At 36.6% G+C, this 288,358-nt stretch overlaps 5 protein-coding genes across 16 annotated transcripts in view; 3 read left to right on the top strand and 2 right to left on the bottom strand.

Moving 5' to 3' along the window:
* Positions 1–41,493, bottom strand: part of LOC6050261 (rho GTPase-activating protein gacU) — a 45,626-nt gene extending 4,133 nt beyond the window's left edge. The window contains exons 1-7 of one of the 3 annotated variants that reach the window (XM_038261605.1): positions 41,187–41,491; positions 40,379–41,063; positions 34,834–34,985; positions 28,493–28,728; positions 18,458–18,792; positions 3,402–3,754; positions 2,804–2,983 (exon numbers count right to left, since the gene is read on the bottom strand). In XM_038261605.1, the coding sequence (XP_038117533.1) occupies positions 2,804–2,983; positions 3,402–3,754; positions 18,458–18,792; positions 28,493–28,728; positions 34,834–34,985; positions 40,379–40,389 (1,267 nt within the window). In that variant the 5' untranslated portion in view covers positions 40,390–41,063; positions 41,187–41,491. Of the gene's footprint in view, positions 1–2,803; positions 2,984–3,401; positions 3,755–18,457; positions 18,793–28,492; positions 28,729–34,833; positions 34,986–40,378 lie in introns of all 3 variants that reach the window. The other 2 variants (XM_038261611.1, XM_038261599.1) reach the window with 2 other exon arrangements.
* A 5,952-nt stretch (positions 41,494–47,445) lies between these two features.
* Positions 47,446–82,761, top strand: LOC6052854 (transient receptor potential protein). 2 transcript variants are annotated; one of them, XM_038259018.1, is made up of 14 exons: positions 47,446–48,260; positions 60,332–60,476; positions 60,536–60,631; positions 60,710–60,852; positions 61,387–61,588; positions 61,661–61,834; positions 68,315–68,549; positions 68,611–68,909; positions 68,971–69,531; positions 70,929–71,093; positions 71,174–71,396; positions 81,166–81,328; positions 81,387–81,774; positions 81,850–82,761. In XM_038259018.1, the coding sequence occupies exons 1-14, from the start codon at positions 48,040–48,042 to the stop codon at positions 82,531–82,533; spliced, it is 3,699 nt and encodes a 1,232-aa protein (XP_038114946.1). In that variant the 5' UTR covers positions 47,446–48,039; the 3' UTR covers positions 82,534–82,761. The 2 variants fall into 2 exon arrangements, with proteins under 2 accessions (XP_038114946.1, XP_038114943.1); XM_038259015.1 differs by having other exon boundaries at positions 71,174–71,402.
* A 15,785-nt stretch (positions 82,762–98,546) lies between these two features.
* Positions 98,547–121,953, top strand: LOC119765345 (cardio acceleratory peptide 2b). Of its 2 annotated transcripts, none has more exons than XM_038249059.1 (4): positions 98,547–98,815; positions 109,176–109,355; positions 120,655–120,882; positions 121,302–121,953. In XM_038249059.1, exons 1-4 carry the CDS (start codon positions 98,728–98,730, stop codon positions 121,421–121,423), a joined length of 618 nt encoding a protein of 205 aa, XP_038104987.1. In that variant the 5' UTR covers positions 98,547–98,727; the 3' UTR covers positions 121,424–121,953. The 2 variants fall into 2 exon arrangements, with proteins under 2 accessions (XP_038104987.1, XP_038104988.1); XM_038249060.1 differs by having other exon boundaries at positions 98,548–98,815; positions 120,655–120,902; positions 121,302–121,435.
* Positions 121,954–134,199: 12,246 nt separating this feature from the next.
* On the top strand, positions 134,200–285,340 carry LOC6050925 (guanylate cyclase soluble subunit beta-1). 8 transcript variants are annotated; one of them, XM_038251596.1, is made up of 12 exons: positions 134,200–134,423; positions 173,276–173,956; positions 179,935–180,008; positions 269,767–269,867; positions 270,348–270,902; positions 271,052–271,450; positions 271,553–271,664; positions 271,727–271,886; positions 271,946–272,028; positions 272,089–272,635; positions 275,790–275,947; positions 284,160–285,340. In XM_038251596.1, the coding sequence occupies exons 2-12, from the start codon at positions 173,954–173,956 to the stop codon at positions 284,341–284,343; spliced, it is 2,376 nt and encodes a 791-aa protein (XP_038107524.1). In that variant the 5' UTR covers positions 134,200–134,423; positions 173,276–173,953; the 3' UTR covers positions 284,344–285,340. The 8 variants fall into 8 exon arrangements, with proteins under 8 accessions (XP_038107524.1, XP_038107530.1, XP_038107521.1 ...); XM_038251602.1 differs by having other exon boundaries at positions 134,200–134,427; positions 173,554–173,956; XM_038251593.1 differs by having other exon boundaries at positions 134,200–134,427.
* LOC6050924 lies at positions 275,955–277,439 on the bottom strand. Its single transcript, XM_001867405.2, has 4 exons — positions 276,828–277,439; positions 276,552–276,765; positions 276,404–276,499; positions 275,955–276,339 (listed from the first exon to the last, which is right to left on the bottom strand). The coding sequence occupies exons 1-4, from the start codon at positions 277,147–277,149 to the stop codon at positions 275,955–275,957; spliced, it is 1,017 nt and encodes a 338-aa protein (XP_001867440.1). The 5' UTR covers positions 277,150–277,439.
* Positions 285,341–288,358: the final 3,018 nt, after the last annotated feature.

Here is a 288,358-nt window from a genome sequence, read left to right as displayed (position 1 = left end):
TAGTGCTCAGTGCTCCATCGTTTTTTCGATTTTTTTCGCCGTAATTGATTGTGGTTACCCGCGAGTTTGCTTCTCCAGCATGCCAAAGGCCGGCCGTGGCCGTGGCAGTTCGAGTGCGGCCTCGAAAAACCCGCGAAGTTCGTCTACCGGCCGAGTGCAAAAAGGTAAACAAACCAACGCCGTGTCGACCGCTATCGCGCAGGGGAGCGTGAACGCAGAAGGCATCGACAAAAAGTTACTACATCCTGGATATGTCCCAAGATCACCAATGCGAACCCGTTCCGGTACTTCCGGTGTCACGACCTGTGGCACATCAACATCCGCCAACATCCCCATCAGGAACGAGTTCCAGATGCTGAGCGACGACGAAGAAAACAACAACACCGACGGTAGCAGCACTACCGACGACGACGACGACGATGATGGTCGTACACGGAAAAAAGTGCCGACGTCAAAAAAGAACAACTCTCCAGCGGAACGTAGACCACCTCCAATTTTTGTTTTAGACACGTTAGCGGACGATGTTGACGAGTTGCTGGAAGACCTCGGATATTGTCTGAAAATCGGTAAGTCGGCAGTGCAAGTGATCACACTGACCAAAAAGAATTTCGACCTGGTGTTTGAAGAATTGAAGCGTAGCAGCTTCAACTTCTACACATTCAACCCCGAGAAGCCCCCTGTCAAGGTCGTCTTGCAGGGTTATCAAGACCGTCCGATCTCCGACCTGAAGGGTCACCTTTCGGACGCCGGAATAAAACCGCGGGAGATTAAAGTGCTCTCGCGCAAGACAACGGTAACAGGTACACACACACTGTACCTGTTGTACTTCGACCGCGGCACCGTCAAGATCCAAGACCTGCGGCGGACCAAAACGTTGGACGGTTTTTGGGTAAACTGGTGGTTTTACACCAAGAACCCGACGGACGTAGCGCAATGCCACCGTTGCCAGAAATTCGGCCACGGCTCGCGGAACTGCAACCTCCGGCCCCACTGCGTGAAGTGCGGTGAGTCACACCTCTCGGAGGCGTGCGCACTGCCACGAAAGGCGGACTTGGGGGACAAGGCAGAACAAACCAAGCCGCGCGTAAAGTGCGCGAACTGTGACGGCAACCATACCGGCAATTACCGCGGATGCGTCGCGCGCAAGGCTTACCTCGAGGAGCAGGAAAAGAGGAAGAAGAAAGCGTCCCACTCTCCTCAGCGAAGTACGAGCGCAGCCGTTCCTGCAGCTGGACAGCGTACGGTTCCAGCGGAAAACTCAGCGTTCCCTCCTGGTTGGAGGCGTTCGTTCGCCAGCGTGGTCGCTGCCGGTAGCGGCAGTACGGCCCAGCAAGAAGTCACCGGGGAAGATCTCTTCACCCTGCCGGAGTTCTTTGCTCTCGCGGGGGAGATGATGACGCGGTTTCGGAGCTGCCGTAACAAGGCAGAGGGGGAGATGATGACGCGGTTTCGGAGCTGCCGTAACAAGGCAGAGCAATTTCTGGCCCTTGGGGAACTGATGATCAAACACATCTACAAAGGATAAATTACCTGTGATCTAGATATAAGCTTTCTCTTCCTCTATCCCCTTTCCTTTGCAATTTCTGTAAGTTTTTTTTTATAGTTTTTTCTTACTCTTGCTAGTGCCTTAGTTAAAGAAATAATTGTTCCTAAATGGATTATGATGCAACACACAGCTGTAAGGAACTCCAAAACTCTGTTATGCACTTCAAAATAACTCATTGTATCTTGATTATTCACCAATAAAACCGAATTGAATTGAATTTTTAATTTGAAAACTTTTAAATATCTAAAATTATATTTATATTTATGAACACATATTTCGAACTTAACTGTCAACTTTTTTTAACGGGAGTCACGAAAATAATTTTCTTGACAACGTTTCTTCCGAGCTCCGTGCTCAACTTAAACTGAAACCACATGAAAAGTTAATTATAGGTGAAAGCTACGAACAATTAAAATTTAAATGTTTATTATAAAGGCCGAATTTGGTATGTTTTAAAAAGAATTTTGCAACGGCTTAAATATCAGTAAACTGAAAACAATCGATTTCTTTTCATTTTTTGCCGGATTTACAATTTACAAGAGTTTATTTTTGTAAATTTTTAAACCAATTTCCGGTAAATTTGTTCATATTTACAGATGGATTACCGATTTTTCAACTTTCGATTTCGATAAAAAAAAATCTAGCTGTGAAATTTTGGTGCTAAATTATTTATCTCTTGCGTTTATATTTTCTATTGTGACTATTTTCCAAATGGCTACGAATGATTTGGCTCTACATTAGGGTGACAGAAAAAATGAAAATTTTGGAAAATTTTAAGAGGTCGATTCTGTAGGTAAAAATAATTAACTGCACATTTTGAGTCAAATTGGTTAAGGTTTAATGGTCCCTTTTTAATCTTCAAAATTTGAATGGGGAAAACCGCAAAATGTATGGGAAAGAGCAAAATTTTTAAAATTCCCCAAAAAGGTGGCGTTAAATGTGTCGAATCATTGTCAAGTGTAATTTTATTGAGTAAAATGTTATGACAAACAACTTTGTCCAAGACCGCAAAACGATCCGATTTGACCCTCACAAGTTATTAGCGATTTAAAAAAGACGTTATTTTATGAAATGTTTTTTTTCTTCATCTATGATCTATAGCGACCCTCGACTTCACTCACAGATGCTTATTTTTTCCTAAGGAATTGAATCAGGGGGTATCCCTGAGGTCGATTTTTTTAAATGTCATCCTACTCTACATTTCTACATCTAATCAACTGTGCGCCCCCTAATACACATCATGCTGGAAGAATTTACCTTGCGAGTGATAGGTCGGCGCGGGACTTTGCAGGCCGCCGCCGCCGCCGCCGAAGCTGTTGCCGCTGTTGTAACGCACGTGGCCTACGATTGGCTGACTATTGGTGCTCAGACCGCTAATGCTGTCTCTACGGTGGCTAAGGCCCCAGTGCGGAGCATGCTTCAAAGCTTCCATCTCCACTAGAATGTTTTGAGATTAGATTTAAGGGGAGGGGGGAGAATGCCAGGGGAGGAGAGGTTGGATTATGACGTGGGAAAATTGGACGGGAAAATCAGACCATCAGGAAAAAAGAGGTGCAAGTTGGTTGGATAAGGTGCGAAAAACGATAAAGAGAGAGAAAGAGATAATATAATTAGCTACACTCTGATATCAAACCTAGGCAAATCTCACTAGAAAATAACAATAAAGAGAAAATCATGAATATTAAAAGCGCCCTAGTAGAAGAATGGTGTTGAAACATAAAAATGCAGAACAAAAGCGCGCAAGCACTCACACAAGTGCAAAAGTCACGCACACTCCTCAACAGACAGATGTGTTCCACTTTGCAGTCCGTCACGCACATTCTGATTGAGTAATTAAAAGCCAACTTTAACCTACCTTTGGTTTCATGCAAATTCCGACAGATTTTTTTGTTGGTTTCGTGCAATTTGCTAATCTCTTTGAGCAGTACCAACACCAAGTTGTTGTTGTTGGCATTGCCATTGCTGTTGTTGGTGTTGGTGCTGGTGCTATTGTTGCCCGTGGACGTTCCGTTTAACCCGTTGGTCCCGTTTGTGGTCCCGGTGGGGCCATTGTTGACCGAGTTGGTCGCGTTGGCGGTGGATGCACTGTTCAGCAGGTTCAGATCCGCCAGCAGGGCTTCCGCCGACTCGAGCTTGGATTTGGTGGTGCAGGAACCGCCGTTTTTGGACTCGTTGTCCGATGAGTCGTTGATGTAGGGGTCGGTCATGCTGAAAGGTTGGAAAAATAAAAGTCATAAATTTAGGCTAAATTTTTTTCTGTGCAGTAAAACATTTTCTATTATAATAAATATTATAACCATCTTTTATGATAGATTAACACTGGTAAAGATGTACAGTACTTGTTTGTTTAACTGGGCGCTCGATAACTGGGCTGTACTGCAACTGATCGCATAAATGTCCCATATGCATTTATTATATTTGTTACAGAAACCAGGAGGAAATCCAGTTTTTTTTTCGCGAAAACTTAACACGTAGCATTATGTGTGGGACAAACTTCAAATGCGTTTTTCTCAGCTTGCTGTTTTTGCATATGGGACATTTATGCGAACATGGGCAGTGTAGCACACTTAAAAAGCAGACAAACGTCAAAATACAAAAACAAACCATAATGACTTAGGGGTCAATGGAGGAAAAAATCAAGCGTAACAAATAAATAAAAGTCTTAAGTTTGGGTGAAATTTCATGTCTGAACTAATGGAAACATGAAAAATATGTTCTGTACACAATTTTTAGTTTTATATTGCATTAACAAAATATATTCAGTCCAGTTAGCGAGCAGCATTAGTTCTCAACCCAGTCACCGAACAAATACTGTAATATTTTGCCTACGGTATGTAAGAAGTTTTGGATAAACAGTCCAGACTCGATTATCCGAAGGCCTTGGCAAAATTTCACTTCAGATAATTGAAACTTCGGATAATCAAATGACAAAAAAAAAATATGTTTTTTTTTGTTAATGGTTTGATTACCCGAAGTTCCATACAAACCTTCGGATAATCGAGTCTGGACTGTATTAACACAAAATAAATTTTAAGGGTGTGTGAGGTCGGACACCGCATCATTCCTGCCGATGTTTTTAAACTGAGACAGTTCTATTACGTCCTTCAGAAGTTCAGTCGTACATTACAACTGATGTTTAATCTGCCAGTGAATTAGTGCCATTATATGGCGATTCAGGATTTTTTGTATGGAAAATTGTCCACGTGGTTTATGAATTGTCTCGTATCGCAATTCGCAATTTTCAGTGTAAGAACGGGCCTTGACCGATCTTATGCACTAGGTTCCCGACGAACACGCACTGCCCTTACACCTACATCTCACCCTTGCTCTGAGTCAGTACGAGCAACACGCTAGAACACGTATCATGACAAAAGAATTTCTGATCGATTTTGTGTCTTCGGCAAAGCTGTATGTTTTGTTTGAGACATTCAGTAAAATTGAAAAAAAATGGGTACAAAGAAAAAAATCCCGATTATTGATATTTGAAAAGCCTTATCAAAATATTTTGACATTGAACAGTGCTTGAATAAATTTTAATATAGTGTATGTTTTAGTGATTTTTTTAAAGTGTATATTTAAGGGAATTTTATAATTATTGTCCTTTATCGTGAATTCAAGAAAAAATAATAATTTTCTGAAAAAAATCTCCACTATTTTATATTTTAAACAATGGTGATCTTACCTTTGATTGCCGTTAAAAAGTGTTAAAACTTGAGTGAAAATCGGAAATCATGCTTTTTTTGCATTCATTGTTTGAGTTTTGTAATGAAAATTTCATGAATTATTAAAGTTTAATATTAAAAAACCTTTTTTTATCAAAATGACATCACCGCCATTTTGACCACCAACTTGGATTTAAAAGTACTAAATTATTTTAGAGTGGTTTACGGGTCATACTTAACCCTGTAACGCATGTTTTTTCCCTGTATTTTTTGTCTTCAAAATTAAATTTCGCTGCAACCATGTACTTTGTCAACCAAGATCAACCTGCATTATTTTATATAGAATGTTCAATTATAATTATTGAAATTTCTTCTGATTTGATCGATCCAATTACGAGTAATGTAGTAAAACGTAAAAATCTCTATTTTGCATTGGACGGGAAGGGGTTAAGCTCGACAATCGAAAATTAGACAACAACAAAAAAACTTTTTTTGTGATTATCCGAAGTGAAATTTTTTCGAGGCATTCGGACAACCGTGTCTAGACTTTATACTCTTTTATAATATTTTTTAAAATAAATTTTTAATATGGTGCAGAAAATTCAAGTAGTCCTAAGAATTTAAAAAAAGCAAAGGGTTTTACAACTGGTTTATATTTTTTGAAATGCAAAAGTGGAACGTATTAGACTCAGTTTTCATTTAAAAATGTAAGCACAAAAAAACACAATAAAATGATCTTGAAACTTATTCAAATTTTAATACATTTTTAATTTTCTTTCTTCAAGGCTAAACTATCTTTGTGGTGCTTGGTAAATCAGTTTTACTAATTTAACTCTGAATAGAATGGAAAATATTGGCATGTTGAGATCCTTACACTGAACTCATTCTGAATCAACCTTTTTTAAATCATCTGATTTAACTTTTTTTCAATGGGACCATCCATGAACCACGCGGCCACATACCCCTCTCCCCCCACCCACCCACCCACCCCAAATTTTCGTAATTGAAAGACGCAACTTTGGCACCCCAAAAAGGATAGGGCATAGCATAAATTTTTGCGTTTTTTTTTTCAAAAAGTTTTTTTTTTCAAAAAAAAAACATAACTTGGAATCCTGTAATGACAAATTCACATTTTTTTAAAAGTTTTGTAAATTTTTTCAAGGAACAAAAATATTTTCAGACATAGGCTCTTTGATCCCGAGGCCTTCAAAACATCCTTTTAAGGTTTCATACGACCTTTTTGAATATAAGGCTAGGTTTTATAAAACATTAAAATATTTTTCCGAAAAAGTCTATCTAATAACCTCACATTTGCGTCCAGGACAGCTAAAATTGGTTGAAATTGCTCGGAGTCATGATTTTTTGACAAAACTTTGTTTTGGCGAAATTCTACAAAAAAAAAACAATTTTTCGGACCACCCTATCACGGCGTCGGTCACACTAAGGGCCAAAGAAAAAATACCGGTCTAATAATTTTGGCCAAAGAACCCTCAGAATTTTTAGAACCTGAAAAAAAAACTTTTTGCGGTTTTCGTGGGAAATTGCTGAATAATACTTGATTAGGCTAGTACAAATTTTATTTCTAGTTTATGTTCTGCGGCCTTGTTCAAAGTCGAGAATCACAAAATGCCTCATACATCGTTACACTTATGGGACCATCCATAAACCACGTGGACACACTTAAGGGGGGGGGGGGGATATGGCGATTGTCCATGCTCCATACAATTGTCCACGGGGGGGGGTTCGAGATTACCAAAAAAGTGTCCACGTGGTTTATGAATGGTCCCTATGCTGCCATTCAAATATAGCAAATTATCAATAAATAATTAAAAAGTTATTTTTTAAAGCTTTTACGTCTTTTACAAGTGTTGGTCCCAAAAATGATGATTTAGAAAAATATTGAAAAAAGTTTTTTTTTTTAAATTGAAAATGTATAAATAAGCGCTATACAATCTATTATTATGTATATCTAGTTTACAATCGATTTTACAAGTTGTTTTTCTCCTATAATAAATCATATTTTAGTCAGTAAATTAATAATAATCAAGACCCTTATTTTTGGAAAAAAAAATGAAGGGTAGGGTGAAAAAACATGTAATAAAATATAAATTTTTCGAATACAAAAATCAAGACCAACATTTAAAAAAAGTCAAGTTATACGTGTTTAGCCTTTTCTAATCTGCCACGACAAAATTGGTTAAATTTGGGATAGAGACTTTTGAGGCATGCCTGTGCCCTTGATGAAACACAATCTTGATTTTAAAATAAGGCACGGTGTGTTTCCTAGAACAAACTTAAGATAAAAAATTCGGCAAGTCTGATATTTGGCACCATGAAAGAAGGGCTCTTTCCCGACATTTTGCGGGGTCCGGCGAAATATTTCGTCGAGAGGTTTAGAGCAACTTTTTTCTTCAGAAATCGATGGGTTCATGTTTATATCCGTCAAATTTCTTATAAATGTGCCTCAAGAGACTCTAAATTACAAATTTGACCAGATTTCTAGCTTTCTTTGAAATAACCCCAACATCCAAGCTGGAAACCTCAATACGACCACATAAAAATCATTTCTATGTACAATTTGTCATAAAAATACAGCAACAGATTGACCGGATACAAATTCGAGCTTAAACCATTGCTAAACTTAGAGTATTTCATTTAAAAGCTATTTATTACCCAAAAGGTTCCCAAAAATATTTTTTCAAAATGTTTTAAATCATTTTAAGTGTTGTATGGCAGAGAAATTACTCCAAAGTTATATAATGTTGCAAAAATAATAACTTTCTACTTAGCGCACGCAACAACTTTACGACAAACGCACCTCTGTTCAAAATGCATTACAAGTTGCGTTCAAACTGCAAAATCCAGCCAAATCCATCAACAATCAGCGTGTTCATGCCCGCTGAGTATTCCGTAACGAATTCTCCAGCCAACCTTTGTTCTGAAACGGCCAAGGCAAAGCAGAAACCCATCGAACCATGGCAGCTATCGCGGTTTCAAAATCTCTTCATAAAACCGCCGAGTTCTGGACGCGACTTTCAACACGCTTGGCAAGGTACCTAGGTACGTCAGTTGACGACTGTCACTATAGTTTTTTTTGAGTTATTAGTAAAGGACACTTATCTTGAAGTTGAATCTATTTTGAAAACTCCTCCTTCACAGTGAAGGGGATGGGCCCATCCATATCAAGTTCCACAAAATTACTCACCGCAAGCGTTTACTAAGCTGTTTAACCATCACTAAGTGGTGAGTCACTTTTAAGTAGTCTCCAACAGAAGCAACTGCAACAAAAAACTTTGCGGGAAAACCACTAACCAACCACTCTGCACGCGGGGGTGGTTTTATTAGTAACGATTAATTGCCTCTCGACGGGATTCGAACCGGGGCCGTCAAATCGCACTGCTTGAACTGATCGGCTTTAGTTTTTTTTTTCTTCAAACTGTTCAAACTCTTTCACGTAATTGAGGCTCAATTTTTCCCCGTTTATGCAGCTTCGACCGCCCGATCTTCACTCTTTCACAGCAAAAAAACGCACTCAAATCAGCCAATTTTTCGACGCTTGTTGGTTATTAAAACGCACGCGCCCGGATTATTATTAGCGAGGAGGGTTGGCGCGGGGGGTGGTGGGAGGAAAAGTTTATCGACGGTGAATTATTGGTGGCGGCTTGTTTACGTCGAAACACACAAACACACGAGAAGACCCGAGTCAAAACACTGCACTGCACTGAGAGAGCACACACCTGCGTTCACCTGCGTTACCACGGAGCTAGTGAATGAACGAGCTCGGTCTGAATTGGATTGGACTGTACCGTATGTTGTGGGGTATGCACCGGGTAGAGTGGAGTCCCCTTCTCTTCTGTGGGAGATATGAGCTGATCGATGGGGTTCTTATGGTTTGAAAAATTCCATTTTTGAAACATGTTTAATCAAAAATATGAATTCTTCAAAATGCTGAAGTTGATAATTTCATTTTACAAAAATAATAGTTTTAAAACACATACAAGCAGTTCTATGAGACTTTCCACTATTTTTTAGGCGATTCGTTGAAAGTTGGTTCAGTTCAGAATCGATTATCCGAAGGCCTCGGAAATATTTCACTTCGGATAATCCGAGGGGCGCGACAATAGTAAGAAATTAAATTATTTAATTAATTAACGGCAGGAATTAAATACATTAACGATTTTTACGGTCAAAACAACGCCACCTCTCCTTACACTACTTTGATTTGACAGTTGTTTGTTATTGTGTTTGGCGCAAAAATTTGCGTCCTCGAAAAGCAGGGCGAGCAGATAAGTGCCAGCACGGTACGGGCAAACCGGAAAAGTTCCGCAGCGCCATCCAGGGCAGTGACCAGGACGTACTAGGGACGATATCGAAGCTGGCCCAGCTGAAAGCGGCGCATTAAGATACACCTGGATGCTGCGTTTGCTGAAAAGTATCCTCGACTCCAATTCTTCCCATGGGCCACATATTTCGGCAAAAATGGTCCTATTTATTTGGACTGGTATTTTTTTTTTTATTTATTTTTTTTTTATTTGGACTGGTATCTTCGTCACCACTCCCGCTAAACAGCTGGGCATGTTCAACGAGACCCATCAGAAGTGGTTTTCCCCGATGTTGTCCCTATCGTTGCCACCCTCAACACCGCTGAGTCTTTGACCTCCGTTAGTCCCGTGACGACCTCCATCACCGGTACTACCATGGGCCCGTTGGAAATTCAATCGCCGGTTGACGGTGATGAGGACTCTTCCCGGGAACGGAAAGTTGTGTATTTGTTCACGTGTTAATCAAAGTCCTTAGCTATCGGCAACTTCACTGAGAGAAAAGCTCCTATTAATACCATAAGTTAAGTCTTATTAACGAGGTCCCAGCTGTGTCCATTGAAGCCCTCACGAAATTCATAATTAAGCTTATGAAAGCATTAGCAAAGCTTATGAGATCAGATCGAATCAGCGCATGCTTTACATAAGATTTTCCAATGCTGTTCGACCAATGCCACGTTGTTGTTTTTTTTTATAAGAACTGGCAACAAAGTTCATAAGATTTTCCTATGGATTTTATAGCTTGGACATTCGCTATTTACAAATGTCAGCAGTGTGAAAATAGCTTAAAACAATGTTATATCACCCAAACTTCAACATGGCGTCGGAAGAGCAAACTTGTGGGAAGTTGTTTCCGAGTGGAGGACCCGTAAAGTAAGTTATTGCTTTTTAATTTTTTATGGCATATAAACTATTACTTCATTACATTTACAGGACCACAATCGAAGGCTCGGTCCAGATCAATAGTGAAAACGAAGCGACGAGCCCATCCCTGAGCGCCAATTCACCGATCGAGACGCCAGTTGGAGGCTCCGGCAAGGACGGCATCTTGTGCCCCCGGCCAAAACGGACTCGCAAAATCTAACGTAAGTACTAGGGTGGGTACGTTTTTCAAAAAGTTCTCGGATCAAGTTTTAGTATGGTTCCCCTTGTAGGGCATGTCCATAGGGACTTTCATGCCAAATATCAGCTCATTTGGTTGTAAACTAGCTGCGCGCATCAGGGTTAAAGTTTACATGGGAATTACTATGGGAAATTGGAACTTTTTGTTCAAACGCTCTTACAGGTCTGGGAAAATCACGCGCCAACTTCTGGTATAGTCAGGCCTAAGGGGAATGGTCTGGAGAACACTTTTCCCGAAGAGAGCATATGGATTCGTTGTCCCTAGACCTGGCGCATCGGCAAACAATCCGATGTCTCCGGAATCAACGGTTTTCCCTGAAAAAGCATCAAATTTTCCTTAGCATGCTATGAAAGCTTGATGAACACCGCGACGCCATATGTCAGACAGCTACCACGTGGTTGAATTATTTGCAAAGAAATACGAATTTGCTATGCAAAGATTCTGAATTCGAATAAATAATGTCAGGATTACTACATTCCCCTTAGGCCTGACTATACCAGAAGTTGGCGCGTGATTTTCCCAGACCTGTAGGAGCGTTTGAACAAAAAGTTCCAATTTCCCATAGTAATTCCCATGTAAACTTTAACCCTGATGCGCGCAGCTAGTTTACAACTAAATGAGCTGATATTTGGCATGAAAGTTCCTATGGACATGCCCTACAAGGGGAACCATACTAAAACTTGATCCGAGAACTTTTTGAAAAACGTACCCACCCTAGTAAGTACACATGTTTGAAATTGAACCAGTAATTAACCTAAATTTCACTCCACAGACCGATCCGGTGGAATAAATCCCGAGCTTCAGCGAGAGTGACACGACGAGCTCTTCCCGGAAAACAATTCTGCCGATCGAGACGCGAGGCTCTTGCACGTCCCGGATCGCCGTTCTTTGACCGCCAAGGGCACAGATTTCGTGGCCGCCGGACAGATCTGGTGCGGAATCGGAGAAATCCGGGAAAGTAAAGAGGACATCCTAGTGAACCTGCTTTGGCGCGACTCTTCGGGGACCGGTGATGAAAACGGATTAGAGAGCATCGTTCTGGAGAACTTTGGCCTTCACAGTTTTCCAATCGAATCTAGATCTCAATTTGATATGTATGCCAGTATAAAACAATAATAATAAACACTGATATCCATAATAACATAATTATTAAAGTCATGAAAACCTTCTTACAAATATCATAAGATTGCTCTATGAAAAACACTGATTTCCATAATAAAACAATTGTTGATGTCATAAAAATCTTCGTACCAATATCATAAGATAGCTCGATGAAAATCTTAAGTAACGGCTTTGTCAAATTTCCCCTCCCAGACATAAGAAAATCTTATGACATTCGAATACAATTCTGATGTCGAATGATCATAAGACGTTCTTATGGATTTCGCCAGTACTTTTTTCTGAGTGTTGGCATCTTTATTCCAGACACTTCAAGAAATTACTATCTCAACATGGTTCCACCGACGGCCGTCGTTGGTTCCACAATTGATGCGATTTTTGTTGAAATAAATGAAACAACAGAGTTGAGTTATTTTATTTGCCTGTATTCAATAAAATCTACAAAAAATTCACCACCTAACGGAACTAAAGGCCTGTTGGGGTTGTTCCTTCTCACCGTGAAATCCTCCTTCGATAGAACCTGAGCAGCGTTCACCAGACCCCAACACGAACCGGTAAGTGCGGCAGGCAGGGGGGGGGGGGGGTGTACACGTCCAGTGCACACTCGGAGTCGGTTTCCCAGGAACAGCAGCGGACAATTCTTCCCAGAGTCCACCGAGAACTCGTTAGATCGCACCGGATATCGCACAGTAACAACTCGCGGGTTTTAGATTAAAATAACCGTGTAAAAATCGTCACTTTATTAACATTTAATAACTAACAAAGTACAAGTAATTGCGCTCGCAGCGCGGGCCAGAGGCCCTCCTGTTGGCGATCTCCTATCGGCTCAACTTGGTGTATTGGACTGTGTGTGTTTAAACCTAATTCCCCTGCAGGTCATCTTTAACCCACAAGACGATCCATATCACGCACATTAGCACCAAAATCCGGAGATAATGAGCTAATCCTAGGTGACGTCATTGATCTCTCTAGAGAGGAACAAAGGTATCAAAAGTGGTGAATATAAGATTGACCAGGGGTACATACAAGGGTGGATGCTACTCCCAAACAAGGCCATTTCGAGTAACCAACCCTGATGGTCTCATAATTATAATGGTCCACTCCCTCCTGGTTGCTCTTCCTTGACCCCTGATCCTGAACCAGCGAGCGTTAAAGTGGCCAGCTAGTCGAACCATTTGCCGGATTAATCACTCCAGCATCCGAGCGTGAGTGGACAACAGATTTTCATTTCATCCGGTGTCGACTTGTTGAAGGCATCGCTGTCACAAGCCACCACCAGCTGCAAAGAAATCTTGCTAGTGTCCGACGCAAGGCGCGTCCCAGGATCTCGTCATCGACGAAACCGCACTTTCCCAGCTTTTTGATTTGCTACTGGTCAATGTAATCAAAATCCGCCGGCTGCAACTTCTCCGCCTTTGGCACATTTGCATCGTCCTGCTCCAGAATTTTCTCCGCTTCTTTTTTTTTTATCCACCGCGACTAGAGGTGGGCAAAAAAAGAGCGAACCGCTCAAAGAGCCGGTTCACTTAAAAGAGCGAACGAACCGTGGCTCTCAAAAAAAGAACCGTGGTTCTTTTTTCAACTCCGGTCTTTCGGAAGAACTGATTCAAGATGGCATGATTTTTGTTATAAATATATTTTTTGCAATTCCGTCGTGAAACTACTTACTTTTCCTGTCATTCTTGAACGACGAAATAGCCTACTTTTCTGTACCAAAAATAACAGAATCGAATAGCAACACTTTTCAAAATAAATGCTGAAAAGTTCTACTTTTCAGCACTCAAATGGGTGCTGAAAAGTTGAACTTTTCAGCACTTGTTTTGAAAAGTAACACTTTTCAACATTTTTTTGATTTGATGACAAAATACATGAAAATTCGACATAAAACTTCACTCAGTGTGTGTTTTTTTGGAATTGCAAAAAATGTTGTATGGAACTCGTTGCAAAACTTGATTTTTTCAGCACTCTTCGTATTTATCCAACTCGGTGAACCTCGTTGGATAAATGTACGACTCGTGCTGAAAAAATCCTCTTTTTGCAACTTGTTGCATAAACTACTATTATTGAATTTCCAAAAAATGTAGCACTTAATTTTTTTTTTTTTTTGAGAATTGCAAATGCAATTTCAAATATTTAAATGCTTATAAAAATTAATCCCAATAGTTAATGATTTTCTAAACGAACTGAAAAAAACGCTTCATTGTACAACTGATTGTATATTATTATTCTGGTCATACAGAATACAAATTTGAGTATTTCAAATTGCATAAGTTGTAAAATATGACCAAAAATCTACTGAATCAAAACAAAAATCAATCCATTTGTCCAATAAAACTTAGGCGTTTATTGACTTTATCAGAAAAAAAAAAAATCAGAATGAATCAGAATGTAGAAAAGAGGTCACAGAATATTTTCTCCAAATAAAATATCAGCATTAGTTCTATTCTTGCAGAAATAAACGCAATTTTGAAATTAATAGCAGTTTTTCCAGCTTCCCAAGATTTAAGTTTGGATACTCGAATCTTAAGGTCCGAGAAGAAATTTTGACATAGAGACCATTAAGACCTATGGTTTTCAAGGGCATCTTCTCGTTTTGAGTTTTAAGTTTTTGTTTTATCAAATAATTTATAAAAGACCATTGTGAAATAACTTATAAAATCACGCGATTCTAAAAAAAAACCCTTTTCATCCAAATTTTGAAAAAGAGCGAAAGAGCCGTTCAAAAGAGCGGCTCTTTCTAATGAGCGAACGAAAATGAGCGGCTCCTAAAAAAGAGCGGTTTTGCCCACCTCTAACCGCGTCCAAACGCGAAACCAAAGCAAACTTGACAGCCAAGCGCGCGAAAGAAACGCGAAGCAAACCAATGTTTTCAAAGCAGGTGTGGCGCTGTCAAATGTCAAAAGACATGAGGAATTTAATTCCTTAATGTATTAAATAGCAAAAATTAATATATTAAAGCCTTTGTCACGCCCCTCGGGATAATTGCATTTTTTGAATCGTCTGCATTTTTGAATTTAATAGGCAATTTCATGGACTTAAATTTGGTCGCAGGACTCGGATTTGTTAACTGCTGAACAGTTCAAATAACTACTTAACTACTGAATTTGGTAAAAACTTACCGAATTTCGAAATTTTGTTCATTTTGATAGAGGGGTTACCGATCTCAACTTTAGGCTTCATCCATAAAGTACGTGCGCTTTCAGGGGAGGGAGGGGGATGGGTTACCGTAGGTGTGACAAGATGTGACCAAGGGGGGAGGGGGGGTTTGCGAGAATGTGACGTCACGCTAGGTTGTTTTTTTTTCTATGATTGCATAATATTAATTCGAAATGTACACAATTAAATAAAATCCTCGTTTCTAAAATTGTTTGCTTACTACTATTTAGAAGTACCGTCATCAGGGGTGAGATTGGGTCATACATATTTCTGCATTTTGTTTGGCCCAAACTCACCCCCAGACCCAATGTCACCCCTGATGACGGTATCACATTATAATTTATTATATAGTCACATTTTTTTCAGCTGGAACTTCAATATTTTGCAAATTCTTGCTTGATAAAAATAAATGCTTTGAAAGCAGGGTGTTCATAAGAAATAAATGGTTTGAACTTATAAGATACAAAGCTGTGAAAAACAGTTTTCAAGAATTTTTAAAACTTGAATGTTATACCAGATCTTCTAATTTTTAAAAGATACCAAACTGTTTTTTTTTTTTTGTCAACTACCTTGACTTTTTTCCGTGTAGCCATAATTGTTCTTAATTATTATACATATTATTATGGTGCAGATTTTTCCGGAATTTTTGTTCGTATTTGGCCAGATTTTTTTTTTTCAATTTGACCTGGCAACCCTGCAGCCATGGCTGCAGGCCAGATTGAAGACGTGAGGGTTTTGGTTCTTAAAGACGGGTCGATTTTCACTTTTCTGATGTCTACGAGGGGGTACCGATTATCCGATTATCCGAAGCATCCTTTATCCGAAGTTTCTCCATACATTTTGACAATTTTTTCCATACACGCTTCAAGCGGTAAGAAGGATGTGTTCCCGTGGTCGGAATGAGCTTAAATTGGGAATTTAGACCAGTGATGGGCCAATCTTTGATTTCAAGTTTGCAATCGAAAATTACTCTACCTTTTGTTTTATAAAGTGCACCGTTTTCAAATTATTCTTATTTTTAGGTATTTTTGCCTACCTCACCTCACTGAGGCAAGGCTATAAAATCACTCGAAAAATGAACTTCTTAAATACACCTCCTAGATATACCTTCACGTATACCTATCGACTCAGAATCAAATTCTGAACAAATGTCTGTGGGGATGTGTGTAGACATGATTTTTTTCCACACGATTATCTCAGAACTGGCTGAACCGATTTTGGCCGGATCCGCCTTATTCTGTTTAGTAAAGTATTTAAAAAGTTATGCCAAGAAAAACATTTGTGTAGATACAAAAAAGGGTGATTTTTTGCATAACCTCAAAAGGCCGGCTCTTTTTGTTTACGTGCGAGAGTCGAGCCAGATGCGAAACGCCTGGTTGCCACATTGCTTCAAATGAGAGTCTGCATGTTTTCTGGAAAAGTCTGTATATGTTTTTTTCATAAACTTATTTTCATTTTTATTTTGTTAATGTGAGGAAGGCACCACCCACCTAATGGTGGATTAAGAAACGTTTTTAATAAAAAACCGTTATTTTTCTGCAATTATTTCATGTAAAAGCAACACGCAAAAAAAATCGAAGGACTGAGAAAAAGTTATAAAAGTTATTTTTAATACTTTGTTGATCGGAATCAGCACTAATTTTTCAACTCGTGATAAATCGGAAACTATCCGTTCAATTTTCAATGTTAAAAAGTAAACCTTTGTTAAATTTCCTACTGTTTTAAAAAAAATAAATTTGTTATTTTAGAATGAAGCAAAACTTTTTTACACTTGCTTTGGATATTTTAATATGTTGGCATTGATTTCAAAATGATTCTAAAAATCAGATACAAAGGGTGGCAACAACCAGCATGTTGCACCCAACCAATGATTGCCAAAATCTTGGAGCATCTTCCTCCCGTATGGATTTAGAATTGAGTTGTTGTTTGAACATTCCGTGCGCAGAATCAACCCACTTCAAGCGAATCATCTCTGCGGTAAACTGTACGCAGTAGGCCTGACCGCTTTGACGTTTGTGAAGTTTCAATGCATTCTAATGCAAAAAAAGGCTTTAACTTGAAAACGGTGCTTTTAATGAAAATTTCACTTAAGTGCTTTTTGATTGCAAATTTGATTTTACATCGAAAAATGAAGTTGAAAAATTTTTGCGACCAATATTTCGATTTTTTGAAAAAATAGTGTTGGTTCGAAAATTCATAACACGGTCAAAGATTTTTTGCACAACCTGGAAATTTCTGAAAAGTTGGCATTTTATGTCCTCTAAAACATATCAAAAAATAAAAATAAAACTAAAAATATTGTTTTTTGAAAATCAAGTTTTAGTGACAAAAAGTTAAATTAAAAATCAACCATTTTTTTTAGCCGTGTATCATTTTTTTCAGTGTAGTCCTTATTCATACCTACAACTTTGCCGAAGACACCAAATCGACCAAAAAATTCCTTCAAAAGATACAGATTTTTGAATTTTCATACATCATTTTTGTATGGACTGCTGCCAAATTTGTTTGGAAAATTATATGGACAAACTAATGATGCCAAATGGCTTCTTTGGGCGTAAAAAAAAAATAAAAACAAAAAAAAGGCACCAAAAAAGTTTTACCATTAGCCAAGACAAGAAAAATCTAAGAAATTTTAAAATGCTCAGATTTTTATTAATTCTTTTTAATACTTTAGAATGAATTACTTTAGCATTATTAAGCAACGGAACTTTCAAAGAAAATGAGTTTTAGAGCTTTCGTAAAGTAAAGTTATTAAAGTTATCTTGCTGGCATTGCTCTGATGCACCACATAAAATATTTTAATTTTCAATATCGTCTATCAAACCATGTTTTAAGAAAAATCAACAAAGGCGTTATTCGTAAAGTTTGTTTAACACAAAATTTTAGTCTCACAAAATCAATTATTAAATCTTAATTATTTCGTAGCCATCGTTATATCCCACGTCTAAACCAATTTACCCGGATTTTGATTTTAAATACCCCATTGACTCAACTCCAGTTCAAAACGCTGAATCAGCTGTAGCTGACCGTTCGGCCAACATGACTGAGCGGGAGGTGCCGTTGGTGTTGTTTCATCGAAGGATCAAATTTCCGCGATACGAGTTTGTTGTTGTGTGTTTGTGTGCAGCATGTGATACATTTATATCACACAATCATCGGGTGTATCACGTTCATCACATCTGCATAATCGGCGATTTCCACCGCTAAATGGTCGAACACACGCGGACACCTTCTCAGGCTGGGGGGCGCATGTGGTGCGTGCACCCGTTCATATGCGATTACAAAACGATCAATTACAAATCGGGAACACTTTTCTTGTTTGTTTTTTTTTTCCACATCACGCTCGAAATTAACGATCATTGCAAAGTGTAAATGGAATTTAACACTGGGCTGGAGGCAAATTTGTGAAACATTGTATGATTCAACGGAAATATTATCAAACGATTGTATCGAAACTGTTATCCGAATCCGATTTCCCGTTAGACCTCCGTCAACGTTCCTCATCTTAAACAAACCTAAAGTATCAACTTACATTCGCTGCGCGTTCAGCAAATCCTGGAACGACGAGTTGCTCTGGTGCGTGGCCACTCCCTGACCCGCCATCGCCCTCCTACCCTGCTGATACTGCTGTTGCTGGTACTGACTGTTGCTGCCGCTGTTGTGACTGATCCGGGGTGGCAAGCTGGCAAACTCGATCCCCTCGCTGGACGGAAAGCTACCCGCGTACCGATGCAGATACGGATTCGGCAAAAACTGCTGACTTTGCTGAAGTTGTTGCTGAAGCTGCTGTAGGCTGAGTTGCTGCTGGGTTGGCGAAAAAAGACCCGTCGTCGTCGAAGCCGAGGAATTTGGCGCGTCAAGGTAGCCCTGAAAGAGAAACCAAGAGGAGGAGGAAGGAAAAAAAACTGTCGTCAGATTTCGTCTTTAGGCAAAACTGGTCACCAGCATCGGCATCATCAGAGGAGGCTGAGTGCTCATGTGACCGTGATCGGTGATTGACAGCGTGGGTGGGACCGTTTTGGGATCGCCTGCTACGAACGCGAAGAGGTGTGAACTGGTTGATCGAATGTCAATTCCGCGTAATGCAACCTTCTTCCGTTGTGGTGGATGAAAGAGATGCAGAAAGATATTGGTAGTAAGAGATTCAAGCCAAATGGATACTAAAAGAAAGAAATTTGGTGGTGGTTACACTGTGCACCATAAATTTCTATTAAGAGGATAAAAATGGTAATATTCAATATAACACCCTTTTAAAATGATTGCCTTAACGTGAAGACTTCCATCATTGTCATGATTTTTCCTTCAAAGATATACATTTTGCGTCGCTTTCAATATTTTGACAAAATTCCTTCAACAAGTTGTTTAGAATAGTGCCACACATGCTGATTCCTTTCAGTAACGATTATCCCATTCCTTGTTAAGGGCCGGTATGCTGTTCAAAAGAAAGGGGGTCAAGAAACAGCTTTACGAACGGTAGAACAAAAGAGAGGGAACGTTTTCTTGGGGCTTTTCTTCACCCTTTCTGGCTTGCTTTCGCTACCGCTCTTCCCATTTGAAATTTTTCTTGACCGGTTTCTTCCGAAGTGCATACCTTACATAAGTTATAGAAATCGCCATTAATCAATGATTGCCAACTGCACGGATAGAAATCCTGTCCGAGAAATCGACAACATTGTTGTCGATTTGCTCTAAAATTCGTTTCGTAATGTTGTCGACCAGTCGTCCGGTAACATTTGCATTGAAATCGACAACAATGTTCTCGATTCTGAAGCGTGACGATTGGGTACGCCTGGCTCAAAACAAAAAGCACGCAGCCATCCCAAACGAAGGGTGGCGGTTTAATCGGTTTTTGAATTGACCGTTGGTTTTGGTATTTGAATTGACCGTTGGATATTTCTTTTGGTTCAGTAAAACAGTTGGTTCGTTTTTTTTTATTTATTTAAGCAAAAAATACACCATTAATTATAAAAAATAATCTCTCGCTCTGTGTGTGTGTGTGTGTGTGTGTGTGTGTGTGTGTGTGTGTGTGTGTGTTTGGAATTTGGGAATAAAAGAAATTAGGGGTTTGAGAATCTGGAAATATGGGAATCTGGGCATTAAAGAATGTGTAGTTTTTGGGAATTTGGGATTTTCTGAATCTGGTAATCCCGAATCCAAATTGGTATTATGTTATTTTACAAATTTGGAAAGATGGGAATTAAAAAATTTAGGAATTCAAGAACCTGGTTATGTGGAATTTTGAGATCTTGGAATTTAAGAATTAAAGGATTTGGGAATTGGGGGATTTGAGATTTCGTGATTCATGAAAAACTGGGAATTTGGTAATCTGAAAAATTGGAATCGGACATTCTGGAAATTTGGGAATCATAAAATGTGGAAATTTAGGATCCGCGAATTCGGAAATAATTGGTTCTAGAAGAATATGTAATTTTAAAAATTTGAGAATATGGGAACTCAGGAATTTGAGAGTCGGGGATTTTAAAAATTTGGGGATTATGAAATTTGGAAATCTGGGAATTCGGTATTTTGGGAATATGTAAAATGAGTATTTGGGAAACCAAGAATCTGGGAATTTGGGAAACTAAGAAACAAGTTATTTAAGGATATAGTATATTTATGGAACATGGGAATTTGGAACATTTTGGAATTGGAATTTTTGGGGACTTGGACATTTTGGGGAAGAGGAAATTCGGGAATTTATAAAGTTTGGATGTGAGGAATTTGAATATTTGAAAAATTGGGAATCCGGAAATTCGAGATATTTGGATATCTGAGAAATATAAAATTTGAGAATTTAGAAAATAGTGTTTTTGGAACCTGGCATTTTAAAATTCTAAAATTTGAGTTTGATAATTTAAGAATTCAAGAATCTCCGAATTTTAGAATTAAAGATTTTAAGATTTTGAAATTTTAGAATTTTCGAATTTTAGAATATTTGAATTTTAGAATTCCAGAATTTAAGAATTTTCAAATTTTAGAATATTCGAATTTTCGAATTCTAGAATTTTAGAATTTTAGAATTTTAGAATTTTAGAATTTTAGAATTTTAGAATTTTAGAATTTTAGAATTTTAGAATTTTAGAATTTTAGAATTTTAGAATTTTAGAATTTTAGAATTTTAGAATTTTAGAATTTTAGAATTTTAGAATTTTAGAATTTTAGAATTTTAGAATTTTAGAATTTTAGAATTTTAGAATTTAGAATTTTAGAATTTTAGAATTTTAGAATTTAGAATTTTAGAATTTTAGAATTTTAGAATTTTAGAATTTTAAAATTTTAGAATTTTAGAATTTTAGAATTTTAGAATTTTAGAATTTTAGAATTTTAGAATTTTAGAATTTTAGAATTTTAGAATTTTAGAATTTTAGAATTTTAGAATTTTAGATTTTAGAATTTTAGAATTTTAGAATTTTAGAATTTTAAAATTTTAGAATTTTAGAATTTTAGAATTTAAGAATTTTAGAATTTTAGAATTTTAGAATTTTAGAATTTTAGAATTTTAGAATATTTGAATTTTAGAATTCCAGAATTTAAGAATTTTCAAATTTTAGAATATTCGAATTTTCGAATTCTAGAATTTTAGAATTTTAGAATTTTAGAATTTTAGAATTTTAGAATTTTAGAATTTTAGAATTTTAGAATTTTAGAATTTTAGAATTTTGGAATTTTAGAATTTTAGAATTTTAGAATTTTAGAATTTTAGAATTTTAGAATTTTAGGATTTTAGAATTTTAGAATTTTAGAATTTTAGAATTTTAGAATTTTAGAATTTTAGAATTTTAGAATTTTGGAATTTTAGAATTTTAGAATTTTAGAATTTTAGAATTTTAGAATTTTAGAATTTTAGAATTTTAGAATTTTAGAATTTTAGAACTCTAGAAACATAGAATCATAGAACAAAAAGAATTTATTTAATTTAATTTCATTTAATAAAAATATTTTTTTTGTTTTGAAATATTTTTAAATTAACAATCTAGAATAATTCAATATAAATTTTTGAAAGTTTAGAATTGAAAATTTAAAAAATTTTTGGATTTTAGAAATTTAGAATATAAAAATTTTAGAAATCTGGAATTTAAGATTTTTAGGTTTGGAAAATTTCTGTGTTTTAAAATTTTAGGGATTTGAAATTTTATAAAAATAATGATTTGAAATTTGCAAAATTTTCGAATTTAAAAACTTAAGATTTTTAGAACTATTAAAAAGTAGAAGTATAAAATTTTAGAATTTTAGAATCTTAGGATTTTAGAATTCATAACTTTAAGAATTGTAAAATTTTGGAATTTCAAAAGTTTTGAAAAAACTTAAAGAATTTTTAAGAATTTTAAAATGATAGAACTATAGAATTGTAAAATCATAAAATTATATATTTATAGAATAGAATTAATAAAATTTATTGAATTTATTTTTATCTTTGAATAGAATAGACACTTTTTTTTAAATGTATTTAATTCAGAATATTTGAATATAAAATTTTGAAAGTTATGAAAATTTAAAAAAAAAAATAAGAATTCTAGAATTTTAGAATTAAAAAATTTAAGAAATCTAGAATGAATTCAAGATTTTTAGGTTCAGAAAATTTCAGTGTTTCAAAAAAAAATCAATTTAGAATTATAAAATTTTAGAAGAGATTTGAGAATTTAAAAACTCTTGAATGTTAGAATTTGAATTTTAGAACTTTAGAATACAAAATTTAAATTTTTAGATTTCTAGAATTATAGATTTTTAGTTTTGAAATTTGAGTGTTTGTTATTTCAGAAATTTTGATATTTTTACATTTTTGAATTTAAAATTTTGGAAGGTTCAGAATTCAAGAATTTTTAAAATTCTAAATTTTTGATTTTAGGTGATAGGAGGAGGAGGAGGAGGAGGAGGAGGAGGAGGAGGAGGAGGAGGAGGAGGAGGAGGAGGAGGAGGAGGAGGAGGAGGAGGAGGAGGAGGAGGAGGAGGAGGAGGAGGAGGAGGAGGAGGAGGAGGAGGAGGAGGAGGAGGTTCTTTGTTCAGGCGATCATTCCGCTTTCCACCTTCTCAAGGTTATCCGTGGGCAATGGTTCTTCCGGAACTAAACCTCTGCTCGGCTTTTTGCTCACTCTCGACGCTGGCGGTGCGGTTCGATATCTATGACTTCTCTGGGAATGTAATTCCGAAACCTCCTCCAGCACTGTCCAACACACTGTCGAAGCCAGCAATTTCTTGCTTGGTAAGGTTGACCCGGACGCAGTGCTTGCAGCTGGACACTTTGGCAGAACTGCACGCACGTCTTTCACTTGGCCACCACCCTCGGAATGGACCGGTTACTGGGCTACCGGCAACGATTTCCCGAAAACATTAAAAAAAAACTTTGTACAAACAAACTGTCACCACAGCCGGGTTGACGTTTTGATTTAGGCTGCGTTTTGACAGTAGTTACGCTTCGGAAAAGAGTGACGGAAAAATTTTCGTTTTCGAAAACAAAAGTTCTCGAAATCGCGGAGAATGTTTTCATTTTTGAAAACATTGTAAACGAAATCGAAAACATTCGATGTTATCGATTTTAAAACAATTTGTTTATGATTTTTCGGACAGGATTTCTATCCGTGTGGGACGTCAATAACTGTGCCACAAAATTATATACATTTTGAAGCACAATTGATTTAGATCAAAAATTTCTTCATTGGCTTCAAGAAGGCAACAACCGAAAAAAAAATCAAACCATCCACATTAACGACCCCCGGGTCTTTTGTGGTCTCTATTGCAAGTTTCTGCTCGAACCTAGGAGTCCGAAGGCTTGACTGGGGAGATCACCCAAACCTCTTTTTACTCCAAGGAACCTTCCACCCCAGTGTTTGAACTGACGACCTTTGGATTGCGAGTCCAACCGCCGCCAGCGATTCCACCGGAGTAGGCTTGGTTTGGTGTGTTGTTTGTACTTATGGCATGGAGACAACTCCTACACCTGGAATGACTTAACGGTCTAACAACCAAGGCCGGGACCGACATTTTACTTCCTCATCCGATGGAAGGTTGCAGCAGATGGGAATCGAACCCAGAATCATCCGCTTACAAAGCGGACAGCGTAACCATTCGGCCACGCACTGCCACAAGGCAACAACCGGCACATGCTGATTCTTTTTGATGCTGAAATTCGTTAAATTGAATTTAATACACATTTTTTATAGTGATGATTAATTTTCTTCGAAAATGATCAACGGCTTCGCCTTAATTTCCAAAATAATTCTTACGAAGTAATCTAAAAATTTCACAAATCCGCTGAAACAGTTCAATAGGCAAATATGCGTTTGTAAACAAGCAGTCTATCTTTTTTTAGAGCGAGTCCACGAGCAAAGCATACCCATCTCGCATCGACCTCACCAATCTGCCTGAAATTTTCAGGGGTTTTTTTGTACATAAACAACTAGCATCTGGGCAAAATATGAGCACTCTAGTTCAACGGGAAGTGGGGCAAATCGGGACACAAAGTTTGAAGGTTCAAAACCGTCAAAAATCTTAAAAAGGCTATAACTTAGGCAAAATTCAATTTATTTTCAATATTTTAAATGCATCTGAAAGGGCATAAAAAATGCAACACAATGCAAGGAGAAGCATCCCAATTGGTTAAATCTAAAGGGAGTTATTGGCATTTTAGTGAAAAAATAGCATAATTTTCATCCTCGAATAAAAAACTGTTCCATCAACATATCAACTCGGTTCGACCTGCAACTTGTAAGGGACATCTGAGACTTTCATCTGAGACTGACAACGCTTTGGATAAGGCAGTTTAACATATTAAATAGACACTTTTACTTTTAGTGATTTTTTTGGTTGTAATTTTTTGCTCGGGGACCCCTTATATCCCATTTTCTGGTGATAATTTTATCATATTTGTGTTCCTGAGACAATTTCATAACAGAAACATGCATAAAAATGTATATTTTCATCCAGTTAAAAATTAAAAAAAATCTTCGATTCACATTTATTGAAAATCAAGTTCGTTTCCAAGGATACTAGATGACACCAGAAAAAAGCAGCTTCTTAATTTTGTTTAACTTTCATCATTTAAGGGCTCAAAAAAATCAAAATAAAATTTTTATGCGTGTTTCTATTGTGAAATTGTCTCAGGAACACTAATATGATAAAATTATCACCAGAAAATGGGATCTAAGGGGCTCCCGAGCAAAAATTTACAATCAAAAAATTCACTAAAAGTAAAAGTGTTTATTTGATATGTTAAACTGCCTTACCCAAAGCGTTCTCAGTCTCAGATAGTAGTCCCAGATGTCCCCTACAAGCTGCAGGTCGAACCGAGTTGATATCTGGATGGAACACTTTTTTATTTGAGTTTGAAAATTATGCTATTTTTTCACTAAAATGCCAATAACTCCCTTCAGATTTAACCAATTAGGATGCTTCTCCCTGCATTTTGTTGCATTTTTAAGCCCTTTCAGATGCATCTTAAAATTTTGAAATTTAATTGAATTTTGCCTAAGTTGTAGCCTTTTTTAAGATTTTTGACGGTTTTGAACCTTCAAACTTTGTGTCCCGATTTGCCCAACTTACCATTGAACTAGAGTGCTCATATTTTGGCCAGAAGCTAGTTTTATATGCACAAACAACCCTTGAAAATTTCAGGCAGATTGGTGAGGTCCAAACGACGTCCCATACAAAGGGGTATGCCCTGTTCGTGGACTCGCTCTTAAAACATCATTATCTCTGGTTCATTTTCTTTTTATTCCATTTTCATTTCACTTATTTCGATGTTTAAGCATTACTTAAGTCAAGTTGGTAAAGAAGTTTGCGGGTGCCTAAAGAAAAAAAAATACAGAATAATCTTTGAAAAAGCATTGATAATTTGAAATTTCGATTATCCCAACTCGATACAGTCCAGATTCGGTTATCCGAAGGTCTTGAATAAATTTCGATTAGGATATTTGAATCTTCGGATATTTTATATGTTGTCTTGACCAGGGCTGTGGAGTCGGAGTCATCAAAACTCCAATTGCTGGAGTCGGAGTCGGAGTCGGAGTTTATTTACTGTTTTTTTTTAAATCGGAAAAATTAAGGTTCACTATCAGCACTTAGCAAAAATGATAACGTTTTTAAAACATTTGTAAAATTGAAAAAGTTATCAACTTTTATATCAATCTATTCCTTGGAACTCAACATTCTCATTTTATATGCAAATACAAAAAAAAATCAAAGTGTCAAAAATATGTTGCACTTAGTTTTGAAACAATCATTCAATATATTAAATTTATCGATCACCTTAATGTTTACAATATATCTACACAAATCTTAAAGTGTTGAACAAATCCATATTTTTAAAATACCGTTAATCTTGGTGACATTGGTAGAATTTCAATTCAACCGGTAAGATTTTTCTCAAGAATCACGCAATGTCCATGGCAAATAAATTGAATAGAGCTAGTTACGTTGAAAGTTGTTAATTTCAATACCACAGTTACTTTGATATATCTGATCAAATAAATAGAATTTATGAAAAAATATTCATTTTTTTTAATTTTATTAAACATAAGCTCCGGCCCGCAACAACTTCAGAAATATCAGTTACATGATAGTTACTGTGTTTCTCAAAAATTTCAGCCTAAAAGTCAGAAAATTCATTTTATATTTAAAATCGATCATGAAGGCAAGGATATCCCTTGAAGATCTATAATGTTTTATTTGAAAAAAAAATAACAATTCAATATTTGTTGAGTTAGTTCAGGGGTGCCCAACTTTTCGGCCCTGCGGGCCAGATCTGATATTTCTGAAGTTGTTTAAAATTTAAAAAAATAAACATTTTTTCATAAATCCTATTTCAAACAAGTGTTTCAAATATGATTCATATATCTTAATTTTAAGAAAAAAAAACAAAGATAACTTTCACCGATGTGTTTATTGGATTTATTTAGTTTTGGGTGCAATTGTATTATAATATTTTTTGTCAGTTGAAGTTAAATACCCTGATATCATTTATTAAAAATAACATGTAAATTGCATTTCTTAGAATTATTGGCGTTAATGAAAATATTTTTTTTTGCTCTTTGATGTTTTGACTCATTTTGAAATATTTTTTTTATATCTTAAAAATATTTGCAGTGGTTTTTATTTCCAATATGATTAATTTTCTTTTTTAAAGCTTTTTTCCAGTAAAACTTTATCACTGAAAAGCTGTTCTGAAAAATTTCCTTATCCACTTATGAAAAATCAATTTTAATCAAAATCCTCAAAAGGCAATATTTTAATTAGAAGTGAAATCAGCCAAAACTTAAAGAAATTGTAGTTTAGTATCTTTTTGAAATCTGTTTGCAAGGATGACAAGAATAAAATCCAAAGAATGTTTAAATGTGAAATAACATCATTTAACAAAATAAAAAGGCAAAATCCAAAAAAATACTTTGAATTGGCAACATTTTATGTCAAAAGCAAAAAAAAACAAAAAAATGTTTTGCTATTATATCTAAAAGATTGATCTCAAGATTATTTTCAAAATTTTGACACTCAATTTATTTATTGAGTTTTTCAATGTGAGCCTTAAGGGCCGGTTATAGAACTATTTTGAAAAGCCGTCGCGGGCCGGATAAAATGGCTTCACGCAAATGGATCCGGCCCGTTGGGCAGGCCTGAGTTAGTTTATTAACTTTTAATGATTGCAAATTTAAGGTTGACTAAATAGAAAGTTCTTATTATTCAATCAACAAAATCAAAATTTAATTACAAATTTGTTCTACTAAGAATTTGTATAAATCTGAATATTTTTTTGATTTGAACTTGAAACAAAGAAATTTATTATGACTGATCTTAGTGTGAAATTGTTCAAAGAATCCGATAAAAAGGTCTGTTTTGCGGTTTGATCTCATTTTAACTGAGAAAAACATGACACTTTGAGAGTATTTGAAAAGTCCGATTTATCAATGTATTAATATTTCTAAGTAATAAACTTTCAAAACATTTCAAAACGTGTTGAAAACTACTTCTTGAGATAATCCGAACACTTATCTACTAAGCTTTGTATGATTCCATAACATTATTTTTGTATTAAATTCGTATTTATCATTCTGCAATACAAAAATTCAAACTGTCAATGTCACACCGGTTTACGGTATTCGTTCAAGTGTAAACTAAACATGTGAGTGATGCTATGAATACATTTTTTAGGTTATCTTAACCCCTTCCCACCCAAAGGAAAATCGAAATTTTTTACGTTGTTTATCATTACTCGTAACTGGATAGATCAAATTGGATGACATTTTCATGGTTGTAAGCTAATTTAAGAGCTTACATACATGTAAATCGGCAAAAATGTCAAAGGTTGGTTTGAGCACAAACATAAACTTTTTTTAAATCTGTATTCAGGACATTAAAATATACATTTTCAACTTTCATCAAAATAAATTTGGTTGTATCATTGCCGAGATAAAGCTATTTGGAGTTAGCATTTACAAAAAACGGATGCCTCGATATCTCAACACTGCCTTGACCAAATCGGCTCAAAATTTTGGTGAACACTCATTAAACCGGTCCCGTGTGCGTTTTTCTTTTTTGTTAACTTGTTGCATTTACATTTTTAAAGCTACAATATCCTTACCAAATTCGGCGGCAACGACAGCGGCTCCCCGAAGCTACCCTTCAGCAGCGTGGGACTGTCCAGCAGATCCGACCCTGCGCCGTCCTGACCTCCGGAGTTGGCGTTCTCGAGCCCCCGAATGGCGTTGGCCAGCCAAACATCCAAATGCCGGGACGGGTTAAATACTGACTGTTGTTGTTGCTGCTGCTGCTGCTGCTGCTGCTTGGATGACCTTTTCTGTCGATTTAAGTTGTTCTCTGCAAATTTGGAGGAAAGAAGAAGGCGAAAAAAACAATTCGTTAAAAACCAAAACAAACAAACCGTCAAGGTTGGATGGGGGTGGTTTAATGTTTGGTTAAGCGGGAGAGGAGCGCTGACGTGATTTAAGGTGTAAGTCATCCGTGGGACATAAACTTGAAATTCTTGCTCGTTGAGCTACAATCGTGTTGAGTGGTTGTGATACACTCGAGAAATACACATTAAGTTTTTACTGAATTTGTAAACTGGCAAATTTCGTTATTTGATTAAATGTTGTTTAATTTTTACTTGATAAACTAAATTTATTAAGTTAATTTTTTTACCAGTGCACCCAAAAACCACATAAAATTCGTGCAAATATTTTCACCTCCAACAAAATTTCGCGCAAGGACGCCTCGCAAACCCAGCAGTGCTGAGTTGATTAAATTTCGGGCTTGGGTTTAAAGGTGTAATAAATACCACTGGTTAAAGCTACTAACTACACCACCACAGCCATCAAGACATTGTGGTCGAGCTGTTCGGCTCTGATTCTTCGCCCTGACGGCCCCAGCAGTCAGTCAAGACATCGAAGCCCATGCTGGGGAGGTCGTTCGGTTAAGGTGCGGCGTTTTGTGGCCAATAACAGGCCCCGCGACTTGAACCATATAAAAATTTGCAAACAAATGTTATTGTTTGCATTTTAATATATATTTCATCGCCGCCTCCATAATCATCAGGGAAGTCGCCTTGGATGCGAAGATGCTTGTGAGAGAGTGTCAAGTTGTGGATGAGCTTAGTTTTAATTCATATACAAAATTGAACAAATATTTAAAGAAAAAATCGAGTGAAATTGTATCAAGAACAAAAAAAATGGACTATAATCTGACAAATAATTCAGCCAACCCAAATTCCATGAACCACCCTGCTGTGGGAGTCGTTCCCACCGCTATCTATTTATTCCGCATATTTTCATCGTTTTTCTTCCATCGTCCGATTCGTCACTGCGCCAAAGTGAAGAAGAGGAAGTGAGAGAGACTAGATAAACTAGATACCAGTCCACCTTCAACCAACACTCGGAAAGTCATCCACAAGTCAGTCAGGCAGCGCCACCCGGCACCTTGGAGAGCAAGGAGTGGGGAATGAGTGCTAATTTGAACAGGAGGGTTTGGGGGAACAATAACTCGGCGATAAGCCAGCTCTTCTGTGGACGACCTCGACGAAAACTTTGACAATGTGGGGTTCGGCCGTGAAGATGGTAACGCAGATAACGCGGCACGTGAAGAGTTGTTGGGTCAGGGAAAAGAAAGTTATGCAGCGAAAGAACCTGATTAGTTGGGATTTTAACAACTGGGTCTTTTACAGCATTGTGTAATTAAGTCATGTGATTGAGTTTCCATTGCTTATTTCATTACACATAGCAATTAAGCTTATTTTTCTGAGCACTTTAACGATTTGTACATGTACTAAAAGTTTAAAATTTATTTTAATGGCCAGTTTTAAATGCATTTTTCTGTGGTGAAAACCATATTAAGCATATTTGTGATGGGTTAATCGTAGTTTATGCAGCAAGTTGCAAAAAGAAGATTTTTTAAGCACGAGTCGTACATTTATCCTGATTAGATTAGATTACACCCAAAACTGGCAGCGCTAGTCCGAGAGAATTATGGTCTCGAGTCGAGAGAATAGTGGTACCATTCACGGACGCAGAGAACACAGCTCGAGATGGGCGATAGAACTATTCTCTCGAGGTTCATTTGCAAAAAAAGTTCATCCGTCAAACAAAAAACCAAAAGTGTCGACAACGGGAATCGAACCAGAGACCTTTGACAAACCAATCCAATGACTTAGCTGCCTCGGCCACCACAGCTTGGTGACCATGGAGAAGTCAGAAGTCGATGTATGACACTTGTTGGAGATTTATTGATTCAACTAACGAATGAACTCATTTGTTATGATGGTGTGAGTTGGTACCATTATTCTATCGATTTTGGCACTGAGCCCTCAATAAATTTTGAGAGAACGATTATCTCGATTCTGAATTTTGGGTGTAAGTAGTTTCACGACGGAGTTGCAAAAAATATTTTTATTTTTTGTGAAATTCCAATGTAGTATGTACCGAAAAAAGTTTGTTTTCGCGATTTTTTGTATATACTTAGATATTTTTAAAACTAATGAGTGCAAAATAACTGGGCTAGTATACAATGCATTTTCAAACACTTTCGAGAGACATAAACTTCAAAAATATTTGCTATTGCCTAAATGAACTCTCGCTTACTTTTCAAAAGGTCCTATTTTCAATGGAAATCCATGGCGCATGGTGTTTTGAACAGTAATCTGAAATTTATAAAAAAAATAGCAACCTTTCCGATTTTGTTAAACTATTTTTTAATTTGATTTAGCTTTGTGAGGACTTTGAATATGATCAAAAAAGCTTTTTGTGAATTTTTTCATTCATTTTTTTTATCAAAATAAGACTTTCGTGTCTGTTTCACCAAATAATAACCATCAAGCAATACTTCCTAGCATTTTTTAAATTTAATTTTGTGTGTACCAAAGAAGTCATTTTCCATCTTTGGTTCGTCCTTACATGTCTCTATACAATATTGGCAACCGCTTATACCGCCCGAATATTACAATATAAAAAAAATGCTTTTCTGATTTATTGAGTGTCGTCGGCAAAGTTGCAGGTATTTTTTATTACTTTTCAGAAAGAAGCATTTTTAAAAAAGTACCTTTGTCACTTAAAACGACTTTCACACAAAATAATTGATTGTTTAAAATATACTTTTGTGTATTCTCAATTTTGGATGCCTCACGCAGAAAAAAAGGCATGTTTGAATCAACAAAACGTTTTGTTGATTTGAAAATCATATTTTTTGTTGAATCAACGCTAAACGTCAAAGCAGCTTATTCAAAACAACAAAAGACTTTTGTGGAATCGAGAAAATCAAGGTTTGTTTAAACGCAAAATCAGCGTTGATTATATTCAACAAAAATTTTGTTGATTCAAACCTCGTACAGGCTGATTCTACAAAACTTTTTTCTGCGTGCTTTAACTCAATTCAATTCTTCTTTCCCAAAACAATCAATGCGCCGTGTGTTTCCTATGTACACCCAACCGGCAGTCGCATGATTGTGATGCATGGTGGCATGAAAGTATATCAGAATCTGCATGAAAACTGTCCTCATGCATTTTTTGCGATATAGGGGTATGACATTTTTGCCCGTTACCGACAATTATCGACATTACCGACGGCTTTTTGGTTGTATTTCACAAAAAAAACCCTTTACAGAACGAGAATTGAACCACCAACTTCTTGGTTATTGATCCGACACGCTACCACCGCGCCATGGACGCTTGATGAAATGAGAGTGAAAGAGCACCAACATATTCTTCTTTTTGGAGTGTTGCTCGGGGACGGTCCAGCATCATATGTGTTGGTATGAACTGCAGACCGCTGAAATAGGGGGATGGCGTCGCTATTTTTAGACCACGTTTTCCACTTTTGCTCATCGAAACCGACTACTTTATCGACTTCATTTTGCTGGGCGAGATAGGACGCCGTCTATTTTTAGACGATGACTCAGCACTTTTACACTCTTGCGCTTAAAAAAACCAGGTGGCAGCACGATGTAACGCCACGTCCCTATGTTTACACGCGGGCAAAAATGATCTACAGGCTTGCTGCAAAAAATGTTATAAAATATGACATTTTCTGCAGCAAATCCACTGTTGCAGATTTTGAGCTATATCTTTCCTTTGGGTGTAGGTATACCCAGAAATGGGCATCGGCATACGAGAGGATAAAGAGCACGATTCGGTAGTAAAATGGTACTTTGTGCGGACGGAGAGGATAAATCCCGAAATTACCGAGAGTACTTTACTCATGGGTTCATCTTCAAAAAAAGTTCATCTATCAAAAAAAAGTACCGGTACTGAGACTCGAACCCAAGACCATCGGCTTTTTGAACCGTGCCTTTGCCGTATGGGCCACCATGGTTCGGTGTCTAAATGGCGGTCATTTGTCCATATAAGCCACTCAATAGGATGAACTGTTCCAATGAAGAAATGAACACGCGAGAGGACTTTACTTTCTCAAAATAGCACTTTCCTCACGTTTCTTTTCGTGAGGACTATCCCCTCGTTCTTTAACTTTGGGTGTAGGATCTTTTGAATAGTAAGCGAGAATCCATGTTTTCAATATAATTTAAGTGTATGGATATTACATTTGCAATTCAGAGATTTTGAGAACCTTTTAATTTAGATAAATCCATAAGCCTTGGCAAAGAGAATTTAGCTATCTGAGTGCTCTTTTAGGAAAAATAAATTTTGAAGAAAAAAACCCTAATTTGGATGCAAAAATGTCATCTTTTGAGCTATTGTAAAAGTGTCAAACACGTATTTTTAGATGTAAAATCAAGTTTGGAATCGAAATTTAATTTACATTTTTGTCATCATGCGCCGTTCGAATGAAAGCATTTGCCAGTTTTTTGAATCAATCAACATTTGAAAAACAATCAAAAACATTAATTTCGACCATATCAAATGATAGGTTTCACCTGAAAATTGTGAATTACTCTAATTTGAAAGATCGGAGAATTTCTTGAAATGAAAAATGAAAAGCGGACGCAAATTTGCTGTAAAAATATCTCTTAACAATTTGACACTATTTTAGTCCAATCCTCAATTAGTCAAATCCTCAATATCTTTGAAACCAGATTAGACGGGCTTCGATTAAAAAAATCGCCAAAAATCCGTTTTCGACCATTTTTAGATTTTTAAAAAGCATTGGAAAGAAAAATTCTTAAAATTTAAAAAAAAATTTACAATTTAAACGATAATGGTGCCATTTTATAGCAAAAATGTGAAAAACAAGCAAAAATTTGAAAAAGTGACGGTTAAAACATGTAAAAATTAGATAGGCAAAATGTAATGATAAGAGGTGGTAAAATAGGCCAAATACTACCATAAACAAACATAAACTAAACAAGATAAATGCAAATTAAAATACTAAAAAAGAAACAAGAAAAACATATAACAATAGAAGTAAAGTTCTCCGTAGAACAAAAGTTGCTCAAAATGACCTCCTGAACAAAAAAAAATGGGCAGTAGAGGGTTAAGTAACTGTGCCGATTTTGAGGCAGATCGGTGTAATGGTCGCTATGGATCGTCAAAATTGATAAAAAAAACCTTCCATTTAAATCGCTAATAACTCTCAGGGTTAACTTGGATTATTTTGCGGTCTTCGACATTGTCATAAAATTTGACGTATCAATCTCACACTTGACAATGATCCGAAACGTTGAACGCCATCTTTTGATGAAATTTTGAATTTTTTGCTTGTCGCCACTCATTTTTCCGATTTTCTCCATACAAACTTTAACAAGCAATAGCGACCCTTAAACCTTAACCAATTGAGATTAAAATTGGCACAGTTACTTATCATTATTTTTTCTTGTCACCGTAATGGACGATACCAAATGATTGGGTTATTCTTTCTGAAACCCGAAGATATCTTTCACGTATATTTTTATTCGGCTGTAACGTTACCGGAGGCTTCACTTTTTCTTCAGACAAATCCGAAAAAATAGTTGCACTTTAAAAACAATTCGCCCATTTTTAAAAATCTTTCTCTACATAATGTGAAATTCCCAAAAATATTTTTTCTCTGTTTAAAGGGACCAAATAAAAAAAAAATCATTCATTGATCAAAGCAAAAAAAATATATTGAAAATACAAAACTAAAATTGAAAACAATTTTTAAAACCTGTGAATAGAAGAGGCATGTTCATATTTTATTTTTTTACAACAATTGATCATTTCTTTTGGCTTTAGATATCTTCAAATTTATCGTGAACATTACAAAATAACAATTACAAAAACAACATAGTTAATAATATATTACATTAAAAATGACATACGAGTTTCTCCGTTTTGAAACATTTGTTTGAACATTTGAATAGAAACTTCTTAGAAGTCGAAGTTCATCAACCGGGAACAATTCCCTTGTTGAGCACACTTCTCTGCTCTCTCTCTCTCTCTCCCTCTCTGTTGCGGCTCTCGCATGTCACGAACTCACCACACGGAATTCTAATTCAATTAATTAGCATAACTATTTTCTCACCGTTTCCGTTGCTGGCTCCGCTGCCGCTGTTGCGCTGTTGAACCTGTTGCTGGTCACCGCCACCGGAGGAACCGGGCGCGAGATGACTCGGGTACTCGGACGAACTTCCCAGCTGAAGATCCGACAGGCTGGAGACTGTTATTTCGTCGAAGCTGAAAGCAGGCACAAACAAGATTGGAACTCAACGGTTTTTGTATCTAAAGGTGCTGCTACTACTACTACTCGCAGTTATGTGTGTTACCACCAGGTGGACTAAATCAAATCGGCCCAACGAGGCAAAAACGCATTACAATAGGGGATGGCGGCATATTTTGATGTATTTTCAACAAGATGACTTAAATCTTCGAAATTTAAGCTTTATAGAAGATTTCAACAAACACAGTTTCAGAAAAAATAACCCAAGTAAAAATAAATTAAAGGGCAAAATATGTGTCAAAAATACGTTCTTTTCCCCTACTTGTTACTGAGAGTGAATACAAGTACGAGAGAGCGAACGTTATGCGTTTATGCAATTATACATACACAAAACGCAAAGTACAACCCCTGGAGAGTACCGGTCGGTCGGTCGGGTACAAAAGCTCAACAATTTGGCCGCGGCATGGTCAGCATGGGGGAGCGCAAGTGAGGGACACTAGTTGTTGTGCCGATGTAATAACAAACGCTTGAACTACATTCCTGCAGGTAAACCAGCACAAGTAGGGTAAGGTGCCCAACGATGGCTCAAAACAGTGTAGCTTATTTTTAGCTTCTTGTTCATCCATCAGAGTCTACAGTTTTAAAACTGTCTTTACAAAAACGATGTTTTAACCACAAAGCAATACCTTATATACCTTAGAAATTTAATGCTCAGGTAGTGATTATGATTCTTATTTTATTTTTCTAAAATCAGACAAAAATTGCCTACTTTTGAGATAAGCGGTAAACAGACATGATATTTAAAAAAAAGTGCTTTTTGAAAAGTATTAAAAATTCACACAACAGAAATTGAAAACATCATTTTGAAATGTAAAATTGAATTCAAATCGCATAGTGCTTTTCCGAAATTTGATATTTTGCACCGTTTTTGAGCAAAAGCCATTCTAAGGTTAATTTATTCAACAAGATTGTCTTTTCCTAATTTTTAAAATGAATAGTGTCCATCCTTGTCCATCTTTCAAGAAAATAGATTTAAAAGCTGAAAAAATCTCTGAAATTTGCTTTTTGTGCATTGTTGTTCCAACCTTTTTTTTATTTTATGATTTTTAAAATCATGACATTTCAATAAGCCCAAATAATTTGATTAAAGCGCTTTTGAAATGAAAGTATGTACCTAGCAATTAATTTTAAAAATATTATTTTTTTTATCAATCTCAATTTGATTGTATTGCTTACTGCTTACTGCTGTGTCTCGACGCCGTTGCATCGGATCAAAAAATGGTCAGAGACAAAATTGTAGGAAATTTGACGGGCTTTCTGAAAAAAATACACTGAATGAAAACTACACGCCGTTTTTATGAAAGTTTTTATTTGTAAGTTTTGAAGTAAAATTTTAAGGTAATCCCACGATTTTTTATCGGTTCAATATTTTTGTGAAGAAAGCTTAGGCCGTTACACATATTTTTTGAAGTTTAACTTATTTTGGTAATTTTAAATCGTTCCCAGGCCATATCTCAGCATCCAAAGGAAGGATTAACAATATTGAGCAATTATCTGAGATTTCGGTCATTAGATTTTTTTTTTGTATTTTTTAATCCGGCTAAAACTTTTTTGGTGCCTTTGGTATGCCCAAAGAAACCATTTTGCATCATTAGTTCGTTCATATAATATTCCATACAAATTTGTAGTTTTTGAAGAAATTTTTTGATCGATTTGGTGTCTTCGCCAAAGTTGTATAAATATGGACTACACTAAAAAAATGAGCAGCAGTAAAAATGTTTTTGGTTATTTTTAATGTTACTTTTTGTCACTAAAACTTGATTTAAGCATAAGCATAAGCATAAGCATAGGTGCCCACCCGCAGTTGCTACTCCGTTATTGACCAGGACCTCCAGAAGTTACTTCCACGAGCCGTGGAAGATAAGTGGGAGCTATCTTTCCTCGCTTCGCAACTTCTCAAAGGCCCCTACCATGCTGATCAATACCGGCGCCGGCCACGACCAGTGGTAGGGTCACGGGGAAGTGGATGGGAATGTTAGTCCGATACTTGAGTGATAGAGACCGCCCAATCGACTGCATCTCCGACAAAGTATCACATGAGTTTTGAGGGGGTTAGTAGATGGGTATGAGGTCAGGATTCACGAGTGGCAGTGATGTGACCATGAGCATTTTGTTTATCGGTTGAAAATTTTAAATCTTAGGCAGCCGGCTGCGGAAAGATAGATAACTTATCAGTATATTTTTACAATTTAGATAACGCGAACAAATTTCAAAAATAGTAAATAAATGACGCTTTACTCTTCATAAAATCGATCGATGCGAGTTGGAATAAATTTTTACGATCATTAACGATGAAAATTATCGCGAAAAGAACAGGACTGCGCGTCCCCTGAAGCACTGCACTTATGATGTCCAATAAGTTATAATAACCACTCACCCAAGCACACAAACAGCGACATAAAAGAAATAAAAATGAGCATGCAAAAACAGGACAGCGCGTCCGCGTGGTCAGCGCACTAATCTTTTTGTCACTAAAACTTGATTTGCAAAAAAAAAAACACTATTTTTATTTATTTATTTTCTGATATGTTTAAGCGGACATCAAATGTCCAATTTTCAGAAATTTCCAGAATGGGCAAAAAAATTTAACGGAGTTATGATTTTTTTAATCGATACAGATTTTTTCAAAAAATCGAAATTCTGGTCGCAAAAATTTTTCAACTTCATTTTTCGATGTAAAATCAAATTTGCAATCAAAAAGTACTTCAGTGAAATTTTGATAAAGTGCACCGTTTTCAAGTTATAGCCATTTTCAGGTAACTTTTTTCAAAATCATCGCAGTTTTTTTTAAATAAGCGCCCATGTTTGCCCAGTTTAAACAAAATATTTTTGAAAAGCTCAAAAAAAATCTCTATATTTAGCTTTTTTGAACTTTGTTGTTATATATAAATTCCCCAAGCAAAACATTCTGTCCCAGGACGGTACAAAAATTCTCAGTACGGAAAGTGAAAATTTCAAATTTCAGACTAGGGACTCGTAATCGGGCTGTAGTGGACGAAATTGGATGCTTTAAATTGCAAGAGGTGGGTTTTTTTGTCCTCTATCTGACCACCACAAAATTTCCCTCCGAGGGGTTAAACCGGTTCCGGGACAATCCGGATTGTTTAACGGTATTGTTCCGAAACAGTATTTTTGGTCGAAAAATGTCAATAAAAAAGATGAAAACAATGTATATTTCGAACAAATATTGTTAAAACTTGTTAAATATAGACTCTTACAACATAAAATAGCAATTTTATAAAAATAGTTGTTTATAAACTTATGTTTTGATAAGTTTTACTTTAAAAAACTAAATTTAAACCAATTCTTAATATAAACTAACTAAACAAAGTTATCAGAAGTTCAAAGTTGTCACAAACTGGCTAGAGGTACTAGTATTTGACACAGAAACAACATTTCATAGATAAATTCACTTAAATCGATCAGATTTTGTACTTTTACAAGGGGTACGGACAATTATTTGACCTCTTTTTTTTGACTTTTTTCAGTAAACTATTTTTGTATTTTTTAAGAAAAAGTTTTTTGCAAATCCAATGACAGTGTCTTAAAGAGGACATTCTGCCGCGTCGATTGATGTACAAAACATGGCACTTTAGTCGAATTTTATGTACTTTTATATCACAAACATTTTCCGTACGGGGGGGTACGGACAAATATTTGACTCACTGTATCTCAAGATTAAGTGCCAAAAATATGAAGTTGGTCCGATCAATATTTTTGGAGATATCGTTGAAATAGTGAGTGTCGGCCAAAATCAATTTTTTTACGAAAATGTTAATAACTTTGAACTGAGACTGAGACATTCCGAAATACTTATGCTGAAAAATTCACGAGCGAACACCAGCAATTTGAATTTGGAGTTAGGTTCGACAAATCGTCAATGTCATATACTTTGACCAGTACTGTAGATTTTCGAATGTTTCCATAGCACTTTTCTTTAGACAAACCCCAAATTTGTATGGAGACTTGTATGAAGAATCGGATTATGCATAATGGCTTATTTAGCCTTAATCTATACATACATGTACATTAGGGTGCCCAGGACTTTTTTCAAAACCTCGCTCCACAAGCTGAATATAGTTCCTTTTGCTATTTTAGGACTCTGGGTCAAATATGAGCAAAATCGGTCAACATTTATCCATATTGATACTCAAGGGTGAAGTTTGTATGGAAAAAATAAAAAAAAAATGTATTAAAAAGCTCAATTTTCTTACGGTTTTGTCAGCAGGGCGCGCTGCTACCATCGAAATATTCTCAAAAGTTAGATTCTTCTTGGAAATTTAATGTTCAACAACTTTGTAGAACAAACTAGTGCTGTAAAACTCGATCCTGAAAAGTCAATAACGATTTAAAAAAGTCATTTTTGTATGAAAAACATTTTTTTCACCAACATTAGGCTCGGGTATCAATGGGTTAATAATATCCAATTTCGCTCAAAATTTGCAAAGATGCTTAAAATAACCCAAAAAGCTGTTAATTGATTTGAAAAAATGATCTTTATCACTACCCGAGCATTTATGTGTAAAGGTGATTGAAACCTTCCTTACACGGAGAAAAAAGAATTCCCAAAATCGTGAACAAGCGTTCATGAAATTGGGAACCACGAACAAAAACGTACCATGGAATTTGAACACTTTGTTCGTGGTTCCCAAATTCATGAACGCTTGTTCACGATTTTGGGAACTATTTTTTCTCCGTGTACATGTTTAAGTAATTTCAACTCAACAATAGTTAATGTTCATTACACTGGATTTAGATCAACAGACTTTCAACACCGTTTTCTATTGCCCTGTATGCCTACAAGACCTGGCCTCAATTTTGAAATATTCAGAGTCCAAGACCTCAAACTGGTATGAAATTTTCCGTGGATTCTAAACTATAAGAGGGCTTACATTAGGCTTGAATTCAGCTCATGTATAGACAAACTTAACAGAAACTCGCTTTAAATCTAACAGCAAACAACTGGATATAAATACATGCCAAAACAGGACATATCAAACAGCAAAACAGTCATGTTTGTGGTTGAACAATCTTCTATTTATTTATAATTTCTTATATTATTTATTTAGATCGTTTCTAATATCTAGTGTGATTGGTTTTTACAAGATGTTACATCAGTGCATTGTTGGATTTAGTTATGCGTATGTCTGATTATATAATTTTAATAATAAATAATTTATAATTTGTCCACCTGGTCCTTCGCTGTCTCATCACAAACACGGCTTTTTTATACTATTCGCTCAGCTCGCTCACCCGAAGACCCTCCGTAGAGCCCCAGCGCCACGGACATGAACGCAAGGCAGGGTGATGAGGCAGGGGAATTTTTCAATGTTTGTGAAAACCGATTTACCTTTTCTCCATGACGAATGCGGTGGCTCCGCAGGCAGAGGAGTGTTATTCAATTTGCTATGTTGGCCACCGCCAGCGCCGTCTCTGATACCCTCGGTAGTAGCTTCCTCCAGCTGCGTCGCCTTATCGGCATAACTGGTGTGGTGCGTGAAATACCTTCGCCGATTTCTACTCGGTAGTATACTGCACGAGCGAGCTAGCTCAGGTGTCCGCTGTCTGATGTCACTTCTGCAGAGTCGTGTTTTGATTACTAAGCGAAACTCTGGCGCTGAATTGCTCGCTCGCACATTCCACAGTCGTTGCACCCCGTAATCCCGCACACTTTGGAGCACTCTGTGGAGCTCCGTGCTTGTACTAAGCGGGCTAAGCCAGTCGACTATCCAGTTAGCTGGTTCATTGGACCAGCCAGCCAGTCGGTCTTCGTTCAAGCGGTTCCGAGGTTCCCACAGTAATTTTCTCGTGCACACATACACTTTTCGAAGTTCCTCCGTTCCACGGTGCTTCGTCGCGCAGCGGAGTTTTGTTTTGTTACCACTCCGGTTCTTCCACCCTCTTCCTTCGTCGATTCCCGCAGCTTATTGCTTTCTGTATTTTTTCAGCTTTTGCTCCGTTCCCTCTGTCTTCCCAAACACGAAACAAACTCACAAAGCAAACCCGTGTAGCCCCGTGCGAGAAGCCTAAACCAACTGTATTAACACGATTAACCCCAGGAGTGTGTGCTGGGAGCGAGGGGACACTGGACGTTCTGGAACCCAGAACCACCACGAACTACCAGCAAGGCACTTTAAAAATACACCCAAAACACTCACACTCACTCACTCCCTCCAACTGCGTTGTGATGATTAATTAAGCACGATACGACACGACAACAGAGCCATAGTTTCCTGTTTCCGAATGCACTTTTGTGTTCCGTCGAATCCGGAGACCTTGACCGAAAATAAATCACACTAAACGAACCAAAAAAAAAACCAAATAGGTTCCTCCTCCCCGTCCGAGCAGAAGAATGTGTATCACTTGACACCGTTTTTTTTTTCTTCTGTGGTGTCTCCTTCACCGTCTTTTGTGCTTCTGCAGACTGCTGCTGCTGCTGCTGCACTCATCGTCCGGTGACCGCTGGCTTATCGTTTTGCTGTCAAACGTGAGCGAGCAGCTGCTGCGCAAATTTTGTTGTTGTGAGAGGCGCGCGAAAAAGGTGCAGAAGAGAAACGGTAAAAACGAAACGAGTGAGAACTCGGTGAGCGTTTGAAATGGACGTTGTGGGTGAGAGTGAGATTGAGAAAAAATTACACATATTATTAGTTATTATAATTTATAACACATTAAAATATTGTTTGTACATTTGGCCAAAACAAAATATTAATCATTCACAACATAATTGTTTATAAATATCATGAAGTTTTTTGAAAATTTGAAAACTTGTTTGAAAACGATAAAAAGTTTAATCGGACTCACCAGTACACAGATGTTGTGGATCCATTGAAATATTTCTGTTATGTTTCAGTATGGACCAATTCTAGGATGTCAGGTATTTGGCGCAATTTTTAGTGGTTCCAAATTGATTATGTTTAAAAATCGGGATTTTTTTATGACTTAATGCAAATTCATTTAATTATACGATTTTTATCAAAGCTCATTGCAACAACAATACATCCGATATGAAAAAAGGAATAACGGTTGGATAAACGTGAAAGTATTCGTTAAAAAGTCCCCTGCATAAGCAATGAAGCAGAATTGTTTTCACGGCAAAGGACTCGGTGATACATTAAATCCCCCAAGTGCGCTCTTTTGGAGGAGGGGGAGAGCGCAATTCGGGAGAGCGTCATTGCGGGGTTTTCGCTTAAGGGGTTACATACAAGTAGAAAATTTCAAAATTTCATATTACGGTAAAATTGTTAATTCCACGTAAAAGATGACTTCCAATCACTCCTGAAAGTTTCATGAAGATATTTCATGATTTAATTGAGTAACAGACGATTTTAGTTTGAAACTTTGCCATGCACAAAGCGAACTGTCAAACTTTGTGAGCGTTTTTCTCTAAACACTGAGTTGATTTACGGGTGCCACGATATCTCGAGATGGGATGGACCGAATTAGCTGAAATTTTTGATGAAGACTCTCAAGACATATCCCGTGTGCATGACGATGCCCGATTTTTAAATTTTGCTTTTTAAAAAAATGCAAAAATCAAAAGCTGATGATTTTTTTTTATGAAAAACTCAAAAATATTTTTAACTTTTTTCAAAATAATCTTTTTGAAAAGCGGCCTTCGTCATGCACACAGGGCTGGTTTATTGAGTCTTCACCAAAATTTTGAGCCGATTTGGTCGAAGCAGTATTGAGATATCGTGGCACCCGTTTTTTGAAACTGCTTAATTCAAAAAGCTATATCTCGGCAAAGATACAACCAAATGTCTTCAAATTTGTTTTGTTAAAATTTGAAAATGTATATTTTAATGCCCTGAAAACAGATTCACAAAAATGTAAGTGTGTGCTCATACCAAACTATGACATTTTTGCCGATTTACATGTATGTAACCCCTTAAAACAGGGTTTTATTTTTTAATGTACCGTAATCTGGGGTGAATCGGGACTACAGTCTGAATAGGGACAGCAGTTTTTAGAGCACTTAAAGCTTTTAAATTTGGAAATGGATGTACACATTTTGAGGGCCTGAGTCTGTTCTAACCAAAACCAACCAGAAAAAATAAAAAAACTGTGCTCCAACATGATTAAAACTACTGTTTCAATTCACCCCATGTGTCCCGATTGACCCCAGTTTACGATACTTTAAGAACTTCCGGAAGTCATGGCCTGTATATCTACCCGATTAACGGAGGTCTATATGGGTGAATTAAACATCGGTATAGCTTCAGGTAGCCTCAGTGGACCACGATGGACGCTTTGCGCCTTGTTGGATTGTTATGGGTCATCCAAGAACCCCCGGAAGTGCTGTCCTGATGATCTACCTGATCAACGGGGGTCTATATGGGTGTATAAACCAACAGTATAGCCTCAGGTAGCTTAAGTAAACTACGAAGGATATTCTGCGCCATGTTGGATTGTTATGGATCACCCAGAAACTCCCGGAAGTGATGCCCTGATGGAGCAATTCTAGCCCAAAACAGAAATGTTTTAGGTATTTTTTTTCTCGACCCTCTCCGCTTTCAATGAAACTTTGTAGACATGTTATCTTACGCTTATGTAAGCAATTTTTGGTGTACATGGAGCCAGTTTGACGATAATGACATTTGAGAAGGGCGTAAGTGTTTTAAATATTGGTATACTTCGTAATTTGAATATTGCTGTATCTCGAAGCCGTTGCATCGTATTCAAAAGTGGTCAAAGACAAACTTTTAGGAAATTTGACGGTCTTTCCGAAAAAAATGCAGTGAAAGACAAAAACACTCCACTTTTATGAGATTTCTTGATTTTTAAGTTTAAAAGCCAAATTTGAAGGTGAGCCCACGATTTTTTTTCGTTCAAAATTTTTGTGAAAATAGCCAAAGATGTTACAAAAAGACTCACAAAAAATGCAGGATGGACCAAATCACCTAAAAAAAAGTCTTTACTGAAACTGTTTTTTTTTTCAAAAGTGCTCTAAACATCAAAATTTTCAAAAACCGAACACGAGAGTCGATTCTCCAGAGAATTTTTGGTTGTATAGCAATATTTAAATTAGGCCGATGCAAATATTTAAAAAAGTTTTTGTCCCTCGGCCCTGGCCGTGGTCAAGGGGGCAAAAAGTATAAAAATATAAAAATTTAAATAACAAGCCAAGATTTTGAATCGAAAATTTTCAAAAAACCTAGGATTTTGTAATAAACCCAAACATGCTAAAAATGATTTTAAACGCAGGAGAATGTATTTTAATTTGATTTCAGCTGGTTGCACTTGACTTTTCATTGAAATTTTGAAGTTTATTGTAAAAATATTTTTTTTGTCCCCTGATTTTTCGGGCCAATTTTGAAGGGGGGGGGGGGGGGTGACAACAACTTTTAAAAATATTTTTACCAGCCTTAAGAAATACAAAAATATTTCAAACACTAACGTCTTTCTCAAATGTCATTAACGAGGGAAACTGGCTTAATATACACAAAAATGGCTTATAGAAGCGTAGGATAACATGTCTACAAAGCTTCATTGAAATCGGAGGGGGTCGGGTACAACCGATTCCCTATTTGACATGGAATTACTCTGGGATGAATCGGAATTACTGTCTGAATAGGGACAGCAAATTCTAGAGCATATTAAAGCCCCAAATTTCAAACAATCCAAAACAATCAAGACATATTTATCCTGTAAACATGCACGGAGAAAAAAGAGTTCCCAAAATCGTGAATATGCGTTCATAAAAATGGGAACCATGAACAAAGTGATTAAATTGAATGGTACGTTTATCAAAAACGTACCATGAGATTTGAACATTTGAGCAATTCTCTAAGATTTCGGTCATTCGATTTTTTCTGTATTTTTTAATCGGACTAAAACTTTTCTGGTGCTTTCGATATGCCCAAAAAAGCCATTTTGCATCACTAGTTTGTCCATATAATTTTCCATACAAATTTGGAGCTGTCCATACAAAAATGATACATGAAAATTAAAAAATCTGTATCTTTTGAATGAATTTTTTGATCGATTTGGTGTCTTTGGCAAAGTTGTAGGTATTGAGAACATGGATATAGAAAATGATGGGTTGTTTGGGTGAGACTTAGAAAACATCAATTTTCTTGTTTTTAAACCTTTGCATGGCAATATCTCAGCAACTAAGGGTCGTATCAACAAAGTCCGAAAAAGCAAAATATAGAGAATTTTCTCAGCTTTTCAATTTTTTTTCCAAAAATAGGTAAACATGGGCACTACTTTTAAAAAATCAGTAACTGCGACTATTTTGAAAAAAAGTCACCTAAAACTGGCCTTAATTTGAAAACGATGAACTTGATCAAAATTTCACTAAAGTACTTTTTGATTGCAAATTCAATTTTACATCGAAAAATGAAGTTGAAAAAAATTTACGACCAATATTTCGATTTTTTGAAAAAATTGTATTGATTCAAAAAATCATAACTCGATCAAAGATTTTTTGCCCATTCTGCAAATTTCTGATAAGTTGGCATTTGATGTCCTCTAAACCATATCAAAAATTAAAAAAAAATGAAAAATAGTGTTTTTTTGTTGCAAATCAAGTTTTAGTGACAAAAAGTGAAATTAAAATACATAATTTTTTTTACCGTGTATCATTTTTTTTCAGTGTAGTCCATATCCATACCTACAACTTTGCCGAAGACTGCAAATCGATCAAAAAATTCCTTCAAAAGATACAGATTTTTGAATTTTTACATATCATTTTTGTATGGACAGCTGCCAAATTTGTATGGAAAATTATATGGACAAACTAATGATGCAAAATGGCTTCTTTGGGCACACCGAAGGCACCAAAAAAGTTTCAGCTGGATTAAAAAATACAAAAATTAAAATTTAAGAAAAATGACCGATTTCGTAGAGAATTGCTCAACTATAGAGTTCTAGTTGTCCCTACAAGCACCAGGTTGAATCGAGTTGATATTTGGATGCAAAGTTTTTTTTCTGATAACTTCGTTAAGATTTAATCTATAAACCTTTAATTTTCTTTTATTTGAATTTTGCAATAGTTTCAGACATTCTAAGATTTTTGACAAGGTATTTTACTTATAAACTTTGTGTCCCAATTTTCCTTACTTCCCTACTTTTCTACTTGACCTGGAGTGCTTATATTTGGCCCAGATGCAACCCCTAAAAATTTCAGACGTGAGGTCTATGCGCGATGGGTACGACCTGCTCATAGAGCTTTAACGCACCATTTGGTTTTGCTGCCTAACAAAACTTAACCTTACTTTATTTTCTTGTACGTACACACAATACATACCCGCGTATCTCTATTGACTCCATTGACTCGCATGGAATTAAGTGTCGAAAATCAATCAATGTTTTCAATTGAGGCGAATCGGAATTTCTGTCTGAAAAGGGAAAGCAAATTCTAGAGCATATTAAAGCTCCACATTTCAATCAATCGAAAACAATCAAGACAAATTTATCCTGCGCAGGATAAATCCATGGAAACATGGGCTGTGATCTTGTTATTTTATTATAAAAATATTCTAAAGTTCCGCATATTAAATAACATTTTCAATAGAAACACTTCAATTGGATTGTCATACCACAAATTTAATTTTTCTTTGCCGGACTGCCTCAAGTCACGTGATTCCCGGTTACTGCACCCATGAACAGGGATCACATTTCGGGTAACCTTGTGGTTACGTAAACAAAACGCGAAAAAAAAACGAAGGGCAAAACCTCCCTCAAAACCAATCACTGAGCGATCTGACCATGTCCCTCAACAAATACCTCCCGACCGGCCGCCGTTCAGCATAAGACAATTAGAGCCAGGTGTGTAAGTAACTAGCTCACGGCCATGTCATCCGCTAGTTGTACCAAACGACAGAATAACCAGACACTAAACTTCCCGTAATTGAAAACCATGCAGCAGCGGCCGGCCGCCCTCCCAAATGCCGGGGCAAACATGTGACCAAAACAGCGCGCGCGAAGAGTCGAGGAAAATCGCGTGGAAAAATGTATCGATGACTTCGGGAAATAGAGAAAAAAAAGTGCGCAAATGTGTTCGGAAAAGCAACAGCAGACACTTTTAGTATTTTAGTTTGAGTTTTCAAAAGGTTGTATGGAAGGATTTGTTAACAAAAGGTAGAAATTTAGCTTTGACTCTGAGAACTTCAATTGCAAAGGTGCCAGGTGTAACCAGGTTTACAGACCAAACAAGTCTGCGACGACCTTTTGAAAACGCACTCCGTAAACCCGATTCTGGCTTAACTTCTCAACGCGAAGCAGACAGACGGATACGAAGTCGTCCTTTAGGCTGGTCGAAGGTATTGGCGAACTGTTGCTGCTGCTGCTTCTATAGCGTTACATCATACCAATATTGACATAATTTAGCTAATTGAATTAGTGGCCGGACTTTGGGGGAACCCTTGTTCGAGTGGTCGCCAAGTTTCGCGCAACTATTCGCGTTTCGTGAGTCGACCTGACTGGAGTTGCTTCGAAGTGGCAACACCAACGGTTTTTCGGTGTTCGGTTATTGGATTATCGGATTTTCAGTGAAGTTCTGTGCAGTTGAGCTTAAAATAAGTTACTAAAATGTAGCAATATGGTCTGATGAAGCATCTGTGGATGTTTAGTGAAAGAAGAAAGTAAATCTACAAGTTCCTGAAGAAGTGCTACACCTTAATTTAATTAGTGATATTGTATAACCGGAAAACTGGCCATGAATCATTGTTTTTAGTGAAAAATCAACAAATCTAGCCAATCAATGTTACAAGTTGTTGTATAAGTGTTTAATAAAAAAAAGAAGTTACTTTGTTGAAGCGATCGATTCGCGAATCCTTAGCAAATTTAATTAAGAGTGTAATTACGAAGATAAATCCCTCCTATGGGAATTGAAGCCACCGCTAAATCCCTAAACAGTGTGTTAAATCAGCGTAAAATCCGCTCAGGAATCGATAATCCACCAAAAACCCGGTCCGCGACTCCAATGGTTGTCCGCGGGCCACGAATCGATATCGAGGAGGATTAAAGTGTGACCAAGCCAAGCCATAAACCAGCGCAGCCGCCGCCATGCTGAAAAAGCCGACCGAGTCCCGGGAGAACCTGGTCAGGTCGGCGGGCTCGCTAGCCTCGACGATGGCGGGCGATGGCGGGGACGCGGAAGCGGATAACCGCTCTCTCAAGAGTTCCGTGTCGGTGTTCGATCGTGAGGTGCCGGACATCATCCTGACCCAGACGGAGAAGAAGTTCCTCCTGAGCGCAGAACGGGGAGATTGCGCAACGGTTCGGAGGTACGGTGGGATTAAGGGGGATTACCGTGTTTTCAGTAGAGATGGTATCGTCCTCTGAGAAACAAGATTGTTTTCATCGGAACTAGGGGAAAGACATTTTATTATATCGGGAACCTAAGGCTGGCATATCAGCACTTTGACGTTCGCTTGTGAATGAGCAAGCAAGTTTCTATAACAACTTTTGCAGAATTGGATTAAAAAAAAATAAACCTGGCAAGTAAAAAACTTGCACAGTTCTAACATCAAACTGATTCGATGTTTGAAAACAGCTGGGTTAGAGCTTATTTTATCGAATTAGCACCTATTCATCAAATCGACTTAAAATTGTATTTAGTTTCATTAGCAACTCAACAAAAATGATGATAAAGAATCACAATCTATTCAACACAAACTAACCCTCAATGAAACCTGGTTTAATTCAAATATAAAAGATATGGTTTGGGAAATGATGGTGAGATTCTGAAAAATATGTTAACGATGTCGATGTTTTATTCATATACTAATCAGGTACAACTAGAGGGTGACGATTCTCGAGATTTTCAATTTCCCGGGAATCGAGAGTTGAACTTGGCTATTTCCCGGGAATTCCCGTTACCCGGGAGATTTTTTACTACGCCAACAGTGTCAAAAATTTAAAATGAATAGTAATAAATTTGTTTCTTTTAAATGAATTCAGTTACTGTTAATTCATACTAATTCTATTAAACGTTAATTTAAACAGCCTCATTGTTTTGAGGAACTATATAAAACTTTTGATTATTTTTTTTCTGAATCTGCAAAAACAAAATCGTTTCTTGAGTTTTTTAAGACTCAAAATTGTAGTTTAAAATATTTACGAATCTTAATTCACACTGAGTGATTGTGAAACTTGTTATTGTTATTGTTGTTGTTGTTGTTAATTTATTTATTTCTGGCAGCTAAATAAATTAACAACAACAATAACAAGTTTCACAATTACTCAGTGCGAATTAAGATTCGTAAATATTTTAAACTACAATTTTGAGTCTTAAAAAACTCAAGAAACGATTTTGTTTTTGCAGATTCAGAAAAAAAATAATCAAAAGTTTTATATAGTTCCTCAAAACAATGAGGCTGTTTAAATTAACGTTTAATAGATTAGATTAGATTAGTTATTAAATTTTTGTGAAATAATAACTAATATAGCTTATATAAAATTTCCCGCTATCGGAAATTTTGCAATATGATAAACAACGACTCAAACCAACAATTTAAATTGTTTTATTTTTATTTTTTTAGTTCAACGTTAAATATTAATTGAAAAAAATATTCACAGTTATCAGGAAAACCCAAATGTTCACAACAAACTAGATTGGTTTGCTATGCTCAAGAGAAGATATGGAAATTGAACTTAACTTGAAAAAGCTTTTCCCTTTTACAAATAATTCGAAAAAATAATATTTGAAAATAAAACATTTGATTTCATACTTGGGGTGTAACTGCTAAATAATTTTTAAGGTAAATGTTTGGGTCCACCTTTTTTTGTCTTCTCTAAATTATAGTTATTGGAATTTTCGACAAGTTAAAATTTACACTTTCTGAATAAGAAGATTAGAGAAACATTGGTTTATTCGAACTTGAACATCAAACATTGGACATTGAATGTTCTAAACAATTTTGAATTTTTTAAATGTTTTTTTTTCTGATTAGTTTACATAATTTTGCTTCGATATTTATAAGTTTAAATTTCCCGGGAGTCTCGATCGAATTTCCCGGGAATCGAGAGGTCCAAAAATGGACAATTTCCCGGGAATTCCCGCTCGTCACCCTCTAGGTACAACTTAAAACCATAGAGATTCAACCAAATGAAAATAAATAAGGCAAATTTCAAATTTTCGAATTTCAAGTCTAAAATTGTGTACGAATGAAGTTGAAACATCAACTGTTATGAGCAAGCATAATGTACCGCTTGTTTAATCTCTAACATTGATCCATTAACATTGTATTAGTTACCGTAACATTGATAGAATTTCACTTTTTTCTGTTGGAATATTTTTAAACTGATAAGGTTTTTCTCAAGATCATCATTTTTAAAATATAAACTGAAGTAGGCCACACAAGGACCATGCACTATTTAAAAAAAAAAACAAGTTTTTTTCAATAGTGTTTAAAGCGTTAGAAATTCTTAGTTTAAATAACGGGGTGACTTTGATAGCCATAGCTTTTCTTGTTAAAATCAGATCTAAGGTGTTCTAACTTCGTTTTTACGTCAAAAGTACCATTACTAAGGTTGCTCATATAGTTTTAAAGAAAAAACTCAATGTTTATATTTATTTTCAATTTCAATTCAATTCGGTTTTATTGGTGAATAATCAAGATACAATGAGTAATTTTGAAGTGCATTACAGAGTTTTGGAGTTCCTTTCAGCTGTGTGTTGCATCATAATCCATTTTGGAACAATTATTTCTTTAACTAAGGCCTAGTGGCCTAGTGAGTAAGAAAATGTTTATATTTAATTAACTAAGTTAATAAGCATTTTAACAAAATATATATAAATTTTAGGTAAATTTGTTGAAAGGCACAATTTTTCCAGAAATTTATACAAACTAGTTTTGTTCATATAAGTATCGATTTATCTTGCATTTTAAACTGAATTCGATGCACAAATCAACAGTTTTACACTTTGATGAAATTTGTTCAGTCGAAAATGCCGAAAACACATATAAAGAGATTTTTTTAAAAAAAGGTCCTGTAAGCTATTGTGTTTCATACGCTTTAAAAAAACTCTAGATATTATTTATTATTTACAAACTTATTTTACCTTCTTCTCGTGGTAAATTGACCAATGAATCTGAAAAAGCATTCCGTTTTCCTATTCAAAATCATGTTTATTGAGAAAATCATGACACTTTGAAAAGATTAAAATATTTCTAATCATCAACATTTTCTTAATTATAGTTAACTAACTTTTTGATCTTTTCAAAATTTTATGAAAAGTTCTAATTGAGGTACTTGAACACTTCTCTACCACGTTCAATATGATTCCATACCATTCCGTACAAATTTAATTTGTACTCTTCATTTTGCGGAAAAATCTCAAGCCTATCAAAGATACCCGGCTATCAAAGTTACCCCGTTTTACGGTACTTGATATGTTAAATGAAACAGTTCATCCAGTTGAATAGCTTATATCGGCAAATGAGTTTTCCATATTTATAAAAACATGATGATATTTTAAGAAGCTACATACATGTAAATTGGTAAAATGTCTACGTTTTGGAATTAGATCACATTGTGTATATTTGAAATATGACTTAAAAGCCTTTTTAACTGTAAAACATTAAATAGTGAGTTTTTTTTAAATGGCTAAAATGTGACAATTGGCTAGCACTTGAAAAGTTCAAACTTGAAAATGAAAGAACTCGTTTTGATAATCTAGGGGAACAGCATCTGAGCAGTTCTCTCAGATTTCGGTCATTCGATTTTTTTTTTTGTATTTTTTAATCCGAATTTTAATTTTGTGACTTCGGCATGCCCAAAGAAGCCATTTTGCATCATTAGTTTGTCCATATAATATTCCATACAAATTTGGCAGCTGTTCGTACCAAAATGATGTGGGTAATTCTCTACCAACTCACACGAAATCGGGAAAATTGCCTCGAACCCTCTTCGATTTGCGTGAACTTTTGTCCTAAGGTTTTCCAATAGTTGGCAGCATGAAACGTTAATGAGATAGAAACTTGGTGTCAAAGGGACTTTTATGTAAAATTAGACGCCTGATTTGATGGCGTACTCAGAATTCCGAAAAAAAACGTAATTATCATCGAAAAAACACTTTAAAAAGTTTTAAATACTCTGCCATTTTCCGTAACTTGACTGTAAAAAAATTGGAGCATGTCATTTTAAGGGAAATTTGATGTACTTTTCGAATCTACATTGACCCGTGTCTGTTGCGGGTGACCATGAACGGCCATGATCAACGACGACCAACATTTTCAAAACTTTTTTTTCGTAAAATCGTGATAACTCGTGATGTTTATAAGCAAACCCCTTATTTTTGTACATCAAATTTTTTGTAATTGTTTTTTTTTTTTTTTTTTTTTTTTTTAATTCCGAATTTCTCACTCCACAGCAAAGCTGGGAACATTCACCTACCTCTATGTTTATTTTGAGGTTAGGCTCGGACGGCTTGCACAATCCAGTGAGATATATATCTCTGTTAAGGATGTGCATCTTCAACAATTACAGAAAATTATTTATATACTAATATTATGTTGTTCGGTGAACAATAAGTGACGATAAGGATGATCGTCGGTGGGCGGGCGATGTGCGTTGAGCGGTGGGCGGCGGGCGTGGGCGAAGGGCGGCGGGCGGCGGGCTTGAGCGGTGGGCGGCGAGCGGTAGGCGGCGGGCGGTGGGCGGCGGGCGGTGGGCGGCGGGCGGTTGGCGGTTGTGGCATGGCGGAAAGAAAGCAGTTTTTGGGTGGTTAATGGCAGATATTATTGCAGATATTGCTCGATTTTTTGCTTTAGGTATGACTTCAGTTGACATTTGAAGGTTATTTGGGCGGGGGATTGTTTGATGAAATCAGGTAGTTTGTTGTACTGATAGCAACCAGAATAACTAAGACACCTTTTCCCGAATTCTGTATGCGGCAACGTGGTTCTTAGGTCTCCAGTCTGTCGCGTTATCCGTGCATGGTCCACACGGACTGGGTTGAAGTTATGATGCGTTGTAGGATTGTGCATTATGTTGTACATGTGAACGTAGATTTGGAACATGTGAAGAGCTCTTATGGTAAGAAATGAGTGATTCACATCGTTGTACAGCGAGCGTCTCGGATATAAAGCAGGTTTCCTCAGAATCGTTCTAATGCATCGATTTTGCAGCGTTTGTAGTTCTCTCAGGTTAACCTTGTTGGCAGTACCCCAATTGATGACCAAGTACTGCAGACGTGAATGAATCAGCGAGGCGTAGAGGCTTTTCAACCAGCGAAAAGGTAGAAACGACGAAATTTTACGTAGAACTCCACATGCAGGTGCAATCTTCTTCTTCAGTTGGTCGATGTGAGGCTTCCAATTAAGCGTCTCATCAAGTACCAGTCCTAAGTACTTCAAGCTCGAGACTTTTTTGATCTCAGTGGTGTTGATGGCAACAGCAGGCAGCTCTGGAACAGTCCGTTGCGGTGAATGGAATATCATGAACACCGTTTTGGAGAGGTTCAGGAACAAGAGGTTGGACGTGAAGTATTCGTTGAGGGTTTGTAGATCAGCTTGCATCATTTGGGTGATATGTACGGCGTCCTTGTGACTGTAGGTGATCACTGTGTCATCAGCAAAGAGGCGTACTTTCCCAAACAGTTGAACGCGGGATAGATCATTAATGAAAATGATGAACAATAACGGTCCCAGTACACTTCCTTGAGGTACTCCAGTGTCGATAATTGCTGAATCTCCATTGATTCCGTTTGAGTTCACAAACTGCATCCGGTTGGAGAGATAGGATCTAAGAAGACTTAGAGCAGCCCCGCGAATACCGTAACGCTCCAGTTTTTGTAACAGCAAACCATGGTTAATGACATCGAACGCCTTCTTTAAGTCTAGAAACAGACTTCCAGTGAATCGCTTGCCATCCAGATCCTGATAGATGTCATCAAGTAGCTCAGAAGTAGCAGTGCGGGTGCTGCTCCCACGTCGGAATCCATACTGGTTTTTGTACAGCAGCTCGAGCGAGTTCAAGAAACTCTTGATTCTTGACGCAATCAGCTGTTCGATGATTTTATTCAGCACAGACAAAACCGAGATCGGTCTATAGTTATTCACGTCCGTGGGATCACCAGACTTGAAGATTGGAACGACACGTGCAGATTTCAGTTGATCCGGATACCGTCCAGTCAGTATTATTTCGTTGAAAATATCTCGAAGAATGCACGAAAACGCCAGCTTGTGTTTTTTCAGTGCGGCTGCGGTGATGTTGTCTGGTCCTGGAGACTTGCTGCAATCTAGCTTGTTGATCAGCAGGAGGACCTCTTCAGACGTTGTTGGGTGGAGATACATCGTAGTGTCAATCCGACGTAACGTGTTGAACTTAAGGACGTTTCTGTCACTGATGATCGTTGAGGCCAGATTGCTTCCCACGGTACAGAAGTGTTTATTCAGCTCGTAGCTCACTGTTACAGGGTCTGTAACTTCGGTGCCTTCAATTTTCAGCTTCATTTCCTTGACGCTTCCTGCTGCTTTCCCCAAGATCTCATTCAAACATCTCCTACACTGCTTCGTAGATGAACTCGAAAGTTGGCGATAGTAGTAGTTCCTCTTACACTCCTCTTTCTTCGATTGAACCTTTTTGGAAGCATGTTTCAACAACGATTTGGTCTGCATGTCTAGCGGGTTGGTTCTGCTTTTCTTAAGGAGCTTTTCCTTAATCGCCAAGAGTTTCCATAGGTCCAACGTCATCCAAGGGCAGTGTCCTTTAATCTTGGCTTCCACTGATACCGTTTTTGTCACTGATTTTTTTATTTCATTGAACTTGTCAGTAATGAACGCAATTTTTTCATTTGCATTCATGCCATCTGGCATGTTTTCAAGCGCGGAGGAGAACAAGGTGTTGAGACGTTGGTGGTCGACAATCTGCTTCTCCAAGACTCGAAGCTTCTTGGTTGCATGCCAGTTGAATGAAGAAACAAGGATAGAATGGTCGCTTGCTTCGGTGAAGATGGTTTCATTAAGGAGTGTGTCAGCAAAGGTAGTTGTGCATATCATGTGATCCAGGATGTTCCCACTTGATGGTCGCGTTGCCACTGTATTCGTTACTTGAACATTAAACGAATCCAGTAGGCGTAGATACTCCTGAACAGCAGGACTCGTCGTGATGTTCACGGGAACGTTGAAATCCCCAGCAAGGATAACATGCTCACTTGGTAATTCACTCAAAATCTTGTCAATGATTTCAAGGGTCGCTCCAAAAGGATAGCTCGGTGGACGATACACGGCAACAAGATCGATTGGTTTCCCAGCATGTTGCAGGTGTAAACAAATGTAGTGGCAGCCATTTATGTTCACGTTCTTGGTGACGAAACATTTCAATTTGTCACGAAAGTAAACCACCAGACCTCCATGCGAATCCGAACGTGATGAGAATACAGCAGAGTAGCCTTCAATTCCGTACAGTTCAGTGCAGCCTTCTTTCACCCAGGTTTCGCCAACAATCAGCACGTCAACAGGAGATTTATACCGATGAAGAAATTCTTTGATGTTGTCGAATTTATCCAGTCGATTCATACCCCTTATATTCCATTGAAAAACCCTCAGTGCCACCGAAACGTTTACTTTATTACAAATACAATCTTCAATACAATCAAAGGACACATTTTTTACAATACATGAAGCCATTTTTTATAAATAAACAAGTAAAACAGTAAAAATAACGACCCGTTCCCTAGCGACGCTTTGGATCTTGCTCGATAACAGAAGACGATGAAATTGGGCCGCTTAGAGACATTTCCAAGCCACGTTTAGAGCTGAGTTTGTTCAGTTTCTGCAAGTCGTTACGGTTTTGGATGTATTCCACCTTCGATTTGTCCGTTTTCTTCACCAGGATGACTCCATTCCGCCCCGGCCAGACGTACTTCAGATCCAGTTGCTCCTGAACTTCCTTCACCTCCCTAAGCAGAGCCAATCCGTGAGGGGTCATTTCATCCCGCAGCATAACCCGTCCAGATTTGCCGCTGTAGCAGCCTCCTAGCATAGAAACCTGCACTTGTCCAACCTCCTTCTTCTTAGCAAAGAACTGTTCCTTGTTGGGTTCAGATGCAAAAACGATTCTGATGGGGGGACTTCGGCTCTCCGATTTCGAGTCACGCAATCTCTTCACATCAGAGAAGAAATCCTCAGTGATGTTGAGACCCAGTACAGCAGCAAAACGAGTCACAGCTTCCCCAAGATTCTCGTCTTTCACCTCCGGAACTCCCAGGAGAATGGCATTGCACGACAGTGCAGAACGACGATATCTGTCCACCTCACCTTCCAGACGGTTGACGGTTTCGCTCAGCTGGACATACTTCCCCTCGACAACGCCAACAGATCCTTTCAGCGTGTGTTGCTCGTTCTCCAACCTCTTTATGTTGTCACAAACTTCGTCGAACTTGTGAGCCAAGAAATTCTGACTCTTCTCAATCTCCCCTACAGCCTTCGACACGTATTTCCTGGTGCTGTGCTGCTCCTCCTTCAGGTTCTTGATCTCGCTGACAACCTTCTGGAACTCAGCCAACAGCAGACTTTCCGTGTTCGCTGCACTCGTCGCTTTCAGGTGGATCTCCTGACATAATACCGAGCAGAAGTAATCCTTCTTCTTCCACTTGGCTATCGCGTTCCCGATGATCTTCTTGCACTTGAAGTGATGGCATGCGTGACAGTTCACGCACTCCAGCACCTTTGCCGCATTCGGCTCAGCAGTCTCACAGATTGCGCAGTAAATTTCGTTTTCCGCATCCATTTCATCCGACGACATCCCGTTTGTTTATTTTGTTGAAAAGGTACCACAGTTGATCAGTTCACTCAGTGTTCAATTGTTTGCTCTACAACTGCTCTAGAACATTGTTACACTCTAAAAAATAACCCTGCAAAGTTAAAAAACACGAAATTTTAAAATGAAAATTTTTGTTCTAAATGAAAAAAAAATCTGGGTCAATGTAGATTCGAAAAGTACATTAAACTTCCCTTAAAATGATATGTTCCAAAAAATTTTACAGTTAAGTAACGGAAAATGGCAGAGTTTTTAAAACTTTTTTTAGTGTTTTTTTCGATGAATAATACGTTTTTTTTTTTGGAATTCTGAGTACGCCATCAAATCGGGCGTCTAATTTTACATAAAAGTCCCTTTGACACCAAGTTTCCATCTCATTACCGTTTCAGGCTGCAAAATATTGAAAACACCTCTTTTTTCGAATGTTCAAAAATTGAAGGGGTCGTACTGCCTCTCCGTCACTAGATATCAAACAACGGAACTCGGCTTCGTGATCAAGGAAAGTTTCACGCAAATCGAAGAGGGGTCGGGGCAACTGCTGTGTGAGTTGGCGGAGAATTACCCATGATTTGGAGTCTTTGCCTACACTTGCCTTGGACTACACTAAAAAAATGATACACGGTAAAACAATTTTGATGAATTTTTATTCAACTTTTTGTCGCTAAAACTTGATTTGCAAAAAAAAACTATTTTAATTTTTTTATATGTTTTAGGGGACATCAAAAGCCAACTTTTCAGAATTTCTGGGATGTGCGAAAAATCTTTGACCGAGTTATGATTTTTTAAATCGATACTAATTTCTTAAAAAAAAAAACGTTACTTAATCCACCCTTAAGTGGTTTATGCCTTCCTCACATTTTGAGGGTAATGCTTTCCAAAATAGAAACACAAGGGCGAACCTTTCAGTGTTCTATCAACTTGATTCATTATTCATACCATCAGATTGGGTAAACAGATCTTAATAATTAAGGGCACTTATGTGCTTATAACTTTTGATAGGGTTGTCAGATCTTCAATTTTTTGAACTCGTTGGAAAGGCCTTTCGAATACCTTTCTAAAAATGTATAGCATAAGGAGGTTTCTCATAAAAACCACCCTTTTTACAATCTTCCGGACTTTTGTTAGAATCGTTTTTTTTAGCATAACTTTTGAAGTACTTAACTAAACTTAATAATTTTCAATAGCGACTTATGGGACCCCAAGATGGATCGAATGAGACCAAAAAGGTCCAAATCGGTTCAGCCAGTGTCTAGATAATCCAGTGCAAATTTTTTTGATCAACATCCCACCACCACACAGACATTTGCTCAGAATGTGATTCTGAGTAGATAAGTATACATGAAGCTGGGTCTAGGAGGTCAAATTAAGAATTTTGTTTTCGAGTGATTGTATAGCCTTACCTCAGTAAGGTGAGGAAGGCAAAAACGAAATATCGGTCGCAAAAAAATGTCAACTTCATTTTCCGGTGTAAAATCAAATTTGCAATCAAAAAGTACTTCAGTGAAATTTTGATAAAGTGCACCGTTTTCAAGTTATAGCCAAAGTTTTTTATTTTTTTAAATTAGTGCACATGTTTGCCCACTTTTGAAAAAAATATTTTTTCAAAAGCTGAGAAAATTCTCTATAATTTGCTCTTTTGAACTTTGTTGATACGACCCTTAGTTGCTGAGATATTGCCATGCAAATGATTAAAAGCAGGAAAATTGATGTTTTCTAAGTCTCACTAAAACCACCCACCATTTTCTAATGTCGATATCTCAGTAACTAATGGTCCGATTTTCAATGTTAAAATATGAAACATTTTTTCCGATCTTTTCGAAAACAATATTTTCAAAACTTTTAAATCAAGACTAGCATTTAAAAATAAATCAAATTATTCGCTTTACAGCATTGCCTTGGCGTTCTCGATTGCGAGATTCCCATCGAAACTAGGTGTCCGAAAGCTTGATTGTTGAGGCAATTGCAAACCTCTTTTAACACCTACAGCTTCCATCCACCTCGGGATTCGAACTGACGAGCTTTGGATTGTTAGTCCAACTGCCTACCATTTCATAAGGGCGTAATATGCAATGTTTGTTGCCCTCTAAAAAATAACCCTGCAAAGATAGAAAAAACACGAAATTTTAAAATGAAAAATTTTGTTCTAAATGAAAAATGACCCTTCTGGGTCAATGTAGATTCTAAAAGTACATCAAATTTCCCCCTAAAATGACATGTTCCAAAAAAAAAATTACAGTCGAGTGACGGAAAATGGCAGAGTTTTTAAAACTTTTTTAGTGTTTTTTTTTTTTACGATGAAAAATATGTTTTTTTTTTCGAAATTCTCAGTACGCCATCAAATCAGGCGAAAAATTTTACATAAAATTCCCTTTGACACCAAATGTCTATCCCATCACCGTTTCAGGCTGCAAATTATTAAAAAACACCTCTTTTTTCGCATGTTCAAAAATGGAAGGTGTCGTACCGCCCCTCCGTCACGATATATCAAAAACCGGACCTCAGATTCGTGATCAGGGACAAAAGTTACCCCTTAGGACAAGATTCACGCAAATCGAAGAGGGGTCAGGGCAACTTTTCCCGATTTCGTTTGAGTTGGTAGAGAATTACCCAAAACTTTTGATGAACCTTTTTGATTAAAAATACGTTTTTCCTGGCGTCCAATTTTATACAATAGCACATTTGACACCAATTTTTTATCTCTTTACGGTTTAGAGCTACAAATCACTTAAAAACGTGTCTTAGTAAAAATATAGAAAAAAATGGAAGGAATCGTACAACCTCATTGTTACGAGATATCATAAAATGAAGCTCGTTTTCGTGATTAGGGATGAAAGAGGTCTGGAAAACTTTTTTTTCCAATTTGGTTTGAGTTGTCGGAGATTTAACGTCATGATTCGAATTCCCGGACACTTAATCTTGTTTTATCAATTATTTGGATATAAGTTCGCATTATAAATGTCAAAACTGTGTTATTTGATGAATTCCAACATCAACTTTCATTTAAAGTTTGTTTGAACGGTGTAGTTATTGCCAAACAATTAAGTACAACAAAATTATAAGTTTACCAAAAATGCGAAACATTTCACTTGAAATATTTCATAGGCGTTCGAAGCACCGGGAGGGCAAAGCAGAAATTTATGGTTTCGATTTCCTCAAATTCTAGCAAATTTTTATATAAACTATCGATTGTTTTGATGTTAACAGCTTATTTGAGACCTAAAGAATGCCATTCACTAACATTTCAGTCCAAATTCATGCGATTCATACGTAAAATCGAGTGTCCGGAATTCGAAGCAAAAGTGTCCGGATTTCGAATCAGCTTTCATCAGTGTCCGGGATTCGAAGCACAACAAGTCATTTTAATTTTAAAATTCTGATGAAAAAATGCTAGAAAAGACATATTTTGCATGCATTTTCTTGAAACTGACTGTTTATACTACATCCTGATGATATTTCTATATTTCCAACTTATTACATGATTTTTTGCCAGCTATAACAAAAATGATATGCTACTAAATGTCCGGATTTCGAATCATGACGTTATTTTATTCTGAATATTGCAAAATATGTAATTTATTTTAAATTACAGAATCATCACGGAGTACAAGAACGATCCGGACGAGTTCGACATAAACTGCGTGGACCCGCTGAACCGTTCCGCGTTGATAGCGGCCATCGAGAACGAAAATATCGAACTCATTCGGCTGCTGTTGCAGTCCGGAATTCGCGTTCAAGTAAGTCATTTTGCTCAGTATAAATTTGCTACACGCTAATTTCAATTCCATCACTTCAGGATGCCCTCCTCCACGCCATCAAGGAGGAGTACGTGGAAGCGGTGGAAACGTTACTGCTGTGGGAGGAGGAAAACCACGTGCCCGGAGATCCCTACGTAAGATATGACGCCCATTCATAAATCCCAACTACGCTTTGGTGCTAATCCGGTGCCTGCACCAATTCTCTCTTCCAGAGTTGGGAAGCCGTGGACCGGTCCTCTTCCTCGTTCACCGCCGACATCACGCCGCTGATTTTGGCCGCCCACAAGAACAACTACGAGATCCTGAAGATTCTGCTCGACCGAGGGGCGTCCCTGCCGATGCCTCACGATGTGCGGTAAGTTGTGGGTGGATTGGAGAGGGGTCCTCCTTCCAATGCAAAATCACGTAAAATGATTTATTTAATCACCGACGACGGTGGGGAAAACTGTTGCCACGATGCAAATTTATTAGCAGTACGTGCTAATTCGAGAGGTGGTAAACGACGGCGGTACATCTTGGCATGACCTACCTTAAAATTAAGGAAGCTGCCGGTTTTGGATCTCTCCCGGCATGCCGAGTCACGTTTTGACCAGATTACTTGGAAAGTGGCTAAATCTGAACTCTCGCAATGGAATCATCAAATCATCAGGAATAACGGTGACGATGAAAAGCCGTGGGTTGCGTCCGACTCATCATTATGCATTTACACATTCGTTGCAGTTGTTATATCTTGCCACACAATCGATACATTTTTTAATAGGGTGTAATAAGATATCAAAAATGGTAATTTTGACAAAGTGCACTTGTGGCAAGAAATCAAAGAAGCAATCTTTAAATCTATATTTGTTTGAATTCATGTCCTCAATACATTCTCTTTCGCCTGTGCCAGCTGTGGATGCGACGAGTGTGTAACGTCGAGCGAGCAGGACTCCCTCCGCCACTCCCAGTCACGTATCAACGCGTACCGGGCGCTCTCGTCCAGCTCGCTGATTGCGCTCAGCTCGAAGGATCCGATCTCGACGGCGTTCCACCTGTCCTGGGAGCTGCGCCGGCTCAGCCGCATGGAGTCCGAATTTCGGGCGGAGTACTCGGTAGGTTTTGAACGATGGAATAATGCTTAAAACTGAATACTGTAATGTTATTTTTATCAATTATTCTTTCAGACCATGCGCCTCAACGTGCAGGAATTTGCCACCTCGCTGCTCGACCACGCCCGCACCTCGAACGAGCTCGAAATCATGCTGAACTACAGCCCGGGCGAGATCGACAACTGGGAGCCCGGCGAGCGGCAAACGCTGGAACGGCTCAAGCTAGCGCTCAAGTTCAAGCAGAAATTGGTGAGCCTTCCTTTTGGGATCTCTCCTTAAAACCTTTTATTTTGGATTTGGCAAGGTTCATTTCGTTTAAATGTCAAAGTCAGCAATATGGCCAATTTAGAGTTACAGTAATTGTTCGTTAACTGGGCTGAGAACGTAGCCCAGTCACCAAATGCTGCTCGCTAACTAGGCTGAACGAAACATTGCGAGAGGAACAACGATGCATAATATTTTCGTGATGAAATAGAAAAATTAAATGTTACTCAAATTTATTTACAATGCTTACTTTTCATGTTTGTTTAATTGTTACTTGAAATCAAATAAAGTTTGAAAAAAGTGTTTATTTATTGAACATGAATTTTGCATTCACTAACCCCTCGGTCATTTTGGTTTGTTTTGGTTTTTTGACGTTTGTCTGCTTTTTAACTGGGCTACGGCCCAGTTATCGAGCGCTCAGCTAAAAAGAAGCCCAGTTAAACAACGCCCAGTTACCGAACAACTACTGTATAACCATTTCGTTGAAATAACCGAGTCAATTGAATGTTCAATTCTGTCATATTGACATAAACATTTCAAATAGCATCATGCACTAACCTTGCGTTTTGAGACAAGCACATTGGCATTGGTGGCTTTATAGCTTTCAGCCAAGGAATGATAAGCATCATTTTTCAATCCCCATTTTAAAATAAAAGCAAATTCTGATGTTTCTATGATAGCAAACGAAGAAAAACTTACGTTTTATCGATATATGATCATCCATATTCAATAAAAAAATTTCTTAGTCATTTTATTTAAAAAATGATCATTTTTGAAATCATGAACGTTTATATCTCCCTATTGCCATTGATTTGATTGTATTGAATTTGTTTTGATTCGTTTTTTGTCACCAAAAGTTCATGGCACCTTGTTGCAAAAGGAGGTTAATTTTTGCGTATTTTTATTAAAATGAAATTTTATCCATCACCATTTATTTTGATGAGTTGACAAGGCTACTACACGGCGTGGCTGCACAGCAAAAAAAAAGTTGAATTTAGGAATGTTGAAAATTTAGTTTATTAAATTTTACTTAAAAAAAGTGTAAAAACGTGAACCTTATGAATATTCACCAGAAACCGATGGAAATTCACAAGTTTCTGATGGAATATTATACTTTTTTTTACACAAAATCTGTCATCATTTTAAATTTAGGCCGGTAAAACAGAACTTTCTATGTATAAATCTCAGATGGGGTATCTCGGTTTATAATATTTTGCTCCAGCCACGCCGTGAGCTATATGAACAGGACCTGCTGTTTTCAGGGATTTTGTTTATATTGATTAATTTAAAATCATTTTTTAATGAGGTAACTTTTACTCAATTTTTGAAGTAGGTATCTTATTAAGAACCATCCAAAAACCATTTGGACACTGTTTTTGGAATCTGAGACCCCCCCCCCCCCTCGCGGCAATTGCTATACAAAACAAAAAAAATGTATGGAGCGTGAACAGTCGCTGAGATTATTTAAAGTGAACGATATAAATTTAGCTTAGTTTACAATAATGTCATAAAAATCCTTCAACAAGTTGTTTAAAATAGTGCCCTACAGTACCCTTTTTGATAACGGTTCTTGTAATGCTATGAAAATCATCATTAATCAAAGATTGTTTATCAGGAAGTCAATGATTGCTTCACAAAATTATATAACTTTTGAGACAAATTTCATTAAGATCAAAAATTTCTTCTGGGCCTTAACGAAGGGTTCAACTGGCATAAGCTGATATATTTTGGTGCAAAAAAAATCAAAAAAGAATGTTGACGTGGTTGATGGATGGTCCCATTCCAATTTCTTATATTTAGATTTTCTTGTTTTTTTTCTCTTTAGTTCGCTGTTTTTAAGTTACCAGGCAATTTTATTGGTCATTTTTTCAACTTTAAAAAAATGTTTTCATGAATGAACAGTCATGGACACTATTTAAAAATCTGAACATTTAATTTTTCAGTTCAAATTTAACTTAAAGTGGCTACCTACATCTTGAGAATGATGCAGCTAATCGAAAAATTAAAATTTAACTTTACAATAAAACTGATGTCAAAACAAAATCGAGTTAAAATTTTACTTTTCCAAAACAATTTTTATTTTCAGAAAAATGATAACTCGAAGCAAATTTTTTGTCCATGCTTTTCTTTGGCTCAAAAGTTGACCATACGAGAATTATAAGCTAGTTTTGGACATTTTGATTTTTGGATCATTTACGACCCATCAGGCCTGAAAGGGTTTAATGATACAGATTTTCGAATATTTATTTACCATTTTTGTATGAACAGCTGCCAAAATTGTAAGGAGCCTTGTATGGGTGAACCAATCAAACAAAATGGCTTCTCTGGTCAAAGGATCGGTTCCTAAAAAATTTGTGCCAATTCAAAAATATATATAAAATTCAGTTTCGGTTTTTGGTTTTTGATTGTTTTTTTTTTTTCGAAAAAAATATGTTTTGCCCCTGGTTTTACGGCTCAATTTTGAAGGGGTCTACATAAACTTTGAAAAATATTAGCAATGGAGCAACTCTCTACGAAATCGGCCGATTTCGACCATCTTTATTTTTTTTATTTTTTGATTTAACTCAAACTTAGTGGGGGCCTTCCCTATGACCAAATAAGCTATTTTGCGTAATTGGTTCACCCATACAAGTCTCCATACAATTTTGGCAGCTGTCCATACAAAAATGGTATATAAATATTCAAACAGCTGTAACTTTTGAGTGAATTTTCTGATCAATTTGATGTCTTGGGCAAAGTTGTAGGTATTGTCGAGGACTTTTGAGAAACAAATAGGTGCACGGAAAAAAAATTGCAGATTTTTTTATCGACTTTTTTTCACTAAAACTCAATTTCCCAAAATACGTATTTTTTGATTTTCGAGATTTTTTATATGTTTTAGGGGACAAAAATCCGCAACTTTTGAGCCATAGAGAACCATGGTCAAAAATACTGCCGCCGAGTTATAATTTTTTGAAAAAATAGTTATTTTTGAAAAAAATCGAAGTTTCATGCAAAAACAAGTTTGACATTATTTTTTTATGCAAAATTGAATTTGCAATCGAAAAGTACTTTACAGATTTTTTGATAAAGGGCTCCGAAAGTTTGATTTTAGCAAAATATTTGAAATTTTTCAATTTTTAAAAATAGTGACCATAAGTGACCATTTCTAAAATTTTTTTTTTTTTAAAGTTCAGAAAATTTGCTATAAAATTGTCTAAGAGACATTGAAGGTTGGACCTCGGGTTGCTGAGATAGAGCCGCTTTAAGAAAAAGAAACACGAAAATTGAAGTTTTCAAAATCTCACCAAAAAAACACACCATTTTCTAATGCCGATATATCAGCAATTAATGGTCCGATTTTCAATGTTAATACATGAAACATTCGTGAAATTTTTCGATCTTTTCGAAAAAAATATTTTAAAAATTTTTAAATCAAAACTAGCATTTTAAATGGGCGTTATATTCAATGCTTGGCCCTTTTAAAATGTTAGTCTTGATTTAAAAATTTTCAAAATATTTTTTTCGAAAAGATCGGAAAATTTCAAGAATGTTTCATGTATTAACATTGAAAATCGGACCATTAATTGCTGAGATATCGTCATCAGAAAATGGTGGGCTGTTTGGGTGAGACTTAGAAAACTTCAATTTCGGGTAGTCGAAGCAAAATTGAGAATTACCGGTCGATCTCAATACTGAACTGTTTGGCTAAGGTCCTGGAAAAGTTGCTTGTTGACCACATTTACCCGTCCGTGAAAAACATCGTCTCGGAATTCCAGCACGGCTTCATGAAGCAGCGATCTACCACGTCCAATCTGATGGCTTATACAAACTGGATAATCCGGAGGATGGAGAAACGACAACAAGTTGATGCGATCTACGTCGACTTCGCCAAGGCCTTCGATCGAGTCCCGCACAAGCTTACGATCGCCAAACTGACGGCGCTCGGCCTACCTGACTGGGTCACACGTTGGCTAAACTCGTACCTGTCCAACCGCTCCGCTTACGTAAAGGTTGCCGGTTCCCTCTCGTCCGGTTACGATATCCACTCTGGTGTTCCCCAAGGAAGTCATCTCGGGCCGCTGATCTTCGTGTTGTTCATCAACGATTTGTGCTCCCGTCTTCAGTCGAGTAAGCTACTCTACGCCGACGACCTCAAAATCTTCCGACAAATTAGCGATGACGGTGACGTTCGTGCGCTTCAGAACGACATCAACACGCTGCTTCGATGGTGCGCTCAAAATGGAATGGAAGTGAACGAGAAAAAGTGCAAACTGATCTCGTTCTACAGGATCCGGAGGCCAATCCTAGCTGAGTACAACATGGATCAATCAGCACTTGAACGAGTTCAATCCATCGTGGACTTAGGCGTCACGATTGACTGCAAGATGGAATTCAACAAGCACGTCTCCATCTCCGTGGCCAAATCCTACGCTATGCTTGGTTTTCTCCGACGAAATGCAGCTGGCTTCACTGACCTTAGAGTCTTGAAAACCCTGTACCTTTCGCTGGTCCGCAGTGTATTGGAGTACGCCGTACCGGTGTGGGCACCGTATTACGCCGTCCACCAGCAGAAGATCGAGAGCATCCAGCGTCGGTTCGTGAGATTTGCTGCTCGAGTGTTGCCCTGGAACGACCCTGGCACTTTGGCACCCTACTCGGATCTGTGCGCGCTGGTCGGCTTGCCAACACTTCAACACAGGAGGAATCTACTTCAACGACTGTTTGTATTTGACGTTTTGCGGAACAATATCGACTGTAGTGAGCTGCTGGAAGAGGTACACATCCGGGTGCCGTCGAGAGAGCTTCGTAACTACCAGCTACTTTCTATACCGAGACACACGACCAACTATGGACATCACAACCCTCTTGACGCCTGTTGTAGGAAGTTTAATCATCCGAGTATTTTAGAACATTTTGACTTTAATTTGTGCAGTAAGTCTGTGTTTAGAAGTAAAATATTGTTACTTAGTTAGTAAGATAAAATCAAGTCTGAAAAGACGGCAAATAAACAAAAATTTTCGTGTTTATTTTTCTTTAAGCCGCTGTAACTCAGCAACCAGAGGTCCAATCTTCAATGTCTCTTAGACAATTTTATAGCAAATTTTCTGAACTTTTCAAAAAAAATATTTTTAGAAATGGTCACTCATGGTCACTATTTTTAAAAATTGAAAAAAGCAAATCTTTCGCTAAAATCAAACTTTCGGTGGCTATATCTTGAAAACGGAGCCCTTTATCAAAAAAATCTGTAAAGTACTTTTCGATTGCAAATTTAATTTTGCATTAAAAAATAATGTCAAACTTGTTTTGCATGAAACTTCAATTTTTTTTTCAAAAATCACTATTTTTTCAAAAAAAATAACTCGGCGGCAGATTTTTTGACCATGTTTCTCTATGGCTCAAAAGTTGCGGATTTTTGTCCCATAAAACATATCAAAAAATCTCGAAAATCAGAAAATACGTATTTTGGGAAATTGAGTTTTAGTAAAAAAAAGTTTATAAAAAAATCTGCAAAAAAATTCCGTGTACCTATTTATTTCTCAAAAGTCCTCAACAATACCTACAACTTTGCCCAAGACACCAAATTGATCAGAAAATTCACTCAAAAGTTACAGCCTGTTTGAATATTTACATACCATTTTTGTATGGGCAGCTGCCAAAATTGTATGGAGACTTGTATGAGTGAACCAATGACACAAAATAGCATATTTGGCCATAGGGAAGGCCCCCACAAAGTTTGAGCCAAATCAAAAAATACAAATAAAATCCATTTCCGGTTTTGGTAGAGAATTGCTCATATTTGAATCCACAAAACATTTTGTTGTTTTGAAAATCAAGATTTTTGTTGAATCAACGCTAAACGCCAAAGCAACTTTTTCAAAACAACAAAAGATTGTTGTTGAATTGGAAAATTCAAGGTTTGTTTCAACGCAAAATCGGCGTTGATTATATTCAACAAAATTTTTGCTGAAACAAACCTCGTACAGGCTGATTCTAAAAAAACATTTCTCTTGGCCACCATAGCTTGGTTACTGAGGAGTGGTTAGAAGTCGATTTATTGTTACAATTAACAAATGTACACAATTGTTTTGATGGTGTGAGTTGGTAGCATTAATCTTTCGATTTTGGCATTGAGCCCTCATTAAATTTCGAGAGAACGATTCTCTCGACTCTGAATTCTGGGTGTAAGTACTAGTAACATAAAGAAATCACAAAGAAGGGTTTACGAAAATTATTAAATTGAATGTAATTTACCCTTTTTTAATGTTTGAAGATGTCAAAAACAAAAATATTTTACAATGAGAATTTAAAAAAATTAAAGATTTGAAGAAACCAAAACGAAAGGTGAATTTCTGTGCATTTTCTTTTCTTATTATATTCGCTAAAATAAAGACAAGAAATAACAATTTTGTCACATAGTCAATCTAAAGACATGACCTACAAAGATTCAAATGCTGAATGCTTAAAAATCTCTTTTCCGCACAGTTTGTAGCCCACCCCAACGTCCAGCAGCTGCTGGCAGCGATCTGGTACGAGGGGCTGCCCGGCTTCCGGCGGAAATCCCCGATGGGCCAGATCATGCAGGTGGCCAAGCTGGGCGCCATGTTCCCGGTGTACAGCCTGATCTACATGGTGCTGCCCAACTCCGCGATGGGGCAGTTTATGAAGAAACCGTTCGTCAAGTTTATCGTTCATTCGGCCAGTTATGCGTTCTTTTTGAGTAAGTTGCTGCAACGTAAACTTGGTAGTCAATCTGATATAATTTTTGCTATGACTTCCAGTGCTTCTCTGTGGTGCCTCGCAACGGATCGAGCTGCAGGCGCTGGAGCTGTTCGGCAACGAGTGGCTCCAGGGAATCGTCCGGGAATGGAAACGGAAAGAGCGCGGATCGCTGCCGGGGCTGTGCGAGTGCTTTGTGATACTGTACGTGGTGGGGCTGATATGGCACGAGATAAAGTCGCTCTGGAACGACGGGTTGCTCGAGTACGTGTCCGATCTGTGGAACATTGTGGACTTTATCTCGAACTCGTTCTACATCGGCTGGATTAGCTTGCGGTTCACGTCCTGGTTTACGGTTTGGGTGAGTTTGGGAATGATTCAGTTGCTTGAGAAAACTAAAATTTCTTCACTTCTTCTTAAAGCGCGATGCCAACATGGGCCTCAACCCGTGGTACCCCCGCGAGCAGTGGGACCCCTTCGATCCGATGCTGCTTTCGGAGGGTGCGTTCGCCGCCGGCATGATCTTCTCCTTCCTCAAGCTGGTGCACATCTTCTCGATCAACCCGCATCTGGGACCGCTGCAGGTTTCGCTCGGCCGCATGATCATCGACATCATCAAGTTCTTCTTCATCTACACGCTGGTCCTGTTCGCCTTCGGGTGTGGCCTCAACCAGCTGCTGTGGTACTACGCCGTGCTGGAGAAGAACAAGTGCTACCATCTGCCGTCCGGGTTGCCAGACTTTGAGAACTTTGAAAAATCGTGCGCAATTTGGCGCCGTTTTGCGAACCTGTTTGAAACGTCGCAGTCGCTGTTTTGGGCCTCGTTTGGTTTGGTGGATTTGATGGCGTTTGAGCTGGCCGGAATCAAGAGCTTTACCAGGTTTTGGGCGCTGCTCATGTTTGGTTCGTACAGTGTCATCAACATCATCGTGCTGCTGAATATGCTGATTGCCATGATGAGCAACAGCTATCAGATTATTTCGGTGAGTTGTGGTTGGAGTTGAAGGTGTAGTTCTCTGGAAAGGTGACATTTTCTTGTAACTCTATGATGAAAGAGTTGCAAGAAGAGGATTTTTTCAGCAAGAGTCGTACATTTATCCACCGAGGTCCACCGAGTTGGATAAATACGAAGAGTGCTGAAAAAGTCCTCTTTTTGCAACGAGTTCCATACAACATTTTTTGCAATTCCAAAAAACACACACTGAGTGAAATTTTAAGTCAAATTTTCAAGTCCCAAGTAACATTTTTTTCCAGGAGTTCTACAAGAGCTCTTCAAGATAGGTACAGCATAGCAGTTTGGACCGCAGTAGGATAAAACTCTCTTCAAGTACTCTTCCAAACTCCTGAAGAAGTTTTGAAGAGAATTTTATCCTACTGCGGTCCAAACTGCTATGCTGTAGCTATCTTGAAAAGCTCTTGTAGAACTCCTGGAAAAAATGTTACTTGGGGTATTTTGTCAATAAATCGTTGAAATCAATTTTTTTTTTTGAAAAGTGTTAATTTTCGCAACAAATGCTTAAAAGTTCAACTTTTCAGCATTTATTTTAAAAAGTGTTGCTATTCGATTCTTTTATTTTTGGTACCGTCAGTGGGGGTGACTATGGGTCAAAAAACGATACACCTCTCGTATTTTCTTAATAACAAAAACAATTTAAATAACATGGAAAATCTTTCAACGTAGATTTGTTCTTAGACAGTTTACTAACATTTTCCCAAAATATGGTGGATTTTGATGAACACTACCTTAATTGTTTGAAAATTGACCCAATCTCACCCCTTAGAGGGGGTGTCAATGGGTCAAATGAAACTAAAATGATTCTCAAATACAACGATATTGTAACAACAAGTCATGCAACAGTGTTTCTTGTTCGAGGGAATCGTATTAACACGCTACAATGTTTGAAGTGGAGATTTTCAAACATTTGGGTAGTTTTCGAGCAATTCTTACAAAAATATTAGAGAAATGATTTTTCGAGAGGTCATTTTGGCCAAAAACGTACCCCAACTTTAGACATCTGCCAAAATAACAGGATTTGTTCTAGGAATGAGATTTTTTCAGCGAAGTCATCTTAAGATGTCCCCTACACAACCCTTTCAAAAGAATTCATTTTCATTGAGAAGAACCTGAGAAATGGTAAAATCCGTAAAAAATCACTTTGACCCAATCTCACCCCCTAGACCCAATGTCACCCCCACTGACGGTACAGAAAAGTAGGCTATTTCGTCGTTCAAGAATGACAGGAAAAATGAGTAGTTTTACGACGGAATTGCAAAAATGAAATTACTAAACTTCCAGAGAACTGCTTACCCAAGGGGAAAAGAGACCTAAACGAAAGGGTGTAAACCTAAACACGTATCCCTTTATGATTTGCGGTATTAGGAACGTTCGGACAGCGAATGGAAATTTGCCCGCTCGCGGCTATGGATGAGTTACTTCGAGGACGGGGACACCCTTCCGCCGCCGTTCAACCTCGTGCCTTCGATCAAAAACTTTGGCAAACTATGCAAATGCAGCAACGAAAAGCGACCCACCACCAGCATCCTTGTGAGTTCCCCCTTTCTAAATCTTATCTAATCTTATCAATACTTAACAAATAAAATTTTCACTCAAAACTCAATTTCCAGAAACGCAACCGCGAAAAGGCCCAACGGCGCCACGAGAACGTGATGAAGCTGCTGGTGCGGCGTTACGTCACGGCCGAGCAGCGCAAACGGGACGACTTTGGCATCACGGAGGACGACGTGATGGAGATCCGGCAGGACATTAGCACGCTGCGTTACGAGCTGATCGACATCTTCTCGCAGAACGGCATGAAGACGCCGCACGTGAAGCCGTCGGACGGGGGCAGTGCGTGTCTGTACTCTCTTACTTCCACCTCATTTCGTTTCATGGCGTTTTGGTGTAGTTGTAGTTTCGAAACGCTTGGGAAGTGCTTGCTAGTTATGAAAACAATGTAGAAACAATGTTTTTTTTTTTCTTACAAAACTTTGAGATCTACTTCTTGAAGAAGTCTTTTTTTAAATCAAAACATCTTCGGTTTGAAGTAGAGCTTATCAGCCATCGCGTTTTGCAACACTAATTGTTATTTTAATCCAAAACTCTTTGACGTGTTGTAATGGTATTTTAGTAAAGATAACTGAAATGGTTTTTTTTTGCAAATCCTCTGTAAAACTGTCAACTTTCCCTGTCCTTCTGGAGAAGCGAAATAGTTTACTTTTAACACTCGTCGTATTTATTCAACTCGGTAAATTTCGTTGGATATATGTTCGATTCGTGCTGAAAATATCTACTTTTTGCAACTTGTTGCATAAACCATTATTTGATCCATTTACATTCTATGTGTTATTAAAACAAATCTAGGAATTTTGGCGAATTAATAATTTCGGAAAAAAGTGTTATTAAAAAATTGGTATATGAAATTTGAAATTAAACTTTTTTAATAAGTTTATGCCTAATATTAGCTAAAGTTTTTGGCCCTAGACTCTGATCGAATAAAAAAACAACTATTAAATTTCAACCATAATTTGCTAATTTTTTACCCCCAGCAACCTAACCCCGCCTTCACACGGGCTTCGATCTAAAAATTCACCAAAAATCAAATTTTCAACCATTTTTTTTGCCAGTTTTAGAAAAATTTTGGGTTGGAAGTTTAACTTGTTTAATGTAACTTTGCCAACGTTTTTAAAAATGTCATTTTTTTGAAATAGAAGTATGCAGTAATTTTTGTTGTGTCCCAGATTATGTATCTACGTATTTTTTACAGCCCGGGAACATATCGACATTTCCCATACAAACTGAGCGTCCCCTTTTTTGTGGGCCCAGTGGGCCTAAGATGGCGACATTCGATATTATCTAGCCATACTTTTGAAAATAGCGAATAGTTTAAATAAACATAGTTTTTGCCTTGTTTCGGTTTAAAACGACAAAATAAGCAGTCCGGGATCACTTTCTTAAAAAACTTTTTAGAGATACGCCACGTTAACATATTAGTCTAGAACAGTTGAAGTGAGCGTGCCGCGAAAGCCGTCACGAAAAAAAAATTCCCATGCAAATTTTGAGTTACGTATTTAATGGGTGGACTCCGACGAGGCTCACAGGCCATCTCACTATGGGGTTTCAGGCGGCCATAAATCGAAAAACCGACATACTCTAATTATTTTTTTGGTATTTTTTTTTCGAAAATAAACATTCTAACTAAGAAAAATCCGGAGTTTGAAAGTTGTAGGTTCAAAATTCACTGAATTGCAGACCTTCAAAAAAATGATTATTTTTCATAGTTGTACTGTGTAGCTGTTTATGTATTTTTTCCTGCATCATTATATATATTCAGAAAGGTAATTGATTCAACTTTTCAATAATATTTTACAAAACACACTTTTACAGGCAAAAAAAATAATAAAAATAAAGAGAGATAGATTTTTTTTCCAAAATTTAGTTTTTTTCAACTTTGTTAATGGAGTACTTTTTTTGTGTGCATTTGTGCGATCTGAAAATTTTGCAGCTTAAAATTTGAACCATGTCCTAACTTGTCTCCAAATTTCAAAGTGCACTTATGTGCACTTTTTGAGTTATGCCATTTTGAACATTTTGATTCATGCAAGGAAATTAATGATTTCGCGTATACGCTTGGTTAAAATCACATTATTTACCTGCGGAGGCAGAAATGACGTACCTGCTATGTATGTTTTGAAATTGATTTGATATTCATGACTTTGTTGGTACTTAGGTACGTTTAATAAAATTAGAAATTCCTATTCTAAGTATTTTACAGAAACGATTCGTCGAATATTCGTATCAGTTCGTTGTTGTGTTCTTTTGAAAGTATGGATAATAATACCGTAGTGTCCCTGTACGATATAACGAAGCACTATTCTGAAAACGTGAGAACTGCTTTCGAGTATATTTGTAAGAATTACAACATTTCAGAACCATCACATGATCAACTCAGGGAAAAACCACAGAGAAAAAACTACGCATGCTGTTCTGTAGCTTCAAAACGAAATATACAAAAGCCCATAGAAGAAGTTCATATTTTAAGTAATCTAACGACAATCGGTTACATAGTGATTTTGATTTAGAAGAATTTATCGTGGAAAACGTGAATTTTGCAAGTGGATCAACCAAAACGTGGACGAGAATCCATACAATGTTCCATAAAATAAACCGTCTAAAATTCTAAAACACCGCAAAAATCAAATTTTAATTGGAGGAGGGGGTCTTCAAAGAGAGGTGGATTTTAACTCAAGAAAAAGGGGAGGGAGATTGAACGTAAATCAGAAACTTTAACATAGCATAAACCGCCATTCCGTGCATCAAATAACGTCATGATTCGAATTCCCGGACGATTCGAAACCCGGACACTTCAACTTGTTTTATCAATTATTTGGATATAAGTTCGCATTATGAATGTCAAAACTGTGTTATTTGATGAATTCTAACATCAACTTTCATTTAAAGTTTGTTTGAACGCTGTAGTTAATGCCAAAACAATTAAATAAAATAAAATAAAAAGTTTACCAAAAATGCGAAACATTTCAACGGAAATATTTCATTGGCGTCCGAAGCACCGGGAAGGCACAGCAGAAATTTATGCTTTTGATTTTCTTAAATTCTAGCCATTTTTTACATAAACTATCGATTGTATTGATGTTAACAGCTTATTTGAGACCTAAAGAATGCCATTCACTAACATTTCAGTCCAAATTTGTGCGATTTATAAGCAAAATCGAGTGTCCGGAATTCGAAGCAAAAGTGTCCGGATTTCGAATAAGCTTTTCACAGTGTCCGGGATTCGAAGCACAACAAGTCATTTTAATTTTCAAATTTTGAAGAAAAATTGTTAGAAAAGACATATTTTACATGCATTCTCTTAAAACTGACTGTTAATATACATCCTGATGATACTTCTTCATTTCCAACTTATTACATGTTTTTTTGCCAGCTATAACAAAAATAATATGGTACTAAGTGTCCGGATTTCGAATCATGACGTTAGACACAGCACGAATATTAAAATTCACCACTTTAATGCATGTGGCCTCAAATATATGAAAAAATCGAAAATTAAACTTTTTTTTTGAAAAATATCAAAATTAATTTGTTTTCATTATACTAAGTACAAACAACACAAAAAAGTCCTAAAAAAGCAAAAAAATATTTTTGGCCGCTCGCTTATATGGAAATACCCCATAGTGCATCTGTCGGTGAATACGCGCAACTCACGAAAACTGTCTTCTTAGGGTCCGTCTGATTTTTTACAATTTAAATGATGATGGTGCCATTCTATAGCAGGAAATGTGAAAAACAAGTAAACACTTGAAAAAGTTACTATAAAAACGTGAAAAAATTAGATAGACAAAATGTAATTATATTAGGTGGTAGAATAGGCCAAACACTACCAAAAACAAACAAAAACTAAACAAGATCGATGCAAACTAAAATACCAAAAAAAAACACACAAAAAAAGCAAACCAATCCACTTTAACGACCCCTGGGTCTTTTGTGATCTCTGTTGCAAATTTCTGCTCATTTCTAGGCGTCCGAAGGTTATGTGTGGTGAGTCACCCAAAACCTTTTTTACGCAAATGGACCGACGTTTTACTTCCCCATCCGATAGAAGGTCAAGAGGATAAGGCGGGAATCGAACTCGCGCCCACAGCAACTTAGGGATCGGCAGCCGAAGCCGCAAACCACCGCGCCATGAGGCCCTCCCAAGAAAAACATAAAACAAGAGAAGTAAAGTTTTTTGTAGAACAAAAGTTGCTCAAAATGACCTCCTAAACAAGGGGAAAAAAATTTTGAAAAAAATTGGGCAGTACAGGGTTGATTAATTTATAATAGTATTTTTTACAATTTTTTTGCGAAATTCTACGAGAGATTTAACATGTTTTGTCATTAAATATTGCAATTTACAGCAAACATAATTTTTTGCTTCCTGCTTTTTGGGGAAATTTCGAATGATGGCCGACAAAAATGACAATGTGTAATTTTACTTTGTCACTTTTTCAGTCAAAATAGAGGTAATTTTATATCATATAAGAGGTAATAATACAGCTAAAAATTGTATACCTTCCAAATTCACACATTTTTTACTACGTAAAAAGTGTGAAATTTGTTCCAAAATCAAATTAATTTTTTCCATCGATGCATTTATTCACAAAAGTTTCTCCATTCAAAATATTCAAAAAATTGTACACAGCTAAAAAAGTAGTAATTCAGCTGCGTGTAAAAGGCCTGAGTGTAAAATAAATATTGCATTATTTTATGCAATTTTATGTAATTTTACTCCCTGACATATGTAGCCCATCAGTATGGGAAACCAACTTGACCGAAATGTCAATCTGATATATGCGTTTATCCTTACAGCTTTCCATCGGTCTGATGGCCGAGTGGACTAAGACGCCAGTCCTTACTGTTGGTGCTGGGTTTGAATCCCGTCGGTTGCAACTTTTTTTTTTGTGTTAGCAAAAATTTACATGCAGTGTGTAATATTAAGTGTTTATTTTGACGAAGGTGATGTGCACGCTTTTGCATGCGATTTTACCATCGGATTTTTTGCTGTGTACTGAATTTGTAACTGAGCATGACAAAGTTGAATTTTAACATATTTTACTGGCCATGTTTGCATAAATGTCCCATATGCAAAAACAGTAAGCTAGGAAAAACGTAATACAAGTTTGCCCCACCTGCGTTTTTTTCAAAAATCTCTTTATTTTTTTTTAAATTACAGCCTTGCGAAATAAAACAAATTACGAATAATGATTTTTTCTAGGTGCCACTATTACAGACAAAAATTGCAATAGAACCTTCGGATAATCGAAATTCGGAAGCTTCGGATAATCGAGTCTGGACTGTATTAGATTTTTATGAATAAATATCAAATTTCATTAACCAAATATTAACCAGTTGCATGGATACAAAACATGTTTAATACTCGAAATTAAACTGCTTTTACTGTTTTTAAATTCTTAAATGTTTTATATATTTTTGTTCAAATAGTTAGGAAGGGAAGTCTCGATTAGATTTTTTTTGTCAAAATAATATTAAATTTTTGTTCAAACAAAAAAAAAGTTTGTGACTGTGTTTTCAGCATTCTAAGTTGAAAGACTCAAGTTTTGTTGCTACTTTTAAGTGCATTTTCAACAGTAATCATTTCATAAAATTTTAATTTTATTTTATGCACAACAAATAAAGTAGTAATCCAGCTGCGTGTAAAAAGCCTGCGTGTAAAATAAATATTGCATTATTTTATGCAATTTTATGTGATTTTACACCCTAAAATATGTAGCCCATCAGTTTGGGAAACCTACTTGACCGAAATGTCAAGCTCATATATGCGTTTATCCTTTCAGCTGTTCATCGGTCTGATGTCCGAGTGGGCTAAGGCGCTAGTCCTAACTGTTGGTGCTGGGTTTGATTCCCGTTGATAGCAACTTTTTTTTTGTGTTTGCAAAAATTGTACATGCAGTGTGTAATATTAAGTGTTTATTTTGACGAAGGTGATGTGCAATGTGCATGCTTTTGCATGCGATTTTCCCTCCGAATTTTTTTATGTGTACTTATAAAAAAAGACTTTTGAACAGTAATATCTAGTAAATTTTCGATTTTAAATCATGTACATACAAACATCATTTAAAATCGATGTTCCTGGTTAATGTTTGCTCAAGAAAATATCAAATTAATTAATTAAAATTCAATAATATCATAAACAATCACAAACCTGCCAAAATTTCGGTTGAACAAGCTAAATCAGAGCAGACACGTGATATTTGTATACAACAAATAGGGTATATGACCCTATTTTGGACCTAGTACCTATTTTGGACCTATTTTTATTATTCGAGGTAGTTCAGGCTTTTAAAGTACGAATTCACTGAATCCAAACAACAGAAAGTGTAAGCAGGATCGTTTTTAAGCATCTCTTCCAAAAAATGTTAACATTTTTGATTATTTCCTCTTTTTCAGCAACTTTTTCCAATGCCATTCGTATTTCCTACCATTTTCCTAGCACATAGATTAGGTCCAAAAATTCCAGCCTCGTTGCTTATCAGATTTGGCTCGCGACACCTTGATGATTTTTTCTGTTTTGCACTGACACCAAGTATTTTCGTCCGGTTTCCGAGCCATGTAACTGTTGTTTATTCAATTCTTTTATGTTTTTCATCACTAAACCATTGAAATAACTATACTATTATCGAAAAAAACTCAATTCAAAATATTTTTTCAAATCAGTCGCGTTGGATCAGTTTTGGACCTACTTTGCCGTCGGTTCAAGGCTATCACCAACACATGTATAACAAGGTGTTGCCAGTTTAGTTTATCAATTTATTTCGATATTTCATTGAAATTAATTGATAATTTTTAATTTGATATTTTGAATTGAATTTCTTTACTGTAATTATTTGAAAGAAATCTAAGTTTTAAAAGCAAATGATTAACAGCAACAACGAAAATATGTTTTTAAACGATAAAATTGCAAATTGATGATAGAGATTTAGATGATTGTTAGGACCGATGGCAAAGTATCCCAAAATTTAAACTGATGTTGATTTATTTTTGTCGTAACATCATTATCACCAATTTAGTTGCATATATTTTTAATTGTTGCTTCAAAAAATGCAAACTGGCTACCCTGTTGGAATTGAAGGGGAAACGATTGAAAAACCTAAAGGGTCTAGTTCATTTAATCATCAGCTGTCACCGTGACAGGAGCTGTCAACATTGCTTACGAGTGATTTTTGAAAAAGTCGTATGAATTAAATTTAAAAAATCTTGAGTTAGTTTTGAAAAGATCCTTAGCGCTAGTTATAAACAAATCAATTTTTCGATCAGTTCTCGATCAATTTACGAATTATAAATAATAAATGCTTTGAATTTTCATCTGCACGTCTTTTAAATGCTCTTTACTGGAAAACAAACAAAATTTGGTTTGATTCAGAGAAAAAAAAATCAAATAAGTGTCGGAGATCGTGATGGCTGTTACGACGTATTGCAAAACTAATCAGAAAATATTCATATGGAAAAAAATTACCGTGTCAATCATGTTAGAAACACAATTGAACCAGCTAGAAAAATAAAAATCATCGAAAAAAATTGCAATAGAGGTGCGATGTTAACTTTATGAATTTTATGATTTGAGACATATCTGATTACCGTAAATCTGAGTGACTTTGATAGGTTTGAGATTTTTCCGCAAAATGAAGAGTACAAATTAAATACGTTCGGAATGGTATGGAATCATACTGACCGTGGTAGAGAAGTGCTCGAAGTACCTTATGAAGAACTTTTCATGAGATTTTAAAGGTTTAAAAGTTAGTTAACTATAATTAATAAAATGTTGATAAATAGCATTATTTTAATCTTCTTAAAGTGTCATGATTTTCTCAATGAACATAATTTTGAATCATAAAACAGAATGCATTTTCGGATTCTTCAGACAATCTTATACTAGGAAAAGTAAAAAAGTTTGTGAATAATAAGTCTTATTAAATATTATTTGTTTTTGAAACATAATTTAAAAAAATCTTCTTATTTAAAGGCATTTTCAGTAAAACAAATTTCATATAAAATGTGAAGACTTTTGAGTCGTTCTTTGAATTCAGTTAAACATGTAATATAAATCTATAATTTAATAAACAAAACTAGTTTCAACGAATTTCAGTCAAAGTTCTGAATTTTCAACAATTTCACCTAAAACTTATATGTATAAGGTTAAAAAGCTTAGTTAACTAAATATTGACATAAACGATTTTCTTAAAAATTATATCAGCAACCTAAGTGATGGTAAGTTCGAAGTAAAAATAATGTTTGAACACCTCAAATCTGCTTTTAACAAAACAAACTATGACTATCAAAGGTACCCTGGTATTCAAACAAAGATTTTTTTCAAATATTACATTGTTTTTAAAAGTGCAACATGTAGTTAAACTTTTTTGTCAAGCAACTATAAAGTTTAACATGACAGATGAGAAAGTTTCACACCAAGTTACAAGCTATTATCTCCCTTTAAAATTTCTTGATTGTTTAATAATATTTGAACTTAAGCTCTGCGTAAAATTTAGAACCTTTTTTTCATTGTAACTTGTTATGTATTGTGAATGTATCTCTGTCATTCATTTAATTTTAAGTTAAGGTGTTTTTATTGCGACTAATAACGGGTTGTCTTTTATGTTCTAATGCTTGAACAATTAGGTCGTAAGAATACGCAAATTGTAAATAAGACAGAGACCTGCTAAAGATGCGCGAGTTTCCATTCAATATAATTAAAACACGTTTTCAAATTCCAACCCATTGTTTTATCATAATTATTTAATTTCTGAAATAAATATTTTCCAAATTATAATCGTGGATAGGCCCTTTGGTTTATCAAACCGAGTTTCTGTAAGTGTGCGTGTTGCCGCCGCACGCCGCAATTCGAGTTGTCCAAATTTCAACCAATCAGAGTGTAGGTCCAAAATAGGTTCAGCGATGTCTCCAAAATACATTCAATAAGTCCAAAAAGCATCCAAAAAAATGTTTTACTTGAAATGCTTATTACAATGAAATGGTTAAATTATTTCCAAATTTCAATAGTACACTTTGTTAAGCATAAATTAAGGCACAAAACAATCCTGAAACGAGCCAAATTAGTTAGACCGTTCCTGAGAACAATGCGAAATATGTTGACGCTTTGCATAGTAGGTCCAAAATAGGGCCATATACCCTATGTAATAATCTATTTGTTCTTGTAAAAATCATACTTTAATACGGTTTTATGATTTAAATTTCTGAATAAATCCCATATCTTCAAAAACTCAGTTAAAACATAATTTTCAAAATGTATAGCGGTTTGCAATCTTCTACAAAATTGTTTTTTGTCTTATTTTGCACATTTTGATTATTAAATGACACATGAAACACATCATTTGATATGTTTTCTGAACTGTTAGTATAAAGTTTCCAATAAATAATAAAGGAATTTAAAACAAAAAACTTTAAATATAGATATCTCAGAAATTTCCCGATGAAACATTTCGCTCTTAGAAGCATTCGAAAGCGGAAAAAATTTCCCGTTAGACACATTTGAAAGTACCGATGACTATTTTTTCCTGAAAAGTTTGTTTTACAAACACGCCGTGGGGTGCTTTTGCAAGTAAATTTGAGTGGTGAACTTTTAAGAAAGTAAGTCCAACTTGTGACGATACACTACCTTCCCTTTAATAAACAATCGAATCCAGAAGAGAAAAGATCGCCAGTTGTTTTGGTCTGAGCCGGGATTTGAACCCCAATCCACCGCTTACGAGGCGGAAACGTTACGCTACGTAGCTCGGTCAATATGAAATAATAATAATGCTTTATTTATAAAGATTTTGCAAAATTCTACGTCAAAAGTTACGAGAAATAACATTGGTGTTGCAAAGTTGTTTAAATATGACATCCAGAATTACAAACTTTTCTTCAAAATATTTAGAATTTTATGTTTTTTCCAAAAAATATTAACAATTTTTTAATTTTAAGATTGCTTCATTTTACCGTCATTGCACCTCAGTCTTCACCAAGCATAATGCACACATGCTTCATAATTTAGTTTTATCTTATACCCAAAATAAAACATATTCTTCTTCAAACTCCCCTCTAGTCGCTGGCAAGAAGGGCCGCGTCATGGAGCGCCGCATCCTGAAGGATTTCCAGATTGGCTTCGTAGAGGGCATCCTGAACGAGCAGTTCAACGGGGACAACAAACCGGTTGACGTGTTCAGCACCATCGCCAAGGCTATCGGCGGAAAGACCAGCGCCAAAAAGTACGTTGTTGCTATCTTGATGTGATTCAATTATTTTAAACTTTAATACTCTTCGCAGGAAACCCGAAGACTGGAACGCCCTGGTCCGGCGGAACACCACGGTCCGGGATCCGATCGGAAACTCAACCGAAGCCATCATGCGCCGCAGCCGGCAGAGCTTGCGCAAGCAGATCATCGACAACTCCAACCAGGGTCTGGAGATGGACACGAACAATCTGGTCGCGTTCAACCCCAAGCTGTCGGAGGTGACGCCGGTGACGCGAGTGGCGTACGTCAAGTTTATGACCACCAAGTTGAAAAAGGACATGAAGGACATCGAAGGAGGCGATTTGGAGGGTGATGATGAAGGTGGGGCTGAAAATGCGGCCGGAATCGCAAACGAACGACGAGGATCGACCAAGCGGAGCTCGCTGAAGAAGTTGGTCGACCTGAAGGATAAGATCAATGTGAGTTTGAAACATTTTGAATTTATTTAAAGGCACGGGAAATATTTTTGACCGTCTTCGTAATTCTTATTTCAGAGCATTGAAGCCGCCACGGCTGATAACAAGTCTCCTGCATCCCAAACGACATCTCCTCAAAAAGAAGACGACATTCCGCTCCGAGAATCCCCACCCACATCTTCCTCCCCGGTCACGATCGAACCTCCTCCAGGACTGGCCAACACCACCTTCAAGGATGAAGACCACCGCATCGACATGACCAAGGTCCGCGTCCGCTCCCCGGTCATCGAAGACCCCAACGAGGACGGCGTAGCCAGCGAAGACGGCGACGGTCACTGTCTGTCCCCAAAACGAGTCGACAGCATTCCGGAGCGACCAAACTCGCCCATTCCAACGTCCACTCCACCGCTGGACAAGCGAACCGACGCCGGCAAGCCATGCGCGGCGGACGTTTTGAAGGCAGGTTCAATCAAGAGTCGGACCACTTCTCCGCCTCTGACGGTCGAAGCCGGTTCCTCATCCCGGTCACCCACTCCGACCCGGTTCGAGGAAAAGATGGTCAAACCCAGAACACCAACCCCGCCAAAGTCCCAGGACACCTTGTCGCCCACCGGTTCGACCAAGTGCCCACCGTCCCCAACGCCATCCAATCGCTTGGAACCGCCGAAATCCCCCGCCCGAAGTGCGTCCCCGTCGCCCTCAATCTGCTCCGACAAGGGCAAGTCCAAAGTCACCGGCAAAACAATAAGCGGTTGGATGTAGAAATTAAATTACTCGCGGTATTTTGGCTAGTATTTCCCTCCGAGTTCCCCAAACCCCCACCCCCAGAAACCCACCGACCATCGTCCCTCGACGACCACATTCCGGGCACCAATTTGTGGCCCGGTTATGACGGTTTTCATTCAAACGTTGTGCGTTTTACGAAATAAATAAAGTGATTTGAGTTGATTCTTGAATGTTAATAAAACGCGACGAGCAATCTCGCTTTGATGTGTTGTCTTTCAATGTGGCCCAATTAGGGCGGGCTATTTTTGGTGGGGTAGGGAAATACACGGTACAATGACGTACAATTGAGACTTGCCTCGGGAGCAGATTGACCTTAAAAGTTGTTTACCAACTTTGACCAGGTGAGTAAACGTATTCTACATTTGAAACAAGGAAAAAGCTGAATGATGCAATTTGCACCACATATTTGAAACACAGAATAATAATAAGTTTTGAAATAATTTCAGAAAAAAAAAGAAAATAATATTTATCTTTTTTCCAATTTTTTTATCATCAGTTCGTACTCGATTATCTGAAGTCCCGATTATCTGCAGATTAGGTTATCCAAAGTGAATATTTTGATTGATGTTGCGTTTTATTGCGTATAAAGAAAAGACAAAATTAGTTAAAAACGGTTTTATAAAACATTCTCAGCCTGTGTCAAAAAGCTGGAGATTATAGGGCTTTTGTTAATTTGATTTGGTTAACCGCGGTGGATTTTCTTGAAATAATTCGAACTGTCAAAAATCCACCAAAGCATCTACCACATTGATCGCACAAAAATCTGTGGTAGAAAAGTATCCACCGGTAGATGCTTTGGTGGATCTTTGACAGTTCGAATTATTTCAAGAAAATGTGACGGTTAACCAAATCAAATTAACAAAAGCCCTTATATTTCCAGAATTTTACATTGGGAATTTGTCTGCCAGATATATCCAGATTGGAATCTTTCCAAGAATAAAACAATGGTAATCTGGCCACTTACCACTCTGCATAATAAAATATTTTTTTTTGTACAGTATTTAAAATAAAATTGTTTATTTTCCGAGGGCCACCCAAATCTGGTGTGAGTGTTATTTTTTCATCATAATTTACAACATATGCACCAAAAAATACCCAAAAATTCAATCTTATAATTCAGCAATTCCCCACGAAAACAGCATGATTCGAAAAAAAAGTTTTCCGGTCGAGCTCAATTTTTTTCTGGGGGTTCCTTGGCCGAAATAATTAGACCCGTATTTTTTTTTGTTTGGCCATTACGGTGACCTACGCCGTGTAACGGTGGTCCGAAAATTGGCAATTTTCGTAATTTTTCGCAAAAACCACTTTTTTCAAAAAATCATATCTCCTCGACATTTCATCCGATTTTAGCTGTCTTAGACGCAAAAGAAAGGTGATTAGTTTGGCTATTTTAATAAAAAAAAAAGAAAAAAAAACAGTAAGAAGTTTCAAAAATCTAGCATAATATTTGAAAAGGTCGTATGAAAACTTCAAATGCTGTTTTGAAGGTCTCGGGATCAAAGAGCCTATGTCTGAAAATATTTTTATCGGATTCCTCGGAAAATTTCACATAAGTTTAGAAAAATGGTGATGTTATGTTTTCGATACTCTGAGATACATTTAAAAAAAAAATAAAAACTGGGTTTTTCGACGCGCCACGTGCAGAAATGGAAAATTGACGAAAACGGAAAAAATCGACTTTTTCACTAAAACTGCGATAACTTGAAAATTGAGTGCATAATTGGCAAAGGGAGCGCGTGGTTGTAAAAAATATTCGGAGTGATTTCTTTTGTGATTTTCAAAGCCCTTCCTATATCATCGTTGATCGGAAGGCACGGCGTCGGGTGGATTGTGTTTACATTTTTCGAATAAGGTTTTATTTTTGACAAAGAACTTTGTCCTAAGGGCTCTATTCTGGTGAGGTGTCAATCCAGAAAAACGAAAAATGTCGCGCGTTACGAAAATGTTGCATGCTTGGTACTGCGGAAGGGGTCAGCAACGAATGAAGTGTGGCAACAATGGTGCAACATTCTCGCGTGACAAATCCAACAAAGCAGGAGACGAGGCAAAATTTGCACCATGTTGCCACATTTCATGCGGACTATATAAGCTAACAGATAGCCTCTGAACAGTTAGTTTTGACCGAAAATCCGTCAGAGACGGATCGACGGTGGTAATTTTATTGCTCACACACACATACACACATTGAAAGACATAGGTTGTGCACCACCTTGGGAGGAATTCTGTTCTAAAGAACATTGTTAGAACGGTCACTCGGAAACCAGAATGATTCAAGGCAATGGGGTTGGGACCAAACTGGTAGGATATTGGCCACACCCGGAGTGGCCATGGCCCTGAGGGAAGGTTCTACCGGGGGGGACATTTGTCGAACCATACGACTTGGGGCAATATGGGTATCAAAATTCATGGTTTTTGATACTGGTGATGAAAATGACCATTTTGACAGGATTGGCCACACCCGGAGTGGCCATGGCCCTGAGGGAAGGTTCTACCGGGGGGACATTTATCGAACCATACGACTTGGGGCAATATGGGTATCAAAATTCATGGTTTTTGATACTGGTGATGAAAATGGCCGTTTTGACAGGATTGGCCACACCCGGAGTGGCCATGGCCCTGAGGGAAGGTTCTACCGGGGGGACATTTATCGAACCATACGACTTAGGGCAATATGGGTATCAAAATTCATGGTTTTTGATACTGGTGATGAAAATGGCCATTTTGACAGGATTGGCCACACCCGGAGTGGCCATGGCTCTGAGGGAAGGTTCTACCGGGGGGACATTTATCGAACCATACGACTTGGGGCAATATGGGTATCAAAATTCATGGTTTTTGATACTGGTGATGAAAATGGCCGTTTTGACAGGATTGGCCACACCCGGAGTGGCCATGGCCCTGAGGAAGGTTCTACCGGGACATTTATCGAACCATACGACTTGGGGCAATATGGGTGTCAAAATTCATGGTTTTTGATACTGGTGATGAAAATGGCCATTTTGATAGGATTAGCCACACCCGGAGTGGCCATGGCCCTGAGGGAAGGTTCTACCGGGGGGACATTTATCGAACCATACGACTTGGGGCAATATGGGTATCAAAATTCATGGTTTTTGGTACCGTCCCATGTCATATGGTTCGATAAATGTCCCCTGTAGAACCTTCCCCAGGGCCATGGGCACTTCGGTTGAGGCCAATCCTGCCAAAATGTCCATTTTCATTACCAGTATCAAAAACCATGAATTTTGATACTCATATTGCCCCAATTTATATGGTTCGATAAATATCCCCCCGGTAAAACCTTCCCTCAGGGCAATTGAATAAATTGATTACTCCTTTATTTGACCTCCTAGCCAAATGGTGTCTTCGGAAGAGTTGTTGTACTTGATAAGGGCTATCTTTTAAAGTTATTGACATACAGGGTGACGACCTTCCAGGGTGTCAACCAAAAACTAACTCTGTTGGATGACGTTGTAGGGCTTTGGTGTATTGCGCAAAGTTGTAGAGGAGAAAAATTCATGAAAGTTTGTCATAGGCGCCAAATTTGTAGCTCTTAATCTACTACGTCATTTTTGCAAAAATGGTAAAAAAGCACTTTTTTGTGATAACTTAAAATGTTAGCATTTTAGCGGCCTACTATGTTCTGAAGAGTTGTTTATGACATAAAATTACACATCTTTGCCCAAGACAGCAAAATGTTGTGAGCCTTTATTGAGGAGTTAAAACCATTTGTAAGTGATTTTGAGCATATTTTTAAGTTGCAATGTTTTCGAAATGGCGAATTTTGTCGCAAAACCGAACAATGCACATGAAAGTACACACTTTCAACTACATTTTCTGAAAATATCTCCGTGTCTATCGGTGTCGATTTAGAGATACAGTGGACTCTCTCGTTGTCGATCTTCTCGATATCAATATTACTCCAGCTGTCAATAAATTTTTCAGTCCCTTCAAATAGATTGCTTTGATTTTTTGTTCTATAATTTCATAACTCCTGCTCTCGACGGTCCCTTCAATATCGAAAAGAGTTCACTGTATCTCAATTTGAATTTGACGGTTTTTAATCAATTTATTTATAATTTTTAAGCGGAATCTTATTGAAACGTGGTAATAATCGGTAAATTGAAAGGGTAAATTGATCGATTTTAATATTGCTTATTGCGAGATAAAATCACGTTTCTCCTTCGCTGTGAGTGACAGGAGATTATTGCCGCCTTATTACCGCAGTGTAAAAATCAGCAAGTTGAACTGAAATTCTGGTTGATTTGGCTGTCAACTTGGTTTGTTTTGAATATTTTCCAAAAAGTCAGCTCAAAACTCAAGGCAACCTTTGACAACAGCCAAAAATGTGTTCTGCGGTTGTCTTGCGGCTGTCATGCGACCATTATCTTGCGGTCGTATCACCGCACGTGAACTCTAATTATTGACGCCCGCAGTAAAACATTGTTCATGCTTAAAATTATGATACACATTTTAAAATTTTGAATAAATATGTTTTTCCCAAAAATAATGTAAGTGAAAATTTTAAATAATTGTTCGTATTTAAAATTAAGTATTTCCTTTTATATGTGGTCACTCTGGAAAGGTTGTCGTATTTTTTCATAGACAATCTAATTTCCATAAAAATCGATCAATTAACCCTTCAATTTACCGATTTTCACCTTGTATTCATTATGATTTCGAATAACATTTATAAATGAATTGATTAAAAATCGGCAAATTCAAATTGAGATATCTAAAAATATATACACGGAGATATTTTCAGGAAATGTAGTTGAAAGTGTGTACTTTCAGGTGCATTGTTCGGTTTTGCGTCAAAATGCGCCATTTTGAAAACATTGCAACTTGAAAATAGGCTCAAAATCACTTAAAAATGGTTATAACTCCTAAATAAAGGCTCCAAACATTTTGCTGTTTTCGGCAAAGATATGTAATTTTATGTCATAAACAACTCATGTCATAAGAACATAGTAGGCCGCTAAAACGCTAACATTTTAAGTTATCACAAAAAAGTGCTTTTTGGACCATTTTTGCAAAACTGGCGTATATCTCGAGTAGATTAAGAACTACAAATTTGGCGCCTTGGACCAACCTTCATGAATTTTCTCCTCTACAACTTTGCCCAAGACACCAAAGCCCTACAACGTCATCCAACAAAGTTAATTATGGTTGACACCCTGGAAGGTCGTCATCCTGGTCAATAACTGATAGCCCTTTCACCAGTATCAAAAACCATGAATTTTGATACCATGCCCTTCAAGTCATGGTTCGATAACGTCCCCATCAACCTCAGGTTCACTCCGTGGCTAATCCTGTCAAAATGGCCATTTTCATCACCAGTATCAAAAACCATGAATTTTGACACTCATATTGTCGTATGGTTCGATAAATGTCCCCTAGAACCTTCTCAGCCATGGCCACTGGTGTGGCCAATATCCTACCAGTCCCAACCCCATTGTCTTGAATCATTCTGGTTTCCGAGTGACCGTTCTAACAATGTTCTTTAGAACAGAATTCCTCCCAAGGTGGTGAACAACCTGTCTTTCAATGTGTGTGTGTCCGTCGATCCGACGGATTTTCGGTCAAAACTAACTGTTCAGAAGCTATCTGTTAGCTTATATAGCTCGCATGAAATGTGGCAATAATGGTGCAACATTCTCGCGTGACAGTTCCAAGAAAGCAGGAGACGAGGCAAAATTTGCACCATGTTGCCACATTTCATGCGGACTATATAAGCTAACAGATAGCCTCTGAACAGTTAGTTTTGACCGAAAATCCGTCAGAGACGGATCGACGGTGGTAATTTTATTGCTCACACACACATACACACATTGAAAGACACAGGTTGTGCACCAACTAGGGAGGAATTCTCTTCTAACGAATATTGTTAGATCGGACACTCGAAAACCAGAATGATTTCAGGCAATGGGGGACCAAACTGGTAGGATATTGGCCACACCTGAAGTGGCCATGGCCCTGAGGGAAGGTTCTACCGGGGGGACATTTATCGAACCATACGACTTGGGGCAATATGGGTATCAAAATTCATGGTTTTTGATCCTGGTGATGAAAATTGCCATTTTGACAGGATTGGCCACACCCGGAGTTGCCATGGCCCTGAGAGAAGGTTCTACCGGTGCCATTGATTGAATAAATTTAATTAGAATTAATTAATCAGGATTAAATAAATAGGCAAAGAATTAAAAAATATAAATAAAAATAGCATGATTTTAAAAGTTTTGTACAAAGTTCTTTGTCATATTGGTCATTTAGAACATAACCACCTGCACCTTTTTTGCGGTGAAAAAGCCATTTCTATATAATGAACGAAAGACGCACTGACAATTTGGATCGTTGAGTTAATAGTGGAGCAAAATAACTGTGTGTGAGTGACTTTGTGTGTTAACCAGAAAGACCTTCCCATAGCATCGTTGCTCGGAAAGCTCGCCGACGGGTCTGTTATGAAAGTCCTCCCCATAGCGTCGTAGCTCGGGAGGCATCGAAAAGCCAATACCTTATCCTACTAACCCAAAAAAATAGTAATCACGTGATGCTTGAAGGAGATGCTGTGGATTCAACGGTCTCAAGCGGTATCAACAAGTATATAGTGAAAAACTATGTGCTTGATGAGTCTGCAACTTCAACTATCGGACTAACATTCCTCCCTTCCGTTGAACTGCAGGCTTCTTGGGAGGGCGCCGGTATTGACTAATAAAGTAGAGATCTTCAGAGGTTAAACAGTGAACGGATGGTTGACTCCCACTGATCATTTTTGATTCATTGTTTAACTTCAGCTGATCTGTCAATAACGGAGAAGCAGCTCATTGGCAGTCAACCATGCTCATGCTCATGCTCATGCTCTCAAACTGCGATAACTTGAAAATTTCAGCGATGACCTATTAGGGTGTAATATCAAAATCGATTTTCCAGCACAGCATTATTTTAGTTCCTTTTGGGGTCCTAAACAACTACTCAAAGTTTGGGAACGATTGGTTTAGTCCTCACTTTGCGCAAAGCGATTTAATTTTCCATACAAATTTGTATGGGAAAAATATTTTTTTTGAATTTTGATATTTAATAAAACCAAGTTTTACGCTATACTAAAACCGGATTTATATTCGGATGCTCTGGAATGTGCTCTACATCTTTCCCGAAGAGGGTATGGTGCTAACTTGCTCCTATAAAAAGATACAGCGTGTTCAAAACTCTTCTAAAACGTGTTTTTTGAACACTTTTGTCTTTTTCATATATCCGTGAGCCACGCTACTATACATGTTAGGGTACCAAAAGTTGCGTATTTCAATTACGATTCAAAAGAGCATCCACCCTAATAATCAAATATCGTTTATATTAAATAGGACTCTGAAAAAAATTGAAATGTTTTTAAAAGGTGATTTCAAAGACCAAAAATGCTCTTCATATAATTTGAATAAAACAAAGCTTGGCTCTTTTAATTTATTTTAAAACTAAACCATTCAAATAAAATAGCCGTTAATTTTTTACTACAGCAAACAAAATAATACTAAATTAAGTAAGTTTCTAAAACAACTGAAAAATCAGAACAAATCTTCAACATTGAAAACTAATGTAATTTGCTTAAATAAAGACTTTATGGATGAAATATTTATTGTGCTGTTATTAAAAAAAATATTTGAGGAAATTGATAAATTTCACGAATTTTAAGCCGTACACGAAATTGTCAAAAATCACTAAACCTATATCTGTAATTAAATAAGGGTATTCACACGCTTAAATCTACAGCAGTTAATAAGATTATTTTTATTCCTATAAGAGTTTGATAAATTATTTTGAGAAAAATCGTTACAGTTTCACACAAACACAACATTTCACGGGATCCCTATTCATAACTGAAAATAGTATATATTTTTCAGTGTGGTAGAAACTTGGATAATAAATAATCCTACGTAAATATTAAACGAGAAAAGTCTATTCACTGCAGACAACAGTTTTTAAAGTACTTTTAGATTTTTTATTTGAAAATAGATGTACACACATTGTTGGTATATGTCTGTTTTAAACGAAATCAACCTGAAAAATCAAAATATGGTTTAAACAGCTGCCGCAATTCGCTCCATGTGTCGCTATTCACCCCAGTTGACTGGAGTGATTTTGATAGTCACTGTGTTTCTTACAATTATATCATACCAAATTGACCATAAGCAAAGATAATTTTAATATTTTATTAAAAAAAATCCCAATGAAATGTTTATTTAACAAATTTTAATAACATTCCGTAAAATGTATATACATATTATGTACATTAAACGTTTGAAGTCTGATCAAAATTTACAAGAAATTGTTTTTTTTTCATAAATATTACAATTTTTGATGCCACCAAACCTAAACTTGTAGCATGTGTGTGTGTGTGTGTGTGTGCAACCAACCAAACGGGACCACGCGGTCGCTTCTTACAAATTGAGTTGTTTCCATGTATTTTTAGATCTACATTCTATACATGCAAATAACTCGCATAGGCATTTGGAAGGTGTTAGCTCTGCCGAGCTTCGGTGACCCATTTCTACGCTGGCTAGCCGAGCGCGAGGTACTTCAGCTTTGTCGACAAGCCCCGCCCTCAAGAACGTTTGGACCAATCAGATTCAAACGTTATTTAGAACTTCCGAACCCTTGTCAAATGGACAAGGACCCAGCGCGTATATAGTTTGATAGTAACAGTATTCCTAATTCCAGGCGTCGTTCACCAAGTCGCGATGGCCTAGTGGTTAGCATTTTTGCTTACCAATCCAAAGGACGGGGGATCGAACCCCGACTCGAGCGACTTTGGTTTTTCGTTCATGTTCAGAGTTTCAAGATTTATATTTCCTATACTTTCTCGTTGGGAGCAGATGGAAATCGAACCCAGGATCATTCGCTTACAAAGCGAACACCGTAACCAGTCAGCCACGGCCGCTCCTTACCAAACCTTAACTTGTAGCATGAATCAATATTCCAAATTTAATAAGAAATCTGTTCTACTGAAAGTGACTATGAATTCTGTTTCCATACACAGAAAAAAAATGGTAATATTCATCAGAAAATGATGAATTTTCATCAGTTTCTGGTGAATTTTCATCAGGTTCACATTTTTACACATTGTTTAGATTATATCACTTAAAAAGGAGGTAGTATTCAACCTACCAAATTTTCAACATTCCAAAATTCAACAACAAACTCGAAACTAATTTTAACGGTACCTAATGCAAAATTGTCCAATGAATCAAAAATCCAAATCCAAATTTGGTGTTTATATTTTGAAGATTTTTCAAGTCAATGCTATTCAAACAACTTGAAACATTTGAAGTCTTTTGATAAAAAAGTAATGTGTGCCCCCCTGATTTATTGAGACATTTTCATTTTTTGAAAAATTTTAGCAAATGTGCCTGATGAATTGCTATAAGTCAATGCTCAAAATGTTTTTTGCCTTCCTCGCCCGAGGTAAGACTATAATCCTGCTCTAAAAATGAACTATTCACCGAAATCTCATAGATGTATAAAAATGTGTTTTTACATTTATCCGGAAGTTAAATAAGTGAACAAAAATCGACTCAAATACCACCATGTTCAATGGAAGATCTGTCAACCCGGTCTCAAGTTATGACCACTGTGTTCTTTTTTATTCCGAATCCAAAACAATTTTGATGAAATTTGTGTCCAAACCGATCATATCACCTATTTTTGGCGAAGAGTGAGGAAGACACCAAACACAAAGGTGGATTAAGTTAGTTTTATACCAAAGATATAACTGTGATATAACCACTGGCCGGATCTGGCCCGCGGGCCTAGGTTTATTTATTTGGGTAAATACACAGAAAAAAAAAGTTGAATTTTGGAATGTTGAAAATTTGTTAGGTTGAATATTACCTCTTTTGTTGAGTAATATTACATCAAAAATGTGTAAAAATGTGAACCTGATGAATATTCATCAAAAACTGATGAAAATTCATCAATTTCTGGGGTAAAATTCATCATTTTATCACTAAATCAGTCACCATTTCCTGATGAATATTACCATCATTTTTTTCTGTGTAATTATGTTGGGAAAACTGTTCTTATTTCAAGAATTTTTTTGATATTCCAAGGAGAAAAGGAGCAGTGAAAGGGCAAACATTTCTACAACGTAGGGGAAGGTGGGGCAAGACGACCATATGGGGCAAGAGGAACAATCACTCGTACGGTCGTAATTTTTACAATTTTGATTATTTCCAGTATGAGGAATTGTTGCAAGCAATGCAATTAGCTGATTTTACTACCACATAACCGCCAAAACGACGTAAACGCCACTGGTTTTTTCGAAACCTTTGTTTTCTTATAATATTTGGAAAGTAGAAAATAAGGCTTAAGGTTCGTTTTAAGGCTCATTTTATCAAAATGCTATTTTCCCTAGACCAATGACTTGCACCTATTATAAAGTATGATTTAGCTTTTGGTTATTTTTGTTGAGAGCTTTTAAAAAATCATGTTCAGGTGGGGCAAGTGTACCATATGAGTTTTTAGTGTGGACAAAATTACGAATTGCTGCAACACATATTGTATTGTGAAATAAAAGTACTTAAAAACTGATAAACAATTGTTAAAAAAGAATTCCATACATAATATAGTGATATCATGAAAATTTACTATTTATCCTCTAAGTAATATTTTTTTGTAAAAGCGATCGAATTTTTAGTAAAATATATTTTCTATCAAAGTCTCAGTTAAGACCTGGAATAAGATGATTCTAAAAAATCCGACAGATTTTTTGACGTTTTTAATGGGTTATAACGAGCATTTCCTTAGCTTGTTACACTTTCCCCTATCGCCTAAACTTGTAAACTCCTCTAGGTCAAACTCCCATTAAAGTACGCTCAAACATTCATTTTTTCTTCGTTACGTACACGCACAAGCATCGATGATGGTTGTTCGATTAATCCCGCTCAACGTAACAGCACCGTCGACAGCATAAATACCTGCAATTTATTTGAGTTTCGCTAATTTCACCCATCGTTGTAACTTTGCCTTTCCTCAACAGCGGGCAAAGGACTTTTCATTCATGCGAGATCACCCTCGCGCATCACGTGGGTTGAACGAAAATTGATCTCCGGACATTTGTTTTAATGAAATTCCGATTGTCCTCAGCTTTCCGGCGTGGAAAAATTAAGTCCTCCTCTCTTCCGGAGCCAGATTTAGATCGACATCGTATACGAAACCGGGAGGGCTAGAAATACGAGTTTTATTTTTATAGTTTTCTCACAGTATGAGCCCAAAATGTATGCAAAAGCGGCGGGGTTTGACGGGGCCAGAATCGATTGGAAAGATGGTCGCGCCGGCTAGGTCAAACCTGGCCTCAAGACAGTTTACTGAGGGTTGTGGGATGAGATTACTCTGAGAATCGGGTGTGGAGAGTTGTCATTCGATGTGCTACCCACTGACACGCAAGACGACCAGTGAGGTTGGGTTATGGTTATTGCTCACTGCGACACCAAGAAAAATCAGTTGTTTTCAATTTTGCCCCTTACGTCAATTTCAAAATTTCCCCAAAAATTAATGGCATAAAAACTTTTTTAACTGAAATTAAAAAAAAATCCTTATTAATCAGAACACATTGTATAATACTTACTTGTTCACATATTAAATATCAAGCAATGGTTTATCAATCTTTTAACAATTTTTGAATTTTGTAAAAGCTTAAGAATTTTATTTTTCAAAATTTCATTGAAATTTTTAAACGTATTGATAGAACATACCATAATTCTAAATAAAATTTTCAAAAGAACCTATCTAAACCCATGACTAATAGGTTGTTTACACAATTTACCCTAGAATTGTAATGAGGCATTAAGAGTTTTGTGATGCATTTTTATTTGAAATTTAAAAAAATTGGACTTGACATTGAACAATAATTTGTTTTAAGTTTAAGAAAGCTCTTCTATACAACGCAATTCTCAACGAAATCGGTCTGTTTTCTTCAATTTTAATTTTTGACTGAAACTTTTTTGGTGCCTTCGAAATGGAAGCAGAAAATAGAATAGAAAATAGAAGCCATTTTGCATCATTAGTTTGTCCATCGAATTTTCCATACAAATTTGGCAGCTGTCCATACAAAAAAGATGTATGAGTTGAAAAAAATGATACACGTTAAAAAATGGTGATTTTTTATTTAACTGCAAAAAACACTATTTATTTTTTATTTTTTGATATGGGTAATTCTCCACCAACTCACACGAAATCGGGAAAAGTTGCCCCGACCCCTCTTCGATTTGCGTGAAACTTTGCTATAAGGGGTAATTTTAGTCCCTGATCACGAATCCGAGGTCCATTTTTCGATATTTTGTGACGGTGGGGCGGTACGACCCCTTTCATTTTTCTGGTTTTTACTAAGACACGTTTTTCAGTGATTTGTAGCTCGCAACCGTGAAGAGATAGAAATTTGGTGTCAAAGGGACTTTTGTGTAAAATTAGACGCCCGATGTGATGGCGTACTCAAAATTCCGAATAAACGTATTTTTCATCTAAAAAGTTAAGAAATAGTTTGAAAATCGCTGCCATTTCCCGTTACTCAACCGTCAAAAATCATAAGACATGTCATTTTATGGGAAATTTAATGTTTTCCAATCTGAAATAATCCAGAAGGGTCATTTTTTTATTTGGAACAAAATTTTTCAATTGAAAATTACGTGTTTTTTTAACTTTGCAGGGTTATATTTTAGAGTGTAACAATGTTCTACAAAGTTGTAGAGCAGATAAAAACAAAAATGTTGATACTTAAACATAAGGGGTTTGCATGTATTCTTAACGAGTTATCAGAATTTCACAAAAAAGTTTTTTGAAAAAGTTATGATTTTGACCATTTTTGACCAGTTGTTTGAATTTCCAACCTCGAAAACTCAATCGCGTGTCTTTGAAAGTATTTTTTCGGAAAGCTCAGCTAATTTTGCATAAGAATGACCCCTTGGACGATTGTTGTGACTCGTACATTGCGAGAATCAGATTTTTTTTCAAAAAAAAAATTTTTTGGTGAGTGAGTGTATCCGGTTTGTTCTTTTATTTTCGAAAAATCCCCACATACAAGCAGCGCACAAGCAACAACAATCGTTCAAGGGGTCATTCTTATGCAAACATTCCGTCATTCTTATGCTGAACATTCCGAAAAAAATACTTTCAATAGCACACGATTGAGTTTTTGGGGATAAAAATTCGAAAAACTGGTCAAAAATGGTCAAAATTATAACTTTTTCAATTTTTTTTTTGTGAAATTCTAATAACTCGTTAAGAATACATGCAAACCCCTTATGTTTAAGTATCCAAATTTTTGTTTTTGTCTGCTCTACAACTTTGTAAAACATTGTTACACTCTAAAATGTAACCCAGCAAAGTTAGAAAAACACGTAATTTCAAAATGAAAAATTTTGTTCCAAATGAAAAAATGACCCGTCTTGATTATTTCAGATTCGAAAAGTACATTAAATTTCCCATTAAATGACATGTCTCACGATTTAACTTTTTTTTGATGAAAAATACGTTTATTCGGAATTTTGAGTACGCCATCAAACCGGGCGTCTAATTTTACACAAAAGTCTCTTTGACACCAAATTTCTATCTCTTCACGGTTGCGAGCTACAAATCACTGAAAAACGTGTCTTAGTAAAAACCAGAAAAATGAAAGGGGTCGTACCGCACCACCGTCACGAAATATCGAAAAATAGACCTCGGATTCGTGATCAGATCAGAACAAAATCAGATCAGAAAATCGAAGAGGGGACTGGCAACTTTTTCCGATTTCGTGTGAGTTGGTGGAGAATTACCCAAAATTAAAAATAAGCCCTAAGGGAAAACATTGAAAACAGCCATAAAAAGGTGTTTTAATAGTTTTCAGTATTTTTTTTATTTTTATTAAAAATTCAAGGTTTTTTTAAATGCTCATTATTTTTTTTACACAATTTTAAAAGGGAGGAGCATAATCTTTAAAAAACTAATCCTAAAATATTTTAAAAGTAAGAATTTATAAAAGAGCTATTACGACCATCAAAGCCGGATTTAAAAAAAAGGATAGAACCCCTGCAAAAATATTTAAGAAGCAAGACTTCTTCTCATTTTTTGAAACTGTTTAGGTTTGGAAGAATGGGAAAAAAAGTCTCACCAAAACAACGCAAAATTTTCGAATGTCGATATCCCAGCAACTAATGGTTCGATTTTCAATGTTAAAACATGAAACATTCGTAAAATTTTCCGATCTTTTCGAAAAAATTTTTTGAAAAATTTTAAATCGAGAATAACATTTGGAATGGGCATTTAATGTTTGGCCCTTTTAAAATGTTTGTCTCGATTTAAAAATAAAAAAATATTTTTTTCGAAAAGCTCGGAAAATTTTACGATTGTTTCATGTTTTAACATTGAAAATCGGACCATTTGTTGCCGAGATATTGACATTAGAAAATGGTGGATTATTTAGGTGAGACTTAGAAAACACCAATTTTCGTGTTTCTTTTTCTTAAAGCGGCTGGATCTGAGCAATCATAGGTCTAATCTTCAATGTCTCTTAGACAATTTCATAGCAAATTTTCCGAACTTTTTAAAAAAAATATTTTTAGAAATGGTCACTTATGGTCACTATTTAAAAAAATCGAAAATCTGCAAAATTTCGCTAAAATTAAACTTTCGGTGGCTATATCTTGAAAACAGAGCCCTTTATCAAAAAATCTATAAAGTACTCTTCGATTAGAAATTCAATTTTACATTGAAAAATTGAGGTCAAATCTGCTTTTGCATGAAATTTCGATATTTTTCAAAAATCACTATTTTTTCAAAAAATCATAACTCAGCGGCAGATTTTTTGCCCATGTTTCTCTTTGGCTCAAAAGTTGCGGGTTTTTGTCCCCTAAAACATATAAAAAAATCTCGAAAATCAAAAAATAAATATTTGGGTAATTGAGTTTTTGTGAAAAAAATGTTGGTTAAAAAATCTGCAAATTTTTTTTCCGTGTACCTTTTTTTTCAACAATACCTACAACTTTGCCGAAGACACCTAATTGATCATAAAATTCACTCAAAAGTTACAGCTGTTTGAATATGTACGTACCATTTTTGTATGGCCAGCTGCCAACATTGTATGGAGACTTGTATGGGTGAACCAATGAAGCAAAATAGCTGATTTGGTCATTGGGAAGGCCACCACAAAGAAATCCTCTCAAAAAGAAATTTGGAAGTTATTTGCACATCCGTCTAAATTATACGAGACACGTTCACTAGTCAAACCAACTCAATAAATTAACAAAAAATATCACAAAGTTTAAGAGTATATCACCGAGATATTGGTTTTTTTTTTAGTTTTCATCAACGTGTTTCCTATTAAATGTAAACGGTTTAATCTGGAGTATATTTTTATACATAGAATTGAATTTAATATTTTTTTAAAATTAAACCACTTTCACCTTATTCCATTTTGTTTTAATTTTTTCTTTTTTTTATCAATGTGTGATAAAGCAAAAATGTCGACCTCGTGGAGCGATAACATTAAAAAATCTCAATTTAATTTAATAGCAAATAGCATTTGAATTTATTAGTCAAATAATCTACTTTTTCCTTCAGTGAAATATGCTTTTTTTTAATCACAATATCATCATCCCGTTTTTTTTCCTTTTCCCTTTTTTCCCCACCAAAACAATTCACCACAATCCCTGTGACTCGACTGCCGAAACAACACCGGGCCAGTGAGGAGTTTAGAGCCCATCTTTATTAGCATCATCAGGGGCCACACCAGCCAACAACACCTCACCTGTTTGCTCGTTGCTGTTACCGTGATTTTTCACCAAGCCCCCTCCGAAACCACCCTCATTCCGTCCTGTGAGATGTCCTTTCGACCACCCACCACCTTCTAGTCCTGTTGCTCGGTACGGTTGTAACGCCCTCTAGCGGACATGCGCCAGTTGCCTGTTGCTTTTTTCCCGATGCCTGGCTAGTAGGTCCAGTGCAACCTAGTATATAAAGGTGCCAAGATCTTACGATAAGGCATCATTCGCCAATCTGCAGGTCTACGGGGAACTCACCTTAACCTTAACACGTGAACTCAACAGGCTTTTCAGTGAAGTGCTAATTTTGCTGTAGTTTAGTGACAAAGTTTGTGACTTTACCAGTTTTATCGATTTCGACAAAGAGGACTAAATCGTCAGAACCAGAATGCTTCCCGTTGCACAGCTGAAGATGCTGGTTTACGTTTCGTTGGTGCTGATCGTTCTGTCCACGGCCAGATTCTGCCGGGCCGAGGGTAAGGTTCTGGAATTGGAAACTGTGTGTGCAGAAGTTGAAAAGTTACACGTTTGCGTGCTGTTATAGAACATCAAACACATTTTTAAGCTAGGATCGATTAATGCAATTCAAAAATGGATAATTATAATTTTTAGAGTGGTTTCAAAACAAATCAAAACTATTAAATATTCCGGAAGTTGAACATGAAATACCCTAAAAATATCTACAAACAAAGAGTAGAACAGGTTTGAAGTTTTTTTTTTTTTTTTTTGAATTAAATATACTTTATTGAATCAATCTTATAATAATTACATTTGGTTTACATAATAAGTGGTCAGCTGTGGCTCTTCAGCTTTAGTTTGCTTTTCGTGATTTAAACACTGTTCATTTTTATAACTTGGAAAGTATATGTTTTATCATTTTTGTAACACTAGGTACAATGAGGAAAAAAATGTTAAGAAAACATAACCTAACCTAAAACTAACTTAATCTTACCATAAACTAAACCAATCCTTGAATCAAGGGGTATTCAGATATAGCACATTTTTCCCTGAATTTCAAACATTTTTCTTGAATCTTCTGATCCAACATTTTACTTCTGCTAATTCATGAACCTCACTTGATCTTGTCCAGCCAGGAACATTCAAAACCATTTTGAGTACCTTGTTTTGGACACGCTGGAGCTTCAATTTATGAGTTCTAGCGCAACACTCCCAAACAGGTACTGCATACTCAATAACGGGGTAAATTATTTGTTTGTAAACTGCTAACTTATTTTTCAAAGATAGCTTTGATTTTCTGTTAATTAAAGGATACAAACACCTGATGAGAATGCTGCACTTGTTCAATATTTTATCTACATGCTGCCGAAACAATAGTTTCGAGTCAAGTATGAGACCTAAATAGACAACTTCCTTTGACCAGGGTATCGAAACATCATTCATTTTAATCAAAACATCATCCTTTGGGACAAATCTGGCCGATTTGGAAAGTGGAAAAATGATGGTTTGAGTTTTGGCTGCATTTATGCGAATTTTCCAGTCGCCAAAGTATTCGGAAAGAACGTCAAGACCCTTCTGAAGACGGCCAACTAAATATCTGGTTATTTTACCCTTATAAATAACGGCAGTGTCATCAGCAAAAGTGACAACACACCATTACCAGGAAGAGTAGGCAAATCAGATGTAAAAATATTGTACAGAAGTGGGCCAAGAATACTTCCTTGGGGAACCCCAGCATCAATGTTGAATAATCCAGAAGCAATCCCATTCAGAAAAACCTTGAACGATCTCTCCGAAAGATAGTGCTGGATAATTTTGATAAGATACATTGGAAAACCGTATAAATACAGTTTATGTATCAAACCATCATGCCAAACATTGTCAAAAGCCTTCTCAACATCCAACAAAGCCATAGCAGTTGATTTAGACTCAAGCTTGTTCTGCTTGATGATTTTAGTTACTCTCGTAAGCTGATGAGCAGTATTATGTCCCTTTCGGAAGCCAAACTGCTCATTCAAAATTATATTATTATCGTTGGTAAAATCCAAAAGCCTTGAATAGATGACCTTCTCAAAGAGTTTGGACAGACTACTCAAAAGACTAATGGGACGATAACTTGTTGGCGATGTTGGATCTTTTGAGGCTTCAAAATTGGTATGACTTTGCCCAGTTTCCAATTGGTGGGAAGTAACCAAGTTGCAAACATTTATTGAAAATATTGGCTAGATGTTGAAAGAACTGATCACTCTGTTTTTTCAACACTAGATTAAAATGTTATCAAAGCCTGGAGCTTTCATATTTTTCATTTGTTTAACTGCAACTTTGACTTCCTCACCAGAAACATGGGAATCTGCAGGAAATTCAAAGGTAGAGTCATTGATTGTTGAAATACTATTGGCAACTGATGTTTCTTTACGGCTGGTCATGGAAGCGCCAAGATTATGTGAACTAACAAAATGAAGCCCAAGTGCATTTGCCTTTTCCTCGGATGTAATCAAAGGAGAATCCTCAACAATAAGAGGAGGAATAGGCTTTGGTTTGTTTTTAAGAACTTTTGAAAGTTTCCAAAATGGTTTTGAATAATTCCCAAGCTGGCTTACATGTTTTGAAAATTCTTGATTTCTGATATTGTCAAGTCGGTCTTGTATGATTTTGTTCAAATTGTTCACTGAAATCTTTTGTCATAGTCCCCAGTCCGTTGATATTGTCTCCTATAAACATTCCTAAGTCTAATCAAGTGTTTAGTATCTACGTCAATATCAGTTACCTTAAAATTAACAGGAACCTCCCGAACGTTGGCAGCCTCTGCTTGGTTGATAGCCTGCTGGATCACCTCCAGCGAACGATCAATATCGGCAGAAGTTTCCGGGTGTTGATCATAGTCGATGTTGCTGTCGACCACTTGCTGAAACTGCTGCCAGTCAACGTTGTGGTAATCTTTCCGGGTTGGTTGCCGCTGCGGAGTAACGGAAGCTCCAACCTCCACAACCACCGGATAGTGATCAGAACTCAACTCTTCAAACACCTCAGGATGAGCCACGTTCTCAGCCATATTGGTAATGAAGAAGTCGATGATTGAGTGATTCCCAGACCGAGCCACCCTCGTTGGACGATCCGGACTCACAACGTTGTAGTATCCGTTTTGCAGATCGTTGTGCAGAATCACTCCGTTCCGATTCCTCCTGCTGTTGCCCCAAACTTCATGCTTCGCGTTGAGGTCACCAGCGATGATGTACTTTGCGCTCCGCCGTGTCAGCTTCTGGATATCGCTCTTCAGTTTTGCTGCTGAACCATCTCTGGAATTCACCTGACGTGGGCAGTATGCAGCAATGAAGAGTACTGGGCCAACAGAAGTGGGAATTTCCACCCCAACGGCCTCGATGATGTCCAGCTTAAAGTGTGGCAGCCGGCGTGGCTTGAGATCACGATGAACAGCGACAAGCACACCTCCTCCTCCAGAGGTGGTCCTATCGAGCTGCGTCGCGATCTTGTAGTTTTGCAGATAAACTTTTTCACCGGGCTTCAGATGAGTTTCCGTGATGGCAGCTACGTCGATCTCCTTCTCGCGAAGAAAATCCACCAGCTCTAAGTTCTTCCTCCTAATGGAGCAAGCGTTCCAATTCAGCAGCTTGAGGGACCTACGATCCATACTGGATGACGAACGAGGTCAGCACTTCAATCTGCTGGGTCTTGGTTTTGCATCCACGCAGTGCAGCGGACATCTGTTTGAAAATATTGAGGAGTTCGGTTGAGGTGTAAAGATCATTACCATTTTCCTCAACTGCTGGTTCTTGGGTTGGTCTTGGCTCCTGGCTGAAGCCCGGTGGTGGCGGTCTCGGCTCCTGGCTGGAACCCGGCCGTGGATGATTCATCTCAGCTCTCTTCCTGGGATCCAACGGCAACGGTGCCAAGTTCGGGACCTGGCGTCGCGGTTGAAGAGGTGGAAAATTTTGCTCCACCAGGGCTGGAGGAGTTCTACGACGCTGAGGCTGATTCTTCGTCGATGCTTGCTGCCGAATTTTCACGAACTCAGCTCTCTTGGGGCACTTTCGGTCGGTTGACGAGTGCTCACCGTTGCAGTTGAGGCACTTCACCAGCGAATCTTGGATGCACTGGGATGTGATGTGCGCATCGGTACCACATTTGGCGCAACGACGCTTCAGGTGGCAGTTCTTACCTCCGTGCCCGAAACCCAGGCAGTTGAAGCATTGTGTGACGTCACGATGCACTGGTCGGTATCGCTCCCACGACACGATAATGTTGAAAACCGCTCGAATTGCCTTCAGCTCAGGAAGCGTCGTCGATCCCTTAGCCAAATGCAGCAGGTAGAGCTGGTCACGGTACTTGATGTCTTTGTTGCGTCGGCTCATTTTGTGCACGGCCAACACATCCAGTTTCAAAACTTTTAGCTCGGCAGCTAATTCCTCCACTGGCATGTCGTACAGACCTCTGACGACGATTTTGTACGGCTTATCCATGACGACATCATGGGTAAAGTACTCCGCCTCGTTTTCGGTCAAGTAATCCTTGACCAGTTGATAGTGCTGCCTGGATTGCACCAGCACCTTAAATCCGTCCTGACACAGACGAATGTTGCCTAGGACTTTCCCAGACTTGATGAGTTCAACCAGCCCCGCACGAAAGTCGATCGTTGCTGCTGATTGCCGCACATAAAAAGGAGGCAGTTTCTCCTTTCGCTGTTTCACTTCATTCTCCTTTGCTTCCGCTACCTGGTCCTCGTCAGGCAGTCCAGCAAACTTGTTGTTCTTCAAAAGCTGCTCCTCGTGCGATGAAGAGTTCTCCTCCTCCTCATCCATCGGTACAGTACCGTCGCTCTTTTTCGTCTTTTTGCTGTTCGATGTCACTTCCAAAAGCACCTTCCTTTTGAAATCCCCGGTTTTTGGCCATCAGTTGAGGCCTCAACCTTCCTTTGGAAATTCCCACTTTTTGCCTGCTTGAGCCGCAGGTAGGGCAATATTGCCGGCGTTTTGCGCCGGGACGCGACGAGTCATGTTGATTCAGACAACCTTCACCAACGAATGCTCGGATAACAATGACAGGTTTGAAGTATTTCAGCAAGTGTCTCTGCATTAAAATAACACCACTAATAATAGCAAATGGTTGAAAAAAAAATGCAAAATATTTTAGTGAATTGAAATTTGCCAATAACTGCTATCATAATTCCCAAGAAAGTGATGTGACAACATTTAGGAAAAAATAAATAAATATGCATATTAAAAAGCTTATAAAACTGAAACGAAGTGTATCCGTATGGAAGTATATTTTTTACTAGGGACCCGTGGTGTAGGGGTAAGCGTGATTGCCTTCACCCAGTCGACCTGGGTTCGATCCCAGAAGCTCCCGGTGGCATTTTTCGGTCTAACCTAGAGGGTTAGGTCGTCAGCTCAATCCAGGTGTAGGAGTCGTCTCCCTGGGTCCTGTCTCGGTGGAGTCGCTGGTAGGCAGTTGGACTAACAATCCAAAGGTCGTCAGTTTGAATCACGGGGTGGATGGAAGCTAAGGTGTTAAAAGAGGTTTGCAATTGCCTCAACAAACAAGCCTTCGGACACCTAGTTTCGAATAGGAATCTCGCAATCGAGAACGCCAAGGCAATGCTGTTGAGCGAATAATTTAATTTTTTTTAGAGTTTTAGCATACGGATATTAGATTATTTATCTTAAATCCAAAGCAAATCTTTCAACCTAGATTTTTTCTTAATACTGATTACAAATCTTTGAAAATTATAAGCTGGTTAATTTATTATTTAGATTTATTTCAACAGAACAACAGATTTAAAACTTCAAATTATTAAAATCTATTTGTTTTTTTTTTTCAAAAAGGGTAACAATATTACGTAACCATTAAAATTTAATAGTATCAAACTTCTTGTTCAGTTCAGTTCCATTCTATACTTTTCAAAATTAAATTGCGATAAATGCAAATCAAGTTTGGAACAAATCAGAAACATTTAGATATGTGACTTTTGCCAATGATTAAGAAATCGTCGCTTGTGTGCTATCTTGTGACACGTCATTTTTTTTACAGCAGACGTGTCACAAGATAGCATACAGCGACGAAATAGCAATGTTGGAAATCATATCAGCACATTAAACTTTGTTCGATATATTCGACTTTCAATTCATATTTTTGAAAAGATTTTCATATTGTGGAATTATGTTTATTGAACACAAAATAATATTTAACAAAAATTTAAATCAAAATCAAACCAATTATTTTCGAAATATCGTCAGTTGACAATTATATGCTATTTTTTCATAAAATTATTTTTTATTTGGTACCGATAAGGACCTGGTTATTTAGGAGTAATTACAGAAGACCTTGACAATTAAAGGCTAACTTAAAAAAGACATTTACAAAACGCATTTTTATCGATTTCAACTCTTTGTTAGGCAGAAACTAACTGTGTCAAACTATCAAGTTCTAATAATTATTCTTGTGTAATTTGTCTTATGTTCACGATGGAAATATTTTCAGATTTTTTAAATCTAACCAAACATTAGAAAACGGCCAATCATGCTTTTCTAGTGGAATTAGAATTAAATGGATTCTAGATGATTTTTGCGGTGCAAGTGGTTATTTTTACTGGATTTATGGGACATTTTCACACAAGTTAAGGGCATTTTGGATGGCCGCATGAAGTCTCCGCTCAAAATACAGAGCGATTTTTAAGAAAACCTGTTTTAAAATGGAAAATTGGGGAAAAATGGACTCATTTCCGTTTTGTGCGGTGGATGAAAACATGACTAATCGATTCCCTGGATTTTTTTACATAAGAGACACTAGTTCTGATACCAGGGAACCAGGCGTGTTTAATTTAGTCCGATTTTGCCCACTGCGGGTGACATAAGCTGTGAAAAATATTTGTAACGGCCTTATGATTTTTGATATGTTTTGTAATTTCCTAAAATTATAACCAACAAGTGATAATAACCCTAACACGATGTACTTAATCGAAAATTCGCAATAATCGACTTTTTAGGCAATAAACTTATACAGGTCCACCTCGAGTAAGCACTAAGATGAAATAAAAATTACTTTTTGGCGGGCATTCAAGGGTTTGTTCCGTAGGACATACGAAGCCCAACTCCAAAATATGAGCTTGATTGGACGTAACAGGAGCTCGCGCTTTGCACTTGAATATTAAATGGGATTTAACCAGTAAACAAAAGATTTTTTTTTCAAAAATGTCACTTTTTGATGCATTTTGGCCACTGATGAGTTTGAATGCCCGCCAAAAAGTCATTTTTTACACTCTAGTAAGCACACACATTTATGCCATTAAATGGCCAACAAGGTCAAATTAAATGCACTTCAAATCCATATTTCTATTTTGAGACACCATTTCTCATCACTTTGATTGCAACGAAAGTCGCCATCACTATCTTTTCACTTGCGCTAACGTTTTCACAGCGCTTAAGATATGAAATTGCTTCCAACTATCGCCAACGTGTACTTTTGAACATGGTTTAGCCACTCACTTGAAAAATAATCCCGAAACGTGTAATTAATTAGCAAGCGCTATCAAAAGCACAAACGTCCTCAGTCACTTGACGTTTTACCTATTCTCGTCGAATGCTGACGAAACCCGAGCGAGAAGTGAACAAAGGCCACCAACACCACCAACAGCGCGTGTGAGAGTGTGCCAGTGATGACAAGAAACTTTCCCTATAAATGCCACTTTTTGAGAGAGTAGTATTAAAATCTCGTCACAAATGGCAGCACTAGGAAGACTCAAAAGAGTGCTGAAAGAATAGAAAGGTCAGCTGATAATAGAAATTGTGTGGACTCAGTGCATTCTCGAGAGACCAGAATACAATTGGGAAATATTTTTGTAAAATACTTATTCCTTACGAATAAGTTTCAGTACATGTCAAATTGAACATAAATGTTCACAAAAAGCTGCTCTACTGGTTGGTGTACCGTAAACCGGGGTGACATTGATAGGATTTTAATTTGTTTTTGGAATATTTTCCAACGGGAAAGGTTTTTCTCAAGATTATTATGTTTAAAACATGTACTGGGGAACGCCACACCAAGTCCATGCACTATTTTGGAAAAAAAATTCAATTGTGTTTTGAAAGATAATTACGTAAAAAAATCTTAGTTTAAATCCCGGGGGGAATTTGATAGTCATAGGTTTTCTTATTAAAATCATATTTAAGATGATCAAACTTTATTTGTACGTCAAATGTACCATCACTAAAGTAGCTGATATAGCTTTTAAGAAAAAAATCAATGTTTACATTTAGTTAACTAAGTTTTTAAGCTCTTTAACAAAATACATATAAATTTTAGGTAAAATTGTAAAAAAGTCGGAATTTTGCCTGAAATTTGTTAAAACTAGTTTTGTTTATAAAACTATCGATTTAAACTGCATTTTTTAGTGAATTCGAAGCCGAATCACAAGTTTTCACATTTTGCATGAAATTTGTTTAACTGAAATTGCCTATAAATTTGGAGATTTTTTTGTTGTGTTTCAAAAATACATATTATTTATTATTTACAAAATTATTTAACCTTCTCCCAGGGGAAAATTGCCAAAAGAATCCGAAAATGCATTCCGTTATCCGATTCAAAATCATGTTCATTGAGAAAATCATGACACTTTCAGAAGTTAAAAATAATGACTTTCATCAACATTTTGTTAGCTATAGTTAACTAACTTTTTAAACTTTTCAAAATTTTATGAAAAGTTCTTTTTGAGGTACTTTGAACACTTCTCTACCACAGTCAGTATGATTCTTAACCATTCCGTACGTATTTTAATTGTACTCTCAATTATGAGGAAAAATCACAAACCTATCAAAGTCACCCCGTTTTACGGTACTTGGTTTCAGTAAATTTCAAGAAACGCTAAAATTATCTAGCATTATTCAGACACGACCGCTTAGTAGGCTGGGAATGTGTATATTTCCCCTACTTTTCACTTACAAATTTTGTGTACCTTCAGAGGGGGTGACTATGGGTCAAAAAACGATACACCTCTCGTATTTTCTTAATAACAAAAACAACTTTAAATAAAATTGAAAATCTTTCAACGTAGATTTGTTCTTAGATAGTTTACTAACATTTTTCCAAAATATGGTGGATTTTGATGAACACTACCTTAAATGCTTATTGTTTGGAAATTGACCCAATCTCACCCCTTAGAGGGGGTGACATTGGGTCAAATGAAACTAAAATGATGCTCAAATACAACGATATGGTAAAAACAAGTCATCCAACAGTGTTTCTTTTTCGAAGGAATCGTATTGACACGCTACAATGTTTGAAGTGGAGATTTTCAAGCATTTGGGTAGTTTTCGAGCAATTCTAACAAAAATATTAGAAAAATGGTTTTTCGAGAGGTCATTTTTGGACAAAAACGTACCCCAACTTTAGACAGCTGCCAAAATAACAGGATTTGTTCTAGGAACGAGATTTTTTCAGCGAAGTCATCTTAAGATATCCCCTACACGACCCTTTCAACAGAATTCATTTTCATTGAGAAGAACCTGAGAAATGGTAAAATCCGTAAAAAATCACTTTGATCCAATCTCACCCCCCAGACCCAATGTCACCCCCACTGACGGTAGCTCAAACTTCATGTGAAAACAAATGATGAATAATTGCTTCTTTTGTCATAGTCAATTTATGAAAATATCGCACAATAATTATCGAACATCTGGAGAACTACTCCAAATCATTACAAAGGTTCAACAATGTCACTTTTTTTTGTATTCTTATATTTTCTAATACCAAAACAAGGTATCGAATGTCATTATCTGGTGTTGTTCTGAGAGTATTTTTAGCATTCCCAAGGAAATTTCAAAACTGGTTTCAGCCACATATTGTTTGTTTTGGAGTCGGTTCTAAAATAAGACAATTAAAACTTTTTTTTACTATTATTTCCCTTACTCGAGAGGTCAGTAGAAGATGTTACTGAGATGTGATTCATTTTGAATTTAGTTTACTCTCTGACCTCATCACATCAAGGTGATATTAAATCATCTCGCCATTAATGTAGTTCAAAATGGCAAAACGAGATTAAATCTCGAGCTGGGGAGAAGATTTCACTAATTATCCACCTCATCATCTTCAAATAGAATCACCAAGTCACATTCTGCAAACTGCAGCTTATTCCGGGATATTGTCATCCCCGCAAAACAAAGACTATTATTACCACCGTCATAAGCCTCGTGTCTGAGGCTGAGACTGGTACTGAGATTGCCATTGCGGGGTGGCAAACCATAATATCACATCATAATGCCTACACAATCAAAGAGCATAAAGCATATCTCACTCAAATCGCTTAAGGCACTTGCCAGTTGTGAGAGGGAGGATAATTAAAGTCCCATTATGAGCGAGAGCCCGAGAACGAGACTGCAACTCCAATGCAAATGGAGCACGGAGAAGGAAAAACAATACGAAATGCTGAAAAATAAAGATTTTTTCTAATGAAAGCTCACTTGAAGCCTCCAGGAGCTCTCTGGTAAGCCGCAGGCACACGATCAGCATGACAATGCCGAACGAGGACAAACAAGTACAATTAGAAGAACACACAGAAAAAATGGCGGTTATTGTTGTTATGTTGTAACGACGTCATTTTCATTAAATTCACATTTTTTTAGAAAAACTATCAGTAAAGGTAATTGAAGGTAATCTCAATCCATTTGCATGTTCGTGTTTTCGGTTTACTCTGAAAACTCAATCAAAATTAATTTTTAAATCTTTAAAAGTAAAAGTTTAAGCTTTAACTTTGAAAACAAGCCGTCAATGATAAAACAACTTCCCGCGATAATTTTAATCTATCCTGCATTTTTTCTGTTGCTATTGTTGTTTTCTTTCAATTGTCGCGGCCACCAACACGCAAACTAGCTGATGGAAGTCAGGACGGTGGCATGCTGGGCGAATCCACCCGGCACAAGCGAGGACCCACCGTGGGACTGTTTGCCTTCCCCCGGGTAGGACGATCCGATCCGGCGGATCTGCTCGAGTGGGGCGATCTGGTGGAGCAACAGCAACAACAGCAGCAGCAGCTGACGGCGGATGATTATGGTGAGTATGGAAAGTACTTAGTACAGCCATCCCTCATATTCGCAACAGTTTGCAGATCGGTCAATGTTCAAAAAATCATAGAAAATAAATTATCGAACTTAATGATTCGCTTTTACCTTCATTTGAAAGCTTTTCTTGCGATCTTTCGAATGCTGTATCGAACAACTGCAAGTTTTAACTTTTATATCAAGTTTTTGAAGAAAAACTTTGACCCTTGAAATCCACAAATTCGGAACACTTTTTTCTTACGGATGTAAACAAACTTTGATTCTCTCCATGAGTACATATTTATTACCAAATAATGACTCACACACTGGAAACCATGAAACTAAAGCTTAATAATGTTTTATAAATGGCCTGATAACTTTTTTGATGAAAATCTCTGTTTAATTCAGGTGTTCCACAATTGTGGGAGCCACAATAACATCCCACAATTATGGAACAGGCAATTTGGAAGCAGTGTTGTGCAGCTCTGAACAAAACAGTCTCGAAATGCAGTTTTTTATACAAAAAGAACTCCTTTTGCTAGTGAAATAGCAAGAGAATGTTCAAATAAAGGTCCTAAAAATAGAAGGGTCGCCAGTCGCCAGATTCATTTGGCATGCTATTGACAAATTATCACAAAAGTGTTCCGAATTTGTAGGTGTTCCGAATATGTGGGATGACTGACATTGATTTTTAGTTTTATTGAAAGTTTATGTTTTATGATATACAAATGTAGTTCCTTTAAGTAATCACATCAACCGACCTTAACTTTTTTTCCTGAATTTAGTTTTATTAATTTCAGTGTTTTTTTCGGTTTTTCCTTTTTAACTTAAATTATTTATTTAATTTTTTTTATCCATATGCAAAATCCTATACTAGCGACAGTCTATGCATACTTATTTTGATCGAAAATCTAGAGTCAATTTAATGAATTCACAATGTACAAAGCGAGTTGAACATTTCAGTTATCGCTCGGACGTTGATACGACAACACACGTTTCTACGAGCACTCTTCAACACAATAGTCTTTTGTGTTCGGCACACGCCGTGTGTCCTTAACCTCAACTAAAGGAATTTACTGAAAAGCAAAGATGGACAAAACCCGTAAGAATACGCTGAAAATGGTTTTCGGAAACGCAGCGAAAGTTCCTGCCCACGTGGACGTGCTACGGTTCACAGCGAACGTTTTGAAGATTCCGGCCACGGATGTCCACTCGATCTACCGCGACGAGAATGATCGCTGTTTTTACGTAAAGTTCTTGGATGAGCCGACCTTCGTGGAATTTACCGGAAGAATAGAGGAGCAGTACCGTTTCGTGCATAGCGATGGCCAAGTGGCCGTGGTGAAACTGGAAGTGGCCAGCCGGCTGTTCAGGTACGTGAGGATTTTTAACTTGCCGCCAGAAATCGAAGAGAAAGACATTTCGGCCGTGCTGTCCCAATTTGGAACCATTCGGCAACATGTCCGGGAACGCTACCCAACGGAATACGGCTACACGGTATACAGTGGTGTGCGTGGCGTCCACATGGAGATCGCCAAGGAGATACCGCCTAACCTCTACATCGGTCACTTCAAAGCACGCTTGTACTATGAAGGTTTGAAGAATAGATGTTTCTATTGCAAACTGGAAGGACACATCAAGGTCAACTGCCCGAAGATAGCGAGCTTGAAGTCTTCGACACCAGCCGGATCGTTCAGTGCCATCGTCGCAGGGGCGATCGCAGCCAACGCAACTGATCTCACACTACCAACCGACATGACCACGCTGACACCACAAAACAAGCCACCAATACAACCGCGCGATCCCGATCGCGGAATTTCGCCGACGCCGGAAGAAGCAGACGACGACAACGAGATGGACGACGACGATGAAGATGAGCGAGAGGAGGAATCCGGCGCTGACGAATCGCCCGATCTCGGCGGCGACAAGCATCGTAAGCCCCGAAGTAGTTCACGCAACGTACTCGAGCAGTTGGAGAACCGTTCTCGCTCTCGCAGCCTGATCCGGCCTGAAGGTACTGGGGGAAACGGGGGGAAGAATGGAAAGAGGGGAAGGGTGGAAAGGGGGAAAGGGGGGGAAGGGAAGGGGTCGACCACGCAAGTAGATTAAGTGATGATGGAGAAGGAGGATAGTTCGTGCGAAAAAGGAGGAGAATGGTAGTTGGTATGATCTGCAACTGTGTAAGAGAAGACGAATGTATGTGTGTGTGTGTGGGTAAAAACGTAAAAAAACAAAGAGGAGGTAAAGATGTTCAAAATATTGTGCGTACAATCCGGTTCCGATGATTTGCTTTCAATTTTATCAAACTTTTTCGAATTTCAATAGCCACTTATGCCACTAGTTCGTAATATTGCTACCGCTAATCTAAATGCTATCAATTCCGATGTGAAGAAATCACTACTTAAAGATTTTATATGGAACAACGACTTAGACATTATTTTTATTCAAGAACTATCATTTGAAAATTTTGCATTCCTGAATTCGCATACAGCAATTGTAAATATTAGCGCTAATAATAAGGGAACTGGAATTCTTTTACGAAATAACTTACAATATTCTGATATAATTTTAAATGAAAACGGAAGAATATCATCCGTTTGCGTTGACTCTATTAACTATATAAATATTTATGCACATAGTGGAAGCAACCAGAAAAAGGAAAGAGACACGTTATTTAATGAAGACATTTTGATTCATCTTGCGCATGGCAAGGAAAATGTCAAAGTTGGTGATTTTAATTGTATACTTTTGGCTGAAGACATGAATGGAGTAGTTAAGAATTATTGCAAAGGACTGCAAAATTTAATCTCTGGACTAGAATTGAAAGACGTTGAACAAACCATATTGAAATCACGAGTTAACTTTACATTTATTAGAGGTACATCCAAATCACGCTTAGACAGATTTTATGCATCGAATGAATTTATTAATCAAATATCTTGTATTAAAACGTTACCATTAAGCTTTTCTGATCACCATGGCGTACTTGTTAAACTCAATTTAAAAGACAATGCTCCTAATATTTTTATAGGTCGTGGTTTCTGGAAACTAAATTCCTTTTTTTCTCAATGACAATGATATTTTGACGCAATTCACGGCAATGTACAATGGACTAAGAAATCGGAATTCTTTTATAAACTTATGCTATTGGTGGAATGAAGTAATGAAAACAAAATCAAAAAGTTTCTTCAAAAAAATTAGCTTTGAAAGTAATCAACAAACAATTCGAGAGAAAAGCTTTTACTATCGTTGTCTCAATGAACTTTTTTGAAAAGCAAAAAGAAGGAGAGAATGTTTGTTCTGAAATGAAAATTGTTAAATCAAAATTAATGGAAATAGAGCAAAATAAATTACAATTTTATCGCTATACTTTTCGAACTAGTAATTTAATTGAAAATGAGAAACTAAGTATTTATCAAATAACATCTAGAATAAAAAATTCAACGCCATCAAAGCTTATCAGTCTACGTATAAATAACAAAGTTACTTCAAAAACATCAGAACTAAAATCAATGATCTTTGACCATTTTAAGAACATTTTTTGTAAACGAGCTGAAAGTGGATCAGATAATGATGATATTTTGGAGCATATCACAAAGACGCTGAACGATGCCGAACGGGATGCCCTTTCCAAACCAATAGAATTACAAGAACTTAAAGATGCTATTTTCAATGCTTCTAATAATTCTTCACCAGGACCCGATGGATTAAACTATGATTTTTATAAGACTTTCTTTGATGTTTTAAATACAGACCTGTTGAACTTATTTAATGGTTATCTTGTAAATAACGAATACCCACCAGGACATTTCTCAGCCGGAATAATTTCACTCATCCCTAAAAAAGGTGATCCTCATGACCTTAACAATAGGAGACCCATAAGCATGCTTAATACTGACTATAAAATCTTTACTAAAATTCTTTGGAATAGATTACAACCCATGATGAAGAAACTGATTGGCCCTGGACAGTCAGCTTGTATCTCAGAGACATCCTGTGTTAACGTTCTTAGAACATTGCGAAATGTATTGATCAAATCAAAACAGACCAAACATTTTAAAATCTTTTACTTAGTATCGATCTGGAAAAAGCTTTTGACAGCGTGGATCATGAAGTTCTGTGGAAAATATTGAAAAAGTTTGGACTTCCTGATAGTTTTATTCGCTGCATTAGTCGTCTCTACCAAAATGCAACGTCTAAAGTTTTATTCAACGGTTTTTTTACAGATTCTTTCAAAATTGAATGCTCAGTTCGGCAAGGATGCCCATTGAGTATGGCTCTTTTCTGTTTATACATTGAACCCTTGATTCGTATGCTTTTTGAGTCGGTTAAAGGTTGTTTGATAGGCGATTGCTTTGTAAGAGTAATAGCTTACGCAGATGACATTAGCTTACTCATTAGAAACGATCATGAGTTTGATAAGGCCCTAGAACTGATTAACTACTTTAGCATTTATGCTAAAATCAAAATCAACACCGTTAAATCTCAGTTTCTGAGATTTAACAACTGTAGTTCAGGGCCACACCAGATAAAAGAAGTTGATAATTTGAAAATTCTAGGCATAATATTCCATCGTAATTTTGACACAACAATTTCAGAAAATTATAAAGACCTAATCAACAAACTTAAATATACAATTTCACTACATCATCGTCGTAAATTAAACCTTTTTCAAAAAGCATTTATTTTAAATACATACGTCCTTTCTAAACTATGGTACATCGCTCAAATTTTTCCGCCAAATAACAAACATATAGCTGAGATAAGAAGAATATGTTTTAAGTTTCTTTGGCAAGGTTACTTTTATAGCGTTGCAAAGAATGAATTGTACCTTCCGATTTATAAAGGAGGTCTTGCATTGGAAGACGTAGAAGCAAAATGTAAAAGTTTATTTATTAAAAATATCTTATTTTTCAAAACGAATTCTGGTTCCTCGGTTGATGAGTTTATGATTGCGCAAAGTAACAACCGTGCTATAACGAGAAATGCGCGAGAATGGATTAATCTTGCTATTGAATTAAAACCTCGAACAGTGCTGAACACGAGTAAATTATTTTATAATTATTTTATTGATCAAATGAGTATCAAGCCACGTATGCAAACAGAAATGCAAAATCTTCAATGGGACTTAATTTTTGAAAATCTTGATAAAAATTTATATCATCTGATACAAAAACATACCTTTTCTCACTTTTAAATGAACTTATTCCAACCAGAAGTAAAATGTTTCGTCATGGAATAGCTGGAATAGATTCTCCAAACTGTATATTATGTGGTAATCTTGACACAATAACTCATCGAATTAAATCATGCGATAAATCTACTGTGATTTGGAACTGGATAAAAAACCTTGTAATCGTTCGGATTAGAATAAACACCAGGGATCCTGAAGAATTGATAGCATTACAGTTTAATTCAAAAAGCTACAAAAAGAATGCGGGTCTGTGGCTGGTCTGTGAAGCAATTAGATTTAATCTAATGAATTACGGATTAGATGGCATGGGCTGCCTAGAGAAATTCAAAAAAGAAATACGCGACGCTCGATGGAATAACAAAGCAGTTTTTGCAAAGTACTTTAAAAATGTTTTGAACATCTTTTAAAATTTGAACAAACCCCACACATAAAGACGATTATAAACATCGAAAAAGCACAGGATCCCGAAACTAGAAAAAACAAATTGTAAACTATCGGAACTATGTTAAATAAAACCTCTTTAAATCGAAAAAAAAAAAAAAAAAAAAAAAACATTTTGAAAATGTAATCAAGGACTATTAAGAATGTTGTTCATATCACTTTGGCAAAGTTGACTCTGAAAAAATACATTTTTCAAAACATTTGCCAAGTCACATAGAAGAAGTCGAATCTCTAAATTAATTTCATTTTTAAAGAGGAGTTCTTCATCCCACAGTTTAACAACGAAAATTTATTTTTTTAAATCGATATTTGTTGATTTTTTTTTTAATCAATGCTCAATTAGACGTTTTTGCCTTCCTCACCTTACTCAGGAAAGGCTATAAAATCACTCGAAAAATGAACTTTTTAGTTAGACTTCCTAGACCTAAAAATGAATGTATGTATTTGTACAGATCGACTCAGAACCACCAGCTGGCTGTATGTAGACATGTGTACCGAATCAATGTCACTGGAATATCTCGTCACTGGTTGAGCCGATTTTTACCGTATTAGCCTCATTCGATTCGTCTTGGGGTCCCATAAGTCCCTATTGAAATTTAAAAGATTTAGTAAAGCACATCAAATCAAAAGTTATGCTTCAAAAACTACAGCATATAAATTTCACAATTTGCAAAAAAGGGTGGTTTTGCATGAAAACCTGCCATATTATGTATTTTTAGAAAGGTTCTGAAATGACCTTTCTTGTAGATTTAGAATTTTCAAGAACTGACTTACCTATTTGAAATTACAAGCAGTTAAAAAATGGTCTGAATTGACATAACCTCAAATGGTCGGGTCTGATCGCCATGAAAAAGCCGTGAAGAGGGATGCCATTTCCCTCAAAGGCGGTGTCTGTATAATCTTGACAAAAAGTCTGTAGGTAGTCTGTTTTATTCACTCATCACTTATTTTTATTAGGACCTCTTATAAGTGCTGCGATCACGTTAGGGGAGCTTCATAAGCCATGTGGACACTTTGGGTGGTTGGAATCACTCTATAAATGAGAGGAAGGCACCAACCACCTAAAGGTTGATAAAGTAACGTTTTTGGCTTCCTCTCCGAGGAATGCCATATAAAATCACTTGAAAATTGGCCAAAAAATTGCACCTCGATTTCTCGGAAATGGCTGAACGGATTTGGACACTTCCGGTTGCATTCGATCCCTCTTAGCTTCCGATAAGTCGCTATTGAAAATCTTCCCCGTAGCCCTTTCCTGTCAAAAGATATTTACGAAAAACGATTTGCAAACCTAAAACCGAAAAACAAAAAAAAACAAAAAAACGATGAAAATTTTTCAAAATTGCTTCATTTTTGCATAACTAGGTAGTCTGGAATGTCCTCCATCCCTGGCTGAAACGGGACAAAAATCCATTGAAATTTGCCAAAGTTACAGCCACTTTAAGAAACCTGTTTGCATTCAGCCGCCTTCAAATCGACTAAAACGAGGCCAAAATTAACCAAAATGTCGGCATGTTGCACATTTTGAAAGCTCTTTCAAAACCCAATCCACTGAGATACATATCTCGACGAATTATTAAGCTTAGTCGTTAATATCTGCGGTAAACTGCTATTTTTGACGATACCAATGCATTATCACATGCTGGTTCGCCCATCCGGCTAAAAAACCCAGAACTATTATACTTCATTCGAAAGCATTTTTCTTCGTGCTTCGAATGTCATCTTAGGAAATAAAATTCCCTTTGTAAATAGAGAATTTGCAGCAAAGCTAAAAGACACGTGTCGCCACCTATGAACAAATAGCGTAAACCTATGATTTTTAGAAAAAATGTGTTTTTTCCTTCCTAATCAACATTTTTTTAAAACTTATGCCGGATTCGGATGAGAAAAATTATTTCCAACAATTTGGTGTATAACTTTCCAATATTTGTTTGATTTTTCTATGAGAAAACTGTAAATTTAGAAAAAGATAGTAATCTGGACTATTTGGCAAGAAAGTCTGTCAAAAATCAATAAAAATTGTTGAATATACGTTAACACATCTGTTATCAACTATATAACTGGTTATTTCCTTGATATATACAGGGAAACTCATTTTTCCGTGTTCAAAAACATGTTTTTTAAAGAAAAAGGTCACAATTTTTTGCGCGCCCAAAATTTGATGTTCATTATTTTAAAGCAAAAAATTTTTCTCGTCTTTTGCAATCAGTTTCATTAAGATTGATGCAGGGAATCATGAGAAATAAGCGATTTTGTTCTTCAATCTAGCTGAAAGGAATACGATTTTTGGCAAGTAACCTCATTTTGGCGCCACCTACATTTGAAACACAGTCGTGCTGCAAAACCTCAATCGCGTCCAGCATACAAAGATTCCACCCGACCTCAAATCAAATCCAGAATAGCCTCAAAAACGTCTTAGTCAAGCCAAGACAAGTCAAGTCATCTCGGGAAATGACAATATGTTATGTGTTCTTAGATACCTATCCTTGAGCCATCGATCGACTCCGTTAGCGATACACTTTTTACCCTTTCTTAAATTTTCGCTTTAGCTACGGAATGTGAGAGCGGAATGCGAGAGAGGGAGAGAGTTTACGGAAATGGAGCATTTCCATTCGAGCAGTTTTTGCTTTTTTCTACAATGTATTCCTTATGGAGCGAACTGTCAAAAACTGCTCGACGGCGGGTGCTCCATTATGACTCGTTCGAGCACTGCATTAGTTTTTACGCCGTGACAGCATTAGACAGCTCGCGTGCATTGTTTACATGGATTTTCGTCGACAGACCGTAGGCGTATTTTACTTTTACTGGGATAGAATAGCATTCGATTTAGTAAGCCTATAGACTATATACATTATAAAGTAATATGCTTTCTATCAAAAAGGATCGCAAAGTTATTACTTTAAATTGTTTTAAAAATCCGTTTTAAATCCTTTGCGGTCGTATAAAGTGTCATGGTACCCAGAAAATTAAGCTTTATCATGTTGTTTTTTTCATAACATTATTTTTATTAGGTTCTTTTCGGTACTGGGACCTGGTTAGGACCGAGCTTTATCATTGTGAACAATAATATTAGTAATTTAGTTGAATTTTAGACCTCAATCAACGAATCGTCTATATATATTCAATGTATATTATACATGTACATTCTCAATTCATAAATTTGTGAATGAACCGAGAAGAGGAAGCCCCCATTCACCTAGGTGGATTAAGTAACGTTTTTTAACTAAAGTCAATTTTAAGCTGATAAAGACAAAATAGTCAATTCACAATCTTTAATTGTTATAACTCAACAGACTTTTGAAGTTCCTATCAACTATGATTTTTAATATTGTCCATTTTGATGTAATTGGATATTCCAACAGTGGATTTGACCCCCTTTCCTATAGTGATGCCTCTGAAGGGTTTTTGATGAAAAATTCAATAAAATCACAATTTCAAGCGTGTTGCTGTCTACAATCTTGTTTATTTGGCATGTTCCGCATCATTTAAATAAATGTTGACTGATATTGAATTGTCCTTTTCACCAAAATAAATGTTTTGAGTTCGACATCTGAAATCAGCCATAGCCCCTAGCATTTTCACAACAAAACTGCTTTTATATTTTATGATTGAATTAACTATCCAATCATTTTTTGACTGATTATTTAACTTCAGCAAGTCGAAATAATAGAAGTTTAAGGAACTTTACTAAAATAAAGCGAAGAACTGCTTTTTTTCGAGCAAAAATGGGGGGGGTCCAACGAAAATGCAAAATTTTCCAAAAGTGGACCCCTGTTAATTAAACCTTCAAAAATGATGAACACTGTGTATTTAAGCAAAAGTTTTCCTTGAACATACAATAAATGCTTGTTGTTATCAACCTAAACGCATATTTTTTTCAATTGTGAGTATAAATATAGCTGTTTCATGTTAAAAGTACCAAAAATGCTGAAGCCGTAAAAAATATAATCAATCAAAACTATAGTCAATTATACAGCAATTCCATTTGAAAAGAGCCTAAACCAAAAAAAAAGTTCTCCGATCGGGCTCAAAATTTTTCTGGGGGTTCCTTGGCCAAAATAATTAGACCCGTATTTTTTTGTTTGGCCATTAGGGTGGCCTACATCGTGCTAGGGTGGTTCAAAAATGGCAATTTTCGTCATTTTCGCAAAAACCACTTTTTCAAAATCATATCTCCGCGCCATTTCATCCGATTTTAGCTGTCTTAGACGCAAAGAAAGGTGATGAGTTTGGCTATTTGGGAAAAATAGTAAAGTTCCAAAAATCTAGCTTAACTATTGAAAAAGTCGTATGAAAACTTAAAATGGCGTTTTGACCGTGTCTGGACCAAGAGCCTATGTCTGAAAATATTTTATCGGATTCCTCGGAAAATTTCACATAACATATCAAAATTGGCGATGTCGAACCGTACGTTTCCGAGATATGATTTTTGAAAAAACTGCGTTTTCGACGCGCCACGCGCAAAAACGGGAAAATGACGAAATCGGCAAAAATCAACTTTTCCACTAAAACTGCGATAACTTTAAAATTTCAGCGATGACCTATACATGTCTGGGTACCAAAATTTTCGTAATTGAGAGACGCAACTTTTGGTACCATAACATCTATAGGTCATCGCTGAAATTTTAAAGTTATCGCAGTTTTAGTGGAAAAGTTGATTTTTTGCCGATTTCGTCATTTTCCCGTTTTTGCGCGTGGCGCGTCGAAAAACGCAGTTTTTTTCAAAAAATCATATCTCGGAAACGTACGGTTCGACATCGCCAATTTTTTGATATGTTATGTGAAATTTTCCGAGGAATCCGATAAAAATATTTTCAGACATAGGCTCTTTGGTCCAGACACGGTCAAAACGCCATTTTAAGTTTTCATACGACTTTTCAATAGTTAAGCTAGATTTTGGAACTTTTACTATTTTTCCCAAATAGCCAAACTCATCACCTTTCTTTGCGTCTAAGACAGCTAAAATCGGATGAAATGGCGCGAGATATGATTTTTAGAAAAAGTGGTTTTTGCGAAAATGACGAAAATTGCCATTTTTTGAACCACCCTAGCACGATGTAGGCCACCCTAATGGCCAAACAAAAAAATACGGGTCTAATTATTTTGGCCAAGGAACCCCCAGAAAAATTTTGAGCCCGATCGGAGAACTTTTTTTTTTGGTTTAGGCTCTTTTCAAATGGAATTGCTGTATACTTAACTGAAGCATCATGATTGCAGTTGAAAATAATATTTTATAATAATAAATCAAGAACATTTTTTTTTAAATAAACATGCATGGTTTTATCAGTAAATGTAAACAATTCTATTGTTTAGTTTTGGTCAACCATTTATGTAATAAATATGAAAAAATGTGCATCAAAATTACTATTTTTTTAATTATTTTTATGTTTACAGTGGTTTTTGAAACGTTTTCTCTGATCTTTTTCGGAAATAAATGTGTTTAAATGTCTGTTAGGTTTTTTTTAAGCCAAATTTGTGATACAAGAATACTGAATCTACTTATATGAAATAAATGAAATATTCAATATTCCAGAAAATAACTGTTTAAGATTCTTAACTGAAGCAATTTGTATTTAATCAGGTCCCAACATCGAAAAGGACCTCAATCCCACTAATCACTGACACACTTTTTCGTTCTCCTTCGACCAAAACCCACAACCACCTCCCTGTTAATCCACAGAGGACTACCCATATCGAACCGGCCTCGAGATGGCCAAGCGGCAGGGCAAGCTCGTTGCGTTCCCGCGTGTAGGCCGCGCCGGACCGAACCGGTACTGGTCGTCTTCCTCCTCCACCGGTAGTGGCCTCCAGAAACGTGCCAGCGGCAACTCCGGGGCCGCAAACTCGGCCATGTGGTTCGGACCGCGACTGGGTAAACGTGCCCACGTGGCAAACGCCGAGATCAAAGGTGAACAATTGTAAACACAGGTGAATTACTTGTTCGATGTTGAATGGTGGAATTAAAATGGTTTGTTTCTTTTTTTTCTATTTTTACATCTGCAACAACAAATCTTCGTGTTTTTATAACTAGATGATGATGGTTACGACTGGTGCATGGGATAGAAGCACGATTTCTTTTTTTTTTCTTCCTGGGGAATGACATTCCGGTGTCAAATTCTGATTGTCCTGAGATTTTACAGCATCCGCTTAGGGATGCTGAAAGATTTCACTAACTAACACTTAGTTGCACAAAAGAGTTCAATTGTATTCATCAATTCTATGAGAAACTAAATATATCTCTTTAACGCAACTGAGTGACAATTAAATGATTATTTATACCAAATGCTAATACTCTTTACTTTTATTTAAAATAACATAAAAAAACAGGAACCGAAGTCTACACACCGCGCTTGGGCCGTGATCCGGAGGAAAACCAAATCGCCATCAACAGCAGACTGGCGGACTTTGGACGACTCTTCCACGGATCATCGTTTCCATCGGAAAATTAAGCTAATTACGAGAAATTGAGAAGGAAAAAATCCTGCGAACATTAGTAAAACACACAAGCACTGATTAAAAACAACAAATTGAGATAAAATTGTTCTTCAAAAGTTCATGACACATGTTCTAAAAATAAAAATAAATAAAAAGGCTGGAGAAAGCTTGTTTCGCACGTGAACCATCAAGGGTCATTGAAAAACAAACTTTCTAAAAATACAATTTTGAACTTTTGACTCACAATTTTTGCAAATAAAACAAAAAAAGCGAAAACGCCAACCGTAACTAAGCAAAACTAATCGTTCTACACAGCTGTATCTAACTACTACTACGAATGGAATGTCACACAGCTCGGTTTGTCCCTCTGAAAACACACAATATTTAAACTAAAAAGAAAAAAAAACTGCAAACAGAAATGATAAAGTAATATAAACAAACACACATGTAATGTTGCTACTGTTCACGTTAGAAGAAGACAAAGAATGTTATGTATACAAAGTTGTAAATAAAAAGATGGAAAATATGTTCGTATTTTTAAACATTTCGAATTGCAGTGTTTGATTTTTAAAACAACCAAGAATCGTTATATTTTTCTCAGTTTTTCTCCCACAAATCAACCTTTTTGCCTTTTATTACAAAAGAAAGTTATAAGATTTGATTTTGGCTCCGACTCAAGATCAAGCTTCATAATCCGAGCATTTCTCGAGAAATATTGTACGATCAATTCCTAACTGGACCAATAACTGGACTCGGTCGTTGGAAACGACCGTCGGCTCAACGACCGTCGAAATAGGCGGCGGGTCAGATGCGGGCATAACAATGTCAAAACATCTCCCACTTCACTTCGTCTCACCATCCAGTTGTAGTTTTGTTGACAGCACGCGGTTGCATGATGGCGGCATCGAGCCAGAATTAGGGATGATCATGTGGTTAAAAATGAATCCTTTTTTCAAGAAAAATAATATTTTTCCGAACGAATAAAACATTAAGAGCATGTTCAAACATAAATTCCTAATGTCGCAGAAGTAATTAAAAATTAAAATTTTAATCCATTATTTTTCTATCAATGGAGCACCCGCGGCAGTCGAGCAGTTTTTGACAGTTCGCTCCATAAGAAATAAATTGCACTATGGTACATTGGGTGGCCAAGTTTCAAAAAAGTGACCTTTTCCAAATATTTTTTGGTATTTTTTTCTCGAAAGTAAACATTCTAACTAAGAAAAATCTAGATTTTCAAAGCTCTAAGTTTGTTCATTACGGAGATACGCAAGCTGAAAATCAAAAAAATTGAGTAAAAAACTAGCGTTTTTCGTAAAAAAGGCTGATTGTTTAATTTTAACATAGCTTAGCCATTTTAAATGTTTTATAAGGACAAATATACATCATTGGAAAGGTAATGAGATAAGCTTTGAAACTATTAATAGATAAAATGTTGTTTCCAAACCAAAAACTGAAGTTATCATCGAATAACTGGAGTATTTTTTTGACAAATCATATTTTTTTGTGTTTGTTAATCGAGTACTTTTTTTGCTAACCGATGCTAAACATGAAACTAAGATCACTTGATAATCTAACATTGCTGAAATTTCCAGCCTGCGATTTTTTGCGTTTTCGGAGATATGCCATTTTGAACATTTACGTTTTATCAAAATTTGCTGCAATCTACATATGCGCCCCACGGCGTCTTTTTCAGGGGGGTAGTATTTTTTGAGAAATAGCAAGAAAACTGTCATATACATATGAAAGTGTGGAACATCCCCGTTCATTTGCGGGGCGAACGAAAATCTTTGGTCGGGAAAAATCAAAGTTATCCTCATTTGAAGTTTTTGAACTTTTTTCCTATGGGGCCAAATTTCGTCTATTTCAATTTAGTATTGTTGTAAGTCTACATGGGCATGATTTATGGTTCAGATCATATGATTTCTTATGGGAAATGATGCAAGGAACATTTTTCCTGAAGCACGCAAAGTGATTGAAAACAAGGAAAAAAAGTTATAAAGGTTTTATTGAAAATTTGGGAGATTTTCTGATAAAATTGCACACCCCTTTCCCAAAAACAATGTTTTTGGTATTCAGATCATTATTTCGATGAATTCTTTTTTGAGAAATGTTTCTGGACCCATTGAGTACATAAATCACTACAGAAAAGTGTAATTGGTTGGGTTTAAGCTCAACTGTATGTCACAGTTATGAATTTTGGATTTCACCGAATCAACATATTTTTGTGTGTTTTGGTTATAAAATGTACCGTTTACATTAAATTTTCACTTTTTTTTGTGAGTGTGGACCATCATGATATGTTTTGTATCTAATTGAGACATGCAGTGTAAATACAATCACAGAGTTTCTATTTCTATGCCTTTTGTTAATTTGTATTTCCATTTGGGCTATATTATTTGTATTGAAACTACAGAGTTGAACTTGCAATTATTGGTAATAACATAAATATTGCGTTAAAATCATTAAAAAGTTTAAATGTATGTAAATCTATTAATTTAATCTCAAATAATTGAGCTTAACATACTAAACAAGTCTGGCATCCAAATTTGAAACAACGAACAATACAAAAATTAAATTGTTTTGCTAAAAAACACACAAATAATTGATCACAGTGGCAGTGCGTGGCCGAATGATTACGCTGTCCGCTTTGTAAGCGGATGATCCTGGGTTCGATTCCCATCTGCTCCAACCTTCCATCGGATGAGGAAGTAAAACGTCGGTCCCGGCCTTGGTTGTTGTTAGGCCGTTAAGTTATTCCAGGTGTAGGAGTCGTCTCCATGCCATAAGTACAAACAACACACCAAACCAAGCCTACTCCGGTGGAATCGCTGGCGGCGGTTGGACTCGCAATCCAAAGGCCGTTAGTTCAAACACTGGGGTAGAAGGTTCCTTGGAGTAGAAAGAGGTTTGGGTGCTCTCCCCATTCAAGCCTTCGGACTCCTAGGTTCGAGCAGAAACTTGCAATAGATACCACAAAAGACCCGGGGGTCGTTAATGTGGATGGTTTGATTTTTATGATTTACAATATTATCACCTGACCTCAAAATAAGTACGAGATCTCTTGTGAGGTTTAATAAGACTAATACAAATGTGAAAATCTAATGGAAACGGTACATTTTATAACAAAAACAAACAAAAATATGTTGATTCGGTTGAAATCCAAAATTCATAAAAGTGGCTTACAGTTGAGCATAAACCCAACCAATTACACTTTTCTGTAGTGATTTATGTACTCAATGGGCCCAGAAACATTTTTCAAAAAAGAAATAATCAAAATAATGATCTGAATATCAAAAACATTGCGGTTTTTGATGGGAAAGAGGTGTGCAATTTTATCAGAAAATCTCCCAAATTTCCAACAAAACCTTTATAACTTTTTTCTCTTATTTTCAATCACTTTGCGTGCTTCAGGAAAAATGTTCCTTGCATCATTTCCCATAAGAAATCATATGATCTGAACCATAAATCATGCCCATGTAGACTTATAACAATACCAAATTGAAATAGACGAAATTTGGCCCCATAGGAAAAAAGTTCAAAAACTTCAAACGAGGATAACTTTGATTTTTCCCGACCAAAGATTTTCGTTTGCCCCGCAAATGAACGGGGATGTTCCACACTTTCATATGTATATGACAGTTTTCTTGCTATTTCTCAAAAAATACTACCCCCCTGAAAAAGACGCCGTGGCCCGTTTATTTCACTTGCTTTGCTACCTACTTCGTGGACATCGTCGCTTCAAAAATCAATACCTGGTTTCAAGAAGTTCGAAATGACTTTATTGGAATTTTCTGTTGCCTACATTATAAATTGAATATCTTAGTCAAAATAAGGTATTCGTACCGAAGTTTCTCAAGCGAAACTGGAGAATCTCAGTTTGATACCGGAAAAAGTATTCAGCAAAATGTTGACTTAGCATGATGAATTTCTGCGATCAATCCAAAAAACTGATCCACATTTAAGTTCTATGTTGGTTAGTACAAAACATCATAAAAAGTACCTTTAACATATCCTGAAACTGTCACAAACTCTATAATCAAATGAATTTTAAGAATATGGTTTGTATTTTATCGTTTAACTTCATAATTAGTATTTTGAATAAAATTAATTTTTCTGTTATTTGATTTAACAATTAATTTTTTTCCGCAATTTATGCCCGTAAGGGTTGGGGGGGTGTGGTCTCAAGTTATATGGCATGGACTCACAAAAAGAAACACACAGCAGTAAAAAATAAATATTTGACTAAAAATGAATTTATTACGCTTAACAAAATTTTGTTGGTGGGGAGGAGGAGAGGGGGGGGGGGTGAAAGAAAGAGGAGGGAGGGGTTGTATCCTTAAAGTGGGGATGTATTAGCTTATCCATAATTTAATAATATAAACTTGCAATACAATATATACGCAATTCTGTTGCACTTGCAAATTTATGAAAAGACTATTTATTATAAACAATCATCTATTGAAAAACATAAAAAGTCTTAAAAATCGACGTATATCATTTCAATACCATACAATTGCCCAAATTTGTATGAAAAAACATTTAAAAAGCAAAAAAAAAAATTTGGCCGCCTGTTTGTATGGAGATGGCCCATAGTGCATTGTAGTAAAAAGCAAAAACTGCTCGAATGGAAGTGCTCCATTGGAAACCCCTAGGTCTATCCACGACCGTTTCCAATGACCGTGAAAAGATGCCAGAAAATCAAGCTACCAGCCACAATATCCATTGGAAAAATTTGCAAAAAATCATGGACGATCGATTGCAAATGATCCATTTGCCGCAGAGCGCGCGTGTTGTCCGTGTGTGGTACAAAAAGTGCTCAATTTTGAGGTAGGGGGTTTTACACTGTATTATATTTATATTTGTACTAGTTTTTGAAATATGTTCCTTTATGACAGAACTCTTTTGCGAAGTTGTAAATGTAGGCCCAGGTTTTGAGATTCTCAACACTATGACAGCCGTCCATTGCCGGCCGCTGTCATCTCCACCGCACGCTAGGTTCAAGGTTTTTAAAAGACTAAATTTTTTTTGCAATTCCGTCGTGAAACTACTCACTTTTCCTGTCATTCTTGAACGATGAAATAGCCTACCTTTCTGTACCAAAAATAACAGAATCGAATAGCAACACTTTTCAAAATAAATGCTGAAAAGTTCTACTTTTCAGCACTCAAATGGGTGCTGAAAAGTTGAACTTTTTAGCACTTGTTTCGAAAAGTAACACTTTTCAACATTTTTTTGATTTAAACGATTTATTGACAAAAACAAGAAAATTTGACTTACAATTTCACTCAGTGTGTGTTTTTTGGAATTGCAAAAAATGTTGTATGGAACTCGTTGCAAAACTTGATTTTTTCAGCACTCTTCGTATTTATCCAACTCGGTGAACCTCGTTGGATAAATGTACGACTCGTGCTGGAAAAATCCTCTTTTTGCAACTTGTTGCATAAACTACTAATGCTACGCTTTGTTAAGAAGATAAGGAAAAGTCTCCAAGGTATTCTTAAGTATGTTCCGCTTGGAGTTGGAAGGTTTTTGGGAAGGTGGATGGTCTGTTCGAATTTATCGTGTGTTCTCCTTTCTAATGGGAAGAGTTTTCAATTTCTTGTCATCTTTTATTGGATTAATTCTATATGTCGTCGTCTATAAGTAGACTATTTTTAGAAAGGTAATTAAGATTCAATTAAAAATGCGCTTACGAGTTATTTTCAGTAGATCTGGATATTCGATTGCATTGAAGTCTGATTCTTGGATTCGATTCTATCAGTCTAAGTCCTTCCAAACTCATGTTGCTTTCAATCTAAATGACGAGGGTTCGAAACTCGTCGTGAGTTCTTGTTTTTCAATCATTTCAGCAATAGATAAGTCCACAACTTTCTCGTTGGGAGCATTGTAACCATTCAGCCATTTTGAGTGTGTTGCCAACTTTTGAAGAAAAAAATCTAATATAAAAAAATACGGTTGAAAATTTTGCCTTGTCTCGCTGAGATAAGACTCCAATTCTGCTCTGGAAATGAGCTCTTTAAAAAAAAAAACTCGGGGACCCACTTTAATGTATATCTAGCTTCTCCGAATAGTAAACTGTACAAATAAATGGCTTTGTGTGTGTTGTTGTGTGTTTGATCAAAACTGTTGCCAATGACTGGACCGACTTTAATCGACTTGTTTTAGGGTCCCATGATCCGCCATTGATTTTTTCGAAGCTACTATAAGTTGTTCAAAAGTTATCTTTCAACACGTTTTTTCAGTAAAATTCGAATATTCCCAGCATATAATGCACCGTTAGTAGGGTAATCGAAAGAACTTCTTAACGAATCAAACAAAAAATCTGGCAGCCCTGTCTCAAGTCATGATCAATTAAGTGATGTTTAAATACTCTTACTCATCTGTATTCAACAAATTGAAGATCTGGCAACCCTGTCTCGAGTTATGACCGCTTGAGTGATATTTTTAATACTCTTTTAATGCTTATGGGTAGATTTGAGTAGATGACATCTACTTAGCTGTTTGCTCTAATTTATTTATTTTTATAAGGAAAAATATTCAAGTTAAACAATATTGTTTACCAAAATAGGGCTTTCACCAAGTTTCACCAATTTATTGGCTCAATTTTGAAGCGCCCTTTAGTTTTTTTCAAGTCATTTGCACTTTTTTCTGGAAAGTCAACCGAACATTTCAGTGTCCCAGTGAAGTGCGGTCGCAGTTAGTCGCAAAGTCGCCAAGTCGAGGAGCGATTTTTTTTTTGAAAAATTGACTAGAGGCGCCCCTTACGACTTAAAAAATGTATAAAAATTCTCAATATAAAAATTTGACTGAAGGCGCCCCTACGACTTAAAAAAAAAGGAATAAAAATTCTCAATATAAAAATTTGACTGCAGGCGCCCCTACGACTTAAAAAATGTATAAAAATTCTCAATATAAAAATTTGACTGGAGGCGCCCCTACGACTTAAAAATATGTATAAAAATTCTCAATATAAAAATTTGACTGGAGGCGCCCCTACGACTTAAAAAAATGTATAAAAATTCTCAATATAAAAATTTGACTGCAGGCGCCCCTACGACTTAAAAAAATGTATAAAAATTCTCAATATGAAAATTTGACTGGAGGCGCCCCTACGACTTAAAAAAATGTATAAAAATTCTCAATATAAAAATTTGACTGGAGGCGCCCCTACGACTTAAAAAAATGTATAAAAATTCTCAATATGAAAATTTGACTGGAGGCGCCCCTACGACTTAAAAAAAATGTATAAAAATTCTCAATATAAAAATTTGACTGCAGGCGCCCCTACGACTTAAAAAAATGTATAAAAAATCTCAATAAAAAAATTTGACTGGAGGCGCCCCTACGACTTAAAAATATGTATAAAAATTCTCAATATGAAAATTTGACTGGAGGTGCCCTTATGGCTGAAAAAAAAATTGAACAGGGGTGTGCTTATTTTTTGTGTGTTATTGAATTTTGCCTAGGTTACAGCTTTTTAAAGATTTTGACGTTTTTGAAAAATAAAAATTTGTGTCCCGATTGGCCCACTTCCCGTTGACCTAGGGTGTTCATATTTTGGCCAGATTCTAGTTTTATATGTATAAACAACCCCTGAAAATTTCAGGCAGCACGAAAGCACGCAATGTAAATAATAATGATTATGTTTTGTTTGGCTGACCATTATGTGCATTGTCCCGAAGTTTGGTTGAAGTGAAGTCCCGAGTTATAATTGCAAATGATTACGGCTGTCTAACTTGTACGTGCGTCAAACGTGATCTGACCTGAAATCCCTTTGGCCAGTTGTCGCACTTACATCAATTTTCAGGGAATGACAAGATAGCACGACTAGATTGAAATTACTTTCATATGTAAAGTGACAAAAATGCACGGAGTTTTTCGGATTTCGTTGAATATCTAAGGATTGAAACCGAATTTTGGGGATCTGTCAAGATCAAAAGGTGATGCATTGTGAGTTGCACAAAATGGCATTCTTAACTCAATTGGACCCAAAATGCACGTACGACAAGTTAGCACTACGGCGACAAAGTGTGTATTGCGATATCCGCGAAACGTAAGCGAATTTTTAAAATCGGATTAAAGCATCTTGTATGGTTTGTATACTTAACAAACCAAAACGTTATCATTGACTGATTAGGTAAGATAAAAAATAGATTTATATCAGTTTCATTGAAATAATAGAAAAAAGATTTTTTTTAATACCTTGCATTTCAAAGTTAAAGTTCAAATTTTATAATATTTATTATTGTAAAATGAATTAACTGTATAATCGTTCCAACGTCTGGGTCATAAGTAACGAAACTTAGCATGAAAATCATAATAATATTTCAGCTACACAAATCCACACTTTGTGTAATGATTAAGAACCTTGTGTCAGTGTAGGTACCTGAAGATTTTGTTATGTTTTAATGTTTAAAAATACGTTTTCACTATAAGCGCCCCACAAATCAGTTAGTGACTGTCAGCGCCCTAAAAATCATTTATGCACTGCAGGCGCCCTTAGCCAAATGCGCATCTACCTAGCTCAAGCCCATCAAACACACCCCTGCTTTATGCAAACTATGTAGGGGGAGAGGGGGTAATATGCACCCCCTAAGGGAAAACTGTGATTGTTCAACCATTACAGCATTACTGTGGAAGAATTTTGTTCGATGTTCTAAAACAACTATTATAGAGCGTCCAATTTCCCGTCCCGGGAAAAAAATTCCCGGGAAATCCCGGGAATTCCCGGAAAAAAATATTTCCCGTTTCCCGGGAAATTTGTAAATTTCCCGGGAATTCCCGAAATGCAAGCGGAGGTATATATTTTCCTACCTTTCTGCACCAATGTATTGAAATTATACAAAAAATAATTATTATTAAACTTGATTTATTTTATTCATTGCAATCTACTGTTCATATTGAACTAATTAGTTTGTATGTAAATTTCATGTCAAGGTTTACTTCAGATAATATTTATTTTTGAATTGAATTTGAATTGACATAATTAAATTTTTCAAAAAGGGTTCTGTGAGACGAATTTGTTTAAAAGTATTTGAGAAATTACAGCTTGAAGTTATAAATTTATGAAGCACGTGAGCTACCAATGGCGTAACAGGGCTAAATATAAAAAAATATCGATTAATTTCAACCACTTCTACACTTAACTTAACTTAACAAAAATCATACCATAAATGAAACCATGAAAAATCGTTAAAAAAAAACAAATTCGTATAATATGGAATCAACCCAAAAAATGCAACCATATTTTCAAAACTCGCTTCATATATTTGAAAACTTTGAGTTGTGGGTTCATGAAATAGTGTTTCAAGTTAAAAAGCGCCAGATATTAGATTTTTAAGGCAAATTCAATGATTATCTATTTATTCACATGTAGAAAATACTTATTCTGTTAGAAGTTATTTGCCATGCTAAACAATATTTCTGCATGATTTTTTTTTTTCATTTTAATTTATGGTCACTGAGAAAAATTTAAAAGCAATTGTATGTTGCCATAGATTTTTACTGTTCAAACAATTTGATTAAAAAAATATAAACTACTACTTCTCAACAAAAAATTCTGATTTTGTTTTCGATTTGGTACGATTTAAAGACAGCCTAAAAAATTATAAAATTTATATATTTTCTCAAAGCTGGATGATTTTTTTTACAAGCAGTCAAGCAATTAATTGATCCTAACACTTATTTTGATCATTAAAGTTGTTGTTCTATACAAATGTGTTGCAAAATATTGATCAGAAACAGGATCAGAATGATTTTCGTTGAATTTCAGATTTCCCGGGAATTCTCGGGATTTCCCGGGAAATTTGTTGAAAATTTCCCGTTTCCCGGGAATTTTGTAACCCCGGGAAATTGGACGCTCTAAACTATTATTCTTCGTCATCCATGTAAAAAGTCTTAAAAAACCTCAAAATTGTTCAAAAATATCAAATATTTAAAAACATTTTTGATTCATTTCAAACAACCATGCGGGGCATTATGCACCGCAACATTGGGGCAAAATGCACTACAACACCGTGTAAAATGCACCACAACATGGGGCAAAATGCACCGGGTAAAAGCAGTTTTCACTAGTCACCACTAGATGACACCGCTGTTTTTACAAAGGAGCTTCACAGCGGTGCATTTTGCCCCGACCACGCTTTTTGCAGAAAATATAATTAAAAATGCATTTTTTATGTTTTTGGACTCATCTATCTACAGAATAGTAAAGATTATGGCAAAAACTATATACCTCAACACTTACAATAACAATAAATGCTTGTTATACTGTCCAAAAATCATAATGAAAGTTCAATGAAAATTAGATAAAAACACAACATTTTTAAGTTTTGCAAATAACTTAAGCTGTTTTTATACTACGATGCTCAAATTTTTCCAGTATGGTTTAGCAATGTTAAGCTTCCAATTTCTATGATTTTTCCCCGGAAAATTCTTCCAAATACCGAGAAAAGCAGGGGATGCATTTTGCCCCGGGGGTGCATATTACCCCCTCTCTCCCTACGGACGTGTCATCTAACGCATCTTTGATAAGATAATCGATAGACCTTCACAACCATTATAATAGTTTGAATTTGTCTGGAAATTTTGTTACGAGGAGGGGAGGAGGTCCAAAAATAAAAATTGTTGCGTTACGTAATAAAAGAACGCTCCCATATCTCCGACTTTTTATGTAAAAATTAAAAAATACGTGATATGTACTGATCTCTATTTCAAATTCAAGCCCATTATTTCAAAAGGGTCGAATTTTATAACCTAACCCGTTTCAAATGTTATTCTAGACTTTGCCAAATGTATTTTGCTCTAGATGAGTCATAGCTTGGAGTTGCCTTTTTGGACCCTCTGTAATAGTAAAAAATACCACAAATTAGGGGGAGAAGGGGTAATATGCACCCCCGGGGCAAAATGCACCCCCTGCTTTTTTCTGTATTTAGCAGAATTTTCCGGGGGAAAAATCATATAAATTGGAGGCTTAAAACTCCTAAACCATGCTGGAGAAATTTGACCATCGTGGTATAAAAACAGCTTAAGTTATTTGCAAAACTTTAAAATGTTGTGTTTTCATCTAATTTTCATTTAACTTTCATTATGATTTTTGGACAATATAAAAAGCATTTATTGTTATTGTATGTGTTGAGGTACATAGTTTTTGCCATAATCTTCATTATTGTGTAGATAGATGAGCCCAAAAACATCAAAAAATGCATTTTTAATAAAATTTTCTGCAAAAAGCGTGGTCGGGGCAAAATGCACCGCTGTGAAGCTCCTTTGTAAAAACAGCGGTGTCATCTAGTGGTGACTAGTGAAAACTGCTATTAGCCAGTGCATTTTCCCCATGTTGTGGTGCATTTTGCCCCGTTGTTGTAGGGCATTTTGCCCCAATGTTGCGGTGCATATTGCCCCGCATTGTTGTTTGAAATGAACCAAAAATATTTTTAGAAATCTGTTATTTTTAAACAATTTTGAGGTTTTTGAAGACTTTTTTCACTTGGATGACATTGAATAAAAGTTATTTATGAACATCTAACGAAACTCTTTCACAGAAATGCTGTTATGGTTGAGAAATCACAGTTTTCCCTTAGGGGGAACATATTACCCCCTGTCCCCCTATATTATTGTTGTGTGTGCTCCGGTGGAATCGTTGGCGGTGGTTGGACTCGCATCTCGTAAGTACGAAGCCTGGGATGGAAGGTTTCTTGGAGTAAAAAGAGGTTTGGATGTTCTCCCCATTCAAGCCTTCACACTCCTAGGTTCAAGCAGAAACTTCGTTGCGACTTAAAAGCTTACATGGTTGAAACGCAACACTTTAGAAAAACAATATTTTTATGAATTTATCGGTAGATTGAATATCACCAAGTATGCTAATAAATTAAATTTAGCTTAAAAATGCTGTTTTGATCAAATGCCATATTTGTTATTTTCATCAATTAAATTGTCCGAACTGTTTTACAACTAAAAAGATCTTTAGATTAGCTTAACAAATGTATTTGTAGTGGCCTTATATAACAATAAACACCATTTCAATTAACAAAACGTTTATTAGTAATAAAGTAATTATTAATAGTTTGACAATACGATAACCGCAATTATGGCAAATCGTTTAAAAATATAACGAGTTTTAACGATCCATTAGAACTACCAACTCAAACAATCAAAACATATGTGTTCATTCATTAAATGAAACAGTGAATCTGCAACAAGTGTCTTATATTGAATTCTATCCGTAACTGAGTCATCAAGTTGTGGTGTCTGAGGCAGTTGAGTCACTTTTTGAAGGTGACACTTTTGTTTTTTGTTTTGTTTTAAAAGATTCACTTTTGTTGAGGAAAGTAACTCGAGGGAATAGTTCTCTCGGCCATCTAGAACTTTGTGATGCCGAGTGCTGTCGAGTTTAGGGTGTAATAATAGAATGAAAGCTTTTTCCAAGATAATCCCTAATCCTCAAACCCAAAATGTTGCAACTAACGTTCTCTGTTGCCAGGAATTAAACCTAAATCGAACACCGCACACCCTCGCAGTATTATCCGTTCAGGATATAAAACCCGGAAAACCGTAACGCCACCCTAGTCCTGTGCGCCAAGTGTCCCTGTGTTCAAACCTCCCCTCTAACAGCCAGCACTCAAACCTTCGTCGAGGATAAAATCCTCCTTGCTAACTTTCTCACCCAAACTTTTCTCCCTCTCTCAATCTTACCGTGCTCTCTCTCCCACACTTCCGGCCGAGAGTTCCGGGAGCGCGCGCTCACTGGGAATCACAAAACCGTCCGCGGTCGCCCGTTCGCGGACCAGTCTCGGTCGGGATCTCGTGCGCAACGGTAACGCGGTAACGGATTAGTGCAGAACCTCAGGGGGCCAACTCGTTGTGGTGTCCTCCCGCCGCCCTCTTTTCCGGAATACTTTTGCCCTGCTTCTGCTCCCAAACGGGAAGTCGGGGTCGGGAGAGCAGGAAGTACTCCGCCGTACTGCGCTGCACTGAAGGACAGTGTGGTGTGCGAAGGGAGTTTTGCTGTGTGTGGGTTTGTGTGATGTGAGGGTGTGTATTTGTACCAGTGTGGGGGAGTTCTTCTTGGGGAAGACGAGTGCTCCCAGAAGAAGCTCCCGAACCGTTCCCCCCGCCCTCTCCAGTGTTGCCAGTGTTTTGGAGAAAAGGGAGTTTTGGAAGGGAGACGATGGGGAGGTTCAGCAAAGTGGACATTCTGGCACGTCGTAGGAGGAGGAGGAAGGGAAAGTGGTCCAGGATATGATAAGAGAAGAACCAGAGGAGACGTGATGGTCACCCCAAAATAGATGACCAAGGAAACAAAGCCAAGTTCGAAAGAAGTGGCAGTGGCATTTGCAGCATCCGAGAACGGGAGTAGCTGCCGCTGCTCCTTAACCTGCAGGCTATACCCCAGCTACTAGGAATATCAGGGATCTGCAGCAGCAGTAGCAACAGCAGGGGTGTGGGAAATATTAAATTCCATTCTTGTCGTCGTCGTCCGGACTTTGTCATGCACACCATATGAACGGGACCATTCGAAGGCGAGCACTGCTTTGGGAGGAATTTTTGCCCCTTATTTATGGCGTTTTTTGTTCTGTTAATCCCCGCGGAAAAGCACATATTTTCGACCGAATGGACCGTTGATCAGCGGAGTTTGGGGAATGCAACGAATGTCGCTCGAATTCCCGATTTGATCCAACTTGAAGAGAGGAGAACATTAGCGACTAAATCAGCCGGACTCAGCTAATGGATATTGCTTTAAAGCTTCTATCCTCACTCTAAATCATTTAGCTATATGTCCACACACATTTGTGTGGAACTGTAAGTGAAAATCAGCAAAATCCAACGTAAAGCGTCAAACTTATTAATGAGTATGTTAGATTTTCCAGAACTGTGTACCGTAAAACGGGGTGACTTTGATAGCCGGGGTGACTTTGATAGCCGGGGTGACTTTGATAGGTTTGCGATTTTTCCGCAAAATGAAGAGTACAATTAAATTACGTAAGGAATGGTTTAGAAACATACTGACCGTGGTAGAGAAGTGTTCAAAGTACCTCAAGAAGAACTTTTCATAAAATTTTGACAAGCTTGAAAAGTTAGTTAACTATAGTTAAGAAAATGTTGATGAAAATCATTATTTTAAACTTCTCAAAGTGTCATGATTTTCTCAATGAACATATTTTTTAATCGGAAAACAGAATGCATTTTTTGATTCTTTGGACAATTTTCCACTAGGAGAAGGTTAAAAAAGTTTGTAAATAATAAATAATATGTGTTTTTGAAACACAATTTAAAAAAATCTCCAAATTTATAGGCAATTTCAGTTGAATTCGTGCCTTGAATTCAGTGTAAAATGCAATATAAATCGATAATTTTATAAACTAAACTAGTTTTAACAAATTTTAGGCAAAATTCCGACTTATTAAAAATTTTACCTAAAATTTATATGTATTTTGCTAAAAAGCTTACACACTTAGTTAACTAAATATAAACATTGATTGTTTTTCTTAAAAACTATATCTGCTACTTTAGTGATGGTACATTTAGTGTACAAATAAAGTTTGAACATCTTAAATATGATTTTAACAAGAAAAACTATGACTATCAAAGTCACCCCGGAATTAAAACTAAGAATTTTTAACGTAACTATTTTTCTAAACATTATTGAAACAACTTTTTTCCGAAATAGTGCATGGACTTTTTGTGGCCTACCCCAGTACATGTTTTAAAAATAATAAACTTGAGAAAAACCTTACTTGTTGGAAAATATTCTAAAAACAAATTGAAATCCTATCAAAGTCACCCCGGTTTACGGTACTTTAGGATTCGCGTCTAAAAAAAATAAATTAGAAATAAAAAAAAATAAGTTTAATAAAATCAAGCGTATACTTGACTATAGATCTTTTATTTGGCATGTTCAACATCATTCAAAAAAATGTTGACTTGTCCTTTTCTCCAAAATAAGTGTTTGAGTTCGACAAAAAACAACTGCTTCACTTCAGAAAGTTGAAATAAAATGCGATAAGGAAGTTTACTAAAAAGAGCAGGAACTGCTCAATTTCAAGCAAAATTAAGGGGGCCCAATATAGGACAACGAAAATTCAAACATTTCCCATACTAATTTGACCTACAATTATGAAGAAAACTGTGTATTTGAGCAAAAGTTTTCTTTTTTCTGAAACATACAACGAATACTTGTTTTAATAAAAAAAATGCATTTTTTTCAATCATGAGTATAATTAAAACTGTTGTATGTAAAAAGTTGTTGGAACTGGATGAATTTACAATGAATCAAAATTATAGATCAAAATAAAACTTTCACTAAAGTACTTCGATTTTACATAAAAAAAATTTGCGATCAATATTTCGATTTAAATTCTAAAATTTTAAATTCTAGCAGTCGACTGCTAGAATTTTTTTTTCAGAAAATTAACTAAAATTTTTTTGTTTTCAGCTGAAATATTGTGAAATATTCTGTTAAAAACTGGCTGGGACATTTTTTCAACTATTTTTAAACAATTTGTTTTCGTTGAATCAACCGAAATATTTTTGCATGCAGAAAATTATTAGTGGTTTATAACAAAACGTTTCATTATTAGACATAATTTATGTAAATGTTGATATTAAATCAAATTATTCGCTCTACAGCATTGCCTTGGCGTTCTCGATTGCGAGATTCCTACTCGAAACTAGGTGTCCGAAGGCTTGATTGTTGAGGCAATTGCAAACCTCTTTTTACACCATAGCTTCCATCCACCCCGGGATTCGAACTGACGACCTTTGGATTGTTAGTCCAACTGCCTACCAGCGACTCCACCGAGGCAGGACAAATGTTGATATTAGGGCGTCCAATTTTCCCGGGTTTTGAATTTCCCGGGAAACGGGAAAAATATTTTTGGAATCCCGGGAATTCCCGGGATCCCGGGAAATTTTTCAATCAGTAATAAAATCTATGTTTCATTATATTTGTTATGTTTTCAAGCTTAAAATCATTGAATTAGCTTAATAATATCAAATGGTTATAATCCTCACTTCAATCTAAACAAAGACGACAGTTTTAAAATAGCCTAAAAGATTTTTTTTTGTCTTTGTGGTGTTTAGGATTTTATATCAACTACTTTTTTTAATTCCAGTATGATTAATCATTTTTTTTATTTGCGAATCAAATTACATAATTCTTTTTTTTGAAAAGGTCCAATAAGCTTTTGTTTTCCATATGTTTATAGGACCTATTCAAAAAAACTTTGGAATTCTTTCATATTTTTTTTCTTTTATATATATTTTATATGACATGACTAAAACAGCTATAAAACAAACAACGACAATAAATAAAATGATACCAGTCAATGTAAAATTTTAGATAAGTTTTGAATTCATTGTTTTATATAAAACATATTTTACAAATTAGCTTCAAGTTACTACCGCCAACCGAGGGAAAATCAGAACTACAGTCTTAATAGGTACAGGAGATTTTAGAGCAATACATTTGGAAGTACAAATTGTTTTGTTCTGTTACTGTTTCAACCGAAGTAATCCAAAACGTCATGCAAATATTTTTTGCTTTAATAGCTGTATTTATTCGTTACATTTGTACGTATTTGCCCTGGATGCCGGTGTTTGATTATAAATAATTTGATATGAGATTGTTTTTTTAATTTAAAATCGAAAATATACGTAAATATATCCAGTTTTTCAAAAAAATAAAATAATAGAGAAAAAATGTAAAGCACTAGGCATTTTGCGGACCTGGTAATTCAAATTATAATATTTTTTCCTTAAATGCCAATTTAATGCTGAGATTTGCTGAATACAAATTTTAATTCATTTTATTGTTCTACTATTTTCACAACCAAATCTGAATTTCCAGACCAAAATATGATTTTTTTTCAATTTCGGGAATTCCCGGGACAAATTATAGAAAATCCCGGGATTCGGGAATTCCCGGTTTAGGAAAAATCCCGGGATTTTTGTCCCGGGAATTCCCGGGATGGACGCACTAGTTGATATATATTTTTTTAATTATCTGACGATAAAGGCTGTGCCGAATTCCTAGCTATATTTTAACTAATGTCTTACTTGAATACAGAAAAATATTCGTACATGTAGTCAATAATTAGCTGTAGTCAGCAATATTTTTATTGAATTTGCAGTAAATTTGGTTATAATGCTTCACAAATTAGTGCTGAGTGCTTTTATTTTCGCATTTACTATGCCTAAAAAATTAACGTTTTGTACTAATTAGTTTTTTTTTTGTATTAAGATTTTAAATTACTGTTAAAAAGCATCAACACAAAACATTGTTGTTATTAAACATGTAAAGTTAGACTAATGTTTAAAAAATTACGTTGCATTAATCTAAAAAAATAATAAAAAAGCATATGGGTCATTCCATCTGAAGCGGAACAGCATTTGAAAATTACCCTCTCCGATCCTGCTCAAATTTGGCAGGGCTGTTGATACTATCAAAACATGCAAGAATCCCGAATTTTATCCAAATCGGACCACCCCCTAATTAATTTATTTATTCTACCCTCGATTCTACCTGTATTGCGCAATTGAAAAGTTTAAACGGCCGTATCTCAAAACACCCCAACTTATTTTTTTTATTTGACCTCACCATCGTGTTCCCCGGCCAATTTCACATAAGAATCACTTATCTACAGAAATGAATATGTTTCGTTCCAGAGATATCGAATTTTAAAGTTTTGTGTTTTCGAGATTTCCTACATCAGCTTCATTCGCCGCATCTGCTAGAAGCACCCAGGCGGGCCGATCAATAACTGCTACCTGGTTTTTCTTGAAATAATATTTCATCATAAATAATCTTTACCAAATTGGGCAAAAATTAACTGTATAACACTGTAGGAAACTGAGGTTTAATCGCGAATAATCGCGAAATATCTACTCAAAAAAATTAATGAAATGAATTTCTGTGCTAACCCACAGGACAGAGCAATAACGACACACAGTAAAGGGCAGAATTGGATTCCGGCGAAGCGAGCAGGAAAATGCAATTAATCTTGTTAGTAACACTGAACAATAAGCGCACGATACATTATTGAGTAAAAATATGAATTCAAATGAATAAAATTTGTTGATACGTAGGACGATCACAAGGAGTAGGAAAAGGATTTCTGGAAAGTATAAAATTGAAAAATGTAAGCAAATCACAAAGTTTGATCTGCTTCAAAGCGGCTAATTCCCCAAATTTAGTTGCGATGATTTCGACACCGTCCGAACAACAGTGTTTTTTTTCTTCTATCACGGCTGCTGTCCTCAAGTATGAAGATTTTTTTAAATTAAATGTATTTTGACCAAAATCATCTTTCAATCAAATGGAGCTGGCTAACAATATAAAAATTGATTTAATATGATCAATCTTTTAAACCATAAATCAGATTTGCCAAATTATGGTAAAGTGTCAATAGCAGACTATAATAATGATAATAATAATACTAAAGCAGGTTTTGGGGTTTTTGCTGAATGGCACTATTTTGCTACCGCCCATGATAAAGGCCCTAGTCATGGCCTCGGAGGTACTCTAAAACGGTTAGCAACATGTAAAAAACGGTGCATTCAAAATAACCCAATAAATATTCCTTTCACAAAAATAGATTGATCAAGGTAGGTATTAGCCATTTGAATAAATATTTGCGTAAATTTTTTAAAATTTAAATAAAATTATTCATCTCCCAGAACACCAGGTAGCAGTAATTGATCGGCCCGCCTGTGTGCTTCTAGCAGATGCGGCGAATGAAGCTGATGTAGGTAATCTCGAAAACACATAACTTTAAAATTCGATATCTCTGGAACGAAACATATTCATTTCTGTCGATAAGTGATTCTTATGTAAAATTGGCCGGGGAACACGATGGTGAGGTCAAATAAAAAAAATAAGTTGGGGTGTTTTGAGATACGGCCGTTTAAACTTTTCAATTGCGCAATACAGGTAGAATAAATAAATTAATCGACATTTTGATCAGGGAAATGGATTCTACGTCTAATTTCCTTCAAAATTTAGTCTAAGACCGACCCTCTAAGATTTGTGGTTCCTGAGTTATCGTCATTTGAAACTAGGAGGTTTGGTCAAAAATCGCCAAAAAGTCGATTTTTTGGGGAGGTACAAAAATGGAGGGGGTGGTTCGATTTGGATGAAATTCGGGATTCTTGCATGTTTTGATAGTATCAACAGCCCTGCCAAATTTGAGCAGGATCGGAGAGGGTAATTTTCAAATTTGCACATTTTCGTGCACAGTTGAGATGGAATGACCCATATTATAAATTTTTCGTGAATTCCTAAAAAAAGAAACCGAGAAAAAATTTCACCAAGTTTTAAGCTTATATTTTAATTATGGTGTATAAAATTATGTGTTGTATTCACTTACCATCACTGTGAAATCATCCGATAAGTCATCATCATCTACAACGGTCTCAGGTTTAGTTACAGAATTTTCACCTAAGTGAACCTTTTGCTGCAAATAGACATGTGAAATTTATTTGTAATTTAATACAAAATTATTAATTTCGGCTAAAAACTGAAAAAAGGAATGTAAATAAATGTAAATATAATGAGGAAAGAAGAAATATCAATAAAGCTTGCCTTAATTTAACTATTACTCTTGGCAACACACTTTCACTGCATTTGATTCAATTTATTCAACGTACTCCGATTCCTGAAAAAAATTATTACAAGTTTAACTTACCAGTTTATTGAGCAGTCGTATTGCAACAAAACTTTCAAGATCAGGGCTTGCGAAATTTCAACTTTGTTTGTGATAGCTGACAGAGCACTCCAATCGTCTTCACCACGACAACCTGATTTTTACATTCTGCTTTCGTTCGTTTCACACACAAAGGAATGAGTCACTCACACAATCATTGATTTCCCTCCAGGAGAAAAATCGCTTAGAGAGCGGTCGTTTGACATTCTACCGAAATTCCGATCATCTCTCCAATGATAGCAATCATATGATTTCTGTCACCACGCAACATACACTAGGAAGAGAGAGATAAAAACGAGAGAAAGAGAAAGAGCACGTTGTCTCGTTCGGGTGGCTGCTTGAGTGGTGCTCATTTTTCGTTCGTTTCGTCTTCGTGTTTAAGTTCATCGACCGTCGCCAAGCAATGACGGTTGTGATAGGCGTTGTGTGTCAGCGATCAAATATCGTTTTGGGAAATGATCGCTGACAGAAAGTTCTATCGAATATCGAGCAGTCACGTTCAGTGATAGATCCCTTTTCAAGCATTGTTCAAGATAATAATTATCTTCTTTTATATATTTTTATTTTTATCTCTATTTTTATGCTGTCTTGTGTACGCATTTCTACTCACTCGCATTAGAGGTCCTCATGGCGATGGTCGTCCTCTTGCTCTTCATAGTTTATCACCTGCAAAGAAATCATCAACAAACCTACTCACCAATTCCACCTCCCCAGTTGCAACACTTTGATTTGCCACTTCAGCATTAGCTAAAGAGTGTAATTTTTACCTTTCACATCCTCTCACTTCATAATTAACAACACAAGCTAAAGAAATCGACCGCTCTCGTTCGAATCCTGACTTCAAATGAAAGACGTAAACAACCCCAAGTTCGTCTTTTAAATATTTAACCAATTGTTAATTATATTTAACCAACAATTTTTTTTATTTTCCTGAAACCAAAGCTAACAATCGAGCACGTTCATTCGAGTTCGGAAAATCTGTTAACTTTTTCCCTTAGCATTTTCAACAAACAGGTTATTGATTAATACTGAATTTTGGTTATTTTTACTGAAAATTGGCAGTGACAAGTACGTTTTTGTTAAAATTAACGAAAGAAAGAAAAATCAACAATTTTAATTGGTCAAATTTCTGGGCACAGTATCTCCGTATAACAGGCAATAAAACATTATTTTCAAATGGCTATTTTTCAGCGTATAAGAAATTAATTGATTGATAGTCAGAATTGTTCAAAAGACTTCAGATTTCATGGTTCTGTACAAAGGATGCCATAGTGCTTAAAATATTGAAAACTTGTGAAAATTACTCGTCTGCTCTGCTAGGGTTTCCAATTTTAGGTTGAATACCCTATGACCTTGAATAAATAAAAACATAATTCAAATAACTTCGTCAAAACCGAATCTAATGGACTGAAATTCAATATTTTAAAAAAATTAAATATTTAAATGAACCAATCTCTCCCCCTAAATTAACGGGTTATTTAAGAGGCAGTATTTGTAGATTTTGTTCGGTTGGTTTTAGAGGTCGTATCGTGGTGCTCCGATATGGATGAAACATTCAGCGTTTGTTTGTCTATACATGAGACGAACTCATGCCAAATATGAGCCCTCTACGTCAAAAGGAAGTGGGGTAAAACGGACATTGAAGTTCCAAAAAAAAACAAAAAAAATCATAAAATTGCTCTTATTTAAGTAAAACTTGATCAATTCCAACTCTCTTAGATGAATCCGAAAGGTTTTTTGAAGCACTTCAAAATGTGCTATATACATCCGAGATTGGTTTGACTTTTCTCATATGATTTGCAAATTACTGTTAAAAATTGATTTTTTTAAAACCTTAGTATCTTTTTGCAACAGCCAACACCCATACTCCCATAGGTCAAAAGATAGGTAATCTCATGGACTTTAAGCCTACAATTAACTTTTTGGCCAATCGCAGTTTTTCTCATAGATTTACGATTTTTCTATAGCAAACATTTTTCAAAGTTAACTTTTGTCCTGTAGTCCAACAAGACGGCACTTTTTGAACAAAATTTTTATGTATTCGGATTCCACGAGAAATTTCACGTATGTTTGAAGTAAAAAAGTAAAACAGATATTCGCCTACTTAATACAGCATTTGACGTATTGATCACAGGGTAAACCAAATTAACTTTTTTTCAAAATTATTCTATTTAATAACCAAATAGAGGTCACCTTGGAAAAAAATCCCAACGAATATGATTCAACACTGAAACAAAAACTTTAATTTTAAAAATAATGCCACAGAAGTGGAAAGTGTCAAACAGAAGTCAGAAAAGTTCTGACACGTCTGCCATCCGAAGCCATCAATAAAATCAAGCAAAATTTCTCCCCACCAAAACGAAATCATTCCCAGCAAACTTTCGCTCTACCAATACGGGAAATCGATCAATCAATCATCTTCCGCGGTGAAAGTGACAGGAAAGTTGCTGGCTGTTTTTTGTTAGCTTACGGATCTTTACAGTTCATTTGAAAACGGAAGTTTCCGGTAAAAGTTGTTTCGGCAGTTGGCAAAAAAAATTTAATTTGTCGTTGGAAGTTCAAATTACGCAACTTGGTGCTTTCATTTTATACTTTGCAAACAAATAAATCATTTGAAGGTCTGAGATTGATTTTTCCAATTAAATTAGAAGGTCAGAGTAAATCAAAAAATTCTGTGAAATTGTGTGCTTCTCAATTCTCGCATCAAAAACACAATTTCTTCATCTTTTGCCCTGCTCCAAACCGCAAAACCCCAACCAACCTCATTCATCCTTTTCGGAGCATCAAACAATCCGGAGAGAGTTTGTGTTATTCCATTCGGTCACGGTCCAACAGCTGGAAAAGTCCACTTTTTCAAATCCCCCCCGGAAGGCACGGAGGGCCTCGCCACCACACCCATATGTCCGCCTGTGTACCATGTCCCAAGCTTGTAGCAGTGTGAGAGTTTGGGTGTTTTTATTTGAGTAACCGATTTTCCGGACTGGGCCCGGTGGCGCAAACAGGACCCATGTTTTCCGATTTGTACTGGTGAACGACACGTTGTGATTGTGAAATATTTGGTGTTTTTCTTCAATTGCAGAAGAAAAATGTGGTAACTTCATAAAAAGTATGGCTTTGGAGTAGAGTTCCTAAATAAAATTACCCGTTGTTCCACAAGTGGAAAATGGTTTTTTGGCTTGGTAGGGGAAAGTGGGACAAGTGTAAAAAGCTGAGGAAATGCTCGTTATAACCCATCAAAAACGTTAAAAAATCTGTCGGATTTTTTTATAATCATCTTATTCCAGGTCTTGGCTAAGACTTAGATAGAACAAGTTTTTAATAAATCCTGTTTTTAATGTAAAAAAATAATTTAAAAAATTTTGATTTTCCGTACGTTCTTCTCAACTAGTGGGGCAAGACGAACAACCCGTTGGGGCAAGAGGAACAATGCATGAAACAACATGTTAATTTGCTAACAATTGCACTGTTATCACTTAGATACATCAGATTAGAATGTATTTGAAACGATTCTTACATTTTTAGATTAAATAATAATATTTTACTAAAAATTAAATCGTTTTTACGAAAAAAAATATTACTTAGATGCAAAAAAGGAAATTTTCATAATATCATTGTATTTTGCATGGATTTTTTTTTAACAATTGTTTATCAGTTTTTAAGTACTTTTATGTATTTTTTCCCAATAAAATATGTTGTTGCAGCAATTCGCATTTTTTTCCATACCAAAAATCCATATGGTACAATTGCCCCACCTAAACAAGATTTTGAAATGCTCTCAACAAAAATAACTAAAAGTTAAATCATACTTTATAATAGGTGCAAGTCATTGGTAGGGACACTACTGATCTAGGAAAAATAGCATTTGATAAAATGATCCTCAAAACGAACCCTAAGCCTTATTATGTACTTTCCAAATATTATAAGATAACACAGGTTTTGAAAAAAAAACTTCATTAAATGTTATGCCCCGTGGCGTTTACGCCGTCTTGGCGGTTATGTGGTAGTAGAATCAGCTAATTGCATTGCTAGCAACAAATCCTCATATTGGAAATAATCAAAATTGTAAAAATTACTGCCGTACGAGCGATTGTTCCTCTTGCCCCATATGATCGTCTTCCCCTATGTTCTACGAAGTTGTAGGGAGCATTACACTTTCAATTGAAAATGTCGGCCACAAATATTTTGCGTATGTTAGGATGAACTAGGTCATCGAGGGATCACTAGAAGGGTCAAAAATTAAAAAAAAAAAAACTTGCCGGGTGTCGTTAAAAAATGTGGCAAAATCTGTCAAGCGAAAATCAAACAAGTATGAATAGTGAAAGGGGGGAGGAATATAAATTGTTTCATAAGTTAGTAAAATTCCACTGATTAAATTGATTTTACATTTCCATTCTTCAATATCTCATGACGATGAGGCGCCGACGAGAGATAGAAATTTGGTGTCAAATGGATTTTTGTGTTAAAATAGAAGCCCAACATACTGAAAATTGCGAAAAAAAATACGTATTTTCAATAATAAATAAAAATAACTTTTTTTTTTTTCGCTATTCAGTGATTTCAAATGTAGGAGGTCCTACATGTACAAAAGGGAAAAGGGATACCTTAAAACTAACTTATAAACTATATAAAGAGCGGATCAATGCAGCTGAAGACTGCAATGATTTTTGTCGAAATGCATCAATTATTTTATTGGACATAACATCCAAAGTGTCAACTTCGGCTAATTGATGAAGTTCACTGGTGCTGAACCAGGGAGGAAGTTTCAAAATCATTTTCAGAATTTTGTTCTGAATCCTCTGAAGTTTTTCTTCCTGGTTAAGCAACAGCTTGTCCAGATCGGCACAGCATAAAGCATGGCAGGTCTGAAAATTTGTTTATAAATTAACAGTTTATTCTTGAGACAAAGTCTAGAATTCCTGTTTATAAGTGGATACAAACATTTAATATATTTGTTACATTTAACCTGGATACTTTCAATGTGATCCTTGTAAGTAAGGTTTTTGTCAAAAGCAAGTCCAAGATATTTCACTTGATCCTCCCACTTTAAATTTACTTCATTCATCTTTATAATGTGATAACTTTTTGGTTTAAGAAAAACAGCCCTTGGTTTGTGAGGGAAAATAATAAGTTGAGTTTTTGCAGCATTTGGAGTAATTTTCCATTCTTTCAAATAAGAATTGAAAATATCCAAGCTTTTTTTTAATCTTCTTGTGATGACACGAAGGCTTCTGCCTTTGGCGGAGATGCTTGTGTCATCAGCAAAAAGTGATTTCTGACATTCTGGGGGCAAATCAGGCAAGTCAGAAGTAAAAATATTGTATAAAATTGGACCCAAAATGCTTCCTTGAGGGACGCCAGCACGTACAGGTAGTTGATCAGATTTGCTATTCTGATAACATACCTGCAGAGTACGATCCGTCAAATAATTTTGAATAATTTTCACGATATAAATCGGAAAATTAAACCTTTTCAATTTCGCAATCAAACCTTTATGCCAAACACTGTCAAATGCTTTTTCTATGTCTAGAAGAGCAGCGCCAGTAGAATAGCCCTCAGATTTGTTGCTTCGAATTAAATTTGAAACTCTCAACAACTGATGAGTAGTTGAATGCCCAAGGCGAAATCCAAACTGCTCATCAGCGAAAATTGAATTTTCATTAATGTGCGTCATCATTCTATTAAGAATTATTCTTTCGAATAATTTACTAATAGATGGAAGCAAACTAATGGGCCGATAGCTTGAGGCTTCAGCAGGATTTTTATCCGGTTTCAAAATCGGAATTACTTTGGCATTTTTCCAACTACTGGGAAAATATGCCAAATCAAAACATTTGTTGAAAATTTTGACCAAGCTACTTAAAGTTGCTTCTGGTAATTTTTTAATTAAAATGTAAAAAATGCCATCCTCACCAGGGGCTTTCATATTTTTAAATTTTTTGATAATAGATTTTATTTCATTCAGATCCGTATTAAAAACTTCATCTGATGAAAATTCTTGTTCAACAATATTCTGAAATTCTATTGAAATTTGATTTTCAATAGGACTCAAAACATTCAAGTTGAAATTATGAGCACTCTCAAACTGCTGAGCAAGTTTTTGAGCTTTTTCCCCATTAGTTAATAGAATATTATCACCATCTGAGCAATTCTCTACGAAATCGGTCTTTTTTCTTCAATTTTAATTTTTGTATTTTTTAATCCGGCTGAAACTTTTTTGGTGCCTTCGGTATGCCCAAAGAAGCCATTTTGCATCATTAGTTTGTCCATATAATTTTCCATACAAATTCGGCAGCTGTCCATACAAAATGATGTATGAAAATTCAAAAATCTGTATCTTTTGAAGGAATTTTTTGATCGATTTGGTGTCTTCGGCAAAGTTGTAGGTATGGATACGGACTACACTGGAAAAAATAATACACGGTAAAAAAATTTGGTGATTTTTATTTAACTTTATCACTAAAACTTGATTTACAAAAAAACACTATTTTTAATTTTTTTTATTTTTTGATATGTTTTAGAAGACATAAAATGCCAACTTTTCAGAAATTTCCAGGTTGTGCAAAAAATCACTGACCGAGTTATGAATTTTTTAATCAATACTGATTTTTTCAAAAAATCGAAATTTTGGTCGTAAAATTTTTCAACTTCATTTTTCGATGTAAAATCAAATTTGCAATCAAAAGTACTTTACTAAAATTTTGATAAAGTGCACCGTTTTCAAGTTATAGCCATATTTAAGTGACTTTTTGAAAATAGTCAAAGTTTTCATTTTTAAATTAGTGCACATGTTTGCCCAGTTTTGAAAAAATATTTTTGAAAAGCTGAGAAAATTCTCTATATTTTGCTTATTCGGACTATGTTGATACGACCTTTAGTTGCTGAGATATTGCAATGCAAAGGTTTAAAAACAGGAAAATTGATGTTTTCTAAGTTTCACCCAAACAACCCACCATTTTCTATCGTCAATATCTCACCAACTTATGGTCCGATTTTCAATGTTAATATATGAAACAATTGTGAAATTTTCCGATCTTTTCGAAAAAAATATTTTTGGAATTTTCAAATCAAGACAAACATTTTAAAAGGGCGTAATATTGAATGTTTGGCCTTTGTAAATTATATGGACAAACTAATGATGCAAAATGGCTTCTTTGGGCATACCGAAGGCACCAAAAAAGTTTCAGTCGGATTAAAAAATACAAAAAAAATCGAATGACCGAAATCCTAGAGAACTGCTCATCTTTTAAAGAAGGGATTGGTTTTTGAGGTTTCTTAAGAACCTTTGAAAGTTTCCAAAAAGGTTTGGAATAAGGTTTAATTTGTTCGACATCTCTTGCGAACTTTTCATTTCTCAGGAGAGTGAATCTGTGGTCAATAACCTTTTGCAAATCTTTTGAATTCGCTTCAGTGCAGGATCACGAGAACGTTGATACTGTCTTCGGCGAACATTTTCAGACGAATCAAAAGCTGAAGATCGTCATCAATAATGGGAGAATCAAATTTGACTTGGACTTTAGGAATAGCAATATTCCTAGCATCCAAAATTGCATTAGTTAAAGATTCCAAGGCTGAATCAATATCAGCTTTGGTTTCTAAAACAAAATCATGATTTAAATTATTCTCAATATGATGCTGATACCTGTCCCAATTAGCTTTGTGGTAATTAAACACAGAACTATTGGGTCTGGTAACTGCTTCATGAGAAAGTGAAAAAGTTACTGGAAGATGATCAGAATCAAAATCAGCATGAGTCACTAAAGGACCACAATACTGACTTTGATTTGTCAACACCAAATCAATTGTTGATGGATTTCTAACAGAAGAAAAGCAAGTTGGCCCATTCGGGTATAAAACCGAATAAAGACCAGAAGTGCAATCTCTGAATAGAATTTTACCATTGGAATTTACTTTTGAATTATTCCAAGATTGGTGTTTGGCATTAAAATCACCGATGATCAAAAATCGAGATCTATGCCGAGTAAGTTTATTCAAATCCCCTTTGAAATAATTTTTATTTTCCCCAGTGCATTGGAATGGCAAATATGCAGCTGCAATCATAATTTTCCCAAAAGAAGTTTCAAGTTCAATGCCCAAACTTTCAATAACTTTTAACTTAAAGTCACGTAACGTGCTATAAGTCATACTACGGTGGATAACTATTGCAACTCCACCGCCATTTCGATTCATTCGGTTATTAGTTATAACTTTATAATCTGGATCACTTTTCAAATAAGTGCCAGTTTTTAAAAATGTTTCGGTTATAACAGCAACATGCACGTTATGAACTCGTAAAAGTTGAAAAATTCATTTTCTTTCGCTTTTAAAGAGCGAGCATTAAAATTCATAATATTGATGGAATTACTTAGATCCATGATTAAACTTCAGGGTAAGAACAACATCATTCGCAAATTTTAATCCAATCTGGATTGCTTCCATCATGGATGTAGCATTACTCATTGTTTGAATCAAACCAAACAGTGAGTTTTGCAAAAAGTCATTTTTCAAACGTAACATCGCCGAGATCAGAAGATCCCAAAGCGTTGCCAGCAGAAAAATTTTCAAATGAGATTTGAGGTACCTGCCCAATTTCAGAAAGATTGGTAGAGGATTTAAAATTCGTGGATGAACCCGAACCCGAAACGACGTTAGCATAAGAAATGCCATTGTTGTTACCTAACTTTTCCACGGTAGGGGTATTTCTAGAATTGTTCGAGTGAGACAGCACGAACGTTTGATTTAAAGATGCAGGTACAACCTGACTTTGAGAAAATTTCGGTTTGGATTTCGGCTGATGCTTAGCACGAGAATCCAAAACCTTTTTCTGATGGGGCAATCCCAAAATTTGATTTGTGATTTCCACCACAATTTGCACATTTAAATTGGGTGACTTCTTTCACGGGACAATTGTCCTTGTCGTGAAGAATCCCCAAAACCATGCATTTTGGAACCATGGCGCAATGATCAGTACCGTGACCGAATGCCTGGCAACGCCGGCACTGGGTCAGATTCTGGCCATTACCGCCATGTTTCTTAAAATGCTCCCACTTTACCCGTACATGGAACAAAAACTGAACTTTGTCCAAAAGTTTCAAATTGTTGATTTCATTTCTGTTGAAATGAATCAGATAAAATTGTGAAGTCAAACCAAAGCGAGAAATATTCCCGTTTGATTTTTTCTTCATTGGTATTACTTGGGATGGGGCAAAGCCAAGCAACACCTTAAGTTCGTTTTGATCTCATCCACCGACAAGTCGTTGGAGAGACCTTTCAAGACCGCCTTGAATGGCCGAGCATTCTTGGTCTCATACGTGTAGAAATTGTGTTTGTGGTTTTCAAATAACCAACAAAAGTTTGGTGATCTTGTAAAGATTCCGTCAACAAGCGACATTCTCCTCTTCGACCAAGCTGGAACGAAACCTTCAAATTGCAAGTTTCCTTGCAATTCTTCAGTTGCGTTCGAAAGCTGGCCAAATCGGAGACGGAAGTCACAACAATTGGCGGAGCCTTTACTCGTTTCTCGACGGCAGAAGGCTCAGTACGAGGAGAAGGTTCCTTGTCATCAGTTTCGGATAAAACACCGAAACTGTTTGTCAATGGAATTGGAGGATTGACCTCACATTCAGAATCAGAATCAGACCTCAGAAGAGGCTGTTTTCTTTTTCTGTTTCCGTTAGCCGGTTTAGCGTTCAAACGCTTCACCGACGTAACGACCAAATCTTCAGAAGATTTGCGTTTACCTTTGTTTTGACGCATTTTGCAAGCAAAGTTCTCTTAAAAAGATGGCTTCGTTTGTAAAATACAACAAAATTTCAGGTGGGGTTAGTCTTGAAAAGACTGTTTAGAATTTTGGAAAATAACTCAGGTAGTCTTTAAAAAGACTGTGAATTTTGTTTTGAAATAACTCTGAGCTTAGGTAGTAAAAAAAATACCGCAGCTCTAGTGTCCGTTCACCACGAAGGTTCGCAAGACACTGAATAAAAATAACTTTCAAATCACTTCCCCTTTATCAACTGTAAAAATCGAGAGACATGCCATTTTATGGAAAACTGAATGTACTTTTCGAATCCTTAATAACCCAGTGAGGAAAATTTTCACCAAACATACAGTGCCATCCCGATTTTGGCAGCATGATTTTTGGCAACATTTCTGTTTAGAGTTTAGATTGGTTTCCGATCAAAAAAGAAGTTAGTCTTATTCATCAGTCATTTTTGACGAGAGGAAATGTGTCGAAAAGTCGTATTACCAGAAACGGGATGGCACTGTACTTTCAAAAGTACACGATTGAATTTTAGGGTGTGCGCAAAACGATTACATTTTCAATTGGAATTTGTATGTGAAAAACTATTTTTATTTTTTTATTATGATATCTTGAAAACACGAATCCGGATACTCAAGTTGTCATAAACTTAGACAGAGCTCAAATTAAACATGGTATGGAATGGTATCGAAACATACTGACCGTTGATTCCATACCATTTCGTATGTATTTAGGGGAAGAGGGGGTAATATCTGGAGTTTTTTTTTTAATCCAATAAACCAAATTTTCATTTTTTGTTTTTGGGGTTTTTCTGAAACCGCCTTGAGTCAGGGGTATTAAAAAACACCCAAATGAAAAAAACTGAAAATTTCGTTTGTGGACCTTATCAAAACAAAAACTCCAGATATGCACCCCCTAAGGAAAAATTGTAATTTCTCAACCATAACAGCATTTCTATGAAAGAAATTTGCTAGATGTTCGTAAACAACTATTACAACTATCCATGTGAAAAGGCATTAAAAACCTCAAGTTTGTTTAAAATAATATATTTCTGAAAACATTTTTGATTTATTTCAAACAACCTTGCGGGGCAATACGCACCACAACATTGGGGCAAAATGCACTACAACAACGGGGCAAAACGAACTGGGTTGAAGCAGTTTTCACCAAGGGGTTTCCAGCATCGTGTCAGACTGGTCACTAATCCGGAATTACTTGGAATTTGAGCAAGTAATTCAGTAATTCCGGATTTATTGAGTAATGCCAAAGTAATCCTGGTAATTCTTAATAATCACAGTAATCCTGGTAATTCCATGATTCTTTTTTTTTGTGAAAACATTCTTCGGAAAATAATAAAATAATAGAAAACAACTGTTGAAAGATAATTTCGATAAACCTTTTATGATTCTATTAAATGCCTATTAATTTTCATGTAAGAAACCAGCTAGTACGGGATCATTCGGATTTTAAGTAAGTAATTCAGTAATTCCAGAATTACTTCGCAATTCTGCAGTAATTCCTGTAATTCTGGAATTACCTAGTAATTCCGTAGTAATTCGTGTAATTCCATAGTTACTCAGTAATTCGTGCATTTCCCATCAATTCAACACAGAAAAATGTTGAAAATTTGGTTAGTTGAATATTACCTCTTTTTTTTGAGTAATAATACATTAAAATGTGTAAAAATGTGAACCTGATGAATATTCATCAAAAACTGATGAAAATTCATCATTTTCTGAGGTAAAATTAATCATTTTTTATGACACAAGATCTGTCACCATTTCCTGTTGAATATTACCATATTTTTTCTGTGAAGTAACTACTAGTAATTCTTTAAAGGTAAATTGGCAGAATGCTTTTCCTTGATGCCTTTTATGGTTGTAAGAAGTACAGAGCGGATTGGGAATGTCCGCTAATTCGGATGTTCTCTAATTCAAATGTATTTGGATGAAAAAACACTCAAACGTCAAAATCAGTTGTCAAACTGATGTTGTTATTTACCCCATTATTCGATGATTTCCAAGTCCAATTTTCCCGGGTTTTGAGTTTCCCGGAAAACGGAAAAAAAATATTTTTTATTCCCGGGAAATTTTTGAAAACGTCGTAAAATCTATGTTATCTTTATATTTGTTATGTTTTTCATGCCTTAAAATCAATATTATTAATACCAATCTTAACAAGGATAGCACTTTAAGATAGTTTTAAAGCCAAAATCGCCAAAATCAGTTGTCACACTGATGTTGATGGTTACCCAATTTTTCGATGATTTCGAAGCAGGACGTCTAATTTTGCCAGGTTTTGAGTTTCCGGGAAAACGGGAATATATTTATATATTCCGGGAAGTTTTTGAAAAAGTCATAATATCTATGTTTTCTTTTTATTTGCTATGTTTTTCAAGCTTTAAATTTATAGAATTAGCTCAATACTATTGATATCAATCCAAACAAGGATAGCAGTTTTTTGATAACTTAAACAAATTTTTGTTGTTCTTTGTTGTTCTTTGAATTTTATATGCACAACATTTCTAATTCAAATTAAATAAGTATCTTATAATTTTTTTATTTATTTATATATGACAGCTTAAAAAAATTGTTTAAGATGGCTAAAAAACAAAAATGACTACAAAAAAAATGATACCAATAAATGTAAAATTTTAGAAAAGTTTAAACTAATAAATTGTAATACTTATGTAATTCCCAGATCAAATAATGTTTTTTGTTTGATTCCGAGAATTCTCCGTACAACATATAAAAATCCCGGAATTTTTTTCCCGGGTTGGACGCACTATTGCCAAGCACATGGTTTTGTGCGTTTGACAGCTGTCATTCGATCCAATTCCAAAGATTTTTCTCAATATGCTGGAACTTACTTTTACTTTTATTGGCGCTACACCATTAGCTTGGCCTGCTGCACGATTCTCCGCCAACAAGCTCGGTCCATGGCTGCATGTCTCCCATTTCGCGGTGCACCCACACTTTCTAGATCGCTCTCCACTTGATCCACCCACCTCGCACGTTGCACCCCCCTACGTCTTGTTCCTACCGGCTCCGACACAAACACCAACTTCGCAGGATTGATCTTCTGGTTCCGTTGGCTCAATTGCTCGGTACGTTCCGGCATCCTTGCAACATGACCGGCCCTGCAACCGTCCAGCCTTCGCGACCTTCCGGATGCTTGGTTCGTTGTAGAGTTGTGCAAGTTCGTGGTTCATTCTCCGCCGCCATCCGTCGTTCTCATATACGCCGCCAAAGATGGTCCTTAGCACTCGACGTTCGAAGACGCTTAGCGCTCGTAGGTCCTCCTCGAGCATTGTCCACGTCTCGTGCCCGTAGAGGACGACCGGTCTTATCAGCGACTTGTAGATGGAACACTTCGTATGTAGGGAGAATTTCCGGGACCTTAGGCTCTTGTGAAGACCGAAATAGGCACGACTTCCAGCTGTGCAGCTGTTGTCCGACGTCACCAACGATCCGAGGTATACAAACTCCTCCACCACCTCGAATTCGTCCCCGTCGATTGTAACGCTTGGTCCAATGCGAGCCCTAAGGGACTCGGTTCCTCCTGCCAGCAGGTACTTTGTCTTCGCCACATTCACCCTTAACCCAACCTTCTCTGCTTCCCGCTTCAAGCCGGTGTACGCATCCGCAACCGCCTTGAACGTTCTGCCAACAATGTCCATGTCGTCAGCGAAGCAGATGAACTGGTTGGACTTGCTGAAGATCGTGCCCCGCATATTGAAGCCCGCTCGTCTCATAACACCTTCTAGCACGACATTGAAACAGAGGCAAGAGATCCCATCGCCTTGCCGAAGCCCCAAGTGAAGGAAACGAGTCCGATTCCGCACCCGATATCTTCACACAGCACCGAGCCCCATCCATCGTCATCTTGATCAGTCTGATCAACTTCCCGGAAAGCCGTTCTCGTCCATGATTTTCCATAGCTCTTCGCGATCGACTGAGTCGTACGCGGCTTTGAAGTCGATGAATAGGTGGTGCGTGGGAACTTGGTACTCGCGACACTTTTGGAGGATTTGTCGCACAGTGAAGATTTGGTCGGTTGTTGATCTCCCCATGACGAATCCGGCTTGATAACTTCCAACAAAACCTTCCGCTATTGGCGATAGGCGGCTGAAGAGGATCTGAGAGAACACTTTGTAGGCCGCGTTGAGGACTGTGATGGCACGATAGTTCTCACAATCTAACTTGTCCCCCTTCTTGTAGATCGGGCATATTACTCCCACTTTCCACTCCTCCGGTAGCTGTTCTGACTCCCAGATCCTGACTATCAGCCGGTGCAAACAGGACGCCAGCTTCTCCGGGCCCATCTTGATGAGTTCAGCACCGATACCATCCTTACCCGCTGCTTTGTTGTTCTTCAGCTTCTTGATGACATCCTTAACTTCCCTCATCGTGGGAACTGGCTCCTCTCCTTCTCCTGCTGTACCGATGAAGTCCTCTCTCCTGCCGCCTTGGACCCCTGCCTCTGCTTCTGCGCCATTCAGGTGTTCATCGAAGTGCTGCTTCCACCTGTCAATCACCTCACGCTCGTTCGTCAAGATAGCTCCATTTTTATCCCGGCACATTTCGACTCGCGGCGTGAAGCCGTTGCGGGATCCGTTGAGCTTCTTGTAGAACTTGCGCGTTTCGTTCGAGCGATGCAGCTGCTCCATGTCCTCAAACTCCAACTCTTCCTGGTGGCGCACTTTTGCCCGGAAGAGCTGGTGCTGCTGCCTTCGCTTCTGTCCATACGCCTCCTCGTAATCACGGAGATTGTACTGCAGCATTGCCCTCCGTGCTGCATTCTTTTCCTCCAAAATCGCTCGACACTCCTCGTCGAACCAATCGTTCCGTCGTCCTCTTTCCACAAATCCGATGGTGCTTTCCGCTGCGTTGGTGATGGCTGCCTTGACGTTCCTCCAGCAGTCCTCGAGGGGAGCTTCCAACAGCTCACCCTCCCCTGGCAACGCAGCCTCCAGCGAATGCGCGTACCGGGATGCGACTTCCGGTAACTTTAGCCGCTCCAGATCCAACCGCGGAGGGCGGCGGTACCGAACGCTTTTCGCCAGGGAAAGTCGTTGGCGCATTTTCACCATCACCAGATAGTGGTCCGAGTCGACGTTGGCGCCACGATAGGTCCTGACGTCGATGATGTCGGAAAAGTGTCTACCGTCGATTACGACGTGGTCGATTTGTGATTCCGATCCTTGTGGTGCTATATGCTGGAAGCTAGGCAGTAATTCCAAGTTATTGTTATAAATTTAAGCAATTCTGCGTGGTTTCTGGAAATCCGAAGTAATTCTCGGAAATCATAGTAATTCGTGATATGTTGTCAGTAATCCTGGTAATTCCATTTAGACTGGTCAGTAATCCTTGATGCTGGAAACCCCTTGGTTTTCACTAGTCACCACTAGAAAATCAAATCGAAAGTTCAATGAAAATTAGATCAAAACACAGCATTTTAAAATTTTGCAAATAGCTAGGGTTAGTGAAATTTCACGATTTCACGGACAGCGTGAAATCCGTGAAATTTGGCTTTTTCCGCGAAATCCCGTGAAATTTTATGTTTGTGGGGATTTGTAACGATATTTCTTAAAATAATTTATTAAACTCAAACAGAAATGAAAATAATCTTATGAATTACTGTAGGATTAAGCAAATGAATACCCTGGTTAAATTACTAATACAGGGTTAGTGATTTTTGACGATTTCGTTGACGGCGAGAAATTCGTGAAATTTGTGGATGATTCCCGTGAAAGTTCATAAAATACTACTTTTTATGTTTTCTGTTCTCATTTTCAATAATAATTTTGAATTTGTAACAGATTACATTATTTTTGCCTTCTGATTTTAAATTTAGTTTTTGATAAGTGAGATGAAAACTTTAATAAATATTTTTTATGTCCTAAACTGCCGTTCTACGCATTATTGTCCCATGTCATTTATGGACGATTCTGACATTTTATCATTTTTAAGCTTAATTTTACGCATATTTTCAGAAAAAAAACACATAAAATCTAATAATTTGTTCAGAAAATCATTGAAAACAACACCAAGTCTGTTAGTCCCATCGTTGAACTTCTAAGCATAATTGTCCCACCAAGTATGTTCTATCACGAAATCATGAGTTTTAAGAAGCATTTCATCTTGTGTACCTGTTTAGCTGTAAGAGGATTACAAATAAGGGTTCGCCCGATTTGAACGAAAATCGAGTTTTTTGCTTGTTTGTATGGTATCAACAGCCTCACCAAATTTTAATTTGATCAAAAATATTGATTTCAACTTTGCACTTTTTTGTGCACGATTGAGGTTATACAAATAAAGCAGACCTTCCCAAAACAAATTCTGTACTTAAAAGCATAAAATTTAGAAACTTTTTAGTTTATGTATGTTTTTACATAAACAATTTAAAACTATGATCTGATGATCTGATTCCTATTCATCCTATATGTCCAGATTTGCCTCAGATGACTGTATATTCGGCTCAAATACAATCCTGCTTTGTTTTGACTGTAAATTAGGCTCATTTTTGAAGTCTGAGCATAGGTTATTTTTAACTGAAATTTTACCAATTTCTTTCATCCGTTAATAACTATACGAAAACTATTTCACTACACTACTTTTCTCAAGTTGATTTTATGCAAATTCTTCCAATCTTTTGAATGAAAATGATTGCGTAATGATAAGTGGTTGCGAACACGGTCAAAATTCAAAATTAAGAGTAAGTTTCTCAAAAACCCTTAAAATTACCCTTGAAAATATATTTTTTTAAATGTTTTTCAAATTGCGATAGAAAGCCCTCGCGATTAGCTTTGCAACGATTTATAACTTTTTGATGTTTGGTAATGTATTTTGGGAGATATAATTTCTCCAAATTAGGGCATTTTTTCGAAAAAATCCATAGTTCAGTACATAGTTGGTGCGCTGAATCGAATGAGAACATTACCGTAAAGATTTGAGAACATATGCATCTAGTGGGACGGTTTCAGCGAGAATTGCTCACATGCTAGTTTGAATTTGATTCGGAATCGATAGGTATACATGGAGGGTTATCTACGAGTTTTTTTTTATGAAAAATCATTTTTGCAGCAAGATTATAGGTTGAGAAATGGCATGCTTACCCTTAACCCTTAATTTGAATTGGAGGCAGTAAACATCCCAAGTAACACTACAGACGAAGAATTAATTGAATTAGAGGGTTAAGTAGACAATACTTCAGGAGTTGAATTGAAAATTGAATCGATAGTTCCAATAGAGACTTCTCCAGACTCTGAATGATTTTCTCGCACTATAAATAAAATAAAAAAAAATATTTCAGAATCTTTTTGCTAAAAAACTAATCGTGATTTCCCCGGTACTGACGAAATTGAAGGGCAATTGTGTTGGTAGTACAAACAAAATACATTTGTATTTGCTAGAGAGGTTTTATAGAGAGAAGTTTAATAGAGAAATTTACTTAAAAAGTAAATTATTTTTTCAAAGTACCACGATTTTATTGGTAGAAAATAAAGCATTCTAAAATAAATTAATGTCAATCTTGTGTCATTCAGATGCCATTCCATTCCACCTCTACAGCTAAACATGACAACGATTCATTTTCTACGACAAATTCTCCAGCACGCGACACAAACGCCATAGTTGGAAAAGAGTAAATCTTCCTTCCCATAATCGGATTCCGGGATAAGCCGGTGGATAGAGCTGAAGCACACAATTAATATTTTAATCCCATCGTGCGCAATTGCAGTCTGTTTGCTGCGACACTTGACATTTTCCTGGGGAAAAGACAAAACTGTAGGACAATGCTGAATTAAAAAAAAAAAAATGATGGTAATATTACATCTGGGAATGATGACAGATTGTGTCAAATAAATGTGTAATTTTACATCAGGTTTGATTTTTATCAGTTTCTGATGCATTTCAAACTTTTACAAATTATTTTGGGTAATTACTCAAAAATGGGCAATATTCAACCAACCAAATTTTCGGCTTTAAAAATTCAAGTTCAAGTTATACATGTAATGAGTCAATTAATCAGATGAAATTCAAAGATTAAGGAATCGATGAAAAAGCATGTTTATAAAATTGCTGGATGGCCTTTTTCTGCGCGTGGAAATCTTAACAAAAAGCTTCTGCTTTTCCTTCAACCGCTATGTTTTCCCAAAAAAAAACTCTTCCAAAGGCACGATCTTAGAAAAAGGATAACGCAATTCGTCACCAAACAAGCACACACACACAGGCAGGCGGGCACAAAGGACCCTTCTTGAAGGGGGTAAAAGCTTGCCGGATGCCATAGAAAAGTGTTTTGAAAGATGAAAAAGGAAAGTCCATTTTGCTCCTTCTAGGGGAAAGCAACCTATTTTTATCAACCTAGTTTCAAAATGATGAATTGTGCCAATAATGGGGACCCTTCCCCTACATCCTTCCACAGCACTCAGAAATGATGCAGTGGGCAAAGATTGAATTAAGATGATGATAAATTTTTGAAGGCCTTGAACCTTGGGGGGTTCTTGCGTTCGTGAATCCGTGAAGAAAACGACCTGAAAAAAAATGTAAAATCGCTTCACTAAGTGTGCGCGAACCCCTAAAAGTGTGTGAATGTATTCGACCAGATAACGGAGCCGGGCGAGGGTCATTTGGGAAAGTGTGCAGTGAAAAATATGTTTCCACACACAACTCTCACCCGCACCACACTCGCAGTTGGGTTTCTCCTTTTGAATTGTTAAACACGTGGCGGGGGGGTTGGACGGTGCAGAGAAATTTGTGTTGGCGCCGCCGCGGGGCTTGCACCTGCCAGGAAAGCAGCGATTAAAACATGTGTTCAACCGTTGATCAAAGGTGTCTGTCTGTGTCTGAGTGGGTGTGTGTCGGTTCGGTCGTTTTTGTGTGCGATTTAGACACACATGTGATGCGGAAAACAGGCGAACTTGCCGGGATGGGACGGATGAACAATTACTAGGCTGTGTCTGTAATCTGGATTACTGACACATTTTTAATTATCATATGAAAGTTTGATGAAAATCTTCTGAAGTCCGAAAAATCTGTTAATATCTCACCCAGTGCTTACGAAATTTCAACTTTGTTCATGATAGGTGACAGAACACCCAATCGACTAAACTCACACAGTCATTGACCTCCCTCTATAAATACATTCGCTCAGAAAACGGTCATTTGACATTTTACCGAGATCCCGATCATCTCTCCCATGATCGCATCCAAGTGACTTCTTTCACCACGCTGCAAACACAAGCAAGAGAGAGACGAGAAACGAGAGAAAGAGCACGTTGTCTCGTTCGGGCGGCTACTTGAGTGGTTCTTTGTCACCGACCGTCATCAAGAAATGGCAGTTGTGATATGTGCTATGTGTAAGCGATTAAATTTCGTTTTCAGAAATGATCGCTGACAAAAAGTTCTTTCGAATATCGAGCAGACATTAAGAGCGAGTCCACGAACAAAGCATACCCATCTCGCATCGACCTCACCAATCTGCCTGAAATTTTCAGGGGTTGTTTGTACATATAAAACTAGCATCTGGCCAAAATATGAGCACTCAAGGTCAACGGGAAGTGGGGCAAATCGGGACACCAAGTTTTGTGGTTAAAAAACGTCAAAAATCTTAAAAAGGCTATAACTTAGGCAAAATTCAATTTAATTTCAAAATTCAAAATGCATCTGAAAGAGCTTAAAAAATGCAACAAAATGCAGGAAAAAGCATCCCAATTGGTTGAATCTGAAGGGAGTTATTGGCATTTTAGTGAAAAAATAGCATAATTTTCAAACTCAAATAAAAAAATGTTCCATCCAGACATCAACTCGCTTCGACCTGCAGCTTGTAGGGGACATCTGGGACTACCATCTGATACTGAGAACGCTTTGGGTAAGACAGTTTAACATATTAAATAAACACTTTTACTTTTAGTGAATTTTTGGGTTGTAAATTTTTGCTCGGAGGACCCCTTAGATCCCATTTTCTGGTGATTATTTTATCATATTCGTGTTCCTGAGATAATTTCACATAAGAAACAATCAAAAATAAGACAACGGTTTTTTGTGGAAGGAACCAGGAACGTCCACCCCGAGTGAGCATGGCACATGTATGAATATTCAAAAATCTGTATCTTTTGAAGGATTTTTTGATCGATTTGGTGTCTTCGGCAAATTTGTATGTATAGATAAGGACTACACTGAACAAAAATGATACACGATAATAAAAAATTAGTGATTTTTCATTTCACTTTATGCCATTTAAACTTGATTTGCAAAAAAACACTATTTTTTTTATTTTTTGATATGTTTTTGGGGACATAAAATGCCAACTTTTCAGAAATTTCCAGAATGGGTAAAAATTCTTTGACCGAGTTATGAATTTTTGAATCAATACTGATTTTTTCAAAAAATCGAAATACTGGTCGCAAAAATATTTTCAACTTCATTTTTCGATGTAAAATCGAATTTGCAATCAAAAAGTTCTTTAGTGAAATTTTGATAAGTTTTGCTCACAAAGGTGATGTGCATGCTTTTGCATGCGATTTTACACAGATTTTTTTTTTACTGTGTATGTTTCGAAGACGAAAATTTAAAATAATAGAAAATATTTAAAGAGTTAGACATTTTACGGATCAACTGAACTACTGAACTGAAATTTAAACAATTCTCAATAATAAGCCAAATTAATGCTAATATATGCCGCCAATATGCCGCAAACAAATTTTAATTCTCAGTTTTATAAATCTTATCGATTTCTATGTAATCAACTATTTATCTATTTTTACAACCAAATCTGAATTTTCAGACCAAAATTTGTTTTTCTTTCTTAAAAAAATGTGTCAAAACGTAAACATGATGAAAGTTCAAGGTCAACTGGGAAAAGCTAAGCAAATTAAAACTCTGCACTGTTTTGAGCAATGAAGGAAAACACTTTGAAGTTAGAAATCATATGTTTGAAAAATAAATGGAATGTTACGATAATTCTATCCCATTCCTAGAATTCTAATCTTCAGAATTTAACTAGCCAGAATGCCATTTCCTTAAAATCCGTTCGCCATGTCCCAGCTCACATTCTCCAGCATGACCCATCAAACTTCAACCATACAACTCCCCAGAATAACCCAATTCCAAGAAGTGTTTATTGCTGTTGTTTTTTGAAAGAAATAAGGTTAAAAAGCAGACAATCATCAAAAAAACGAAACAAACTGAAATGACCTAGGGGTTACTTACTTACTTACTAATCTAATCTAATCTAATCTAATCTAACACAAACGCAGCCAGTCCGATGAAAGCATGCTGGAAAGTCTTGTGATTAGATTACGCCCCAAGCACTTTTCTTGTCATTATTAATAGTTGCAGTACATCCGAGAACACCCGAAAATGCATTGCAAAAATTAAAGCGGCCAGCCCTACTACGTTGTGTTTACCGCAGAGAGGATTCTGAGAACGGATCACATTTCACAGAACCTACTAGGGGTTACTTACTTACTTACTTACTTTTACTGATCGTACAACCTCCGGGTCATGAGCTGTCTCCAGATGCGTTGCCATCTAAATCGGTCCTGGGCTGCTTCTCTCCAATTCCGCTGTGGAACACCCACACTTTCCAGATCTTTCTCCACCTGGTTTAACCACCGTGCACGTTGCGCCCCCCTCCGCCGCGTTCCAACCGGCTCCGAATTGAACACCAACTTCACCGGATTGATTGTCCGGTTCGGTTGGCGCGCATCCAGCGCGTCTGGCATTCTCGCGACTTGTCCGGCCACCGAATACTTGGCTTGCCGTAGAGTTGCGCCAGCTCGTGGTTCGTCCTTCTCCTCCATACAGTGTTCTCACGCACGCCGCCAAAGATCGTCCTAAGCACTCGCCGTTCGAAAACTTCAAGCGCTTGCAAGTCCTCCTTGAGCATCGTCCACGTCTCGTGCCCTTAGAGAACGACCGGTCTTATCAGCGTTTCGTACATGGTGCACTTTGTACGCCGGGAAAGATGACCAGACCGTAGAGTCTTGTGGAATCCATAGTAGGCACGACTACCGGTGATGATGCGCCTCCGAATTTCTCTGCTGCAGTTGTTGTCCGACGTAACCAACGATCCGAGGTACACAAACTCCTCGACGACCTCGAACTCGTCCCCGTCGATCACCACGCTCGGTCCTATGCGAGCCCTAAGGGACTCGGTTCCTCCTGCCAGCAGATATTTCGTCTTCGTCACATTCACCTTCAATCCAACCTTATCCGCTTCCCGCTTCAATTCAGTGTACCGCCTGGCCACATCCTCGAACGTTCTGCCGACAATGTCCATGTCGTCGGCATAGCAGATGAACTGGCTGGACCGGTTGATGATCGTGCCCCGCATGTTGAAGCCCGTCCGCCTCATAACACCTTCAAGCCCAATGTTGAAACAAAGGCCATAGATACCGTCGCCTTGTCGCAGTCCCTTGCGCGATTCGATCGGGTCGGACATCGCCCCCGAAATCTTCACGCTGCACCGCGCCCCGTCCATCGTTGATTTCACCAGTCTGATCAGCTTCCCGGGAAAGCCGTTCTCGTACATGATCTTCCATAGCTCATCGTGTTCGACCGAGTCGTACGCGGCTTTGAAATCGATGAACAGGTGGTGCGTCGGGATCTGGTACTCGCGACATTTTTGGAGGATTTGGCGTAGCAAAAAGATTTGGTCCGTCGTCGATTTCCCCTCCACAAAACCGGCTTGGTACGGCCCAACGAAATCCTTTGCTCGCTCCGACAGACGACAGAAGATGATCTGAGACAGCACTTTGTAGGCCGCGTTGAGAATAGTGATGGCTCGATAGTTCTCACATTCCAACTTGTCCCCCTTCTTGTAGATCGGGCATATTACTCCCTCTTTCCACTCCTCCGGTAGCTGTTCTGTGTCCCAGACCTTGACTATCAGCCGGTGTAAACAGGTCGCCAGCTTGTCCGGGCCCATCTTGATGAGTTCAGCACCGATACCATCCTTACCCGCTGCTTTGTTGTTCTTCAGCTTCTTGATGGCATCCTTAACTTCCCTCATCGTGGGTGCTGGCTCGTCCCCGCCGTCCACCATACCGCTGACGTCGTTTCCCCCGTCGCCCTGGTACTCCGCCTCTGGGCCGTTCAGTTGCTCGTCGAAGTGCTGCTTCCACTTTTCGATCACCTCGGGGTTAAAGAATGTGAAAATCATGTTCAATAAATAAAATAAAAGGGAAGGGTGTACTTGATTGACTTTGTGACAACGTGCAAGACGAACTTAGTTTTTTTTTTCAATTAGCTGGCTTTAAAACACAGGCTGAAGGCAAACTCGATGTTGTTCCGATTTAGCCGATACTCGCGGTCAGGTTTCACAACTTTTTGGACAAAGCAGAGCTCAAAACGTGGAAAACAGGCCGAATTGTTTTTGACCACAAGACTCGCTTACTCTTCACTTGACATCCCTTCAAGAATTCATGGAGATACATGAAAATTAAGCATAGTAAATAAATTTGAGTAACTTTTAATTTTAAGTTTCATCGGGAAAATATTATGCATCGGGTGTCCCCTCGTTTTTTTTTCCTGCAGACCAGTTAGCAAGCATCATTCGATGACTGGGCTACGTGCTTATCCCAGTTACCGAACAAGTACTGTATTATTGTTCACGACGATGAAGCTTATTATTATCAGCACAATGCCCCTTTCAATAAACACAAAATGTTTAAAATGAATTTTAGAACCAATTAATAATAATTCACTTCACGAACTTTTTTTTGACAGAGAGTATTAGCTAGCTTGAAAGCTCGTTCCAAGGAAACCATAGTTGATCTATCGTAAAATTGTGTAATAAAAATGTGATCGGAAATGGTGTTAAACCATTTTTTACTACTTGAATACAATACAATACAATTGAATACAATGAAATTGATAGCTATTCACCCTTCTTTTTCAGAAGATTTGAAGATTTAATGATTTGAAGATATCAAGGGGAAGGGAATAATTTTACGCTTTAAGGTATCAAAAAAGGGGGATATTCTACGAAAATTTTGAAAATTAATTTTTTAACGATTTGATGATACCAAAATAAAGGGTTCGTCTCATAATAATGTACCCTTTTTTGATAAAACAATAAAAATAAATGTCTCAAAGGAATAGGCTAATCTGGCGAATGAATTTCTGGAGAGACAGATCGAATAACTATTTTCGATTTCTCAATGATACTATATCCTGGACCAGTCTACCATCTCTCCCCACCTCCCCGCCTGCCAAACACACATGCACGGAAAGAAATCCTGTCAGCGGATCCGTTTACATTGTAAACAATTTGCTCTAGATTTCGTTTACAAATGTTATCGATCCGTCGTCCGTTCACATTTGCAACAAAAACGATTACATTGTAAACGCTATTTGCCAACATAACGCCCTCCTTAAATTGGTAACGATCTGCATACTTGCAGGCGTTTCTGCCGGTTCAGCAATAGAACCCCTGAAAGTATGCAGCACGTAGTGCTGCTTTTTGAGGGTGGAGCTACTTCTTCTTCTTTGTTACATATTTCGGATATCCGCAATAGGGTTGGTAAAGAAATAGGGTAGTTAAAATTAATATTATAATTGTTTTATTTAAAAAAAAAAATCAAAAAATTTCAAAAATTCAAAAAATTTCAAAAATTTCAAAAATTTCAAAAATTTCAAAAATTTCAAAAATTTCAAAAATTTCAAAAATTTCAAAAATTTCAAAAATTTCAAAAATTTCAAAAATTTCAAAAATTTTAAAAATTTCAAAAATTTCAAAATTTTAAAATTTCAATTTCAAAATTTCAAAATTTCAAAAATTTCAAAAATTTCAAAAATTTCAAAAATTTCAAAAATTTTAAAAATTTCAAAAATTTCAAAAATTTCAAAAATTTCAAAAATTTCAAAAATTTCAAAAATTTCAAAAATTTCAAAAATTTCAAAAATTTCAAAATTTCAAAATTTCAAAAATTTCAAAAATTTCAAAAATTTCAAAATTTCAAAATTTCAAAAATTTCAAAAATTTCAAAAATTTCAAAAATTTCAAAAATTTCAAAAATTCCAAAAATTTCAAAAATTTCAAAAATTTCAAAAATTTCAAAAATTTCAAAAATTTCAAAAATTTCAAAAATTTCAAAAATTTCAAAAATTTCAAAAATTTCAAAAATTTCAAAAATTTCAAAAATTTCAAAAATTTAAAAAATTCAAAATTTCAAAATTTCAAAATTTCAAAAATTTCAAAATTTCAATAATTTCAAAATTTCAATAATTTCAAAATTTCAAAATTTCAAAATTTCAAAAATTTCAAAATTTCAAAATTTCAAAAATTTCAAAATTTCAAAATTTCAAAATTTCAAAATTTCAAAATTTCAAAATTACAAAATTTCAAAATTACAAAATTTCAAAATTTCAAAATTTAAAAATTTCAAAATTTCAAAATTTCTATTTCAAAAATTTCAAAATTTCAAAATTTCAAAATTTCAAAAATTTCAAAATTTCAAAATTTCAAAATTTCAAAATTTCAAAATTTCAAAAATTACAAAATTTTCAAAATTTCAAAATTTCAAAATTTCAAAAATTTCAAAAATTTAAAAATTTAAAATTTAAAATTTCAAAATTTCAAAATTTCAAAATTTCAAAATTTCAAAAATTTCAAAATTTCAAAATTTCAAAAATTTCAAAAATTTCAAAATTTCAAAATTTCAAAATTTCAAAATTTCAAAAATTTCAAAATTTCAAAATTTCAAAATTTCAAAATTTCAAAATTTCAAAATTTCAAAATTTCAAAATTTCAAAATTTCAAAATTTCAAAAATTTCAAAATTTCAAAATTTAAAATTTAAAATTTCAAAATTTCAAAATTTTAAAATTTCAAAATTTCAAAAATTTCAAAATTTCAAAATTTCAAAATTTTAAAAATTTCAAAAATTTCAAAAATTTCAAAAATTTCAAAAATTTCAAAAATTTCAAAAATTTCAAAAATTTCAAAAATTTCAAAAATTTCAAAAATTTCAAAAATTTCAAAAATTTCAAAAATTTCAAAAATTTCAAAAATTTCAAAAATTTCAAAAATTTCAAAAATTTAAAAATTTCAAAAATTTCAAATATTTTCCAACTTTTGCGAATTACTGGTTTACTGCTATGGCGCTGTTCGTTGTCCTGTGAATTGTAATGCCATATTGAAGTAGTTACTGCCACTGCTGCCGGAAACCTTCACAGAAGCTCAGGCTGAAAAGGATCGCACGGTTCATCTTATTGGTGCCGCATCCCAGCCTAGACGATTTGGACGAAATAAGCGTGAATTAGTGCTTAAAAATCAAATAAATAATTTTTAAAAATAAAACATATTTAAGTATTTTGGTTTTTCAGAATTTTAGAATTTGAGAATTTTAGAATTTTAGAATTTAAGAATTTTAGAATTTTAGAATTTTAGAATTTTAGAATTTTAGAATTTTAGAATTTTAGAATTTTAGAATTTTAGAATTTTAGAATTTTAGAATTTTAGAATTTTAGAATTTTAGAATTTTAGAATTTTAGAATTTTAGATTTTAAATTTTTTAGAATTTTAGAATTTTAAATTTTAAATTTTAAATTTTAAATTTTAAATTTTAGAATTTTAGAATTTTAAATTTTAAATTTTAAATTTTAAATTTTAGAATTTTAGAATTTTAAATTTTAAATTTTTAGGATTTTAGAATTTTTAAGAATTAGAATTTTAGAATTTTAGAATTTTAGAATTTTAGAATTTTAGAATTTTAAATTTTAAATTTTAAAATTTTAGAATTTTAAATTTTAAATTTTAGAATTTTAAATTTTAGAATTTTAAGATTTTTAGAATTTTAGAATTTTAGAATTTTAGAATTTTAGAATTTTAGAATTTTAAATTTTAGAATTTTAGAATTTTAAATTTTAGAATTTTAGAATTTTAGAATTTTAGAATTTTAGAATTTTAGAATTTTTTAGAATTTTAAATTTTAGAATTTTAGAATTTTAAATTTTAGAATTTTAGAATTTTAAATTTTAGAATTTTAAATTTTAAATTTTAAATTTTAAATTTTAAATTTTAAATTTTAGAATTTTAAATTTTAAGAATTTTAAATTTTAAATTTTAAATTTTAGAATTTTAAATTTTAGAATTTTAGAATTTTAGAATTTTAAATTTTAGAATTTTAGAATTTTAGAATTTTAAATTTTAAATTTTAGAATTTTAAATTTTAAATTTTAGAATTTTAGAATTTTAAATTTTAAATTTTAAATTTTAAATTTTAGAATTTTAAAATTTTAAATTTTAAATTTTAAATTTTAAATTTTAAATTTTAAATTTTAAATTTTAGAATTTTAGAATTTTAGAATTTTAGAATTTTAAATTTTAGAATTTTAGAATTTTAAATTTTAGAATTTTAGAATTTTAGAATTTTAGAATTTTAAATTTTAAATTTTAGAATTTTAAATTTTAAATTTTAAATTTTAGAATTTTAAATTTTAGAATTTTAAATTTTAGAATTTTTAGAATTTTAGAATTTTAGAATTTTAAATTTTAGAATTTTAGAATTTTAAATTTTAAATTTTAAATTTTAAATTTTAAATTTTAAATTTTAAATTTTAGAATTTTAAATTTTAAATTTTAGAATTTTAGAATTTTAAATTTTAGAATTTTAAAATTTTAAATTTTAAATTTTAAATTTTAGAATTTTAAATTTTAAATTTTAGAATTAAATTTTAAATTTTAGAATTTTAAATTTTAAATTTTAAATTTTAAATTTTAAATTTTAAATTTTAAATTTTAAATTTTAAATTTTAGAATTTTAAATTTTAAATTTTAAATTTTAGAATTTTTAGAATTTTAGAATTTTAAATTTTAAATTTTAGAATTTTAAATTTTAAATTTTAAATTTTAAATTTTAAATTTTAGAATTTTAGAATTTTAGAATTTTAGAATTTTAGAATTTTAGAATTTTAGAATTTTAGAATTTTAGAATTTTAAATTTTAGAATTTTAGAATTTTAAAATTTTAGAATTTTAAATTTTAGAATTTTAGAATTTTAAATTTTAAATTTTAGAATTTTAAATTTTAAATTTTAAATTTTAAATTTTAAATTTTAAATTTTAGAATTTTAGAATTTTAAATTTTAGAATTTTAAATTTTAAATTTTAAATTTTAGAATTTTAAATTTTTAAATTTTAGAATTTTAGAATTTTAAATTTTAGAATTTTAAATTTTAGAATTTTAAATTTTAAATTTTAGAATTTTAAATTTTAGAATTTTAAATTTAAATTTTAAATTTTAGAATTTTAGAATTTTAAATTTTTAAATTTTAAATTTTAAATTTTAGAATTTTAGAATTTTAAATTTTAGAATTTTAGAATTTTAAATTTTAAATTTTAGAATTTTAAATTTTAGAATTTTAGAATTTTAGAATTTTAAATTTTAGAATTTTAGAATTTTAGAATTTTAAATTTTAGAATTTTAGGATTTTAGAATTTTAAATTTTAGAATTTTAGAATTTTAAAATTTTAGAATTTTAGAATTTTAAATTTTAAATTTTAGAATTTTAAATTTTAAATTTTAGAATTTTAAATTTTAAATTTTTAAATTTTAAATTTTAGAATTTTAAATTTTAAATTTTAAATTTTAAATTTTAGAATTTTAGAATTTTAAATTTTAAGAATTTTAAATTTTAGAATTTTAAATTTTAAATTTTAAATTAGAATTTTAAATTTTAAATTTTAAATTTTAAATTTTAAATTTTAAATTTTAGATTTTAGAATTTTAAATTTTAGAATTTTAAATTTTAAATTTTAAATTTTAAATTTTAAATTTTAGAATTTTAGAATTTTAGAATTTTAAATTTTAAATTTTAGAATTTTAAATTTTAGAATTTTAAATTTTAAATTTTAAATTTTAAATTTTAGAATTTTAGAATTTTAGAATTTTAAATTTTAGAATTTTAGAATTTTAGAATTTTAGAATTTAGAATTTTAAATTTTAAATTTTAGAATTTTAAATTTTAGAATTTTAGAATTTTAGAAGAATTTTAAATTTTAAATTTTAGAATTTTAAAATTTTAAATTTTAAATTTTAAATTTTAAATTTTAAATTTTAAATTTTAAATTTTAGAATTTTAAATTTTAAATTTTAAATTTTAAATTTTAAATTTTAGAATTTTAAATTTTAAATTTTAAATTTTAGAATTTTAAATTTTAGAATTTTAAATTTTAAATTTTAAATTTTAAATTTTAAATTTTAGAATTTTAAATTTTAAATTTTAGAATTTTAAATTTTAAATTTTAGAATTTTAGAATTTTAGAATTTTAAATTTTAAATTTTAAATTTTAGAATTTTAGAATTTTAGAATTTTAGAATTTTAAATTTTAAATTTTAAATTTTATTTAAATTTTAAATTTTAAATTTTAGAATTTTAAATTTTAGAATTTTAAATTTTAGAATTTTAAATTTTAAATTTTAGAATTTTAAATTTTAAATTTTAAATTTTAAATTTTAGAATTTTAAATTTTAAATTTTAGAATTTTAGAATTTTAAATTTTAGAATTTTAGAATTTTAAATTTTAAATTTTAAATTTTAAATTTTAAATTTTAAATTTTAGAATTTTAGAATTTTAGAATTTTAAAATTTTAGAATTTTAAATTTTAGAATTTTAAAATTTTAGAATTTTAAATTTTAAATTTTAAATTTTAAAATTTTAAATTTTAGAATTTTAAATTTTAAATTTTAGAATTTTAAATTTTAGAATTTTAAATTTTAAATTTTAGAATTTTAAATTTTAAATTTTAAATTTTAAATTTTAGAATTTTAGAATTTTAAATTTTAGAATTTTAAATTTTAAATTTTAAATTTTAAATTTTAAATTTTAAATTTTAGAATTTTAAATTTTAAATTTTAGAATTTTAGAATTTTAAATTTTAAATTTTAGAATTTTAAATTTTAGAATTTTAGAATTTTAGAATTTTAAATTTTAGAATTTTAAATTTTAAAATTTTAAATTTTAGAATTTTAAATTTTAAATTTTAAATTTTAAATTTTAGAATTTTAAATTTTAAATTTTAGAATTTTAGATTTAGAATTTTAAATTTTAGAATTTTAGAATTTTAGAATTTTAAATTTTAGAATTTTAGAATTTTAGAATTTTAGAATTTTAAATTTTAAATTTTAAATTTTAAATTTTAGAATTTTAGAATTTTAGAATTTTAAATTTTAGATTTTAGAATTTTAAATTTTAAATTTTAAATTTTAAATTTTAAATTTTAAATTTTAAATTTTAGAATTTTAAAATTTTAAATTTTAAATTTTAGAATTTTAAATTTTAAATTTTAGAATTTTAGAATTTTAAATTTTAAATTTTAGAATTTTAAATTTTAAATTTTAAATTTTAAATTTTAGAATTTTAGAATTTTAAATTTTAGAATTTTAAATTTTAGAATTTTAAATTTTAAAATTTTAAATTTTAAATTTTAAATTTTAGAATTTTAGAATTTTAGAATTTTAGAATTTTAAATTTTAAATTTTAAATTTTAGAATTTTAAATTTTAAATTTTAGAATTTTAGAATTTTAGAATTTTAGAATTTTAAATTTTAGAATTTTAAGATTTTAAATTTTAGAATTTTAGAATTTTAGAATTTTAAATTTTAAATTTTAAATTTTAAATTTTAAATTTTAGAATTTTAGAATTTTAAATTTTAGAATTTTAAATTTTAGAATTTTAAATTTTAGATTTTAAATTTTTAAATTTTAAATTTTAGAATTTTAAATTTTAAATTTTAGAATTTTAGATTTTTTTTAGAATTTTAGAATTTTTTTTTTAGAATTTTAAATTTGGTTTGAATTTTAGATTTTAATTTATGGTTTTCGTTTTAAAAAAATTAGAATTTAAAAATTAAATTTTAATTTTTAAAATTTAAAACATATTAAGAATTTTAGTTTTAAATTTTAGAATTTTAAAATTTTAAATTTTAGAATTTTAAATTTTAAATTTTAGAATTTTAGAATTTTAAATTTTAAATTTTAAATTTTAAATTTTAGAATTTTTAAATTTTAAATTTTAAATTTTAAATTTTAAATTTTAAATTTTAAATTTTAAATTTTAGAATTTTAAATTTTAGAATTTTAAATTTTAAATTTTAGAATTTTAAATTTTAAATTTTAAAGAATTTAGAAATTTTAAATTTTAAATTTTAAATTTTAAATTTTAAATTTTAGAATTTTTAAATTTTAAATTTTAGAATTTTAGAATTTTAGAATTTTTAAATTTTAGAATTTTAAATTTTAAATTTTAGAATTTTAGAATTTTAAATTTTAAATTTTAGAATTTTAGAATTTTAAAATTTTAGAATTTTAGAATTTTAGAATTTTAGAATTTTAGAATTTTAGAATTTTAGAATTTTAGAATTTTAGAATTTTAGAATTTTAGAATTTTAGAATTTTAGAATTTTAGAATTTTAGAATTTTAGAATTTTAGAATTTTAGAACTTTAGATTTTTTTTCAGAATTTTAGAATCTTTTTAGAATTTTAGAATTTGGTTTGACTGAAGTTTTCATTTATGGTCGTCGTGCTAAAAAAAATCATCTCGAGCGAAATCGGCGGTTGAAAATTGGAATTGTCATGGTGCTTACCGGAATTTTCCGCCGTTGACTGATGAATCCCCCAATGTTATCCGTCGTTCTATCTTCGATCAGCTTCACGACTTCCACCAATTTCCGGCTGTCCGGTCGGTTGGTCGGGCGGTCCGTTCCCGGACGAGAGCTGTGCCTTCAGATTGAGTAGTTCCTTGGAGTAGTACTCCAAAGTCAGTCGATCCATCCATCGTCGTCGGATCAATCTTAAACTCGGTGCTCTCCTGCAGATTCTGCTGGCCGCGTCCGCTGCCGGCGGCCTTCTATTCGCCGAGGCTGTCTGCTTTGGCACTGCCGGCCGTCTTCCAGGAGGTGCAGAAGCTGTTCTGATTGGCGGATCTTGTCACTCACTAGCAGGCAGATTCTACTGAAAACGATGGCCAGTCGGAATCTGAGATTATTAACAAACTCCCGAGTTGTGCTTTTGGCCACGCGGATGAGATACGGCAAACCTGCGACTGATTCAAAAACGTATTTCGAACACAGCGCGCACTTTGTTTTGGTTGGATTAAACTTGTGCGCTTGACAGACTGACAGATGCGTAACGCGCAAAACGTGCAATGCGCCGACAAGTATGCAACACGCATGTCGACACAACGAAGTATGTCGACGAAATTGAATACAATGTCGGCACATTCGATAACATTGTTTTCACATTTGATAACATTCGATTGTTAACGATTCCGTTGCAGAATGGTTTCAATTACGCGGACTGGATTTCTTTCCGTGTGCCATTAGTCAGTCAGTGTCAGTGAATGGTGGTGCTACTGCCGGCTGCTGACTACCATACTATACTGACACTTTGCCATTCCAGGAAAGACCAGGACACCAACTAATGACTTCGTCAACGGTAGACCCGACTACGATGCTGCTGCTTCTGCCACTGCTGGTCCCTGCAATGATGGATCGATTGTATTAGTGTGGTTTCCCTACGCCACCCTCCCCCCCAAGACACCCACAACCAAGTGGGGTTTCCGGGCGACCATTCGTCAGCAGTCGTCAACGGCGAGTTAAAGTGCGAAACGTTGCTGCAGCTTGTTGCGCTCCACAACAGCTGTCGGCTTGGAAACTTTAAAATCTCGTTAAAATTAGAACGCACTCTACCGGCGCAAGTGAAGCAGTCGTGTAAGCAAATCCAGAACCGGAAGGGAAAATCGATACGCGAGTGAACTGAAGAGTGTTTGTGTGTGTGTGTGAGAGAGAGAAAGAGTTATTCCACAAACAACAACCGCACACTCCCCATTCTGGGAGGAAAATTCCCACGGAAGAAAAAGAAGAAGAAGAAGAAGGTGGGTGGTGCTGGTACAGTGGTGGGTGGTTCACAAGAGTGATAATTAAGAGCGAAACAAGCTATAGCTACTGTAGGTGCTACTACTCTCATCATCATCATCATCCTTCAGCCCCAGTCAACTAGCATCCAGGTCAACGCCGACGGCTGAAAAGCGGGCTGCAAATCTTCGGGCCAGATTAGTGCTAATAACCGGCCATAAAAATGGTAAGCGAATCCGCGATGGAGCTTTCTTTCGTTTGTTCTACAATATATAAAGGGAGGGTAGGCAGGGTGAAAAGTGATCCCGGACGCTTTATTCGCGGCTCAAAGAACTCCAAAAACGTTAAATTGATGAGCTTCTTGAGGGCTTTCTTCCCCGTTAATTATAAGAATTAGGAGCTGATTAGGATGCATAATCAACGATAATGAAAATCGGTTGACTCCATAATTTTTTTTTGGGGTTTTCTTGGTTTTTTTTTTTGCAACATTACACAAATAGATTTTTGTAATCGAATTCGGTAGTTGAAAAATCGGCAAAGCTTTGATTGGTAAACCATCTGTCAAAATGAATAAAAAATTTACTGAATTTCGGTTGTACGATGATGAATAATAAACATCATTTCCGAATTTCGGTAAGTTTTTACCGAAGTCGGTAATTTTCAGTTTACCGAACTATTAAGCAATTGAAAACTCGCCAAACTGTACCTAATTCACTTAAAAAAGTGTGAACCATTTAAAAATTGTTAAAACGGAAAGATAGAAAATCTTGATTGGTTTCTGTAACAGTTCCTATTACCTAATACCTTGTAAACAAATAAATCCAATATTGTGGAAATTAAGCAAAAACGACAAAAAAGTGACAACATTGTTTTCCCATGATTCGATTATCCGAAGTTCCCAAGAAAAAAAAAAAGAACATCGGATAATCGAGGACTTGAAAAATCGAGTCTGGACTGTACTTGGTTTTTCTATGTGGTTGGGTCAGTTACTTCAAGTCGCTGGTTTTCCATCATAATTCAACCAATTGAGAATAATCTTTTTCCGATTTTTTTATTCGCAGAAATTTTAGGTCCTTTAAAAAAAACTCTAGATCTAGCCAACCTTACAGATCAAGACAGATCTTTAAAAAATGTTGTTTCTGAATTTGGACTTCGGACTGTAACTTTTAACGCCTCTTATGGTGAAAAAAAAATCAAATTTTCAAACTCAGAAGTAAAGTTTTTCGTAAAACAACAGTTGCTCAAAATGACAATTACGAAAAAAATAATAAAAATAGAAAACAAAATTTTGGCAGTAGAGTGATAAAGGAGAGATCATGCACTTAAAAAGATGGTTTATTATCATTGATTCTGGAATGACATTGCAAAGTGGTCCTGATCTCAAAATTCGGTTTTATGACTTTAAGAAGCACGAAATAATTGAATTGAAAAATTGAATACTAAAAAGGCTTCAATTAACCCGGCCGTGTGGATCAATCGGACCTAGAGCGTCCAATTTCCCGTCCCGGGAATTCCCGGAATTTCCCATAAAAAAATATTTCCCGAATTCCCGAAATTCATGCGGAAGTATACATTTCCTTAATTTTTTAGACCCAATTTTATAAAAGTGCTCTAAAAATGAAGAAACTCAATATAATATCAAGATTTAGTTCTGATAATATTAATTTCTAAAGCAACTGGAAATAGACCTTGCTTATTGAAAATAAACTGCTACAACTCAAGTTTTTCGCAAAGAATAATTGAATAAAGAATAAATAATATTTAAACCTTGTACCGCTAAAGCAAAATTGAGATTGTTTACGTTTTTGTTTACCACGATCAAATTAGACGAAAATTGAATTGGTATCATTTTAAATATTTCAAAAAGGTTTTTTGAAAGATAGTTATTTCAATTCGTTCAAAAAATTTTCATTCGAGGTAAAATAATTATGGAGCACTGGTGCAACCATGGGTGTTAGAAGGTTTAACATGAAAAATATGGAAGAGTAGTAGTGGCATGATGACAATTTATCGTATAATTTAAATCATGTTTTCGTTCTACGACAAAAGTTTAACAGAAGTCTGTTGTGGAAAATACCATTAAAATCATTTAAAAAAAACTACTTGTGAAATATGTGAAAACATTGAGTTGTTTGAAGTAAAACGAACATGAGAAGTTAGATTTTTAAGGAAAAACTAAAAAAACTAAAAAGCTTAACAATTTTGTTCAAGAGCTGAAACCAGTATAACTTGCAAGCTTCCCATGCGCCAGTGCCAACGCACACCGCGGGTTTGGTTTTCTAGCTTCGGTACGTGCCTGAACCCATTTGTGTATTGGTATCTTGGTATATCGTACCAGTGCACCACGGCACTCTCGGCTCGCCCCATCGGTTTGTGCCTGGCACTCACCCATGGCATGAACCCAGCGTGCTGTGGTACGCGCCGTGGTATTGAACCCGTTTTGTACCGCCAGCGCATACCACGGCACGTACCTCGGCTCGTGCCGAGTGAAACACCTTGGTTCATACACCGGGTTCATGCTGGGTGAGTGCCAGACACAAAACCGACGCGGCGAACCGAGAGTGTCGTGGTGCGCTGGTACGATGAACCAAAATACCCTCGGTTCGTGTGAGTCGGGTACGGGTGTAAACCGAACAAAGCAGGCGCAAAGCAAACCCGAGGGACAAGTGAACCGCGTGTACCGCACGGCGCAGGGAAGCTTGATAACTTGGTTTAGAAAAGTTATTTGTTATGATAAAAATAATTTCTGAATGATTTCATTAGTTTCAACTTCATGTGTCAATCCATACTCTCTTAAACTGATCACAGAGGCAAATTTTAAAGAAATTTTAAGATGGTGAAGTATGGATTCATTTTTCTTACTGTCCAAACACTTTGATGAAAAAATCTTCTGAACAAAAAATATCAGAGATCATTTTTTGATTTATTGTACTAATAAAATCAGAAAAAATATACATTTTCTTAAAGTTGTATAAATTGTTACACGCAGTCAAGCTATTAGTTGATCTTTACAATAATTTTAACCATTAAAGTCGCTGTCTTATTCAATTGATGCAAAATATGATTCAAAACCAAGATTAGAACAATTTTCAATAAATTTAAATTTATTTCCCGGAAATTTGGTTGAAACTTTCCTGTTTCCCGAGAAATTTGTAATCCCGGGAAATTGGACGCTCTAATCCATACTCATAATCCAAAAAAATAAAAAAAAGTTTAAACATTGAATTTACGAGCCATGATTTCTACATTTGAAAGTACAAAATTTTTAAAAATGCATTTTTTACCTGCCCAGTTGTTTTGCAATCATTAGTTTCCAAAATACCTAAGTATTGAAGATTATTTTTTTGCAAAAAAAAAAGTTTTTGCGGTGCTGTACATTGGAATTTCATAAAAATTCAAAATACTTTTAATCCAGCCCAATTATGCTAAATATGATTATAAATGCAGAAAAATGCGTTTTAGATTGTTTTAACTTGATTTGACTTCTATTTTCATTAAAATTTTGAAGATTTTTGAATTTTTTTTTGGCCTCTGATTTTTCGGAACAATTTTGAAGGGGGGGGGGGCGACATAAACTTTGAAAAATATTTGTCTTTATGATTCTATGTAATTTATCATGGATACTAAAATTGACGACAAATTGATAGAAATGGTGTTTTCAATATAAATTCATACGACCATTTCAAAAAATGCCCATGAGATTGCATCATCAGCTGGCTTTGTTTACGTTTTAAACCACGTGGCGCGAAGATTTTGACACTAGCGATTTCGCCTGCGCAGGTTTTCGCTAAGTAGAAGTAGGGGGAGAGGGGGTAATATGCACACCCGGGGCAAAATGCACCCCTTGCTTTTCTCGGTATTTGGAAGAATTTTCCGGGGGAAAAATCATAGAAATTGGAAGCTTAACACTGCTAAACCATGCTGGACAAATTTGAGCATCGTGGTATAAAAACAGCTTAAGTTATTTGCAAAACTGTAAAATGTTGTGTTTTCATCTAATTTTCATTGAACTTTCATTATGATTTTTGGGCAATAAAAAAGCATTTATTGTTATTCTAAGTGTTGAGGTATATATTTTTTGCCATAATATTCATTATTCTGAAGATAGATGAGTCCAAAAACATCAAAAAATGCATTTTTAATCAAATTTTCGGCAAAAAGCGGGGTCGGGGCAAAATGCACTGCTGTGAAGCTCCTTTGTAAAAACAGCGGTGTCATCTAGTGGTGACTAGTGAAAACTGCTTTTACCCGGTGCATTTTGCCCCATTGTTGCGGTGCATTTTGCCCCGTTGTTGTAGTGCATTTCGCCCCAATGTTGCGGTGCATATTGCCCCGCATGGTTGTTTGAAAGTAATCAAAAATATTTTTAGAAATCTGTTATTTTTAAACAATTTTGAGGTTTTCAATGACTTTTTTCACTTGGATGACGTTAACTAATAGTTATTTATGAACATCCAACGAAATTCTTTTACAGAAATGCTGTTATGGTTGAGAAATCACAGTTTTCCCTTAGGGGGTGCATATTACCCCCTGTCCCCCTAAAAGAAAACCTGCTTCACTTTTTGAAACCCCGTGTCATGTCCGTTTTATTTTCGTTCGTCCGTGCTTGTAGTTGAAAGGAAGACACTGGTGGTTGGTACTAGCAATAGTGACAGATAGCTCTAAAGTTAACTTCGTTTTTTTTAATTTACCAAACTTATTAAAAATAGTTAAAATATAATTTCTTTATTTTTTATTTATATTTTAAATAATCCATCTTGAATCCAAATCCAATTATTTATAAATAAATTTTAAATAAATTGGCAATGATTTTGCTGACTTAATGACTTGGTGTGAAGGATTTTTTAACTTATTTTTTTTTTTCATCAATTCGATATCGGTGTAATTTGCATTTTATAAATAACCATTGAAGTGGATACGGAGTTCACAGATCAAGTTTTGATGTGGTTCCCCTTAACCATTGGAATCCTAACGTTGAATATCAGCTAGTAAAACGGTTTTTAAAGTTTGAGGTTGAATATTTTCACAACAATACATGATAAACTATTTAAAAAAAAAAAACGATCTGTTCGTATACTATCAATGATTTTTTTTTTGAAAATTCGTACCTCCAGAACTGCCAATTGAATAGCGCCAAAATTCAAAAAAAAAATGTTGGGCTTTTCAGGAATATGTTGAGGTCCACAAAACCAGCCTAATATTTGAAATGGTCCCATGAAAAAGGTCTCGGGACTAAAACGCTCATATCTGAAAATATTTTTCTCAGATTCCTTGTAACATTTTACAAAACGAATCCAAAAATTGGGAATATTTATTAACACGATTCGTGTTCGAATCGTGTTATTGGATATTCGCAATTTTTTTATATGTTATGTGACATATTACAATATTACAAATATTGATAATATAAAAAATATTACAAATATTGAACAATATTTGACAAACTTTTTAGTTTCTGGTTTGCCCCGCTTGATTTTCGTTCTCGAAAACCAGTTTTTAAAAACAATTAAACTTTCGAACCATCAGCAGGGGAGACATTGAGTCTAGGGGAGGGATTGGCTCATTAGATTGGAATCGAGTTATATGAGATTAAAAATGGTAAAAATCCAACGTGCTACACATTTTTTGGGTTCCTTTATGGGTCCCAAACAAACTCCCAAAATTTGGGAACGATTGGTTAAGCCCACGATTGACGCAAAGCGAATGGCTTATATAGAGTTCAGCAAATTTGTGAGATCCGATCTCACTCCAAAACAGAATGTCACCTCTCTGACGGAACTTAAAATGATATCGTTGTTCTGTGTTGTCAAAATTTGTTTAAAAAAAACTTCTTTAAAATTCTAATTTTACCACACTAGGGCTCCTAAAAGATTCTCCACCATTAAAACTTGAACGCAGAGAAACAGAACAAAAATATGTTTACTTGTGCGCCAACAAGATAAGCTTAATTTAATTAGAACGGCAAAGCAACAACTCCGCCCACGCCCACTCAACGCAACGTACATCCTTTGCTCGCAGGGCGAAAAAGTTTTTAATGAAAATTTAAAGCTACACGCGGGAAAATGCACACCACGAATTGTTTCTAACTGCGTTGAAGTGATGCTGCACAACTTTATGGTAATTGTAGGAATTAATTTGTTTTGCTAACAAAGTTTGTTTTATTTTCTCTCCCAACATTTCACGCTTTTTGGAACGAATCGGCAGTACGGATTTGTGAACTACGCGCTGGAGCTGCTGGTGCTGAAAAACTTCGGAACAAACATATGGGAACAAATAAAGTAAGTACCATTAAAGCTCTTTTTTTTTGCCAAACCGCAAACCAGTCACTCAATATGTAAAAGCCTTCGATATCGTTGAAAGCTCTCCTAAATTTATGGATTATTTCCCCCCGAACCCCCGACCACCCCTTGAACGCATACATCAAGCAGGACTATAAACTAGGAAAATATCCATATTCAATTGCATCGCCATATTTATGAGGCAGGCACTCATAAATAACATCGAAGCCGAAGCCAAGAAGGCGTTCATTGGCAGGATATTGGCACCACACCGCCAATGAATACATAATAGCTAGAAACGCAGCTGGGAGGGGTGGTGCGAGGGTAGAGGAGTTCCTTCCAGACCTCAAGTGTTGATGACATATTGCCTGAAGAGCTGTCAAGGTACAGAAGATTACGCAACATGTGATTGCATTCTTGAGATTTATGGATCGTTCAATTGAATTCAATTAATCATAACAAGATGCAATACACATTTGCCACAGTGTCACAAAATGAGCAATCATTTTGTCGGGATGTAAATGTCAAAGAGTGTTGGATGGGTGGCAATCAATGAACAAGTCATGGATAATTTAGAAGAAACTGTGACATTTTTGTACTCAAGTGCTTAGAAATCAGTTTTGTTCTGTAACTTGGTAAATTCAAACTTTAAGAAACAAGAAACAAGAAACAAGAAACAAGAAACAAGAAACAAGAAACAAGAAACAAGAAACAAGAAACAAGAAACAAGAAACAAGAAACAAGAAACAAGAAACAAGAAACAAGAAACAAGAAACAAGAAACAAGAAACAAGAAACAAGAAACAAGAAACAAGAAACAAGAAACAAGAAACAAGAAACAAGAAACAAGAAACAAGAAACAAGAAACAAGAAACAAGAAACAAGAAACAAGAAACAAGAAACAAGAAACAAGAAACAAGAAACAAGAAACAAGAAACAAGAAACAAGAAACAAGAAACAAGAAACAAGAAACAAGAAACAAGAAACAAGAAACAAGAAACAAGAAACAAGAAACAAGAAACAAGAAACAAGAAACAAGAAACAAGAAACAAGAAACAAGAAACAAGAAACAAGAAACAAGAAACAAGAAACAAGAAACAAGAAACAAGAAACAAGAAACAAGAAACAAGAAACAAGAAACAAGAAACAAGAAACAAGATTATTTCTTTTATACTTTTTAAACATTACTTTTATTCAAAACAATTTTTTTTCTTGAGCTCTTATTAAACTATAGAAAAAAAAATTCCAAAGAAATAAATTCACCCAAACCATCGTTTTTCAGCCCCGTAAAAGACGATCCAAACTTTAACAGTTAATGACGAGCACCTTTCTAAATAACTCCATCACCTCTGTCGATGGCTTTTATCACATCACATCGCAATATTTATTAGCCGGAAAAGACTTTTCATCGCCAAACTTGCCGCCATGAATCACGGTTATTAGCACCTTTGCTAAGTTTTCGCCCCCTCTCCACGTCAGAAAACTGACCGGAAAAGAGGGCCATTATTTATCGTGTTTGGCCTCACTGAGTGTGTGGCCCAAACCCAAAATGGCCATCATTTCTCCAACCAAAATGCATAGCGCTGGGCCATAACCCTTCAAACGAACACACCCATAAAAGTCGTAACATTCCCCTCCTCGGCGGGAAAACAATTGCTGTTGGGAAATCGGATGAAAGGGTACAAATTATGCTCATCTGTTTGTGAATGTGAATGTTTGTGTGCGTGTGCGTTAACGTATGTGTGTTTGAGGTGCCAGTGATGAGGGTAATAACGAGAGAAACTTTTCTTGTTTAACCGTGTTGTGATGGTCTTGTTTTGGAGAAGATGCTCCACCTTTCCTCTCCCCTAAGAAAAAAAAACCAAAGTCAATTGGTTTTCTGCCTCGGCAAACATAGTCGAATTGATGTTGACAACATGACAGGTTGAGTCTGAACTGAAATTGAACTGAAACTGAACTGAAACTGAACTGAAACTGAACTGAAACTGAACTGAAACTGAACTGAAACTGAACTGAAACTGAACTGAAACTGAACTGAAACTGAACTGAAACTGAACTGAAACTGAACTGAAACTGAACTGAAACTGAACTGAAACTGAACTGAAACTGAACTGAAACTGAACTGAAACTAGCATAGCATAGCATAGCATTGGTGTCTACCCGTAGCTGCTACTTCGTTATTGACCAGGACCCCCAAACATTGTTCCGTGGACCACAGATGAAAAGTAGGAACCAATCATCACCCCTTCGCAATTTTCAAAGATCCTTATCGTGCTGATCAATACCGACGCCGGCCACGACCAGAGGTAAGACACGGGGAAGTGGATGGGAATGTTTGCCGATACTTTGATGGGACCGCTAAATCAGCTGCGTCTCCGACAAAGTATCACATGAGTTTTGAGGGGTTAGTAAGATGGGTATGAGGTCAGGATTCACTCTGGTAGGTGATGCGACCATAAGCAATTTGTTTATCGGTTGAAATTTAAAAAATCTTAGGCAGCCGGCTGCGGAATACCTATCTAGGGATTTATATATAGTATTAATTCGACCGCGATTCTCCAGAAATTCTCCGTCGGCGTGCCTTCCGATCAACGGTGATGTAGGAGGGGCTTCATTCATCAAAATTATTTTATATCATAAGCCTAAAAACATATTCGTCAACGTGCCTTCCGATCCTCGATGCTATGGAAAGGACTTAATCCAGCAATACGACTTGCTTATCTCAAAAAACAAAAATCGGATCGTTTCTATCGAAAACTATATAAAAAGAACAAAAATAAAATTCATCGGCCAACGAACGCGCGAACTAAAAAAAATGAAAAAAGAAGAAGAAGAAATCCAATCACCCCATGTACTTGAACAGCGACACAAAAGAGACGGAAAATAACACGAAAAAACAGGACTGCGCGTCCCCACAGGCACCGCACTACTCCTGAACTGAAACTGAACTGAAACTGAACTGAAACTGAACTGAAACTGAACTGAAACTGAACTGAAACTGAACTGAAACTGAACTGAAACTGAACTGAAACTGAACTGAAACTGAACTGAAACTGAACTGAAACTGAACTGAAACTAAACTGAAACTGAAACTGAAACTGTACTTCATATGAACTAATCTGGAATATTACCTTCTTTCTGGCAACCCCGCCCATGTCTGAATGTGGAGGAACTCGTTAATTAGTTACGGCACTTGCCACCCGTGAATGGCACTTCTGCGAAGACAAAAGGGAGCTAAACTTAAATATGAAAAGCGAACCATTTCACGTGAAGAGCTCTTTTTCCTTCCCCTCCTTGAAAGTGTACCTGGTGCAGGGCGAGCTTTCAAAAGTCACACAGTCGTTTGCGAGAAAACAAACAAATACGCCCTTCGCCATTGACATTGCCTAAAACGGGTCCACTTGTGTGAGTAAAGAGTGGAGAAGCTGTTCTTATGCATCTGAAAATGTAGCAAAATTTGAAAGGCTTGAAAATAAACATATTGTGCATAATGCCGAAAAAGACACGCGGCAAACCAGCCTCGGAACGACACGCCGCACTTTCGGCAAATGCGCGCTGTCAAACTGCACGTTTTGTTTTTGTTGATCTTCTTCCTTGAATCGTCTGTCATTGTTGCCAGGAATGTGTACTAACAAACATGCAGTGAATCGCTGGCAACAATGTCTACGGTACATTGTGAATTGCTGCGCGGCGTGTATTTTTGAGAGAAACGGACATTATTGAATTGAGAAAAGATTATTCAGGAAAAAATCCATAAAAAAATGATGATTAATTTAATAAATTGGAATACTATTTCACTTAAACGCTCGTAAAAAAAGCTATATCTTCTTACCAGGTTTCTCGTAAATGTTTGAGTGCAAAATAAATAAATATTGCAGCACTCGACCAAGTTTTGCACCAAACACTCAACTAAAGTTTCAATCCGGTTGCCAAACTGCCAACCTCGTTTTCGAAAAGCAGCTTATGCGTAAGCGTGCAGGGTGTGGGAAAACTAAAATTGAAACAAAAATAAAGTTTCCGATTCGCCTGTAACTTGATTTCTCCTCACACCGCCAGTAAAAGTTGTTTTCTTTTTTTTTTTTTTTTCATTTCACTCCATGCAGTATTTATGTGTGAGTGTGTGCAGTGCACGTCTGAAACAGTGGGCAAAAGTATTATACACACACTGCTTAACCCATCAAAATTGAGTTGACAGGAGGGAGAGAGAGAAGTAGAGTTGAAAAAATGTATACAAAGTTGTTGCAAAATGGGGGTTAAGTGGGGTAAACTTTGTTTCTTCCAAGGTTTATCAAAATGAAGAATAATGTTCGGTAATGTAGGAGAATTTTATCCATTTTAAGCCTAATAAGCGGTCGTGTTTGAATGATGCTGGAGAATCTGGAGTGTTCATTGAAATTTGCTAAATCCAAGTACACCAACGAGTAGAGCAACTATTTGTGAACATTTCTGTTTATTTTCACTTTTACTAAAAGTTATTCTATTCCTTTTACAAGCATTTAAAAGAATCCCAATTGCATTCTAACCAGTCGAGTGCATTAGGCAACGCCCATTTTCCTATTTTCAGCTTAGTTCTTTTTTCTTCCAGCGCTCTTTTGGGTCTGCTAAGTGCTGTCAAAATTGATGAAATTTTAAACGAACACCCACGAAAAGTACCATTTATAGCGAAAGTTTCCTGGCATCACTGGCTCACTCCAACAGGCGCTGCTGGTGGTGTTGGTGACCACCCTTTGTTCTTTAATTGCCTTCGCTTCTCGCTCGGTTTTCTTCAGCCTTCGATTGGAATGGGTCGTCAAAATTCAAACGTCAAAAGGTTTGGCGCGTTTGTTTTTTTTGATGACGCTTGCTAAATATTTACATGTTTCGGGATTATTTTTCAAGTGAGTAACTAACTAATGTTTAAAAAAACATGTTGCCGGTAGATGGAAGCAATTTCATATCTCAAGCGCTTTGAAAATGTTAGCGCAAGTGAAAATATACTGATGGCGACAGTTAACCTATCATCTTGCGTGTGGATGTGTGTGCAACCAAAATGATGAGAAATGGTCTCGCAAAATAGAAATTATGATCAAAAGTGCATTGAATTTGATCTTTTTTGGTCAGTAAATGGCATAAATGAGCGTGCTTACTGGAGGCGGTGCTGTTGCTAGTAAGTAAATAGGAATTCGACGGTAAATGGGAAAGAATTGAGCAAAAAGAGACCGAGTATGGTCATTTTTCTCGCAATTCTCTCTCGTTTTGCACAAACGATGAACGTTTTGATCGAACGACGAACATTTTGTTTCGTGCGTGTTTTAAAAGATCTCAGTGAAAAAAATAATATTCGGAGCGTTCTTTTAATACATAATGCAGTTGGTGGGATGGGCTCGAAAGCCGCCCCACACAAAATTAAGATCGTGGTAGTTATCTTGGGGAAGTCATCCTGGATACCATGAAAATGGCGGTCGTAGGCCGTAGGATAACCGGCAAAGGATAACTTCCCTTTTCTTCAATCATTTATTTTTTTTTTCTTGGGAGCTTTGGCGTTTTTCAGATTTTTTTGTAAATAATGAATCATCATTAATCTAGATTTGTTTTTCATTGCTTTTTATTACACCAAACCAAGCAATTGTTTAAATAGTGTTTACTTCCTTGAATCATTTTTATTTTTCATAATCTGTCGTAGTATAACCAGAAGTTATGCTGGATGCCATAAAGATGGCCGCCGTAGGTTAACCGACAGGCTTCGATTTTAAAAAATCGCCAAAGATCCATTTTTCAAATAATTTTTGATCTTTAAAAAGCAAGAACTCTTAACAGCAATTCCCCACGAAAACAGCATGGAAAAAAAACAAAAGTGCTCGGATCGGGCTCAAAATTTTTCTGGGGGTTCCCTGGCCGAAATAATTAGACCCGTATTTTTTTGTTAGAGTGGTCTGAAAAATGGCCATTTGCGTCGATTTTTTCAAAAACCACTTTTTTCGAAAAAACGTAACTCATCGCCATTTTAACCGATTTCAATTGTCTTATACGCAAATGAAAGGTGATAAGTTGGCCTTTCAAAGAAAAATAGTAAGAAGTTTCAAAAATCTAGCCTAACATATGAAAAGGGCGAATGAAACTTTAAAATGCCGTTTTGACGGTGTCTGGACCAAAGAGCCTATGTCTGGAAATATTTTTATCAGATTCCCCGGACATTTTTACATAATATACTAAAAAATGGGAGGAGTTCATTAACAGGATTCCGAGATATGATTTTTTGAAAATAAAATCCGCGTTTTTTGACGCGCCGCGCGCAAAAACCGGAGAATGACGAAATTGGCAAAAAATCAACTTTTTTCACTAAAACTGCGATAACTTCAAAATTTCAGCGATGACCTATACATGTCTGGGTACCAAAAGTTGCGTCTTTTAATTACAAAATTTTTTATACCCAAACATCTATAGCTCATCGCTGAAATTTTAAAGTTATCGCAGTTTTAGTGAAAACCAACTTAATCCACCTATGTGGTTGATGCCTTCCTCACTTTTTACCAACAATGAGTAATATGAGTGGTTCGGACACATATTTCAGCTATTCTTTTTTATGTCCAGAAAAATAAGTACACAGATATAACTTAATCTGTCATAACTCGAGACAGGGTTGCCAGATTTTCAATTATGAGGACTCGTTGGAAAGGTCTTTTGATTACCTAACCAATGATGGGTCGGATGATGGTTCCGGACATCGTTTACATACATTTAAGTGAGATTCGGCTTCAAAAAAGTACATAAATATCACTTAAGTGGTCATAACTCGAGACAGGGTTGCCAGATCTTCGATGTTGTGGACTTGTTGGAAAGGTCTCTTGATTACCTAACCAACGATGGGTTGAATGATGGATCCGGACATCGTTTACATGCATATAATTGAGATCCGGATATATGTGAAAACACATTTTTATACATAACTTTTGAACTACTTATCGAAACTTCAAACAATTCAATAGCGATGTATGGGACCCTAAACCAAGTCAAATGCAACTGGTTCGATCAAAATCGGTTCAGCCAGTGCTGAGAAAACTTGGCAAGATTTTTGAACACATACATACATACACACACACACACATACACACATACACACACACACACACAGACATTTGTTCAGTTTTCGATTCTGAGTCGATATGTGTACATGAAGGTGGGTCTTCGAGCTTTTAATAAAAAGTTAATTTTTAGAGCAGGATTATAGCCTTACCTCAGTGAGGAAGGCAAAAAAGTTGATTTTTTGCCAATTTCGTCATTCTCCGGTTTTTGCGCGCGGCGCGTCAAAAAACACGGATTTTATTTTCAAAAAATCATATCTCGGAATCCTGTTAATGAACTCCTCCCATTTTTCAGTATGTTATGTAAAAATGTCCGGGGAATCCGATAAAAATATTTCCAGACATAGGCTCTTTGGTCCAGACTTGGACAAACTTCTTATTATTTTTCTTTGAAAGGCCAACTTATCACCTTTCATTTGCATATAAGACAATTGAAATGGCGAGGAGTTGTGATTTTTCGAAAAAAGTGGTTTTTGCGAAAATCGACGAAAATGGCCATTTTTCAGACCACCCTAAAACGGGGTAGGTCACCCTAATGGCCAAACAAAAAAATACGGGTCTAATTATTTCGGCCAGGGAACCCCCAGAAAAATTTTGAGCCCGATCCGAGGACTTTTGTTTTTTTCCATGTTGTTTTCGTGGGGAATTGCTGTTAAAAGTTTAGAAAAATTATGGGTAGAAAGATTTACTTGTTTTATGTAACATTGCCAATGTTTTGAATAATTTCAAAGTAATTTAAATGTTAATGGTGTCATTTTATAGCAGAAAATGTGAAAACAAGCAAAAAATTGAAAAAGTGACTGTAAAAACATAAAAAATTAGATAGGCAAAATGTAATGATTGGAGGTGGTAGAACAGGCCAAATACTACCAAAAACAAACATAAAATAAACAAGATAAATGCAAATTAAAATACTAAAAATGAAAAACATAAATCAAGAGAAGTAAAGTTTTTCGTAGCACAAAAAGTGGTTCAAAATGGCCTCCTGAACACGGGAAAAATAAAAACACTCAAAAAAATTTGGGCTGACGCTACCCTTGGAAGTCGATATGGTTTTCAAATATTAAAAAAAAAACTCGAAGAAGGTATAACAAATATTTTTCTAAAGTAAATAAACATTTTAGATAGTGAAAATCCAGCAAAATTAGACGCCCAATGAAACAATTTAAAGTTATCTTCGTCAAAATGCATATGAACAAAAGTTTATGTTTTGAAATTTAAAACACATTTTTGTAATCAATAAAATGATTCTTTGTTAAGTGTCTAATTTCGAAAAACAACTGCAAAAAATCTCAAGAGTTTTAAAGTTTTTGGAACTAAATAGTTTTAAAGTTTTTGTTGCCTCTCACCCAGTCGGCCTGGGTTCGATCCCAGAGGGTCCTGGTGGCAAATTTTGAGTCGAGATTTGTCTGATCACGCCTTCCGTCGGACGGGGAAGTAAATGTTGGCCCCGGACTAATCTAAAAAGGTTAGGTCGTTAGCTCAGTCCAGGTGTAGGATTCGTCTCCCTGGGTCCTGTCCTGGTGGAGTCGCTGGTAGGCAGTTGGACTCACAATCCGAAGGTCGTCAGTTTGAATCCTGGGGTGGATGGAAGCTTAGGTGTATAAAGAGGTTTGCAATTGCCTCAACAATCAAGCCTTCGGACATCTAGTTTCGAGTAGGAATCTCGTAATCGAGAACGCCAAGGCAATGCTGTAGAGCGAATAATTAGATTTTGATTTTTGATTGAAAAATTTATTAATATCAGGCTAGCAATACAACGATTTATGAAAAAATCACATAACTTTAATTTCCACTACCCCACATCTCCCTCTCAACAAAAATTGCACTCAACAACGTCAAACTCGTTCTAGCCCACTCTGTAAGCCCTACTATTGACTGTTTTTCGGCTGGAGGTGGGAAACCTGTTCAGCGAGCTGAAAATTTCCAGCAGTTTTTTTTTTGTTTTCCCCCCTGCTCTATTTTCACCAACTTGTTGTACCTTTAATTTCCCCAGCATTTCCAGCAACCAGCGACCGCGCTCCAAGTTTTTAATGAACAAAACTGCTGAGGCTGCCATTGAGTCCCAGATTTTCCGCCGAGCTTACCTTCTGGTTCCTGGTCCTTTGCGCTAAAAGTTGCTCCACTGCGAAATAAATTGTTCAAATGTTTTCACTCGCGGGTGGAAAAAAAAATACAAGTCTGCAAACTCTATATAGTGTTGAACTCGGAGCCCCGGTGAGAAGCCTTAGTTCTCTTTATTTTTTCCTCGAGAGCTGAATTATATTGTACGGAAAAGTTTCAATTCGACAGAGTGCAGCCCCATTCACAGGTGGGAGCGAAATCGGTCGGTTGGAAAAATTATGGCTACAAAATGTGGAAATTATTGCGACCAGCGCTGCAGCTTCTCTGGGGCGATTTGTCTTCTGTTTTTAAGAGGGGAGCTTCAAGATGGAAAGGCACGCCTTCCCGAAAATTATGATCGAAAGTTCATAAATGTTTTATGGTGGCATTAAAACTTTTCCATCACGTCACATCGTCAGTTCTAGGCCCAGTACCGCTTCTGACTGATTTTATATGCACTATTTGATTACGCGATTGCGCTGAAATGGAGCCCGTCAATATTTAATTTCAATTAAGTGGAGTGTTAGAGGGCTTGAGCTCGGATAGTTGAGTTGCATGTTGTGCATATAAATATAATAACATTTATGTGCTTTTCCCGAAGGAAAAAAACCATGGCCAAACAAGCACCAATTACGTGCAAGTGAACTCACACGTTGATGAATTATGCAGCCCATGATAAATGGTTTTAATTAGCGGAGCAATTAAATATCAATCGATCTCCGGTATTCCGGCGTCAATAAGTCATAATTAATCAAACGTACGATTCGCAAGTTAAAATGAACTGCAGAAATCATGTCACAAAATCAATGCTTGTTACAATGAAAACAAGTTCAATTTTTCTACATGATATTTGTCTGACATCAATAATTCAATAATATTTCATACCTCGCTCATTATGGTATCCATTTTCAAGCGACAAAAATAGACTTTAAAATAAATGTTTTCCATTTGGTGTGCGAAACTTTCAGCGCTGATTATTTCCTTTAAAAAAACACTTCTGGAAGAAACGAAATAAAAAATGTTTAAGATCTTAAACTGCTGTCATTTTTCCTTTGAATAAAGTCATACTTAACATGTTTTAGTTCGTTTAAAAAAAATTGGAGTTTCGATGTCACTTACATAGCATAGCATACACAGAAAAAAATGATGGTAATATTCATCAGGAAATGGGGCAGATTTTGTGTCGAAAAAAATGTGTAATATTACATCAGGAATTGGTGAACAGTTCATCAGAATATTGGTCCGATACTTGAGTGATGAAGACCGGCTGCGTCTTCGATAAAGTATCACGTGAGATTTTAAGGAGGTTAGTAAGATGGGTGTGAAGCCAGGATTCACCGTGAAAAGTGATGTGGCCGGTCAAAGTTATTTATAGTCCTTTATTCTTCGTATGTTCTTAAAAAAGATTTCCAATTTGGTTCACCAAGCTTTTTTGTGGTGAATTCTGGTCGTGTTGCAAGTTCAATATTCGCCTAACGAGTATGCAACCGAGTAAGTTCTTGAATTCAACTTTGCATTGTCTGTTCTTAGGTTCTCAGATTCCAATCAAGTTTCTTGGATTCTTATAGCATTCTTAATCATTCTAGTCAACTAAGCCTCAATGGTCTGGTGGTTAGCATCTTTGTATGCTGACCGAAAGGACGGATTGAACCCCACCGCGAGCTAATGAATTTTTCGTTCATATTCAAGTGTTCAGGATTCCTTTCTTCCATAATTTCTCGATAGGAGTAGATGTGAATCGAACCCAGAACTTTCCGCTTACAAAACGAACAGCGTAACCATTCAGCCACGCCTACCCCTAAAAAAAGTTGACGTCACTTAGATGTTATGAAAAGTTATGATAAGTTATGATTGTAGAACAAAAGAACTCTAAAAATGCTGAAATTTGTTTATTTTTGGAAGAAAAACACGATGTTACCTTATCTTGAATAGAAATTATAATTTCAAAACAATCAGTTGTATTTCCAAAAAAATGTTTTTTGGTGGCCCTGAAAGTTTTGTTCGAATTGGAGTTGGTATGATATACAACCGACCCTTTTTGACGTGGATAGTTTCTATCGGATGGTGAAGTAAAACGTCGGTCCCGTTTTCTCCTGTCTCGTCAGAGGCGCTGGAGCAGAAATCCCACGTTAGAGGAAGGCCATGCCCCGGGGGGCGTAGTGCCAATAGTTTCGTTACCTTTTAACATTCCAACGCCCAAGGCTCCAAAAAAGTTGGAACGGTAACTTCAAATCAATGGTTCTCGGGCATAACTCAACCAATCAAGATGATTCTTCTTTCCAGTGATTTGTTAGGATGTCTAGATGATTCTAGACCTTTGCAGAACTTAATTTGATCAAATCTATAATTTTTGCGATCAAAAACATCGTTCCAACTTTTTTTTTCGCGTGTAAAAAAAAATTCGCCGAAAATTCCGCGGAGGCAGTTGTTTGAAAAAAGTTGGAGCGATGTTTCCGGTCGCAGAAATTACAGATTTGTTCAAATCAAGTTCTGCAAAATTTTAGGATCATCTAGACATTCTTACAAATCACTGGGAACAAGAATCTTCCCGATTGGTTGAGTTATGCCCGAGAACGGGCGTGTTGAAGTTACCGTTCCAACTTTTTTGGGAGGCTTGGGCGTCCGTGTAAGTTGGACATGCGTTGGGCGTTCCAGTGTTAATGCAAGTTCCCATTCTCTTTTTTGACAGTGCTCAAAATACCGTTATTACGAAAAAATATGCAATCCGAAAATTTGCTTCTGGTGACTGTTGAGTATATCTGGGCCAAATTTCAGAAGGATTGCTCTGATGCAGATTCTGAATCACAGCCACAATGTTATTTCCGAGTTTTTCGAAGAAAATCAACAATTTCCTTACAATTTAGCTGTAACTCAGAATCTACATCAGCAAACCGTATGAAACTTGGCCTAGTAATACTCAACAGGCATCAGAAGCAAATGGCATAATAATCTCGAATTGTATATTCTTTAAAATGTTGAAATTGTAAGGCCATTGTAGATTTTTTAAAGAAAAAATCGGATATAGCATTTTAAAATTCCTATAACTTGGCCCAGATATAGGTATCATAGATTTGGCCTCCCTGAACACGCTCTGACCGACAGAATTAAATTTTAGTGGATTTCCTGCTAATAAATAACATTGGAAATTCGAAAATAAATTTAAAAGTTAAAAAAAAAATACAAAATCAAAAACTGTTGATTTTTTATATGAAGAACATAAAAATATTTTTATCTTTTTTCAAAATAAACTTTTTGAGAATCGGCCTTCGTCATGCACACGGGCCCCGTTTAGTGAGTCTTCACAAAAAATGTCAACGCAGTGTTGAGATATCGTGGCACCCGTTTTTTGAAACTGCTATATCTCGGCAATGGTACATCCAAATGTCTTCATATTTATTTGGTTAAAAGATTAAAATGTATTTTTTAATGCCCTGAAAACAAATTAAAAAAAAAATTAGTGAGTCTTCATACCAACTCTTGACATTTTTGCCAATTTACATGGTCGATTTCGTAGACAATTGCTCAGTTCAGTGGCAATGGAGCAATTCTCTCAGATTTCGATCATCGATTTATTTTTTATTTTTTTATCTAGCTGAAACTTTTTTGGTGCATTTGGTATGCCCAAAGAAGCCATTTTGCATCACCAGTTTGTCCCTGGGCGCTGAATAGTGGTTCGCAAAACGGACTCGATTTTGAACTGTCAAAGTGGAACCAATTTACTGTTTGTCAAAAGTAGAGAGTATTGTTATCGATCAAATTGATTTTTTTCGCATGAATGAAAAAAGTATTGTTTTTGAGGACCTGGAGTTGGAGTCAAGAAATCTTAAGAAAGTTGAAGGCAAGATCGTCATTTTTTTATAATCATGAAAAGAAGTTGTTTATGGTGCGGTTGTATCCATCCAGAAGTTTGTTGTCTTTTTTGTTTGATTCTATTGAAAACTTGTTTAGTGAAAATCTTCTCTTTGTTGGATCAGCTTCGCTAGAATTTGCGAAGTTTTGTCGCTGGACCAGAAAGAGCTGCAGGATTCCAAAATCAGCCAGGGAATTTATCCATGACATCGGAGAAAAACTAGACAAAATAAAAGACATACTACTGATAATAAAAAAGCTCATTTACTAGTAAGAAAAAAGTCATGCTTGGGCTTGAACAGCCTCCTACTTTGTAGATGTAAACAAAGTGGGATCATTCGAAAATCACGTTACGCATTTTCTCTATTCATCCAAATATGGCAGCTGTCCATACAAAAACGATGTATGAAAATTCAAAAATCTGTATCTTTTGAAGAATGTTTATGATCGATTTGGTATCTTAAGCAAAGTTGTAGGATTGGATAAGGACTACACTGAAAAAAATGATGATTATCAATGCAGAAAAATGCGTTTCAGATTGTTTTCAGTTGATTTGACTTTTATTTTCATTCAAATTTTGAAGTTTCTTGAAAAAATATTTTTTGTCCCCTGATTTTTTGGACCAATTCTGAAGGGGGCGGGGGTGGGGGGCGACATAAACTTTGAAAAATATTTGCAACGGCCTTATTTATTTTTTTAAATTAGTGCACATGTATGCCCACTTTTGAAAACAATAACTTTGAGAAGCTGAGAAATTCTCTATATTTTGCGATATTGAACTTTGTTGAAAGGACCTTTCGTTGCTGAGATATTGCCATGAAAAGAATTCAAAACAGGAAAAATGATAATTTCTAAGTCTCACCCAAACAAACCACAATTTTTGAATGTCAATATCTCAGCAACTTATGATCAGATTTTCAATATTAAAACATTAAACATTGGTGAAATTTTTCGATCTTTTGGAAATGGAAGTTTTAAACATTGTTGGATGAAAAAGACGAAACTTTAGGGTAATGTCAGATTTGGTCCGATTTGGAGGAAAAACGAGATTCATGCTTGTTTAATGATATCAACAGTCCCACTAAATTTGAGCCTCGTCAGAAAATGATGCTTTCAATTTTGCACTTTTTGTGCACGATTGAGGTGGCATGACCTTATGTGAAAACATTAATAACTTTTCTAAATCCATAGTAATTTGATTATCGAATCGGACTTGCTATGTTTTGTTTAAAATTTTCCACAACCTCTCATACACGATCAAAAATCTTGTTATTTTTTCGCATTTTCCACCCCATTTCAAAGTCCCATTAAGCCGACTCGCTCAAGGGTCGATTGAAGTGGAATTACTGCTCTCGAGTATTTCGCCGATATAGAATTACCTTCACTGCTCCTGTTCGCATAAATGTCGCATTTTCGATTTTGAGATTTATAATGGAGTAGAATCTTTTTCGATTTTACTTTACGCTGCATTTACAAGGAATTGAAATTCATGACAAATACTATTTCAAACTTCCAAGCTCGTTTTCTCCACTTGCTAAAAATGCATGTGGGACATTTATGCAAACAGGGGCAGTAACAGGGAAAGATAACAAGACAACAGAATAACGCACTCTTCCTTCTAAGAACCGGCGCTCCAAAAGACGGGGCGCAATCCCTTCCATCTTCCAGGAGGCTGACGCCCAAGGTCACGACCCAGATTTCCTAAGTGTGGATATCGGGTTGTCAGGGAGCTGCCTCCTGCTCATTCTTCGACACCATTTTTATTGATTCGCTATGAAAACATCTCGCTTTCTCTCTGGAGAACTTGTGCACTCAATTCCAGTCAGTAGCTTCCAATTAAAACTTAATTGCAAGGGACTTGTGCCACAGCAGATGATGACAGTATCCGTAACGAGGTGGGGGGACGAGGATTGGGGAAAAAATAACACCCCCACTTGATTCAATTTCCACTCTGGATACATCGGAAGTATCGGAAGCTCCCCTTGAGCGAATCAATGAATCCTATTGAGATGCGTAAATCATATTTGTTCAATTTGCTGCCGTTCTTTCGGGTACACAACTTTGAACATTCTCCAAAGTTCGTGCTGTGCTCGAGTTGTGCTGCAAGTCGGGCGCAATTTTCCCAACAATTGTCAAGATGTTGAAGGGCGTGCAAGAACTTGTGAGCGGTGCAAACAAACTGAAAATTGATTTTGAATAGCAGTTTTTATCACTCTTTGGAATCGTGCATGCCGGACTTGATCCAGGATGAGTTTGGCCCGAAGTGTTATTGCATTTCTTCGTAAGTTCTTCGATAGTAAACCACAAGTTTATTGGTGGGTAGTAAAACGCACTATGGAAATGACGCAAACTATTCGCAGGAGAGTACACCCATACGAGAAGCGTCTGATCACAAAGCTCGTAACACTATTTGACAGCTTTTCCGTCGTGCGCGTATCGTTTTTTGCTTTCCCTTTTATTCGCATCTTCGTAACGCCCTAACAACTGCAACCACTTATCTTTGAGTGTACACACAATCCGATCAAGTCAACCCCTAATGGAAAAGATGATATCAATCTCTGGTAACGTCCCAATAAAACCCAATAAAACCCAAGTACCGGGGGCGACCGGAAATCAGCTATCGATACCAAAAATTGAGCCATAAAAATAGCCATTCCCTAACGACTCCACGCAAGAGCCAAAATCTGCGAACCGCGGCTCCCCTTCCCCCCCTTCCCCTTCCTGTGGGACCAAAATGGCGCCGAAAATATCGCGTGCGTGTTTTCCTGTGCCGACCAAAAAAAGGTGACGAAATCGATTCCCATTGTGAGGTGAAACGGTGGAAAATGCCTCCGGCGGTGGCGGTGGCGACGGCTTCCCGGTGTGTATGGTTTTTTCCCAGGAGACCCGACGGGAGGATAAAACGCAATCAAGCGAAGTTATTTGGTGGTGCCTTATTTGGCCGCGAACCGTTCGGTGTCATGGAGTAAATCTCTTCGATATTTTGGGGGGGCCCTTGAAAGGAAGAACGGACGGGGGTTCGAAACTGGGAGAGGGCTTCTGTTATTACAATTTTGACATCGAATAAATTAGTAATGATTATATATCAAACATGCTACCAAAAGAAGACAAAATAGAAACACAAAAAGGTAACATTTCTTTAACCTGAAAAAACGCACCTGGCTCGATTCTTTAGTCTAAAATATTGAGCCAAATCCGTTATGGTTTAGGGGTTGCATTTGAGCCTTGAAGTTTATATGGAAAAAACGTAAACATGTATGGGGAACAACATCGCTGAAGGATTTTGGCAGCAGGTGTCGATAGTCTCGCTCCTCAAGTTCAAGTGTGAGACTTTTATTTAGAGATATTAAATTCCCTATAAATTTTTCGAAAGGTACAAGAAGATCCAAATCGGCGAAGATGTAATAGATTCTAGATTAAATCAGTCTTTTCTCTATCATCGTTTATCGGAAGGCACGCCACCGGTTGTGTTAGTCGAAGGAATTGTGTTACAAAGTACATGTTCATTTCAGTCAATTTAAAGCATTGAAGCGAAGTGGTTTGATTTTCTTGGTTCTTTCACAAAAAAGAGTTCCCAAAATCGTGAACAAGCGTTCATGAAAATGGAAACCACGAACAAAGTGTTCAAATCCCATGGTACGTTTTTGGAAATCGTACCATGGGATTTGAACACTTTGTTCGTGGTTCCCATATTCATGAACGCTTGTTCCCGATTTCGGGAACTCTTTTTTCTCCGTGTAAGTTTTCGATAGAAATGCGCCGAAATTTGTCGAGACAAACAAGTTGTATTTTGATCAAGTCCTTCCTACACCATCGATGATCAGAAGGCATGTCGACGGAAAGTTCTGAAGAATCGCGATCGAATTAATGATATATTTAAATCTTTATATGCCTATCTTTTTGCAGCCAGTTGCCTAAGATTTAAATTACTCAACCGATAAACAAATTGCTTATGGTCACATCACTGCCACTCGTGAGTCCTGACCTCATAATCATCTACTAGCCTCTTCAAAACTCACGTGATATTTTGTCGGAGATATAATCGATTGGGCGGTCACTACCACAAGTATTGAACTAACATTCCCTTCCACTTCCCAGTGACCAGAGATGGAATAATCTTCATCAATAGAAAAATGTTCGACGCTCATCAAGAGAAAAAATCCGAAGGGAGCATGGCTCTCGCTACTACACTTGCAAGTGTAACGCCACACGTCGAAAAATGCCCTGTCACACACCTCTGGTCGTAGCAGGCGTCAGTATTAATTGATTTTTCCATTCAAGTTTCCATGTAATTTTGTGGACAAAATGGACATTTGAATATTCGAAAATCTGCATTTTAAGAAGGGATCGATTCGGTGTCTTCGGCACAGTTGTCGTTTATGAAAAGGACTCTAAAAATTGGGTTTACGGAAAAAAACTTACTTTTTTATTTCACTTATTATAATTAACAGTTGCATTCCCAAAACACATTTTTCTATTTTCGAATTCTGTGATGCTTCAGGGGACTAAAGCATCTTTTGCGCAAGACTTTGGGATGGAGCGACAAATGGTCGAATGGACAAAACGTCGAATGTAAAATACGTCGAAAGGACAAAAGGTCGATTTTTTTGAATATGTTTTTATTAAAAAAACTTTCGATGTCAGCCTAAACGCATAACTATTGAAAAGGAGCTATGAGAAGCTGTTTTGACCGTATTTCATTAATTTCACTGCTTTTCAAAAATAAAATAGAAACTTAAAAATATTTAAGAAGTCGAACTTTTTTTGAAAGATCCGTTCACATTTAAAAGAATGGAAAAAATCACAAAAACATTACGACAGTCAAGAAATGTTGTTTAACAAAAAACCCAGCAATTTTTTTTAGAATTCGACCTTTTTTTTAAAGAGTTAAGAGTTTAAAGAATGGAAAACCCACAAAAAATTATGACACTCAATGATAGGTTGTTAACAAAAATGAAAATCAACCTTCAAAATATTTTAGTAGTCAAACTTTGTTTTTCAAAGAACTGTTTGATAGAGTGGAAAAACTCACAAAAACATTATGGCATACGAGAGGATAAAGAGCACGATTCGGTAGTAAAATGGTAGTGTGTGCGGACGGAGAGGATAAATCCCGAAATTACCGAGAGTACTTTACTCATGAGTTCATCTTCAAAAAAAAGTTCATCTAACAAACAAAAAAGTACTGGTACCGAGACTCGAACCCAAGACCTTCGGCATATTGAACCGTGCCTTTGCTGTATGGGCCACCATGGTTCGGTAACTAAGTGGCGGTAATTTGTCCGTATAAGCCACTCAATAGGATGAACTGTTCCAATGAACGAATGAACAAGACGAGAGGACTTTACTCTCGCAATATAGCACTTTCCTCACGTTTCTTTTCGTGAGGACTATCCTCTCGTTCTTTAACTTTGGGTGTAATTTTTAAAAAACCGTCCATATTTTAAAAAATAGAAATAGTAACAAAAAATTACGTCAATCACAAATACGTTAATTTTTTTTGAAGAAGTCGATTTTTCTCAAAAAAATGCTCACGTTTGAAAAAAAAATAAAAATAAAACTAACAAAAATATTGTGACAATCAAGAACAGGTTGTATATGGAATAAAAAAAATGGGAAGTTGCCTTTTTAAAGAACTGCTTTTCTTTGAAAAAAATGGGATAACTCACAATACTATTACAAAACATTATTACATTTTTGTCAAGAATATGTAAGAAATTAATAATTATTATTATTTGTTTCATTTTTTTCACATTCGACCATTTGTCCTTTCGACGTTTTATTCATTCGACTTTTTGTCCATTCGACCTTACGTCCTTCGACCTTTCGTCGCACATCCAAGAGATATGCTATTAAAAAAAATAAACTTTTCAGAAATTTAATGCTCATCGGAAGAACACTAATTAAAATTTTTAGAAATTATGCCAAGCGAATAAAAATGTATTTAAAAAATTTAAGCTCTTTCTTATGTCTAATTTCGCTTATTGGCTTTGTATGCTTTTGCTTACAATATTTTCAAAAATATTTCTAGATTTTTTAAAGGTCCAATAAGCTATTGTCTTTTATATGTTATAAAGACCTTTAAAAAAATTCAAGGTTTAATAGAGTAAAAACGAGAACGCAAAATTTATAAAAATTCAAATGACATGCCTCAATTTAACATTTCAGTGCTAAAACGCATGGAAAATGCACTGCGTACACACATACAAACATACACAAATACTTTCTTTTTTCTTGCAAGGCCAACTAATCACCTTTCACTTGTTTCCAAGACAGCAAAAATCGTTTCGCACGGAGAAATGATTTTATGAAAAAAGGGAATTTTGCAAAAACTAGCATTTTCGGGACCACCCTAGCACGGTGTAGGTCACCCTAATGTCCAAACAAAAAAAACGGGTCTAATTATTTTGCCTACACCCAAAGTTAAAGCACGAGAGGATAGTCCTCACGAAAAGAAACGTGAGGAAAGTGCTACTTTGCGAGAGTATAGTCCTCTCGCTTGTTCATTCGTTCATTGGAACAGTTCATTCTATTGAGTAGCTTCTATGGACAAATGACCGCCACTTAATCACCGAACCATGGTGACTCATACGGCAAAGGCACGTTTTAATATTCCGAAGGTCTTGGGTTCGAATCTCGGTACCTGTACCCATGAACCCATGAGTTAAGTACTCTCGGTTATTTCGGGATTTATCCTCTCAGTCCGCACACAGTACAATTTTACCACCGAATCGTGCTCTTTATCTTCTCGTATGCCGATGCCCAGTTCTGGGTGTAGGAACCACCAGATTTTTTTCAACTTATTTGTCGGTTTATACTCTTTTCAAATGGAATTGCTGTACAAAGCAAAAAATCCGATTGGTAAAATCGCATGCACAAGCATGCACATCACCTTCGTCAAAAAAGGTTCTTAACCCCTTCCCGCCCAGAGCAAAATTGAGATTTTTTACGTTTTTCATCATTACTCGTAACTGGATCGACCAAATTGGACGAAATATAAATGATTATAAGATAACATTCTAAATAAACTAACGCAGGTTGAACAAGGTTGAAAAAATTGCAAGGTTGCAGAGAAATTCAATTTTGAAAACAAAAATTTGTGGTGCTCTGGAGTAACCATGGGCGTTAGAGGGTTAATATTACGCACTGCATGTACAATTTTTGTAAACACAAAAAAATAGCAACCGACGGGATTCAAACCCAGCACCAACAGTAAGGAATGGCGCCTTAGCCCGCTCGGCCATCAGACCGATGAATAAAGAAAAGGATTGACGCATATATGAGCTTGACATTTCGGCTACATATTTCAGGGTGTCATATTACATGGAATTTCATAAAATAATGCAAAAATTATATTACACCCAGGCCTTTTACACGAAGCTGGATTACTACTTGTTTTACTGTGTAGTTAGTTAGTCACTTTGCTAGTAAGAATGGTCTTTTATGCCATTTGTGGTTATTATTTGGTAAGATTTACGTTTTCTTCGTTAGTTTGAGAACCACTGTTTAGCCTTTAGGGCTGTGACACTGCAAAAACAAAGTTAAAAAAAAACACTGCCCAATACATTAACCTGCACCTTTCCCAAGTTGCCCTAGGACATTTCGATTATTTTTTTTTCCTTTTTGACTTCATCGAAAAATATTGGGAAGTCCAAACCGTGTGTACGTGTACCTCTACCCACTGTATGTGCGCGAGAGTGGGAGGAGAAGGATTTGAACCCCGTCAAGTGTGAAGCCATTATACACCAATTCGTGACTTGACTGTCTATACGCATACATCTCGGCCCCTGCTCACCCGAATTTCGCGCGTGTGAACCGAACCATCATCGATTCCCGGGAAAGTCAACTTCAGGTCCCGGGGTCAGAATTGGCGAGGGTAAGTCATACTTTGCCACACTCTCGTTGAACGCCTTTCCAAACTGCGATTCACTGGCTCCTGGCAGTGATGGCGTTCAGTGATCTACGACCTCGCGGCGCGCCTACCTTCAGGCCAGAAGCTGACCTTTGGGGGGCTTCCTTTTTGTTCGAAGGGTAAAGTACACATTCACAGGTGACGTACTTTTTCTGGATTCATGCTGGATTCAATATTGTGAAGAAATTTATGTTAGAGGTTATTTAAAGACCTTCAAATTCTACGAATCATTCTGAATGTGCTAAGCCGAGAAAAACCCCTACAAATAGCTGCATCATTTACGGACGATCCCCGAGATGAAAGCGCTAGTCAGCGCTCGCGGTGGCTCATAACCTGACTGTGAGTGTGGAGGTGGAGAGCCTGGGAAAACGCTTCCAGCCTTCGTGATGGAGTGGAAGTTTCTGACGGCATTGAGTGCTGTTGTTTTTTTGGTTCGATCGTTTTCGGGAAAAATATATATATTGCTCAATGAGTGGGGCGTGAAGGAGTACTCATCGTTGATTCATGACTTTTATTTTTCGGCGAAATTTTGGGCGGTCAAAATCGATCCTTTTCGGCATCGATGTATGGTAGCGTGGTTCACGTTTCTATGAAAAAGACAAAAGTTGTTATTTTGTCTTGCATCAACCGGAATTTCGTTCTTTTATGTCCCCAGAAGCACTCCTGAAAATTTGAGCCCATTTGGTAAGGTCTAGGAGCTCCAGTTTTAATTTGAAATTTATATGGGATTTTGATTTATTTTCCATGGGAAACTATCTTTTTTTACATTGTAGGGGAAATCTACCCTTTCCAATCAAACACCTATCTTCGTCATATGGAGAGTTTGATGCTCGATTAAAGCTCCAAAAATACTATTTGGGCTATAAACTTACCAGCAACAGCACCGCCTCGAGTAAGCACGCAAATGTATGCCACTTACTGGCCAAAAAGATCACATTTAATGCACTTTTGATCATAATTTGTATTTTGCGAGACCACTTCTCATCATTTTGTTGGCACACACAGTGACACACACGAGAATCCCTCAAACGCTTAATGAATATCGCCAAAATTAACTTTTCACTTTCGCTTACTTTTTCACGGCGCTTAAGATATGAAATTGCTTCCAACTACCGGCAACATGTTCTTTTGATCATTAGTAAGGCACTCACTTGAAGAATAATCCCGAAAAATATAATAAATTAGCAAGCGCCATCAAAAAAACAAACGCGCCAAGTCGTTTGACGTTTCAATTTTCACTTTGCATTCCAATCGAAGGCTAAAGAAAACCGAGCGAGAGACGAAGGCAAAAAAGAACAAAGGCTGGCCGTCAACACCACCAGCAGCACAGCCAGCGATGCCAGGAAACTTTCCCTATAAATGCCACTTTTTGTGAGTGTTCGTTTGAACTGTCAGCGCAAATGGCAACACTCGACAAAGTGTTGGAAAAAAAAGAACTAAGCCGATATTAGAAAAATGGGCGTGGCCCAATGCATTCGCCTCGATTAGAATACCCTTGGGAATTTTTTTTTGTTAAATGCTTGGTAAAGAAATAGAATAACTTTTAGTGAAAGTGAAAATAAACAGAAATGTTCACAAAAACTTGCTCTACTCGTTGGTGTACTTGGTTTTAGTAAAATTCAAGGGAGACTCTAGATTATCCAGCATTATTCAAACACGACCGCTTATTAGGATTAAAATGGGTAGATTTCCCCTATTAGGATTTTTTTTATAAATCGATGAAATGACTTGATTCTTATAGTAGGAGATAGGTTTTGAACTGGGGAACAACTTTGTAGAACATACCAACATGCTAGGAAGTGACCCTTTAAAGATACAGATACTTTTAGATGGTGGCTTTTGAAGGGGCTTTACTGTGTGGGCCACCATCTAAAAGTATCTGTATCTTTAAAGGGTCACTTCCTAGCATGTTGGTATGTTCTACAAAGTTGTTCCCCAGGTCAAAACCTATCCCCTACTATAAGAATCAAGTCATTTCATCGATTTATAAAAAAAAAATCCTAATACAATGTAAAAAAAGATAGTTTCCCATGGAAAATAAATCAAAATCCCATATAAATTTCAAATTAAAACTGGAGCTCCTAGACCTTACCAAATGGGCTCAAATTTTCAGGAGTGCTTCTGGGGACATAAAAGAACGAAATTCCGGTTGATGCAAGACAAAATAACAACTTTTGTCTTTTTCATAGAAACGTGAACCACGCTAATGTATGGCTGTAATTGAATAACGTTTGCAGAGGCGAATTTTCATGAATTGTGAAACATGAAAGAATATTTTTCTGGAAATAGAATTATCAAAAGTGTTGCAAATAAAGACAACTTCCATGAATAAACAATCATGAGTTGTTGGAAGAACCAATCATACAATGCTACAAATTGTTTAATTATATTTTTGGTTGGAATCGATCAAAAAGCTTACTTCAATGAAATTTACTAAAAGTTGTTATTATAAAAGCACTGTTGTCAATAGCAAAGAAAAATAGGTTAAACTTATTCTACCACAAATTCGTTACACTTTCAGAATCACTCTCTACCATATAAATGATAGCAATATTACTTCCAGGAAAAAGGGCTTCCCCTGGGAGGATTCGTAAAACTGGAGTCGCATTACATTCATCGTAAGAAGCGGTTTGATTAATTTTCCCTTTGCCTTCCCAACCCCGATCCTCATCCATTTATTTTTCCGGGAAGCTTCTTTTCCGCACTCGGTATTGATTTCCATTCAAGCATCCTTTTGATTCGAGCCAAAAGAAGGAAAAAATAGACGCAATCCTTTTCGAAAAAGAAAGCCGTGTTACTTGTAGCTGTGGGACAAAAAAAAACTCTCGAATTTGTACAACATTCAAGAAAGGCGGCAGCAGCAGAAAAAAAGCACGAGAGGAACAGGCTGCCGCCAAAGATTACAAATTGGATTATTGGATTAGCAATCCATCCTCGAAGCAGCGTTCCCGGGGTTCCGGGATCCTGCTGGGTATTTGTACTTTCACCATGTTTGAGTAGGATTTTAACAAGATCACGTTCGAGGCAATTTTTGCCCCCGACGCGCATAAAACATTTCGAAAACAAGTCCCCGGAAAATGTTGTACAAGTTGGTGATTGCGAGCAGAGTGCAACAGGAAAAAGTGTAGGGTAGGGTAGTCATCAATGAGACACTTTTGGTTTTTGTATTTTTTTCATCAGCATGTTTTAATGAGCTTTTTGTTGCATTTTCTTTCTTTTACTATGTTCTAACATTGACCAAAATATGAGATCGATCCGACCTCTACAGCCAGAGCAATCCAACTGTCTCATTGTAGACGCACTTGGCAGGAACAATGAGACAGGTGGGGAACAATGAGACACTCTACGAAAATCAATACTTTTCTAGTAAAACATCATGTTTTTGTATTGTTCCATTGCAGGTGACTTACCTTGAACATTTTAAAGCAATTTTGCCAACATGAAGCTTTCATTAACAAAAGTTATACTAAAAAGTATTTAAATTTAGTAAAATCCATTTTTTTATACCATATAACTTTATATGTTTTGCTAAATGAAGTCAAAACTCAATAAATATGCCAAAAATCACTTCCGAATTATGTTTTGAAGGATTTCCCTAGATTTTGAAAAGTTTAATGAAGAAAAATCAAAGTGTCTCATTGTTACCCATAGGCTGAAAAGAGTGGGGAACAATGAGACAGCCCTGGATTCTGGGTATATTCTTAATTTTGGTCAATTCTAATCAAAGGCCATTGTAGCCCAACTCATGCCCTATGAAATGACGAAAGAAGTTTGGAGAAATTTTAGTTTTAGTATTATTGGCAGCCTATAAGCGAAAATGTAATTTTCAGTCATAATTTACTTTTACACCCCAAAATCAAACATTTATGAATAACTTTGCAAGGGAGCGTCCATAACCAAAGCCACTATTATGGCAGACGTGTATCCAGTAGATACACCTTTCCCAAAAATTTGAGCCTGATTGGTTGAAACTACGACTTGTGAGAGCCATATTATCATTGTTCCCCGTGTCTCATTGATGACTACTCTACCCTATGTGTGGAATATATGCGACATCGGCACATGATCCCGGGCAAATCGGTCGGAATCGGTGTTGGAGGATATGGTTGGGCGGCTGTAAGGTAGCTTGTATAATTTGAACCGAATAAAAGAGATAAAAGATAGCGACGTTTATTTTTATAACTTACAGGCATTAAAATAAACATTGAGGTTCGCTTTCGAGGAGCAAATCTAAAAAAGAGTTGCCTGCCAAACTACTATTTTATTCACCCATTTTTTTTTTGTTTTTTAACTGTAATTATTTTTGGCACATGTCATTTTATGGGAATTTGAATATTCTTTTCGAATCTGCAATGAATAAGGCTACCAACTCTTGTTGAGCAAAAATTTTTGAAAAAAAATATTTTTGAAAAGCAGGGAAAATTCTCTATATTTTGCTTTTCTGAACTATGTTGATACGACCCTTAGTTGCTGAGATATTGCCATGAAAAGATTTAAAAATAGAAAAATTGATGTTTTTAAGTATCACCTAACCCACCATTTTCTAATGTCGATAGGGTATTTGTCCCTATTTTGGGCCTACTAAGCCAAGCGCACTTTTTATTTGATGTATTCTCAAAGGCTGCTATAGGCAGCCTTGCTTTTATTACATGAATAAGTTGGTTTTTTAATGCTAATGCTCGTACTTAATCATATTTTTGACGCAAATACTTTATATTTCTGTATAAGCCCGAGAAACTAAAACATTTTTTGTCCCTATTTTGGAGATATTGCTTCTAGCATACGACCTTCTTTGTACATATTTTCGGCCTACCTTTTGATTGGTTGAAATCTCGAAGCACGTGGCGAACTTTTTTGACGTACTGTTCAGCCCCAGCTCGTACAGTACAGCCGCACAAATTCGGTCGGCAAACAAGCTCAATCATTGTGATGTTTTGAGCCACAAATCAACATTAGAACGATTGATTTCACTTGCATTACGTGCATAATTAGCTTGGACATGATTTATACACTGAGGAAAAAGAATGTAAGATTTTCATAAGTCCACATCTTATGTACTGCCTGATTTGAGTATCCACTAGCCTCTCGCGATTTTCATAGACAATCTTATGACCGTCACTATAAATTCATATGGTTATAACTAAACTTTACTTATGAATTTGGTCCACTGTTGATAGACTATGGACTTCATAAGAAATTCTTATGGAATTCATCTGTAATTTGTCAATGGTTTTCGCGTAAGATGCTAGTGTGAATTTTTTGACATTTCATGATGGCGAAAGGACGGATCTTGCAGACCGGTTCCGGTAACAACTACACAAAGCTGTTGCGCCGCTCTGAGTTTCTGATCGGACGAATCAATCTTCTTGTTTACCGCGACATCCAAGGCTCAGGTAAGTTCTGTGGCGGGTGTTTCGTGGGTTTTGGTTCGAAGTTAAATATTTTATTTGGGTATTTTCAGGTAACATTAACGACCGTTGGTTCCGACGGCGGCCCTCCTCAGCATCCTCCAGAAGGATCCGGAGAATAGCATCGATGAGGACAGTTCCGTGCAGCGACTGGTCGAAGGTCGGAGAAAACATCTCTTCGAAGCAAAAAAGGAAATGAAGTTTTGGGTATAATACGATAGTTTAAAAATATATACGTTTAAAATTGAAATTAATTTTTGTTTTCATTCAACAAAAAATAAGAAAAATGGTTATGAAAAACGAAGTTTGTTAATATGATCTCCATGAGCATTGCCATATATTCTGTACACAATTCCATCTATGAATGTCATAAGATAACTCAATGGATATCTTAAGTAACGGCTTTGTCAAATTTCCCCTCCCAGCCATAATAAAATCTTATGACATCCGAATAAAATCCTGATGTCGAAAGGTCATAAGACGTTCTTATGGATTTGGCCAGTTCTTTTTTCTGAGTGTATCATTCTTTACGAGTTTTAAACATAATAAAACATAGGGCGTCCAATTTTCCCGGGTTTTGAATTTCCCGGGAAACGGGAAAAATATTTTTAGAATCCCGGGAATTCCCGGGATCCCGGGAAATTTTTGAAAATGTCCCAAAATCAATGTTTTTGTTTTATGAGTAGTTGTTTTTATGCTAAAAATCAAAAAATTAGCTCAATACTATTAGTTGGTAATAATCTACCATCAATCTCAACAAGGACAGCAGTTTTTAGACAGCTTAAAAGAAATCTAAAATTGATTTTAGTTTTGTTCTTTGTTTTGCTTTGGATTTCAAATGAAACATATCAAATAAATCAATGTGATTTAAATTAAATAAGTCACTTTAAAATATATTTTATTTATTTTTAAATATTTGACATTACTTGAAAAAGCTTTAAAAATTCTTTAAATTAATAAAAACTGCAGCGACACCTAATAAAGTGATAGCAGATAATGTATATAACACTACTCGACAAAACAAAACTTGTGTCAAGGGATTAACGATATCTCATCCGTTCCTGAGAGAAAAGGCATCCCCGAATCCGATGCAATCGACAGAATTTGATTTTATGTCCACGCGGACTGACGAGAAGTTGGTACATTTTTTAACATAAAAAATCGAACAATTTAAAAAAAACCATGCGTCTCCTCCCAATTATATGAGCCATCTACAAGAATATGGAAGCGCCTGGTGCATAGCCATTTCCTTTAAGCACAACGGAAACAACCAATACAAATGTATAAAAAAGTTGTCAAGTTCTCGAGGGGTCCACAGCTAGCATTTTTTGTACGATTATAAAAAATAAATATTAAAAGTTTAAAATTAATTTATTTAAAAAACATATTTTTTGATTTATTTGTTTACTAAAATTTTATGTATCTCAAAGGTCTATGGGTACTTCGGGATGTCCATGGTCATCCAAGGACTGCCTGGAGTTAAGATCTACGAGTCTACCGCCGTAACAAGCAAGAGGTCGTCGGATTTTGACCCCGGATCATGTGCGTATAGCATCAGTGGATATGGTAGACTACTGTATGAATGTGTTGGGATGTTCATGGTCATCCGAGGACTCCCTGGTGTTAAGATCTACGAGTCTACCGCCGTAGCAAGCAAGAGGTCGTCGGATTTTGACCCCGGATCATGTGCGTATAGCATCAGTGCATATGGTAGACTACTATATGAATGTGTTGGGATGTTCATGGTCATCCAAGGACTCCCTGGAGTTAAGATCTACGAGTCTACCGCTGTAACAAGCAGGAGGTCGTCGGATTTTGACCCCGGATCATGTGCGTATAGCATCAGTGGATATGGTAGACTACTATATGAATGTGTTGGGATGTTTATGGTCATCCAAGGACTCCCTGGAGTTAAGATCTACGAGTCTACCGCCGTAGCAAGCAAGAGGTCGTCGGATTTTGACCCCGGATCATGTGCGTATAGCATCAGTGGATATGGTAGACTACTGTATGAATGTGTTAGGATGTCCATGGTCATCCGAGGACTCCCTGGAGTTAAGATCTACGAGTCTACCGCTGTAACAAGCAGGAGGTCGTCGGATTTTGACCCCGGATCATGTGCGTATAGCATCAGTGGATATGGTACACTACTATATGAATGTGTTGGGATGTTCATGGTCATCCAAGGACTCCCTGGAGTTAAGATCTACGAGTCTACCGCCGTAACAAGCAAGAGGTCGTCGGATTTTGACCCCGGATCATGTGTGTATAGCATCAGTGCATATGGTAGACTACTATATAAATGTGTTGGGATGTCCATGGTCATCCAAGGACTGCCTGGAGTTAAGATCTACGAGTCTACCGCCGTAACAAGCAAGAGGTCGTCGGATTTTGACCCCGGATCATGTGCGTATAGCATCAGTGGATATGGTAGACTACTGTATGAATGTGTTGGGATGTTCATGGTCATCCGAGGACTCCCTGGTGTTAAGATCTACGAGTCTACCGCCGTAGCAAGCAAGAGGTCGTCGGATTTTGACCCCGGATCATGTGCGTATAGCATCAGTGCATATGGTAGACTACTATATGAATGTGTTGGGATGTTCATGGTCATCCAAGGACTCCCTGGAGTTAAGATCTATGAGTCTACCGCCGTAACAAGCAAGAGGTCGTCGGATTTTGACCCCGGATCATGTGCGTATAGCATCAGTGGATATGGTAGACTACTATATGAATGTGTTGGGATGTTCATAGTCATCCAAGGACTCCCTGGAGTTAAGATCTACGAGTCTACCGCCGTAACAAGCAGGAGTTCGTCGGATTTTGACCCCGGATCATGTGCGTATAGCATCAGTGGATATGGTAGACTACTATATGAATGTGTTGGGATGTTTATGGTCATCCGAGGACTCCCTGGAGTTAAGATCTACGAGTCTACCGCCGTAACAAGCAAGAGGTCGTCGGATTTTGACCCCGGATCATGTGCGTATAGCATCAGTGCATATGGTAGACTACTGTATGAATGTGTTGTGTTGTTCATGGTCACCTAAGGACTCCCTGGAGTTAAGATCTACGAGACTACCGCCGTAACAAGCAAGAGGTCGTCGGATTTTGACCATGGATCATGTGCTTCATTCATTCACATTCATATAGTAGTCTACCATATGCACTAATGCTATACGCACATGATCGGGGTCAAATCCGACGACCTCTTGCTTGCTACGGCGGTAGACTCGTCGATCTTAATGGTCATCCGAGGACTCCCTGGAGTTAAGATCTACGAGTCTACCGCCGTAACAAGCAAGAGGTCGTCGGATTTTGACCCCGGATCATGTGCGTATAGCATCAGTGGATATGGTAGACTACTGTATGAATGTGTTGGGATGTTCATGGTCATCCGAGGACTCCCTGGTGTTAAGATCTAAGAGTCTACCGCCGTAACAAGCAAGAGGTCGGGATTCCCGGATCATGTGCGTATAGCATCAGTGCATATGGTAGACTACTATATGAATGTGTTGGGATGTTCATGGTCATCCAAGGACTCCCTGGAGTTAAGATCTACGAGTCTACCGCCGTAACAAGCAAGAGGTCGTCGGATTTTGACCCCGGATCATGTGCGTATAGCATCAGTGGATATATTAGACTACTGTATGAATGTGTTGGGATGTCCATGGTCATCCGAGGACTCCCTGGAGTTAAGATCTACGAGTCTACCGCTGTAACAAGCAGGAGGTCGTCGGATTTTGACCCCGGATCATGTGCGTATAGCATCAGTGGATATGGTAGACTACTATATGAATGTGTTGGGATGTTTATGGTCATCCAAGGACTCCCTGGAGTTAAGATCTACGAGTCTACCGCCGTAGCAAGCAAGAGGTCGTCGGATTTTGACCCCGGATCATGTGCGTATAGCATCAGTGGATATGGTAGACTACTATATGAATGTGTTGGGATGTTCATGGTCATCCAAGGACTCCCTGGAGTTAAGATCTACGAGTCTACCGCCGTAGCAAGCAAGAGGTCGTCGGATTTTGACCCCGGATCATATGCGTATAGCATCAGTGGATATGGTAGACTACTGTATGAATGTGTTGGGATGTTCATGGTCATCCAAGGACTCCCTGAATTAAGATCTACGAGTCTACCGCCGTAACAAGCAAGAGGTCGTTGAATTTTGACCCCGGATGATGTGCGTATAGCATCAGTGGATATGGTAGACTACTCTATGAATGTGTTGGGATGTCCATGGTCATCCGAGGACTCCCTGGTTTTAAGATCTATGAGTCTACCGCCGTAACAAGCAAGAGGTCGTCGGATTTTGACCCGGAATCTTGTGTGTATAGCATCAGTGCATATGGTAGACTACTGTATGAATGTGTTGTGATGTTCATGGTCACCTAAGGACTCCCTGGAGTTAAGATCTACGAGACTACCGCCGTAACAAGCAAGAGGTCGTCGGATTTTGACCATGGATCATGTGCTTCATTCATTCACATTCATATAGTAGTCTACCATATGCACTAATGCTATACGCACATGATCCGGGGTCAAAATCCGACGACCTCTTGCTTGCCACGGCGGTAGACTCGTCGATCTTAATGGTCATCCGAGGACTCCCTGGTTTTAAGATCTATGAGTCTACAGCCGTAACAAGCAAGAGGTCGTCGGATTTTGACCCCGAATCTTGTGTGTATAGCTTCAGTGCATATGGTAGACTACTGTATGAATGTGTTGTGATGTTCATGGTCACCCAAGGACTCCCTGGAGTTAAGATCTACGAGACTACCGCCGTAACAAGCAAGAGGTCGGATTTTAACCCTGGATCATGTGCTTCATTCATTCACATTCATATAGTAGTCTACCATATGCACTAATGCTATACGCACATCATCCGGGGTCAAAATCCGACGAACTCTTGCTTGCTACGGCGGTAGACTCGTAGATCTTAACTCCAGGGAGTCCTTGGATGACCATGAATATCCCAACACATTCATATAGTAGTCTACCATATCCACTGATGCTAAACACACAAGATTCGGGGTCAAAATCCGACGACCTCTTGCTTGTTACGGCGGTAGACTCATAGATCTTAACTCCAGGGAGTCCTTGGATGACCATGAATATCCCAACACATTCATATAGTAGTCTACCATATGCACTGATGCTACACGCACATGATCCGGGGTCAAAATCCGACGACCTCTTGCTTGCTACGGCGGTAGACTCGTAGATCTTAACTCCAGGGAGTCCTTGGATGACCATGAATATCCCAACACATTCATATAGTAGTCTACCATATGCACTGATGCTATACGCACATGATCCGGGGTCAAAATCCGACGACCTCTTGCTTGCTACGGCGGTAGACTTGTAGATCTTAACTCCAGAGAGTCCTCGGATGACCATGAACATCCCAACACATTCATATAGTAGTCTAACATATGCACTGATGCTATACGCACATGATCCGGGGTCAAAATCCGACGACCTCTTGCTTGTTACGGCGGTAGACTCGTAGATCTTAACACCAGGGAGTCTTCGGATGACCATGGACATCCCAACACATTCATATAGTAGTCTACCATATGCACTGATGCTATACGCACATGATCCGGGGTCAAAATCCGACGACCTCTTGCTTGTTACGTCGGTAGACTCGTAGATCTTAACTCTAGGGAGTCCTCGGATGACCATGGACATCCCATTACATTCATATAGTAGTCTACCATATCCACTGATGCTATACACACATGATCCGGGGTCAAAATCCGACGACCTCTTGCTTGTTACGTCGGTAGACTCGTAGATCTTAACTCTAGGGAGTCCTCGGATGACCATGGACATCCCATTACATTCATATAGTAGTCTACCATATGCACTGATGCTATACGCACATGATCCGGGGTCAAAATCCGACGACCTCTTGCTTGTTACGGCGGTAGACTCGTAGATCTTAACACCAGGGAGTCCTCGGATGACCATGAACATCACAACACATTCATACAGTAGTCTACCATATCCACTGATGCTATACGCAAATGATCCGGGGTCAAAATCCGACGACCTCTTGCTTGTTACGTCGGTAGACTCGTAGATCTTAACTCTAGGGAGTCCTCGGATGACCATGGACATCCCATTACATTCATATAGTAGTCTACCATATCCACTGATGCTATACACACATGATCCGGGGTCAAAATCCGACGACCTCTTGCTTGCTATGGCGGTAGACTTGTAGATCTTAACTCCAAAGAGTCCTCGGATGACCATGAACATCCCAACACATTCATATAGTAGTCTATCATATCCACTGATGCTATACGCACATGATCCGGGGTCAAAATCCGACGACTTCTTGCTTGTTACGGCGGTAGACTCGTAGATCTTAACTCCAGGGAGTCCTCGGATGACCATGAACATCCCAACACATTCATGCAGTAGTCTACCATATCCACTGATGCTATACGCACATGATCCGGGGTCAAAATCCGACGACCTCTTGCTTGTTACGACGGTAGACTCGTAGATCTTAACTCCAGGGAGTCCTCGGATGACCATGGACACCCCAACACATTCATACAGTAGTCTACCATATCCACTGATGCTATACGCACATGATCCGGGGTCAAAATCCGACGACCTCTTGCTTGTTACGGCGGTAGACTCGTAGATCTTAACTCCAGGGATTCCTTGGATGACCATGAACATCCCAACACATTCATATAGTAGTCTACCATATGCACTGATGCTATACGCACATGATCCGGGGTCAAAATCCGACGACCTCTTGCTTGCTACGGCGGTAGACTCGTAGATCTTAACTCCAGGCAGTCCTTGGATGACCATGGACATCCCGAAGTACCCATAGATCTTTGAGATACATAAAATTTTAGTAAACAAATAAATCAAAAAATATGTTTTTTAAATAAATTAATTTTAAACTTTTAATATTTATTTTTTTATAATCGTACAAAAAATGCTAGCTGTGGACCCCTCGAGAACTTGACAACTTTTTTATACATTTGTATTGGTTGTTTCCGTTGTGCTTAAAGGAAATGGCTATGCACCAGGCGCTTCCATATTCTTGTAGATGGCTCATATAATTGGGAGGAGACGCATGGTTTTTTTTAAATTGTTCGATTTTTTATGTTAAAAAATGTACCAACTTCTCGTCAGTCCGCGTGGACATAAAATCAAATTCTGTCGATTGCATCGGATTCGGGGATGCCTTTTCTCTCAGGAACGGATGAGATATCGTTAATCCCTTGACACAAGTTTTGTTTTGTCGAGTAGTGTAATATATAATATAATGTTTTAGATAAATTAAGAATTTCATGTTTCATTTAAAACATATTTTACAAATTATCTTTTAATCACTACTGCCAACTGGGGAAAGTCAAGACAAAAGTCTGGTATAGGAGAAAAATCGAAAAATTTCCAAAAAATGGCTTAAGCAGCTGTATTACTTTGTTATCTTTGTCCTGATTTTCCCCAGGCCGCGGTGTTTGATAAAAATAGTAAAATATGATAATTTTTCAAATTTAGAATAATTAATACCCAGTCTTTGAATAGAATGTAAAATAAAATAGAAAATATTTATAGCGCTAGGAAATTTTTGAATTTCTAAAATAAAATTTCAACAATTTTTCATAATTTGCCAAATTAGTGCTGATATATATCGAGTACGATTTTTGAATGATTTATAATAATTATCGATTATTAATTATTCAAATGTTCATGTATCAAGGATGTATAAATACCTAACCAGAATTTCCAAACCAAAATTAGTTTTTTTTTTCTCAATTTCGGGAATTGCCGGGATAAAATATGAAAAATCCCGGGATTCGGGAATTCCCGGTTTTGGAAAAATCCCGGGAATTTTGTCCCGGGAATTCCCGGGATGGACGCACTAATAAAACATTTGTTGCGTAGCCAGACAACAAACCCGTATTATGCAAGAAATACTGTAACTTGTGAAAAGCGCACACACACTGTCACAATTTGTGGAAGTGTCAAATGGACTGAATATAGAGCCATTCTCTCCGAAATGAACGAAGTTATTAATCAGTTACTTTATTGATTTGGTGGCAGTTTCGTGATTGTTTTTGCAACGGGATTGTGCAACCCACCATTAAAAACATATCGCCGGTGGTTGGAGATTCGGGGGACGGCTCTCATTCGTGTGCTGAGCGATGAAAGCCGGGCGCTGAGTGTCAACAAGCGGTAAGCAAAAGTGGTGAAATTTTTCGACCTAATGCGCAACTAGCGATTTGCCAAAAAAAAAAGTGAAGAGTGCAATTTTAATTGCTTTATTTCTCATTTAGGAGGAAAAAGTGAATTATTCTTGCCCACCAAAATTAAGATAATGACTGCACATATCATTATCAAGTGGCAGATTCCTGCCAGATTTGATGAAATGCTCAATTTCGTTGAATTAAGTTTGGTAGACCCAAAATAGGTAGTAGGCCCAAAAAAAGGACAAATACCCTATCTAGGAAACTAATGAGCCGATTTTCAATTTACACATTTATAACTTTTAATCATTTATAAATTTTAATTTTTTTAAATCAAGACTAAAATTTCAAAATATTGAATGATTTGCCCTTTTAAAACGTTAGTCTTGAATATTTTTGGGCACTTATTTAAAGAAAATAACTGCGACTATTTTTAAAAATTATACATAAAAATGGCTATAACTTGAAAACGGTACACATTAGGCCGTTACACATATTTTTTGAAGTTTATGTCCCTCGGCTCTGACCAAAGGCGAGGGGGAGACAAAAAAATAAAAAAATATAAAAATTGAAATTACAAGCCAAGGTTTCAACATTTGCATGAAAAAAGTTTTTTAAAATGTATTTTACAGGCGTACAGTTGCTTTCCAATCATTAGTTTTGAAAATATCGAAGTATTGACGGATTTTTTTTTCGCAAAAAAAAACTTTTCGTGGGACTGTATATTGGTATTTCATAAAAATTTAAAATGTTTTCAAAGGAGTTCCAACATGCTAAATATAATTAAACTTTAATTTTCAATAAAATTTTAAAGTTTTTAGAAAAAAAAATTTGCCCTCTGATTATTCAGGCCAACTTTGAAAGGGGGGGGGCGACATAAAATTTGAAAAATATTTACAACGGCCTTATCAAAACTTTATTAAAATACTTTTTGATTGCAATTTCGATTTAACATCGAAATCTGAACTTGAAAAATTTTTGCGACCAATATTTCGATTTTTTGAAAAACTCAGTATTGACTCAAAAATGTATTACTCGGTCGAAAAAAATTTGCCCATTCTGGACATTTCTGAAAAGTTGGCATTTGATGTCGTCTAAAATATATCAGAAAATGAAAAAAAAATAGTGAATTTTAGCAAATCAAGTTTAATTGACAAAGTAAAACCAAAAATCAACAAAAAAAATTGTCAATTACATTGCTCATAAATGAAAACATCATATTTTTTCAGTGTAGTAAGATAACCTAGATAGTAAATTAGCTTATATCTGTGAGCCCATGCATCCAATTGAAATGTGGTCAAAGACAAACTTATGGGAAATTGGACGAGCTTTCCGGTAAAAATATTTTCGAGACTGAAAAATCAAGTCTGTCGTAAAGAAATTGCCAAAAACCATCAAAAACCCTATTTTTTCAATATGAAGACTTTTATGTAAAATTGTCTGGAGAATCGATTCTCGTGTTCGGTTTTTGAAAATTTTGAAAAGATTGACTTTTCAACAAAAAAAACAGTTTCAGTAAATGATTTTTGTATTTTTAAGGTGAGTTGCTCCATTCTGCATTTTTCGTGAGTCTTTTTGTAACATCTTAGGCTATTTTCACAAAAAAAAATTTAGCGAAAAAAAATCGTGGGCTCACCTTCAAATTTGACTTTTAAATTTAAAATCAAAAAATCTCATAAAAGTGGAGTGTTTTTTTCTTTCAGTGTATTTTTTTCGGAAAGCCCGTCAAATTTCCAACACGTTTGTCTTTGACCACTTTTTGATACGTCGCAACGGCTTCGAGATACAGCAATATTTAAATTACGAAATACAAAAATATTTAAACACTTACGCCCTTCTCAAATGTCATTATCGAGTGTAACTGGCTCCAAATACTCAAAAATTGCCTATATATGACTAGGATAACATGTCTACAAAGTTTCATTGAAATCGGAGAGGGTTGAGAAAAATGTACCTAAAAAAATCATGTTTTGGGCTGGAATTGCTCTATCACAGACCATGGTGCATGTTTTTGATGATGAATCCGGACATAATTTACACACATTCAAGCGAGATCCGAAATTGGTCAATTTGTGGTCATTTACCTAACCTTGGGATGTACATAACTTTTGAACTACTTATCGAAACTATTGGACCCTAAACCAAATCGAATGCAACTGGTTTGAACGAAATCGGTTCAGCCTTTGCTGAGAAAACTGAGTGGCATTATTGGTCAGATATATTCACACAGACATGTGTTCAGTTGTTTGATTTTGAGTCGATAGGTATACATGAAGGTGGGTCTACAAGCTTTCAGTAAAAAAAATTTTAGAGCAGAATTATAGCCTTACCTCAATGAGGATGGTGAAAAGCAATTCACTTAAAAAAGTTGTTATTTTTATTATTCAATTCCGTACAAATCCTTAAAGTACGTGAAAAAATCGGGAATAAGTCCGGCCTGTTAAAAATCCGTACAGTTGGTAGCCTTAGCAATAAACAAAAAAGCCAGGAGGGTATTTTTCATTCAGTGATTTTTTTTTTTAGAATGTAACAGTGTTCTACAAAGTTGTAGAGCAGACAATTCAAAAAAATATGTGTAAACAAAAGGAGTTTACTTGTAACAATTACAAGTTATTGCGGTTTTACGAAAAAAAAAAGTTTTAAAAAAGTTGGTCGTGTTTGATCATGACTGTTCAAGGTCATCCTCGACACGATACGACAAAACATAAAAAAGTAACTCTAAAAAAATATTTTAAATTTCTTAATACTAAATTTGTTAATTTAATTTTATCTCAGAAATATTGGTTTTTTGTTTCCTTTAATAAAATCAACGATGGTTTTTTACTTCTGACATATTTTTATATTATTAATTTTCAATTGTAGTACTTTTTGTAGCAAGTAAGTCATCTAAATCACATTCGTAGTTTCCTAAAAAAAATCAAATCAAAATCTTCTTCCTGCTATCATCTCTAATGAGCATCTAAAAATAGCTCACACAATGACTATACTGCTTCATGATGGACAGGCTCGGTATCAATTCAGCCCTTATTTCTTTTTTTTTCGCAACTCCATCATCATCATCCGAGCGCCGATTTTCGTGCGTCATCGGGACAGCTCCCGTCAAAACAGCCGTGCCCATCGACTCGCCGTTTTGCCATGATCCTTTTCCGCGGGCCTGGCTGATCCCGTTAGGGTTGCCAGACTGTGGAAAAATGTTTGTAAACCATGCTCTATATTGTTCAAAAGACTAATTGTATCAAGAAGAACGTGTTACAAACACGCAAACATTGTCAGAGATTTGTCGAGGAACTTAATCCTGAAAAAATGTATTTTTTCCTGGGCACCCTTCTGTCCCATCAGGAGGCTCTTTTAACTTCTTCTTGTCCATTAGCATGGCGAACCATTCACGAAAGAGTGTTCTTTCCGCGACAGCCATTTTCCCTTTCGCAAAAGTTCGTCCTTGTCCTTTGCTCTTGTCCTTGGAGCAAAGAGCGCACGAAAAAAATGGGGATTAATATTACGTTATGGAATATGCCTTTAGTAAACTATGTCGAGCTTAAATAGTGTAAAACCTGAAAAACTTGAAATATGTTCACCTTAGATTATAATTGCTTGGAGCAGTTCAACAATTGTTGCTAAGCAATACAACCTTTTCAAATGTCACTCTCAACATTGTATGACGAGAACAAGACAAGCCTGCCAAAAAAAGATTCGCCGTCGTCATCTTTCTTGTTGGCGGAATCGAACAAGGCAAATATCTCCTTTTTTCGCCAGAAAATTGAAGGAAAACGGAGGCTTGAGTATTTTTGTTATTGTTGGACTCGCTGGCTGCCACGCTACTTACAAGCTGTTGTTGAACGGTTGATTGGTTCCACGGTCGTGGGAAAAGCCCAACCCAGAGGGATAGCGGAATTTTGTCCTGCCTTCTTAAATTGAGAACATTTTTTAAAGAGTTCAGACAATTTAAATTATTGATTAAATATAAGCCATTTCGGTAGTAAAAGAGGAATCCAAAATTCAATCAATGCCAAAAAATGTGTATTATCGTCAATACAGATTTATTATCCTCATCAGTGAGCTCAATCTCAATCTTCGTTGCGTTTTATGGTATTTTAATAATAAAATCTAATTTGTAGTTGTTTTCAGAATCAATCATAACAAGTTCCACTGTTTTGACAACCCGGAAGATCAACCCTTAAACCGACCCCTTGGAACGACTTTTTGTCCACAAGGTTTTTGTAGGCGTTTGAAACATCAACAAACGGCGAGCAGCGAACCAAAACAAGTGCAACTCTGAGGTTCGTGTGACCAAGCAAAACAACGCAAAGATGTTTCTTCCGTTCCTAGGAAAAACGGTCCAGAACTCACCGCGTCGCTGATTTTCCGTACACTTCCGGGTCATTAGCCAGAAACTCTTGGCGGACCCAATCCCACTCCCAGCGGGACAGTGATAAAAACGGGGTGTGATGATTCGATCATTTTGCGCAACCATATCGCGGCAGTCAGGCTAGGATTGTGCCATTTTGAAGCCGCCGTAAAATAACGCCAACGGGATGGCCTCATTTGGCGGGTCGGTCTCTGGCGGGTAATAAAGTGGTTGCGCGATGCAATCAACAAAAAAGGGGGTTTGTTTAATGGGTGCAGGCAGGGCTTCCGCCATTAGAGGCAGCTATTAAGGGGTTGTCAAACAAGGAGTGATGGGAGGAATCCGCGAAAGAGTGAAAAAGGTCTGCCGTAATGGTTTGTCACCTTTCAGTTTGACATTTAAAGTTTTTACTTGTTGGTAGGAAAACTTTTAGAAGAACATTAAGTCTGCAATATTAAAATATTTTACTACTCTCACAAATGCAAACACAAAAAATAATAGCCAATACTGAGGCTTCAGATTTGGGTAGCTTTTAAAGCTACTCGACATTTTCTTTTTAATTTTACATGATTTTATTTTCAATTTAAAAAAACACAGTTTGTTACAGCAGTATAAAATGGTAAAAAAAACTAGTGGAAAAGCATAGAAAGAAACAGAATAATCAGAGAAGAAGTGAGAATCAGAAGAGCAAAATATAGAAATAGATGGTAGCTGAAAATTAAATGAATAGTACACCCGCAAAAGTTGACTCAACATGCTGCGAATGAAAACAATACCGTCTACAATCACAAATTATTTCCCTGCTGAGATATCGAATTTCGAAATTGGTGGGTTGCCGGGTCCGGTGGTTTAGTGGTTAGCGTGGTAGTCTCTAAACCCCAGTATGGCCTGGGTTCAATCCCAGACGGACCCGGTGGCATTTTTCGAGACGAGATTTGCCTGACCACGCCTTCTATCGGATGAGGAAGTAAAACGTCGGTCTATTTGCGTAAAAGAGGTTTTGGGTGACTCACCATTCATAACCTTCGGACGCCTAGAAATGAGCAGAAACTTGCAACAGGGACCACAAAAGACCCGGGGGTCGTTAAAGTGGATTACTTTGCTTTGCTTTGGGTTGATTGGGTAAGATTTAGAAAACTCTATTTTGTCTGTTTCTTTTTCTTTAATCCACTGTATCTCAGCAACCGGAGGCCCAATCTTCAATGCATTCCTAGACAATTAAAATGCAAAATTTCTGAACTTTTCGAAAAAAAAATGTTTTCAGAAATGGTCACTCATGGTCATTATTTTCAAAAATCTAAAAACTGCAAATATTTCGTTAAACTCAAACTTTCGGTGGCTATATCCCTTTATCAAGAAATCTGTAAAAAACTTTTCGATTGCAATATCAATTTAGCATAAAAAAATGAAGTCAATTTTGTATTTGCATGAAATTTTGATTTTATTCCAAAAATAACTATTTTTTCATAAAAAAAACTCAACAGCAGATTTTTTTACCATTTCTCTATGGCTCAAAATTTGTGCGTATTTGTCCCCTAAAACAAATCGAAAAATCTCATATAAGAGCAATTCCAGCTCAAATCATGAATTTTTCTGGTACTTTTGTACCCGACCCTCTCCGATTTCAATGAAACTTTGTAGACATGTTATCCTAGGCCTATATAAGCCATTTTTGTGTATATGGAGCCAATAGTACTCGAAAATAACATTTGAGAAGGGCGTAAGGAATTTAAATATGTTTGTATTTTGTAATTTAAAAATTACTGTATCTCGAAGCCGTTGTGTCGTATCAAAAAGTGGTCAAAGACAAACTTGTAGGAAATTGGACGAGCTTTATGAAAAAAATACACTGAAACAAAACTACACGCCATATCTATGAGATTTTTAGATTTTTAGTCTGAAACTCAAATTTAAAGGTGATGTCACGATTTTTTTTCGTTCAAATTTTTTGTGGAAATAGCCTAAAATATAACCAAAAGACTGACGAAAAAAGCAGGATGGTATGTCTCTCCTACAAAAATACAAAAATCATTTACTAAAACTGTTTTTTTGAAAAGTGGTCTAAACGTCCAAATTTTTGAAAGCCGGTAGTGGAAATCGATTCTCCAGACAAATTTACATAAAAATCTCCATATTGACCATTGTCTTATGTCCAATCCTTGGGAAGATACAGCGGTTTTAAAAATGAAAATGTTGAAAAAACGTTTTTTTTGTGGTTTTTGGCAATTTCTATATGACAGACTTGGTTTTTCAGTCTCGTAAACATTTTTACCGGAAAGCTCATCCAATTTCCCATAAGTTTGCCTTTGACAGCAATTCATTTGTATGTAAGGGCTTACAGATATAAGCTTAATTACATTGCTTATAACTGAGAATAGAATATTTTTTTCAGTGTGGTAGAAACCAGGATAGTAAATTTGATTACATAAATATAAAAACTAACTTAATCCACCTATGTGGTTGGAGCCTTCCTCACAACAATGGCTGTACACAAGTTTCATCTATTTTTTAGATCCGGCTTCCAAAAAGTACATCGATATCACTTAAGTGGCCATGTCTCGAGACAGGGTTGCCAGATCTTCGATGTTTTGCACTCGTTGGAAAGGTCTTTTGATAACCTAACCAACGATGGGTCGGATGATGGACCCGGACATAGTTTACATAAGTGAGATCCAAATATATGTGAAAACACATTTTTATACATAACTTTTGAACTACTTATCGAAACTTCAATCTGTATAAAACTCGATCTATGGGACCCTAAACCAAGTCGAATGCAACAAGTTCGGGTCAAATCGGTTCAGCCAGTGCCGAGAAACATGAGCTAGTTTGTTGGTCACATACATACATACACACACACATACACACACACATACACACAGACATTTGTTCAGTTTTCGATTCTGAGTCGATATGTATACATGAAGGTGGGTCTACGACGTTTTTTGTTTGTTTATTGTTTATTCGTCAAACTTATGTAGACTACTTACAATTTTCTTACATACTAGATATTATTTCTATTGTACAGATTTTTTCGTAGTTCCGGTTTAGACATGTCGAAATGTATGTACTGTGAATTTTCATTATAAAAGCGCATCATTTGATTTAATGGCGAATTTTTTAAATAATTTGTCGTGTATGCAGTTATTCTAAAAGTTGTGAATGTCTAAGAGTACGGCTTGGTTCATGAATACTATTGCGTATTACTGAAAATAATGCTGCTGACTGTATGCGTTGAGAAATAATGTCGTTGATGAAAGAGAGCATGGCAAATTTACGACGTTCTTGTAATGATTGTATGTTTATGAGCATGCAGCGTGCTTCATACGATGGGAGAGGAAATGCAGTCCAGTTAAGTTTACGTAGTGCGTACAGTAAGAATTGTTTTTGGACAGATTCAATACGTGCTTGGTGTACGGCATAGTATGGATTCCAGACGATACTACAGTATTCCAAGAGTGGCCTGACATACGTTATATAGAGTAATTTAATAGTATACGGGTCCTGGAAGTTGAATGCAAAGCGCTTTATAAAGCCTAATGTACTTTTTGCCTTGTTTATTATTGTGTTATAGTGTTCTACAAAGTTAGTTGTGAGTCTAGGATGACACCTAGATCACGTACTACTTTGCATTTTTCTACTGGTTGGTTTCCTAATAATACTGTTATGTTTGGTGTTTCATGTTTTCTGCTGAAGGCAATGGAATTACATTTCTTTACATTCAATTGAGTAGGCTTTTACTACACCATGTGTAGAAAAGATTAATTTCGTTTTGGAATACATGACTGTCATTGGCATTTCCTATTTCCATATACAATTTCATGTCGTCTGCATATACAAGTACGTTAATTTTTTAAGAATGAAGGAAATGTCGTTTACATACAAGATGAAAAGAAGAGGTCCTAGATGGGATCCTTGCGGAACCCCAGAGGTGACGTGAATTGATTCCGATAGTACATTTTGGAAGCGAACAATTTGTTCGCGCTTAGTCAAATATGACTTAAGCCATTCCAAAAGATTCGGTTGAATTCCAATTTTCTGCAGTTTGAAGAGTAATAATGGTATGTCGATTCTGTCAAATGCCTTACTAAAGTCTGTGTAAATTGCTTCTACGAAATTGCGATTATGCATTGCATTCAGTGTAAAATTTACAAATTCTAAAAGGTTGGTGCTAGTAGAGCGGCCTTTAAAAAAGCCGTTCTGTTTACATGTGATGCGGTTTTTTACTTGCTGAAAGATTTTTTCATTTATAATAGATTCGAAAAGTTTTGGAATGCAAGACAAAAGGGCAATTCCGCGATAATTACGTATGTCTGATTTTGGGCCTGATTTGAAAATAGGCACCAAAAAAGACTTTTTCCATGTTTGTGGGAATTTTCCAGTATTTATTGACATGTTGAAAAGATGATGCAGTGGATATGTCAATTCTTCTGCAAGGTTCTTTGGGAATGCAGGTGCTATTCCGTCGGGTCCTGGTCCTTTTGATGAGTCTAAGTTCCTCAATGCCTGGCGTACTTCCGTTTCTGACAAAGAATTGACTGAGACGTCATTTGGAAATTCCGGTATATAAGAAAAGTAGTCGCGGTCGCGGTCTTCTTCGGAAAATGAGGTGTATACTTCTTTGAAAAATTTTGAAAAAAGATTGCAAATTTCTTTTGAGTTACTGCCTACATTTTCGTCCAGTTGCATTTGCGATGGGAAGTTACTACTTTTGGATTTGGATTTTACGTAATTAAAGAAATTTTTCGGGCATGATTTGACTTCAGATTCGACTTTACTATTATATTCTTCGTTGGCAGAATTGAGTGCCGAAAAAATGGTCGGAAATATTCAGATAATTCAGAAGATTTGTGTCATTTGTATTGTTTCTGTATAGTTTGTAGGCTTTTTGTTTTCTATTTTTAAATTTCTTAGTTGTGGAGTGAACCACACTGGGTATTTATTGCCTGTGTTATTACGTCGTCTTCTTCTAGTAGGTACGGTTTCAGATGTTATAGTGTTAATTTCCGTATAGAATTTTCCTACTAATTCGTCGACATTTCCTTCATTATTAAATAAATTTTGCCAGTCAATTGCAAGTAGTTTACGTTTGGCTTCTACAAAGTTTGTTTTATTGTATTCCAGGACTTCTTCATATTCCCAGTCAATGGGCAAAGTGTTTTTATGGACATAGATAGAATATTCAATTGCTGTATGGAAGACTTCATTCTTCCAAAGGGGGGTTACAGATTCTTGTACATGAAAGTCTTCAATACAGTTAGTGAATAAAAGGTCTAAAAATGAATTTCTTTGGTTTTTACATGATTGATTTGGAAAAGTCCATAATTTGCAATATTGTCAAAGAGAAAATGCAAAGTTTCATTTTCCCCAATGACTGGGAGAAGAATTGCTTCATTTTCTTGGTCAGATATAAATTCGACTTTGCTTTGATTAAAGTCGCCATAAATGTGAAGTTTTACTTCCGGTTCCATTTTGATGTTATGATTTCTACTGTTTTAAAGAATAGTTCATACGACTGTTTATTTGCATGGTCCGGCGGAAAGTATACTGATGCAAAAATGTGTACTTGGCCTGCAATAGTGGCTTTGGCCCAGACTTGTTCAAATTGAAAATGTTTTTCAGTTACAATTTCTTTTGGATTAAGTCTGGCATTTATGGCTAAGAGGACGCCGCCTCCTGACTTTTTCTGACTGAGATTTAAATTTCTATTGCCTAGGAATACAAAATAATTGTTTCCAAAATTTCTTCAGGGTGGACGCTTTCGTCCCAGTTAGTTTCAGTTCCAAGAATAATGTCGAAAGAATGTGAGAGAATGTTTAAAGAAATTTCTTTCATTTTGCCTGGGCTTTTCATGCGATTGAAATTCTGACAATAAATTAGAATTTCATTCGCATTCTGTTGTTCCGTTGAAGAAATTTTTGGAGACATACTTAAATTATTAATAGTACTTACTGCCTCTTGCGAGGGTGTCATTTCTTCTTCCGTGTTAGAAGGCGTCAATGCTTGTAAAAATTCGACGATGTAGTCGGCAGGTAAAATTTGTTGGCGGCTTCGCGCGAATGCTGCAGGTATTGAAGTCTTCTAGTTGTTACATATTTCCTGTAGGTTTCAGGTCGGTGAGGGTTTGCTTAGGTGAAATTCCAATTGTTGAGTTGTATTCCATGAAGATGTTCATAAGATGTTCAGGTTCAGTAGGCAGGCCATTGGATGCAAAAAAGACATGCATGCTGGTTAGTGTTAGTCCGTCTATGCAGACGTCCGGTTTTTGGTCCTTCAGATACGCCAAGTATAGTCTGAAATTGTCATAGACTTTAATTTCGCGGAGTCTGGCCAGCAGGAAACGGCCATCGCCGACTGCAGACTGTTCAGTTAGGCGTACTATGATGCAAAAATGTGTACTTGGCCTGCAATAGTGGCTTTGGCCCAGACTTGTTCAAATTGAAAATGTTTTTCAGTTACAATTTCTTTTGGATTAAGTCTGGCATTTATGGCTAAGAGGACGCCGCCTCCTGACTTTTTCTGACTGAGATTTAAATTTCTATTGCCTAGGAATACAAAATAATTGTTTCCAAAAATTTCTTCAGGGTGGACGCTTTCGTCCCAGTTAGTTTCAGTTCCAAGAATAATGTCGAAAGAATGTGAGAGAATGTTTAAAGAAATTTCTTTCATTTTGCCTGGGCTTTTCATGCGATTGAAATTTGACAATAAATTAGAATTTCATTCGCATTCTGTTGTTCCGTTGAAGAAATTTTTGGAGACATACTTAAATTATTAATAGTACTTACTGCCTCTTGCGAGGGTGTCATTTCTTCTTCCGTGTTAGAAGGCGTCAATGCTTGTAAAAATTCGACGATGTAGTCGGCAGGTAAAATTTGTTGGCGGCTTCGCGCGAATGCTGCAGGTATTGAAGTCTTCTAGTTGTTACATATTTCCTGTAGGTTTCCAGGTCGGTGAGGGTTTGCTTAGGTGAAATTCCAATTGTTGAGTTGTATTCCATGAAGATGTTCATAAGATGTTCAGGTTCAGTAGGCAGGCCATTGGATGCAAAAAAGACATGCATGCTGGTTAGTGTTAGTCCGTCTATGCAGACGTCCGGTTTTTGGTCCTTCAGATACGCCAAGTATAGTCTGAAATTGTCATAGACTTTAATTTCGCGGAGTCTGGCCAGCAGGAAACGGCCATCGCCGACTGCAGACTGTTCAGTTAGGCGTACTATGGGCGGCTTCATTGGGTCCAGACAGAACATACTGTCTGTTACTTCAGGAGTTTGTGATGACGTTTTTGCTGGCTGCGGCGTGGTGGCGTTTAGAGGTGGGACGATTGGCGTTTTTCCTTCCGGTAGGGGTTGATGGTTTCCCCTTTCGAAAGTTGATGAAGTTTGAATTCGATGTAGTTGGAGGTTGGCCTGAAAATTCGACCCTTGCCTGGTCTAGAAGTTCCTTGTCGGACAATTTGGTTGACGAATGAGTGAAAAAGTTGCTGCTACTTGCGTTGTCCTGGTCGAATTGATTGTCCTTTAAGTTAAAATGTGGCGTACTTGGGGTTCGGCCTGCGTCAGAGTTGCAGTTGGTCTGGTGCTGTTGCCGACGAAGATGCTGATGTGATTGTTGTTGCTGCAGGTGTTGCTGTTGCCGGCGTTGCTGATGATGTTGTTGTGATTGTTGTTGTTGCTGGTGCTGAATTTGTTGACGATGTTTACGGTTGCGGCGACGTGCTTTTTCGGCTTCCTTTTCCTGAAGACGGCGAGTCCGCTGCCTGGCGTCGAAGTCGGTCCAGTCTGGCTTCCAAATTTTTGCTGCCGATAAGTCGCCAGCCAGATTCGATTTCCAGTACGGTTTGTTCGTTTAATTCTTCTGCCAGTGATTTTTGCCGGACTTCAATTTCATTGTCTTGCAGTTTATTGATGGATGAAGTGAGGGCCCTCACTTCATCGTGGACTGCTAAAATTATGTCCGAGGGCATTTTTCTGCTGAGGAAATTGTTTTAATTATGTCATCCCGGTGGGATGACGTAATTTCCTGGATACGGCAGAATGATTCAGCGAGTTTTTGATTCTGGTCCGAGGTGGTGTCTTCAAATGCTTTTCTGACTTCGTTTAAGGGAAGTCCATTGCCGGTGCCTGTGTTAATACTGCCGAAAGTATTCGACTTGCGGTTTCTGCAGATTTCTTAATTTCTTCCTGCAGGCCTATGATTTTATTATGCAGTTCATTAAGGGCTTCTTGGTTTGTCTTGTCATTGGTCTTGATGTGAGTCAAGATCATATGACTGCCTTCTAAATGATGCTGCATTATTTTTCTAATGTCGATTTCCATATGTAGGTTATTTCAACAAAGGCTGCATATAGGAAGTACATGTAGTTGCAAGTCGTCTTCGGAGCCACGCTTGACCCCAATACAGGCTGCGTGAAATTTTCGATTACAAATGCCCGAACAGTTCCAGAGGTATTGTTGGTCGAAGGGTGAAGAGCACGTCGGCACATAGCACTGCATTTTGCTTACGTTTGTTAATAAGTGCACACGCGACGCGCGACAAAAAAAAATAAATGTGTTTACGTTTACGTTTGTGGACTGGGTCAGTGAAGGTAATTAAAAATAAGGTGTAGAGCGAATTAAAAAACGCGTCCGTCCGGTAAAAAGACTCAACTGCAATAATGCAAATTTTATACGAAGTTCATTTTTAGAGCAGGATTATAGCCTTACCTCAGAGAGGAAGGCAAAACGATATAAATCAAAAAGATGTCCAAGGCAAACTTATGAGGAATTGGACGAGCTTTCCGGTAAAAAATATTTACGAGACTGAAAAACCAAGTCTGTCATATAGAAATTGCCAAAAACCACAAAAAAAACCGTTTTTTCAACATTTTCATTTTTAAAACCGCTGTATCTTCCCAAGGATAGGACATAGGACAATGGTCAGTATAGAGACTTTTATGTAAAATTGTCTGGAAAATCGATTCCCACTACCGGTTTTCAAAAATTTTGACGTTTAGACCACTTTTCAAAAAAACAGTTTTAGTAAATGATTTTTGTATTTTTTTAGGAGAGAAATACCATCCTGCATTTTTCGTCAGTCTTTTTGTTATATTTTAGGCTATTTCCTCAAAAATTTTGAACGAAAAAAAATCGTGACTTCACTTTTAAATTTAAGTTTTAGACTTAAAAATCAAAAAATCTCACAGATGTGGCGTGTATTTTTGTTTCAGTGTATTTTTTCAGAAAGCCCGTCCAATTTCCTACAAGTTTGTCTTTGACCACTTTTTGATACGACGCGACGGCTTCGAGATACAGTAATTTTTAAATTACAAAATACAAAAATATTTAAGTACCTTACGCCCTTCTCAAATCTTGTTTTTGAGTACTATTGGCTCCATATACACAAAAATGGCTTATATAAGCACAAAGTTTCATTGAAATCGGAGAGGGTCGGGTACAAAAGTACCAGAAAAATTCCTGATTTGAGCTGGAATTGCTCATAATTATTTTGAAAAAAAAAATTAAAAAAAATCGGAACTTTTTTCCATGTACTTATTTTTTCAATAGTCCTCAACAATACCAAGACACCGAATTCATCAGAAAATTCACTCAAAAGTTACAACTGCTTGAATATATAATTTTAAAGTTATCGTAGTTTAAGTAAAAAAAAAAGTTGATTTTTTCCCAGATTTTACCTTTTTAACGTAAAATTGTCCGAGGAATCCGATAACAATATTTTCAGACAAAGGCAGAGTTTGGTCCAGACACCGTCAAAATGGCATTTTAAAATTTCATACGACCTTTTCAAATGTTAGGCTAGATTTTGGTAACTTTATACTGTTCTTAGATTCTTCTCTATTCTTCTTATCACTATTCATTTGCCTATAAGGCAGCTTAAATTGACGAAAATGGCAATTTTTTGGACCACCCTAACACGGCGTAAATCACCCTAATGGCCAAATAAAATAAAAAGTACAATTATTTCGACCAGGGAACTTCTAAAAAATTCCATGCTGTTTTCATGGAGATTGCTGTATAAAGAGAAAGGAACTTTAAAATGTGCTATTCTTGCTACTCTAAGTATTATTTTTACAAAATTTTCTAAAAGAAAAATAGCCTCAAACTTTGCTCAAAGCTCCAAGACAATACCCTTCTCAAAATTCAAATTTTCAAATGTTTTCAAAGCAGTATTTTATGGACTTTGAAAAGTAGGTTGTTTGATTTCTTGAAACGAAAAAATAGGATATAAAAATATAAAATTTTGGCCCACTCAAAAATAAATGTATGTCGATAATTTACGGCAAAACCGCATGACAAAACACAATTTCTATTCTAGTCAACGATGAACTGTCATTTTGCGATAAGTTATAATTCAAAGAATCTGGCGTCCATGTCTGTTTTAATGTATTCCAAGAACAAACTCCACTGAGTATGCATAAACTTAATCCGCTTAAAACTGTTGTGTACCAGGAACTTTCAATCTCACTCACTTCGGAAAACATTCATCAACAATTCAAACGATTTCGCCGAAACTGTGAAACCAGCGTTCGGTGTGAGTTCTCTTTCCATCACCGAAAAAAATCAATGAGTTCGGAAGGAGCTTAATGTTCCCAAACGCAGTTTTTACCGTCAAAGCAAGCTCATAAATTGGTAACAAAAGTTACCAAAGTAACTTCCTGCCCAGGCAGCGGCAATTTTCCAATCGATTGGGCCTCCAAACTGCCTCGCAGAAATCTGAACTAACCCGGTATTAATAACTTCGTAACCAAGCCCGAGTCACTAAGTTTTACGAGAATGAGATGATGTTGCACTGTGGGAAGTTTTGTTGGGAAAATCATCAAGAAGTAATAATGACTTCGGAAATTTTCGAAATTTAACATTAGTAGTTTAACTTTTAAAGTTTTCAAAATGTATCATTTAAAGCTCGCAATTTCAATGATAGAATTTCCACCAGTGCACCCAAGGGGAGGCTGGGGGCGATCCCCAAAGAACGTCACTGATCCAGAACCTGATTTCAACTCAAGGACCAACGTGGCAACGCGCTGGAATGGCTTTGCTTTGCAACACTACTGCTCCGCTGTAACTGCTGTAAATAATGTCGTTCATAAAAATAAAAATAACAACAGGGATGGCGGTGGAGTTCAACAGGACCGGAAATGAAAGGGAGGGAACAGTTGATGCTGGATTAGTACGGAAAATGGTCAAATTTTTAAGTCAAAATTGATTCGAATTAGAAATGCGTGGCTTTTCCCGTTTTTAGATACCATGTACCCATTTTCGACCCAAATCGAAAAATGCAGCCGATTTGAAATTTAGTTCTCAGGTTGTAGTAAATGTTTCCTTTGATTGAGAGTGTGATGAGTTACTTGTTTACATCCAAGTTTAAGCTCTTTTGAAAATTGACTGCTGAATTAAGCTTCATTATTAGTAGGTCCAAAATAGGGACATTCCTCGCCTCAGTTTGCCAATAACTTTCCCACACTCCAAGTAACCTCACTGTAACCTACTGTAACCATTCACAAGCACCCGTTGAGTTACGCCACCGGTGGTCGTCGCTGGTGACGGTTCCTACTCTCTTTTACCCTCCAAGAGGACTCAGATTGCGCGATTCTGGGTTGGTTGGACGGATTGCAACAAAACTGTGACGCTGGGAGGTGTTGGCCTTGGAGCGCTGGAGGTGGAGTGAGAATGAATGTGCTGCATAATGTAGCAACATAAGTGACATGGTAACGATGATGACGATGAACGAGCTCCAAGAACTGCTGCTGGGTTGAGTCCTTGGTATAGCTTTGTAGTTCTGCGGTGGCCGGCACAGAGGCTGGCTATATTTTCCGGGCAGCTGATTTTATCTGGGCAGGTGTTGCAGAGTATGTTTATGTTTTCATTGCGCTTCGAGGATTAAATACGTAACGTTTAAACAGAACACTGTTTGTTCAACACCTTCTAGGTGAATGCCTAATGAATACACACTGTACTGTACTGAGAATCTTTGCGATAAACAATCACATTTCAAATTTCAATTTTGCAGATGGCAAGGGTTTTGTCCTGACCATAGCATTGTTACTTGGAAGGCAGCGGTTTGAACTCTATTCTTCTGTTTTCTTTTCTTCTACTATCACAATCCCCCCTCCCTGTGATAATTTGATAAAATGATGATTATTCAACAATACAGGGGGTGCTTACGCGATGCCTTCCAAGCTATGATGCTATGGAAAGGACAAGGTCAGTTTTTTAGTTGCAAAGAAGTTCCACAGCACTGAAAATTGTTGAACAATGGTTGCTTCTGTTCAACAAGCTACTTGGATTCCGTCAACGTGCCCTGCTAGCTGGAATGTCATGAAAATAGCTTTTTATCATTTTTGATTAAATTTAGAGTTAATTTTTGAAATAAATCTTCTCAAAACAAGCTGTCATTCGGTAAAGTTCAACATTTCTCTCAAAATTTAAACCGCCGACCTCAAAATCGTTACCACACCCACTCTTCAACCTCAAACTTAGGTCATATTTCTGCCTCCTTTTCGAAATCCATTCCTTCCCCTTCCTTTTCCGCAAACCGAGAAAGGGTTTCCCATTAGGGCGCGATTTGTTGAGCATACAAAAACGTCACCCAGCCAGCCAGCGGCAATTCCACGTTATTGATACGGTCGTCTCCGAAATCTGTTACGAGACAAAATTTGCCCAAATTTGCATACTTCCCGCAGCCTTCGAAATGGAAAAGGAAGCGTGCAAAGTTGTTAAAGTTGTGGAGTCCATGTGATGATGGTCAAATAGAACACTCTCACAAGACATTTTATCGTAAGTGAAATGCTCTGTTGACGCATTTCAAGACATGTCACAGCTGTCAGTTGACTTCTACTCTACTCTACCTCTAATTCTAACTCTAACTCTACCTGTAACTCTAACTCTAACTCTAACTCTAACTCTAACTCTAACCCTAACTCTAACTCTAACTCTAACTCTAACTCTAACTCTAACTCTAACTCTTACTCTTACTCTACTCTACTTTTATTTCGTCGACCTCCGCCAATTTCGGTTATTCAATATATTTAAATTTGACAATTCTAGTTTCAATTGTTTCCCCAAAGAGTCCACAACTCTGCGGTTCGAATTGAATTCGAAAGCAGAGCTCATTCAGCGGACTACATGTTGAGCTTCCCTCGATCAAGTGATGCCCCAGCACTGCTTGCTGGGAAGACCGAAAAGTACATAATGGAAATTTATTACGTGTACGAGACAATTTCTGAATATTTTGGTGCGTAGTCCTCAAATCGTGGGGTGTCCCGCTTCGTCGTCGTTTGGTTTGGCCAAATCCCCGCGGGATGCCGGTCATGGTTCTTTCTGTCTGACGACGTTTGTTTGAGGGGGAGGGGTGTATGACGGAAAAACCTTGACGAGCGGCTCGTTTGTAGGGCTGTTTGTCTGGACGATTATGGCCACCGTTATGTACTCTACTGCCCTCCAGTTGGAAATGCTGCTTTTGCTGGTAAAGGAAGATGAGCTATGCGTGAGTGCTGCTCTTGTACACGGTGGAGCAGGTCAGGTTTTGAGGTTAGGGTGGTTCATTGGAAAGAAACTGTTTCTTTTAAATCTATTTTCAACCTTGAAAAAAATTCTTACTTGATTTAAATTTAAAAAAACATTCGGCAAAATAAACAAAACTAGGACCACCCTGAGCCAAAAAAGCCCTGCGCCCAGAAACTCCCTAACGAGGAAAGGTTCTCGGTTAGGGCCGTCCGTGGTTGGACGTGATTTTCGGTGACTGTTTGCGGACGCGGCTGCCGCCGCTCGGCGGATAAACCACCGAATTGGAAAACAGGGGTCATCTTTGTCTTGTAATATAAGAAGGCATGGTCGGTCCTGGTCGGAACACCATGCCGCTGGTAATTTGTTTCGTTTGTTAAGCAGCTGACTTCCTGCAAGGATTTGAGTACCGGGGAGTACTTAAATTCAATGGACAAATCTTTGAAAAATATTTGTTTTTGTTTTTTTCAGATCTGAAAATTTCAAATCGAAAAAGAAAAAATCTATAAATTCTTTAAAACAATTGAAGTGAACGATAATTATTTAAATTAATTAGAATAATCAAAAACTGGTTTCATTTCAGAACCATTAAGCATTGCTTGACAATATTACAATCGTTGTTTAGATAACGAAAATATAAGAAAATGCAATTGTCATCGTTATTGATTCAGGACTTTTAAACCGGCGATGTTGTTATCGGCAAAATTCAACTGTTATGTAATGAAATTAATTTATTAAGACTAGGAAATTCGAAAAATATCTGAAAACTATAAGTTCAGCATGATTCGAAAAAAGGTTCTCCGAACGGAATCAATTTTTTTCTGGGGGTTCCTTGACCGAAAAAATTAGTCCCGTATTTTATTGTTTGGCCATTAGGGTGACCTACGCCCTGTTAGGGTAATCCAAAAAATTGCCAATTTCGTAAATTTTCGCAAAACCTACATTTTTCAACCACCATTTCAACCGATTTCAGCTGTCTTGGACGCAAACGAAAGGGTATTAGATAGGCTTTTAAGGAAAAATTATTGAAAGTTTCAAATATCTAGCCAAACATTTAGAAAGGTCGAATGAAAACTTAAAATGCTTTTTTGAAGGAGGACTAAAAAAACTAAAAAGACAAAAATACATTATTAGGAGACTAAAAAGGTGCAGTGGTAGTCCTACAGGCATAACCATCATGACGAAGAACTTCGGACACAAAAGTAAATGAAATTTTTAGAGTTTTTAATATTTGCGTTTCTTGGCCACAAAATCAATCAAGAAATAGTTATTTTGTAAGATCTATTTATTTTTGCTCAAAGATGGTATTTTGACGATTGATAACAATTAAAACTTTCAAACGCTTCTTCAGCTAATCGTAATAGCAAAATTTTCGAGCCAGTTTATATGGAATCATTTCATTAATTCTCAGTTAAACTTTCGGCATTGAACAAATTTCAAGAAATATTTTGCAAACAATAAAATTTATTACAAAGAGTCATTCTGAACCATGTGTTAAAGACACAACACACAAACCCTAGAGCTTGATACCCATATTGCCCCAACTCTTATGGTTCTGCAAGTGCCCCCTTATCGGAACATCCCCGGGGCCTCCGACCACTCCAGGTGGTGGCCATTACTGCCCAAATATCAAATTGCATGTCCAGTATCAAAATCCCTAAAGTTTGATACCCATATTACCCCAACTCTTATGGTTCCGCAAATGTTCCCTTATTGGAACATCCAAATGTGCCAAATGTCCCCTTATCGGAAAATCCCCGGGGCCTCCGGCCACTCCAGGTGGTGGCCACTACTGCCAAAATGTCAAATTTCATGTGCAGTATCAAAATCCCTAAAGTTTGATACCCATATTGCCTAAACTCTTATGGTTCCGCCATTACTGCCAAAATGTCAAATTTCATGTCCAGTATCAAAATCCCTAAAGTTTGATACCCATATTGCCCCAACTCTTATGGTTCCGCAAATGTCCCCTTATCGGAACATCCTCGGGGCCTCCGGCCACTCCAGGTGGTGGCCATTACTGCCAAAATGTCAAATTTCATGTCCAGTATCAAAATCCCTAAAGTTTTATACCAATATTGCCCCAACTCTTATGGTTCCGCAAATGTCCCCTTATCGGAACATCCCCAGGGCCTCCGGCCACTCCAGGTGGTGGCCACTACTGCCAAAATGTCAAATTTCATGTCCAGTATCAAAATCCCTAAAGTTTGATACCCATATTGCCCCAACTCTTATGGTTCCGCAAATGTCCACTTATTGGAACATCCCCCGGGGCTTCCGGCCACTCCAGGTGGTGGCCACTACTGCCAAAATGTCAAATTTCATGTCCAGTATCAAAATCCCTAAAGTTTGATACCCATATTGCCCCAACTCTTATGGTTCCGCCAAATGTCCCCTTATCGGAACATCCCCGGGGCCTCCGGCCACTCCAGGTGGTGGCCACTACTGCCAAAATGTCAAATTTCATGTCCAGTATCAAAATCCCTAAAGTTTGATACCCATATTGCCCAAACTCTTATGGTTCCGCAAATGTCCCCTTATCGGAACATCCCCGGGGCCTCCGGCCACTCCAGGTGGTGGCCATTACTGTTAAAATGTCAAATTTCATGTCCAGTATCAAAATCCCTAAAGTTTGATACCCATATTGCCACAACTCTTATGGTTCCGCCAAATGTCCCCTTATCGGAACATCCCCGGGGCCTCCGGCCACTCCAGGTGGTGGCCATTACTGCCAAAATGTCAAATTTCATGTCCAGTATCAAAATCCCTAAAGTTTGATACCCATATTGCCCCAACTCTTATGGTTCCGCAAATGTCCCCTTATCGGAACATCCCCGGGGCCTCCGGCCACTCCAGGTGGTGGCCATTACTGCCAAAATGTCAAATTTCATGTCCAGTATCAAAATCCCTAAAGTTTGATACCCATATTGCCCCAACTCTTATGGTTCCGCAAATGTCCCCTTATTGGAACATCCCCGGGGCCTCCGGCCACTCCAGGTGGTGGCCATTACTGTTAAAATGTCAAATTTCATGTCCAGTATCAAAATCCCTAAAGTTTGATACCCATATTGCCCCAACTCTTATGGTTCTGCAAATGTCCCCTTATCGGAACATCCCCGGGGCCTCCGGCCACTCCAGGTGGTGGCCATTACTGCCAAAATGTCAAATTTCATGTCCAGTATCAAAATCCCTAAAGTTTGATACCCATATTGCCCCAACTCTTATGGTTCCGCAAATGTCCCCTTATCGGAACATCCCCGGGGCCTCCGGCCACTCCAGGTGGTGGCCACTACTGCCAAAATGTCAAATTTCATGTCCAGTATCAAAATCCCTAAAGTTTGATACCCATATTGCCCCAACTCTTATGGTTCCGCAAATGTCCCCTTATTGGAACATCCCCGGGGCTTCCGGCCACTCCAGGTGGTGGCCACTACTGCCAAAATGTCAAATTTCATGTCCAGTATCAAAATCCCTAAAGTTTGATACCCATATTGCCCCAACTCTTATGGTTCCGCCAAATGTCCCCTTATCGGAACATCCCCGGGGCCTCCGGCCACTCCAGGTGGTGGCCACTACTGCCAAAATGTCAAATTTCATGTCCAGTATCAAAATCCCTAAAGTTTGATACCCATATTGCCCAAACTCTTATGGTTCCGCAAATGTCCCCTTGTCGGAACATCCCCGGGGCCTCCGGCCACTCCAGGTGGTGGCCATTACTGTTAAAATGTCAAATTTCATGTCCAGTATCAAAATCCCTAAAGTTTGATACCCATATTGCCCCAACTCTTATGGTTCCGCCAAATGTCCCCTTATCGGAACATCCCCGGGGCCTCCGGCCACTCCAGGTGGTTGCCAGTTCCAATAATCAACTCCCGCTCATGCCGGCTGGCATGTCTTGGCGTGTCCATGCCTCCAGGCCATCTGCTCTAGGGTCTCCAAGCCGTCTGCTACCGGGCCTCCAGGCCATCTGCTCCTGATGTTGACTCGTCGACGTCCAGCAACAGAATGAATTTTCGGGACCAACCGAGCCGCGTTTTGTTAATTTAGATCGGGGACGTATGCCCCGCCTTTTTGCACCCATTCTCCTACATCTCCTTATTCGCTTTTTTGCCGCGTCGACGATCCGAAAATTATGAGGTAGAGTGGGGGTGATTTTAGATACATCAATCTCACGTCTCTCGATTGACTGATTGGGAAACGTTTGTTCAACCAACCAGCTTGCGCTTAGAAGAGGGGAAATTTGCCGAGAGGGGAAGGTGAAACCAAAGCGTTTCATTTCGCTACGCGAAATTTTGGATTGTAACCCTGTATAGAGCCCTAAGACGAAGTTCTTCGTCAAAATACATTTTTTGAGCCATAGTGCGTGAAGATGAAAAATCTGGTTTAAGTGATACAGTAAACTCTCTCGTTGTCGATATTGAAAGGACAGTCGAGAGAGTGAGTTATCAAATTAAAGAACAAAAAATCAAGGCAATCTTCTTGAAGGGACTGAAAAAAATATTGACAGCTGTGTGTGCGTGTGCGCAACCAACCAAACCGGACCACGCGGCCGCTTCTTACAAATTGAGTTGTTTCCATGTATTTTTAGATCTCAATTCTATGCATGCAAATAACCCGCATAGGCATTTGGAAGGTGTTAGCTCTGCCGAGCCGTGCGCGAGGTACCTCTGCTTTTATCGACAAGCCCCGCTCCGCCCCGCATCAATCGGATTCAAACGTTATTTAGAACGTCCGAAACCTTGTCAAATGGACAAGGACCCAGCGCGTATATAGTTGGTAGTAAGAGTATTCCTAATTCCAGCTAGCTCACCAAGTCACGATGGCTTAGTGGTTAGCATTTTTGCTTACCAATCCAAAGGACGGGGGATCGAACTCCGACTCGAGCGACTTTGATTTTTCGTTTATGTTCAGAGTTATATTTCCTATACTTTCTCGATGGGAGCAGATGGGAATCGAACCCAGAACCATTCGCTTACAAAGCGAACACCGTAACTAGTCAGCCACGGCCACTCCCGAAATGAAAACGTCCGGCATGCACTGAAAAAAATATTGACAGCTGGAGCAATATTGATATCGAGAGATCGACAGCCAGAAAGTCCACTGTATAATGTTTGAAGAAAAAGTGTTTATTTTTTTAAATATCGATAATCTGAGCAAAACAAATTACTAAAAATCATTTCTAAACCAAAATCGAATTTATAATTAAAATTCACTTGACAATTTGTTTGATAAAATTTACATTGAAAAAAAAAATTATACAGTCATCCCTCATATTCGGAACAGTTTACAGATCAGCCAGTGTTCGAAAAATCATAGAAAATCGATAATTGAACATAACGACTTGCTGTTACCTGCATGTGAACATTTTATGTCAAGTTTAAAAAAACGTTTTTTTTTTATTCATAACTTATTTTTATTAGGTCCTTTTAGGTGCTGTGACCAGGTTGGGACCGAGGATCGTTAAATAACTTATATATAACAAAAAAAACAACTCCTTAAACTCCATACTTGGAGATCATGTAACTGACCAGGGTTACTTGGTCCAAGCGGGTCTTACAGGTCTTGAACCTGCCGATGTACTCGGAGAAAATGCCCCACAGCTCAACCGAACTGTAGAGCACCTCCCCGGCTTCCTCCTTCGTGGCTCGACCGTCTCGGGAGCCACTGCTTCCTTGGCTTTTTCCTGCGGGGCGAGGGCGATCCTTCGATTTTCCGTCCGGAACTGCGCCCGGCAGCGGAGGGAACTCCGCCGGCGTGAACGCCGGAACTGCTGGACTCTGCTTCTCCGCCTTCCTTGCCAGCGGTTTCAATTTCGACGCCTGCTGGCGCCTCTGGATAAAGTCCGCACGCTTGGGGCAGCTGCGGTCCGTGGCTTCGTGAGCTCCAGAGCAGTTGGCACACCGCTTCGGCTCGGCTTCTTGGACTTTGCACTCGTCCGTCTTGTGGGGACCCCCACAGTTGTTACACCTGCCTTTCAGGTGACAGTTCCTGGTTCCATGACCCAGCTGCAAGCAGTTCCTGCACTGGGTCACGTTCGGCCGGTTGTTCCGGTAGGCCTCCCACCGGATGATAGTGCTTGCCACAACTTTCATTGCAGAGAGCTTCTTCAGATTGGTGTATCCCTTGGGGAAGACCACAATGTACGGAGTTTCGTCCACGGTGGACTTTTCCTTCCGCTTGATGATATGCACCTCCAGCGCGTCCAGCTTGAGAGCCCTCTTCAGAAGGTACTTGACCTCGTCCGGTTTCAGTTCATCAGGAAAACCACGAAGAACCACCCGATGATTTCGTTCGCTCCGCCGTTCGTGGGTGTAGAATTCCACTTTCTTCTTCTTGAGTAGCTCTTGCAACTTGTCAAAATCTTTGACAGAGAAGCAGGTCACCTTGGTTCCAAATCGGGTTAGTTTGTAAATCGGTTTGACACCAAGTTTACAACTTTCCACTATCGCCACGAGCTTGTAAAAATCCGTGGTGTTCTTCACCACCAAAGGTGGTTGCTTTTATTTACCTGCCGACTGGCCGGGTGCTGGAACCGCGTCTCCTCCTCCTGCTGGGCTGGCATTGTTGTTGTTTTCGTTTTCCGCTAGCGGGCTGAACTTGTTGTTATTGAGCACATTCTGCTCCACTTTTCCTTCTCCGACGACAGCTCCGGTGATCTCAGGGGTCTTCTTCCGCTTCCGATTTCCGGGGATGAGTTGGAAATCATCCGTCTCGGAGGTCTCTTCCACCTCCATCCGTCAAACAACTCGAGGCACGATGTCTTTAGCGCGCACGTACACACGTCTACTCTCTCGGAGCTGCGTGTGGAGAGTCTAAAAAAAAACGTTACTTAAGCCACCTTTAGGTGGTTATTGCCTTCCTCATATCCATAAAGTCAATACCTACATTCAGTAAAAATAGCATCATTCCCTCTTAACATGTCTAACAAATCAACTTTATCACTCATTTCTTTTGCTAGGGTTCGCAGACCTTCAATATTTCTGGCTCATCAGCAAGGTCTGATAAAAAACCTTTCCAACGATAGTTCACATGGAAGATTCAGACAATATTTCTATCACAATATCTGAAATCAAGCCTCCAAAAAGTGTATAAATAACACTTAAGTGCTAATAACTTTAAATAAGATTGTCAGATCTTTAATATTTTGGGCTCATTGGAAAGGTCTTTGGATTATCTAACTAACGACAGGTCGCATGATGGACCCGGACATCATTTTTATTGAAATGTCTGAGATCCGGCCTCCAAAAAGTGTATAAATAACACTTAAGTGCTAATAACTTTTGATAAGGTTGTCAGATCTTTGATGTTTTGGGCTCATTGGAAAGGTCTTTTCAATACCTTTCTGAAAATGTATAACATGATAGGTTTTCTTGCAAAAACCACCCTTTTTACAATCTTCCGGACATACGCCAAAATCGTTTTTTAGCATAACTTTTGAAGTACTTTGCTAAACTTGCTGATTTTAAATAGAGACCTATGGGACCTCAAGACGGATCGAATGAGACTAATACGGTCAAATCCGTTCATCCAGTCCGGAGATAATCGAGTGACAATTTTTTGTCCACCCCCCTACACACATCCACACAGACATTTGCTCAGAACATGATTCTGAGTCGATATGTATACGTGAAGGTGGGTCTAGGTTGTCAAATTAAGAAGTTCATTTTTCGAGTGATTTTATAGCCTTTCCTCAGTAATGTGAGGAAGGCAAAACATTGACTCTTGAAATCCACAAATTCAGAACACTTTTTCTTACGGATGTAAACAAACTTTGATTCTCTCAAGAAGTAGGGGAGAGTGGGGAGACTTGATCCCCGGGGAGACTTGATCCCAAGCCTGTGCCTCGTCAGCATATGAGTAAAACAATTAGTTTTGTTCTAGAAAGTTGTGCGAAATTGACTAAAACTCATTGTAGAAAACAAAGAAAAAAAAAATGTTTAGATTGAGTTACACACATTTTTCTATAACGAGCTGCAAAAAACTTCCAAGAGATCTTTTTTCTTTGTTTTGATAAGTATAGAAAACACTCAAAAATTATTCAAAAAAATATTTTTTAAACGTGAATTGTTTCATAAACATATCAACTCCAAAACCCTTACACATTTGACGTTAAATTTATCGTCATACTATTTTTACAATCAATTGTTTAAAAAAGTGCGTTTAGGGAGACTTGATCCCTGCATTTTTACAGTCACTGCACAGTGGTCCGAAACCGAAATCTAGCGTGACAAAATTGATAGCGGCCACACGTTAAGATTTAGAGCTTTGGTGTCTTCGGGACAAATGATCAGGGTCAATAGGGGCATCTTTTGGTATGGTGGGCATAGGGTGGTCCAAATATTAGGGTGGTTCAGAATTTTTATTTTGGCGGGATGACGAGATAGCGCTTTGGTGTCTTCAGAAAAGTTGTAGAGAACATCATTCTGAGCAACTTTGCTGAAGAGCACAAAGCTCTATCTTCAAACGGGAAGTTTCTAGAGCCATTTTTGTAATTAAGGTTGAAGTGTTTATGAAAAAATGAGTTTTTTTAATTTATCAACTCAGGCTTGTGTCGTAGCGAGTTGGTGTCTTCTAGACATTTGTAGAGCTTATCAAAATACACAATTATCTTCCAAGAGAGTAAAAATCGGACATTTAAAACGAAAGTTATAGCCAAAATACGACGAAAAAGACGCCATTTTGAAATGTGAATAACTCGAAAAGGTGGTGGAGTTTGACCTCGCTCTTAAAAGCATCTGAAAGTACACGTTTTAGAGTACATTTGCTGAAAATATCTCGGGGGTCTTTTTTGTTTAACTTATTTAATCTCAATTTGAAAGTGAGCATTTTTTAATCGTTTTTCGCCCATAACTTTTGATAGAATTGACCAAAATTCATTTTTAAAGAATAAAAATGTTCATTTTGACAAGCTCTACAATTGTCTAGAAGGGCTCAAAAATGTAAAAAAATTTCTAGTGGTTGTAAAAGAAGAAACAAGTTTTTGCTGAAATATTTCAGGGATCAACAAAATAATTAAATTTATTCCTGAAATTGTAGAGCTTGTCAAAATGAACATTTTTACTCTTGACAAATGAATTTTGGTCAATTCTATCAAAAGTTATGGGCGAAAAACGATTAAAAAATGCTCATTTTCAAATTGAGATTAAATAAGTGAAACAAAAAAGACCCCCGAGATATTTTCAGCAAATGTACTCTAAAACGTGTACTTTCAGATGCTTCTAAGAGCGAGGTCAAACTCCACCACCTTTTCGAGTTATTCACATTTCAAAATGGCGTCTTTTTCGTCGTATTTTGGCTATAACTTTCGTTTTAAAGGTCCGATTTTTACTCTCTTGGAAGATAATTGTGTATTTTGATAAGCTCTACAAATGTCTAGAAGACACCAACTCGCTACGACACAAGCCTGAGTTGATAAATTCAAAAAACTCATTTTTTCATAAACACTTCAACCTTAATTACAAAAATGGCTCTAGAAACTTCCCGTTTGAAGATAGAGCTTTGTGCTCTTCAGCAAAGTTGCTCAAAATGGTGTTCTCTACAACTTTTCTGAAGACACCAAAGCGCTATCTCGTCATCCCGCCAAAATAAAAATTCTGAACCACCCTAAAATTTGGACCACCCTAATGCCCACCATACCAAAAGATGCCCCTATTGACCCTGATCATTTGTCCCGAAGACACCAAAGCTCTAAATCTTAACGTGTGGCCGCTATCAATTTTGTCACGCTAGATTTCGGTTTCGGACCACTGTGCACTGGAATCAGCCTCAAGATTAAATAATTTGGCTGGGTTTTCGTACATAGTTTCCTTTAGTATAGTTGTACATAACTAACTGCAGTTTGAACCATTTTTCAAATGTTTTGTAAACAAAAATTACCAGCTTTTGTAAACATGCTCAATTTTGATCTAAAAAGAAAATTTAAAGTTTTTAAATATTTTACATGCTAAACTTGTTATATTTTGAACACAAACGTACAGGTTTGATGTGAAATTGCTGTATCTTATAGAAAATTAAAAGTTTGGATTAATAAGAAACATTTTGCTTAAGATTTCTTCAAAATGTTGAAAGGGGGATCAAATTACCCCCAACATTTTGAAAAGGCCGGTTTAAAATATTTTTTTAAAACGCTAAGAGTTTATCTGATGAAATACCCTTATCAGCCAAACATAGTTGAATGTTTAAGCTTTCAATTCATGCAAAAAGATCATAGTTTTGTGAGAAATTGACAGAGTTATGTGCGATACAAAAAAAGGGGATCAAGTCTCCCCACTCTCCCCTACATATTTCCTACAAAATAATGACTTCACACACTGGAACCAATGAAACTCAAGCTTAGTAATGTTTTTTTGAATGATCTGATAACTTTTTTGTAAAAATATCTACTAAATTCAGGTGTTTCACAATTGTGGGAGGCACAATAACATCCCACAATTATGAAACAGGCAATTTGGAGCCAGTGTTTTGCAGCTCTGAATAAAATCTGGAGTTTTTTTTTTTAAAGGACCAATAAACCAAATTTTCAGTTTTTGCTTTTTGGGTGTTTTTTAATACCCCTGACTCAGGGCGGTTCTAAAAACACCCAAAAAGCAAAAACTGGAAATTTGGATTATTGGACTTTTTCAAAAAAAAAAAACTCCAGAAATAGTCTTGAAATGCAGTTTTTTGTTCAAAATGAACTACTTTTGCAAGTGAAATAGCAAAAGAATGTCCAAATAAAGGTCCTAAAAATAGAAGGGTCGGTAGGAAAGATGCATTTGGCATGCTATTGACAAATTAACACGAAAGTGTTACGAATTTGTGGGTGTTCCGAATATGTGGGATAACTGTTACAAAAGCCTCACAAAGAACTTGAATCGACGAAAATGAATTTCATTCGTGTCTCCTAATTAGCCTGTAATTTTCCACTGACGATATCTTGAAAACTATTATTACGGTTTTCAATGTTAAATTTAGACTAAATTATAAAAAAATGAATATATACCAGATAATTTCGCAAAAGTTTCAATTTTTAACTTTACACTGAAAAAAAACTGGAAAGTTAGAAAAATCACGAAATTTTTGAATGAAAATTGTTGTTCTAGACAAATTTCTAGATTATTGCAAATTAGAAAAGTCCAATTTTACATAAGAGTCTCTTTGAAACCAAATTGTTAGAAAATGAATGGAGTCGTTCCGCCCTCCGTCACTTTTTATCTAAAAATAAACATCGGATTCGTAATAAAGGAAATAACCCCTTGAAACATAGTTACACACCAATAAAAAAAAAGTCATGCAACTTTTTTAAGATGTTGTGTAATTGGCAGAAAATTACACTTATAGCACTCATTGGAGTGCTGAAAAGTTGAACTTTTCATAACTTGTATTACACTTTTCGACACTGTTTTGGTTTTTGAGCTGACCAAACACACGGAAGCCAAACTTAAACGGGGAAAACAAACGTTTCACTGATTATTTTTTTTCAGATGTGTTTTAGGGAATTGCCCAAATGTTGTATGAAACTCGATGCAAACTAAATTTTTTGAATCGTTTTGCAACTTGTTGCATAAACTACTATTAAAAGTTAGGCTTGATTGTGCGTTGTTATGTCAAATATTGAGATGCCAATATCTCAGCAAACTTTGAATCTGTGGAGTGTTAATCCATGAATGTGTTTATTAGGATGTAACAAAAATGACTTTTTGGCGGGCATTCAAGGGTTTGTTCCGGTGGGCATACTAAGCCCAAATCCAAAATATGAGCTTGATTGGACGTAACAGGAGCTGGCGCTCCCCCCTTCAATTTTAAATGGGATTTAACCCGTAAAAAAAGATTTTTTTAAAAATGTCACTTTTTGAGGCATTTTGGCCACTGAAGCGTTTATTTTCAACATCATTGGCGTGTTGGCCAGATCCTTACGCATCTTTTGGTATATATAACATTGAAATTAGGAGCACCCTGGAGCTCGGTACAGGCCTTCAAACTTTGGCATTTTTTCGAAAAATCGGCCCCGACAAAATCAAATGGCGTCTGGGGGGAAGCGAGGCGCGACGCATATCTTTTTTGCCGGGACCGATTTTTCGAAAAAATGCTAAAGTTTGAAGGCCTGTACCGAGCTCCAGGGTGCTCCAAATTTCAATGTTATATATACCAAAAGATGCGTAAGGATCTGACCAACACGCCAATGATGTTGAAAATAAACGCTTCAGTGGCCAAAATGCCTCAAAAAGTGACATTTTTGAAAAAATATTTTTTACGGGTTAAATCCCATTTAAAATTGAAGGGCGGAGCGCCAGCTCCTGTTACGTCCAATCAAGCTCATATTTTGGATTTGGGCTTAGTATGCCCACCGGAACAAACCCTTGAATGCCCGCCAAAAAGTCATTTTTGTTAGACTCTAGTGTTTATATTTGTTCAGAGCAAAGGCAAAACGCTCAAAATGACGGCTAACATCGGAATCGTTTTCCACTTCTACTCCTTCCCCCACGTTTCGGGAAAAACCTTTTCCCATTTTATTACCCTCTCGATTGCTGTTTTCCGCACGTGAAGGAAAGGGGTTCGAAATTTGAATTTTATTGAAAACTTTTCCTCGCCGAAATTCTGCGACATCTTACACCACTAAGCCTTTTCAATTGGGAAAGTGTCTGTTGCGTGAATCTGGTGAATATCCTTTTTTTTTGTTGTTGCTCGAGTTCGTGCCTTCTGCTTTAATGTTGCGGGGGAGGGTTGATATCGTATTTATTTATGACTTCTATTAGTGTCTCTTTGTGTATAAATGCAGAGTATGGGTTTTCGAAATATTGTGCCCGGGTGTTAAGAGCAACAACATTCAACATTTCCATAATGTGGAGCTATTTATTCAAATTGGTGTGGCATTTGTGTTTGTATTATTTCCCGCTCTTTTGGGCTATTTACATATTCAAAATTGGTATAGTGTTTGTGTGGGAAGATTATCTCTGAGATGAGCGAAACGACACCAGAGGATGATAACTTAGGAAACTATCAGGAAGCAGCTGTCTGTTAATCTTAAATGAAAATAATGACAATCAGTAAAAAGTAAATTTAGAAAATTCAATTGAGTGTACTGTACTCTTTTAATGAAAATCGTGATCAACAAACAAAGAGGAAACAAAATCCAATTAGTCGCACGCAGAAAAAAAAAAAACAAAGTAAAAGCAAAATGTCATTTCCACTCGTCTCGCAGGCCCGTCACAATAATGCCGATGATCATCGAAACAACAGAAAAGAGCACATCGAGCAATATCGAAACAATGCGAGCGCCAATATCAACAGCGCGAACGTGACTGGATGGCATTTTTTCCGAGAAAAGCCACATCCTGCCAAAGAGCCCGGCAGAGAAAAAATAGCTGATCCATAACAGTAATAAAAACGCAAACACCCAAGACAAATGAATGCTACTTAATTACAATGAATGGGCAAATTTTCGGTCTCGGACGCACTGTTGCCGCACTCCGAAACTGTTGCGTAAAGGCTTTGTGGATGGAACTGGATGTTTGACTTATTTCCAATACAAATACACGATTTTCCTTGACGAAAGTTTGAAAAATTATTTGAGGTTTCAAATCTAAACCAAAAGAGTCTTCAACACACTTTGTCTTGTTTTAAAATTATAGTTTTAATACAAAATTCATCTTAAAAATCATATTAACAATATTTTCAGCAAGATGTATATTTTGGTGTCAACAATGACTTTGAAAAGCAATCATTGCAATCAGGATTTTCAAAATGTCAAACTCTTAGTTCTCAGCGATTACAATCGTATATCACTGCTCTACTTTCCGTCCTGAAACTCTCAGCGCCAAATAAGCTGACCACGTTTTTGTGTTTACACAGTCGCGATTGAAATTTCTCTCTCATTCCCACTTTCACAAGCTTCCTTATGTAAACAGTGTTAAACCTCAAAAGTCACCACCATAAAATCACCACAAAACCAATTTTCCCAGCGATGTAATGCGTGTTCGGTTCCAAATCGCCCTGCGTGCTTTCATTGCAGTTTGTTGAGAGAGCCAAAAACTCAGCGACGAGAGCGCGTAGTCGAGGAAAAGAAAAAGAGTGAAAGACGCTATACGCTGTGATACTTTGGCGCAGGAATCATAAAATGATAGATTTGCTGTCACTCTTGGTCAACACTGAATCATCAATTTTGCATGATTTGTTTGTCTGAACATTTAATTACTTTTTTCAAATTTTGATTGTAAAATTTAATAATAATTTAACCTTTTTTTTATTGTAGCAACTGAAAAAAAAAACTCAGAAAAAATCATTTCATAACGCAAATAAGCAACTCTCTACGAAATCGGCCGATTTCGACCATATTTATTTTTTTGTATTTTTTTTTACTAAAACTTTGTGTGGGCCTTCCCTATGACCAAAGAAGCTATTTTGTGTCATTGGTTCATCCATTCAAGTCTCCATACAATTTTGGCTGCTGTCCTTATAAAAATGGTATGTAAATATTCAAACAGCTGTAACTTTTGACTGAATTTTCTGATCAATTTGGTGTCTTGGGCAAAGTTGTAGGTATTGTTGAGGACTTTTGAGAAAAAAATAGGTACACGGAAAAAACTTGCAGATTTTATAATCAACTTTTTTTTCACTAAAACTCAATTTCCCAAAATACGTATTTTTTTATTTTCGAGATATTTTGATATGTTTTAGGGGACAAAAATCCGCAACTTTTGAGCTATAGAAAAACATGGTAACAAATCTGCCGCCGAGTTATGAATTTAAAAAAATAGTGATTTTTTGAAAAAATGGAAGTTTCATGCAAAAACAAATTTGACATTATTTTTTAATGCAAAATTGAATTTGTAATCAAAAAGAACTTTACAGATTTTTTGATAAAGGGCTCCGTTTTCAAGATATAGCCACCGAAAGTTTGATTTTAGCGAAATATTTGCAGTTTTTCAATTTTTAAAAATATTGACCATGAGTGACAATTTCTAAAAAAAAAAATTTTAAAGTTCATAAAATTTGCTATAATTTGCTATTTGTTATAATTGTCTAAGAGACATTGAAGATTGGACCTCGGGTTGCTGAGATAAAGCCGCTTCAAGTAAAGAATGGTCCGATTTTCAATGTTAAATCATGAAACATTCGTGAAATTTTCCGATCTTTTCGAAAAAAATATTTTGAAATTTTTTAAATCAAGACTAACATTTTAAAAGGGTCAAACATTGAATATTACGCCCATTTAAAATACTTGTCCTGATTCCTGCAAATATTTCGCTAAAATCAAACTTTCGGTGGTTTTATCTTGAAAACGGAGCCCTTTATCAAAAAATCTGTAAAGTACTTCTCGATTGCAAATTCAATTTTGCATTAAAAAATAATGTCAAATTTGGTTTTGCATGGAACTTCAATTTTTTCCAAAACTCACTATTTTTTCAAAAAATCCTAACTCGGCGCCAAATTTTTTGACCATGTTTTTCTATAGCTCAAAAGTTACGGATTTTTGTCCCCTAAAACATATCAAAATATCTCGAAAATAAAAAAAATACGTATTTTGGGAAATTGAGTTTTAGTCAAGTCTACGTCACGACTGTCATCCACATATAAAGCGAGTGAAGTCAAAATCGAACCAAGATCGAACCAAGTTTTAAGCACGTGGCGTTTGAAAAGGTCGTATGCGCATTGGACATAAACTACAAAAATTAAAACTTTTTTCAGTCCTTTTTTCTTTAAAAAGATTTACGTTTAATCCTAGGTTTAATCTCAAATTTGAACTTTGGAACCATTTAATTAAATCGAGAACCTAATGTTGGCAGATCAGCACTTTGATTTTAAATTACAGCTAGTTTAAATCATTTTCGTCTGAAATTTAGCGTAATTAATTTTAAACCAACGGTCAGAACGGATCAAAGTAATTTAATTTTGTTCCAAGGAAACTTAAGCTATTCAATTGATTAGTTTAGTTCAGTGTGTTGTGTTGTATTGCTTGAATGGTCATTGAATGACCATTGGTCAAGCAGAACTTAGATTTATTCATCTAATAAATGTTAAATGTGGAAAAATTTACGTAATACGTGTAACTATCTCGCATATACATGCAAAGATAGTGAAAACTAACAAAAACATAATTTGGGAACAAAATTTATGTAATTATGTCCTACGACCTTTTCAAAAACCACACGTAAACAATATTGACAGCGCCTCTGGAGGGGACTTCAGGAAACTGCATGCGTGTCAGATCCCTGCTTTTAGTGAAAAAAAAGTTGATTGAAAAATCTGCATTTTTTTTCGTGTACCTATTTTTTCTCAAAAGTACGCAACAATATCTACAACTTTGCCGAAGACACCAAATTGATCAGAAAATTCAGTCAAAAGTTACAACCTGGGTGCAGAATAGTGGTTCGCAAAGCGGCCTCAATTTAGAACTGTCAAAGCGGAACCAATTTACTGTTTGCAAAATGATACAGAGAAGTGGCAAGTACTGTAATCAATCTATAATTTATTTTGTCAGGATTAAAAAAATGACTCGAACTTTTGAGGTATTTGAAGTCAACAAATCTTAATCCGGAAAATAAAAAAAATATCTTTTGGCCACCCATCGTTTAGTCTACGAACAAAAAATGCGCGAAGCACTTAATTTTTCAGCAAAAACTTTAACATCAACAGATCCAAAATGTTTCAAAACAAGTCACTTCAGCAGCAAAAAAAAGTCACGCTTGAGGTTGAACAAAGCTTTCTATTTTGTTTATGTTTACAGCAGTAGTACTTTTGTATTTGTGAGGAGCAATTGGGAGCATTCGAATATTACGTTACGCATTCTGTCTTTTCAGCACCCAGGTTACAACTATTTGAATATGTACATACCATTTTTGTATGGACAGCTGCCAAAATTGTATGGAGACTTGTATGGGTGAACCAATGACACAATATAGCTTATTTGGTCATAGAGAAGGCCCCCACAAAGTTTGAGCCAAATAAAAAAATACAAATAAAATCCATTTCCGGTTTTGGTAGAAAATTACTCAATTATAAGAAGCTATTTGGAAACTTATTGTATCTCCTCTTACTGGAAAATTTCCCAAAAAATCCAATAATACAGTCCGTTTTCGATGAAAACTCCTTTTTGTTGAGAAAATCATGACACTTTCAGAGCACTAAATTAAAAGTTCCCGCTACAATAAAAATGCGATAAACAACTTTCTCATGCAAATGCGACACAATTGCGATTTCGTGCTGGTAAAGGCGATAAATTAAACACATTTTTCCAACCGTCAATACTCATTAGGGAATAAATTCGGAAAAGCGTTTGTACTTGCACGCAAGAGGAACACAAAAAGAGAGAGAAAACAATAAATAAAACACAATTTTATCGATATTAATTAATCAATTTGTACTGCCGCTGCTCAGCTCAAGGGAGCGAAGGGAATTTCATTAATCTTCCCTTCCACGTGTCACGCAAGTGTTGCCAGTTTCACGTTGCATCATAAAGCCAGCTTAACTGACCGGGTCCACCGACTGGAAGGTTAATTCTGACCCGCGTTTTCTTGTCAAGGACGCCACGCGTAATGACTTGGGGGAAGTGAATATTTTATGCCACCTCCAAGCCACTTGGAATGTGCTGGCACTGGTACTCGGAACATTCACGGCGGGATGGTGCCTAGAACGTGTGAATATTTCAGGGACCTGCTAATGGCCGTTTTGCTTGACTTAGCTCTCGTACACGAATACGCATCCGGAGAAGCAACGGAAGCTGCACAAAGTCACTGGACTGCTGGCTGAATATCTCCCTACTGTGTGTGTATGTGACCAAAAGTTGGTTTGGCCGCTCTGCGTTTTGTGGATTATGGAGGACATCGTTTTGACAGTGCCAAGGCTGAAAGATGTGCCAAACGGGTAGTTTGACAGTTGTTGAACAAGTAAGATCAAAGACATATGGAACTTCAAACAATCGTGTTTACAATTCCGTTGTGAAACTACTTACTTCTTGTGGCATTCTCAAACAAATAATAGCACAGAATTGTACTTTTCAGCACTTTTCAGCACAAAGTAATACTAAGATAATTTTAAACATGAACCATTATCACGATTTTTTGAAACTTTGTCGTCCAACATTTAGCAAACCTTTCGCTCAAAGAGAAACACAAAAAATATAACTTAAACGCTGAGGAAATTGAAACCTTGAAAAGAAAAAAAAAACCACCCACCAAATAACCAGAAACGACGACGACGACAGAGAGAACAAATGAAAGATGAAAAGTGACTCCACCGCATCGGAGCCAACACCACCGTCAGGTCGGAAGACAGAAGCCAAAGGCCTCACGGGCAAAAGAAGGCCCAAAAGACTCCAGCTCCAGCTCGGTAGTCTGTGTGCATTAGAGATTGTTTTTTCGACACAACTTGGCCAAATATTTGCGTTTTGGCGCGCAAAATTGACAAGGCAGCGAGACAGAAGGCACAGACTTAGTGTAGACAATCTTGGTACAGTAAAACTTTGACAGTTGGACAGGCATTGTTGTCAAACTTAATTTTGACTGTTATTTTCACTTATTCAGTAACAATTCAAAAAGGTATAACGTAACCATTTATTCGAGTAAGTGATATGAACTGTTTGGTTGTTTTTACATTTTAGTATTACGAGCTTTTGAGATATTAATTTTGGGTGTTCCAAACCACCGAGGCCCTTTTTTTAGTTTGATACCCATATTATACGGAACTAGCAAACACTAAGTTTTCATTACAACTTTGTTAAACTCTCGAGGGGTTAAGCTTAACAACCTTTAAAGTAAACAATGGCGGCTATTGTTTATATTTTGTTTGAAGTAAAAGTCAAGCAACACAATACAAAATGGCTCACCCCTTGAAGAAATATTTCAAACCATCGAAGTCCAACCGTAGGCATCAGGTCAGAAGCGAAGCGGCAGTTCGGCGATGAGTACAAATAAGGTTTTGATCTCTTGTCATCGCTTTGTTGTTTGGCTGTGTGACAAGCCGTCGTGGCCGATGGCAATAAGACAGTTCGATATCAGCAGGCGATGAAAGTGGATGGTGATGATGGTTATCGGGCAAGGGGGGTAGCGCTGAGGCGCAGTAAACAATCAATACACGAAATTCGCAATGTGTTTTGATCTTCGATGTTGATTAGCTGTGTTTGCCGTTACGGCAGCGAGATAGGAATCATCTTTGATCAAAGGAAGAATATTGTCTCTTGTTAGAAATAAGCAGACAAAAATCCTCTAGCTTTGGATGTAAGACGTAACACGTTATGCATGATTTTTTTTCGAATAATTTCCCCCAAAGTTTCCAAGTGATTCCCAAAGTGTTAAAAATATTAATTTCAAAAAAATAGCTAAACTCTAAAAATAATAACCCTTCTTTTAAATTCGACTGTTCTTTTAAAAATATTTACTTCGACAAATAACTATTTCTGAAAAATCTCATTTTTATCATTTTTAGACAACAAAAATGACATCTTATGAGATATGACACAGGCTGGTCAGAATTTTGGTATGGAATTTTGGTTTGGTGGTGTTGCCATTTTTTTATTAAAAAAAATCATAATATTTTATTAACGTCTAAAAAGTAAAAAAAATACTTATGTATGTTAAAGATTCTTACCCTAAAACACTTATTTTTGACCATATCAAATGTTGGGGTAGATTGAAAAATAAAATAAAATAATTGTTTAATAAAGGAAAGGGATATTTTACGATAGTTTTTTTTATATGAAAATCAAACGCATATATGCTGAGTTATCGTCATTTACAAATCGAGGCTATTTTGGTGATGCATACTTGCAGTTTGTTTTCGTTCAGAGGCTGTATCTCAGCAACCATTGTTCCAACTAGAGCGTCCAATTTCCCGTCCTGGCTGAAACCAGTAAGACTTGTCCTGGAAAATAATATTTGCCGGGATGACATTTTTTCTGCATTTTTTTTTTCTTTTTGTTTCAGCTAAATTTTTGATATTATTTTTTATCATATTCTCTCAAACTCTCAAACTCATATTATCTGTTACAGAGACAAATTTGAAAGCAATTTTACGGTTTTGGAGAATGGAGAATGGAAAAATTATACGTACTTCTTGACAAAAAAAACTTATCTTATTTTTTTATATTATGCATGAATTGAACGACAGCTTACTAATAAAAGCTAAGCAAATTATATATTCACTTGAAATTGTATGCTTTTTTACAAGCAGTCAAGGCATTAATTGATCCTCACGCTTATTTGTACAATTTATGTTGTTATTCTATACAATTTTATTGCAAAATATTATTAATATTTATCAGTACCAGGATTAGAACAATTTTCGATAAATTCAAATTTCCCGGGAATTTTGAAACCCCGAGAAATTGGACGCTCTAGTTCCAACATTCAATGTCTGTTTAGCAAATTTGTAGTAAATTTTCTGATCAAAACGAACTTTTTTTCAGATATGGTCATGACTTCAACATTTTAAAAAGTTACGCTTTTAACAAAAAAAAAATAAAATAAAATTCAATTGGCTGTAACTTGAATCCGGTGCACGATATCAAATAATGTTTTTTTTTTTTTGACAAGTTTGGTTTTGAATCTTAAAATGAAAAAAAGTTTGTCGACTTTTTTACACGTATTTCAAAAATATTGTTCTTAAAAAATTGGCAGCACTGTCAAATAATTTTGGTCAGCTTGTACCATAGCTCAAAGAATGTCATTTTTTGTCGTCTAAAACATGTCCAACGATTAAAATTTGAAAAATGATAAGTTTGCGCAATTTCAAATTGTGTTATTCAAAAGTGTAACTTTTTTCTGAGAAGTCCTAAGCAATATCTCCGTCCGTTTGGGTGTAGAAAATACCTAAATTAAATATTACAGGAAATTATTTACAGAGGCGAAAAGGGGGTCTAAGAATCCATTTTTTGCGTTACGTATTAAAAGAACGCTGGAATTATTAATGTACTAATAGTCAAGTGAAATAACTCACAGCAATTTGATTTTTTGTGTGTTCATTTTGCATGTATGTAACCTATTAGGTGCCTGTCATGAATTTCTTAATCTGACTAAAATGAATTGTTTCACAACCTTTTTAAACTGTTTTAAAATATAGTTCTACCTGCTTTTACTTATTGTTACCTACTCTTTGTTTCGTCGTCCGTGTCTGTCGCGGGTGACGGCCATGACCAGCGACGACCAACTTTTTCAAAACCTTTTTTTTTGTAAAATCGCGATAACTCGTGATGCTTACTAGCAAACCCCTAATATTTTTTATACCCATTTTTTTAATTATCTGCTCTACAACTTCGTAGAACATTGTCACACTCTAAAAATAACCCTGCAAAGTTAGAAAAAACACGAAATTTTAAAATGAAAAAATGGTTCTAAATGAAAAATTACCCTACTGGGTCAATAAACATTCAACAAGTCGACGTCGTCATGCTATCTTGTCGCACCCGCCATTTTGACGTTCCGAGAAAAACGCGTTTTAATGTTTGACCTTGAATATTTAAAAACGTGAGCACGCAATGTAAACAATAAAAAACACGTTTTGTTTGGCTCACCATTCTGTGCATTGTCCCAAAGTTTGGTTGAAGTTGGTTGCTGGAGTCCCGAGTTATAATTACAAATGTTTACGGTAGTCTAGATTGTACGTGCGACAAACGCATCCTGACTTTCCTGGCCTGAAATCCCTTTGGCCTTTTGTCGCACTTACATCAATTTTCATGGAGTGACAAGATGGCACGACAAGATTGAAACTACTTTCATTTGTAAAGTGACAAAAATGCACGGAGTTTTTTCGGTTTTTGTTGAATATCTCAGGATTGAAATCGAATTTTGGGGATCTGTGAAGGTCAAAAGGTGAGGCATTGTGAGCTGCACAAAATGGCGTTCTTAACTCAATTTGGCCCAAAATGCACGTACGACAAGTTAGCACGATGGCGACGAAGTACAATAAATTTCTCTTAAAATGACATGTTTAATATGGAGTAACGGAAAATGGTAGAGTTTTTGAAACTTTGTAGTGTTTTTTTCGATAAAAATAGTTTTTTTCGGAATTTTGAGTACGCCATCAAATCTGGCTTCCAAATTTACATAAAAGTCTCTTTGACACCAAATTTCTATCACATCACCGTTTCAGGCTGCAAATTATTGAAAAACACCTCTTTTTTCGCATGTTCAAAAATGGAAGGGGTCGCACCGCCCCTCCGTCACGACATATCAAAAAACGGACCTCGGATTCGTGATCAGGGACAAAAGTTATCGCTTAGGGCAAAGTTTCACGCAAATCGAAGAGGGGTCGGGGCAACTGCTGTGTGGGTTGGCGGAGAATTAATATTTAATATTTAATTAGAACTAGGCAAACATTAAATTTCTAAAAACGAAACTATTGGCACTACGCCCCCCGGGGCATGGCCTTCCTCTAACGTGGGATTTCTGCTCCAGCGCCTCTGACGAGACAGGAGAAACCGGGACCGACGTTTTACTTCACCATCCGATAGACATTAAATTTCTATAATTAGCAAATAATAAGAAAACATCATCAAAATCAATAATTTACCATTGCAAAAAAATAAAAAAATACCAATACCAAATTGAATTACAGTTCTCCCACATATTCGGAACATTTTACAGATCGGCCGATGTTGAAAAAATCAAAGAAAATCGATAGTTGAACATAATGATTTGCTTTTACCTTCATATGAACGCATTTATTGTGATCTTTCGATTGGTTTATTGACCGACGGTAATTTTTTTACGTTTGTTTTTTTTTTTTGAAAAACATTGACCCTTGAAATCCACAAATTCGGAACACTTTTTTCTTACAAACTTTGGATCCCTCCAGGAGTACATATTTGGAACAAAATATTGACTTTACACACTGAAACCAATGAAAATCAAGCTTAATGATGTTTCAAACTTTTTTTGTGAAAATGTCAGTTGAATTCCGGTGTTCCACAACTGTGGGAGGCAAAATAACATCCCACAATTATGGAACAGGCAATTTGGAAGGAGTGTTATGCTGCTCTGAATAAAATAGTCTTGAAATGCAGTTTTTTGTTCAAAAAGTACTACTTTTACTAGTGAAATGTCCAGATAAAGTTCCTAAAAATAGAAGGGTCGACAAAAAGCTACATTTGGCGTGCTATTTATAAATTATCACAAAAGTGTTCCGAATTTGTGGGTGTTCCGAATATGTGGGATGACTGTATCTGAAAAAAAAACCTGTTATCCCGGGCAGACGGTAATAACAAAATTCATGCCATTTCAATAATAAATACTGTTAATATAACAGACTATTTTAGGGAATCATCTTGAAATAAAATTTTTGCACAGGTGTTGAATAACTGTTTATGCTATGATAACAAAATTTGTTCTTGGTCTGATATTGATTGAAAGCCAAAACAACTTGGGAATAACATTTTTTGTTATGGAAGAATACCTCCAACTGTTATTGGGATGATCGGATTAGTTGTACACCCAAAACTGGCAGCGCTAGTCCGAGAGAATGATGGTCTCGAGTCGAGAGAATAGTGGTACCATTCACGGACGCAGAGAACACAGCTCGAGATGGGCGATAGAACTATTCTCTCGAGGTTCATTTGCAAAAAAAGTTCATCCGTCAAACAAAAAACCAAAAGTGTCGACAACGGGAATCGAACCAGAGACCTTTGACAAACCAATCCAATGACTTAGCTGCCTCGGCCACACAGCTTGGTGCCCATGGAGTAGTCAGAAGTCGATGTATGACACTTGTTGGAGATTTATTGATTCAACTAACGAATGAACTCATTTGTTATGATGGTGTGAGTTGGTACCATTATTCTATCGATTTTGGCACTGAGCCCTCAATAAATTTTGAGAGAACGATTATCTCGATTCTGAATTTTGGGTGTAAAAATATCTTAAAATAATAACAAAAATTTTTCGAAGAATAACTAAAAATGTTATTTTTCTTTTATTACAATAACAACAAATCATAACCACCAAGATGAAATCCTGTTCTAAATAACATAAAATGTTATTGTTTTATTTTTAAATATCAAAAAATGTCATTCCCAAGTTATATCCGTCTGCTCGAGATCGGGTTTTCTTGTAATTATTTCTTGATAACAGAATCAGTTATTTTCCGAATAAATCTGTGTTAATATAACAGCTAATCTGGATATTTTGATAACAAGTTTATAAATACCCCCTGACAATAACAAAACTTGAACTGCTCCAGTTATTTCCACCTGCTCAAGTTACAAGGAAAAAGTTCTATCACGTACTGTCTTATACTTTCATAACATAAGGCAAAGTTCATACTTAATTCTTTCTCCAAACAAACTTCCCCTCGGCAAAAGCTGCTTATAAATCTTCCAAGCGTTCCTGAAGTGTGGAAAAAAAATTCGAAAGCTCATCAGAGCATCAAAAGCTTAAACGCGCTTTTTCACCCAGAGAAACAACTCAATGAAAGTAGGTATGTGCCCGACTCACACACACAAAACTCGGGAAAGCGGGAAATAATCCTCGTGATATTTTTTTTCTTCTTGAACTGTGCGCGAAGGTCGACAGTTTACGTAACATTCACGGCACAATTACACACACACCCACACGTGGATTTTGCGTGGCGAAAAAGTGAGATAGAAAGAAGCATAATTATGCTGGGAATGTATTTCATTTAATTCCGGACGAGACCCGTATTTTTTTTTTATTTTCTCCTTTCGACGTGCAAAATGGAAGAAATTTTCTCCACGCGAAGGAGCGACTGTCTGGCGGAAAGGTGGATCTGCAATGAGAGGAAGTGAGCAGAATGGAAGGGAAAAGCCGTTGGGTGGAAAATTTTGCCAGAGAGGTCGGGGTAGATCGTGTATTTTCATTGTTTTCCGAGAACGCATATAAAAAAAAGATAAAGCAAAAATTTCTTTCAAAACATATGCTTTAACTCTTATAATTGTGTTGTAATTGCTTTCTTCACATAAATTTACACATTATGCACAATAAATGCGAGGGTAATATAACCCAAAGACGAGTTATAGCCGTTTTTAAACATTTATTAAATGAAGACCTCCCTCAACCTCCCCTATCCTGTCAGTTTGCTGATGATAATGAATTTCCTGCTGCTGGCTCTTCCCTGCCAATGGGCTCAATCTCGACGAACGTGGGCCGACGAAGATACAGGAAGTGACGTCGGCAGATCCGCAGGCCCCCGGGGGAGGAAAAGTGGTGCCAAAGTGGCATTAGACATGGAGGAGCTGAGGGTTGTCTGAAAAATTGTCCCCGGGCGCCCGCCAGAAGGTTGCCTCTAATTTCAAATGACATCAATTTGTCTTCTTGTGTTCTTCCCACTCATTTTTTTTCCTTCTCAGAATGGGGAAGAGGTCAAAGGAAATGAGTTGGGTGTGGCCCCGGGGGAAGAGAGGACGTTGATTTGCGCGCCAAAGAAGCCGGAAGTTGGTCCAAAGCGGCTGCCGGAAGGGCTGTATAGAATATAACTTTTTCGTTCCCAATCCCCCAGCATTCCCCCTGCCAACGGTGATGCTGTCACACTGTCACTGTCGGTAAACACCCGTAATCTGCTTATTCGGTAAGGTGACACCAGACGGGTTTTCAGGAGCGACGACGACATAAATCAACAGACTTAATTGCCGTCGGAAAATTATGTCAAAATAGGCGAACTTTTAACGGTTAGCCTCGGTACGGAGTTTACCCGGTAATTTCCGGTGTTTGAACGGGATTTTATTTCGCACAAATTGCTGGCGAGATTCAGGTTGGGAAAATATACAACCCGGCGCTTTGTTGTACGTAGAGGTTGGGAGTTAAATCGCATAATTAGTGGCTGCAACTTTTGGAATAACTTTTTCCAAATGAGACGTCCACGATGAACAAAATGGAGTTTGCTTTTAGTACATCGATGCCTCTGTGCTCTTTTGTACTAAGCTTGCTGGGTTTCCTATCTAGTTAGCATAAGCATTTAAATACATTTGCTTTTGTTTTCATTCTAATTTTGAAACCGTTACTTGTTATTTCAATTTTTAACCTTTTTTTTTGAGGGACAACAACTTTGAAAATATTTTCAACGGACTTAATTTTTTTGATCGATTTGATGTCTTCGGCAAAGTTGTAGGTATGGATACGGACTACACCGGAAAAAATTATACACAAAATCAAATTTGCAATCAAAAAGTGATGATTTTGATAAAGTGCAGCGTTTTCCAGTTAAATCAATTTTTAGGTGACTTTTTTGAAAATAGTCACAGTTTTTCATTTTTATGAAATTAGTGCACATGTTTGCCCACTTTTGAAAAAAATATTTTCATGCAAAGGTTTAAAAACAGAAAATTTGATGTTTTCTAAGCCTCACCCAAACAACCCACCATTTTCTAATGTCGATATCTCAGCAACTAATGGTCCTATTTATAATATTAAAATATGAAACATTTGTAAAATTTTCTAATCTTTTCGAAAAAAGTATTTTCAAAAATTTTAAACAAAGACTAACTTTTTAAAAGGGCGTAATATTGAATGTTTGTCCTTTTAGGGCTAGTGCTAGTAAAACGGGGTGACTTTGATAGCCGGGGTGACTTTGATAGGTTTGCGATTTTTACGCAAAATGAAGAGTAGGGTAGAGTAGTCATCAATGAGAAACGGGGAACAATGATAAAATGGCTCTCACAGTTTCAACCAATCAGGCTCATATTTGGGGGAAAGGTGTGTCTACTGGATACACGTCTGCCATATTAGTGGCTTTGGTTATGGACGCTCCCTTGAAAAGTAATTCATAAATGTTTGATTCTGGGGTGTAAAAGTAAATCATGGACAAAAAATACTTTTTCGCTCGTAGGCTGCCATTTACACCAAAACTAATATTTCTTCAAATGTCTTTCGACGTTCCATAGGGATTAAGTTGGGCTACAATGTCCTTTCATTAGATTTGGCCAAAATTTAGAATACACTTAGCATCCAGGACTGTCTCATTGTTCCCCACTCATTTCAGCCCATGGGTAACAATGAGACACTTTGATTTTTCTTCAATAAACTTTACAAAATCGATGGAAATCTTTCAAAACATGAATTAAAAGTGATTTTTGGCATATTTATAGAGTTTAAACTTCATTTAGCCAAAAATACAAAGTTATTTGGTATTAATATATGGATTTTACAAAATTTAAATGCTTTTTAATGTAACTTTTGTTATTAAAAGTTTAATGTTGGCAAAATTGCTCTAAAATGTTCAAGCCAAGTCACCTGCAATGGAACAATACAAAAACATGATGCTTTGCTAGAAAAGTGTTGATTTTCGTAGAGTGTCTCATTGTTCCCCAGCTGTCTCATTGTTCCTGCCAAGTGCGTCTACAATGAGACAGTTGAAAAACTCTGGCTGTAGTTGTCGGATCGATCTCATGTTTTGAACCGATACACAGTTTCATCCAAATGCAGGAATAAATTTAATTATTTTGTTGATTCCTGAAATATTTCAGTAAAAACTTGTTTCTTCTTTTACAACCACTAGATCATTTTGTACATTTTTGAGACCTTCTAGACAATTGTAGAGCTTGTCAAAATGAACATTTTCGTTCTTGAAAAACGAATTTTGGCCAATTCTATCAAAAGTTATGGGCAAAAAACGATTTAAAAATGCTCATTTTCAAATTAAGATTAAATGAGTTAAACAAAAAAGACCTCCGAGATATTTTCAGCAAATGTACTCTAGAATGTGTACTTTCAGATGCTTTTAAGAGCGAGGTCAAACTCCACCACCTTTTCGAGTTATTCACATTTCAAAATGGCGTCTTTTTCGTCGTATTTTGGCTATAACTTTCGTTTAAAAGGTCCAATTTTCGCTCTCTTGGAAGATAAATGTGTGTTTTGATAAGCTCTTCAAATGTCTAGAAGACACCAACTCGCTACGACATAAGCCTGAGTTGATAAATTCAAAAAACTCATTTTTTCATAAACACCTAAACCTAAATTACAAAAATGGCTCTAGAAACTTCCCGTTTGAAGATAGAGCTTTGAGCCCTTCAGCAAAGTTGCTCAGAATGGTGTTCTCTACAACTTTTCTGAAGACACCAAAGCGCTATCTCGTCATCTCGCCAAAATAAAAATTCTGAACCACCCTAAAATTTGGACCACCCTAATGTCCACCATACCAAAAGATGCCCCTATTGACCCTGATCATTTGTCCCGAAGACACCAACGCTCTAAATCTTAACGTGTGGCCGCTATCAATTTTGTCACGCTAGATTTCGGTTTCGGACCACTGTGCATTGTTCCTGCCAAGTGCGTATACAATGAGACAGTTGAATAACTCTGGCTGTAGACGTCAGATCGATCTCATATTTTGGTCAATGATAGAACACATTAAAAGAAAGATAATGCAACTAAAAGCTCATTAAGACATGCTGATGAAAATTTTTTAAAAATCGTTGAAAGTTGGAAATCAAAAGTGTCTCATTGATGACTACCCTACCCTACAGTTAAAATACGTAAGGAATGGTTTAGAACCATACTGACCGTGGTAGAGAAGTGTTCGAAGTACCTCAACAAGAACTTTTCATAAAATTTTGACAAGTTAAAAAAGTTAGTTAAGTATAGTTAAGAAAATGTTGATGAAAGTCATTATTTTAAACTTCTCAAAGTGTCATTATTTTCTCAATGAACATGATTTTCAATCGGAAAACGGAATGCATTTTCGGATTCTTTGGACATTTTTTCACTAGGAGAAGGTTAAAAAAATTGTAAATAATATATAATATTTTGTTTTTGAAACACAATTTAAAAAAATCACCAACTTTATAGGCAATTTCAGTTGAACAAATTTCATGTAAAATGTGAAAATCTGTGATTCGTGCTTGAAATTCAGTATAAAATGCAATATAAATCGATAATTTTATAAACAAAACAAGTTTTAACAAATTTCAGGCAAAATTCCGACTTTTTAACAATTTTACCTAAAATTTATATGTATTTTGCTAAAAAGCTTATACACTTAGTTAACTAAACATAAACATTGATTTTTTTTTTTCTTAAAACTATATCAGCTACTTTAGTGATGGTACATTTAGCGTACAAATAAAGTTTGAACATCTTAATTATGATTTTAACAAGAAAAACTATGACTATCAAAGTCACCCCAGAATTAAAACAAAAATTTTTTAAAACTATTTTTCTAAACATTATTGAAAAAACTTTTTTTCCGAAATAGTGCATGGACTTTGTGTGGCCTACTCCAGTACATGTTTTAAAAATAATAATCTTGAGAAAAACCTTACCTGTTCGATAATATTCCAAAAACAAATTGAAATCCTATCAAAGTCACCCCGGTTTACGGTATTTAAATTTTATAATATTTCAGATGTTAAACTGGATAAAATTGGACTCATACAAAAATTGCAATAAATACTTTGTATCAGGGGGTAATTTATATTTTTGAACTATTTTTAATTTTTAGGGTAACTTTCCTCTACACAATAATACTAAAAAAACATAAAAACAGAGTTTAGAGTCCCCTGAAATTTCAAATTTTGAGTCGTGAAAAATCACTAACCCTAGTAATTTTGTCACCAACTCACACTTTATCGGAAAAAGTTGCCCCGACCCCTCTTAAATTTCCGTGAAACATTAAATCATTGTCCCTGATCACGAATCTAAGGTCCATTTTATGATATCTCGGGACGGTGGGGCTGTACGACCCTCATTTTTACAAAGACACGTTTTCTGTGATTTCTAGCTCTGAAGAGATAGAAATTTGGTTTCAAAGGGACTTTTGTGTAAAATAGGGTGCAGATTTGATGGAGTACTCAAAATTAAAATAAAAAAAATGCGTAAGAAAAAGTTAGAAAAAAATAATTTAAAAACCACTATCATTCCCCAATATTTTACTGTCAAAAACCGAGACACGTAAAATATATATAAAATGTATTTTTAATGTTCATGACCGCGTGGGAATTGAGAAATTTAGCCATGGAATTAATTCTTTCCTTTATTATACGTGCTGCTCAAAAATCTAGATTTTTTTAAAAGGTCCTATAAACTATTGTGTTTTATATGTTTGGAGGACCTATTTAAAGAAAAACACTAGATATGATTTGCATAACTTTTCAACCTTTTATGGTTAAAACTCAAACCATTTAAAGGCTTTACGTTATGTTTTAAATTTTAATCGTGATTCCCTGAAACAGATCAGTCAAAATTTTGGGAGAATCGTCACCCAATCAAAACTATGTTGTTATTGTTTGGTTATGGTCAAACAATAAAACGCGTTTTTCTCGAACGTAAAAATCCAAATTGAAATTACGTAGGAATAGCGGTTGTTCCATTCACATGTGTATTAATTTATGTGTTTGATATAATTGATTGAAATGTTGTTTCTGCTTTCATGTTTAATGAAATTTCATTCCCAGAAACCACATAAAATCTCCACTGATCAAATTCCACAACAACACACTATCACCGCCATTACTCGTGCCAATCAATTTGACCTCCTCCCACCACACTACCCACTTCCCAGGACGCCCACCAAACTTCCCCGCATCCCTGCCCCGTCCCGTCAATTGGCAAAACATTTGCCAACCGCAATGTTTGCTCTCGTGTTTCATTCAATTCACAACCAACCATTGCGTTGGCATTTCGTGCCAGGACATCGTTAAGAGGCACTTTGAATGAAGTTCCGTGGAACGAACGCTGTCCATCCTCCACAATCCCCCCAAGGGACGACGGAACTGCGACGCACTTTTGACCGCCCCCACGACAAACGGCCAATGTCCGTGGAAAAACCACTGCCGCGTGGTTTACTGTTTGCTGGGCAAATTCTTTGTAACATTGGTATTTTGGTATGATTTAGTATGAAATTTCAAGAAAAATACCAATTTTTGGAATATTTTCTTCCATGTTGCATGAACTGTTTCCGAGCGTTTGGTACGGTATGTCCACGCATCCTCTCTTCCCTGTAGATTCTTTAATTTGATCCGTTCAGAGAACCCACGCTGCGTTAAACGCAACGCAGTAGGCCTGGCCGCACTCGGGCATATTCGAAAGTACTACAATCATTAATATTTTAAAAAGAAATTGTTGGCACAATAACTACATGTTTATCCAAACGTGGATATTTTTAAACTATTTGCAACTTTATACAATTACAAGTTTTCAAGAGAATTTCCATTCCGTTTCCGTTATTGGACACGCTTTGCGTAGGCTTTCCCCTCCCTTTCTCTATTCTTCAGCGATGGTTTCAAATTGGCACATCAAACAACATTCATTGCCTTTCTAGGAGGGAGCACTTCTGTTTTTCAAAAATAGATGGCAATGGGGAAAAACCCCCCAAGGGAAACCAGATGGAGATGAAGAAAACACAGAAAAAAAATGCTCAGCTTCACTTTTGGGCACTCTAGTGAGAAAAGTTACGTCACTTCCTGTGTCGTTTCGTCTCCAGAGTCGTCTTCGAGGTCGTCGTTCTTTTTTAAGAGCAAAACTTCCAACAAGTGTCACTCGAGGTTGGCATTTAATTCCAGAGACGTCTCCGAACACATTCACTAACATTCTCGCGCCGAACGAAATTATCATCATCGTCAGTTGGGAAAGCGCGCCATGGAAAACCCCATTTTCACCACCATGCCATCACCGTCTCGCACAAACCGTTCGTTTTCGATTCGATTCTATTGTTGAAAGCTATTTCCCTTCTTTCTTTCCTTTTTTTTCGATTTTCACCCGGGAAAACCCGCGGGAAAAATATACATCAAGCGAAAGAGTGCCCCAAAGCGAAGCTCGCCATAATGAGATTAGGCCGTTTTTCTCCGTGCCCACTTTATTTTCCACCACCCCCTAAAACACCACCATCCACCTAGGAAAAGCCACGAAAACTGCTGGGGCAGGGAATTGTTTCGTTATGCAATCCCGCACCGTTCGTCTTTTACTACTTTTTTTTTTCTTTTGCGTTTGGTGACAGGATGGCTTGCAAAACTGTCGGTGCTATACCGGGGCAGATGGCACGAAATATGTCTCCCCGCCCGCCCCCAGGGTTCGAGCAAGATGGTGGGGAATTGGTTGTGAAGTGATGAAACGTTTATATTTTTCAAAGTCTGTGTCACTCTTGTCCTTCCGGTGGATTTGTGTTGGATATCAAAAATTTGTTTTGCCCCATGATTTTAAAGACGAATTTTGAAGGGGGTAGACATAAACTTTGAAAAATATTTGCAGCGACCTAAGTTGGTTTTTCTAATGCTAAAGCTCGTACATAATAAAAATTTTGATTATAAAAACCATGCATCGCGGTAAAAGTCCGAAAAACTTAAAAAAAATGTCCCTATTTTGGGTCTATTGCTCCTAGGATCCGATATGCAATGTGCGTATTGTCGCCCCACCGTCTGATTGGTTGAAATCTCGAAGCACGTGGCGATTTTTTTTGACGTACAGTGCCGCACCAAAAATTCGGTACAAACATGCTATAGCATGCTAAATCAGTTTTATGTTTTAATTCACAAACCAACCCAAGTGGCTGATTCCTACCAGATTTGGCGAAATGCACAAGATTTGGTAGATCAAATGTGGGTTATATGCCCAATTTAGGAACATATACCCTATTTCGATTGTCCTCGGTTTGTGATATGCAAATCGCTGTTAGGTCAAAAAAGATGTCAAAGAAACTAAAAAAATTGCAAAAAAAATGCGAAACTCCATACATTTTTGGCAGGCTGCTCAAACGAAACCATAACAACGTTTTTACCTAGGTATTTAAAAACGTGGGTATTATAGAAAATCTAGATGTTTGGGTATCAAAAGATCGGAAATTTTATGCCCTTTCCGATGCAACATAGGTTGACTTGTAAATCGTGTACCGGTTCGGATGCTGGCAGATTTTCCGACGACGGAACTCCATGTTGGTACTAAATTCCAACGAAAAATCTATTCTATCGATACAAAGACCCCCAGAACGATGTTATACTCACTCCAAAATGCTTGTTTGGCAATTCTATGGTAATATATTGACATTTAGTTGAATTAAAAGTTTGAAAAATTATGTTTAGATAAGAGCTTTATATAGAATTTCCAGAATTATATTATACTAAGTAGTTAGCGCATAGTCTAGCAATTTCAACATAATTAATCGGTTTCTGAGACGGCATTTTTGACAGTGTTGTGTATCGCACAAACCATGTAAATAATACCATCAACTTGTCATTTTTAAAAACAAGTTTTCCTTTATAAATAATTTTCCTACAGCTATATTTTTTTATCCCAAAAAAAGGCTGGATGACAATTTATTTAATTTATACACCTGAGCTTCCATCCACCCCGGGATTCAAACTGACGACCTTTGAATGGTGAGTCCAACTGCCTACCAACGACTCCACCGAGGCAGGACCCAGGGCCTTTAGGTTAGACCGGGGCCAACATTTACTTCCCTGACCGACGGAAGGCGTGATCAGACAAATCTCGTCTCGAAATAGCCACGAGACCATCTGAGATCGAACCCAAGCCGACTGGGTGAGAGGCAACCACGCTTACCCCTACACCACGGTCCCGGATAATTTTCTCAAATATAAGGCGGCAAAAATACTATTTAAAAAACATGTTCATTTACTTGTTAACTACTAAGAAACCATTTTATAAAATGTATTTTTAATGTTCATGACCGCGTGGGAATTGAGAAATTTAAGCATGGAATTAATTCTTTCCTTTATTTTATGTGCTGCTCAAAAATATCAATCAAATTTATGATGACCCTAATTTGATAAAAAACATTTATCAACAACTTTCAAATTTAATGAAAGATATCTGAAACTATTGTGTTTCATATGTTTGGAGGACCTGTTTAAAGAAAAACTCTAGATATGATTTGCACAACTTTCCAACCTTTTATGGTTGAAACTCAAACCATTTATAGGCTTTACGTTTTTGTTTTTAATTTTAATCGTGATTCCCTGAAACAGATCACTCAAAATTTTGGGAGAATCGTCAGCCAATCAAAACTATGTTGTTATTGTTTGGTTATGGTCAAACAATAAAACGCGATGACAATTTATTTAATTTAATTTGAATTTTTTACAAAACATATTCAACATTTTTCATAAAACATTAAACTTTTTATTATTTTACACAAAAAAAACGTTTTTTCATGTGCACATTTTCTGGCACTTTGACCCTATATTTAGCGTCGAAAAGGTAAAGCGCATTCCAGTTTGACAGCTTGCCCAGAGCAGACGTGTGTCCTTTGATTGGACCTTAGCGCGTTTTGACGGTGTTTTTGTTTTTAAACTTTCGCCGACGGCCATGGCGGCGGCCGCGACGGCGGAGAGTGAGTGGACGGAGCACAGGGCTGAGGATGGTAGGCTGTTCTACTGGAACGCAGCCTTGAGGAAAAGTGTGTGGGAGAAACCGGACGGGTTTCAACCCAAGACACAGGCGGCGACGAACATGGAGGTAGAAGACTCCGAAGGAGGAGGAGAGGACGGGGGCGAATTTCGTCCGGTGGTCAAGGTTCGCCGCAGGAAGGCTAAGGAGGAGATCAACGTCGGCGATGGCGGCAACGAAAGCGATGTGGAGAAACTTCTCAGCAACAACAAGTTCAGCCCGCTAGCGGAGGAGAGCAACAACATCAACAATGCGAACCCAGCAGCAGAAAAAACCATCCCCGTGGTACCAGCAACCGGCAAGTAGGCCGGGGAGAAGAAGCAGCCGCCGCTGGTGGTGAAAGAAATGAGCTTCGCCCACCTTGCGAAGGTGATGTCGTCATGTGATGTCCAGCCGGAACACAAACTGACGCGGTACGGCACAAAAATTACGTGCTTCTCGAGCGACGACTTCGACACGGTGCAAGCTCACCTGAAGAAGAACAAGGTGCAGTTCTACACGCACGGAAAGCGCAGTGCGAGACCGCACCGGGTAGTAATGCGAGGTCTCCCGAACGTGGAACTGGATTACATCAAGGAGCTGCTCAAGACGGAACATCAGCTGGACGTCTTGGCAATACACGCCATCAGGCGGAAGCAGCAGCTTCCCGCCATCGATGAGACGCGTTCATCGTGTTCTTTCCCAAGGGGCACACCAGTATCAAGGAGTTGAGTAGCAAGGTGAAGAAAGTGGGACCAGTCTTTGTCCGGTGGGTGGCCCACCGCAAAAAAGAACCGCACGTGACCCAGTGCAAGAACTGCTTGCAGTTCGGTCACGGAACCAGTAACTGCCATCTCAAGCCCAGGTGCAGCAGCTGTGGGGATCCCCACAGCACAGAAAAGTGCAAAGCAGAAGAAACGCAAGCCAAGAAGTGTGTCAACTGTTCTGGATCCCACGAGGGTCTGGACCGCAGCTGTCCCAAACGTGCGCAGTTCATCCAGTCAAGGCAGCAGGCGTCCAAGCCGAAGCCGCCAGCATGGAAGAAGGACAAACAGACTCCGACAGGTGCTGTGTTTACCGCGGTGGATTTTCCTCCGCTACCTGGAGCGGTATCGGAAGAGAAATATCCTCGTCCCGCAGGAAGAAGTATCGAAAATACTGGCGCCGGCGCCGGTGCAACCTCGAAGGAGCAACAAGGTGAACGGATGCTGTACAGCGAGTCGGAGCTGTGGGCCATTTACCGAGAATACAGAGTTCGCTTGAGGCAGTGCAAGACACCCGAGGAACAGATTGACGTGAAAATGAATCATCTAATTTAGTTACAGTTTTTTTTTATTTTATTATTTATTATTTGTTGTACTCTTGATCCTCGGTCCTAACCTGGTCGCAGCACCTAAAAGGACCCAATAAAAATAAGTTGTGAAAAAAAAGGTAAAGCGACTAAAAAATGGAGGTCAAGTTCCAGCCAATGTGAGTATCACGGTCCATCAAACAATTTGACAATCTTGCCATCAGGTTGGTATTTATCATTAAACCAGTGTTGGAATTCGAGCGAGAAGAGGGAGAGCATTTTTCACTCGCGAGCGAGGGAGAGTACTAGTAGTACTTTTCTCTTCTCGCTCGCGTTCGCATTTTCGATCGCGTTCTCGCTCCTGCCGCGAGCGCTTTGTGCTAGCCGTTTGTCCCAAGCTAGCAATTTTGTTATCAGGCTTATGAATGCGAACCAGACGATGGTATAGAGGTGTAACTTGAATCGCTGTGTTGTTTTTTTCTCGTTTCTACATCTCGCTCGCGAGCGGAGAAGAGCACGGGCAATCGGTGAGTTTTTTCCGGTAGCTCGAGACTCGCGGCGAGAAATCGAGAAAGAGGATTTTTTTCGCAAGAGCGCGAGAATACCAAAACTGCATAAAACAAATATATTTTAATCACAACCATTTTCTGTTACTCATCTGTAAAAGAAAAATCAACTGACAGTTTTTTTTTAAATCTGCAGTAACCCCAAAAGGTGTTTTCCATCAGGAACAAAACTAATATTTTAAAATAACATTTTTTTTTTAAATCTTGTGCATTTAAAAGGATGTTAAATATAAATTTTATTGTGGCTCGTGTATTGCCTCAATGAGAAGGTTTGAATTGAGTAACAGAAAATGTTTCAGTGATTTCTAATCTATTGTTAACTTTTTCTGAATTTTGGAGGACACCGTAAAATTACGCTTGCAATGTATATAAGAGTTCCATTGCCACCAAATTTCTTTCTCATCACGGATTCTAGATAGAATTATAAAAATCATGTCCCAGTAAAAATCATCAAAAAAGTGAATCGTGTTTTCTACTGCTGAAATAAATAGAAGTTTATGCAAAAAGTTGCAGATTTGAATATTGAATATATTTCCAAGAGTCGTACATTCGTCCGTTGACGTTTATGGAGTTAGACAAATACGACAAGTACTAAAAAATCAAGAATTAATTTGAATCCAACTTGAATATTTTAGGCCATCAACCAAACATTACGCCATCGTCTTGTCCCCCCTTAAAAAAACCCGTTGTTTGACGAGCCCCAAACCACACAAACATTTTTTCCCATCTTCACTCGGGAAGCAGATAATTATAAAATCATACCGTACTTGAGCATACCCTTAATGATAGCGGGAGCCCGATTCCCACACCTTACCCCAGGGGGTGGTTTTGGGGGAGGAAGGTTCACATCCTGAGGGTTGAAGCGGGTTTTTGTTCAGTTTTTCTCTTATTTTTTATTTTGTGGTTTGCTTATTCTGAATTACGCGGTTTTCAAAATCTGCCCTTCACCGGAGGAAAGAAAAAATACAATCTGCGTGACATTTTTTGAGGGTGGGAAAGGTGGAAGCTTTTTGTTCGTGCTTGCGGGAGCAAAATATCCCCTTAAATGTATTGAGAAATTATGCTTGACGAAGCATTTTAAAATAGAGAGCGAGACTGGTTGCGGTTCCCGAGACGCTCGAGTCTGGGCAAGATTTATGCCATTCCGGTCACGGCCGCCGGAAGCGCCCCGTTTGGAATATTTAAATTTCGATAAATTGACAGCCAATAGATTAAAAGTATATCTTTCTCTCGTTTCTCCTTCCCTTTCTCGCCGCTTAGGAAGCAAGCTCAGGTCAACATGGAGGGCCAATTTCTGGTCCGCCAGATCTACGAGGACGACATCACGTACAACCTGATAGAGGCTGCCGTAGCCATACTGAGTGAGTTTTTAGTCGACTTTCTCTTCTTTTTGGGCAGCCGTAATTGCTTTTAAAATATTGCCTGCGTGCGATTTGCTCGGTGGTCTTGCTCAAGAATGATTAGGGGGCCTTGTTGAAGGAAATTAGCTTTCGCCCGAGCGGGGTGACACTTTGAAGAGTTTCCCTTCAGAATGCTGATAAGGGTCGATATGAATGCTACGAGAGAGATTAATTTTAAGATTACTTCCAAAACCGACCACCAGGAGCGTTGCAGTTGCCAAAGAGAAGCTTTGAGTAATGCAGTTGACGTTATTGTTCTGTGATTAGACTTATTGATCGAAGCTTTCCAAATCCTACCATTGGAGTGAGACAGTTGTCAAAGAGAACTCTCTTCGGTGATAATAGCGCTTTAGGGGTCAGATTTGAAACTTCACTCAACTTTTCTACAACTGCAATGATTGGATTTGGTAGCAATTCTTAATCCAAGGTATTCCCCCGCAGACATTCCCGCCGGTGACATCCTCGAGCTGTTCGGCAAGACGTTCTTCGAGTTCTGCCAGGACTCTGGCTACGACAAGATTCTCCAGGTGCTCGGTGCGACGCCGCGGGATTTCCTCCAGAACCTGGACGCCCTGCACGACCACCTGGGCACGCTGTACCCGGGAATGCGAGCACCCTCGTTCCGGTGTACGGAAACGGACGGCCAACTCGTACTGCACTACTACTCCGAACGGCCCGGCCTGGAGCACATCGTGATAGGTATCGTCAAAGCAGTCGCCTCGAAACTCCATGGAGTGGACGTGGAGATCAAGATCATCCGGCGGAAGGGTGATCCGATCGATGACAAGCCAAAATCAGCACCTCCGGTGCAACCTGTGCCAACGCCGATCCCCGTGGTTCCAATGGCGACACCGCCAACCATAGCAGACAACAGACCAGTTCCTATCTTCATCTCCACCGACCCGGCTGCCGCCGAGTTGGCCAACCTAGGGTTATGTAAACGAATACTAATGTCTAAAACGTACGGTGAATCTTATCTATCGAATAGACTGAATAGTACGTTGATCCCCACCGGTATTGCACTGTCCGAACACCGTAGCGCTAACGAGTGGCATTCTCCTCTCCTTTTCTTTCTCTCTATTTCTCTATCTCTTTTTCTCCAACGCACAACCAACCATTCCGACGCGTGTGTGTCCCCGTGGTAGATTTAGCAACCTCCAAAAGCTCGACAACGCTTGCACACCGAACCGAACCTACGTCTTGCAATGGCAATAAACCTAGCTTAAGTAGTAGTCAAAACGGAAGCAATAGTAGACTGTTTTTCGAAGATCATCAGCTACGCCACCAAACGACCACTAGTAGTAATGGTACCATAAATTGTGATAGAACCACCACCAGCAGCAGCAGCCTACCGCATCCGCAGTCTCCAGCGCTAAAGTCTCCGCGATCCAAAAGTGGACCCGTAACGGCAGCGACCAGCCCGGCCAAGGTCGAACTGTACGACCACTTTCAGTTTCTGATCACGGAGATCTCCGGCCCCAAGACGCCCACCCGAAGGAGTGAGGAGAAGGAACAGCAAGCGGACTTCCAACTGGTGGCCAAAGGTACAACAAATCACCACCAGGATCGCTGCAGTCACCACAGAGAAGACTGCAGCGCTTCCGCGGTCGGATTTGAAACCTTCTAACGCTCCACCCCCATTGCAGCTCCAATGATCTCGCCAACGACGTTCTGCAAGGTGTTTCCCTTCCACCTGATGTTCAACCGGGATCTGATAATCGTGCAGGCCGGCAGGTCGGTGTCGCGAGTTATACCCAAGTAAGACCACCCTTTCCTATTAATCTCGTGGAATCTACAGTGACCTCTTCTGATTTTTCAAGAATCTCCGAGAAAAACTGCCACCTCCTGACAATCTTCGAAGCGGTTCGGCCGCACCTGCAGATGAGCTTCGGCAACATTCTGTCCCACATCAACACGATCTATGTGCTCAAGACCAAGTCGGGCGTGATGTCAATCAGCGAGCGATACCTAAGACTGAAGGTTTGTTCGCAAAAGATCGCTGTTTGTTCGTCAGTAACAAGAGTCTTCTTTTCTTGCAGGGTCAAATGATGTATATTCCAGAGTCGGACCTGATCCTGTTCCAGTGCTACCCGAGCGTTATGAACCTGGACGATTTGACCAAGTGAGTACCATGATCGCAATGCAAGATCTACCGATCCTACAAATTCCCAACATATTTCAGGAAAGGCCTCCACATCTCGGACATCCCGCTGCACGACGCGTCCCGCGATCTGGTGCTGCTGTCCGAAAAGTTCGAGGCGGAGTACAAACTGACCACCAACCTGGAGATCCTGACGGACAAGCTGCAGCAGACGTACCGCGACCTGGAGAGCGAAAAGTCCAAAACCGATCGGTTGCTCTACTCGGTGCTGCCGAAAACGGTCGCCAACGAGCTGCGACACCAGCGCCCGGTTCCACCGAAGCGGTACGACAGCGTGACGCTCATGTTCTCCGGGATCGTGGGCTTCGGGCAGTACTGTGCGGTCAACACGGACGCCGAGGGTGCCATGAAGATCGTCAAGATGCTCAACGAGCTGTACACGATCTTCGACGAGCTGACCGACTCGAAGAGCAACAGCAACATCTTCAAGGTGGAAACGGTGGGCGACAAGTACATGGCCGTGTCGGGACTGCCGGACGAGTGCGAGAACCACGCCAAGTGTATAGCGCGGCTCGCGCTGGACATGATGGACATGGCGCGGAACGTCAAGATGGGAGCGGAGACGATGGTGAGTTCATTGGAAATACAAGGACTTCTTTGACTACAGACTTTGAGTGATGTGAATCAAGGATCAACCTAGGAGAAGGGACTGCTTGGGACTTGATACTTCTGATATCAAGAAATTTGTTGTTAACGATAAAATTATCGAGATTCTATCGTTATTGTTATCTTTATCGTTATCGTTATTTCGATAATTCTATCGACGATAATCTTGTTGACAATCATGGACGGTAACTAATTTTTAAAATCAACCAACCTTTACAAAATTTATAAAACTTACAAAACTTACAAAATTTACATTCAAAACTGGCAGCGCTAGTCCGAGAGAATGATGGTCTCGAGTCGAGAGAATAGTGGAACCATTCACGGACGCAGAGAACACAGCTCGAGATGGGCGATAAAACTATTCTCTCGAGGTTCATTTGCAAAAAAAGTTCATCCGTCAAACAAAAAACCAAAAGTGTAGGACAACGGGAATGGAACCAGAGACCTTTGACAAACCAATACAATGACTTAGCTGCCTCGGCCACCACAACTTGGTGACCATGGAGTAGTCAGAAGTCGATGTATGACATTTGTTGGAGATTTATTGATTCAACTAACGAATGAACTCGTTTGTTATGATGGTGTGAGTTGGTACCATTATTCTATCGATTTTGGCACTGAGCCCTCAAAAAAATTTTGAGAGAACGATTATCTCGACTCTGCATTTTGGGTGTACAAAATTTACAAAATTTACAAAATTTACAAAATTTACAAAATTTACAAAATTTACAAAATTTACAAAATTTACAAAATTAACAAAATTAACAAAATTTACAAAATTTACAAAATTTGCAAAATTTACAAAATTTACAAAATTTACAAAATTACAAAATTTACAAAAGTTTTGAAATTTACAAAATTTACAAAATTTACAGCCTTAACAAAATTTACAGAATTCACAACCTTTACAAAATTAAAAAAAGTTACAAAATTTGCAAAATTTACAAAATTTACAAAATTTACAAAATTTACAAAATCTACAAAATTTACAAAATTTACAAAATTTACAAAATTTACAAAATTAGCAATATATACAAAATTTACAAAATTTACAAAATTTTCAAAATTTAGAAATTTTACAAAATTTACAATATTTACAAAATATACAAAATTTACAAAATTTATCATATTTACAAAAGTCACAAAATTTACAAAGTTAGCCATATTAGCAAAATTTACTAAACATACTTGCTGGGTCGATCAAATTAACCAAATTTAAAAAAATCTAGATGACCAAAATGTCCAAATTAATCAAAATTACAAAATTGACTAAATTTACCAAACAAAACAGGTTGAAAAAATTGATCAGATTGATCAAATTGACTAAAATTACCAAATACAAAATTATAAAAGTTACAAATTTTACAAAAGCTACAAAACTAGCAAAATTTACAAAACTTACTTCCTTGCTTTCCAAATTGATCAAATTGACCAAATAAAAAAATATCGAGCAAAATGACCAAAATGATCAAACAGACCAGATTGACCAAATAGACCAGATTGACTAAATTGACCAAATTGACCATATTGTCCAAATTGACCAAAATTAACAAATTGATCAGATTGACCAAAATTACCAAATTGATCAGACTGATCAAATTGACAACAATTTACAAAATTGAAAATAATTTACAAAACTTACTTGTTGGGTCGCGGACCAGAACATTACAAAAATACTAAATATTACAAAATACCATCTCTGAAAAAAAGGCTTTTTGAAAACATTAGAATTGTACAAAAAGTTTAAACTCTATTAAAGTGAAAATGCATTCAAAATTTCGCTTCGTTTGATACCCGTATTGCTAATTATGAAATTTCAGGTATTTAAAAAAATCTATTTTGAGAAACTTAGGTATTTTACAAAAAAAAATACTCTGAAGTGAAGATACATACATAATTTCAAATAATGAAAATTTGAGTACTTTTGAAAAAATAAGGTTTTTGTGAAAATTTTAGCATTTTACTACAAAAAAGTAAAGTAAAAGTAAAAGTATACAAAATTTTGCTTCGTTTTATACCTTATTTAAAATTATGAAAATTTGAGTATTTTAAAAATATACAGTGTTTTGAGTAAGGCCGTTGAATTTTTTTTTTAAATTTATCGGCCTCAAAAAAGCAGGGGGTCAAAAAACATTTTTGAGCAATTCCAGCTCAAATCGGGAATTTTTCTGGTACTTTTGTACCCGACCCTCTCCGATTTCAATGAAACTTTGCAGACATGTTAGTTTAGGCCTATATAAGCCATTAGCTCCATGTACAAGCCAGTTGCACCCGAAGAACACATTTGAGGAGGGCGTTAGTTATTTAAATATTTTTGTATTTTGTGATTTAAAAATTACTGTACCTCGAAGCCGTTGCATCGTATCAAAAAGTGGTCAAAGACAAACTTGTAGGAAATTTGATGGGCTTTTTGAAAAAAAAATACATCGAAAGAAAAATCAATGCAAACTTTTATGAGATTTTTCAATTTTTAAGTTTGAAAGGTAAATTTAGAGGTGATGTCACGATTATTTTTATTATTATTTTTTTTTGAAGAAATAGCATAAGATGTTACAAAAAGGCTAAAATGCAGAATGGTATATCTCTTCTAAAAAAAATACAAAAAATCATTCACTGGAACTGTTTTTTTTTTTTTGAATAGTGGTTTTAACGTAATTTAAAAAAACGATATTGGGAATCGATTTCCCAGACAATTTTACATAAAGGTCTCCATATTGACCATTGTCCTAAGTCCAATCCTTGTGAAGTTACAGCGATTTAAAAAAAAATGTTGAAAAAATAGGTTTTTTGGTGATTTTTTGCCATTGACAGACTTGATTTTTCAGTTTTGTAAATATTTTTACCGGCAAGCTCGTCCAATTTCCTTGTAGAACCTTTTTGAGACCAGAGACTTCGGGACAAAGTATTACTTGACTTGAAACTATGAATAACTTGAGACTACTATCTACTTCTCGAAACAAGGATTTACATAGGACAAATCTGCCTACTTTACAATTTTAGACTAGAAACTACTTGAAAGCAACAAGAAGTATTAGTGAAATTTTGTGACCTAGAAATCAATTTGCTAGAAGCCGGACCAATCATTAAAGGATGTGTGATATCTCGCCCCTCCACAGAAAATCACCATCGGTATTCACTCGGGCGAGGTCGTCACGGGGGTGATCGGCAACCGGATGCCCCGCTACTGCCTGTTCGGCAACACCGTCAACATCACGAGTCGAACGGAGACCACGGGCGTGCCCGGCCGGATCAACATCAGTGAAACCACGTACAAGTAAGTATCAGTCGAGCAGATCAATGTATTTCTTTATTTTGCGTGGCACGGCCAGTTTGGCTATTCCGCGCGGTAGCTGGAACGCGTTCCGTAACAGGTTCCGCACGTGACACCGGCAGATCAGCTTCAGCTTGGGCACTCCGAAGACCTGCTCGCGCGGGATTAGGTTGTCCTGGAGCAGGGTGCCGTACTTGAGCTCGAACATCTCCTTGCGCACGTGGAAGAGGTGGGGTTTATAGGGAAGCTCGATCATGACGGTGCAGGTTAGGAGCAGCTTCAGGCAGGACACCAGCTGGTACGGGTAGGACCGGTTTTCGTTCTCGCGCAGTTTGTCCAGCAGGCTGATGATTGGGGGGGCTCCGCCGTCGTCCGGGTTCGGGTCGGCACCGTGGCTGATAATTTTGGGGATGGGAATGTTAGTATGGAGGTTTTGAGATGTTTTTGGGGGGTTTGTACCGTAGAAGGATCATGACGATGTCGGGAGCTGAAGCTTGGATAGCTGTCCTTAGGGGTGCAGCCTTCCCGCAAGATTCTATTGGAATATCTATGAATCTAGTTGTAAGATGTTAGTGGGGAACTACTACGAAAAAACTGTTAGTATTACTTGGTTGGCATGGTGTTATGGTACGCGTACGAGTAATGCGGAAAGCAAAGTTTCGAATTCCCAGCATGGTGTAGAAAGAACACTAGCGCTCGTAGATTCTCGTCCTGATCTTTAAAGTCACTCTTCCAGCCGGCTATGAAGTGAGGCGCATTGGCTCCAAACAACGCCCCCAGGAAGATCCTCTCGAACGTGTTTTCGCACTGGTAGATCTCCTCTAAAGGATCAAGCTTATGGTATCAGGTATTATGAAAACTTCCATTGAAGCTTTAAACCTACCCAACAAAGTCCGTATCACCTCGGAATCCTCCAGACTCCAATCCCAGGCCACCCGCACCGCGATATACAACACATTATGGAACTTCCCCATCATGCAAACCTCGTGATTCCCATACTTCATCTTCCGGTGGTAGTCTATGGCGGACTTTACCGCCAACGCCACCGCCAACTGTGCCGAGGCCGTCTGCCGACCCTCAATACATCCGGATATCACCGCGTTCAGGTGGTCAATCACGTCCCGGCGACTCTTGCGCGACTTGAGTCCACTTCGCTCCAACTTCCGGAACGACTCCTCGAAGAACACCTCGAATACGTACTCCATCTCCCCCCCAATCCAAAATCAGTCCGCAAATCCGAAATCACTGCAGAAGAACAACTTTTCTGATATTGTTTCCCCCCTACTCAGTATTATTGCCTTTTCCGTTAATTAATTTTCGTTCCTTCCCTCCCCTCCGCACAGAATCCGGTTTCCTCGTTTGCTCAAAGTTGGTCCTCTTTGTGGTCCAACGAAACAATACAAGCTGCCCTCAAATCTCAACGCACCCCGTCGTCGTATTGTCCGGTAGTAAGAATTAAGTCAACAACCATCCGGAACCACCCCCCGATCGGAACTGAGCAGCAACAGCAGTGCCAGTGTAGGGAAAAATTTAATTACCTGCCGCCTGGCCTGACCAGCGAAAAAGGGGCTACCTTTATTTTCGGCCTCAAGAGACACTGTTACCCGGACTGGTGTGTGGTTGGGGAAGGATCGAAAGTTATTTTATTTATTTTCAAGTGTGTGGGGTGGTTTCTGGTTCTGAGGGTGGCGGAAGCGGGGTTTATCGGTATTTGAGTGCAGGATGGAAATACTTTAGACACGGAAAGGTGTTGTGATTTTGTTTTACATTTATTGAAATATTGATGACTAGGCTCCTTTGGTTTTTTCAAATTGAATTATAAATAATAGGATGTTATACATAGCTCTAAAACTAATCGAATTTCTATAGTTTTTCAGTAATAGGTAATGACGTACCAATGTACAATTTAAAGCATTTTTGGAGTTGATAAGTCGTAAACTGAACCACAATCGATCGATAAACGGCTTAGTTTACAAGTGGCACTTTGGACCTGTTGCAAACTGACCCGGGGAATTTAGTATAAAAGATGAAAGTTATGTTTCAAATAAATTTTGTCAGCAAAAAGTTTGTATCAAGCATATAAAATCCATAAGTACAGTTTGTAGTACGGATTTTCCCCTTTCAAAATATGCTCAATAGCTCAATCTTTGTTAAAATAAACAAATTGATAGCTAATTGTTTCAAATAAATAGACTTTTATTTCAAGTTATTACATAACAAGTCAATACATAATAATAAAATAAAAATAATACATTTTTGAAGAAAAAAATATTTTGACAAAGGTGATTCAAAAAGACTGAGTCCATATAAAAAGGCTCTAAAATAGAAAGCCTACATGGAGAGGCAAAATGTTACTCTCAAAATTCCAATAGAGCGGTCAAATCTGGGTTTTGTAAGCATTAAACTATTGTTAAACATTAATTTCTAAAATAAGTTAATGTATTCAACAGTTTCACAAAATGTTTTTGCGAAAAAATATTTTCAACTAACTCCAACCTGTTGCTCGATTGGAACTGTGATTTGACAGTTCCCTGAGAGTAACATTTCGCCTCTCATTATAGGCCCTCTACTCGAAGTTGGTCCGAGATTTCCATAGCCGGAATAATTGTAGCCCTACATTTTCAGCTCTATGGTCCACTCTCCACTTTTTTTTTGTTTTCATAGAACATTTTAAGTTTCAAGCTAGATTTGTTGAGCCTTTCAACTTTTAAACTACCCTAATGGCTAAACAGAGCAATTCAGGTTTTATGTGACTATCATAGAGCAAATCTCTACGAAATCGGTCTTTTTTATATTTAAATTTTTGATTATTTTAATCCGACTAGAGCGTCCAATTTCCCGGGTTACAAATTTCCCGGGAAATGGGAAATTCCGGGAATTCCCGGGAAATTTAAATTTATTGAAAATTGTTTTGATCTTGGTTCTGCTGCAACTTAGTTGTTTAGAACAGCGACTTAAAGGCTAAAACAATTGTGAAGATCAATTAACAGCTTAACTGCATGTAAAAAATCATAAAACTGCAAGAAAATGTTATCTTTTTCTTATTTTATAAGCTCCAATAGTACAATAAATCAAAAAATAATGTCATTTATTTTTTTATTAAGCTAATTAGACAGTGAGTAGTGAAACAGCATCTAATTCCGTCGTACCTCTTATGTTGAAAGGTCAGCACTTTGACGTTCAATTACAACTCATTGAAGGCGTTTTCAACTTAAATAGAGTGATAAATAGCTCAATAAGAAGTGAGCAAGCAAGTTACTTTTAAAAGTTTTGCAAAATTAGTTGTCTAAATAGAAAAAATAGCAAATTGGATGGAGTTAGGAGCGAGTGTTTAACTTGCGAAACCTACGAGAATTTCCCCTAAAATGAATCCATACTCCACAATCATTCACATTATTTTCTTGCCTCTTTGACCAGTAAAAGAGAGCGTGGTTTGATACAAAAAGTTGGAAAAAAAACATGCAGAAATGAGTGGATTCAGTTCTTGGACAAAATGGCAAAGCAAAAATCAAACTTTTCTTGTTTGTTTACTTCAAACAACTCAATGTATTCAAATATTTCTAATTAACATCATGTCACAATCAGTCTTACATGTTTTGATATTTAAGCTTCTAACACCAATTGTTACACCAGTGCTCCATTTTTCTTTTACTACATATTGTAATTTCTTGTATACCAGGTATTTAACGAATTGAAATAATTCTTCTTGCACATAACTATTTTAAAAATGTTAAGATACCAATTTGATTTTCAACTCATTAGATCATGGTAAACAAAAACGTAAAAATTCTCAATTTAATATATTTTTTATGAAATAACTCCAAATATTCTTGAAAAAGCTTACTTAATTTTTCCGTAGCTTCAAAAATTATTATTATCAGATATCAAAGTGTCTGATAATCTGATTAATTGTATATGAGCTATAAAATAAATTTAATTGAACAAAATCATCTTCATTTATTTTTCTCTGAGCATCTAAAAAAACGGTTCCAAAAAGTATAGAAAATGTGTACTTTTGCTTTAATTTCGGGAATTCCCGGGAAATTTATAAATTGCCCGGGAAACGGGAAATATATTTTTTCGGGAAATCCCGGGAATTCCCGGGAATTTTTTTTCCGGGACGGGAAATTGGACGCTCTAAATCCGACTGAAACTTTTTTGGTGCTTTTGGTATGCCCAAAGAAGCCATTTTGAATCATTATTTTGTCCATATAATTTTCCATACAAATTTGGCAGCTATCCATACAAAAATGATGAAAATGAAAATTCAAAAATCTGTATCTTTTGAAGGAATTTTTGATCGATTTGGTGTCTTTGGCAAAGTTGTAGGTATGGATAAGGACTGCACTAAAGAAATGATGAAAAATAAAAAAGTATAAAAATTGAAACTAGAATCCATGGTTTCAACATCTTAATGAAAAAAGTGTTTTAAAATGCATTATACACCTGTCCAGTTGTTTTGCCATCATTAGTTTCCAAAATATCTAAGTATTCACGAATATTTTATTTTTTGCGAAAAATAAAAATTTTGCGGTGCTGTACATTGGAATTTCAAAAGAATTCAAAACATTTTTAAACAAGCATAAACATGATAAATATGAATATCAATGCAGAAAAATGCATTTTAGAATGTTTTCAGTTGATTTTTTTTTTCTATTTTCATGGAAATTTTCAAGTTTTTTGGAAAAATATTTTTTTGCCCCCTGATTTTTCAGACCAATTCTGAAGGGGGGTTCGAAATTAACTTTGAAAAATATTTGCAACGGCCTAAAATGAAATGTAGAATGTCTTTTGCTCAAATAGTAGCAATGTTATGGTTCAAACATTTTTTTTTGAAAATCGTCAAAAAAGAGGGCGTGACCAAAAATAGAAAAATGGTAAAATCAGCACCAAACTTGAAATTTCTGTTAACTATCGATAGATGGACGTTCCCTCCAAGCTTGGAACAAATCGGTGAAGGTCGAGTCCCAAAGTGTACCCAGTTGACCTGAAATGACCCAAATAGTACTTTTAGCAATTCCGAATAGAATTTTCAAAATAATTCTGAAAAGTTCTACTTTTCAGCACTGAAATTGGTGCTAAAAAACTGAGCTTTGCAGCACTTGTTTCGAAAGGTAATACTTTTCAAAATTATTCTGATTTAAATGGTGGATTGACTAAACATAAATGGACTTTTGACTTACAATTCCATTCAAAGGGGTTTTTTTCGGAATTGCAAAAAATATAGAATGGAACTCGTTGCAAAAGTTGTTTTTTTCAGCACTCGTCTTGTTTATCTAATTGGGTGAACCACGTTGGATAAATGTACGACTCGTGCTGAAAAAAACAACTGCAACTTTTTGCATAAACTACTCTCTCTGCTATCATTTGAGTGCTGAAAAGTTTAACTTTTCAGCACGAGTATCAAAAAGTATTAGCAGGCCAATGATTGATACCTAAGAGCACGCAATGGCACTGATCTTATTGACGTCCAGGTAAAGAACATCCTGGAAGGAGCGCAACCAACTACATCCGTAGTTCTGTTAGATTCCCCGAATTATCTTGATCAGAACAGTATAGCTCTGGTTCCTTGCAATTGTCCTATTTTCTTACCTTTACGTTGGCTTGATTTTCATTATGACCTAGCTGGTGGCCTGTGGAAACGGTTCGTAAACCTTTGACCACCGCGGGTCAGAGTCGAGACGGCTGAAAGAAAGGGGCGCGACAATGTGGGAAAGGGAAGTAATTTGTGATTGTAGACGGTATTGTTTTGAATTGACAAGAAAGAACATGGGGCGTAATCTAATCACATGTTCTTCCAGGATGCTTTCTTCGGACTGGCTGCGCTTGTGTTTGATTAGATTAGATTAGATTAGATTAGACGGTATTGTTTTGATTCGCAGTATGTTTAGTCAACAGCTGTGGATGTACCTGAATCATCGCAGAACGGGGTTTCTCTTCTCTACATTCTCAGCTACCACCTATCTCCTATTTTTATTTTGCTCTACTGATTGTCATATCTCGGCTGATTCTTCAATTTAATAACCATCATTTGATTTTGATTTCACTAATTTTTGACTCTCTTATCTCTCAAAGCTTTTCCACTCTTTTTTTACCAATTGATACTGCTGAAACAAACTTTGTTTTTTTTTCCTTAAAAATATACTTTTCCTTAATGTACTAGTAATATCAAGTCTATTTATCATTTGCCTAATATTTTTGGATTTTATTGCGAATTTATTTATTAGAATAATTCTTTATCTGTCCTATAAATTATCATTACTATAACCTAAGCTTGTTTTGTATCTCAATTTATTAACTTTTGTCATCAATTTTACATCTAATACATCCAGCTTCTCATTTTTATTCTTTAAAATACGCTCATCATTCATTTACTATTGATTCATGATTTTTATAAAATATATTCTCTTTTACTGTCTATTGTTTTCAATCTTCACCCTTTGAGCCCTTACTCAATTTATGGAATAGTTAAAGGATTAACACAAATATTACTATTGTACTTTTGGTAAACTTTTGAATAATATGCCTAGGTCTTAAAATTGTAACCAAACACCGTGATAGAAGAAATAGCAACAGATTAACACGACTCAACATTAGGCAAGATTTCGGGAGAAAACAATACACAGTTAAATAACAATTAGTTTTTGAATTCAAACTAAAAATAAAACAGTTTTTGCTTCAATGGCACACTTTAAATGGTTAGGCGCTTATACTTACAGCAAACCCTACGCAACGTGCCACCCCCGGCCGAGTTAAAATGCGTAACCGGAAAAGAAGGTGTGCATGCCTGGCACGAACACTCAAAGCGTGTTCTAGCGTGATGCTCGTACTGACTCAGAGCAAGGGTGAGATGTAGGTGTGTAAGGGCAGTGCGTGTTCGTCGGGAACCTGGTGCATAAGATGGGTCAAGGCCCGGAAATGCGAATTGCGAGTATCAAAAAGTATTACACACAAACAAGTCACTGAAAAAATACAAAGTTTTCCAGAAAACTGATAAATCTTGTTTTTGCAACTTGTTGCATAAACCACATTTTTCTAAATCTTAGTAATAGGGCAGCGAGTGAGTACCTTGGTTAAATTTGTCATAAAAAAACGAATATAAAACAAAAACACAATTTTCAAATTTTGGCAGTTGATAAAAAGAAATAGAATGTGACCCAAGATGGCGGCCAATATGGCGGAACTGTAATATAGGGAATATTTATGAGCAATTGGGTTTCCTAGATTAATTGTATTGACTGCCATTTACAATATGGCGGCACTTTCTCTCCACCAAAAAATTTAAGCTTTTCCTGTGAGTAGCTAATGATTGACACCGATGAAGTAATTTAAAAAAATACTTATAATTAAGGCAATAAATAAATTTGTTCTATTCTATTACGAATATTGTTTTTTAAAACCTCTCCTCCCAATTGAACGATATTAAATTTTATTAATAATACCAAAAACATAATTTAATTGAGATGTGTTTTTACATGGATTTTTTCCGTGCCCAAATCCCACATGTGCATGGTTCAGAAGCCCTCGATGCGATTACGGATGGGAATTGGGGATGGGTGGAGGTTATGTCTGTAAGCAAAAGAACCGTTCCGTAAAAGGTGTACACACATTGATTGCTCCGGTTCCTGTGCTCTGCACAGGTAGGGCTTCCTTTTCCAATACCTCTGCCAGAAGAGAAGTGCTGAGTCGTTTCGTAATCCTCCTAGAAAATACAGTGTCGAGTGTGTGTGTGTGACGGAAGCGGAGGGGACTTTAGAGAGGTTTGCTTCAAAGGCAGTTTGTTGTTTGATTTCATTCATCGTTTCATCGATTCCGGAAAGCAAAGCAGAAAGGTAAACAGTGGTTAAAGTTTGCTGGGAGGACAACACTCCACCTCCTTGTTCTAAGTATACTTAGTTGCATTGAATAAGATTCCAGTGAGATTTGTAAAGAACTGATTTCTACAAAATTGCAATAACTTCAAAATTGGTAACGTTTGAAATAATTGCACTTTTAAAAAAAAAATCTGTCTTTTTCAACGTAACTGAGTGTAATACGTATTTCGGCATTGGTTTAGAAGTCAGTCTCTCCGCTCGAATCTGGTCCAGTCTGGTACGGTCTCGCCTTAATCGGAAGCAACTTTTGCTGTTTCAGCACCGCCCAATTATAGCTTTTAGTAATTTGATCAAGCAATTATAATTACATCTTCCCACCCTGATTCCTTCCCGTTTTGTAGGCTGCTCTGCGAGCCGGTCAATCAGGATCCCTCGTTCCAGCTGGACTACCGTGGCTCCGTGACCATGAAGGGCAAGCCGGAACCGATGGAGTGCTGGTTTCTGACCCGGAAAACTCCCAGCAGCAACGGACAGCCCCCACCGCTCGGGAGTCCGGCCATTTCCGTAACGCCGGACAAGCAGTGAACTGCAAACTAATATGCAGTGTAGATGTGAAAAGGGGAACTTTGTTACCAAAGGTTAGGGATAAAGAGGATCCAATTAAGTGAGATTAGTAGCAAACTATTCATTACGGTTTGATAAGTCGAAACAAATAACCATTCTGTAGTGTGAGGAAAATAACAAACAATAGTTCGAATGTAGATTAATTTCCTAACTTGAAGAAAGAATAAATCCAAACAAACCAACACAGAAAAAAGAGAGAAATCTATTTATCAATCATCTAAAAAAGCAACTTAACCAACACTAAACTAAAACCAAAAATGGCCAAAAACTCGTCGGAACCTGCTTCGTGGAAGTGACTTGATGTTGTGTTTGCTACCAAACAAATAATAAACTCTATCGTGAGAGAGTCAAAATGAGAGAACAAAACAAACAAAAAACTGTATAGAAAAAAAAAATCTCAAATCAAACCTGATGAAAGCTATTTCTAAAACTGTAAACTAAACCAAATAAAAGCAAACCTGTTGTTGTTGTTGTTTGCCCCCCCGTTTTTGTTGACTGTGGTGATGGTAGGAGGAGCTTGTTTTGTTATCCTTTTCTACAAACCTACTTGTTACGGACGTTTTGCTTTGAGAATCCGTATGTTTTGGTACAAGCTATTGAATTTTTTAACTGGGCGCTACCTTTTCCTGTAAGCAGCTAACTTTAAAACAAAAACACTAGAACCTAGAGAGACGCGAAAAACGAAGGTTTTGAGGGGAATTGAGTAGCGAAACACGATAGGAACAAAACACTCTACAAACAAAATACTTAGTGGAAAATCGCAATTTTGTCCATAACCAGAAGCAGAAACAAAAGAGAGAAAAAAAACACATACAAAAAATAATCAAAACAAACCAAAAAATAGCTAACAATTTTGCGTGTGCTGGAACAGTGTAACAACCAATAAAACAAAAAATAAAGGAATTGTGCAAGGAAATGGTGTCAGTATGGAACAAATAAAGCAAACCCTAAAACGAAAGTCGAGCGTTGTTTTAATTTGTTAGTTTTAAGAAACCTTTTGGGCATTGACAAATCAAGCCAAGAATTTGAATAGGTCAAAACGTGCGAGATAACGGTTTCAAATATTTCATCTTGTAAAAAGATAAATACAGTACACGGAGAAAAATTACTCCCAAAAATTATGAAACTGGTAAACGCGAACGAAGAGTTTAAACAAGTTTGGGTAAAAACACTTTGAACATTTTGTTCGTGGTTCCCAAATTTATGAACGTTTGTTCACGATTTTGAAAACCCATTTATCTCCGTATAGAATGTAACAAATATGGCTGGTTTGTGGGTATTCAGGGGATTAATCCGATTCAAATTCAAAATCAGTGTACATTAGGGTGGTCCAAATCCGGGCATTCTCGAGGCTACCCCCTGAAATCACTAGGCTAAATTCCAAAATTGAGCTCATTCTGACCACGGAAACCCTTCCCTCTAATCACTTGAAGTTTGCATGGAAAAAATCGTCAAAATGTAGGACCTTCATTAGTTTTACAAAAACTTTCCCGAAGACACCATATTTTAAAGATTTTTTGCTGAAAAGATATTAGCTTCCGAAAATGAACATTTTTGCGCAGACGGCTCTAAGGGGCTACCTTAAAAACAATCATCTAGTGTCTAGTGTCTTCGGGAAAGTTGCTCTAAGTTTAATGAAGATCCTACATCTGAAAATTGACAAAGAATGGACAATGTTTTCCTCCATACATTTTGACGATTTTTGTCATACAAACTTCAAGCGATTAGAGGGAGGGGTTCCCGTGGTCAGAATGAGCTCAAATTTGGAATTTTGCCTAGTGATGGGCCAATCTTTGATTTCAGGGGGTTCGTTTTATTTTATTTTGAGAAAATGTTAATAATTGGTGAAAAGCAAAAACACAGAGCGGCTTTAGCTATCAAAATAAAAAAAAAATGAATTTTGAAAAGGATTTGAAAAATACACAGCTTACAACATAAATGCAATTTTTCCAACGTTTGTGCCCACACCATAAAAAAGATACTGGAACGAATTCAAAAATCCAAATAAATTTCAATTCAATCAGCATATTTCTTTACATTAGCAACTAACAATGTTTATTTTATTTGTAAGAACCAAACAGAGTTTAAGATGATTTTACAAGCTTTGTGTATTTTTATTTTATCTCAGTGGATGACATTAAAACTATTTTTGTGTTACAGGCAAAAACGTGTAATAGACGGTAAATTGATAAGAACACATTTTTAAAACACTTTCTGATTTATTTTTCAGCAAAATGAGACACTTACAAGTATTTCTTTCTAATTCACGAGATTTAAAACTAAAGCCTGGAATATTTTTTTCCAAATTTATTTGAAAAGAATATATTTGTATAGAGAAAAATAAAACTAAAAATATTTAATTTGTTTAGTAGAGGTTTCTTTAATTTAAATATAACTTAAATAAATTTTCCCAGCTTTTCAGCAGAATCAAATTCCCGTTTTTTCCATAGTGGCACTAACTAAAAAAAAGTCATTTGAGCAATTCTTCGGATATTTTTTAATTTGTCCATACAAAAAGGCTTACAACTTTTGTCCCTGATCACGAATCCGAGGTTTTTATATCTCGTGACGGAGGGGCGGTACGACCCCTTTCATTTTTGAACATGCGAAAAAAGAGGTGTTTTTCAATAATTTGCAGCCTGAAACGGTGATGAGATAGAAATTTGGTGTCAAAGGGACTTTTATGTAAAATTAGACGCCCGATTTGATTGCGTACTCAGAATTCCAAAAAAAAAGTATTTTTCATCGAAAAAAAAATTTAAAGAAGTTTTAAAAACTCTGCCATTTTCCGTTCCTCTACTGTAAAAAAAATTTGGACATGTCATTCTATGGGAAATTTAATGTACTTTTCGAATGTATATTGACCCAGAAGAGATATTTTTTTCATTTAGAAAAAAATCATTTTGAAATTTCCTGTTTTTTCTAACTTTGCAGAATTATTTTTTTAGAGTGTGACAATGTTCTACAAAGATGTAGAGCAGACAATTACAAAAAAATTGACATATAAACATAAAGGGATTGCTTATGAACAACACGAGTTATCGCAATTTTACGAAAAAAAAGTTTTGAAAAAGTTGGTTGTCGTTGATCATGTCCGTTCATGGTCACCCGCGACAGACACGGACGACAAAACAAAGAGAAACGCAAAAAGTAACTTTTTCAAAACTTTTTTTCGTAAAATCGCAATAATCCCTTATGATCAGGGTTGTTTAAATATCAAAATATCAGCTCTCAGCAACTACAATTATCCCGCCTGAAAATTCATGCCTCAAATACAACTGCTCTTCTCTCCTCATTGAAACTCTCAGCGCCGAACATAGCCGAACACGTTTTCGTGTTTACCCACTCGCGATTGACATTTTCCTTTTCTCTCTCATTCCCGCTTCCACGATCATCCTACCGCAACAGCGTTTAACCACAAAAGCCGCCACAAAACCAATTTCGCGAACACAGTTTAACGGGACGTAATGCGTGGTCGGCTCCTAATCGCCATCTCGCGGTCTCTCATTGCAGTTTTAGGAGAGATTGAGAGACTCAGCAGTGAGAGCGCATAGTCGAGGAAAAAGGGAGGAGTGATAGAGAGAGAATGATATCGCTGGGAATCACGAGACACAAGAAGAGATCTCACAAGCTATAGTGACGGCCGCTATACTCTCGGATATTTTTGGTGCAGAGATAATCTATTGATAGCTTTTTTATCACTCATTTGCAACACTGCTTATGATTATATATCAAAAGTTTTGTAATCGTCTGCTCTACAAGTTTGTAGAACATTGTTACACTATGAAAAATAACCCTGCAAATTTAGAAAAAAACACGCCATTTTAAAATGAAAAATGTTGTTCTAAATGAAAAAACTAACTTAATCCACCTATGTGGTTGGAGCCTTCCTCACTTATTACCAACAATGCCTGATGTGATGGAATTGTACAAAAATTTCATCTATTTTTTAGATCCGGAACAAAAAAGTACATAC

This window comes from Culex quinquefasciatus, chromosome 1 (genome assembly GCF_015732765.1).
Source record: "Culex quinquefasciatus strain JHB chromosome 1, VPISU_Cqui_1.0_pri_paternal, whole genome shotgun sequence".
Lineage (NCBI taxonomy): Eukaryota > Metazoa > Arthropoda > Insecta > Diptera > Culicidae > Culex > Culex quinquefasciatus.
The sequence above is the reverse complement of the archived record's forward strand: the minus strand, read 5'-3'. Positions and strand labels throughout refer to the sequence as shown.

Excerpts from the sequence above, each read along its gene's own strand:
- LOC6050925 (XM_038251596.1), top strand. Across the intron at positions 271,451-271,552 it reads CTTCCAACTGGTGGCCAAAG|CTCCAATGATCTCGCCAACG; the intron begins GTACAACAAATC and ends CCCCCATTGCAG. Across the intron at positions 272,636-275,789 it reads AGATGGGAGCGGAGACGATG|AAAATCACCATCGGTATTCA; the intron begins GTGAGTTCATTG and ends GCCCCTCCACAG.
- LOC6052854 (XM_038259015.1), top strand. The coding sequence starts at position 48,040 with ATGCTGAAAAAGCCGACCGAGTCCCGGGAGAACCTGGTCAGGTCGGCG. Across the intron at positions 60,632-60,709 it reads ACGTGCCCGGAGATCCCTAC|AGTTGGGAAGCCGTGGACCG; the intron begins GTAAGATATGAC and ends TCTCTCTTCCAG. Across the intron at positions 68,910-68,970 it reads CGTCCTGGTTTACGGTTTGG|CGCGATGCCAACATGGGCCT; the intron begins GTGAGTTTGGGA and ends TTCTTCTTAAAG.
- LOC6050924 (XM_001867405.2), bottom strand. The coding sequence starts at position 277,149 with ATGGAGTACGTATTCGAGGTGTTCTTCGAGGAGTCGTTCCGGAAGTTG. Across the intron at positions 276,766-276,827 it reads GGTGATACGGACTTTGTTGG|AGGAGATCTACCAGTGCGAA; the intron begins GTAGGTTTAAAG and ends TTGATCCTTTAG. Across the intron at positions 276,340-276,403 it reads ATCGTCATGATCCTTCTACG|CCACGGTGCCGACCCGAACC; the intron begins GTACAAACCCCC and ends CAAAATTATCAG.
- LOC119765345 (XM_038249059.1), top strand. The coding sequence starts at position 98,728 with ATGCTTCCCGTTGCACAGCTGAAGATGCTGGTTTACGTTTCGTTGGTG. Across the intron at positions 98,816-109,175 it reads CAGATTCTGCCGGGCCGAGG|CTGATGGAAGTCAGGACGGT; the intron begins GTAAGGTTCTGG and ends CACGCAAACTAG. Across the intron at positions 120,883-121,301 it reads GGCAAACGCCGAGATCAAAG|GAACCGAAGTCTACACACCG; the intron begins GTGAACAATTGT and ends ATAAAAAAACAG.